The sequence below is a fragment of the Lates calcarifer genome, linkage group LG21 (assembly GCF_001640805.2).
Source record: "Lates calcarifer isolate ASB-BC8 linkage group LG21, TLL_Latcal_v3, whole genome shotgun sequence".
Classification (NCBI taxonomy): domain Eukaryota; kingdom Metazoa; phylum Chordata; class Actinopteri; family Centropomidae; genus Lates; species Lates calcarifer.
In genome coordinates, this window is record NC_066853.1 from 25,822,566 (window position 1) to 26,084,858 (window position 262,293).

Sequence of the window (262,293 nt, forward strand, 5' to 3'; positions counted from 1 at the left end):
ACCGGTCTATAACGGGGCTGATATGTAGGGACAAACAGCCATTCACACTCTTACTCACACCTACAGGCAATTCAAAGTCACCAGTTAATCCGCATGTCTTTGGAGAACCCACGCAGGAACAGGGAGAACAGGGAGAAGGAACCAGAAGGCCACACCCAGCACGCACACACACACAAACCAGGACAAACTGGGGACAAACTGGGAACAAGGCAGGAGAGCCAAACAGCAGGAACACAAGGGACTGAGGGAAGAAAAAAAAATCACAGTGACTTCAGACACAACCAAACACACCATCTTTCCCTGACCTCGATCAAAGAGTTTTTGTTGCCAAAAAAAGATGGGACTGTTGATGTGAATCCCTGTCTCTGACATGACAGTTGAGCAACTTGCAAACCAATAGCATTGGCCAGAGTGCAACAGCACCCCCACCACCACCCGACACCCAGTGAACATAAACATTTATAGCATGTATCTTTTACAGTGTGTCAGCTGAGTGCAGAGTGTTGTCTCTCTGGACATGGAGCTCTGCCCTCCTGCGGCATGGCAGAGACACCAGCAGCAATACTTGAATTAAAGCAAATGCTAAAGTAAAAGTAAAATCACAGATGAATCCTCAAAAAAAGAGTACAAGTGCACAAAAAACAACATTGTTAAAGTATTCATGTATTCATTCATTATCGATACCACTGGAGCCTATCCCAGCTTACACACAGTGCAGTTACATATGAACAGAAAATGTGGTGCAGTGGTGACCTTACATTGTATGGTTGATACATGTTATAAAATGAAGTAACATTGTGGACAGCCCCTATAAATTTGTTTGTTGCTTTCCAAACTTTCCAAACTTGCTTTCCAAACTACCCAGCTGTTGTGTTACTCCTGCTAATTTCATTAATCCAGTTCACTTCTCCACTACCATCTACCATGTTACACCATATCATAATCAAAGTGATAATATTAATAGTAACAGATTTTATTTTAAGCACGTTTAACATAACCCAATAACACACACCAAAAGTAAATAAATAATTTTTCTTCTTGAGGAAGAGTGAGTGTTCCAGACCCATGGAACAGCAGCATTGAAGGCTGTCACCCCCAGAACCCTGCCTGGTGTGAGAAGTGACAAAGTGCATTGTCTGAGGAGCACAGAGGATAACAGATGTATTTAGGAACCAAGTCATGATGACACCTGTATGTGACAGGGAGAATCTTAAATCTCACACAGAATTTAATAGGTATCCAGGGGAGATGCCAGAGTTTTGTATGTTCAAGATTAGGATTCCCTCAGTAATCTAAGTGAAATGTAACAAATGCATAGATGACGTTCTTGAAAGCTATTGTAGATTTGAAAGGGGCCAAGACCAACAAAACAAGACCTGAATCGGCTGCAGTGAGGAATCATGTGTCACCTTGATTGTAACAGTTTCTGTCCTGCTTTGGGCCCTAACATCAGACTGTAAGAGACTGTAAGCTTCCTGTTGGATGTATGGGAACATAACAGCGACAGGCATGAGAAAGGCATTAACAACACTAACAAGGAGCAGACACAGAGCATGTAGATGTCTTCACCAAGGCTGTGGGGACCGGATCCAGAGAGTAGGTGGGGGTCTTGTCACCTCCATGATGTCTGCAGCAGTGACATGGGAGAGGGAGGAGAGGGAGCCCTGTGGCTGAGAGGTAGATGCAGTTGGGGAGGGGTGAAAGCATGGAGAGGCAGGGCATTATAGATTACATTTAAAAAAAAGTTGAGAACCCAAAATGTTCTTTTTCATCATAAATCAACTGCTAATTGATTTTAAACCCCTTATATCAGTTAGGGATTTGGAGACCATAGTTCATGCACTTATTTTTCTTGCCTTGTGATTGTAATTTAGTGCTGACCAGAAAAGAACAGTAGAATACAGACTGTGTGTGTGTGTCAGGTACTGTCTTGTGACTCAGTAAGAGCCACCACTGTGAGTGTGTTTCCCAGCCCTGCTCCAGCAGACCAGCCCACGTGCAGGGCTGTCTCTGCCAGCTGTTAGATGAAGCTCTGCTTTGATGTGCAGAGCTCTTTGATGGAAGTTCATTACAATGAGAACGAACAGCTTTTGTTTAAGGGCCTCCTTGATGTGCCTGCTTCATGAAGGAAAAACATGATACACTTTGATTTGAACTAAATGTCCCCATGTGTGTCTGTCATCACAGTAAAGTAGAGTCATCAGGCAGCCCACATGCACTGCAGTGAATTTCATTTACAGCTAGACATGCTTCCTTTAATAAAACAATTGTATGTATTAGTGATGTGTGATAGTGATGACTGACAGAGCTCAACTCCTTAACAGAGATGATGATGATGATGCTGATGATGATGCTGATGCTGATGATGCTGCTGCTGCTGCTGATGATGATGATGATGATATGGCTATAGAACACAGTGAGGGCCAGATTTACTGCAGCTTGTTTGCCTGTTTTTCAGGCTCAGATATGATTCATTCTGCCCCAAACACGTGCTGGATTTGTTTGCATCATTTGTGTGAGTGTTGTTTAGGTGTGTCTCTCTCCTCCTCCATATTGTATGAGTATTTTTAATTATGCATTTAGATTTGGAAGTTGTCAGTCACTACAGGCTCCAAATACATTGTCTGTTAAAACATGTAGGAGGCAAAATGATTATATGTGGGTCTGTCTTTGAAATCCTTATCTTCAGTTAAGTTCTGATTTATTCATCATTTGTATTAAATAGTGATTTGTGTTTCTGTGGACTATGAATGTGGAGACTAGTCAGACTTTTTTGCTCAGCCATCATAGCAGTTATCAGCACGACAAGAAAAAAACACTACAATGTTTGGCTGCATTTATCTCAGTATTAATCCATATAATCGACACCATCTCCACCTCTACTCATCTCTCTCTCTCCTCTGGTTGTAGTGCCTTCTGTACACTCTGTGTCTTGGATTTGCATTATTATATCACCTATCATGAACATCTTTATTTCCTCCTAATGTATTAGCACTGTTATTATCTGTGCTAAAGATAATAATATCCTCATTTTCTAAGCAATTTCAAGTTTTTCTGAGGTGGTGTTGGCCAAAGTAAATATTTTTTCAGTCAGAGTCATTATGATTTCTCCTCTGAGTTTATGATCTCATAGAAATAACTGTTCAGTTCAGTGGCTCCAACTTTCACTGGATTTCATCAGAACAGGAAGCAGAGCTATAGTAGAGTTAGTCTGTAACATAAATAGAAGTCATTGGTAACTGAAACACACTGACTGTGGCTGTTCTGAACCTGGGTAATGTGAACATACACAACTGATCAGCAGTCAGTTGAACTGTTACCAACACATTCACAGCTTCATCTTTAAAAAGCACAACTGCCTCCCTCTCTCCATGGTTATCTATCTGGTCTTTCTATAGACATTCCTTTTTCACCACTAAATAATAGACTGTGTCTGCACACTCCTGGTCACTGCTTTACTCTTCTGTTTCTGTTTATATACATACATCTTCACACAGGTCTCTGAGGTGACATGTAGCTCAGCACAACAGCTAATCTCTAATCTAACAGACACCAGTACAACCAGACACTTCATACACATTTCAGGATCAACTCTCCACCAGAACACTTACATTCATCTCCCAGCAGTAAGACCTAAAACGACAGTAACATCAGAGAGAATTACAGTCTGTATGTGTCTGTTAATTATTTATTTATTTGGAATAAACCAAGATTCCATTGTAAACTCAATCATTCATTTCATCAGTGAAAGTGACATTGTGTGACACTGTGACTCATCAGTCATGCAGTGAATGTGGTGCAGAGGCCCACGTAAGAACTCAAGAGGCAGACAGATGTAGTGGTGCTGCTTTTTTCCAGAAATATCAATTTTTACAATCAAATGTCTGTTGTTGTATTTTTTAACAGTTCGATTCAACGTAGCCCCACCTGGCTAAGACTGTGGATAAACATGAGCTGTAACTTTCCTCGGATATTTAACAAAAATTCACTGTTTTTTGCAAAACTGCAACAAAAGCAACAACCAGAAATTAGAATATAACCAGTATACATTATATACATTAGCCTATCAACTGTTCAACTGAAAGCATCATTATTATACTTTTACACCTAATTTGCACCAAAATTAGAATAAAACAACTATACTCTGCTTATAATATCTTAAAGGTAATAAAATCAAAATACTCATGGAGGAATAGTGTCCAAGGCAGTGACATCAGAAGATAAGGAGCAGCAGGAGAAGCAGTCACACTGCATTCTCTCCCATGCCTCATTAACTCTGAAAAAAATCCTTGTTCTCAGATGCTGCTGAATGACCAGGAGTGGGCACCACAGTCCACTGACTCAACTTTATTCAACAGGTGAAACACACCGGAACAGATGGCAGAACAATGACACTGTGAGACACAGCAATATCTACAGAGGCTTTAAATATAGTTGCAGACTCACTCAGTACTGTGTGTCAAAATGTGACTCAGTGCAGGTAGTGATGACTGATACATGCTTCCCTCTCAGCACCTACAGCAGCTGTTTGCACCCATTACTGAAACAACTCAGGACTACAAACCTGTATACGAGACGAGACTCGGCTGCTGCTGATACCTGCTGCCCTCCACCCTGCCTAACTGCAGCCCCCATGCTGCATAGATTGACAGTACCTATGTAAAAGAGCAAACCCAGTCTCGTGGCAGTTTGTAAAATACTAGCGCCCTCTACAGGAAGAGCCAGAGCGGTTCCTATTTTCTGAGGTGGCTGAGGTCCTTCAACATCTGCTGGACTATACTGAGGATATTTTATGAGTCTGTGGTGGCTGGTGCCACCCTCTATGTGTCTATACTGAAGGGGAAGGATGCCAACAGACTGAATAAGCCAGCCATGTTGTGGGAGAGGAGCTGGATTCTCTGACAGTAGTGTCAGAGAGGAGAATGTTGTCCAAGATAAGGACTATATTGGACAATCCACCTCATCTCCATGATGTGCTGGTCAGCAGAAGAAGTACATTCAGTCAAAGACTCATCCCCCCACAATGCACCACTGAGCGCCACAGGAAATCACTCCTGCCGGTGGGCCATTAACCTGTTCAGCTCTTCTCTCTGAGAATCCTCTGTCAATTGAATTGCAATTGCAATAACCGGTTAACTACACTGTACAAAATGTAAATATATGTATATATGTAAATATGTACATATTGTTTTATTACTGATGGGGTATATTTTTATATTTCTGTATCTTATAGTTTAAGTGTGGCCCAGGACACAGAAGCAGTGAAAAATGGTCCTGCTGACAATACTGATATTTCAAATCTGAGAATCACCTAAACTCTTCAGAAAAGAAGTCATTCTTTTCCTCATGCTGCTTTGTAGTGTGACTTCAGTCTCAGCAGTTGGCTTCTGCAGACCAAAGATATAAAGTGTGCAGGGGAACTGACCCCTCCAAGAACCCAGATGGTTAATTAAGTCACAGTTTGTCATCTCTTATTATCTTTGCATTTGATAACAGGCCCATCATCTGTGCTCATCCTTAGGGGAGAGAGGAATACTTGGGGGATCTTCTTATCTGTGTTTCTTAGTTTGATCTGAGAAAATGGTTTTGTATGAAACCGTCCTAACAACTCTTCCAATTTGTTCTTGATCCCCAGGGTTTCAAGACAACCACATGCTATTCAAGCTCATCTGTTAATGTTTAGCTGCTTGGATAGACATTACATTCTCATTTGCACTCATGAAATGAAATAGCAGCCAAACTGAAGCTAAGGAGAATAAATCTGTGAGTATCTTTCCACTGATGTCCATTACATACTGTATTCTTCCTTTACATAGCCTTTTGTGCAGGGAGGTATATTACAGCTTCCTGCTTTCTTTTCCTAATTCTTAATCAAATATTATTATACTATCATTATACATTGTACTGTCTGAAAGTTCATATATGTTTTTATCCTCTGGGAAAGTCCAAAGCTTCTCATAATTTCTATTTGTAGGGGTCATGTTTAAGTTAATGGTTGTGAGACATAAAGATGTAAGTGTTAGGGAGAGGGGCTTTTTCTCCCCTCCTCTTTGTTTTTTAGAATAAGAGGTCATTGAATGAGGTCAGGATGTTTCGCTAGATTATAAAACATGTAAACAACTACCCTATATATACTGATGTTTAGAGCTGTTAGTTAGAGAGATCCATATTGGCTCGGATCCTCTCACAGGCTACTGCAGTGCTTGTTTTGATGCTGAACTTCTTTGTAATAAACCTTTATATACAAGAAAGACAGTGTCAGCGGAGATCTACCACTGGGGGCTCCAGATTCTGCTCAGAGAAGAGAGAACTGTGACAGTTAACCTGACCTGTGTTATCAGGTCCTTTGGCTTGAGCAGAATAACATTTGCCGTACAGAGACAAAAAGGAGAGAGACTGGACAATAACAACTGAAAGCTAAAATTTACAGCAACATTTTTTGATGACTAGATTTTCAGCATGTAGAAGGTGCTACCTGATCAGGTGAGCGTGGTCACAGGTACAACAGGCTGATAGCTTTCAACTCATTGAGGTCAGTGCAGCCATGTTTTTTCCCTTTCTAAAATTCTTATTCTTAAAGAAGTGAAATCCTTTACATAAAGGCAGGTAGGAAAACACAACAAATGATGTCATGCTAGACTTTTCATTAGCGTGTCATGGGGCATCCCAGATGTCGCATTGCAGTTCTTTGATTACACTTTGACTACAAGACCTGTTCACCATTCCTGATGTTCAGATTCAGACCTGACACTGGAAATCTTCTATCACAGAGCCCAACAGAGGTCATATATCATCAACACTACAGTACTATATCATGTATGAAATAAGATGTGTTTGTACACAAAATAAAATAAGTTTAAAGGCAGGTTTTTTATCAGTCTATGGACAGTTTGACTTGTATAGTGTTGTATCCTCTGGGCTTTATTTATTTTATTGAATTTTAATTTGCCATCTTGGTGTGTATCCTTGTCAGATACCTTAAATGAAGATGGAAATATCAGTTTGTTTGTCTTAAGGGGAAAGTCTCATTTTATCTATATTTTCTTCCTAAATGTCTAATATGCAAGAAAAGGGGGAAAAAAAGTGTTATTTCTTTGCTTTTGAAAGTAAAGACATAATTTGCACAGCTAATGATGGTTGTTTGTAAAATAAATGAATAAATACATAAAAATAAAAAGGAAGAAAAGATTTTCTTAAAAAAGGTAAACAAAGGTCATTTTTGTGGTGAGGACAGTCTCCGTCAGCAGTTTCTGGTTTCTGTATGGATCCAAATACAACATATATTGTTCTCCTGTTGGGTCATATCACAAGCTACATTTGTGTTCATCAGTGAGAAATCTATGACGTAAATCTTGACCTGACCTGACAGGAAATCTTTTTGACTCTGTTGTAGTGATGTGCAAGCCACTGTGAAGGGTGACCTACAAACACAGACCAACACAAAGTGGTGATATATGACAGCATGAATTAACTCTCTCTCTCTCTCTCTCTCTCTCTCTCTCTCTCTCTCTCTCTGTCTCTCTCTCTCTCTCTCTCTCAGAGAGGTTTCAGGTAGGAAATAAACAGCAAACACTGTCACATGACAGGAAGCAGAGTGCAGCCAGCTTTAAATGAGCTCTCACCTTCAAACCCCCCTCCCCCCAAATACACAGTGTGTTCATTTTACATTACGCTGTTTATTACATTAAAGAGATGACTGGATTCATTGTGACGTGTATGTGTAATGTACATTTCTAAATTCTATCACTACAATAAGAGAATCATTTCATACTCACCACTCTGCTGTTCCTGTTTTCTCTTTTTAACACAAATACTGTTATATAGTTCACTAATAATTTCTGGTCACTAACAGTTCTGCAAATATCACTTCACTAATGTTTCACATTGAAAGACTTCCAGCACAGTCCCTGTTCACATTTGAAACATCTTCACTAACAGCAGCTTAACAGCTCATGAAAAAACACAAAATAGATGTGATTGGAATTCATTAGTGAACAAAAAAAAAAACAACAACAACATGGTGAGTATGGAATGATTTTGTTGTTGTACTGATGGAATTAGTGCTGTGAAAATGTCCAGTACACTGAGCACACAATGTGCTGGCTTCAATCATGTACCATGTTCAAGAGATGGTTATCTTCAAATTGCAATTCATGATACAACATGATTGAACAGAATTGGCAAATCCCTTTCAATTAATTCCAAAACCTACTATAGTGCATGCCTCATGAAAACTATGTGCTGGCATATATCTGTATATCTATATATCTGCATAGATATATAATGTGGCACAAAAAATCACTGTCCTCATATTGCATTAAAAACTCTCTCATAAAGTTGCAGCAGGTATGTGCAGATGCAGAAAGAGTTTAGGTTACAGGTTTAATGACACTGGTCTTCACATCTAAACACATTTTTGGTGAAAACACTACAGAGGACATCAGTCAAAAACCAGACTTGTAGCAAGTAAAACAGGATCTAAGCACCCTGAAGCAATCTCACCGATCCAAGGTGAATGGTAAGCTGAGAAGATTGCTGAACAGAGCTTTAACAGGTGGTTTAACATATTTGTATTCTTGCAATGGCTCAAGCACCATCTGTGACTCGTGCTGGATCTCCTCCACTGTGTCAAAACGGTGACCCTTCAGCTTGAATTTCATTTTGGGGAAGAAGTAGAAGCCAAGTAGCCAAGTCTGGAGAGTAGGGCAGGTAGAGAGTGATGGTTGTGTTGGTGCAGCCAAAAAACTTGTGCGGAAAACGTGCTGTGAGGGACACATGGTCAAGATAGAAGACCCAACTGCCATCGTGTCAGAGTTCAGGTTGTTTGTACCAAATGACGCCTCAGAGCGATGCAGTAGAGCTCGATGTTGACCGTCTGACCGTGGGGGACAAATTCACAGTGCACAACCCCACAAATGTCGAAGTGAAAAATGAGCATGACATTCCCTCTTCAGTCTTGGAGACTGCTGCTCTTCCACTGTCAAGACTGCTGTTTGGTTATAGCCCTAGCTGTAGACCAACTTTTGTCACAGATGATGATCCTCAGTGTGTAGGTTGGATCATTCCAGACCTGTTTGATGGAGACCCTTGCAATCCTTGACACAGTGCTGCTTCTGTTCCATGGCTGCAAATGTTCACAAAAACACATGTAACACAGGTCCTCATGTTGATTGCCCAACATAATACTGACTCACCAAATTTATTACTCACACCTGCTGCATGTGCGTTACCATGCACCGCTCCCTTCATTCACAGCTCAGTAAAAATCTGTGAGCTTTTTGACCTCACCTGACCACACCTGGTGTATAACACTGCCAAATGCTTTTAAAACCTGCAGGGCAGTTGTCTGCAGGAAACGTATGCATGTTTAAGAGACTGTCCTCCTATTAAAAAAAAAGATACCACGTTCTTTGTGCAAGTAACTTATTATGTTTTAGTGACCTCTGGTGGTCTTTTCTGCCAGTGTCAGGTGACATTGTTGTGAGGCAGCAAAGTCCTCATAGGGAGCTGGTCAGGGTGGATGGATACATTGACTTAAACACAGGAGATTGTTTCTTCTTTCAAACTTTAACCATGAATGTGATTGTTCTACAACCTCTTCCACGTGTTCATTGTAACCATAACGATTAAGGCCCTCTAATCTTAACAAAGTATCTTGGCTCCAATCCAAACCATGATCTTTCCCCAAGCCTAACCAAGTGGTTGTATGTCATATAACATGCTGCTGATGCACTTCAAGTTAGTAGTGTTCTCTAGCAGTCTCTGTCTCTCATGAGTTAATTCTTTTTTCCATTGATAGTAGAGACCAACACTGGAACAGCAATTACAGAATTATGAAAGAATGATCTTTATAAAAATATGTGAATGAGTAGAATGACTTTAGTGAAAGTCTGACAGCAAATCATTCTTCACTATAACTGTGCTGTATCATTCCTGAGACAAAATAATGCAAATTTCAAATATCTACCTAGGTTCCATAAACCAGACCACAGAACATTGTTACTGACCATATTAAATAAATCTTATACAAAGGCTCAAAACTGTATTTTAGCCTCACTGTTAATATTTGGAAATATGTATTACTATTTCTATTACTTTTTATTCTGTTCTAGGTGGGTGACTATATTCTCTATTTTCTACCTGGCAGCATCAATAACCCAATATTTCTACAGTATTAACAGCCATCTTATTTGATAAATACTCTACTCTTTACTTGTTGCATGTTGCATGTGATTGCCGTCTAATTAATAATTCTGCCTCTTTCATGTGAACAACCACACAGCTGGATAAGTAAACCCAGGGTTAACTGGTTGATACTGGCTGTCCAAGATTGGACATTGAGTCTTTTTAGCACTCATACTATGGATGTTTGAGTAGTCAGGTGATTTGATGACAAGGTTTTCCTGGCCTTGGCAGCTGCATCATATTGATTTCTTTAATAAATCAATTTCCAAACAGCAGACTGCACAACTTTTAAATATGTTTAAATACAGTGTGGGGTGGATACATTTTTCTTCCTCATGATCGCTGAGATTCCTTAATTCTGACACATGGTTATTCCTGAGAAAAATAAGTATTTTTTAATGCATTTCTTTCCTGTGTCTCTCACCTACATCAGGTGCCTCATCCACCGGTTCCTTTTTCACTTCACAAACCATGCAGTACTAACAACGTAGCTAGTTATAGCGCAACATACAGAGAATCAACACACATGTATGTGTGTTAAATACATATCTTTGATATACACCGACCAGCCGCAACATTAAAACCACTGAAAGGTGAAGTGAATAACATTGATCATCTCATCTTGGCACAGCCAAAGTGAGGAGAGTGTCTGGCTTGGGGACCTCTGAACTACATCTCTGCATATACACACACACACATACACACACACACACACACACACACACACACACACACACACACACATACATAACATACTTTAAAAACAGAACCAGTTCTTCTAAGGACACCTGCAGTTTCTCAGGTACTTGGCAGGTAGGTTGTAGAAGATCTGAAGATAGAATGCATTTGAGTCCAAACCAACACCAGGATCAGTATGATGTGTGATGATTAGTGATGATGATGTGTGATGGTCAAGAATCTAAACATCTCCTTTGCCTAAAACATTTGCACGGTACTGTGTGTGTATGTATATCTGTCATCGTCGCTGTCAAAATGGCTTCTTCTTATGCCTTCTTCATCTTGAGGAAGAGGTAGTGGTCTGAGGGTCATTGGATGACTGCGTGAAGGCCAATGCTGTCCAATGTTGCTGACTTACAATTTTCAATTTCCAGAAAGAGAAAAACCACAAAGGTTTTTAACCTTAAACTCTCTGCAGAATCACTCAAAGAGTTGAGCTGCATGTGCAGGTGAGGAGAGCTAACTCATCTCCTGTAGGACACAAACTCATCAATCACCACATGTATTCAAATATACTGTGTATATACACTGAATTATCAGTTCATTAGGAACACCTACTTGAAATGAATACAGTCTGATACAACAGTCCTGAAATAAATTCTGCTTCATGGAGATTCCAATGTTTAGTTTGTGTTGAGGTTGTTTTAGAGCAGTGCTGACTGCAGTGTTACATTATACAGACAGGTGTTCCTGTTATTAAGCCTTCCCTCACTGATATAAAAATTGTGGCTAAAATAGTGGTAACATGTTTTAGCAAAACACAATACAATTCAACAGCACCAGAAACTACATCCTCCAAAATGACAAGAGTTGAGTCAACACTTCTCTGAAGCAAACACAAACTGAACATTATAAACTCCATGGCAGAGTATTCATTGCAGGACTGTTTTAGGTTGGTGAATCTCAAAAACTGCCCAGTAAAGTTCAAGAGTTGAAGCACATCAAATTTGTTTACCTTGCTAGTATGTGCCTGTTTGCACTGTAACCAAGGATGCACTGACAACTACCACCATTATTCTTACTTTGATGCTGAAGGAGACCTGTGAATCTGATGATTACGATCCAGTATCTGAAGCTTTAATGAAGCAGTGTGGTCGGTTGCACAAATCACAGCTCCACCCACCAACCGTGATGTAACGGTGTCCTGACACACCCTGGAGTACACCTGTACATCACTGTTGTGAGGTGAGACCTCACCAACCACTGGATGTGAGCCACTAGCTCAGAAGTGAGCTCAGGGAGTTAGATATCCTGTGAAGGTCTTTATATCCATCATTCTTTCAACAGACATTGGATTGGAAACAGGAGTGGAAACAGACATTTTCCACAATGCAGCCTTTATTTAACATGCTTGTCTTGCAAAGGTGTCTGCTGTGAAAGACCTATTCATATCTACTGTGGTATGTTGCTTTGAGTTTTAGAATACCTTCTGTTCACTGAAACAAGTTTTGTGGAAGTCTTTCCAAATTCAATAAAATGGATAATGATTTAATTAAAATTTCAAAAGAATGTGTGATCAGTTTTATTGCACTGGTAATCAATATTTTCATTTCATCTGACCTGTGGTAAGTCACGGAAAAACACACCTGTAATACAACAGAAGTCTAATACAGAGTCTCTTTCGATGTCTTTAGTATAGGGATATTTGGGACATGCCCAAATAGATGATAAAAATGATGCCATTCTCACAAAAAAAAGTTTCATGAAGTTTCCCTCTAAGCAGTCTGCTGCAGTCTGTCATTGCTCCCTTGGACATACCTGCTGTGCGTGCAGGTAACTGACAGTCCCTCGGCTTATTCTAACCTTAGTGAAGCAGCTGTGTACATGATGTCATTGTGTTGATCACATGTTAAAGTTGCATCTCAGGCATGAGTGATCACCTCCCTTGATTATCGTGTTTTGGGAGGGAGGCAGCCCGTCCCCTGATGCTACATGTCCTTTAATTGAGAGTCTGACAGAATGCACAGTTCTATTAGCAGTTATTGTGGGCGGGATGTGGAAAATTGACGTCAGTGTGGTTGGTCGGTGACGGTGGAGGAGGGACCACAGACCGAACTGATCCCACGTGTGACGGAGCGCTGCATTCCCGGCTCACTGACACTGAAGCTCCGCTCCGTCTGCCGACCTACCGCCTGTGTGTATTCGTTAGTCACTGCCTGTAGCTGGGTCAGATATGGAAGGAGACGGGAGCCAAGCCACGTCTGGAAACCCGACTGATCCGCAGCACGACCCGGGGTAAGGTTACAGCCTGTCAGTACAAACAGTGCATTTGTCACACATGATTTGTGGTTTTAAAGTGCATATTTGTAGATTGACTTCACACTGTCAGTTCCACTGCCCACCGGATCCAGTCAACTACACCTTTGTTTGGTTATATTTTCAAACGGGCCTGCCCCCTTTTTGCAGTGTATACGCCTGGCTGGGTCCGATATATGCCGTTATTACGCGTACGGAAAGAACACACGCCAAACTTCGTTCAGAAATCTTGGAGTTAAACACAGCCGTACTTGCTGGCAAAAGCACACGGGTTTAAAAGAGTGATTCATACCTTTTATATTTTTAAAGCTTTTTCTGGTTAAATCGGCAGGTTATTTTCCCCGCTCAACCACACTTTACCTAAATAAAACACTAAATATTGGATTTGGTTCACACTGCTCCTCACCACCGACTAAGCTGTGTTTTGATGGAGGACGGCGAGGATTCGCTCACGACCGAAGCAACTTTAAAAGTTAAATTAAGCTGTTCTAAGTAAAGCAAGGTCTATCACATATGTGCCGAATTGAAGACTGTGTTCGTGCCTACAGTTGATACCTTGAAGTTTTGTTCTACCCAGTATGTACCTCTGACAAAAAGCCAGCAGGTTTAACTGTCAGATGTTCCGAATAGGAATTGGCATGACCCGTGGTCCACAGCGGAGAGAAGGGAGCGTTTCGGGGCTGCTGCTTGCTCGGCTTTGGAAACGGCTGTCGGGCAGCTTCTTCGTTGCATTGCCTCTATTTTTGTCCCCAGCCTTTTACTTCTCTCCAGCCAGTCAAGTAGTTAGCTAAACATCAAAATGGCCGATGTGAAATCTGGATTGACTTCTGTTTTTTTGCTTGGCAGGAAAATGTTTATTGGTGGCCTCAGCTGGCAAACTTCACCAGGTAAGATCAGCGTCCAGAGCTGTGTGTGTGTGTGTGTGTGTGTGTGTGGGTGTGTGAGCGCACGCGCGCAAGCACGCGGTGCAAGGTTATTTTGATTTCAAGTCCTCCATTCGACCCCTGTGTAACACAGTGACATTCAGTGCTGACAACACAGATTCATCTTTTTATTTAACGAGAAAATAAACAAGTGTGACCCTCTCTCTCTCTCTCTCTCTCTCTCTCTCTCTCTGTTTTTTCGCAGACAGCCTTAGAGATTATTTTAGTAAATTCGGGGAAATCAGAGAATGTATGGTGATGAGAGACCCAACGACAAAACGTTCCAGGTAATTAAACACAAAAATTCCCATTCTTAGAAAATAATGGGGGAAATGAGTATGTTTTACTTTTAGGACTGATGTTAATACCCTGCAGCCATTTAACTGGACATGTTATTGAATGACAGGGTAATGCAGTTTGACATTGACCATGGAGCTATAGATAATATTCCCTCTTCAGCCATATCCCTCATTTATTATGGTGTAATATATTTAAAAGTAATTTAAAGGTCATTTTAAATCAGTGCATTGATAGAGATACAATTCATTTACACATTGCTTCATAAAATAACATGAGTAATAAGAATTCAAGAAATTGTTAAATAATATGTGGAGATCGAAAAGGAAAAATGAATGTATCAGAAATATAACTGAGGAAGGTATAAATCACAGTGTGGATTACAACAGTAATCACACGTGCAGTGAAGTAGCTCATTGTGATGTGAAAAATGAAAACTCTGACTTGATTGAAAATATTCTGTTAGAAATGTTACATACTTTGTGTTGTTTCTCAACAGGGGCTTTGGCTTCATCACTTTTGCAGATGCTGCCAGCGTAGATAAAGTCTTGGCACAGCCGCACCACGAGTTAGACTCTAAAATGGTATGTTCACCTTTTTACTCTGATGGCATGAGAGACCCTAATGTGTTTTATTCTGTCAGCCTTGTGTATCATATTCATAAACATCTGATGACAGCAGGGGGACAGTCACTGGGAGTCCTGACCGTGCACACAGGGAAACACAGCCTCTCACTTTATCCAGCTGTTTGATTTGCTGGTTAGACATCTAACTGGGTTTTGATTTTGTTTGCGTTTTTGCGATTAAGGTCATTTTCCTTTTTTTTTTCATTTAAAAGAAATCAAACTGAAGTGTGGTAGTGCCTTGAGACATGTTTTGTCTTGATTTTCCTTGTTATAGTCTCTTTTTTTGTGCCTTTTTTGCTCAGTGTGTCTGGCTGCTCTCATAGCAGACTGCTGTGTTTTCAGTCACCATGCAGGCACTGATATCTTTTAATATCATATCACTGTTGTGTATTCTCATTTAATTCAGGTACTGGTTATTTTCCATAGTGTTTCCATAGTTAAAATATGTATCAGACTTAAATAGCTTGTAACATTGTACAGGAGTATTTTGCCTCTCATATAATTCCAATAAAACACAACAAAAACCTGTCACTGTCTGATTTAAATCAGTTGATATCTGCTCAGCAAACACAGGATTTGAATAGATCAAAAATTAGTGATACTCTCAGCAGGGATGTAGGGGTGGAGATGGGGGTTGATGGGATGGGAGAAACCTCAGAGACAGCAACAAAGGAGGGACCTCTCTGTCAGAGACTGAAGGATGGACACATACCATTTGTGTTGTATGAACAAATGAAGCCGGCTCTGGACGTCATGTTACAGACAAATAGTATAAGTTAATGAAGTAAATGAAGCTAATGTCTCTCATTTGATTATGTGTGTCAAACATTCTAATTCATTTTTAATCCAGTGAGAGCTGTTGTTATGATGAAGGGTTTTAATATGAGGTCAAAGTGTAAACACTCGCTGCATCTTCTCTCAGTCTGAACAGACCAAAAGGTGACGTCATTGGTTTAGTCACTTCATTGATCTTCATTGTGCAGAGTGTATCCTCTGCTGGTTTTGCATGTCTGAGCTTGATTTCTGGGTAAAAGTCTGCATGAGATTTAGCTCTACGTTCATTTGATTCCCTCTGATTTGATTTTGTCCTGTTTGCTCTTCAGAAATATGAAGCCAGAGAAATGTTCAATGTCCAGTTACTGTGCAAGTCAAGGTTTCATCTCGGTCACATGTTGTGACATAGAAAGACAGAGCTGTGAGGTGTGATAGCTCCTCTCTCCCACATGGTTCATTTCTGGTGTAACACAGAAGACTGGGGTAATTTGTGTGTGAGCAGGGCTGGTTGAACAAAGTAGGTCAGCCTGGGTGACTGTTGAGAAAGCCTTTGACAGCTGATTTACTGAAGTACACAGGCACAGGTATTGAAATCAGCACTGTGATACGGGGGTGAAGCTGTAGCTGGTCTGTAATGGGTTTGTGTCGTGTGTAAAGTGGACGGCAGTGTGTGAGCAGGGCTGTCGATCGCAGGGAAACTCTGTTCTCACTGGGCCGAAAACAGAACTGGCAGATTTAACAGAGAATCACAGTCTGATTTGCAGTGACCTTCAGTGTGAGGTGTTACTTTTAAAGTGGCAGTTTATCCTGACATTCATTTAGTGCTCATTCTGGGGAGGTTAGAGGTCAACTGTAATTAAAACTCTCACGAGTATCTTATTATTACTTTTCCTGTGGAGTCATATGTCCAGTAGATGTCCTTAAATTTGTTTATTAAAGGATAGTGACTGTGATGTGTGGTGAGCGGGACGTTTTACAGTGTAAAAATCAACGCAAAAATCAGTGCACTCTGGTGGACTAATCATGTAATGGAGCCACTAATTTTTAATGATGTCAAACAAATCTTTGATATTTCTGCACAGACAGTTCTTGTTATTCACATAGACATTTGTGCTGTACAGCTGTGTCAGTGATAAGTCAGTACAGTCTAATAACACTGGCCAGCCCCTTTCTCTGTGGATTTCGTGTTTAATATGTGTATTTGGTGTGTAAAATGTATAATCTGGAGGTGTAATGTTGCAGACTGAATTTGACAAACTTTATTCCTTCTCTATAGCGGCCAAAATGTAAACAGGTGCAGCAGAGCTCAGATCCATACCTCAGGTAAAAAAAAAAAAAAAAAAAAAAAACAAAAACACAGTAGCTAGGAAAAGATATGAACTCTGACATAGCTGTTTGAATGTAACAGACATTTTCATTTATATGTAAAGGTCTTGCACTCCAGCTTTAATGAAATAAACATTTTGCCACTCTGTAAAACAGTGTCACATTTTCTGCTTCATCCATCACTTAGCTGAGCCACGGCTCTTTTCTGAGAGCAAATCTGATTCATGTGAGAGAGACTGGTGAGCAGCACAGCTGGCCTGCTCGCAGCTCCCAACATCACAAACACTGCTGTGGTCACTGAGCTGCTTGTACATGATGCTCAGTAATGTAGCAGACAAGGCTGTGCAGACATGGCAGGGCCGGCAGCTGACTGAACAGTGTAAGATTTGAATGTCTGACTCTGGCGACTCCAAGTGGTTGCATCAAAAAGACACTGTGGCAGACAGGAGGGAATGTTATAATTTTTTAAAATGATTTCTGTTCATCTGATGTATTTTTTCTGTCACATTTTCACAGAGAGTGAGAGAAACAGAGAGTGAGAGGAAAGGGGGATGAAATGTGACACAGTCTGAAAATGAAAAGGACAAATCTCATGATCTTTCACTGAATCACCAGGACACTTGAAATGAATTGATGACTCATTATTCTTTGTTCTGTCAACAGTGGATAAAACCTGAAGTAGCATTCAGAACAGATTTTTCAGTTTATATCAGAAAGTAGTTTGTGTATTATGAGTAAGACTTGCTGATGTGCTGATGTGAATGATGCGAATATATTTGCAGTCTTGTTGAGGGAGAGAAGATGTTTGAGAGAATCAAAGTTTTTCAGTGTTTGAATGTGATGTTTATCACTGTGGACTGGCCAGGTTAACCAGTGTGGGAAACATCTGTGCTTCACTCTGCGTATGTTTGCCTGAGGAAGATCTGCTCTGAATGTCACAGTTAGTAAAGACTACAGGGAGATTCCAGTGTACACGTTCCTCCTCTGTTCGCTCTGACATCTGCCTTTATAAGAGCAGCTGCTCACAGCTTTAGGTGTTCACACTGTAAACCTCTTCCCCACATAAGAGAAAGGCTCTGAGCAGCATTTAGACCATCATATGTTAATCTGCTGAGACTGATGACGTTCTTCTTTTTGGTTAAAACTATATTTCTGCTATAAAGAAAACTTGACTGACTCTGCCTGTAACATTTTGTAATTAGATGTAAAATTGCTAAATCCAGCCTTTCACATCATCGCTGCAGACTGTTTTCTCCTCAGGCTTCAGATGTTTAAGGATCTTGATCTGTCATTCTTATGAAGCTGAATGTTTTGGATGATTTTACCTGGGTTATAGACAGCTCCTAGGTTTGGTACCTGTAACATTTAGGTTGCAGAATAAATCTGATTATATAAATAATTCTGATTTTAAAATCACATTCCTGTTTAATTCTTTTTTGTGGCAATGTTTCTCTTTTCTGTTACTTGTTTGTCACTTGATATACACTGATCAGCCATAACATTATGACCACTGACAGATGAAGAGAATAACATTGATACAATATTCTATAATATTGTTACAATACAATGTTCTGCTGAGAAACCTTGGGTTCTAGCATTTATCTTGATGGTACTTTGACACGTACCACCGACTAAATATTGTTACAGACCAAGCCCCCACCCCATGTCTCGAGGAACATGAAAAATAGCCTGAGGTGTTGACCTGGGAGTTCGGTCTACAGCAATGTTTAGGTGGGTGGTACATGTCAAATTACCATCTAGATGAAAACCAGACCTCAGCAGAACATTCTGTTGTAATGAGATGATCAGTATTATTCACTTCACCTGTCAATGGTTTTTATGTTATGGCTGATCAGTGTAATTTCTGCCCATCTTGGCCCAGACAGAGACATTTAATATCAGTGAGGCTTTTCTTGGTTAAATAAAAAATAAACAGAAATTGTATACAGGAAGAAATGTTTATAGCATGAACTTTAAGGTCAGCATAATAATACTGCAACTTGTTTGTGTAATAAAAAAAAGTAAATGAAGGTTCAGTACATCAGAACTTACAATTTATCATTTTGAAACTTCTATTACTACTGACGTTCTCTGTCTAAATTTTATTTTGGCTGAATGTGTCATAATAGCATTGAATGGTAACTGGTAACACAGCCTGACTGAGTACTGATGTAGAGCCTCAGGACTGTTAAAAGTATTCTGCTATATGATTTTAACAGAAACCATTCAGCCAATGAGCAGTGAGTGTTTCCCATGGCCATGGTTTAATCTTTTCTCTCTAACTCTTGAGTATGATGGGATCAGTGAAGTGCTCTCAGCTGGTGTGTTTTCAGTCTCTTCATGAATGTAATGAACAGACTGCTGCTGCTCTGTTGTCAGCAGCCAACTGCTCATATGATGCCATACAGTGTGATAAACACACGCGTCATTCTTTCAGGTTAACAGTTCGATAGTGTGGAGTCCTGACAGAGTGAAGGTGAAGCTGTTAGCAGCAGCTAATCCCCTCCCTGCACACAGAGGAAAGAAAAGCAGTGAATGAAGGGGATGCAGTCTGTCTCAGTAACAATGCTACTGTCTAACATGACCAGATCTTGGCTCATTGCATTTGCAATTGCTTGTGTTCAGACCATATGTTTCCACAGTTTTGTTGAGTGATTGTGTGGTGAATTATTTTCAGGCTCTCTGATTTTTGTAATATTGGGCTGGTGTTGTACATCCCAGAGTACCACTCGCCTGTGGAGGAAATCAGCTTCATTTAGTTGATTTCTTTCTCTTCAGTTTTACAGTTGGCTTCAGTCAGTGATGTGGTTTCTGCTTCTGACTGGTGTTAGAAACTTTTTAGAATTTTAACTGAGCGTATATAAAGATGGGTGTTTTTACTCTGACAGTAGAGATGGTGGTTGATAGCAGGTGATAGCAGTTCTGCTTCTTCTAGAGTTAGTTAACATCAAAAGCACTGTTAGCACATGGTTAGCTTAGCTTACACAGACTGAAAGCAAGTTGAAATGGCTTTTCTGTCCAGAGTTCAGTACAATACTCCTTAAGATCACTGTGAACACATTGTCTTACATTTTTTAATCTATACACAAACAGAAATGTAAAGATAACAGTGTGTTGTTTCAGGAGTATTTGTTGGTGGCTTCTGGTACAGTTGAGCCTTCCCAGACATGTAAACAAAAACCTGCGCTCACTGACTGTTTGAACCTGTGCTGCAGCTGGAGACGCTGCACACTGTCTGTCAAGAAATAGTTCAGAGAGAAATAAACCCATGGCTGCACAATTAATCAAATATGAATCATGATCGGGATTTTGGCTTCGCACAATAAAATGAACATGATTGAAAATGAAATTTCAACATTGAAATCAAAAACTCTGCTGCATATAAGATCTTCCTAACAGCCAGCCACTGTCACTGCACATGCACACCCTGCAGCGACAGGTCAGAGCAGAAGAGTAGCAGAGAACAGACGGACAAAACCAGAACCAAATGTCTGGAGCAGAAGGTGAAGAGCTAGTCCCTCGAAACTGATCATCATCTGTGTTTCAGATTTAGGGCGAGTGATGTTGTGATGTCATTTGGCCAGAGGTTTGTAACAGCATCTCTCTTGTTTTAATTTTGATGTAGAAAAGTTTTTCTTTTTAAGGTTGTTATGCTAAGCTAGGCTAACCACAACCGGACTGCAGCTTTGTACTAAACCCACAGGCATGAGGTTGATAGCATTTTTCTCATCTCACTCACAGAAAGAAAGTGATGCAGCACATTTCCCAGAACATCAGTCAAGAATATATAACTGACAAGACTCAGTTGGTGCAGCTGTATTTGTGCAGTCCCAAGACATGAGTTCTCTCAGTCTGTGTACAGTGTGTGTAACTGTGCTGTGTCATGTGAGCTGCTGTGCTCAGCGCCCACAGTGCAGGGCATTGCTGATTTTGCAGTGATCAAATGACAGAGGGTGTTTCCTGCAGTGAGCACCTTTCACCTTCAGCCCCTCAGATCATCACAACTTTACTGGAGTTTATTCTTCTTTTAGATTTGCTCCACACACTATTATCACCTACAATTATTAGAGATAAGAGTTTCCAGTGGACATACAGCTGGGACCTGATCAGGACCAGGATCTGCTCACAGTGAGAACAAATAGACCTCAGTTTGTCAGACACTGTCCAAAATTTCTAGTTGAAGGATTAATGCAGGTGGAGTGTGAGGAGGACCATTTGACGTCATGTGTTAAAATAAATCTGAAATTTACTTAAGTTATTAATTAATATTTATTGAAATAAAGCTTTCATTAAATAAGTAAATTGTGAATTTTGTATTTTATATACTTTTTACCTTAATTTTTATCTTAAAATTCAAATCATTTTTATGTTTGTCAGACTTTAATGAAAGCTATCGTCTGACCAGCAGACCAAATGTTCCCATCACGTTGCTGTTGATTATAAATGTAACTGTGCAGGTTTGTGTGACAGAGTAGCCTTAGTGTAGCCAGGGTGCTGCTACTGAAAGCTATGACTAGGCCACTGCTGAATGATGTTACGGTTTTGTGCAGAGGTTTGTAAATGGTCTGAAAGACAGAGCTTTGAGTCCCGGCACCAAGAAGGAGGATGCTTCTCAGGGTTAGGTCTGGATTCAAAGCAGTGCAGCTTCGTCTGAACACAAAACACGAACAAAGCTTTTTTATACTGATTATGGATGTTAATGATCATCTGTTTTTCGATACATTTCGGTTACGACTTTTACCGATTAAAAATGCATTAATCAGTTAACCGACAAGGTACATTTCATTTCATTTCTGTATCATTTCTATGGAGCTCACATGCTGTCATTAACTTTTGTACCAGCAGAGGGAGCACTTCACACAAACTACTGACGTAACAGATGAAGAAGCGGTCAAAGGTCAGGGAGTGAGGCAAGATGAAGCGGGCAACACGTGGTGTGTGAGCATTATGCTGCTGAACAACAATGCGAAACGTTAATATTGCTACGCAGTTCTCAAATACAGCTGCAGTATATTGTCAACGTTGTACCACTTTAAAAGTCAGCAGCGAGGAGGGAGTTTAGCGTCGTCCTGTGAAGCTGTGCCGCCTGTGTTAGCTAGGAGAAGCTGCTGTGATGTACGTGCAGAGAAAATAACTCGGAGGATTTGCCTCATGGTGTATAAGGACATGTTGCCCATGAACTGGTGGAAGGTGAGGGAGTTCATGAGCTACTGAACTACACTGAATCAGGCTGTCACATCCCCGCAAGTGGTACAGTTAGCAGCCGCGTTCAGAAGCGGGACAGGGGAAAGGAAGACGGACTCAAGCTGCAGCTACTTTCAGCCGACAAGGTTCAAGGTCTGGACACAGATTCTTTTTTTAATTTTCCTTTTACGCACTAATGCAAACTTGCACTTGATGTTTACGTTGAAAGAAAAAAAAAGTATTATTTGCACTTTTGTGTGTTTATTGTGGAGATTCAGAGTGGTTTAGTTTGATCTGCCTTGTCTAGAAATGGCGGTTATTGCTGCTCCATTAGCTGAATAAGGACAGGCGGACAAGATGTGTGTTCTGAATCTTATAAACCCAAATACAGATGCTTCAACTGAAATAAATGCGGCACTGAAAGTGAATTAGAGCTGATAATATCTGTAAGCGGCAGCACAAGTACAACACAAGAAGAAATAAGAAAAATAAGAGGCAAATATTTGAAATATCTCTTATTGGTCTGCAATTGAAAAATAATATTTTTGCAATAATGGTCTTGGACATTGTGAATAACAGAAACAAAATTCTGATGTCCAGTTGCTACACTTCCATTTAACAAATCCTTTTCACTAATGTAACTAAATAAGTGTTAGTCAGCACACAACAGGTCAGCAGAACATGCACAAATATGAAAGTTTACAAGTCTACAGGCCAGGATACAGGTCATTGGGACTGAACGATTTTGGGGAAATGTCTAATTGCGATTTTTTCTGACAGATATTGTGATTGCGATTTGGTTTGCGATATAATTTCTGAGAGTCAAGCTTCAGTCCAGGATTCATTATATACATGTGAGATGTGATGGAGCATTACCATTATGATCATTGAAATATTAGCTGCTCTGTGTACTAATCCAAGAATGAGAATGAAAATATACGAATCCAAAAAGTATATTCTAACAGTAAATGGTGTAGAACGTACACATAATGAACCATAGAACAATTCTCACAACAAACAGTAGCACTATGTTCTGTTGCCTTCTCTGCAGTAACTTTACATCAGTCATTCTGCTGCCTGTGGTGATTTTTCAAATGCTGATTCACTGAGGGGGAATGACAGGAGACTGACAGGCACACAGAGAGCAGGTAGAAACAGACACAGACCATTAAAACTCTACAGGATTTGTGTAACGACATGTCCACTGACATTCTGTTGTTAAAATAATCGCAGTCTTTGTGGTTTGCAATTTGCATTAGTTCAAATCGTGGTTTTGGTTAAATTTCGATAAATCGTTCAGCCCTACAGGTCAAGATAGTTGTGTTTATGGAGAATACAATTCTGAACTGTTCCCATACAGAAAATAATGGACTCAGCAGAGGAATTGTCACTCCTCTTCACACCGTGGTGATGTCTGACCCTCCACATTACCTTCTTGTACTGTGCCATTGTGGTGACTGAGTTTGGTACACCAGATGGCCTTGGTCAAGACTGGAGGACTGAAAACAGAGACTGGACATTGTTGAGCAGCAGGAGCTTTCTTTCCTCTGTCGTCATTTTCTTTTTCTTGTGCTGTGAAAGACTTGTGTTTCCATGAGTTCAACAAGCAGGCTAAACACCACACTAATTAGCTCTTTGTCTGAATTTGTGGGGGGGGGAATCCCCCACCCATCACACTCACACACACACACACACACACACACACACACACACACACACACGGCCTAAGAAGAGATTAGATTTGATGTGGAATCGTTCTGTGATTGGGCAGAGGTAAATTAGTCAGAGATGTTATTACAGTGATTAACAAAATAGAGTGGGGAAATCACACACACACACACACACACACACACACACAGGGGCACGGTGATAACAGAAAATCGGTGCTAAACTGGAATAAAGAGCCGAAGCACAAATGTACCTCTTAGATAAAATACATAGAAAAAACAAGGTGTGCTGGTTCATACCAACGCTGCAGTATAATTATTATCTAATCCATTTATTTAACCAGTGTAAGGTGATGAGCCCACAGTTTGTTTGGCAGCCCTGTAGATGTTCCTCTTCTGTTGTATTTCTGGCAGAGAAGCTGCTCAAAGTGTTTTTTCTGCCCCCTGTGGTTGAAATGTGTGGATTCAAACAGGACCTCAGTAGTAAAAGATACCTGCTGTATGTCAGTGACTATCTGTAGTGTGTCAGTAGGAGGGAAATCTTACTGATTATTCATTGAAGTTATAATCTGAGAGATTTTTGTTCAGAAATACAACAAGTGCAACAGCTGGTGTCAAACACTGAGCTAGGAGGATTCAGGGCCTCACCATATACAGTACATGTAAGCATCATTTCCTAGAAATCCCCTCTGTTAACTTCTGCATTTTAAATTAGTGTGGGAATGGTGGACTGAAGAGGATTGTTAGAGAATACAGAAAGCAAATATCAGAGCTCCTCAGGACTATTGCTTTCCTCCTGCAGGTTCATCGTGGTTCATTCTTTGTGTCTTTGTTTTCCCTCCTGCAGATTGACCCTAAAGTTGCCTTTCCTAGACGTGCTCAGCCCAAGGTAAGAAGACTTTTCTCCTTCACCTATACACAAACGCAACACTATCTATCTATCTATCTATCTATCTATCTATCTATCTATCTATCTATCTTTCTCTCATATATAAAATAGACACACACAGAAGTTGCTGATTTTTTCCCTGAGCTGAAACGGGGGGACTGTAAAGATAAGACACAGTTTGATTACTGTAGATGTGTGTGTACTGCATGTGTGCATTCAGTAATTTGCTTGTTTTGTTTCCTCCCAGAGGATGCTGTGTGATTGATTGTTGAATGCTTTTTATCACACACAGAGAAAGCTGTCACTCTGGTGGTTGATGTGTTAGAGTGAACAGGTAGAACCGGGCTGTGCTCAGTTTAAGGTGCGATACCATGTTACTGTGGAACTGATGACTATGTTTCCTGTTTTCCTGTCTGTTATTTTTTCAGCTTGTTTAAGTCAAAGCTGGCAGTTTTGCTGGCAGCATTGTTAGTAACTGCTGTGACAGTGGAAGCTTGGAAACATTTTTATATTCAGTACAACATGCATATATGGCTCTACACCATTTGTCAGATCTCAACAAAGCTTTGATATTTCTCTCCTGTGTGAGCCATGTTCTGTGGTGAGAGAGGGAAGCATTTGCATTCATTATTTGAATAAACATGAAATTGACTCAAGGACAACCACAACAATAAAGGAGAGCTACAGACAGCTGGGTTGTGCAGTCAGCAGCTATGAAGGAGCTGAGAGCTGCAGAGCAGTTTACAGTGGAGGATGGCTGAAGGTTAAACAGGACCTGCAGTTGTCTCCTGGACCTGATACTTAAGGGCAAACTCATTAGTGCAGAAAACAAGTCAGTCTTGCTCCAGCAGCAGGACTGAAGGCAGTGAGAGGATATGTACTGTTTCTGATCAGCCTGTGTGAGGGCTGCCTCAGGTGGACTCTGACTGCTGTGTTCTGTGCTTCATGTTCACTTTACTGCTCCTGTTGAATTTCCAAGTCAAGACATTTAGAGTACCTCACACACACCTTGGAGCTGTGTGTGTGCAGTTTTCTGGTTGTGTGTACCTGTCTGTATGAAGCTTTCTTTCAGGGATACAGGATCATGCTGTATTAACATCACTGTTATTTATCATGGCATCATATCCATTGTTGGGAACTGAGTGGTTTGTCAGCATTTGAAACTGACAGAACTATCACCACTCAACAGTACTGAACCACTTCACACAGACAGAGGAGTTTCTTCAGTGCTTGGCTCAGGTCCACCCCAACTGCAGTTCTAAAGATTGTTTTGCTTTACCATTGGATCACAGTACATCCACCTGTGTTTCCACAGGACAGTGGTTATCCTTCACATGAGCACAAGATGTTTTTACTTTTGATTCTTTGTTACATGAAAAGTGTAAGTTAGCAGGTTGGAGTTGGGTGGGTCTGGGATGGGGGAGTTGAATTGTGGTTCTGTCCTTCTGAATCACAATACAAGATTGTGGTCTTTTGTATCATGGTCTTGGTTTCAGTTTCACAATCATTGCACCCTTACTCCCTAGACAACACATTGTCGAGAGCCTCTGAAGTTATGTTGCATCAGCTTAGTAGGCTGTACTGATACAGCTGGTGTAGGCTACAGCTGCTAATGTGCACAGAAAAATATTGGATATTTCATAAATGTTTTATATTTTTTCTTTTGGTCAAATGCTGTGGTAGACTGGTGACCTGTCTAGGGTGTCCCCTGCCTCTCGCCCAGTGTCAGCATGGGTTTTCAGACATTTGAAGCTGCCAGTTTGTCCAATAGGGCTGTGTGATATAATGATGACGAAATAAAAACGTCTGTCGTTTCATGTTATGCTGTATTGTTAATATTGTGGTGTTGCAAAATCAGAGTTTCTGTGTTGATGTGGATGTGTGCACTGTTTATTTACACTGCAGCAGCAGGTCGCGGTGTCCCATCTTCTTTATCAATACTGCACTCATTCCAAAGATTTTTGTCCCTATCAATTGTTTACACCCCAAAACATGATCCAGGTTCTAAAATAACAGAGTTCTTTCTTTTTACATTCATATGTTATGCAAAAGTTTGTTTTTACCTCAGCTGTTTCATTCGTAGAGTGTTTGGTCTTGTGACTCTGCTCGGCTCTTAATATTTATCATGACTCCAACATGTCTAAGCAGACATCCCTTCAGGAGTTCAGTCATGCTAAATACTTTAAATAAATTACATTTATTGGATCATAACATTTTTGTTTTATTGTTGTTAAATGGCTGTTGTTGCTATTTAAAACACATGTATGTCCTGCAGTTGTTCTATATGGCTGGAGGTCTTGATATTAACGGACAAATTGTCAGAAAATGTCTATGAATACCAGCATGGAGAGTGAAGGTGAGACAGAACCGGACAGCTCCAAACAGAAGGACCAGCCCAGACAAATAGAGGAGCTTGTTCCTAAACAACAGACTACCTCTGTGTAACATGGACAATATGTATATTGTTATTGGGATATGAGATGGCTTAACATCGCAATATGACATTTTTTTGCTATCACACAGCCCTGTTGTCCAATATGCAGATTTGTCTCTTTTTCCTGTAGCACGTTGAATATCTTTGGGTGCTTAAAAACATAGAAACATGATATCTGTATAAAAATATGTTGATCAACTGCAGTGACCAAAATGCAAAAATGCAGTGACAAAAATTCAAAAACACTTCCTGGGTCCAGCTTCTCAAATGTGAGGTTTTAATACTTTTTTGTCATATATGACAGTAATGGAATATTTTTGGTGTTTTGACAGCTGGTCGAATAAAACAAGCAGTTTGAAGAGATTACCTTGATGTGTGTACATTTATAATGGCTATTTCATAGGCAGGATGATGAAATGGTTAGTTATGCGTTTGTGTGTGTTGTGACATAATAACAGAGGATTCCCAGCCCCTGTCTCATGTTGAATCAGGACTGTGTTGTGGACCCAGGCCAGGACTGTGGCCTGCTGTATGTGGCCTCAGGCCCCAGATGAATGAGGACATGGAGTCAGACTGTTCTCTACAGCAGTAGCCTCAAGTTGTTTTGCTTTCTGTTAAGCCAATTGCCCAATCATAGTGTTATATGCAAATGGTGGGCTATCTTCAGCTCCAGTCCTGCAGTATTATGTCGCTGGCTGTGGTGCAGGAGCTGAATTGTAAAACAGGCAACTTTCCATCAGCTATTTCCTGATTTCTCTGCACATCTGTACATCATATATGCCATGTATACATGCTAATAGGCAGTGCCTGCTGAGGAGAGTGAACAGTGAACAGGATAAATGATAGTGACTGATTTCTATGTTGTTCATTCTTTTTTAAACTCAATATTTTCATGTCAGGAATGTGATTTATTTTACATTTGCGTCCAGGAGATATTATTGAGTTTATATAGTGACTTTGCCGTTGCTGTTCTAGAAACAGTATTTTCTTACATGATCCAAGTGATATCCATCCCTAGTCAAGGATGATGATGGCTGCGCATGAAGGACTTTGAATATAATGTAGGAAGTTAACAGTCTTTATCAGGCTGTTTATGGATGGGTTGTTCAGTAGCTGTCATGCTGTCAGATTAACACTAACTGCCACACTGTAACTCAGTACTTTCACACTAACTTCACCACTTACTCAGCAGCTTACTCAGCAGCTTGATTATTGGCCATCTTGCCATCTTGCAACTGATCCATATTAAATACCATATCTTAACCAGTGTCATTATGAAATTAATTAATACTAGCTACATTTGGGTTTTAATGGCACCGTGTTCCCTGGCCTGGTGTTAATCATAGAAATGATTCTACACAGTGAGGTGTACAGATTTGAGATTTGGGAAAAAGAGAGCACTGGTATCAGACCAGTGTCAGTACCTTCACAACACTCAGCAGTAAAGACTGAAAATTTCTCTACAAACAGATGTAATGTGAAACATTTAAGTTTTTTTCTTAACCTTTCTAAACTCTTTAATTTTCCTGACCATTCTATCATGACAGTGGTTAATAACAAAGGGCTTACACCTACTAAGAGGAGGTAGAAATATTAACTTTATGCAGACTGTTTAGCAGTTTCAAGAAGCAGGAGAATTTGTGACTTTTCCATCCCACATGTGATTGATCACTCTGCTCAGACATCCCTTATCAAAATGTAGAAATACAAATACAAATATACTGAAGATACGTCCATCCTGTCAGAGTGGGACAGTCTGACTTAACAATATCTATCTCTAATAAAAGACTGATATCACATCCACCAACCCTAAACACTGTGTTGTAAGCTCAGAATGCTGTGGACCTGTAAGACCAGGATCCACTCAAAACTCCTGATTGCTCATCACTGAGATTCATTGCTACTGTTTCACAGAAAAACTTCACAGAAAAACTGACATGTGCATTGTTTTTGGGAGCTGTCTTACCCAGAACAACGTCTTTATTTAAGAGGATCATCAGTAAGTGTGTAAGTGGTTCTTAGTGTCATCCGACAAATTAGACGATGATTGTAGAGGTATTTCTCTCGTGGTAAAAGTCGACTCTAAGGATGCAACTAATGTCACTGTGAAAACAGACATCCACAATGACTGGAACTACTTTGAACAACCTGCTGCAACCATAAAAAAACATTTAGAAAATCCCACACCCATCTCAGTTGCACACCCACACTGTAAAAGCATTTAAAGACTGTGTGTCACACTTATAGTTGTCTTATCCTCTATCCGTGTTTGACTTTAAGTAGTTATCTTGCAACTATACCAGACTCAAATCTTACTGAAATTGAATACGCCAGATGAACAGATGTGTTTAAATTTACAGTGAGCCCTTGAAAATCAGACATGGAGCAGTGATGATCTGCCATTATATAATTGTTCTACTGGTGATTGAGACAGAAGAGTGTAGGTTTCTGTTCAAAAAAATAAATAAATACAAATATGATGTTTCAAGTGCCATCTGGCTACAGGGAACAGATGAAAATTAGCCTTCCAGTTTTTGTTAAACTCGCTCATTTACATTTCTCTGTTGATCAGTTTGTATTGTAACAACCTAAGAAATGAGATAAAATGAAAGGCCAAAAATGAATCCCAATACAGAGAGAGCAGAGTTTGCTGTTTTGCTTGTTTCTGTTGTTTTAAACTGCAAGTGCAGATTAATGTAGTTTTGATAACTCTCATCTGTACTGTTAATTGTTAAGGTTTTTAAGGGACTTTGGTCATTGATACAGCAGCAGTAATGTAAAAATAGGAAATAAAATAAGATCAAAATAAAAATCACTACTAAATCAACTAACAGTGTAAAATATTTCCATACACATGACTGTATATCCCTTTGACTTTACTACTGACTAGACTGGTTCCTGTTTTGCTCCTTGGACCACGTGAAGACTGTTTCAAGGAGGCCTAGTGCAAGTGGTCGTCCTCAGTGTGCTGTTAAGCGTTCCATAGACATGTCCTGCTTCACTGCTTCACTGATCCCAGTACTGCTGCAGGGTCACAGTGCTTTCCAGTGTTCATGCAGCACCTAGCAGGGCAGCACAAGAGCCAGTGGAAGGGGGCGCTTCAGTCAGCCCACAAGTACCCTCTCACTGAGTGACATTAATGAGTAACAGTTGAACAAATGTGCTCTAACAAAGGCAGAGCCCCCTTCTTCTCATGTGGAAGCCTCTGCTTCTGGTGCCTTTTTCTTTCTGCATGGGAGAAGATGTAGTCTGTGCCCCGGTGCTAGTTTCGCCCACACACATCCTCATCTGCTGCTTCAAACAGAGTGAGCAGACAGGCCAGTATAAACCCCTCTTTGATGAGTGGGATATAGGGGCCAGGAGGCTGCAAGTATGGATCATTTGACAGGAAGCTGGTGGTTTCTTATTAGCACTGGGAAGGGAATCTATAGATGAAGTGTATAATTCACAGGCTTTTGATAGTATGGAGGACTGGTATAAAATCCATGTTTAACAGTGATTTTGATCATTGTAACCAGGGCTTGACATTAAAATCCACCCACCTGCTAAATGCAGGTGGAATTCAGCAGTGGTGGGTAGCACAGTCACTCAGCCACTTTGGTGGGTAGCATATTCCTCATAGGTCTATATATACTGTAAATGACAACAAAACGCGATGGACTCTGCTGAGCTGAAATGAAATGAGTGCACATAAATTAGATAAATAACATAAATAAAATATTTAGTTTTCTTATTTTTATATACATTTTTTTTCTTTGGTTTCTGGCTGCCCTTCCAAGACAGTGGTAGGGGAAACACTGGTTACTAAATAACATACTGCTTTTGTCTTTGTCTTAATTGGTTGCATGATTTCATACTAAAGTAGATTTACTTTATCAGAGCTCAGTATTTAATTATCAATACTATAGTCATATACATTTACGGAGTCTTGATTTGGGTCTTTACAGTGGTCATTGACGTTTAAAAGGGTTATACATTTATTTCTTCAAATAAATTAAACACCATAGTTCACAGTGACCTCAGACACCAGTATCCATCTTTACCTGAACCTGAACCAAAGAGCTTTACTCTGATCTAACAGATGGAGCTCTGGATGGGAACCACCCTGACCACCTCCTGCTGACTCTGCTGCTCTTAATTCATGAAGTGCCTCATTCATTAAAACACAACAGTACCTCTGAATGTGATTCAGCCAGTCAAAGCAGTTTAGTTGTAGATGAATATCATTCTTAGGCAACAGTGTTGGGAAGATAGGATGATATGTCGGTTCTCAGAGACAGGCTACAATTTGCCAAAATAAAAGCCTTTATTTTTCTGTCTCATCAGCATTAAAAGATCAATGCAAAAAAAAAAAAACCTCTAAAAGTCTATCTCTGCATTGTCCATTAAATAACTCACCTACAGCTCATCTCAGGAGACGTCTCATGGACTCCTGGTCTCTGTTAAGACTTTGTAATCTAGAGGTGTACTGCAGTTTTGGAAGATATGACATGTAGGAGCTCACAAGGCATCATGTGACTTGCTGAGCCAGTTTCAGAATGGAGTCACTCCAATGGAGTCATAAGGCATCTCATAGGACAGGACAGAAAAACATGGAAAATACAGGATGCAGATACAGATGACTGAGTTGTGATCATCTGATGCAATGAAAAAGGATTTTGTTTTATGGGATAATAATAAAGACAAGAAGCAGCGCAAACAAGTACTCTAGCTAACTGGCATGGAGAGGTGTTTGTGTAGGAATGACGACACCATAGAGCTGTCAATTTTTCAAAAAATCCAGATGTCTGGATTTCCCCTTTGCTAGAAAAAAGGCTACCAGAAATAATGGTGGAAAACAAGTACCTGAGAAACTGTGTGTGTTTGATCCTAAAACTCTTTACTACAGTTACTGAATCTCTCCATAACCACTCCACCTTTCATCACACACTTCTTTTTCTGTACTGTCTCTTTCTCTGACTCTTTGTCTGCAGAAACCCTTACTGCTGCACTCTGGCTCTTGCATTCTTGGCTGCCACTCAGAGCTGTGATGTCTGATTGGTCCTGAACAGCACATGTGATAGACAGCCTCTGTCTGTCAACTATCCCCGCCATCCCCTCTCTCTCTCTCTCTCTCTCTCTCTCTTTCTCTTTCCCTGTCTGTCTCTATGTCTCTCTCTCTCATATATGCAGACTCACTTTCTCTCTGGCTGGCTGTCTAGTTTGCTGCAGCTTTTCCTGCTGCATGATAAATCTGATGCTAAATTTAGAGGCAGTTTTTCTCGAGCAGTGAGGGATTACTGGCAGAGCAAGAGGGAGAATGACAAGGGGGGAGAGAGAGAGAGAGAAGCAGCGGTAGGCTCGCTCACTCTGCCAGGCCCACTAAGAGCTCTCAGGCCATTTTTGCACTGTGTCTGTGTCTCATTTAGATCAGCAATCTGCTGGCCAACAAACAGCAGCCCGTACACCGGCTGAAGGACATGTCAGTGTGAACAAATAGAGGAGCTGCTGTAGGTCCTTATATCTCAGGTTTGAAAGGCAGAGCTACTGACTGAGCTTTCTGTATATGGATTAGTGCTGCCACTAAAGATTGTGTGTGTTATTGATTAATCTGTCTCATAAAACTGATGATAGTGATATCTAATGTTCTGTCATTGGTTATTTGACAGGTCCAGATCCCCCTGGCATGAGCAAAGACCAAACATCCAAAAAATATTCACTTAAAACAGACAAAAGCAGAAAATCCACACACTGAAAAATGATTAAAAGCTCAACAAGAATATGTTCAGCTTTACCTTTCAGCCTACATACAGACCTATGATTGAGATAAGAGATAAGAGACTTAATTGTCATTGTGGTTAAACAATGAAATTAGTTTGGTAACTCACAGAGACCAGCAGCAATAAAAAGAAAGCACATCAATATAAGTATAAAAGAATACATAATAGTGTGATGTAACAGGTATGTCTCAGTCAAAAAACAGTGCAACATGTATATTGTGCAAATTAGGCACTAGTATTGCACAAACTGAGTTGACTGAATTGCTGGTGTAGCTCCAGAGGACGATCTGCAGACACTTCTCAGGGCTGAAGAAACCCACTAATCTTTTCCTCTGAAACTTTATCAAGAAAAACTCAACATCTCGAATCTGTCTCAGATCTGTACTCTTACAAAAACCTCAAGTCTTGTAAAGTCACAAACAAGCTTTTTTCTGGAACTTTCAACCAATTGCCACTACACAGTCTCTATCTGTGGGAGAAGTTTGCTGAATTGTAATGGGGATGAATCTGTTAGCCTGAAGGTTATAGAATCCAAAATACCTCTAGGATATCAGGCTAAAATAATCCTGTTTATTCTCACTATTTGAAAGCAGGTTGAGGATTGGTTTGTTAATCTTGTGTGAGCAGAGAGTTGAAACCATGATCAGCATTCATTTGACTGTAGACTCATGGACATAGGTCTCATTTCATGTGTGTTCCTACTTTCTTCCCACTGTTATTTTGTTCCACAAATTCCCATTTTGATATCCTATAACTACCTATAAACATAGATAATTAAATTGCGATAATTACATTTACAGATCATAACAATTTCTCAGTAACCCGTATATTTGAAGATAAAATCAATCAATCAATTATATCAGCATTCTTTAATCTCTAAGACAATGAGCCATTTCTGTATATTTAGTAACTTTAGCTTTGAACCAAAAAAGTCCAAACTCCTATCAAAGCATCAACTGTCTGATCAGGATAACTCAGTTGTCCATGTATAAAGAACAGGGCAGCCACCGATTTAAGAAGTGCTGCAGTACAGTACCATTATACACAGCTGTCCACTTTGTTTACCTTGAGTAAATAAAGTGCAAATGACACCAGGCTTCTACCAAGTAACCACACACCTCTACATGCATGAGACTGGTCGGTTACAACACAGTATTCTGCCTGTTTATGTGGTAGATGTCAGATAACCAGGACTCATTTCCAGCTTTCTTTTTAGCAAAAGAACATTGAGCAGCAGTTTTTGTTCCATGCTTTATTCTTGAAATGCATTACAGTGTCGTCAGTTCAATGGTATGATGTACCTGTACCATCCAGAACAGAGCTGGAGGCCAGTATTGGCTGTTATTAGTTTTAGCTCAGTGTATATGAAAGCCATAACAAGAACCTGATGCACTGAAAATCCTGACTAGGTCTGTGGTTATTTTTTTTTTGTAGTGATTTAGAAGTGTGTCTCCATTATATAGTTTTTATTATTATTATTTTTCATGTAAACTATACTATCTGCCATTCAGATTTCATCATAATGTGTTATTTGCTGAGTTGTAGAATATACAGTAAATGCATAAAAAGTATTTTTTCATTTCACTTCATTGTGTCCCCACCACTTTTGAAATTGAGCCCGCAGCCTTTTGTTGCTCTTCCTTTTGAACAGATTAGGATCCAGACAGGCATAAAGGCAGATCTGAAAAATCCTCTGATTACATTCTCCAGTCTTAATCATTCTGCCTGGTTTAACTCCAGGGTGCCTCCTAGAGGAGCTGTGATCTAGGTCTAAAGATTCACATTTACTTCTAATGTTTCGGGTCAGACTTCCTTGAACAGACTGCTGATCCAGAGAACTGAACAATACTGTGAGTGATCTAAGCCCAGCTGTACAGTGGGAGCACTGGGAGGACAGTGAGCCCTGCAGAGATACTGTTGTCTCAGCTGCCCACCAGTCTGCTCTGAATGCACCCACCAGGCTGTTTGTTTTGCTTTCAGTGCTGTACAGCATGTATTCACATTCATACACTTTATACACTACAACCACTTGTTTTTCATTTGAGCTTACCTAATCCTCAAGCTCGCTTCTAATTCTTCTGCAGTACTTTTACCAACTGTTATTAATCCAGAAATGTTGTTCCATCGAGGTCTTAAATCCTTAGGATTTCTGTTGGTATCAGAATCAACAGCAAGAACCAGTCAGTTCTTTCTTCCTGGTCCTCTGTGACATTGTATATGGTATGGTATAGCTTTATAATCGAATCAAGCTTCGTATACTTAATTTTTAGATTTCAAATGGATCTCACGGTCCTTATTAGGTAAAGGAGTTGTCTCAGTTGTCATTTGTGATTGAGGATTTTAAACTGAAATTTCATTAAAATTAATTAACGAATAATGTAAAAAACAATATTTACCCATAAAATGACATCATTCTACCATATCAAAACGTATCAAAATTACTGACAAATTTAATCATTATTTTACAGATATTATAATAAACCCTAAAATATTAAATAATTTAAAACATGGTTAATTTAAATGTATTATGAACTGCATAATTACATTTAAGCATTGCTCAAAAATGATACAGTTACACCAATAATGTTATATATTTATTATATGAATTAACAGTTCAGAGCAGTGTTCGGACAACCACTTCACTGACCAAACACACGTGACGAGATGAGAGTTGATATGATGTTGTGACAGGGCTATCCCCAAAAGATGAAACGCTGTCGCTTCAGTGTCATACTATAATTCAGCACCATCATAATCATTTAAGAGAACTACATATATGAACTCAGTTGATCCCAGAAGATGATGTGATATCAGGATGTATCACACTCAGCTCAGCTGACACTGATTGATTGATTAGGCTCACAGGTCATACTCTCTCTTCACTGTAATCAATCAGAGCCACGCATTACAGCAAAGAGGGGAAAAAAACACCTGAGGTTGTTGTCAGGAAATATCAGAGACAATCAGTCCCAATCAGCTGCAGCTGTGTGAGGAATGATTAATGATACATGCTGGAACACTTCAGCAGTAGCAGTGCTGCTGAAGTCAGACTGCAGTCAGATAGTCTCCCAGTGGACACACGTTTCATGTAAAGGTTCAGAAGTTTGTCCTGCTTTTACTCTGTGTTATAGGATACATTTCCTCCTGGTTTATTTTACCACGGCACAGGCCTGCTGCTCTGAAACATCCTGTGGCTGAATTGTCAATGGCTCACTCAGCAAGAACACAGTAGCTGACCAACACTGAACAGTTTATGAGTTTGAAATAAAATAATTACTCAATATGAACTTTGCAAGTCATTTTAATGTTCAATTTCTGACATTTCTGAGCAGTTTTTGTAGTGTGGTGGGAGCACTGTCCTGCTGGGGGAGTGCTGTTGCCATAGGGGTGTGTGTGTTTGGTCTACAACAATGTTTAGGTGGGTGGTACATGTTAAAGTAATGTCCATGAATGAAAGACCCAAGGTTTCCCAGCAGAACACTGGATTGTAAAGAGATGAGACGAGACAAGGTGTTATTCACTTCACCTGTCAGTGGTTTCATTTTGGGGCTGATCACTGTATGCTTACATAATCTGAATTGTGAATAAATTATGTAAACACTCTTTTTAAAAAATGTTCCATTCCAAGTGCATGTTGGCTCATCCAGGAAAATGAATCGCCTCACAGTTACAGTTATCATTAAGTCCTCTAATGTAATCCTAATTACAGACTTATTAGGGTACAGATTTTAATTTAGTAAAACACATTTTAATAGTCTATTGTTTTTATTGGCCACATTCAGTGCTGCCCTGAACAAAGTCAGAGATCAGCATTATCAGCAGTATCACCATGTGTCTGGTGCATCACTTGTTCTCATTTGACAGTTGAGATGCTGTGTGTCATGAGTAGCTGAAATGATGCTGGAGGCAGTGAGGTTGTCCTGTTTGGTGGAAGAGAAGTGAGGTGACATATTAGCTGTGTGTTTGCTGTCTGCTCAGGTTTGTGTCAGAATCATGTTGAAGAGTTGTAATTAAGATTTTGTTTAGAAGGTGCAGGTAACATTTCTCTTAACCCCGCTTGTTTTCAGTCATGGATATTTATATTTAAGTTGATGGGAAGTGTGTGCAGTGTCTTCCCTACCATTGCTCTGGGACCCCTCACACCTCCAAGAAACCAGAGACCAAAGATATTTATGTTTTTTACTTAATTTATCGGCTCTCGTTTCTCAAATTTTGTTGTATTTACTGTCCTGTTTCTCTCTCTCTTTCTTACATCAATCTCTCTCCTTTGCTTTCTGTTTCAGGCTTTATGTCCAATATGTCAATAGGTCTGACACCTCAGGCTCACACTGTCTCATCTTGACAAAACAATTTTTGACAAAACAAATTTTAATCTTAAATCAAGTTTTTTCTGGAGGTTGAAGGTCATGGTCTTCATTCAGCAAATGGAGCTGAGTCAAGTGACATCACATGACCTGAGTATAGGACTTTGGTCACATGATAACAGGTGTTCATATATGAGGGGAGATCTGTCTTCTGTTATTATGTGACTGAGTTTCCTTCATTTTGGAAACAGCTAGTAAGTGTACTTGGAGTTAGGAGTATTTGTGAAACTACTTTTTCCAGTGTCAGGAATGGAAAGCTTCTACTGCAGCAGTGATTTGACAGAACAGGACACAAGCAGATAATACAGCCAGTTCCATTCTAATGATCATGTCCTGTGTGTTTACTGTTCCATCAGCTGTGAAGCTCCTAACGTGACTGTGTTCGATGCCGCCCTGTCTTTCCTTGCTTCACACTGTTGGCATTAGTCTTACACAGAGCTGGAGTGCACACAGTTGTAATAATTTGTTGTATATCACTGGGATTCTATGCTCTATAATCTTACTCCACACACACCAGGTTGTAATTGTGTGCTCCCCCTCCCCACTGTAACCCATTCGATTGCCATGCTTTTCCTGCCAATAACAAACACTGCTGAGTGTAATTACTTTGTGGTGAAGATGAATTGTGCAATTACCACCTGCATGCAACAAGCACTTAAGATGGCTTTAAGTAAAAGCAGCTGAGGGGCTCTTTGGACAGTCTCTGATGGGGATTTACACAATCTGATTGGTCTGCTTGGGATTTTTTGCTGTGCCTGAGGACTGCAGTGTTATTGTTTGCTGCTGTCTCTTAGTGGACAGACCTGCATAAACGCTGATCTGTAAATGGACTTTGATCTCACATCAACATAATACTTTTCCCTGCTTCCCTAATCTTTACATCCTGCTGATTGTTGGTTTGAGTGCAAGAGCCGCAGCTCATAATAACAGCCAGATATTAAAGTAGTTAGAGATTATTACCTTCTTGTATGTGTTTCTTAAACTATGGGTCTGGAACCATCACAGGCTGCAATATAATATCCTGAATGACATCCTACAATATTTCTTTACTTGTTTTTCCTTTTCTCTTGGTTCCTATTGTGTCTCTCCTCAAACATCTGCTTACGCTTCTCACATTTTTGTTACTGAGACATTTTTTCAGTTTTTCGCCTTTGCATGCATTACATGCCCCTCAATTTTGTATTTATTAATTTTATTCATTTATTTGATATGGATATCACAATGACATTGTACAAACCAAATGCACTGCTTGAGTGTTTTAGCACAAGTGCTAATTCTCAACACTTGTTCATAGGAGGCTTTTAAGAAAGTAAGAAAGTACGTGTTAGTAAAAAAATCATCCTGTAGAAATAATCTGTTTAAAAATGAACTTAACATAGACAATTTCATTCTCACAAGTTAATATTCTCGTGTGAACACCTCTGTCCAGACTCCCACTTTTTGAGGCTCCTGTTAAAGATGTTCATATCAGTCTCCAGTTTCAGTTCATTGGGAAGAGAGTTCCACAGTCTCGCTCCTTTAAAAGAGAAGCTGGACTGTCCAGCAGAAGTCTTATACATTGGAACTATACAGTCCCCACTGGTAGAGCCTCAAGTGATCGGTCTGTTAGAGTTTTGACATCTGGTAACCAGAGCAGAGAACAGTGATGACATAGTTATTTAAGCATAATTTCCCTTTTACCTGATGACATTTCTCTACGACCTGACTGTGAAGTGAGTGATATTGGTGCGTTGTAAGTGTGACTCACTGTCTGGCAACCCACAGACAAATATTATTCATTCATTCATTAATCTATTCCACTTATCCATAAGGGTCAAAGGGGGTCTGGAGCCTATCCCAGCTGCCATTGGACGAGAGGTGGGGTACACCCTGTACAGATGGCAAGTCCACTGCCCGCCCAACATATATAGACAAACAACCAATCACATTCGCAATTTAGAGTCGCCAATTAATCTGCACGTCTTTGGACTGTGGGAGGAAGCTGGAGAACCTGGAGAGAAGCCACACAGACACAGAGAGAACATACAAACTCTGCACAGAAAGGGGTGAGGCGACAGTGTTAACATTATGTCATGTCAAAACAGACATATAAAGACAAATATCTTTCATAAGATTGTGCCAGCACGCCTAAAAACAACAAGGAGTGGCTGCACTGTGTTTTGGGAAGAGAGTTGAATAATGGGAATTTTAGAGCAGGTCTTCTCCAAGTCTGCACCAATGATTTGGGCCAAACTGCAAATCGATATGAACCCAACCATGTGTCACTTATTATGGTCTGTACTGATACGTTTTCCGGTGTTCCAGTGTTTGCTCACATATTGCACATGTATTCCAGACAGCAAGATTACACAGAGCCATTTGTGTGTGTGTGTGTGTTTACAAGAAACATAATGTAAGATGTTAAGTTTACAAAGAAAAGGAAATTAGAAATGGAACAGAAATTTCACTTAGGAAGTGGAGACAGAAATATGCATCAATTCATTACTAATTGTATTACATTAATAATTAATTATTAATGCAATACTTGTCTGGCAGCTCCTTTCTAGCAAAGCCATTGTACTGTCTTGTTGAATATGTGCAGTTTTAGTTAGATAATATGGTGGTTTGCTGCATGTAGGTTTGAGTTTTCCATTAGTAACAAGTCAGGATTACAGGTTTCTCCTGTGCATATCATTTAATATTTTTCTGTTGTAGTTAAAGCAAACCTGATCACCATCAAGTAGCATGAACAGTTGATGTTAGTTTAAATATATAAAGATTGTATTGTTTGAGATGATTTACTGGTATTTTATTTAATGTTTTTTCCCTTAATGATAATGTGGATATTATGATGGATTATTACACAGTTCATAGCTTGTCTTCCTGTGACACTCTTGATAAGAATGATGTAGACTAAGTAGCTGCCCAGAGGTCAGGGTTCACTGCACTGAGCTTTAACTGTTGTAGTATGGCCAACAATATCTACTTTAATTGTCTCTGATTGTTCTTCAGTGGTTTACACTTGAATGGCTTTGGTTGTCCTCCCAGTTTTATGTCCTCTGAAAGCCTGGCAAGGGCAAGCATGGTCTTTTTTTTAAAAATCCATCTCGAGGGCTCTATAATCAGCCTGAGTTAGAGGAGGCTGGACGACAGCGTGAGGATCTGCAGCGTTTTACCTCTGCTACCACTGCTCGCTCGCTCTCTCTCTCTCTCTGTCTCCATGAAAGACAACAAAAGCAATTAAAGTCATAAGCCTCAAGAGGAGGGGATGGAAAATGACTGTTGACAACAATAGGTTTTACCCACAGCACTGGAGCTTGTAGGAGTAAATGTCAAGTCCCCACGGTGGGTTGAGGTTATGGCTCTGGGTTGCTATGGCACTGCCTCTCAGCCTCTGGCTCTGTCCTCAGTGTTTCACTGTCCATCTCTGTCTGTCTTTGTGTTACTCAGGAAACATTTACCTGCAGATAATGAGAAATTTTACTCTTCTTGACTCACATGGGTGTAATTGAAAACATGTCCAGGAACTGTCCTAACCACTCCACTATTAGTACAGAGCAAGCAGCTGCTTTGCATATTTTTTCAATTACAATGTCAGCATCAAATATCAGATTTTTAAGTGTGCTTTACCTGTCTCCCTGGTGGGGGAACATGTGCCCACTTATCACAATTTACTAGCCAAAAATTAGGATTCTGATTGGTGTCTAATAAGTTTCTCTCATACAGCTGTTGATTTATGTGGGTGACTCTGCCTTTAGGTCCTGGAGAGTTTGCATAGGCAGCTTCTGTATTACAGCAGTGTAATCTGGTTTGGCCTTTCTAAGGGATCTGATAGAAAGGTAGAGCTGCCCCTCTGTGCTACCCTGTCTGCGTGACTGAATTATATTTTCTGTTAACTCAGTGAGGGAATTTTGTTAATTTATGCATTTGACAAGTTGTAAATACATTGGTACTGAACAATATCAGTAAAATGTTCAGAGAAAACATTTGTTTTTGTCACCGCTCTGTGTTCAGGTTAGTGAAAAATCCTGGTCTGGTTTGATACAGAAAAAGTTCATCGTGACCTTAGACACAACCTGTTCATTAATATTTAACCAAAACCACCATCTCTCCCTGACCTCAACCAAAGAGCTTTGGTTACCAAAATCACAGATGAGTTTCTGATGTAACAGTGTGCAGTGAGTGCCCACACTCCACCTCCTGGCAACTGTGCTGCTGTTAATAAATGTCGTGTTTCATTCATTCTGACTCTGAACATAATCCAGTCAGTGACGTTTCCACTAAAAGTTAAAAGTATCAGTTTCAAACACAGACACATAGACCAGTCACCATCTCTCCACACAAGCCCCACACAGCTGTCTGAATCCACTGGAACATAAACACAATCACTCACACATGCACACCCCGGTGTGTTTGGAACAGTGTCTTCCTGTCCTGTAGTTGTCTCTCAGAGAGCTGGTTAGAGAGGGATGCTGCTGTGCTCTACAGCATGTGTGTTTGTTTTACTGCGCAGCACAGCACTGTGCCTATTGTTTCTACAGCTGATACGGGTGGGTGGGTACCTTGGTGGGGAGGCAGAGCTATCGACATGCCCTCCTCCTCACTCTGAGGGCACATCTGGGGGCCTTTTGGGGGCCTTGATTCTGGATGCTGTACTTCAACTTAAAGGAGCTATGATCAGTACTTTTTGAATGACAGTATAACACGTGAGAAGGTGAAAACAACATGACTGTGTGAAAGGGGTAACTCACATTAATGAATCCGCAGCTACTCTCTACTTTATGCAGCGTTGTAGTGAGTTTCAGCTCACAGTTTGTCTGTCCAGCTGGCAACTTTACTGGCTCAGTCGCACTGCTGACCTAGAGTTGTTTTTAGCCACAACAGGCAGCTGCTTTCAGTGAAAAAGCAGTGGAAAGCCACTGTCCACTACCTGCTCAGGAGCAAACAGCAGACTGACAGTAAGAGATCAGCTGATGAACATAGTGGAGCATTTAGCAGCTAAAGAGCCAGAGATTTTCCTCAGGTGGAGGTGGAGACCAAAACAGAGCAAAAAGAGAGGAAGTACTACTCCACATGAATCATGTTGCTCTGTAGTGTCTGGATGTAGAAATAAGAAACTGTTTGATAACAAGCTCACACAAGTATAACGTCTGAACAGATTAGTTTTGATATGAATGTGTCCTGGAGCTCCCTGTAAAATACTGTCTTTACAAAGGTTTGAATGAACCTGCATAGATGAATAATTAGTGTGCTTAGTAGTAGCAATTACTACTGCGTCGGCTCTAGAGCTGCTCAGCAGAGGACTGTGTTGTAATTTTAATCAAGTTAAACATCACAGTAGAATGTAATTATCTCTTTTTTGCAATAAGAAGTTATTTTATTGAATGTCTGACAAAAACCCAGCTGACAGTGTTCTCTCTCATGAAAAAATAGTATAACATGAATTTTCTTGAGTGTTTGTGAGACAACAGGCTTGTCATTTTCTGAATTTAGTTCAGTAATGGCTGTGGTATAAATGATAATCATGCGATTTCTCCCAGCTTCAGTACACTCCAGAAAAGTCTCCTGTGTTCAGCTTGTAATCATGAAAGTAAAAACCTCTTTATATCACACACAGAGTGGATTACAGTTTAATCAGTACCTCACTCATGAGCACATGTACACAGTTACCTGTGACAGAGGATCTCAATACCATGTGACAGATCATAAACAGTCCTCTCACTCTGTAAGCCTGAAATGATGGAAAAGAATGGAAGTGAGTAGGAGGAGAGAACTGTGACAGTGAAGGAGGAAGGAGAACATTTTATGGGCATTAAAGGGAGGAATGATGATGCTCCACATTTCCATCCCTTCCTCTTGTCCATAATGCACAGCAGTGAGCAAGGAGCCTGTGTTTAAGCTCGGCTCACTGATTTCCTCAGGACTCTGCAGCTCTGAAGTTTGCCAAAATCTGGGACACAAACTCCAAACACACTGACCCTGTCAGTAACAGAGGGTTTTCTACTGCACTTATTCTGTCATGAAAACCAGGCATTTTATGAGGACCATTATCATTTAAGTCTGCTTTACTGGTAGCACTGTTTCAGCATCAACCCTGTGTCAAATGTCACGACAAACTGTGCTGCTGACTCTGTACATAGTGACTGAAAGAAGGTTTTCCCACTTGTGTGCCTTATGAATGAATTTAAGACTTTATAATAGAAATTTTCATTATTAATGACCATTTTGCAACTATGGATAAACAGCCCATACAGGGAAAATAACAGCTTGTCAACAAAACAAAACTGAAATGCTGAAAAGCTGAAAATAAGTAGCAGTTTAGCTAGCAGTCAGATCATGTGGAACACACAGCTAATTGTTTAATCTTTTCCTGTTCTCCATCTTCTTTGCGGTTTGTTTGTTCTTGGGAAACACCTTTTGCCCTTGACTTTTCTTCCTTACAATACAGCTGGGTCTTCAGTTCTGGTTCAGTCTTATCAACTCCTTTCTCTGCTCACAGTCCTGTGGTTTTGGAAGTACAATAAAATACGCTTAATGCTTTTCTTTCTTTCTGTGTGTGTGTGTGTGTGTGTGTGTGTGTTTATGGCAGTATTTGAGCAGGCATGCCCACAGTGTGCTCTGTGATCAGACTGACTTTATCTCCCATCATGTGCAGCTTAGACAAACAGCTCAGCCTCCCACAGCTCTTAAACCAACACACTGCAGCCTTGTAGGAGCAATCAGGAAAAGCCCCTGGTTCCCCGGCTCCATCTAGCTGCCAATAACACTGAGCTGCTGCTCAACACATCCACAAATCACTTGGCTTCAGTGTCTGGCATGCCTCATGTCGGTTTGAGCTCTCGCCCTGAAAACGAGTTCAGGCTGCTGTCATGAGTAGTACTGTCTTCTGGTGGGGAAGGCAGTTTTTGCATATGTACAGCGTGCTGTGCTGTTCCATGAGCAACCAGAATACACCTGTGAGGTGGATATTCTGTTCCCAAGCCATGTCCTCCAACTCCCTGTGGGGTTTGTATAGTTCTGTTGGTACATTGAGAGTCTGCCCCAGGGTCTTGCAGTGTCTATTTTATTTGAAATGTATTAACCTTCATTTATTCAGAAGAATCCTGTTGAAATAGAAATCTTATTTTCAAGGGAGACTATGCAGGCATGTAGCCTTTAAACCTCCCCAGGAAGATGTGCACAAGGAGCAGAAGTTCTACTCTTCGCTCTTCACTCTCTCTGTGATGGACCTCACCATCCTGTGAAGGAAACTCATTTTGGCTACTTATTGTTTCAAACAGAACCCAAAGTTCATGACCATAAATTATGGCTGGAGTCTCATGTCCAGTAGGACATTGATGGGGGTATTGGGGCAGCATTACTGCTGATGTACCTATTGAGCTTGTATTCAGTCTTACCCTCACAGAAGCCTGTAATACTTAAACTCAAGTTCAGGAATCCAAACATGTCCCTTGTAGTCTACAGGTGTCTTTATGTTTATCCTGTGGGGAGATGGGTGTTGGGACCATCCTGTCCATGTGTTGGGTCTCTATTCTCAGTAGGAACACACTCTCTGTCGCTTTTGGGCTCCACCAGGATTGTGCCATGTCACTGATTGTGTTGATGATGGGTACAATCGGGGGTTGGACTATCTGGTATTGTGGCATCATAATTGTATTTCTGCTTTGTGCATGATGTATGAGTCTGTGACCTCCAGAGTGTACTGGAGCTGATGGCAGCGGGATGTGAAGTGAAGGCCATGACACTCTGCTGGACAACAGTTACTCTGGAGCTAGGAGTATCTTGTTTTTCATGTGTGACACTTGAAAGTGATTCATCAAAAAGTTGTGTAAATGTTCTTGGTTGCTGTCTTGTAGTAGGGGCATTCTGGTAAAAGTGCTCTTTATCTACAAAGCAATAGCAATAACAACAACAAAAAGCTGAAAAATCACAAAATTAGATGTTGCAGGGTCTAAAAATATAATTCACCATCAGCCACGATCTGCCTGAAATCGAAAAATCTCCTGCTTCCAAACGGTTGAATTCCATCACTGTTACTGTGAGCTGTTATTTGCTGTGTGGATCTCACTTTTGTCTGTGTCATTCAGAAACATATATATTGTGTGCTGTCTGTGTTTTGCTGAGAGGTAACAACCTCCTCCTCTTACCTTCCTGATGCTCCCTGTCTCTTCCTCCTCTGATAACAGCTCTGTCAGAGCGTTGCTGAGACAAGCTTTCCCACCTCCTCTCTCCCCCCATCAGTCACCTGACTGAGGTGGAGCTGAGAACAACCTTCTGTGTTCCCCTGCGACTAATGGAGATCTGTTTCACCTCAGTGTGATACACTGTAAAAAATGTGGATAAACATTTTAAACTCAGTTTTGTTATAATTAAATTTGGTTTTACAGATACAAAATATCATAGTACATCAACATAGTAAATCCTAATAAACTAAATGGTTTAAAAAAATAGTGAATTCTAACATATTAACTGCATAATTACATTTAAACACTGATTTAATATGATGTGATTATGACATATCACAGTCAGCCCAATGCCTTACACTGTTTCTACAGTGTGTTAGTCTACATTTACTGTTTTGTTTTGTTTTTTTTTATATATTTTATTTTTGGGGCTTTTAGTCTTTATTTGATAGTGACAGTAGAGAGAGACAAGAAATGGGGAGAGAGAGTAGGGGAGTGACACACAGCAAAGGTCTACCTGGCTCAGGAGTCAAGCCGGGGACCGGCCGCTTGGAGCACAGAGGCCCATGTGGTACGCGCCCTAACCATTTGGCTATGGGACGCCCCCAGTTTACATTTACTGTTGTGAAGAATGTATATTTGGCACCATGAGTGAAATTAGGTCCATCCCTAGAGGTTACTATTTTGTATGTATCAAGTTATCATGGTTTTTAGTTTACAAAAAATCCCATATAATAAATTTACAGTACTTCTTTAGGCGATGAGCCAGTATTTCCCCTACCTTGGCAGGGTGCCTTGCCTTGCCAACAGGACCCCCTGCCCTCCCAAGAACAGCAAAGAAATTAAAAAAAACTTTTATGTTTGCATTTCTCTCCCTGCTTTTTGTTTCACGAGTGTATCTGCATATGCGTCCGCACACAGGAGCGGGAGAGCTGCAAACGAGACGGGTTGACAACTCGCCGTTAAGAGTAAGAAAAGCTACGACAAGTGTTGTAAGTCTCTGTAAATCATAGATGGACAGACGCTGACCCCAAACATCCAAAAGTCAGACCAAATTATCAGCCTTTTATTACGCACGCTATCTGCCAACGCTAGCAGAAAGGCTAGCCTTAGTCCTTTCCTCTGGTATCCCTATATAACTAGGTAACTATTACCTCTGGCATCCTTTTTTTTGATTTTGCCTGTAGGCTTGTTGTCGTGTCAATAGGAAGGGTGGAGTATGGTTGCATGCTCTGGAAATAAAAAACCAATGTGGATAAAGGACAGTCTCTTGTCCAAAGCATTCATGATGATGCAGTTGGTTCAACACATCAAAAATGACTAAAATAGTTGTGAAAAGAAAGAGAAATGGGGGGATGTTGTTTAGACCCTCCCTGTTTTTACACCTGGCCAAACATTGCAGAGTGCATGTGATACTTTGTCTGTTTTGGAAAGTTTCAAAAGTTGCTACACACTGCCCCCCCCCCCCAACCCCCCCCCCCCCACACACACACACACACACACACACTTTCCACTGCTGGTAATGAGATTTCAGATGCTGTTAGATGATCTGACAAGCACTTCATTTGAAACACACTGAGGCCTTAAGTCACCTTTTAGACCAGCCAGAGGAGAAATGGCCTCTGCTGATCCCTCTCTTCTGTTTGTATTCCTCAGTGTGAGTCATTAGTCCTGAAAACTTGAGAAATGGTGCGCTGTCATCTGTTGCAGCACTATTATCATTAAACACAAATGCATTCAGATTGCCTCTGTCTGCTCCTATTGCTTTGGCTCATAATAAATAGATGGGCATCCCTGTTTTTTCTCCACCCTCCGTTAGTCATGATACCTATCATCCCAGCAGTGTATTAAGACTTTCCCTCTGTGTTTACCAGGGATTTTCTGCTTTCGCTCTGCCCGTTTCACTGTCAGGATTTAGGGGTAAAACAGGGTGCAGGCGGTCTGCTGACAGGAGGCAAGGAGCAGTGTGGGTGACAGGCTCATGACTTATTCAGTAAGTCTTCCTTCTGTATTTAAATATTTTGTCAGAGCGTTACCTTTGCTTTGGAAGGATGCTGAGAGTTAAAACATGTGCACTGGAGTGAATCTATCAACAGCAGGCATTTAACTCACACCAATCAATGTTAGTGTTATTCTCTGTCCAATTACAGCACTCATGACTTTGTTCTTCCTTCAGTTTGATTCTCCTCTCCACTCTCTGTGTCTGCGTCAAACACATTTCATTGACAGATTTCGTCAGCAGCCTCCATCTGCTCTGTAGATTGAATCCATTTGTACTGAGCGACAGAGGAAGCCAACAGTCAGCTATTATTCAGGAAATAATTGAGCTTGGACCTTTTTCTATTGCTCTGTATGTCTGAAAATGAATGAATGTTTCTGTTCCCCAGTCCCTCGGCGGATCCACCACTTTTATCTCTGCCAAGAGAAAGGCTTCATGCTGAATTAGTTTGATTCAAAGTCTCAAAGTTGTTATTCAAGGAATGAGGAAACACTGTAGTACTTCAGTTAGTACACTCCCAGTCTGATCATGAGACTGAATTGCTGCTTCATTTGTTCAGCCTGAGGTCATGTTCATGTGAGCTTATTTGTTTAGGATTGGGTGTTATTTCCCTCAAACCAGTCATTACTGTTAGAGTCGTTAGAGTTTGTCACTGGCCCCTTCACACATGTACAGTGTGCAGCCATTCCTCTTAACATCAGCATGTTCTCTGCCAAGTCTGATCCAAGGTGGGAATGTTCACAGAGGGAACCCTGCAGAAATGGAGGTTCTTCAGTACAGTCTGTCTCATTCTCAGCAAATAAAGGTGAATCATCAACGGTGCCCAGGAACTCCAAGATGAATGTCAGACAGGATATCTGTGCAGACCTGCCCCCCAGCTCAGACCAGTGTAGGTGCATTCACACTCAAAGAAAAAGGGAAGCTTATGCCCATATGCAGCTCAGACCATCTCCTAATGTGGCCTGAGTGATCGGATCCCAGATACATCCTCAGTGCATCCTGGGTGTATTCACATCTGTACTCAGAGCTGTGCACTATTGATCAGATCACAGAAGGTGTGTGTTCAGGCCAGCTCTGAACAGGGCTTCTGTTTGTGTAAATCATTTCAGTGATTTGTGCAGAAATCTTGATTTTCTCTGTTGTTATGCTGGCATGTATTTGTATTCTACCTCTTACCAGTAATCTCTACCAGGTGTTATGAGTCTGCAGTGAGAACCTGAGCTAATGACCTGGATTTGTTTCCCAGATGAAGTTCATCAGTAATGTCCAGTGAGGTGCAGGGAGTGTGTAGCTGCAGTGGAGCTCCACTCAGCTCTCTGCCAGCTCATGGAAAATGAATGCTGGGGGGTTATTCACATTCAGTCTTTAAATACATTGTAACCAGTCAATAAATCCTCTGGATGCCTGTACTCTGCACCCAGCAAACAAGCTGCTCTGATTGAATGTTTTGACACATCTTAGGCTGAATGCTTTTCGCTCTCCTCCTCCTCTGTCTGCACCTGCTCTCTTGTTTCCAACATATTCTCCTGTCACTGAAACTCACTCACTGGGTTTGATTTTAGGATTGTGCCATCTCTCAGGATCACATCAGGTCCTGTAGATTGACTGGACTGTTATGATGCTGTCATTATAACTGGGAACATGATTCTACCTCTTCTCCATAAAACTGTCACTGGTACTTTATATGAGGTGCATATCTATAAGCATTAAATCACTCATGCTGGAGATGTCTTTTGTCAAAGAAATGTGTGATTTCTGTGATTTTAGACCTGTTGATGCGTGATCCTAAAAATCCATGAATCAGTGTTTTTAAAAAAAGACAAAAGAAATTTGAATTTGAACCTGGGTGAATAAAAACAAGCAGGACACTTTGGTGGTGCAAGCTCCCCAAAAAGCAGAAGTTTTATCACATTTGCTACACATGTAGGTACATCTGAGATATTACCTTATCAGTGTCAGCACATATATCATCTGATAAGTAACAAATAACGTCAGTACAGACATGCCAAAGATATATTTGTGGTTGTTAAGCTGTTGGTTTGTCCAGACTAAAATATCTCCACAATTACTGGATGGATTGGCATTCAGTTTTGTACAGGCATCCATGTTTCTCAGGGGGTAAATCCTACTGATCCTACTTAGTGAATCCACAACTTTATCTTTTGGACCACCATGGGGCTGACATTTGTGGTTATTGGATGGAATGCCAGTTTACCTCAGGATGAACTAAACTTTGATGACACCTCCACTTTCCCTCTAGCTCCGTCATCAGAGATTTTAATTCCTTTGGTGCCTTGGTTTATGACCAAATACCTGCAAAACGAGTGACATTCCCCTCTGCTTCAGCTCGATTTTGTGTTTGGTGCTATCTAACAGATGTTAGCATTATAATCTGTCAAAAATGGTAAACATTGTACCTGTTAATTATCACCATGTTTAGCTGTCAAAAAGTGGCAGCTTAAGAAAGCAGGAAGAGGAATGATGAATAAAAAATAATCATGGCAGGGCTCCAGACTGCAATCAATTAGTTGCATTTTGCAACCATTTTTTGAGACAGTGTGACTTCTACGAGTAGGAGCACCAGTACGACTTCCAAAAATGACTCCAGCCCTGTAGGTTCAGGTCCAGTGTTTCCTAAACTTCCTATTTTATTTGTGGCGGCCCAAATCATTAATGTTCGTGCTGCTTCTCTGAACGCTCTGCCCAGGAGTGAGGCTGCATCCTCAGTGTGTGCGCCGCACATACACACACACACACACACACACACACATTCACACATGGAGCAGAAGTGAACTGGGTAAATTTTGGCAACTCGAGTTAATGACGACTTCACCTGTTACTCTAAGTGCATTAAAAATAACAGATACTGGCTTTACCTTTTCTTTATCAAACCACCTGTTCAACAAGCCTTTAGAAAAGCCAACAGTTGTTTTCAACAGTCTCCCGACATGTTTAACACAACCACAGCATGCTGATAAGCTAAGGGCGAATTGTTGCTAAGAAACCAAAATGAAAGCTGTCTGTAGGTAATCTGACTGGTTAGTTTGCCACTAATCTTAACATTTGGCAAATTCCTGTAAACTTTACTTGATAAGACAAACCAGCCTTTTGACATAGATTTCTGTTCAGTGAGATATTGAGTTTACAGTGATTTTACTGTTGCTGCTCTAGAAACATTATTTAGTTGTATTTAAAATATGACCCGACTCCTGTTCTGAATTTATTCATTTGAAAAAATTAAAAATTAAAAAACCCAGTTATTTAATAATGAAAAAGAACCAGTAACAGTCTGAGCCGGACTGATAGGGGTCTGTATGGATAAAGATAAAATCCTAATGAGGCTTCGTTGATGAGCAAATCACTGTTGATGAGCAAATCACTGTTCAAATCACTTCACTTCAAGTCTGGTTTTTCCTTTAAAATTAAACAATATATTGTTCTTGTTTATTTATTACCAAAGAATTTATTAGTAATATAGCTAACATGAATTTGGTCTATTGAATTTCAGTTTCAGCAGTGCTCAGAACCTTTTGGCTGGTGCTCCTTACTGAAAATGTTAGAGCTAGAGGAAGAAGTTAGCCTGGAGTGCAGCATGGGATTATTATTGACAGCATCCTCACTTTACCATCAGTGCCTAAAACTGCCTTAGACTTTTGCACAGTCCTGTATGTCTGAATGCACATGTTCTAAACAGCAGTCTGATCTTGTGTGACCCTCTAAATGTGATCGTCTCATTCATATTCCATTCTCCAGTCAATCAGTATGACAGTTGCACCGTCATGATTTTAAGTCCAATAGAACTGTGGTCCTCGCTGCAGCTTTTTACTGCATGTCCACCCACTGTGAGTGTGTGTGTCCTGTGAAGTGACTTTGCCACTGCATGGAAAAAGTTCTATATTTAGCACTGGGATGGGGGGGGGGGGGGGGTGTCGGTCTGTGCCAGGCCCTGTGGAGTAATTTTGTCCTGTTGACCCTCATTCACCATAATGACCAAAGACCAGCAGACCTGCTCACACACAGATTTCTGCAGGGTTTGGATTAATTTTAATAGCAAATTCACATTACCTGTGAATTATTATTGCATGCATATTGGCTTAGCTTAACAAAGGTTAAAATAATTTATGTTTTAGAATTAATAGAAATGAATCTATGAAGATGTGTGAAATGGTGAAGTCAGTGTGGTGGGGAGGGGACACAGCCTCCCTGTCACTCTGGGTAACATGATCAGCTGGTTAGTGTAGCCACACTCAGCTGTCTGAGTAGCTTCATATCCAGCAGAAGCCCTACCTGCAGGGAGAGGTGAAACTTAAATCCATTCTCTGTACAGATCAGAGGGATCTATATAGATACTTTAGGGACGGACGCTGCTAGAAGGTTACATTTTCATTTGATTTTTGATTGACTATATCCCTCCCCAGAACAACAGTCCAGTCATAGCTTGGCAGTTACAACTACTGTTGACATTGCAGGCCTGTCAGTCTGTGGATCTCTCAACATGCTGACAAGGTGTACATGAGCCTCTATTACTGTAAGACTGACACTTGATATCTAAAGACTTCCTAAAGAGATCCTGCAGTGCTAGAACCTTATCTGTACAGATTACAGTGTAATCTGTACAGATAAGGTGGTGTCTTTTTACTTCTAAAACCAAAAATACAAATGTGTGAAGTGTAAGGAATGGAGGTTTGTCTGTGAAGAGAGCAGAGAAGTGTGCTCTCTAGTACTTTGTAGTTTGGACAACACAATTAATTTTCCCAGTGACCTTTGTGCCTCAGTTGAAGCTGATAAGTGAGCAGCAGGGTGTTTTCTGCATTCCAAAAAAACTATTCTTGAGCACAGTCATTACCATTCATTTGTGTAGTGTTTGATACTCTCCACTGAACAGGGAGTGTGTGCACATCTCAGTGGAGAAGTGAGTTTATCTTTGTGCGTCTCAGTGAACTAAAGAAGCACAGAGATGAGGGTGCACAGAGAGTCAGAGCTTGTCTGGCAGCAGTGGAGCAGGACTGTAATTTGGCTCAGAGAGTAGAGAGTACCTCAAATGAGGAGATGGATAGATACTGTAGGAGAAGCCTATCTGGGGGATACTTGGTTGGGAAGAGACTCTTGGTTGGGAAGAAGATGTAATACCCCTCCCCTCAACCCTACTTTATTGTCTTCTCCAATCAGAACTGGAACATCCACACAGGTTTGGTTTAAGTCCTGGAAATTTCACCAATGTTCATATGGTAAATCTGATCAGCTGTGTGGTGAAGTATTGATATACTGGTGTGTTTCAGCACTACTTGGAGTACCTTTCTCCATTATTCTATACATCAACATGCACAAAAGAGGGGGTCTGGTGGTCCAATGGTTAAAGTGCATATCAAATAACTCACATTAAAAGTCAGTCCTCAATTCCTGACCAGGGACCTGTCATGGCATGTCACATCCCTGTCTCTCTAGACTGTTTACTATCAGGTAAATGCAAATGCAATGCAAAACATTTTTTCCAAGTGATTTTAGAGTTGTCCAAAATTACACACCTATAAACCTCAATGCACGCACCCATAGAATAACAGTATGCATCCAGACAGTACACACTGCGACATGGACAGACTTGTACATCCTGCTGTAGGTCAGAGAGAACACCTTCTGGTTCAGTTTTGCCACAGTGCATTCTCCTTCGACAACAAGCAGTGTGCAAGTGGTTGAAATAAGTGGTGAGACAGGAAAATCAATGTGTAGGCTACAGGGCAGTGGAGCTTGAAAAGAGTGAACTCCCTGACATGCTCATTGCCCGGAGGAGTCTGTCAGACATACTGTGGACTGGAGGATCCACCTCAGGAATCAGTACGCTGCACACAGCTGAACAGACCCATCCTGGCTCTGACGCTGCACCTCATAGGCTCCAGAATATACCTGACTTTTTCCTCCTCTCTTCAAATTAGCTCTTGGCTTAACAGTATTTGCATCACATTTGAATGCATTCTGCAGTGGCTGATTTCTGGCATGGCTTAATGTCTGTTTGTTGCGGGGATCTACAACCTTGATCCCTGTTCAGGACCTGTCAGCTCTCAGTCTTGATTTGGAATGAAGATGTCACACATAAATGCATTTTAAAAACTTGGAAGGACTTTTTCAGAAACATTACACTGTTTCCTTCTCTTAAAATGTTAGTGCAAAGCAGAAGGTGATGAAAAGACCGACTGGTTGATCAAGGATCAGGGAAGAAAGTTTGCCCTTTGGGAACAGGAATAAAAGGAGTGTAAATCTTTCCTTAATTCCATAGTTTAGGAAACAGATGATGTGTTTCAGCTGAGGCTGAAGGGAAGCACAGGCAGTTTGACACACACACACACACACACCTCAACCCTGAACTGATCTATTACCTGCAGCAGCTGTACAGTATGTGAGAACACAGATGTCCAGTTCAGTTGGATTGGACATTAAACAGACCTGACTCTTCCCGCTCCCCGGAACAAAGTCAGTGTTGTGTCTGAGTTGATGTGTGAATAGAACAGGATTCACAGTGAGTGAGTTGATGACATTTCTATCCTGCCTCCTGCACGATCTAAGGCACCACCCATCTCTAAACCAGTAGGTGAGAACATGTCCGACACCTGACGTGATTCTCTGGACAGTTCATAAGAGAAAATGACTGGTACAGTTTTGACTGTTAATAATTTGTGTAGCAAAGTGAGCTACAGTTAAGCTACAGTTACATTTAATTCATCCTTTTTTTGCTACCTGTGAGCAGCACAGGGAGCTGCAGTAAGGCTGGGTTAACTGGAACAACGGTACTAGATGAGATTAGAGAGAGCAGAGTTTGGAAATGCTAACTAGACTGACTGAGGCGAGTCACTCTGTTTATTACTGTGACACTGACACCTCGTGATAGACACCTGTAACCATGGTTACTGCACACAAAGATGGCAACAGCTGTAGCCTCAAAATACTTAAAAGACAAAACATGACAAAAATGTTAGTGACAAAAGCTAGACCAAAATGTATTATTTGTTGACTAAAACTTACTAAAATCTAATAACTAAAATTTGACTTGAACTAGTAAAAATATTAAAACTAAATGAAAATCAGATGCAAAAATCAATTCTATACTGAATATTAATAACATCCCAGTTGAAAAACTTAGAAAAACGTAGACTCAACTGCTCTAAACATAAAAACACTTCTCTGTGTTAGCCCCTTAATAATGCTGGTTCTGAGTGTAAAGTAAATTTTATGGAATTATGGTGTTAGGTAGCTGTGTCTGTCACTGTATGAGAACTACTGGTAGATAGGTGATCTCTCCCGCTCTGGTTTGATCTGATTTGCACACCATAGGCCATTGGGTAATTGGTATTTATATATAATCATTTCAAAATGTGAACACAAGGTCAAATCACAGCCAAAATATTATTGTGCTGTGCTTTTAGATTTATCTGGGACTGACTGATGTTCAGTAAATGCCTAGGTGTTTAAAGGCAAGAAAATAAACACAGCAGTCAGTTTGTCCAGCTTGAACAAGAAGACTCTTCACAAGTTGTTTCAAGATTAGAAATGTATTCAAGAAAAATGAGATGTTTGTGTATTTCAAAGCACAAAAAAGAACATGAAGAAAATACACATAAAGAGTCAAGCTAATTGTAGGTGAATGTAGACAGTATACATGTCTCAGAACTTCTCCATCATTTGATGCAACCCACCAAGCCCCTTAACTCTTGACATATCTATAGAAGGACAAGGCCAGGTCTCTGAAAGCACCAGAAAATTCAGTGGAGGTAGTTCCCAAATATTTTGCACGTTTGCATGTTTTTAGTTCAGACACTATTAGCTGAAAATGACTGGATTAGTAAATTATAAAGGGTTAGTTGTGATCTGGAAAATAAGCCCCCACACTTACTGTGTGCTTTTTGTCCACCACTCACCAGAAGTGCTTACTCATTTAAATAATATGTTTGGATTTAATCAGCAGAAAAAAACACAAAAAACAAACAAACCAAAAAAAAAAAAAAAAAAAAACCCTAAAACCCTGAAGACTTTCAGTATTTCTCCAACATTGTGACTTACTGCTCTGATTAATTACCATGAAGCAAAAATGTGACGTGTAAACCTGAGGAGTCAGTTACTGTCCTCTGCTGAGCTGAGTGTGACAGATCCTCATCACATCTCCTCCTTTGTGATCAGTTGTGTAATAAGCTGATGGTCTAAGATAGTCGACTTTCATCCACTACACCAGTGCACACAATCCTACAGCAATGTTAAACCTCTTTTACACATACACATTACATACTGTGTAGGGGCAGTGGAATATATTACCTCTCAATCTTAAGGCTCTTGGGAGACAAGAAAGAGGCTTCCACTTTGACTCTGAGGTCACCCCTGCCTCTTTAAAACAACACATACAGTAGGGTTTGGCGATATGTTAAAATCTTCCAACCCACAACTGGAGATTGTCGATATATTTGCATAGGTGTTATTAAGCACGTATAGCTTTTCGTCTAGTTCTCAAATATAGTTTGTGAATTGAAGTTGCTTTTCAGCACCAATCGATTGCACAGCAACCACTAAAGATGGCCCAACTCCAACTGCCAGTTTCTTTTTAAGCGTGCTTTGAATTGTACTTTACAAGTTAAATAGGACTCTGTAGTAGCCAGATCATTAAATTAGCAAAATAAAATGACAAAATGCTATAATGCTATAAAATCCCAATTAACACAATTCACTAGGTCTCCAAACACTGCAGCCACAGCTGAGCCACACACATTATCTAAGTAAAATCCATTTTACTCACTGAAACTGCTGATTATTTGTAGACAGATTAAAAAACCAGCTTCTGTCAAGTAGACATTCTCAGCCCCAAAGCAAATTAAAACTAATGTGAGAAATGCGACTGGGCAGACTTAACTTTCAGCGTTAACCTCCATGGTGACAGAAAAGGACTTTTTGTTGGAACTGAGACACACAGATAACCTCTACAGCAGTCATAGACCTCTTGCTCCACCTTCAGCCATTGTGGGTTGAAAAAACAGCTATTTAATCAATACTAGTATGTTTTAGCTTGTGTTAGTAGCTATAGATGTGGTTTGCTAGCTCTGACCAGTACGCTCTCTGAACATCCAATCAAATGACACGAATGACACGATGGTGATGTTATCGTAGGCCTGCCAGATGGCCCTGGTCTTGCCAACTCGAAATCTGATTGGTTAAAGGATCCGTGAGACAACAGTTTTATCACCATTTTTTAAAAATTACAGGGCACAGGGCTGAAATCTGATTGGATAAAAGCTCTAACATAAACAGACTGTATTTGAAGCAGTGTAACCAAGAGGAAAGTGATGAGATGAGGAGAATAAACTATTTGGAACAATTTAATACATTTAGTATTAATGGAAAAAACATATAATTCAGTGATTGTGACAGTGTTTAGGGCGGCAGAGATGGCCTCGCTGACCCTTCCAGCCCACCACTGTCTCAATCTGCGACCACTGTCATCTCAGTCTATGTAAATGCAGAAATGTATTTGACTGAATATCTATTAGCCACTCAGTGTTCCTGCAATAGAACCACACTACTCTTCCACTTTTCCAGCAAGCATGGTCATGTGAGGCAGGGACAGAGCTTAAAGCACATTTTAAGCTATCCCTCATTAGGGCTGGGTACTGAACTTCGTTTTTTTTATGGCACAGACTGAAATGCTTCAATACTGCCCGGTATCGAAAGATGCTTTGTTTTCTCTGTGCCAGGTTTCGATACCAAGGAGTTAATCATGTGATCAAGGTCTGATAATGCTGCGGGTGATTGGCTGTAATGTTACATGTGGTAGAGGCACGCAGGAAGAATACTTACATGGTTACGCCCACAGACGGGGTTCACGTGTATCTGTGTTGTGAACTACAGAGTGTGTGTGTGTGTGTGTGTGTGTGTGTGTGTCGAAAAAAAAAATAAATTAAAAAAATGTGACCGAGGTCAAAAGTGTGTCTCCATTTTAGCAAGACTGATGCCAATAGTGGGTGATGGAATATTTGCAAAAAGGACATTGTTGCTAAGGCCAGCAACACGACCAAATTGATGAAGCCTTTGAACGTCCATAGAATCAATTTAAGAGCAGAAAATTGCTCCATGTTCAACTGCAAAAGGTTTAAAGGTCCTTAGTATGCAGCAGTGAGCATTAGACACTGACTGTCACTTGTTCTTTTGCACTCAAAATTATTTGTTGTATATTTTTTTATGTTAGAAAACCGCTTTGAGTGGAAAAATGCCAAAGCTGAAAAATAAAACTCAAGATTTGTACCATAATATGTAGTGTAATTGATTTAATAAAATTGGTATTGAAAAAAGTATTGCTTAGGAACTGGTATCAAAGTCAAGGTATTGGTATTGGTATCAAAAATTTTTGAATGATACCCAGCCCTATTCCTCATGATGTTAAAGTACACAATGTATGTTTAAACTGTGATCAAAGTAAAGATGAGATGTTAGATTACTTACACATGGCAAAATATCATATAAAAGATTTATAGCTTTTACTTAGAATTAAAAAAAAAAAAAAAGTTGCTGACTTAAGGTACAAGACACAACATGTTGACTTTCAATTTATAACCCAACTCACCAGGGATGTCCGGAGACGCCGCCCAAAAAAAATAAAATGGGGCATGCACTGTATTGCCCCCATTTCTCCCCCTGATGTTGATAGACTATATAAAATCATATGACCAAACACATAAATACACAGTGTGTGTGTGTGTGTGTGAGGATGAAAAACTGGTTGATGATACACCTATTATACACATGTTCAGTTTAATTGCAGTGTGAATGTACTGCTCGTCCATAAATTCATAACTACGTCCATCTCTAATGAAAGAAAGAGTAACATGGAAACATACCTTAATGGATGATGTACATAAAAAATACTATTAAAAACTAAATAGATACATACATACATAGATAAATATCTTCCTGAAGTTGTGTGTGTGTGTGTGTGTGTGTGTATGTCAGCTGGACAGTTAGGTAGATTGTTTTTAGCTGGCTTTACCTACCATAGATTTCTTGTGTGGTGTTTTGTCTCCCTCTTTTGCCACTCTGGCTCAACAAGCATTCAATGTAGATGACCATGGGGAGGGTTTAGGTTTCCCTGGGGCACTGGAAATATTGTGTGGTGTATGAATGTACTGTGAAAGTCAGTACTTAAAGAAACCAGGGAGTATATATAGTCTCAGCTTTTCTCCACTTATCTGTCCCTCTCTGTCCATGTTGTACAAGGATGGTGCTGAGCGCCTCTGCCACCACACACACACACACACACACACACACACACACACACACAGTTCACCACAGAGGGAATGAACCCAGGTGAGGTGAAGTGAGTGTTACTTTAAGTGCAATGAGACTTTGAAAAAAAAAGGAGGAAATGATGAAAATACCTGTTCAACAAGCTATAATTCCATGTTGCATATGATCAGGCAGTGTCATGCTTCATATCATACTTATTTACTGAACTGGAGTTACATCCAGAAAACACAAAATGTTATTTTTCTGCATCTCTCATTGAACAAGAGATTACCACCGTGTTACATTTGTTCATCCATACATAGCATTCATCACAGTGAACCGAGTAACAGTTTAATCACTTAGATATCTAAAACTTAAAAGGAGAGGACTACTGATAGTCTCCTTCTCTTAAACTTAATCATATTGTCCTCACTCTCAGCAAACTCCACTGGCATCTGAAACATGTAGATGTGGCATCTCCATTGATACTGCAGCCCCAATGTGTAGTTAAATTGCCTCAGAGGCACACGTCAGCTACACTGGAGCCACTGCTGTAACATTAGAGCTTGTGCAGGTAGCCACCATAGGAACAGCATAGCCCATTAGTCCAAAAGTAATGAATAATGAATGAATGAATAATAACTCAAATAAAAGTATTAATAAAGTACTGCACCAGCAAGGAGTATCAATAAGAGTCATTGTGTGGATAAAATGGATAAAATTAACCTGCTCCTTTTTCTGTGCAGAGTTTGTATGTTCTCCCTGTGCCTGTGTGGGTTCTCTCCAGGTTCTCCAGCTTCCTCACATAGTCCAGAGACATGTAGGTTAATTGGTGTCTCTAAATTGCTCGTAGGTGTGAATGTGAGTGTTAATGGTTGTTTCTGCGACCCTTAACGGATAATTGGTATAGATAATGAATGAAATTAACCTGCATGTTTTTGGACTGTGGGAGGAAGCTGGAGTACCCGGAGAGAACCTGGGGCAACCGGGGCTCGAACCCTGAACCTTCAACCTGCAACGGCACAGGCTTATTCACAACTGGACTTATAAAATTCATACTGTCCTACACACACCGTAAGGCCTACAGACAGAAGGGGGTGTGATGTAAAAACCTCCATGATCTCTGAATGCATGACACACTGTGCTGTCACATCATTCTCCATCTTTTTTCTTACAACTGATTGTGAAAAATCATTTCCACTTTTGCTTTTCTTCTCTTGTGCAGTGTGGTGAGCTGTTTGCTTGGCGTCAGTAGCTTGTAGCATTGTGACATCACATCAACAGTGATGTCAATGTATATACTGAATACTTGGAATTGTAAATGTTGCATAAATAGCTGATAGTTGTTAGTGAAAATCTTTCAAAAAGCATGGAAGTATGGAAGCTGGTGTGATGAAGGTCAGTGGAGGTCTATGAGGCTCCTGACTGTTGTAGGTTAGACTGACAGTGTGTCACTGAGGAATGCTGTTCAAGTAGCACTTGGTGAAGCCTTATCAGATGCAGACAGAGCCACTGCTCATCTGTTTACTCTGTATAGCTTCTGGGCTGTATAAAGCTCTGCTGGTGCATATATCTTCAAAAAGACTTAGTAGTATGCTACAGTGAGTGTGGGTCTAAACTCTGGTTTTTTCAGTTTAATATTTGGGAACTCATTTAACAGTCACTGTCCTCTTCACAGATATAGCATTATAAATATTAACGCTTGTTTTCCAGAAGCCTTTTTCCAGTCCTGGTAGAAACACCAGCTGTTTGATCATGTGTGTGTTGGAGCCATGCAAGCAGGATTAAACTAAAGCTTACAGGATGTATAGATGCTGCCCATAAGAGTCCAGGGAGACCTCCTCTCAGAGACCAACTAGTACTTCTGTGCTTTGATAATACCAGGCTCCAGTTATTGTTAGTGAGTTTAGTTGTGCTAGTTTGATTAAATATAATATAAACTTGGAAACAGTGGTGATAAAAATAATGTTAACTCAGAGTCCTCTTTTGACAACTTCTAACATTCTTTATCAACTGAACTGGCTCAGTTGTCAATACATAAGCATGGAAGTCTGTTCACAGAAGCAAAACTGGAAACAGAAGCTAAACAACTAAACAGTAAAAATACTTAACACAAGGGCGCTATAGAAAGAGAGAAATATGACAGACTGAAAGTTCAAATCAATTAAGTTCAGATGAATAAAATGTTCAACAGTCAAAAGCAGTTCTAATAGAGCAGACGTACAGCCAGAGATTTTGAATGAAGTCCTGAGAATTCCAATTAAGCTCGACAAATCTGTGTGTGTGTGTGTGTGTGTGTGTGTGTGTGTGTGTGTGTGTGTGTGTGTGTGTGTGTGTGTGTGTGTGTACGTTCTTTGCCCTTTTCTGCCATCCCAGCCTGTTGACCTGTAGGTGCCAAAGGGAGTGTGGCAGCTGGTTGGCCTCCGGGCTCTACAGCTGTGTGAGTGCTCCCTCTTTCTCTTTTTTCTCCTGTCTTTTACTTGCTTGGTTTTCTCTCCTTCAAAAACTTTTCTTTATCATGTGTCAAGTGTCTCTGTCCTTCCACACTCCTTTCTGTGCCACTCATTACTTTGTTAATTTATCTGTCAGTTTATACTGAGCCACATAAGTGAACAGAATATATTCATCCTAGTTATTAATGGTCCATCTGAATTAGTTTATATTTGTTAAACACACCTTTTTTCTCTTTGGGGCAACTTGATGACCCAGCCATTAGAGCCCATACCACAGCCAGACAGACTTGTCATTCCCCAACACTTTCCCCCAGTTTTTTCTGTTTACCACTTCACTACTGAGCTAATTTGTTCCTGGTGTGCAGGACCCAGTTTAAATTAGCCTTTTCAACACTGAAATGAACTGAAATGAAAGTCTGAAAATAACAAGGAAAACCTGAGAATATGAAACAAAATAGTCAAACCTGAAGATGACACTGGTTTGGCTCAAGACCTCCCAATCACTGTAAATGGACTGCATTGATGTAGAGCTTCTCTAGTCATATCGACCACTCGAAGTGCTTTACATTACAGGACGCATTCACCCATTCACACACACATTAATACAGTGCTTGCTCTACACACGAAGCACTTTAATGCATTCACACCCATTCACACACTGATAATACATCGGGGGCAACGTGGGTTTCAGTATCTTGCCCAAGGATACTTCGGCACAGACTGGAGAAGCCGGGCATCAAACCACTGACCTTCCGATTAGTGGGCGACCCGCTCGACCTCCTGAGCCACGCCCCCCCCCCCAGTTGGCTGGGTGAGGGAAGAAATTCTGACTACTGACTGACTACTAGTCTCAGCTAATGCTGTGTATGAGGGGTTTTGGTCTGGTGTTCACAGTTGATGCTGTCTGCTGTTGATGTAAAATGGACACTTAAAACAGACGACATTACCAATCAATTTTAGGTTTGATGGTCAGCCACAGCCAATGAGGTGAAACCAGAGTAAAGTTGACCATCAAATTGAACACATCTGTTCAAAACAGGTACACAAATATTCTCAAAAGAAACCACACTAATAATTTGCTGTCCTGAAAAACCACTAATAAAAGCAAATGCAAAATGGCCAGTCCTCAGTCACACATATAGTAACCAGGGGTCTCATTTGTAATTGTTGCATACGCACAAAATTGGGCCTGAAAGAGGCATATGCACCTTTCCATGCAAAAGTTGTGAACTATTAAAACAAACTTGATGGGAGAATGTGTGCACCTGTATGGAAACTCTGACTGCATTAACCACAGCAGCAGCAACATGTTGTCACTCACTGTTTTTACTTTTGCTTGTGACCCCACTGCTGTGAAAACTAAGTACACTACTCACAATAAGTTAGGGATATTGTTATTTACATGAGTGCTTTTCCTATTTGTTCTGAATTTTAATGAAATAAGTAAAAGTTCCCTTTGATATTACTAATAATGAATGAGAAGAAACACCATTTTCATTTGTTTAATATGTATTACCCCAAAAATTTAGACAATAACAAGGATAGCCCCAAATAACAAAAATTGACAATGTCAGTAGTGGGTGTTTCCACCATTTGCCGCAATGACAGCTTGACAGTGACGTCTCATGCTCCTCACTAGCCTCATGATGTTGTTCTGAGGCAATGCATTCCACTCTTCAACAAGTGCTACACGCAGTTCTGCCAGGTCACGTGGGGGTGGGGTACAATCATCCAGTCTCTGCTTCAGCTGGTCCCAGACGTGCTCTATGGGGTTCAGGTCAGGGGACATTGCTGGCCATAACATATGAGGCACTCCGACTTCCTGAAGTCGAGCTGTGACAATTCTGGCACGATGTGGTGGAGCATCATCATCCACGAACAGAAAGTTGGGGGTGTGCTGGCGGAATTGGGGGATGATGATGGGTTCTATGATGTCTCTGAGGTAAGAACGTGCAGTGACTGAGCCATCTACAATAACCAAATCTTTTTTGGGCTGATTGGTGATGCCTGCCCAGACTGTTGCACCTCCTCCACCAAAGTGAACCCTGGGGACCATGTTGACCTCGGCGTATCGCTCACCTCGCCTTCTCCAGCAACGCTGACGACCATCATTTCTGTGCAAGGTGACCCGACACTCATCAGTGAACAGGTCGGTAGACCACTGCTGCATTGTCCAGGTCACATGGTCTTGTGCCCACTGCAAACGTTCACGGCGGTGTCTTGGTGTCAGTGGAGTCACCTGCAACAGTCGTCTGGCATTCAAGCCAAAGCGGTGGAGTCGGTTGCGAATGGTTTGTCTGGAAACCCTAGTACCCCTCACATCTCGTAAACAGGCCTGCAGGTGTGTGGCAGTTGCTTAACGATGTCTGAGTGCATAGGTCCTTAGGTACAGGTCATTGTTGCAGTCTGTCACTCGTGGGGCTCCACTCCTGTACACACTGTACACAGTGAGACCATTACGTGGAAAACACAAAATGAGGTGTGTCTATCACCCCAATACAATTGCCTCCCTATCCCAGAAATCCCTGAAGTGAAACAAACACCGTATGTATGACATCCACTGAGTCTCTCACAATATCCCTAACTTATTGTGAGTAGTGTAATATATCCTTTCTGACTTCCACCTCACCCACAAGTACTTCGACTTGAGTCAGAAAAATTCTTCTTTTACTTCCTCTCAGTAGCTGCTGTGACTCACCATGAAAAATCATTGATCAGTGGTTCATTTATGTGTATCGATATTCATGAGGTGCTTTGCATTGACCATTTATGGTTAAATGTGGACGTGAACAGGGCGGGGCATGAGGCTGATTAAAGTATGCACATTTCCAGGTGAGCTGTGATTTATAAAGAGAACACTGCCTGCAGGATTGTGTATACGTGGTTTTATAAATCAGATTTTTTTTGTGCTGTGCACCATTTTCAGCTTTTGAACATATATATTTTTAGTATGGATCATACACACTGTTTTATAAATGGGACCCCAGGATAGTGGACCAGGCTGTTTGACTGCCCTGACAAATACTGTTTTGTTTCTGTGAGCTCTCTGTCACTCATCTATCGCCCTCTTGACTCTGCTGTTACTGTGACATTTTTGTTTGTATATTCACTTTAGAGCAGTGTCAAAGACTTGCTTCTTCTTGGTTGTTGACTGGATTGTCTGGCAGATTACAGATGATGGAAGTCTGTAAATGAAGTGAGGAGTTGCTGGTGAAAAAGCAAATTGAAGTGTTTGGAATGTCACAAAACCTAAAAAATAACAACACACAATATCTAACCTAGTGAAATACTGTATACAGGTGTGTGTGTGTGTGTATGTATATGTGTGCAAAAACAAAGGCAAGATGGCTGATTCAAAATGGCTAGAGCTATAGGAACTATATACGAAATGGTGGAATGAAAAGATGGTCATTGGGACTGACTGTGTGGCATGTGGGGGACATAACCTTCAGTTCTGTATGTGTGAACAGGCTAACATCATAAAAACCATACCAACAGATATAACAACAAAGCTCAGGGAATACACAGAGTCAAATCAATACAATACACTGGTAATACACTGGCAAAGTAAGCTAGGTCCAGTTTCCAAGTCTGATGTTTTGTTTAAAGTCCATTAAGCTGCAGTTGTCCAGGCCATGTGGCATCAGTGCGTCTGAAAAGTTCAGTGGTTGCTGCTTTGTTCTCCTTGTAGAGTTACTCTGTAGGTAAAAATTCAGCTGGCAGACTTTGTGTGGTACCTGCTGGTGCTTGGTCTTAAATTCTTAGACAAGCTCTTGCGTCACTTCTGTGCTGGTGAGAGGCTTTGTTCCTACGCTTTTGGAAGGGTGATGAGCAGGAGAACAACTCCTGCTCTCTCTTGAAGAGCAGAAGAGAAGAGCAAAACTCCTGTTGTCTTGATGAGCAGGGCAGAGAGGACAGAGAAGAGATGAGAACATCTGGATTTGTTGGCCTTCTGTGGTTGTGTGGGTTGCAGCTGTTCTCTGTCAAGAGCAAAGGTAAAACAAAGGGTTAAACGTGTTGACTTCAATACCGGCAACTGTTGCTCATCTAATAATGGTTTGGGCATTTTGGAACTGATGAATGTTCTCCTGCTGACTGTGGAATCAGGTCAGCCATTTTGGAAGGTAATGATGAATGAGCTGTAATGTCATTTATGTTGGAGGACTGTGATAGACATTCCATACATACCTGAGAAAGACTGTGAGATATAGTTGAAATCTAGAACAAGCTAGTTGATGGACCTTTCAGTCTAGATTATTTTGTGACAGTGTTCCACAAGGTCAACAATGAAACTTTCAGGCTCAAAATGTTGTATTTGTAGTTAAATAAATGAGAATATTGCCTGCCCCTCACTCTAATGGAAATGTTACTAAAAATTACTTTATCTTTCTTCTGCAGTAATTAAGCATCCTGGACAAATTTCATTTAAAATTTGCTCTTAATGACTCTGAGTGTGGGGAAGAGTACATTTTCTTAACATCCACAGATAAAAATAAAATAAAAGTTTATTGAGCAGCTTCTGAACTGCTGAGGAGAATTATCAAACCCAACCTGATGAGGAACATTGATTAATCCCTCACTGCTCGCAGAATTCAATATCTTATGAAAGAGCAGTGCAAGCTCAGATCTTGCTTTCTCATATCCCTAAATGGCAACTTGGGGAAAGAGACTGTGTGTAATGCATCAGGAAACACAGCAGGAATGGGAAAATAGACCGTTTAAAAATGTATATGGCTTCAAGCATAGTAGTGTAGTAATTTGTTAAGTGCTTATAACTTCCTTGCAAAAGTTTCCAAGATTTCCCTTGAAGCAAAAGCTTAATTAGCATATTAATTTTTTAGAATGGCTTTGAGGATCATCTTCTCAATTTTTCCTTTTTTTCCTCAAACTCCTTCTATTAATGTTAAAATATTTTTTGTTGGTCGGCTTATTATTAGAAGCAGGACCTGAGCTTAGTTTCCCTGAGGTGGGAGCTGCAGATGAGGTGTATCCTCCTCTCCTCTGTAATTGTAAGGCTGCTATAATTTGTGCCTTTTATCGATCCTCATCACTGTACAATCAGCTGTTGAGTAGAGGTGGTGGAGCATAAAGCTCAGCCAGTCAGTATTAACTGAGTTTATCACACCTCTGAGTGTTAAGATCAAGGAGAAGCCATGTTGTAGTTGTACAACAAGGACACAGCAGTGCAAGACCCTGCAGCAGTCATTTGATTTGTCACTGAGGTTTAATGTATCAAGAGGACAGTGAGGCTCTTATGTTCAGTACAGTCAGTGTCTACAGACACTACACTACCTGTCAGAAGTCCGCAGTTCAAGTCCAGGTAATGACGAAGGTCAGTGGTTAACTGCAAAGAAAAAAAGTAAAGTGGCTGAATTGATTAATATGTATTGAGTTAACATACTGGTCAGGCATTTTTTGCACACAAGACAGTAACATCAGTTGACTGGGCATCCAGTAAAACTGAACTCATGTAAATGTGATAGAAAACAGGCCTGTTTCAGGGACGAAGACACTGGTCAACTTCCAGCTTCCTGCAGCAGTGGGAGTGAATGAAGCTTTGGAAGTTAATGCAAACAATTCCTACAGGTGAGCCAAGCAAACAAACTGATTCATTATTAGGACAGTGCTGTACTGCAGGAAGTAGCTCTGTATACTGCTGTCAGAATGGTGAGAAAAAGGAAACAAAGGAAGGCAGACTGGTTGGTCAGGAGTTCATCCAACAGAGAGACAATGAAGCAAAACATTAGAAGAACAGAACCAGACGGAGGAGCAGCACAGTCTCCAGACTTAAAGCCCATGGAGCTGGTTTGGGATGAACTGGACAGACAGAACATATCTGTGGGATCTTCTGCAACAGTGTTGGGACAAACATTCTGAACAATGTTTCATTTCCATTGTAGAAAGAACATCTGCTGATCAACTGCTGGATGAGTCAGAAATTTAGACAAAATTTAAGATTTAAGATTCAATGAATGGAAAAAAATCTTTTATTTGCTCATTTATTTGTTCAATGTACATTGTGACATTACGCCATGTAAATTTCAGTAAAATGGAAAAAATGGAGGTTAATAAATCCTTTGACCAGTAGAGTATATACTGTCAGTATGCCATAGAACAGATGGTGTATTGGTATGCTTTAAATGAATGAAACGACTACATCTCAAAGCAAAAGTGTGGAAAGTAAAAAAAACTTGCACCTGAGAGAAAATTTCAAACCCTGCCAACTCTCTCAGCTCCACACATCCGTTTCAGAAAGTTAGAAAAATTCTCAAACAGATTCCAGTGTTAGAAATGGGAGCATAAAGCATACTTAAAGTTCATTGTAACTGTAATGAAAATGCATCTTGCAACATGCTAATGATGTGCCCCCTCAATCTTTTAACTGCTGAAATTCTGGAGTGAAATGCTAATGTGCTGCACTGAATCACATTAGTACATTATATTAATCATAATAAGCATACATGGTTGTGTTGTATATGATCACATTTCTTTTACAAATCTCTTCAGGTTACAGTATGGATGGCTGTATATACTGGATACAGTCTTGCCCAGTTGTGTGTGTGTTAGGGATGTTACTATTCAGTCAATTCCCGATTCAGTTTGATACTCAATACAGGGCTCACAGTTCGATACATAAGAAAGAATGAAAACTAAGATCTAAGAATTCTTATTTATTTTATCTTAGTGTGAACTGCAAACATAAAATCTCTTATCTCAAATCTCTTGTTGCCACAAAACCCAGTGTCTTACAGTATTTTCCTTATTGTAAATGAAATTCCAGTTGAAAAATAATAAATAATAATTCTGTTATTCTGCAGATTACAGTGCAAAGGAAAGGATACTGTATCAGCCATAATATAAGACAATATTTTCCCCTGGTATGTTACGTTTCCATTTATTACAATTGATATCCTTTTGAATGGAGCGAATATTAGTGTAACTACTGTATTTTAGAGTGTTGCATTGTGGATAGTTTAGCCTAATTATGTTGCTAAGCTAGCAAGTGCTGTCAGTCCGTGTATAGTGAGTTTTTCAGAGTAAATCAGCCCTGAAAGTCTTTGGTTAGTTCAGTTGAAGCTGCAGGAGTTTGTGAAGCTGCTGTAACATGTTCTGCTGCTACAGAGGAAATAAATTAATGACAAGTGAAAATGAGTTGACAGCAGCTCCTGATGTCTTTACTGTAGAAATGAAAGGTGGGATAAATTTGCCGAGATTTAGAGCTGTTACAGATGATGAGTGTGAAAAATATTAACAGTCAGAGAAAACTAATCATGCAGGAAGAATGAGAATGATAGAGGGTTCGACTACAGTCACTCAGTCAGCTGATTAGTGGTCACTAGGAAAGTGAGTGGTCTACAGACGTCCGACTGAACAGAACCTGAAGCAGCCAGATGCCGATACATTATCACAGGCTGAGGGAAGACGAGAAAGTTGGAGTTCAAATCTTTTCACTTCTTTTACCAGTGTTATTTTGTATGGCGCACAGTGCAAGCACTCACAGAAGTGTAAAGGATTACTTCAGGACACGCCACTCACTTCATCAATCACATCACAATACAGTTTTACAGTGTTACGATGCGTATCGTCATGTTTTCTGAATCATGATGCATCGTGCCACGGTGCATTGTTACACCCACAGTGTGTTTTGTTTAGATGGGTTTGTGTATCTTGGCAAATGGGTCTTTCAGTCAAAGAGTCTGCTGCTGTCAGTCACAGTTAGCACCCAGCATCCCAGCACCAGCTTGTTTCTGCCTGCTTCTGATGCACAAATTAGAGTTGGGTGCTTCTGCAGGACTTTTGAATCAGCAGGTTTGTCTGTTTTTGTCGGTTTGTTCAGAAGTCATGCTGTATATGGTTTTTCTTTAAACGCTGGATATCATAATGAAGTGTAGGAGTCATAAACCAGAAGCAACACTAATAGAGATCAGGCGGTGGTCTGGAAACCCCTGAAGAATGAGAGTGTTTCTGTTTCCTTTCAGACTATGCAGTGTGTACTGTATCAGGCTACAGTATTACTGCAGGAAGACGTGGTGGAATCATAGATATGGAAGCTACAGCACAGTAGCTAGTAAGACATTACATTAGTCACAAATCAGTTCTCAATTCATGTTTAGTGTCCAGTTGTCTATGAAAATATCATATTTTATTTCTAATGTTACATTTTTCTGTTTTTTCTGTGACATAGTCAACAGAGTGAATACAATGAATACATACATTTGTACAGGCATGATTTCAGTGTCTCTGTTTTGGTGTGCTTTGAGGCCTTATAGTCCTGGTTGTTTTGAGACTCACATTTCCAGTTTCCAATGAAAGTGTTGAACCTTGCTTAACCTCTGCTTGCTCGTTTTAACATGAACAGTATTACTGAAACTTTTCCTGTTGGTCTAGAGGTTTGGGATGCTTGACATGTTGTGATGTGTCAGTTTGGTTCTGGCAGGTAACCACTGATGGGTGTTATCACCCCCCCTTCATTTCCTTTCTCCTCTTCATTGTATCCTATTTAATATGGGCAAAAAGCCCCCCAAAATAGACAACCACAAACATACACATGTAAACATACACATTTGTCCTTTTAGGCATTAGTCGTTTCTCATCATAATTCATATTCCCATCTGTACGTAAGCAACATGTCAACACAAGTGCGGCCCCTTGCAGTGCTATTGATGTGTTAGTGCTAATTGTAATCAGAGTGAGGAGTGGTTACGCATTTGGGAGTCAACTGCCTCATTCACCTGCTCACTGCCCCACTTCTTCTGTGGTGGGTTGTTGCTCTCATTCACAACACTGATCTACAGTCAGGGCTGATCAGTCAGTCTGTGGGGCTGTTAACAAATCTGCAGGAAAGAAATCAACACAATTGTTCTTCATCAGAGATCCCTGTTCATTCTCAGTCAGTACATCCCTCCTCTGCTCCTGTTAACCTGTGCAGGAGAATTGGCTGAATGCTCCTTTTAACTTTATGACAGCCAGAGATGATTTTGCTCAGACACTGGGAGAATTATTGAGAAGCAGCTGTAATTTAAATGCAATTCTACAACATGCTGGACAGATACCTGAGAACTGGACTTTAACAACAGCAGTCTGAATGAACTGATGTAGACTGTAGTTGGTAGACTGTTCATGATAAAATCATTACTAGGGCTGTACACAATGAGAATTTTGTCAGTCAAATCAGATTTTTCTGGTCAGTATGAATATTCCTCTATTTGTTCCTTTTCTTTTTTTTTAGCCATATAGACTATCTGGCAGTCAGAAAATCCACTGCCATGAGCCTCAGTTATTTCAGTGTTTTCACCACTGAAAACATCACATTTCCACACAGTCAGACAGAGGAAAAGTTGGCGTTGTGGTCACAGATCAGTTATGTACCACAAAGTGTCTCTCCTGCTGGGCTGCTGACAGCGCCGTCAGTCAGACATCGAAGCTGAGGGTATCAGAGCAGCCAACAGAAACGAGTCGTCCTGCTCCACCTCGTGCTGTTCAGTGTCGCTCAGCCCTCTGTTTCCATCACAGTTAGTTGTGTGGGTTTGCTGTGTGTGTGTACTGTGAGGCAGCTAAAAAATGTGTAATGACATTTTGTGAGTCAACTCAGGGTCTTCTCAAGAGCTGCATCAGCATTGATAAAAACAGACTAGTTTGCCTTCCAAATCATGCATTTTTTCCTGCCTTGCCTGCTGCCTGACACTAAACATTATTGGGTAACTTTAGAGCAGGTAGCTCAACACAACATGAACAGTTGTGGGAAGGCATTGACTACTGTTCATAGCAAAGCATGCATCTGTGTTTTGCAGTGCTGAACAGAGCTTTGGCTCACCTAGGTCCTGACCTGTGCAGGATTTTTACTTCTCTGCTGGGTGTATGAGTGGTCAGGTGCTGAAGTTTTCCTGGCCTTTCCATAACATTTCAGGTGTTTAGATTAGATTAGATTAGATACTTTATTAATCTGCACTCGAAATTCACATTTGTATGTGTTTGTACCAATTTGCAGTGGTAGGTTTTGCTTGCAGAGTAAGAGGTGTGCTTCAAATTGGTTTCCACACAACAGACTGTGATTGTATCATGAAAACATTCTTCAAAGTTAAATCCAGTGCTGGGGGTGGATAAGTATATTTATCTTTGTATTTGTCTTTGTCACATGGAGTAATGCACACTTGTGATTTGTTGATGCAGTTCATCGAGAAATAAGGTGTTTGTTTGGATGCAATGGATAACCTGCAGAATAGTCACATAAAAATGAGAGGATATAGAGAGCTGAATCGAGATCAGGATCGTGTTTTGATTCATTGTGCAGCTCTTCTACTAAGATTAATGGAGCAGAGTTGTTGATGACTTTATATTTTGTCTTCTTTTTATGTCTTATGCGAAGCATTTATATTGCCTTGCAGGTGAAAAAAGCTGCAGTTGATGTTTGTGGACATTTTAAAGCATTTGAAGTATTTGTAATTCCAGGACATCCCCCGGCTGACAGGAGAATCTAGAATAATAACTGATGATCACAATATGGAAGTTTTAAGTGCTAGAGTTGAAGGCAACTGGACTTCTTTAAGTTCTCTTGAGGATGTTTCACCTCTTATCCAAAAGGCTTCCTCAGGTGGTTGCCAAAGCCCAGGTATCCAACCCTTGGTGGGGTTGTCACCTTGGAGGTGGTCCTCAGAGTCGTTGACCCACCCTGTCGTCATGTGAGTCAAGAAATCTAAAAGAAGTCCAGCTGTCTACCGTGACCTGGAAAAGAAAATGTGAAATTTCTAAACATAAGAGCTTAGAAGCACTCTATTAGATGGGGAAGATTCAGCTCTGCCCTTTGGGAGAGTTTAGGTTGTTTTGCTGTTGAATGAAGCACACACTGATAAGGATCCGTGTGTTGCAGAGGCTCATCTGATGAACAATCTTAATTAGATCTCTCTCACTGCCTGCATGAAGAAGGATATGAAAAAGAGTTGTCACTCATTTTACTCATTACAAACCCTGTCCTTCCCCAAGCTGCCACTCGCACCAGCCACATCCCGTTTGTGACTACTGACAATAAAACTTCCAAATTATCTAGAAAGGAACACAAAGTTGAGTGAACTATTAGTAGTCTAGTGAAATAACAAATGTAATTTTTAATTATTCAATCACGTGAATTAATTATATTTTTACTTGTTTGGGAATAGTCAGTGGATTTACATTGTGTTTATTATTATATATTACTATTATTATTATTGGACTATCATATTGGAAGATGGTAAAGCCAAAATAAAAAGGGAAGATTCCAGGGGTTTGATGACAGAATTGTGATAGAATTCAAGAAAGTCAAACTTCAGTCGAGTATTCACTATATAAATGGAGGATTGCATTAACTTACTGTAACTTTACATTCATCATACCGCAGTGTTTACCCTAGGATGAATATTATGGGGAGGTAGGTCGCTTTGACTTGGGCCACCTATCATTGGTGAGCATGACTGTCTGTCACACAGGGACAATGATGCGATGAGATTAACCACTGTGTCAGAGTCAGGAGTTTAAAGATAATCGCTGCCTTTGTGGTTTGCTAATTGCATTAGCAGTTTTGGTTCTAATTTAACAAATCATTCAGCCCTAACTTCAACCACTCCAGGCCCTTGAATTGGGTCTTGGTCACAGTTTAGTTCATTTTGTGGAACATAATGAATCACTACATTTTCTGCTTCATTAGTTTGTCTGTCGTGCATGGATTTTGTATCCTGAGCCTCCAGACAAACAATGATCTGCAGGGAAAAAAGCGTCTCCTGAGGGTGTCACAACTAGCCGTCAGCATTTTTAGTCCAGAAGCTGCTGCAGCTTTTCCCTGCCGTCTGTAAGACGTGGTAAAAAATAAAACCAGAGTCCCCTCTCTCCAGAGCTTTTCCCTTCTTGTGTTAATGGAAATGTCAGTTAACATTTCATCTCCTGTGGTTGCATTCTCTTCATTCATTAGTATTCCATCTTCAGACCGTCCTCCTCTGCTCTCCACGCTGAGAGGCTGCCTTTATGTGCTTTGGCTCAGCTGTATGCCGTACATGTGCCACATCTCTGGAGACCTGCACATTATCATTGAGGGACAGATAACCATAACGTGGTCTGGAGGTGGCTGGGCTCAGCCTGCCTCTCTGCTCAATGACAGACCACCTTTTCTTCTGCCGCCTGATGCTCTGTGGAAATGGCCCACCTGTTCGCCTCCTATTGTAGTCGTCCTTTTATCAGCACCTCGCAGCCTGAGCAGCCAGCATTTGAGGTGTATGTGTTTGTGGGTGGATGTGTGGGTGGGGGAGCATCTTTCATGGACAGCCATGACAGCTGACATTCTCAGAGAAGCAAGGGAAGGCGTCAGCACAGGAGACACTGGGATGGAGTCACAGAGGGAAGGATGATGGAGTCTGGCCATAATGGAAGTTGACGGAGGCCAAAACGGCAGCATCAGCAGGAGGAAGACTAACTCCTCCCCCACCTCCTCTCCTCTCTCTACCTAATCTCCTACCTTCTCTCGAGAGCTCCTGGTCTCAGCAGAAATAAAAACACCTTCTCTTCATCACTGCCTGATGTGTGTGCTATTCCCATTTCTCCACCTGCCTCCTGGGAACACCGTTTATATTCATGAACCCACTGTGGGAGTTTAACTTCTCAAGATTGCAAAAAGATGAACCAATGTCTCTGCTTGTGACAACAGTAATTTGTGTTCTCTGAGCAATAAGCTCTGACAAGTAGTGGAATGGGCAAGTTAATGCTTGTTTAAGCCTTCTGTAGGTCTGAACAGTTGTTTTGATCTGGTTTTGTTTTGGTGCACCTACTGGTGTCTGAACACACATATGTACACATATTCTCTCTTCAGTACAGCTTCACAGATGCATCTCTCAAATCTGCACAAATAATTTATCTCATGTACTCTGCTGTCTAGACCTTATTCCCATTTAACTGAATGGTAAAGCTGTAAAGACGCTGCTGTCGTAGCTTAAATATTTCTGTTCATAAACACTGTGTGGTCAGATTCATAATCTGATCAGGGTCTTTGTTGAGTGTTGTCTAGCAGCACAACATAATCATTCAGTGCCTTTCAAAAGCATTACAAAAGACATTTACAGAGATCACATGCATGTAGGTTTTCTGACCTGCTCCTGCTGCGGTTAAGGTTTGGCTAGGTTTAGGTGCAACAACTACTTGGTGAGGCTTAGGAAATGATCGAGCCTGTGGTTAAAAAATCCAGTGTTGACTGTTGGTAAAAGAGGGAAGAGGAACAGCAGTCTCTCATATCAGTTTTATATTAACTGTCCTGAATTTATAGTATCCTACTTATTGTTTAAAAAAGGCCATGAAAAGAACTGCTACATCTTTGTTCCAGAAATACCAGAGTCATAAATAACACGGTTACCACAGGTCAGTGTCAGGTAAATGTAAATGTGTCTTTGAGGGTATTTGTTATGGCTGCCACATATTCATTATATTCACCAGTGAAACAACTCACAATGCAACAGTTCAGAAGACTGAGATCTACCGAAAACAACTCCATGAAGCTTAATCCACACATGGCAGGGCACACTGTGAGCTGTGGGAGCTCAGCAACCTTCCCCCTCTGTTGCACTGCCAGACAGCCCCTCCTGGCATCTGGCAGAAAATCAGCGTTTTCCTGCTTGAACCTTTATAGCAGCATCAGCAATGTCATTCCAGTCTGTTGGCTGAGTCCTTGTTTTCCAACCTGCTCTGAGAGGAAATAGCAGATGTTGCAGCTTTGGTAATGCTTCCTCTCAGTTGCTGCAACAGAGTGGTATGTGTACGAGATGTTGCATATTTACCCTGCTTATCCAAATTCAGTCCTGCGGTCTGCTGTGATATACATTCATATCCTCAGTGACAGAGAATATAACAGCAGCAGCAGAGAGGCCGGACTGGAATGTTACCGCTATAACTGTCAACATTTATTGCAATGTCAAGAAAATGATAATTTAATACAAACAGAGCTTCAGCATGGGCGCACCACCACTGACACTGTGGCTGATCTTCCACAACGAACTGCACTAAGAGTAGCTAACGGATACGTACAGTAAAGGAGCACTGAAGAAAGGAGTAAAATGCATCAAAGGAAATGCTTCTTGGATCATCCAGCAGCATCTGAAACTGTAACTGTCTTAATCTAACAATTGCACGCACTTCATACAGCGATCAGTGAAGTGCACGGAGGTGTGGCAGTAACTCTCCTTTCATTCTTTACACAATTACTTCTGTCACTTTTTGTATGAACATCTGAGTGCAACACCATGAATTCCTTAGAGGTGCTGTTAACCTTATTTAGAGATGATGATGGATGGAGGGCTGAAGCTGGGAAGCAACATCAGTGTCTTCAGGTGCCATGTGCCTCGTTCTGCACAGCTGCAAAGACAAACAGGGTCTCTGTCATTCTGTCTTCTTTGTTAGGACCCGTAGTGGAGATAGATATATAAAATTTAGTATACAGGGGAGTGAAATTTTGTTTCTTCAGTGCATTGATATTTGTCTGTTACTTTTCTCAAATATAGCTCCTTGATGATGATATTTCCAGATTTTGTGGAGTCATAGGACTGCAGGTCCTGGCCAGGAAAAGCCTGGACTCTGTGATCAACCCTATGTTAAACTCAAACCTCTCAACTGCTTCTTAATGTCAAGAGAAATCATTCAAGAGAATACTGGTGATAACCAAAGTCTTTTGAACAATGGGTTTTATTTAGATATCACAAGCTGTAATATCAATAAACACAAAGGAGCAGATAAAGATGGAAAACAATAGACAAAGACAGAGAGAGACAGACAGAAACAGAGTAGAATGTCTGTGTGCTCTCAGGCTTCCAGTTTTTAGCAGCACTTCTTTTTAAAAACACAAAAACACACAAAGGACCACTTCATACTTTCATGAGGCTCATCAGCAACTCTGCCCTGAACTTTGTAGTGTCAAAGCTCACCACTACCAACTCTCATACTTTCACCATTTAGGTCAGTCACAACCTTCAGAGCCTCACCATTATGTACATACATATGTATATGTATATACACCAACCCAGCTTCATGTCTGAGAAACCTCCCCTGCCTCATCAGTTTCCTTTTTTTAAATATAATATTAAATAAAGATTTTGGGTGGAATGGTATTTACTATATATGATGGGAACTCACATGCAGTGGTCATTTGATTATATATATATACTTCAGACCCCTTCACTTTTTACATATTGTGTTGTAGATTACATTTTCTGAAGACACTTCAGCATTGTCTTGGCTGTATGCTTCAGGTCATTGTTGTGCTGAAAGGTGAACCATCACTCCAGTCTCAGGTCAAGTTCACTCAGCAGCTGGTTTTCATCCTTCCCTAAATTCTGACCAGTCCCACTGTCTCTGCTGCTGAGAAGCCCCCTCCATAGTATGATCCTGACACCACCCTGCTTCACTGATGGGGTAGTATTAGCCAGGTGATGAGCAGTGACCAGATTCTCTGGTCTGATGAGTTCAAAGACAGTTTGATCCACTGGTTCTAATGGTCCTTGAGCAAGTTTAAATATCTGTAGATGATTTGATGGATATGATGCAGTTCAAGTGTATGCAGTTTGTTATGCTGTATATCTAACTCAGCAGAACTACTGTACACTGGAGGTCTCTGAAGAGTGGATCTGTCTGATCTGATTCTCATTTTGATTCTGATGAGATACTCTGAGAATACATGAGTGTGTATTATTAGAAACACTCTTATACTTCAGTGAAGTGTGTGTTTTGGAGTGAAGTCACTGTGCTGGCTAGGTTTTAGTCCAGAAATGATATTATTGTCTTTAAATCCAGCCATCATGTCACCCTGCCCCTCAGTAAAGCCGGTGCAGTGACAGTCATTGTGCTGGTAATTAGGTCAGTGTTGTAGAAAACCTATATATTTGTCCCATGGTGAATGTGAGGTCCTGTGTGGTCTGCTGCAAAATAGAGGACGTTAATTCATTCTCTCACCTCACTTACACACTGCTAACTCTCCAGTTGGCTATTTATTGTAGCTGCAGTCATAATAGTGGCAGTGGCTATCCTCATCATTAAGATGAATGGTGTCTGGCTCCAGCACTAGTATTAGCCACCAAATGAGCTAATGGTGTTTCTCTGGAGTGAAAAATGACACCAGTAATTCTCTGCAGGAACCACGGAAGACGGTGAAATTGAAGAGGTGTGATATTCACTCCCATACTGTCCTTACCAAATGGCTCTTAGCAATGCCTGGATTTAGTTATTCATTGCTTTTAACTTTGCTGTTGCTTGTTCTCTTGCATAGTCTCACACATGCAGGGTAGAGAATTTCATTAACGGCCTGTTTCTCACCTGCTTCCTCTGAATGCTTTCACAGGATCTCTGGTTTCTCAGATCCTACTTGGGACCCAAGTCAGTTCAGGTCCAATTTATATTCAGTTAATTGGGGTCAGATATGGTGCCCTGATATTGTGCACATTGGGTTTAGGTTTGTTTTAGGGATGTGCACGAATAATTGATTAGTCGATTAATTGACACGGTAAACATAGTTGTTTTTAAGAATCAACTAATTTTTATTGGAAGTTTTAATCGGGTAAAGGTGGGAGGAAAGACGCGGAACTAATGTTCATGGTTCTGTTTCTGCCAAGTGTTTCTTCTCTGCTCGCTCTGTATGGTGCAGGTAAAAGACTGCAACAGATGTCAGCAATAAAATTAAGCGAATTACAGTACTACGGTTGTGGGGTGGGGGGGGGGCTTACAGAAAACACTGGATTTATAGTGCCAAAATGCTCATGTGGCAGCTAATGACAGGAACAAAGAACAAATAGCTTTGGTGACTTAAATGACTTCTGACGAAATGCAGCTACAGCTCCGAAAAAGAATCTGATGGAAGCCAAGAAAGTAGCAATAACAACTGATGCATGGACAGCTCACACATTGGATTCTTTCACTGTTACCATTACATGGACGGTGACTGGAACATTTCAGGTTCTGTGCTTTAGACTCTCAGCACAGATGAGACACTGCTGAGAACTAGTCTGAGGTGTGTTGTTAATGAGTGGAGCTTGGGAGGTAAAGGTAGTACATCTGTACACTACAGTGCAAGAAACATGACATAACAACATATTATTATTTTGGTTTGAGTGGAGGGCACATGTTAATTATGATGTCACGATTAATCAACTTAAATTGGCTCGATTAATCAACCAGAAAGTAATCAAAATGCCCATCCTGATTTTGTTTTCAGTTGGTCAGTTTCTTATCACATTTAAAATTTTGGACCCACGAAGACCTCCAGTATTAGAGTTGACAGGTGTCACTGATCTTGTCCAAGGTGACTTACAGCAGAACAGACTGACATGCTGATGGACACCAGTTGAATGAAAAGTGGTAAAATACAGTGAAACGATTTTGCATCATTCCCTTCATTTTCAGCTTCACCTTCAGTAGATATTACCATGACATTCGTTACGTTCACGCTGACAAGAAAACAACAAATACATTGCTAGGGTTGGCTATCATTCTGATTTTTCACCAAGGATGCCAGTATGATACTGAAGCAGTCCCTCAGCACGTTTTTCTACATCTTTTTTTCATTCATCTCAGATCTCAGAGAATAGAGCCACTCTAGAACTGTCCTACAGCTAAGCTCCTGCGTGTATGAGTAGCACGTTATGTTTCAACAGGAAAGCCCTAAACTCCCAGTGATTAAGCGCACTTGATCGAATAAGATAGATAGTTTTCACCACAGTACCCATCACATCACCCAGCTGGGTGGCTCTGCTGCAGAGTTCTTTCTGATAAATAATACACTGCAATTTTATGGCCTCTACTCCAGACTGCCTAACTTTACTGCATACCAGGCATGCCATGCCACTGCACTCACCTGTCACACCAAAGCTCCATCAGTTGTAACACCACACAATTTCTCTCTCTGGAATTGCCTGCATTCACTGTCCACTTTTTGCTGTCTTGGCACTGGCAAAGCCTCTTTGGTATTGATTGGCCCTTAGCATCCCAACTTTATATGCTCCCTGTCTGTCTGTCTGTCTGTCTGTCTCTCTCTCTCTCTCTCTCTCTTTCTTTCTCTTTCATGCACGCACGCACGCACACACACACACACCATCATCCATGATGAAGCAGTAGATATGATGCTTTATTCTTACTTTGTTGTGTGAAATGTTGCTAACCCTCCTCATTCTCTTTCTCCCTGTGTCTTTCCCTTCCTCCAGATGGTCACGAGAACAAAGAAAATATTTGTAGGAGGATTATCAGCCAACACAGTAATTGAAGATGTGAAGCAGTATTTTGAACAGTTTGGCAAGGTAAGACCATTTGAGTGTTTCCTCCTCTGGCCTTCTCTGTGTCTGTGTGTTAAAGGGCCTGTGAGGCTGTATCTTCTGAAGGTTTAAAGCAGTAATGAGGAGTGTAGTGCTGAGAGGCAGCTTGCTGCTGATTCTCTAGTGAGTTTGATCCTGGGAATGTTGTGGGAACATTGTGTAAACTCAGCCAACAGAATAGACCTGGTCAAATGAGATGTGTGTAGTCTGTCCATAGAAGAGTTCTGTCATTTAGCTGTCCAGAGTCAGTTTAATCCCTGAAGTGTGTATGTTGTATGTGTCGACCTCTCAGTTTATCTGTATATGTCTATTTTCTGGTTTTCTCTCAGACCTGCTCAGGTCACACACGTCACAACACACTTACATACACACACTTACCCTCAGAACTGTGGAGAGGGAGATGAGGAGGAGAGGACGTAAGGAAATCTCAGCACTCTGGAGGTAGATATTAGAGGACATGGTACATGGGGAGGAGGGGGTGATAATTTTTTGTATTATTTTATGTGCTGATTATAACATGGTGAGGAACTACTTTGCTTATGTCCTACCTTGTCTTTGGTGCTGAAAGGATCCAGATGTTATAGATTTGAAGAGGTCCAATCTAGTGATCCCAGATAATGAGTGGTTGGTGTCTTTGAATGTACAGAGGACACAAAAAGGATACAAATGAATCTGCTGTCACAGTGTCAGTGACAAGTCAGTTCTTTCTTTAAGCACTGAGCTTTTTAGTATTGGTTTGAATCCATGCAGCTGCAGATGTGAAAATGACCTCTGAGTGAAGCAGTTGTAATGATTTAAAAACTATTTGTGATACAAAAATATTGTCACTATGAAACTCCTCAAAGGTTTCTGGTGGCTCTTTGGCGTTAAAGGTTGTAACAAGGCTCTGTGTGTAAAGAAGGAAATTCATGGAGGAAGATAAAATGGAAAAATGCCATGTCAAGTAATGGCATTACTTTTTTTTTAAAGGATAATTATTGTCTCATTGGTACAGCATGGGTATTTATATAGTTTTTTACCCATACATTTCAATCCATGATATTATTGTCTTTACCATCAGCGGAGATAATCGAAACCACTTTCTCTGGAGGTCAGACTGAAAGTGAAGCACATGATAAGTTGCTAATAATCCATCATCTTTTCTAAATAAGTCTGTCTGTTTGTTGGTTTGTTTTCAACCTGTCTGACTGCTCGAGTTTCTTGACCCATTGGACTTTTTAATAATGATGTCTGTAAACAACTAGAGCTATTAACTTGGTGAGTAAAATATTATTCGTGTTTGGAATATTATATGGGTTATGATAGAAGTTGTAATAAATCGTGATTCTGATAATCTGCAGCTGTATGCGTGTGTGTGTGTGTGTGTGTGTGTGTGTGTGTGAGTGAGTGAGTGTGTGTGTGAGTGATGGTGGGTAACTCACCTTGGAGATCAGACCCTTTCCTTCCCCTTGGCCAAATGCTGTGTCATCTTAATTGCGATGGCAGCAGCTATGGCATTTTATTTATTTATTTATTTATTTTGCTAATTGATTCCTAGGTGCTGAGGTAATCAGTTCTATGTTAAAATAGAGCGTGTGGCTGAACATTCCAAGTAACTAGAGAGACTTCTGTTCTGTGTTGCTGCTTTCCTACTGAATGATTCAGCATAACAGTGATTTCAACCTTCAGAGAAGTATAGACAACATTTAAATTCCGTTACAGGTGGATTATTTCAAAATGTGTTACTTTATCTTTGCAGATGGTTTTCATTTTATTTTTATTCTTTGATTCAAGATCCACAATCATTATTTAAAAGGTTTTTCCTCCATGCATTTATCACAGCCCCAAATACATGTTTAGTTTGTCCATCAGTGATTAAAGTCCCTTTACCAGACATTGCTAATGCTGGCATTTATCAGCTCTGTAAACTTTTGTCATTGCAAGCTGAACATTTGTGTTGGTATTGATGGGTGGGAAGCCTGATCAGCACACAGTTCTGATAAACAGAAAATTTGATGACCTGAGAGAATGATCTTGTAACGTGAGCTGAGGGTAAGAATCCTATCCAGGCTGTATTCTACCTTTAGGTATCTGATTTGATGTGTAGGCCAGTGGGCTGGGGAGTTTGTCATCCATCAGGACAACCTGCTGTAACTTTCAAATGAAGATGATTTTTGTCAAAACATAATGAGTAACAAGTAGTGTCACTCTCACCTCTCTCCTGAAAAACAACTGATAATAAATGTTGAGAAGAATTTAACGTGACTTACTGATTTTGACATGAACCAGTGAAAGGTTTCCTGACGCATGACCTCTGTAGCTGCTCAAGCTGCTATTCACTAGTATCTGTAGCAGCAAAGCTGTTTCTGTACACCTGCACCACTTTGGCTGAACTATCCATCTCTGCACAGCATGGTGAAGGTGAAGGAGAGAGAACTTCAGCATATAGTATGTCTGCTTTTCTTTCTTTTTTTATCTTTGAAATACCTTTTGGATGCTACAGCTTTAATTCCAAAGCACAGCAGTGAGCAAGAATGTGAAATAGTTTAAATGTGGTTGAAATATCCCAGTGCCTCAGCTTTCAGTTTTCTCTACCCAGCTCTCTGTGGAGATGAGAAGAAAATGAGAAGAATTTAGTGAGGGATGAAAGAGAAGAGACAACTGCTCTCCAGTCCACAGCATTACAGCTGTCAAGAGACCTGCCTTTAACATTTCTATGTGTGCCTTCAGTGTTCATGCATGTGTACCGATGCACGCAGCAGTGTGCCTGCACCGTCACTGCACCGTCACTGCATCATTTTTCTTAATTCCAGTGTCAGTCAGTGGCACTGGTAGTAGCAATAGTGGTTAGGTTTGTAACCGCTGTTTATGAGAATTAGTGTGAGGATAAGTGTGTTATGCAGAATAAACCTTAAGTGAAATAAAAGCTCAGTCAGATGAAACACAAATTAATTGGGCTTATTGCCTTGATCAACTCTCAAGGCTGTGATAACTCATGTGAGAAATGTGTGTGATGAGTTAGGTATGTAAGCACTTGCTCATACAATCAAATGAAGAGTTGTGATCATTGGTAAACAAGCTGCATTCATAGAACCAGGGATCAATCTGAGAATTGAGCACATCTGGTTTACTGTTTTCACAGGATTAAAACAAATATCAGACGTTGTACATTTTATAAGCTGCTCATGACTGTGAGTATCCACCCACAGTTTATAGTTTTGTGGTCACTTGTGTTAAACATGTCTATGTACACGTGTAATATCAGTTTAATATCAACATATTACACCAGTGTAATATGGACAGTGCTGTGTTCATATCTGCAGCAAGTCTTTCAAACTAAATAACGAAAGGGTTCACTCCTGACCACCTTAAAAATGGACTCATATCAGTGTTTTCGAAGGTGACGCCTGTATCAGCAGGAGAGCAGTGTCCAAAATCATTCAGTCAGACAAATGCAAACATTATTATTCATATAAGTGTTTTCCAATTGGCCAGTACTTTCAGGACTTTGTTAGGGTGAGGGATAAATTATGTTTTGCATCTAAATAGCTGCTTTGTTGTTGTCTTAAAAGTTGAGCTTAAAAGTTGAGCAACGCTGGGGGCGCCCCTGTAGCCGAATGGTTGGGGCGCGTACCACATGGGCTCATGTGTCCTAAGCAGCTGGTCCCCCGATCGACTGCGTGTCATTCCCCTGCTCTTGCTCCCTGTTTCCTGTCTCATCTCCGCTCTCCTGTCCAAATAAAGGTGAAAAAAAAAAGTTGAGCAACGCATTAACTTGAAATTTTTGGTGAAACTGAACAAAACAGCAGCTGATTTTTTCCATATATTGTATGGGGAACACTGCATGTCACGTGCACGTGTATCTGAATGGCACAAAGGATTTAGTGAAGGCAGAGAGGATGTCCATGACGATGAACGTTCTGGGCGCCCATGCACATCAAAAACTTCTGAAAACATTCAACAAATTGAACAAATCATTTGAAATAATCGACGACTCAGTATAAGAGTGATAGCAGAACTGGACTCCATTGATAAAGAGACAGTTCAGCAAATGTTGCATGAAAATTTAAACATGACAAAGGTGTCCCAAAACATCTAACTGCTGATCAAAAGGAAAAGCAGTTTCTGGCCCAAAAACAAATCCCAGTGCTTGATCACCCTCCCTGTTCACCTTCACCAGTCTGTGTCAGAAGTTAAGAAAAGAACTACAGAGGTTCTAAGACAACTGTCTGAAGACCTACTGTTCTGCTTTGATCAGTGGAAGACCTGAATGCAGTGGGTATTACAGCATTAGTCTTGTTATTTAATAGCCATACCTCGTACGTAGATCTGTGGGACAAACTACCTGGACTGGGTTTTATAATGTGGAAGCTCACCGCTTCAGTATCTGCCTTCTCTCCCAGTATCGTGGCAAATTCCCCACAGGATCCTCCAGGCCAAACCATAACAGCCTGCTCTCAGTTACTCCTCGTGCATAGCCAAAATCCCTCATACCAGTGATCTGAATACCTTTGTGGACCTCTAATGTGTGGTAATGCGAGGTTAAAATGTCTTATTTGTCTGGATCAGAGTACTGGGAGAAGTGTCTTCCTCTTGGCTGCTGGCTAAATGATGTATTGAGCTGGTTTGTGCTGTAGCCTACAGACAGCCCCCCAGCTACTGGAGCTGCTTATCAGCTCTGATCCTAATCACATCACTGCTGCTGAATATAACTCTTAAAACACAAGCACATGGAAGCAAACAGAAACATTTCCCAGTGAGAGTAAAGACAGAACAAGGCAGTTTTATATTCACTCCTCTGTTTGCTGTTTGGTGGTAGACTCTGAGGGAAGGGGCAATGTAACATTTCACCTTAAGAAAAATGGTCCGCTGGTTCTTGGCTTAGTCATTATTGTGAGTGAAGTTATTCTCCCCAGCCTTCTTATCTGACACCACTTGACTGTATTGAAAGGCCTTCTGGGGGTTGTGATAGGCTTCGCTCCATCCAGTCTGGTATTCACCTGACCTTCCTCACACTGTATTTCTTCAGGGCATGCTCCACTTTAACTCTCTGCACATTAGCATGACTCATGGCTGGAACAAAAATGTTTTGCCCTCTACCTGCTCTGTGATTTTTTTTCCAGGTCATTTCAATCAGGTCATTTGCTTCTCTCTCCACATTTTGGAAAGTTAATCTATCTTACTAATGGTACTTCTTTCTAATTGCCTTTAAAGTCCTGGGGTGAGCAGCGAGGTGACTGAGGCAGAGTCTGCTGGTGCTGTAAACCAGTTGAGGATTCTGGATGTTTTTCTCAGATCTTGATCTCACTTAGATCCTCCAGGTTTAAAAATAAAAATGAAAGTTAATAGATTATCGAACTATTTGTATGTTCTGGTTGGACTTTGTAAGGCAAGTTTAAGACCTGGTTCCGTACCTGCATTTCTAAGATCAAATTAGCAGCCTGGTGGTCCTGTTAAATTTAGGTGCTTTTCCACTAGCACCTACTCGGCTCTACTCAACTTGTCTCTACTCGTTTTTTGGGGTTTTCCATTACGTGTTAGTACCTGGTACCAGGTACTTTTTGTACCTACTCGGCCGGGGTTCCAAGTGAGCTGAGTCGAGCCGAAATGTGACATCAACAGACTGCAGGCCACTGATTGGCCAGGGAATGGTGTCACTGGATGAGTCATGAGAGCGACTCCTTCACACGAATCAAACCGGCCATTTTTAACACCTGGCGACGACAGTGCATACAAATGATGTCACAGATGTTTCGGGCCACCTTGTAATGGAAAACGACCACAACCGAGTAGCATCGAGGTGAGGCAAAAACTTTGTAATGGAAAAGCAGCATTTGAGACCCAAACCCATGACCAATTATTTACTTGATTTAATCAGTTTCTGATCGATACTTGACATGTTAATGCACCACATGTCTGCATGTTGTCTCCCTGGCACAGCATATCTACTCACAACAATTGACACATACAGACATATGTAGAGAGTGAAAGACATTACTTAAATAGATTCGAAAGTAAACAAAATGGAACTTATCCCACGCCTGAGGAGAACTTTCAGGTACTCTAAATTTGTCTTTCATAAATAAAGGCTGAATGGCGGCTCTCTAGATTTAGGAGCACTCATATCCAGCATCCAGACAGTAGTTTTTACTATGATTAAAGGATGGAGGTACACAGCAGAGCTAAGTATCATCAGCTGCACCAAAGTACCATAATCAAAGCAAACAATGTCTTCTCAGGTGTTGTGCTTGTAGTAATTACTAATGAATTCTATCATTCTGCTGCCATGCAGTAAATAAAACAGCTGCAGACAGAAATGTGAGCTGTGCATCATTCTCTGGTGTTCAAATAATATATCAAGATAATCTGTGAAGTTACAAACCTTTTCATCTTTGAGTAGTGAGCCTTCTCACTGAGATACCGCTGTATAGTGTATGGCACATTACCACTGACTGTGTTGTCGCTTGCACAGAGAAAGACTGTGGTATTTGCCTCATTCCAGAGGCATCAGAGTCAGAATGAGGCTAAAACTCAGTTAGAGTAAAACTGTAATATGGCCAAAATAATATGTAAGGACCCCGAAGGCTTTTCCCTTAATGTACCTGAAAGACCCATCATGATCTCATGTCTGTTTGTCTGTTTGTCTGTCATCAGTTTAGTCAATCACTTAATACTGTTGTTTTGTGAATTTGTGTTAGTATTGTGTTGTTAAAGACTGGACCGAAAGTAACCATAGCAAACATACTGATGCTTTTTGCCTCATTAACAGTTAAAACTGCCATGTTTAGGGTTCTGTTAATAAACTTATGTAACCAGTGAGTGTCACTGAGGCCTAACAGATGTGTTGAATACATTTCTTTCCTCATATGATATTTATAAGGGCTAGTTTTGGATTAATTTGACAGCTGTATGCAGCAGCACTATTAGTGGTCAGAAACTCTGAAGGATACCTTTACATTTAAACCAATGATTCTCGGTACATTAGTCTTTAATGTAGTTGGTACAGTAAGTGACATAGTAAAGTGTAAAGCTTGGCACATACAGCCATACATTCATCCATTTTTTGCTGTCTATCAAGGGCCAGGTCGAACCAGTAGCAGGCTAAGCGGGGTAGTCCACATGTCCCTCTCACTCCTCCTAGGGGATCCTGAGGCACTCCCATGCCAGATTAGACATTTAGTCCTTCCAGTGTATTCCAGGGTCTCCTATCAGTTAGTCATGCCCAGGAAACCTCCAAAAGGAGATGCCTTGGAGGCATCCATGCCTAAAATACCTCAAAGTGGTCTCTTTTGACCTGAGGCAGCAGCAGCACTGCTCCAGGCTTCCTCCAGATGTCCTATGGAGGAAGCTCAGTTTTGCTGCCTTCTCCCAGGATGTCTTTCTTTTGTTCACTGACCAAAGCTCATGTCCATAGGTGAATGCTGGAACATCTTTGTGCTCAGGTTCAGCTCCGTCTTACCACAACGGATTGACACATACATTTTATCAGTCTTGTATGGTACAACGTCTATTCTCACACTGTAGAGATAGATCTAGCAGTCACGTTGTGGCTGCAAATATTGCCACCTAAACATGGAACTGATGTTTATTTTCTATTGACAATGATTATTGACAATTAAATGTAAAAGATTTCTACAAAATGACCACATCCTCAAAATTGTTGACTAAAAAGAGAAAGGCAGTGTTACTTTTTCCAAGCAAGAAAGGAAATATGGACACACAGATGGCTAGAAGCTGTGGACAGTATGGTCTGTCAGTTTTATTTCTATCACAGCACAGTCTCTGTCAAAGCTTAAGAAACTGCTTAAAGTATTAAAGTACACCAGCCAGAGTATACAGTACTGTGCAAATGTTATCTTAGGCACTAAAGGTAAAATGATGATGCTGTCAAAGTATCATCAATTAACCTCATGCAAAGTGCAGTAAACAGTATTCAGTATTTCTTATGAAATCAGGGTTCTGTGGGGGTCTGACCATCTACTGCAGGACTCCTTGTTGTTGTTGTCTCTGAGGACAGTTCTCTATGATGCTGACTGTGTGTTTGGACTCATTGTCCTGCTGCAGAGTTAATCAGACACCTCCCTGATGCTACTGATGAAGAGTCAAAGCATCTGAAGTGCCTAAAACTTTTGCACAGTACTGTACAGTGGTAGTAGTAGCCAGTCACCTCAATTAGGGAGGAGCATCCAGAGTGTTAGCTGCACCTTTGGTTTACTGTAGAGCAGTTGTATATTATGTTGATGAGCACAGAGAGTCATAAACTGCATCCAATAATGATGTATAACCAGTATTTGGATGGTCAGTGTGATGAGGGAATAACATAACAGAAGGAAAATGCAGCTCTTCCTCTTCCTCCTTGTTCTCTCTCAAAACTAATCTGTCAAATATTTAAAAAATGTATATCAGATTTATATCACACAATACACACAATAATAGATAGTAATAGGATACATGTGCATTACTTTTATAAAATTAGTGCAGTAGCATGTGCAATATGAAAAACCTTTAATTGAAATCTGCTAGATATCCTCACAGACTTAAAAGAGACATCTGATTGGACAGAAACAACAGCAAGGATTTTGCTGTGGTCATACCTGCATGCTGAGTCATTGCCACTGGAACAGGAGACTCCCATCAGAACTGTCAGTGAACAGCTACGTTGCCTCGCTCTGTGTCTCTGCTGCCTCACAGGTGTTGGTTTGGTGCTTGTCTGCAGTCTGGTGCAAGAGCTAATGGGGCCTCCGAGGTACTGAGCGTCATAAGCAGTTACTGTGCTTAGAGAGCGGAGATTGACTGTGTAACAGCAGCAGTTTGGGCTTTCCTTGTCTCTGGAGCACACAGTGCTGGAGTGAGCCGTAGCAGCAGACTCATATGCACATAACCATGACTGGAAACTGCAGGCTATTCTACAGATTACTTGCTCCATTACAGGTATTTTAGCATCATTATGTACATCTATTTTGGGTCTAAAACTAAAACTGCCCACTGGCTATACCCTACTCCCTTTGTTATAAGAGCAAGGCTTTACCAGGTTTCTCCTGCTTGCATTACAGTCAGACCCTTTCAAGGTGCCCATGTCTGTCTGAAGCCTCAAAAAACAAAGGCACACAAACTGCAAAGCCGGCAGACTTTTTCATCTTGTGGCTTGTCTAAAAACACTGTGTATTAGCAAATACATATAGTGGGTTGTATCAGTCAACCTACAAGTGTGTTAAAACTGTGTTAATATTGAAGTATTGAAGATATACTAAAGATGTTAGTAAGGGGGGCAGGGGGTTTAAAAGTCAAGAGAACACCAATGCTGAAGTGGAAGTTTATTCTTTTTCAGGCCACTGCTGTATGTAAATTACACTGGTGAGAGTGTTCTGCACTCCTGCTGGAGTCAAGTGCATGAGGCAAAGAGGTGAAGGACTCTCTGGCTAGTGTGCTAATTAAAATTTACTCACACTACCTGGATTTTAATGAAGTTTTAAGAAATTCCATACAGTCCCCCTGTGGGGAGGAGTTTGCATGGTGGGTAGATGGTGGGGCTGCTGACAAAAAGCAGGTCATCAAAGTGGGAGTTCAGGTCCAGCATGCAGGAGGAGGAGGAAGCGACCTGTGAATAGTTGAATAAAGTTCAGGAGTTAAGAGGAGGCTCCTGCCATTAAACACCTTAGCTCCTATTTACTCACATACTCTACATACACCGATCAGCCATAACATTATGACCACAATGTTCTGCTGAGGAACCTTTGGTCCTGACATTCATTTGGACGTTACTTTGTCACGTACCACCCACATAAATATTGTCACAAACCAAGCACACACCCCTCCAATGGCAACAACACTCCCCAGTGTCAGGGGCCTCCTCCAGCAGGATAATGCTCCCACCACACCACAAAACCTGCTCAGAAATGTCTCCAGGAACACGACAAAGAGCCAAAGCTGTTGGCCCATGGTTCCTCAGCAGAACTTTCATGTATCTGTGAAAGTAATAAGTTTGGATACAATAAGTCTGTCTTACCTAGAGGCCGGTTTACCTCAGGAGAGGATCAGTATTGAAAGCCAGGGCCCCAAAACCACAGAGCTTGGGAAATGTGTTACCTCACAGAATCTGTCTGTCAGTGCCATCATACAGCTCATTAACAGTTTACAATCTGCTTTACCGGTTCCCCATTCCCTGACTAGCTCTCTCATATATAGGTCAGCCGATTTCCAGCTGCATTTTGTCAGATTTTCTTTCGTGCCACACCAGCAGTAGCTTTCCTGCCTGTTTTATATTGTTTTTAGCCATTTTTACCTGCTGTTTATTACCTCCTGCATGTTATTCCTTGTCCTTCTGCCCTTTCACCAGGTGTTCCTGCCTGTCTGTTACTGATCTCTGCTTTCACCCTGCATTACCTTTTAATATAGGTGAACTCTTTATTGGTGTCTCTGACTCGTGCATTTCAGTCCTGTGTCTTATGAGTTGTGACAGTGCAATCTAGCCATTATTATAGTTGAAGCCAGGACCAAGTAGGCTGTTCCTCACTCAGCGCTCACTGATCTTTAAGCTTCAGCCTTCTTTTGTATCTCACTGAATGAGACAGAGTCGCCTACATCTCTATGCTCACTAGCCATGTGAGACTCTGGGGAACTGCTGAGTGGGAAAAGCAATCTCCTATCTGCTCCTCCATCGACTCGTTCACTTCTGAGTTAAAGAAGGTGTTTGATCACATGGTTCCCTAGAGGGAGGCTGCACAGGGCCTGCTGAATCTGTGTCAGGAAGGCGGACGGCAGAGAGGAAGTGGAGCAAACAGTCTCTGTATGATGCATACTACCCTGGACTTGCTGATTATATTATGGGAAATACCTGCAGAACCTGATAATTCAGTCTCTGTCACTGTTCACGTTGACCGGCACCTCCACCTTGCCTCCACCCCACACCTCCTGGACATCTCTGAACCAATGCAGGAGTCCCACATTGACCCACATTGACCCACATGTCAGTATTCACCAAAAGTTATAGCGCCAACTACTGGACACAGCAAATGACATGTTTTAGACTTTGACGTCCTGTTACTAGCAGGTTGATGTGATCCACTTCAGACTTGGTTAGGAAAGCTTTAAGGCCTTCATTATGCCTTATTGTGAAAATTTTGATGTTCCGTTGAAGGGCATGTCTGTGGCACCGTTGTGAATTTCGATGTTTCACCATTAACCAGAAGGTTGATGTAAAACCCAATATACAGATGAAATCATAGCGCCATCTATTGGCAACAGGAAATTATGTGTTTTATCTAAGTAGCTTGATCTGATTGACCTCAAATGTGGTCAGACAAGCATTAAAATCATAATCGTGTTTAATTGTGAAGACTGAGTCTTGATGGGACACCCTTGATGAGGTGAGGTTCGATGCTTCAAACAGGAAGTTGTTGTAACTCCTGCATGCACTGTCCAATCTGCCCCAAACTTCACACATTTGCTAACAGTCATGGCCTGAACACATCTACATGCCAATATTCATGTATAGTCATAGCACCACTTGATGGGGGCAATGAGGGACTTCTGACTCATTCATTCTGCGTCTGGCAGTCATGCGGATGCAGAACTGCAGGGGACTCCGCAGCCACCGGTCCCCCGACAGGCGCGGGGTGCGAGGGCCTGTTCAACGCTGCTTACAGCTTTAATTAGGGCCCGAGCACTAGCGTGCGATCATGGAGTTAAAAGATTTAAGTACAAAATTAGAGCATACTGTAAAGGTTCGAGAAGGAGCTGTTGTCAGTTTACAGAAGCAGTCAGAACTTAAATATTAGCAGCATGAACAGGCTGTAAAACAAGTTGTTGCTGTGGTATTGCAGGCTTGTTACTGGCCTGGCTGTGCTCCCAAATCCACACAGTGCGCCCTCATTTAGATCTGATCGGAGAACAGAATCACCCACATTAATCCACACGTTGTTTCTACAAGCTTGCTTTTTCTCAGGCTTTCTCTGATTCACGTGTTTTGCTTCCACTCATCTGTAATAGATTTATAGAGATACTGTCTTATTTTCTACAGTCACTATAGTGAGCCAGCTTTTTGCTACTGCAGTCAACAATTCTGAGTGAATTTGTGACGTTCTGCCAGCTTGAGAGTCACCCAGATATTCTGCCTTTGGATTTGTTGCCATTTCTCTTGCTTCTTCTTTAAAACCACAGAGCGGATTTCAAGTTTCCTTCACAGATTTCAACAGAATCTCTGCTGAATCAAAGATAATCCATAAAATAAAGTATGGGAAAAGAGCAGAACAAAATGATGAAACATACTTTTGTAATTTTCCAGAGCAGCAGGTGGTTTTCATCCATCTGAAAGTTGGATAACAGGTGTACAAGCTGCACTTTTATATGTAATAAAAGAGATTGTGTGGTTGACTGTGTTTGGCAGTGTGTCAGTACAATGTGTGTTTTTTGGGTGGTGACTGTGATTGCATAAAAACTCAGTGCAGATATGAGTGGATGTGGACAGACAAATTTGCCCCAGGCGGTGTAAACTGAGCTGAAGATGCAGCTTAAAACATTTCAGCTTCAGTAAAAATGTCAAAAATGCTTTTTGAACATAAAGATTTGAGATAGTGGAAAAATCACACACCAAAATATTGCATTATCACTTTGGTGCATCTTCAGAGTATATGTAGACAAATGGTAACTGACCTGTTAGCATTTTTTTTAAAACTGCTATAACCTGAAAACCTTTGGTTCTTATATTATTATCTCAATAATCTATATGTAATCTAAATGATGCTAATCTTTGACATAATAGGGTCGTTTGCATTGTTACACTAAAAGTGTAACGCCCAACACACATGTATTTTGGGGGATAGATCAAGGCGAGTACAGTGTGGTGTTCATTGAGCTCTCTCTCTCTCTCGTGGCCAGTCATTTGATCCATTGAATACAGCCTTGATTTATAACCAGGGGGAAGATTTCTGGTAGTAGAGTCTCGGTCAATTATCTTTTAGTGTGTGCATAGTAAATCTCATTTTCAGTAATGATAGCACGAACTCTGGCAGTGCGCAGGAAAGAAGCCCACTTTGAGGATGGAGAAAAGTTCAGCTCAGTGTCTGCAGTTACTGTCTGTGGCATCAGTACAGGCTGCTACTCCAAGGCTGCTGCTCAGCAAATTGTTGCTTCATAATTGCCATGCACTTGAAACTGCTCATTCTCTTACTACTCTGTAATAGCTTACTTCAAGAGGGGCCAATTATGTTCAAGCCTCTTCACTGCTTATGTGACCAAGGCTTCAGGCTCTGTTTAAGCAACCTCCTGTTGCCAGGCTTTAGACATTTTCTTTGATCAGGTTAATTAGCAGAAAGAAGATAGGCCCACTATTTGAAGGAGAATCCTCCGTTTATTTATATATTATTATATATTTATGTTAGTTAGTTATGTAGCTAGTGACACATAATGAATATAATGAAAAGTTTTGATTGGTTGGTCATATAGTAGATTTGAGAGTAAAAGTAGTTTTGGTTGGTGTTTACTTCAGAGAAAGTGGCTTGGAAACAGTTTGAATTACATTATGAGAAATATAGGATCTAGAGAACACAGCAATTTATTACAACTTGGGTTTTATTTTTGTGGCTCTGGGCATCATTTCCATCAGTTATGATAACAGGTATGACAGGTCAAAGTTGAAGGAGGAAGAACAGTGTTACTCACATCTATCAGTCTTTTTAAGGTTTTACCTTGATGTTCCTTGCCTTGTAATTTCCACACCATGAATTGTGTGTTCATCTAGTGTTATGCTAATATTGGACTCTAGTGCTTTGACAGCAGAAATAAATGTATTTTTCATCTCTTGTGCACTGTGCTCTATCATTTGGGCACATGAATGATCGGATCGGTGAGGAGGACCGACTGTCAAATTTCATACAACATGGGCTTCCCTGAACGAACTAGCTGTCTTCTTAAATATAGTAGATCTGAGTTCTGCAGTTTTCTTTGAAAGCACTTCTTTTTGTTTGAGCTCCTGCTATTTCGGCAGTTTGTCTGTGAGGAATACTGTTGTGGTAAACATCTTTTCTTTCTTTTTTTTTTTTTTGCTGTTTTTGAACAGGGCTACTCAAAGTCCCATTGATCCAGGCATCCACCAAATGCATGCCAAACTTCTTCTCAGAGAGGAAGAGAGTCTTGGCTTCCTTACAGACAATGCATCTAAGAACATCCTCTTGCAAACAACCAGGTCCTACCAGGATCTCCACTGATTGTAGCCCAATTTCTGTGGTGATAGTTCTATTGTAGCAGCCCCAACCTCCTGCTCCTTTTCTGAACTTTCAACCATCCTACACTCAGCGGCATCAGTTGTGGTAGCAGATCTAGCACCCTCCACAGCAGCAAAGCTAATGCTATGCTTGAAGACTGCGTTGGCAGCAGCTGCCTTTTTTCAGCTGGTAGTTAGTCTGTACATCTACTTTATAAGATGTTATATAGATAATAAAAGCTTATACGTGTAGTGTTTCATCAAAACGGATTTGCTTTTGCACATTTCTGCATACTCAACATGCATAGTTAGCACAATATTCTATTCTTTTAGTCTAAAGTGTAAATAATACTCATTAGATCAAAGGACCACTGAGTAGCATTTATAGGGATGTATTGGAAAAAACTGAATATATCATACATAAATATTTATTTTATAGTGTATAGTCACCTAAAACTAATAATCATTGTGTTTTCGTTTGCTGAGAATGAGCCATTTATATCTACATAAGCAGCAGGTCCTCTCCCACAGAGTTTTCCATGTTGTGCTGCTATATTTCTACAGTAGCCCAGAATGGACTTAACCAAACTGTGTCTCCACACAGGACCTTTTGCATTTTCATGTTGATGCTGCAGCTTGTATACAGAGGATGAGAAGACTAAAAGGAAGAAAGGGATGTATTCTTTCTCTTCATCATCTTATCTTCCATCAGTTATTACCTATAGTTTTACAGACTAATAACTAAATATAATATCTAATTATAGCTATAGAAATGATCCCCTTCACTTGACAGACTGCAGTAGTTGACAGGCTTGGAGAGGGAGGAGTGAGGGGACAGGTTTACATTTGGCTGTAATCTATGAAAATAAAGCCCAAGTTCTAATTATCTGTAATTCTCCTTTAAAGTATTTAGAAATAACATAACCATGCTACCAGTATATGGATTAAAGACAATGTTATGGACGAAAACAGAAGTAAACAATTTGTGCTTCATAATGTCAACACTGCCAAGCCACAAGTTTAGCTCTGCAGTCAGCTGTGGATTGTAGAAGGTTATCTGGACCTAGATTCTTGGCTGTCACCTGGTATGTTGGGTTATGTTGACCAGTGTGAGCTGTGTTCAGTGAGGCTTGCACTGGGGCAGGGTTTAGCACTCATCTGCCTGAGACTGCTGCCCACCCAGCACACTGGATAGTTTCCCAGTGCCATGCTAACGGACCTCTGGGGTGTCACACTCCATTTACACTGGCATCACCCACTGTGGCAAGGTTTTGCTGTATTTGAGCTTTTTAAAGTGACATGCACACACAAAAAATCTCACACCTTCATATAAATGTATACTCCCTTGTTTCACTTTAATTAATTCAATTAAACTTTGTTGAGAATTTTCTACTTTTATGGCATGTTTTGTATCAGACATCTTCAGCTGACTGTAGCTGAAGTGTAGTGTCTTTAAAATCATCTCATACTGATTTATTATATTGTCTCAATTAAAATATATTGGTTGCCGTAGTATTTTTAATATGATCTTATATGATATACACTGGAAATGGTTGAAACTGTGATTTGCACTCGCTGTCTACTGCTGTGAACTTTTGTTGATAACCTGGGTTGAACTGACTTGCTTTGTTTGTATGATAGGGCACTTAGCATCCTTTGCTGTGCAGCTGCGCTGAGGTTCATTGTATCTTTTTCATACAGCTACGCCTTGAAAAAAATGTTAGATGGAATGGCTAGGAAATGTTGTACCCAGATGATTCAGCATCATATATGTACGAGATGATGGCTCAGAAATATTGTTCTAAGATAATGGTATGTACAAGCAGGCCTAGATCTGATTCACTTAAAGATGTCCAGTGGCAGATTCTTCTCTCTATAAAAACCTGGTATCCGAGCAAACTCAAGTGAGTCAGCGCTTGACTCACCCTAGGGTTGCTTGGTTTATTGAATGTTACAACTTGTAATATTTCATTAAACTATTTTTGCAGCGGACTTTGCTTCTCTTAGGTGGCCTCTTTGAGAGTATTTTTCTTTGACTTTACAAAACAGAGAAACAAGGGGTTGTGGCTTAGATCTTAAATCCTGGCCCAGACCTGAGGTTTTGAGATTCCACATAAGCTATAGTCCTTTTGTGTAACAGGTAACTTCTATGAAAAGATCTGGATTCATCCTTTAGCAAGCTAATGTTGTATCATCACCAGAAGATGATCTTAAAAAAAGATACGTCCAGTTATAGCATAGAAAGCATGATTGTGCACACTGGAGCACATCAGGGCCTGAGTGTGACCTTTTAAAATATAAATGCCAATACATGCCACTTTGTATAGATGGCATTTTCTACGTTTTCAGAGCCTATATTATATTTGAATTTATTAACAGTTTATAGGCATAGGAGCGATTGGAAGATGGAATCTGCACACAGCATTTGAATCAGTGAAACACAGTGAAAGAGATTTTTTGGAGTGTGTGCTTTCCAGGGAGAGTCTGTGTGTATTTCTGCCTTCTTCTCCACAGCTGTCCAGGTGCACCAAGGAGGCTTTGGCAGACATGCATCTATGTATCAGAGCACACTCTGCCTCCCCCATCACACCTTATTCTCTCTGACAAAAGGCCCTAATGGTTCAATATTTTAATGTCTGCTCAGAGCGAGTGAAGACAAAATCCTGCCTGCCATCTGCTGCAGCTGCAGATGCTCCTCTCTCAGCGAGCTGAACAGATTCACTGGTGAGTGTTTTAATTTCACGTCGGCATTGTGAGACCTCCTCCGGAACAAATTATTCCAAATTATGACAGAAAGCCTCACAAGACCCTTCTCTGTTCCCTGTGGGGAATACAGAGCCTGGATTAACCTGTGAGTGGGTATGTGTTTGTTTATATGTGGTGTGTGTGTACGTATTTATATGTACTTTATATATGTATTTTCCTTATATTAATAATTTCCTTGTGAACAGTGGACCACAGACAGTACTTGTTGGTACCATAGATTCATTGTTGGTTTTGGCCTTTTTCTGGGAACAAGAGCAATACAGAATATCTCCAGCCTTAACAAATGAGAGTTCTTGCAATAGTCATTTTACTTTAAAATATACATTTTATGTGTGTTGTTCACACATATGAGCTCTGTCCAGATGCCACACAGCTCCTGCATCTGGAACCAGCAGCTTCTCCTCATCTTTTGTTCCACTGCAGTGCTTCCTTTTTCCTTGACGAGGCCAGGGAGTGCAACTGTGATTTCCCAGGACTTCTAACTATTCGCGCTATCATAAAGCTTCATTACACACCTTGACCTTATTGGCATTTCACCAGCAGCAAGATATTACACTTGTGCTGCCAAAGTGCCTTTGAGAAACATGCAGGGAGACCAGGGAAAGGAGGCAAAAGAGAAACTGAGAAAGAGAAAGTGTGAATGAAAGATGCAATGCAACATCATAGCTCTGCTATGTAGGTCAGGTGCTAATATTGATGACGAAGTGTCAGCAGTCACTGTTTCCAGTGCATAGAAACATTTATTTTGATAAACACAAATTGGTTACAACCACATTTCTGTAATTATGCACAGGTATAAGTCATGTAAGCCTACAGATGAGCTGTTTGCATTGAAATTAAACTGTGACATATTATGGAGTATTGTGTTGTTATTGTGTCATGTGGAGATTTTGACCAAACGAAGGCAAAGATCATTAGCAGTTATCCCCTGTGAATAAAACTATATCTGTACCACTTCTCATGCTGATCTGACCTGCAGCCAGTGAAACATCTCTGGACAGAGACAGGCTGGGACTCTGCTGGGTCCATCCCACTTTGTTGTGATTGGTGAGCCCAGTCCCAGAACATGCTCACAGCATGCTCTCATGTGCACCCTGAATGACAGGTACATAGAGAGGGCCGGTAAACAGGCTGATTGAAGCATTGGACTGATAAACAGACTGGATGGACAAACTGAAAATATGCACGACAGCATACGATCCACACCGATATGTCAGTGCTGTTCTACATGCTGATAACAACATGGTCATTGTCTGTCTGACTGTCTGGATGCAGTGTCAGCAAAGTCAGGCACAGTTCCTCCTGTGGGGCACCAATACACTGACAGTCACCTACAAATCGACTGACAGTTGACTTCAGAACTATCAGGCTTTATTCAGAGCTAAGTGTATTTTCCAAATCCTGCTTGCTCACAGTTTCTTCTAAATTAAAATGTGTAAAGCACATTTACTCTCCTCTTTCACAGGTACAAAGCTAATTTAGACACTGAGCTGAAGAAGTGCTATTTTGTTTACTGTGGTGAATAAGTGTTCCATTAATCCACTTCATTGCACTGAATCCTAATTGATACTTGTAAGTAGCATGTCATGATGGTCCCGACTGCGCCTCATGATTCACTAACTTTCCTCTTTCATATCAGCAGAGCTGTGGTGTCATGTTTAAGAGGGTAATCACAACTAAATACCCCCCTCACATCTGGCCCTGATTACTGAGCATACTCGCATGCTGCAGCCACTTTTAATGAAGCTGTGCACTGTGGTTGCTTAATTGTGTTGAAAATGTTCAATGCAGACACAACACAAATTGATCCATTGCTCTGTTCCTCTAATTTACAACTTGTAAGTCTCCCTGTTTTAAAGTTTGCAGCAGGGCTTTTTATTGCAGTGTAGCTGTTACTTCCTCCTTTTTTTTCTTATCTACAAATGATGGACATGGTTATTTTAGCAGATGTACATTTGTCATTGCAATAACATCAACATCAGGTTGTTCTCTTACAATATAACTTTGTATGTTTCTGCAGAGGAAAATCGCCAAAAAACAACATTTTAAAACATGCTGATTGTGGTATTTTTCTTGTATTCTAATTCTATGTTAATGTATTGTTTAGGTTTTAATTTAATGAACTACAGTACTTATCAAACTTAGGGTCTGATTAAACAATAACAACAACAACAAAAGAACAATGTTGACTGTTGGTAAGAAATAAGATGTAGTGGATGCTTTGCACGTCCAGTAATCCACCCTGACCTCACTGTGCTGTAACAGTGTCATTCTTTGTGTGACTACAAGAGGTCAAAACATAATCATATCACCACTGCTGCCATTAATACTGGAAACGCTTGTTCTGTTAATCTCAACCACACCTAGTTAATGAATTATTTAATTATTTATGAAACTGGAAGGAGTACGTTCTGGATGGAAACTCTCTCCACCAGGAGCAGTCATGGTGAGACTGTGAGCTCTTGTTCTTCCTGTTTCTGCCATTTTGTTGTTAGCCACAGATTTTCAGAAGACTGCTGATGGCCTCTGACTCTGTGTGTGTTGGGCTGAGGTGTTTCTATGAGAATTCCTCCTTAATACAGAGAAAAACCTTACATCGCTCTGTAGGTTTGACTTCTCTCTTCTAAACTCCCTGTTACTGTCTGCTGCCTCTGCACTGATTTTATAGCTTATATATAGTTTTGTGTTTTTGTTGCTTCAGTGTTGGAGTCTGAAATGTATTGCCCCTTTTCTTTGGTATGTCTTGGCAATAATTACTACCAGTCCCTGGATGGTCTTAGGGCATCTATGCAATAAGATTAGTTAGGATACTGACACCTCACTGCTGCTGAAGGGCAGCTTCAACCCAGAGTTCACAGAAACAGGAAGTGCTTACTTAATGAGTTCCTGCTGCTGGGTTTGTCCTTTGACCTTTGCTTGCATCCTTAGTGCTACTGCTCTAGTGCGTCAGTGTGTTGCAGCTGACAGTGGTCCAGCCCTCTCTCTATAAATAAACCCATCCATCCAAACCGCCACCACATGCAGCAATTAGTGCACTGGAGGTGGCCTTGATGTGGCAGGGAAAATGCTGAAGCCCAAGGGCACAACAAATTACTGATGCTCTGCTTTTCCCTCCACACAGCACAGAGAGAGAGAGAGAAAAAAAAAAGAGACTTCTCACTGCTGATGGACAGAGGTCTGTGGAAAATTACACAAATCACTTTGTTAGATTTTTATATAGGACTTCTATTTGTTGGCTTCTTAACAACATCTACACAAACTGACTCAGAGGCCATTGTTTTGTATGTAAGTTTCAAAGTCCCAAGAAGACTAACAAGTCTCAAGTTAAGTCCAAGTCTCACAATTTTGAGTCCTAAACATGTCATCATGTGCTGTTCATCAAATGCAATGCAATTTGATTTTTTAAAACTGTAAACAGTGCATAAAACAAATATGCATATTAAATGTTTCATTTATAACTTTGAATACATTTCCAACAACAGCTTATACGCATATTCCATAAATAAACAGCTGTAAAAACTCAAAACAGAATGTACATATATACATACTTTAACCCTTTTTAACCCTTGTTTTTTTATTTTTGTTTTTCTTATTTATTAATGTCTGAACACTGGAGGTCTGAGAGAAATAGCATTACAAACCTCTCTATGTCCTGAACATGTAGCAGGTTTGACTTTGACTTAAATGCTAAATCATTATTCTTAGGACTAGAGTTGGGGATTGTTAGAATTTCATCAAATCTGAATATAGTTTTACATTTCTTTTACATTTCTTATTGAATTTACAGGATTCATCTTCAGCTTTCAACACTTGTGAAATGTGGTAAAAATAAACCAAACCCATTTGTTCCATAATTTTGTCGACTGAGGAGGCAGGAACACTTCTTTTGAGCAGTAGCATTATTTTTGAGCATAAAGAGATGTGCAGCAGAAAATATGAACTGTTGATTTTATATATATATATATATATATATATATATATATATATATATATATATTACCTTTATTGACAGGATAGTAAGAGAGACAGACAGGAAACAGGGAGAGAGTGGGGGAACAATATGCAGTAAAGGTCTGGCTGGATCGGGAGTTGAACTGGGGTCTGTCTGCTCAGACCACTAGGGCCCACATGGTATGTGCCCTAACCATTTGGCTATGAGGGTGCCCCCAGAACTGTTGATTATATTTTTAATATCATTTATTTATCCATAATGACAGCTAACATTAATCAACAGTTCTGCTTGGCAACAAGCAAAGGACATGGAAAAAGTTAGCGGCAGCATTAAATATCTACCTGAAATTGAAGTAACAGCTGTGGCCGACCTAATATTTGTCATATAAATGTTTAACTGGGAGATTCTGACAGCTGAAACTGCCAGTTCTTCTGTGTATGAGAGAACTAACATCAGTGAGTTTTTTTATTGCCCAGCAACCATGCTTCTCAGTTCTCATCAGCTTTGTACCTTTTTCTCTCTTCTCTTTGACACATATTGTTTCACATGTGTAACCTAATAGCCTGCATGTCCTTTAGACATCTACAAGAAAGTGACACTGTTATTTTATCGGCAATGGTCAATGGCTGTGTCCCAGCTTGCTGTCATGTAACATCTGGTAAAAAAACACTTAATCTACATCAGTTATTTTCCAACAATTACTGACCTGTCTCAGAGCTCTCTTTTTTTTCAAGATTCTTGAAAAAGTTGTTTTCTCTCAATTCATCTCAGTCTCAGCTTGTGGGACAAACTTCAGTCAGATTTTATTCCACTCTCTTAATGTTGATTTGTTCTTGACTTTAGACTCAGGAAATGACACTGTTTAAATTCCTTTGCTGCCTTTGACATGATCCATAACTCTGTCCTCTTGGACCACCTGAGGCATTATGTCAGTGTTAGTACTGATAATGGCTCAGTGTTTTTTGTAATATATTGCTTACAGTGTTTATTATTAAAAGGAGGAAATAATCAGAAATGCTCCTTCAGCCAGCTGAAGACGCGTGTCTGTGTGATTGATTGACAGCAGCTGGCAGGTTGTCAGATTGCTGGTGTTAGACCATAGGGAACAAGAGACAAAGTAACCACATGTCATTGACAGACAGTGTGTTGTTAGTGATATTTAAGTGTAAGGACCTCAGGTTAATGTTTGTTTGGTGACTCATTCAGCAAGATGTGTGTTCATGTTTGTATGTTAGATAAGAAGGAGACTTTAGCAGGAAAACTAATGTGGGTTGTTTAGAGTCTGTGGCTCTTGAGTAGCAGGCTGCTGTCTGGCTCAGTGTGACCATCTGCACACTGATGATGGTGTTTTATGCAACATTTGATTGGCTGTACAGAAATAAAGGTATGCCTCTGTATAGATGAAACCCTAACAGCACCATCATGAAACCAAAAAATATTTCTTTCTTATAGGGGAGCACAGGATAAGAGATTTACAGGACAGATCTCTACACTGTAGCAGACAAAAAAAAAAAAAGACAAAAGAAACTTTAATGTCAAATGAAGTTGAAAGTCATAAAAGCCATTCTTTAGCTCTACTCATCATTTTTCAGATTCACTTAATGATATCAAACAAGCTCATTTCTTTGAACAGAGAGAAAATGCAACTGTAATAATTACAGTAACACCTAATAATTTATTTCTAAATACAATGTGTAAACTATAATAATCCCCTAAAAACAATGATTTGAAAATTGGGTTGATGCAGCTGCATTAAATGGCTGACATTTCAAATCTGCTCAGCAATAAACATTTTTATTTTTTTGCCATTATTTTAGCTGATGACTCCAATATTATCAAAAATAATATCCAATTTAAAATGTACATTTTCATTTTTACAGTTTTAGTTTAAAACTATCATGTAATAACTGTACAATAATCAATAAAATAATGTCTGTTCTTTATCCTTTTTGTTATTTAGTATGGATTTTGAAAGAACTTTGAAGTTGTCCACACTGTGATCTTTCTAATATCACTATTCACTGATCTAACACAGTAGACTGTTACACAGAGATAGCTGTTTTTGTGAGGGGTTTGTTTCAAAACCCAAGCACTGCTGTCTGAATGAATTTGAGTGTATTTGCTTTGCATTTTGGGTAAATGTGAAGCAAATGCAAATAGCAGGCAAACTGCCCGAGGCGAGTCCCTAATATTGTCCATGACAGTATCTCCCTTGAGGACGATGGCAGTGGAGATGGGCTGGAGGTGTATAGAGATTGGACCCTGCCAAGGACTGTCTTCACTGAGAACCATCAGCACACCAGCTGTAACAGATGCTAAGGCTTTATCTCGCCCTATTCTGCAAAGAAATACACATTCTTAGAATAATAAGTTCCAGTGAGGACCAGAAGTATTTGTCTGAAATTTGAGAGCTCTGAGCAAGAGCCATCCAAAATGACCGTACCAGCACTATACTTACTGCCATCTATGCAGACAGAGGAAGCCACAAGGACTGTGTTCTGCTAGACATTCCTTTGATAGAGACAGAGACAGTGCACATTTGCAGGAAATGAAAGCAGGATTAAAAAAAAGAGGTGGTAGCTTGATGGAAGGCTACCATTCCCTGTTGTCTGAGAGCTAGAGTGAGGGCTATGTTGTTGAGACTGTGAGCATGATGCACAACATCTCTTCAAAACCCATTGTTCACAAATCAGATGATGAACTAAAAATTCCACTAATCTATAGTAAATTTCTGTGTCCTGCAATCAAACAGTTCTCAGAGGGTTAGCCACCTCAAAGTCATGTGTACAAGTAAAGAGCAATCTTGAACTCTTCCTCTGTGAAATCCCTGTGAGATTTGAACTGAAATATACACAGGATAGGAATCAATACATTTATTTTCTTTGACAGATTTGCCTTTGTTGTATTCCAGTTTCGTAGCGATGCAAGTATACAGGTTTTACTCCAGCTCATGAAATAAATACAAATGCTGAGAGATTAACTGAAATTAGTTGAAAATACCTTTACTGCTGGGATTATGGAGTGTATGGACCGGTCACCATTTGTTTGAACCTGAATGAGGGACAGTTAAGAACAGATATAGTTTATATACATTCACAGCAATCTCAAACACAATGACCAAACCTGCAGAACTTACATGTTGTGTGCAAATGAAAAATATGACATAGGCCTGTAACCTGCAAAGACGGTTTTCAGGATTGAAATTTGGCTATCCTGGACCCTACATACTATATATTACATTTAGAAAATAGATGTAGTTTCTGGTGGAATTAGGGTCAAATTAGAACTATCTCCAGATAAAAATGACAGCATTATGCCAAGATGTGGGCTAACTGTAACCATTCATCATTATATTAATTGTGAACAGATAGATAGTTGTCCAGTATTGGATGATTTACTATGGATGTTTGCTCCTGTCCTGCCACAATAAAAGTCTCTCTTCTGTGCTGCTACAAGCACTGGCAATATACTGTCGTTAGCAGAATGAGTCTGCTGTCATTACAAAATGACAAGACTCTAACACAAACTCCACAGAGTGAGTTGGACCAAAGTCAAGAGAAAATTACAAGTAAGTTATATATAATGAGTGTTAATAAAAGGTTGATAAAAACTGAGTAAGGTCCACTGTGTATTTTATTTACAGTGTGGTGTAAATCTGTATTTTCCTTTTACATATACAGTATCCACATCATTTCTCAGTAAACATGTTTGTCAAATTCTCAAAACCCTGCAACCTGTATACTTAAACATGCACATGTGCATTTATGGACCAAATATTTTGGAGGTGGGAGCATGCATCTGTGCTTTTGAGTTAATGATAATGTAATATTAACTGCAATAAGGAAATACTTGTCTTTCTCCAAGTTGCTCTCATGTCGAAAAAGTCACAAAAAGACCACAAATAGAATACAAAGTATTGGTGCTTTTCCTAAATTGTGTGCCTGTCTCAATGGAATTAGCAGCCAGGACACCTCCTGTCAGCTTGACTGGTTCACACTCGAAACATTACTCACATGTCCATGTGTATATTCAAAGAGTTGTTGTTGCTGCAATTGTTCAGAGAGCAATCTCCTCTTTAGTTTTTCATATTGATAAACGAAGACGACAATTTGAGATTTATTACCATTCATACTTTGACCAAGCTTCAACCTACTGGCAGGGGAGTATGTAACTGAAATAGTTTATGTACGTTTTAGGTAATGTAGCATTATTACAGCACATTTGTTGTAAGTACTTTGTTTGCTGAGTGGCACCATAAACAGACGTGGTTCTACTCTCATGAACCCTCTACCTTTTCCTCCCACCTGTGCACTCTGCACGCTGTGCTGGGCACCAAAATACCAAGTGTCAGACTGCTGCGTGTTTTGGTCATTGCACCACCACAAAAATAAGGCCCTCAGACTTCAAGGTAACTACAGTAGAAAACAAGTGTTGTCTCCTCACAGCCTCCTGGACTGAGGTCAGTTATTTAACCTGGCTGCCTGCCAAAACCCCAAATAGCCCAAAATAGTGGTACAGTAATCACAATTACAGAGGCAGACTGGAGGGCTGAGGTGTCAGATAGAAGGATAATCAAAAAGACAGTGTGCTCTGCTCTCCTCTGTCCTCCCTCTGTTTCACCTCTCTGCTGCTTTTCATCACCTGCAGTGAATCATAAAGCATTGTTCATTAGGACATACATTTACTGGAATACTGAGAGAGAAGTCTGACAATAGGACCTGTGAAAAGATTTTGCATTGGACTAGGAAGAAACAAGCATTTAATCAATATAGTTGGATTGTCACCAAATACATCAAGGTCAAAACAGTTCTAACACTTGGGAGGATCTTGTTTGTCTTGTTGTGCAACCAGTCTAATCCTAGTTTACCATTATCATTTTACCTCAACTAAAACAGTCACACTTCTGTCTCTCATACTATTGTCATGGCAAATCAATGATCAGTGGAAGCAGCACTCTAACAGTATATATTGTGTTGTCCACTTCAGAGTGCTCAGTGCACACTTGGGAGTAGAGGAGCAAACGGGTAAATGGTTCATTCGAATGAAGTCATGCAAAGTGAGTTGGCATTTTGGTGGAAATTGGGTCTTACATGTTGCACAGAAAATATATGTCTCAGAACCTCGTCTGATAAAACGTCTGATAAAACTAAGAAATGTGTCTTTGAGCTGTTGTTATGAACCACCTCATACACCTCTCCACACATCAGACTGCTCCACTACAACTCAGTGTTCTGTGTTCAGTCTGTCACAATACTCCATGTAACAGATGATGTGACTGATGCAATCCTATAAAGGTGTTTTTAATATTTGTTTTTTGGTCTAATTAGCTGTTAAAAGCCCATACCATCTGCCTTTAGCTGCAGATGTGTGGTTTACACATTGTGCAGCTCTGCATCTTCGAGACAACAATATGATTCCCTGAAGAAACTGTTTCTTTCTGTGTTAAACTCTTGTCGTCTTGTCACTGTGACCGGCACAGCTGTTAGAAACCAGTGACAGGCTGACAACAGATTTATTAATCGCCATACCCTCTGATTTATATTCCACCAAGCCATTTTGTACTAGTGACCCAAAATATCAGCTTGTAGCCTATGAAATGAGTCTTTATTGAATATTATATTGGACTGCATTATATTCTAAGTTAGATAGATATAGATATCAGTATAGATATAAAGAGATAGATCAATAGGACTTTGACAAAATTCCCTATACTTCATTGGCAAACCCGGGGACTCTATTTCTACTGTTTCTAACATGTTTCAGTAAATTGTTTCATCACAAGTTGAAGAGGAACCGGGGGGAACCAGGCAACAGAGACATCAGAAACACAGACTGTAGCTAAATGATGCAGTTAAATTTCTGCTGCCATTCAGTTAAATCACACTAATAAAGACATATGAAGAAATATTAAGAGGGTGCCATTGCTGGGCATTAATGGAGTTTTAGGCTTGTAAGAATCACTTACTGTGTGTGTGTGTGTGTGTGTGTGTGTGTGTGTGTGTGTGTGTGTGTGTGTGTGTGTGTTTTAATTCAAATGAGGCAGTATTCCTCATGGGGACCATGAGGAATACTGCCTCATTTTTGAGATTCTGGTTAGGGTTTGGATCAGGCAGAGTGCGGGTTAGGGTTAGGCAAATGGTAGTTATCCACAGTGTATAGTCCTTTCATTATAGAGAAATGGATATCTTGTTCAGTGTTCACACAAAATGAATGTGAACATGATGTAACACACTTTGGGCCCAGTCACATCAGCATATGACAGCAAAGTTCTAGACCTAAATAAATTCAGTTCAGTAACCAAAAAAGACCACACCCCTGTTTCTTGCTGCTGTAACATGTGAATTTCCCACAAGTGGGATAAATAAAGTCTATTTTATCTTACATGCATTAACATCAATCTTGCTGAACCTTTGTGGTAATCAAGCTTACAAGCTCTACAAGCCACATGGAGGAAATCTTTCTTTCTTAAAGTCATTAATGTTAAAGTTAGTTTCCAGGAAAAGAATGTAAGTCAATATAATGTCCCTTGAAATCATGAAAATCAGATTGTGTATTTGTGTGTGTCTGTATGTGTGTGCATACGCATGTTAGTGTATTTATGTGAGATGGCACACAAACAGTATATACCAGAGCACCCTTTCCCAAAAGCAGGCCTAAGGCTAAGATGATCTTAGCCCACAGACTTACTAAGACTACCTTAGCCTTAAGATAATAGATATATGCTACTTAAGAAGCAACAGTGCTGCTATGCACTTTGTTTGGTTAGTGAGTCAGATCACAATGGAGGAAATTGTGCTAATATTTATTTATTTTTCTGTTGATTATATTGATGTGGCTCTTGCAGATGAAACAGAGCAGATGAAGAGACAGGTAGAGAACAGACTGCGACACACAGTTCTATCATTTTTCCTATTCCTATTTTTCCTCTAGAGAAAATAAAATAATCCCTTGTAGCACTTGGTAATGCTATGCCAAATTTACAACACATCTGCTGGACTAATTGATTGACAGCTCTGCCAGCAACCCCTGAGAGTGTAGTATTACATGCACTTGCATGTAATATCATCTTCTGAGCAGTGCCTAAATACAGTAACAGGTGGACACAGAGAATATACATCTAGCGCCGCAGGACTCTTTCTCTACAGTGCCACTCCAAGCACAAACAAAGTTAAATCAGTATGTTCTTCGTTGTGTGGGGACAATTAACAGAGCTTGAGGTTTTAGTCTTGTTTCCAAATGTTTTGTACTAGTGACCTCCAATCATGTTCCCTCTCAAATGAGCAATTAAGATTCAGGTTAGCAGAGAAAGTGCCTGCATTTAACAACCCCAGTAAGCAGCAGGAATTCACACTGATTGACTGCTTGATGTACTTAAGTCACAACGTGTTTGAAGAGAGTGAATTCGAGCAGCAAAAGACATCCAGCCCTTGAAGCACCTTTTCTTTATCTGACTTTCCAAAACCACCAGATAACCAGTTTTTCTCAAGGAAGTCCATTTTGACTAGTAATGAGTCATGGTTGCTCTCTGGGAAAGAAAAAAAATCAATCTCTCTATTTACTCATAAAATATCACTTACCTGGAAATTTCCACAGTCTGTGTTTGCAGAGAGCTGCTCCCACGGGTGCCATTTATAAAGCAGAGTGGACTTCAGTTTTAAGGATGATGTGTGTGTTTGCTGCAGGCACATCTTTTTATGAGCCCTGTAATGACATCAGTACTCTACTCTGAATGAATCATTTTATGGAGTCATTTACCCGCAGGCCAGCACAATGCTCATTCACAATCAGGAGCTTCTGAGCCAGTTTTTATGTGCATGTGTGTGTTCACATGGACTTGTATCCTTGTGTGGACCCGGCTCAGTTTTAGACCACTGGAGTGAGGGCACTTAAGCCAGTTGAAGATTCACTCGGTGGTTCAATGAAAGGTCCTCAGGGCTATGCTTAGACTGTAGTGCACTGTACGAGATAAAATGTTGGCCATTATCGTGCTTCTCTGGCATCAGAGCTTTGTTTGTGTTTGTGCAAAGGGTTACATGCAAATGTTTCCATTTTCTTTATATTTAAATGTAACTGCTGCTTCCTAAATCAAGCTGGACTAGATGTTCATGGGTGTGTGTTTATGCATTTTTTTTTTTTGCTGTTTGTATATTTAGGCCAGCGTGATTTATTGTGTGTGCCCAGCAACTGCTAGACCATGGGCTTCCTTCCTCTCTCAGTGGCAGTCCTGCCATGTTGAATATTGGTGAACTCTTGGAATTTTGAACAGTTTAAATGAAGTCTTTAACCTGCTGACAGACATCCTTTGTGTTCTTTAAATCTTGATCTTAGCAGAGCTCTTGTTCCTCTGTGGATGACAGTACAGTTTGTGTGTGTGCCAGGGTAGGTTGTGCCTTTCACTTTCTCTCTTCAACAAGTTCATTTTGAAAGGCATTAAATCTACCTCTACTATTCATTTTGAAAATCTGGTGTTTCATTGAAGCAGGGTAAACACACATACAAAGACACACTGCTTGAAGTTGTGATGTTTTGTTCATATGGACTTACATGTGATGAATTAATAATATACACTTTCCTCATCATGGTCATGGACTTGAAACTAAATGTCATAGGTGTGCAAGGTCATCTGTCCTTCATCACATACGCCATCTGCTTGCTGTGTTCCTATAGTTGATGCAACCAGCCTGCCAAGATTAGTGAATTGAAGAAAGTTTGCAAGAGAATTAACAGTTTCTTTGGAGGAGGAAAGGGAGACCAAACATGTATGATATAGGGATGAGCATTTTGATTTGTTTTTGAAGTTGATTAATCAAGCCAATTTTAGTCGATTAATTTTCGTTGTGACGTCATCATTAAGATCATCATCATCATCCACCCAAACCAAAGTAATAATATATTGTTGTGTTGAGTGAAGTTTTTTGCACTGTAGTGTACAGATTACATTACTTCCCAAGCTCCACTCATCAACAACGCACCTCAGACTAGCAGCAATATTCTCAGCAGTGTGTCTCATCTGTGCTGCGAGTCTGGAGCACAGAACTGTGAATGTTCCCGTCACCGTCACCGACACCGTCATGTAATGGCAGGTAACAGTGATATAAAACTCTGATGTAAGAGCTGTCCATGCAGCGGTTGTTATTGCTACTTTGTTGGCTTCCGTCAAGTTCTTTTTTAGAGCTGTAACTACCTCATTGTACTATTTCTGGCCAGTAATGGTCTAACTATATGTAGCTGTTACCACACCAGCTCGGGTTCCTTCTCTGTCAGAGAGGTAACACGCCACGATCCCAGAACCAGTCTGTGATGCCAGGTATCAGTTTGTTGGGGTTCCTGCACTTGGCATGTAGGGATCTCTCTGGTTGCTTTAGCAAATTAGGTGTGAATCCTGCAATTGTTGAGTGGTCACAGATCACCTGAGACCTGATTCAGAACAATCAGTCTGCTTCTGCAGTCAGAAATTCAAAAACTGGAGCCACTCTTTCATAACCTCAATGGATAATTTCAATCAAATTACAAAAAGACATGCTTTCTCACTTAGCTCTAGTGGTGTCTCACCATGGAGACAGTTTTATGTGTCCTGCTCTGCCCCTCCCCACAGCACTTGAAATTGCAGCTCATTGTTAAGAATTCCATGTGATCAAACTTGTATATTTGTACACTTAGACACTAGGCTTTAAGAGACATCTGTGATCTATTTGTTTTGTCGCTCACAACTGGAACCCTGCTCATATTCTCAAGACCCAATCACACTCAAACACCGTCAAACACACACACACACACACACACACACACACACACACACACACACAGATACAGATCAATCTCCCATGAAAGGTTAGTGAAGCACTTAGAGACCAGTGGTGACAGCACAGAAAAAATAGCTGTTGTCCCTCTGAAATACAGTATGCTTTGAGCATGGTTGTGTATCCAGTGAAGTGACATTAACAATCCTGTGAGTCCATGAGAAGCGCTGCTTTCTACAAATATCAACACTGCTTGTAATTGCTGCCTAAGAGAAGTAGCTTGCCACATCTTTGTTCTCTCTGGGGCAAAGCTGTCAGCTGTAGGTCTCCCAACGCTAGCCTGTGAACATTTACACCACATATGAAAAAACAAGCTATCAGACTTTAAGAAAGAAAGATTTCCTCCATGTGGCTTGTAGAGCTTGTAAGCTTGATTACCACAAAGGTTCAGCAAGATTGATGTTAATGCATGTAAGATAAAATAGACTTTATTTATCCCACTTGTGGGAAATTCACATGTTACAGCAGCAAGAAACAGGGGTGTGGTCTTTTTGGTTACTGAACTGAATTTATTTAGGTCTAGAACTTTGCTGTCATATGCTGATGTGACTGGGCCCAAAGTGTGTTACATCATGTTCACATTCATTTTGTGTGAACACTGAACAAGATATCCATTTCTCTATAATGAAAGGACTATACACTGTGGATAACCTTGAGCTGTGTAAACAATTCTACTTTTTAAGTAGCAATAAGGACTCAAAGGTGGCAGTGATGGCAGAAGTGTGTCATTTAATCCATTGTCACTCCCCCTGTCAGATTTGTCAGTTAGATTTTGTCCTCTCTGTACATATTCTCCTCACTTGTATTCACTGCTCATTGCAGACTTTATATTCACTCTCTGCTGCTTCATCTGACTCTGCACACCTTTAGGAGAAGTGGCAAACTCAACATATCACATGGCTGTGTTGATTATATTACTGTCGCAGTTGTTTTAGAAAGCAAATGATTTCAAAAAGAGTGAAGTCAGTCATTCCTGTTAGCACACACAACAGAGGCAGTAGTGTAGTGTTGATAGTAGGGGAAACAGCGTTCCTTTCACAGAAGTTGGTGATTATAACAGCTGCAAATCTAAACATGATGTTTCTTAGAGAAAATACCAAAAGAAACAATTATTATACAATTATTATTAGAAGACTAGAATTGCTCAGTTTTAGCCTGGGTAATGATAGCAATCATTGTATAACAAACACAGAACAGAACCACCAGCAGAGGCTCTCATGATTGGCTGTAGATGTATGATGAATATTAAGTGCGTGTTTGTTTGTCGCAATAGTTGCGTTGTCTCTTCAACACCCACGCATGTGATCTTGATCTATTGTGTTAATGATGAGAGACAATAGGAAGATAAGAATCATCCCTCGTGAGAGTATGACAGCTTCTTTAATTGCAGATTAAAAAATACATTTTCTATGTTCTAGAATTGAAAAAACAAAGTTCTTCATATAAGAGTTTATCAGTTTTTTCAATGGTCTATAGAAGCTGTCTTTTATCCATTTTTTTTATCCATGTGAATATGTTTTGAGTGCAGTCATTTTTGTGATGCTTTGGCACTGCTGGTCCAGGAGCAGCTTGATGTCATAACAATTTATCCACAACATCAAGGATCATGCATCTATTACCGCATCCTTTATGTGTCTTTACTGTGCTACTTACAGTGTGCTCTCCTGTTGGAACAATAATGCCTCCTGCTGGGGCATTTCTAAATTAAATAATTTTATTTCTATAACCAAAAGTAGTGTAAAGCACTTGTACTGAAACATGTTTCCTGGAACTATTTTCTACACATGGATACACTGAAGGAAAGACACACATATCCTATGCTATTACAAAGCTTCTCATGAAGTGACATGCTCTCTTTGATACACAAACACATCAAAGTTCAGAGAGATTCAGATGACTGAAAAACACCTATTTATCACTCTTATTGGTCCCTGTTTTATAAATGAACTCAGCCAGAAGATGAACAATGGTTAATTCAAATTAAAGGCCATTTTGAGCATGTAGGTCAAGTGATTTAACAAAATAAAGCAAGAAAGTAAATAACATATTCTATGTAATGTAGAAACAGTTCAGGTGAACATCATGAGGAGCCATTCTCTCTGGACTATGTGTATGCATAAAAGATCTCATGGGCCTAGTGGTATTTGAGCAGAACCATGCTAGCATAAAAGTACAAGACATAGTTAGTATGCAAAAGTAGTAAGTAAAACATACAGGATGTAAAGTGGATGTTTACTGTGTTCACTGTCTTGGAGCTCAGAGTCTGTTCAGGCTGTTACACAGTCTGCTAATTTTAGATGTGATTTTGTTTTATTTATATATACTAATCCACACTGCTGCTCCCTGTGGCTGACTGATGGATTTCACACAGCTCGTACACATATGTGTCAAAAAATAAATAAATAAATAAACCACAGCAGTGAAAAATGACTTTAATGTAATTTCCTTAATACGACATGATTAGTGGGGGGGAAAAAAAAAAAAAAAAGGTTTTGCTTTTAATTGCATACGCCAATCATCAGTGAGCTGCAATTAAAGCGCTGAAAACAAACAATTACATTTTTCAGTTAAGCATAGAGAGATGTAATTGGCAATTTATGCAAATTCAGGATAAGTTAAACCAGAACATACCTTATTTATTATTTTTTTTATGATTTAAAATGTCTGGTGAAACACATCAGTCCAAAGGAACTCCTACAGGCTGCAGTTTTCTTTAAAATCCCACAATTAAAAATTATTAGACTGAAAATATTCAGTCCCCTTCACTTTCTGTACGTGTTATTGTGTTATAGATTTGATTTTAAATTGGAATGGGAAGTATCTACAGACTTTACACACCTGAATTTTGGACAGGTTATTCCATTCTCACTGGCAGATCCTCTCAAGCTCCATCAGATTGAGTGGGAAGTGTCCCACAAATTTTCCTGCAGGGTTTAAGTCTGGGCTTTGACTGAGCCACTCAGGGACAGTCAGAGACTTGTCCTGAAGACACTCCAGCATTGTCTTGGCTGTATGCCTCAGGTCACTGTTGTGTTGAAAAGTGAATAATCACCCCTCAGGTCTTCACTCTGGAGCTGGTTTTCTTCAAGTCTTTTCTGTATTTGGCTGCATTCATCCTTCCCTAAATCCCGATACCGCCCTGCTTCACTGATGGGATAGTATTAGCCAGGTCATGAGCACTGTCTGGTGTCCAGCAGACATAGTGTTTGGAGTTCTACCCAAAGACTTCAATTTTTGTATCATCAGCTGAGAGAATCGGGTCACCTACATGACCAAGACCCCTCTTGTCTGATGACACAAAGCCTGGAGGGCCAACTGGTGGTTCCAAACTTCTGCCATTTCACCATTATTGAGGCCGTCATGCTCCTGGGAAAACTAAAAGCTTTAGAAAGGGTTTTATACTTTCGTCCTGATCTTTGTCTCATCACATTTTTTTTTTTTTTTTATCATGGAGGTCTACAGAAAATTCCATGGACCAGTGCTTGGTTTTTGTCCTGACATTGTGCACTGTGAATTGGGGGTTAGAATACATTCTGAAGCCACTGTTGCACTAGTAGTGGCCCTTCAGGAAAGACCATAAAATTAAAAAGGTTAGAGGTTAGTGGATGGGCCCAGCACATGTCGTGGCATTTTGCCAGTTAGATTCTGATTTATTTATTTTTTAGTGGAAAAACTAATATGGTCACGAAGTGGTGTTTTCTTCAAATGTGAAAGGTTCCTGTTGGGAGGATTAATATACACAATACATTTCATGGTACTACCAGTGGAAATTTTACTCCATGGTCATATTGAAATATTGTCACATTCATTTTTTTAAATATAAATTATGGGCAATCTTCCAAATCAAGTATGGTGAGGCTGGATTTGAACAGAACCTGGGCACCTCAAAATTCGCATCATGCCTGTAAAGTTTATGAGTCTGCAAGTTTGAGGAATGAATGTCCACAATGCTGGAGGAGAGAAGGCTCACCAAAATCCTCCTCTTTGGACCATGAATATCCAAACTAAATTTTATGGCAGTCTGGCTTATAGTTGTGAAGTCTGTGAACACAGATGTAGCCATTTGAAATAATAATAGCTGAGGTTTCACCATTCGATTGTGCTGAACTGTCTACCTTCCCTTACCACCAAAACAAAGCATAAAGGTAAGAGCAGTCATGTTGCTTTATGTTATGGGCTGCTGATGGGTTTTGTTTATTCTGATTTGGAAGACATGTGCTCTGTACTAAGTTATTCTGTGCTAAGTCAGCACCTACTACCAGGGTACCAGTCTGTTTCCAGAGGCTGTGAGGAACATCAGCACACACAACATAGACACACTCACATGGTTCCTGGTGAGGTAAATGATCCACTGTACATGGCAGTGGGGTGTCACACTCACAGGAGGGTCATTTATGTGAGCTGGGTGAGCTGTGACTGTGCTTTGTGTTGAGGAGACTGAGTGGAGGCTGACAGCGGAGCAGCACAGTTCAACTACACTTATTACACTCTAATTTCTGCCCACACCTCTCTCTACCTCTCTCCTTTCTTTCCCTAAACGTATTGCAGCAGCTCCTGAAAGTCAGAGAAATAGGTATGGTGAAGTAAAATGTTTAGAGAGGCAGTGATCAATAAAACATGAGAAACTATTTCAGATATTAACGTGTGAAGCGATACATACCCAAAAATACAGTATGTGTTACCATCCAAATACTAAAGACTTCACTGTATATGCTCACCATACCCTTACTTTTACAAACTGCTCCCTTTGACATATAAAACAGTTGGGCAGTTATTATTTAATCTTTTTCTTCTTTATCAGTGCTCCTGCAATTTGGGCTTGAAAGCTTTGGTGTGTATGGAGCTCCATTAGTCATCACTGGTTGCTTTGAGAACTTAAATATCAAAGAGCACAGATGTCCTCTGTGGCTGACAAATGCTGCTAATCAGAATTAACCATGATATGATCCAACTTGTTACATATCCGTGATAATGCAAACACTCTCATGTGATTATGGGTTGAATTACTAAGGACTGAATAGCTTACATGACAGCTTTTTTAGATATTTGTCCATGTGTGTTTGAAGCCTTGTACTTGGCTGTTTGAATGGGATACACATTTATCCCATGTGTTTCTTTGTACAATACCAAAATATGAGAGTAATGAAGGTGTAGGTCAGGGAGGTGTAACATTTGTGGCACTGTTATATATAAGAGGTCAGGAGCCATTATCATTTTGATTGAGTACATTTGAAAAAGAAAAACTAACATGTCCTGTGCATAATACAAATAAATAAGTTCAAGCAAATAGTGAAACACTACTAAACAGCATCCCCTTAACAACTGTAAATAAGCCTGCCTGTCAACTCTAACTTACATTATGATTGCTTATTTTGTATCAGCATCTTCAAACTGTATTTAGACGAGTAGAAAATAGAGATCTGATCAAGGGTCATGCTCAGGCTTAATGTGTTTACTGTGTGTGTGTGTGTGTGCGTGCGTCCTGGCTGATCAATGTGGTTTTCTGTAGTGTCACCACACATCATTTCCACATCTATCACTGCTGTGGCACAGTACAACCAACACCCCTCTTCATTAATACATCAGTTCATCAAAGCACAAGTGTTGAGCCCAAATGGAAATGGTCATGCTTTTGATACTGTATTAACACAACCCCTCGTCATGCTCCCCCTATCTCTCTATTGTTACTGTTCCTCTGATTTCAACCCCTGCCTGCCAGCACCAGTTAAATCACTTTAATCTCCAACTGTGCGATTACAGGTGTTGACAGGTTTTAGATCAAATGAGTTTGTGAGCATGACTATGTGCCACCACAACAACCTGTTAGGATTCATGGTCTATACAGCCTGAGTCTTAGTTTTTAATTTTGTTCATGGTTTCTGTCAGTTATAACAATATACTGATCAATCCAGGCATCACTAATTAATCTTAATGATTGATAAGATGATCATGAACAAACCAGCAGTTTATCCAGATTATCTAAACCACTTTATCTGGAGGTCTGACTCAAAGTTAGGGGTGTAAATGACAAGCTTCTTCATGACATGAAATTTTCATTGATTCAATGGACAGTGATTCAGTGTTTGCCAGTGTCACAAAGTCTGCTACGATACCATTTCAATTCAACTCCTGAAAAACAAATATATCCTATTCATTATAAAGAGCCACGTTCTGATATACTGAACTTAAATTTTTTCACATTCTATAAAAGAAAACTGAATGAACATTAAATTCATATTTGTAGCATTAAAGCTGAGTATTTTGTGTGGAAGTGGAATGGCGTACACACAGCATGCCACTTGTCAGTTGACACGTCCTTTCTCCAAAATTCTAAATGTTTCCAGCCGCTGACTTATTCACCAGAGGAGAGACAATATCTTTACTGACTTTTTTCTAGCTGCTTGCCATGGTGCCGCTCGCTTTTCGTTTGGACGTGTGTACGCTCAGGTGGAGAAAGACGTGCTGGGGGATTTTCAACTGTGATAGTATACATTCAGGTTGGATTAGTGAAGAAACACTGTTCAGACTGTTAAACTGAAGTACTTTTATTCCTGGGTTAATGAACATGTTTCCAGCTTAGAAACAGTGAAGTCTGTCTGTCATGTCAGCTGCCTGTAATTGGCTGGGATATGGAGACGAGCTTTGGATCTTTGCACAGAAAAAAGGGGCTGAAAGTGAGTCACTGTATGTAGTTCAGGGTTTTTGTTATTTTTGTCGGCGTTGGATACACAGCAGCCTGTGTTGTGGCATTTAATAAAAGTTGTGACCAGCTGACGTCTCTGCACTCTGTCTAGCGAGGACGTTACAATATGTATGATGAGGGATCAATGTTTTCATTTTGGATCAATGCTATTGGATCATTGATCATTGAATTGATGTGTTGTTGTAGATCGATGGATTGTTACACCCCTGGTTAACACACCTGAAATGTTGCTAATAATCCCTCTCTGCACTGGAAAACTGTGTGCACATAACTACAGGAACTGCAGTAATTATCATGTTACTGTGGTCCTGAGGTCGTCTATTACCAGCTCTCAGCTGTTAACAGTACTGATAGTGATAGAAGTGACAAACTACAAAATGAAGACTGAAATTGTACAAGGCAGACTTTGTGTAAGGGCTTAAAGCTATTGAAGGTAACGGTGTTATAATCAACATTCTGATGCAACATGTTTACATTTTTTTCACATATCCTTTCTGTGTATAACTATTACATGGCGGTGCAACAAGTCAACACAAGCAGTTTGGTGTCTTTCTGACCATGAAATTCACATTGCCTGGCTATGTGGTATTTTGTCATGGGAGGAGAGGCACTGGAGAGGTTTGTTCAAGTAAGGCAGTGAAAAGACCAACCAGTGGATAAATTCATTTACTGGTTGTGACCGAAAGAATGAGATCGTGGATACAGGCGGCTGAAATGAGTTTCCTCCAGAGGGTGTCTGGGCTCAGCCTTAGAGATAGGGTGAGAAGCCTGGACATCTGGAGGGAGCTCGGAGTAGAGCCCCTGCTCTTTCGTGTCGAAAGGAGCCAATTGAGGTGGTTCGGGAATCTGGTTAGGATGCCCCCTAGGAGACTCCCTTTGGAGATCTTCTGGGCACGCCCAACTTGGAGGAGACCCTGGGGTAGACCCAGGACGTGTTGGATAGATTATGTGTCTCTTCTGGCCTGGGAACGCCTTGGAATCCCCCAGGAGGAGCTGGTTGCCGGGGAGAGGGACGTCCGGAATGCCCTGCTTAGCCTGTTGCCACCGTGACCCGATTCCGGAATAAGCGGGAGAAACTGAACTGAACTGAATATAAAGTAAAAATTAACAATATAACACACAGTAGCATTATGAATGAAACAGTGTCAAACTGATATGACCAAATGACTTGTTTCACCAAACTTTTGTAAAAATTTGTTTCTATCATAAATGTACAACTTAACTCTCAAAAAACCAACAGAAACAAAAACACCATCTGCTGCTGGCTACAGGTTTGTGGCAGTGTGTGTTCACACTGTGCAGCTCTGCACCTTCCAGACAACAATAGGATTTCCAGGAGAAAACTCATTCATTTCCTCATTGGTTGAGTTGTTGTCATCATGTGTCACTGTGCTTGGATGTTTCAGAGCATGAGAGCAATGATGTGATTGGCTGAGTGCATGTTTCTTAATCACCCTGCTTTCCATATTCCACTTCACCCAGCCATTTTGCAGCTGCACAAAATCGGGCCCTCTCATTTGTATGGCCTGTGGAATCTGTCAGTTAATGATTTTACTCTTGATCACAGTAAGGATTGTAAGTAAATTTGTGTGAGTGAGGCTTGTGGACTATCCAAAGCAGAGACACATATTTCAAAACCTGGGAAAATCAGCCCAACATTATTTACTTGGACTGATGTAAGAAGATATGTTTATTAGTTTTTTTTTGCTTGTTATTTTTTTTTTAATTGAAAATTGAATAAAAGGGCTGAAGCTTCTAACTGGATGGCTAAAAAGCCCCTCACAGTAACTGGGCCTGTGGTGTTGACCTGTGAAACCTTGGTTCTTAGATGTTCATCAGGCTTGAAGAGAAAGTACATCCCCTTTCACCTGGAAACAGTCAGAATAAGCCATGTATCAGAGAGCATTGATTGAAGGAGGCTAATGTTAATTACATGACTTATATATGTTGGGATTCATTGTGGAATGCATTCAGTCCCATTAAATCATTTAAAGGGTAAACATTTAACCTCCCTAAATTCATTGCAGTCATGGTCAGACTGATCCATATTGGTCCAATGATGGTGAAGCGGAGAATGACAGTGTTTTCTGATTGTAGATAACTCAGCTAGTCCAGATCAGTCATCCACTGCTGAGGGGAAGGCACCGTCAGTGAGGTACAGCCTGACCATGTCAACAACAGCCATGACAACATGGCTGTTGTTTTCTTTGTCATGAAGCACTGATCATTCTCAGACAGGTTGAGTGAATTAGAAGTTGACAAATTGAATTAATTCAGATTAATAAAATTTGCTTTGTTATTGCATAGCCCTGTACTATACCTGAAGAATCAAGCTGATAGGGAACAGTGATTATTTGATGAGTTTAAACATTATATTTTGGTAACTTTGGTAACACTTTGTCCTGTGCTTTGGGTTGGTGTTTTTAGTGCTTAACACTCTGTTTACACAGCAACCTGATGCTGTTAGCCAATTAGCCTTGAACCCCAGCAGCAGGACTGATATGTGACATGTGTCAGCTAATTTACTTGCTTTTCAGTGTTTCATCATCAACACACCACACCTTATCATTAGACTAACAATTAGCTGTGATGGGAGGAAAATTATAGCAAGACACATGACCCAAAGGGTTTTGTTTATTGCTTGACACTGATGCCCTTGTCAGTTTAGAGACTGAGTTAGATTCCCAGTGTGTGTGTCCATTAAACAAAATAGAGACTCATTTAGAGTAGAAATACATATTTAATCAGGGTTTTTAGAATTAAAATACAGCTGAGGTGCATTTCTGTTTCCATGTAGCCCATGAGCTCCTCTTTAGACAGAAAGATTACAGATCAACCTTTACCATAACTTTTTTTCAGTTGGTAATACATGTAACACATACTGAAAACACAAGGTACAAGCAAGTTCTTATTGTTTTAGCACCAACTGTGCTATTTGAATTGCAGTGACGTTTTATACTTGTGTGATGTTTTAGACTTTATAGAAAATATTTGAAAAGACCTCATGAGGTTGAGGGTACCAGCCAAATGTTTGTGTTTGTTTCTGCATTGAAAAGAGAAAAGGATACAGAGTGAGGAAAAACATTTGCAGAGTCCAGTAAAGAATGCCCCTGGCACTTGTTTCTGTTCATCGATCCAGCTGAGTATCAGCGCTCTGTAACCTCCACAGAGAAGTTTCAATGACAGAGCCTGAGAAAATGAGCAATCTGTCACTCTAATGCATTAGTTATGGCAAATTGACTATTATGTGTCAGACTTGGACCTCAGGCTGCTTCTTAATTGATTGATGGACACATTACATCCATGAGGATTTTTATGATGGGCAATATGTGTTTTATACTTGCATGTATTACAGGCAATTGTTGGAGACTGTCTTTGTCTGTAATGACATGTTCTCAGAAGTATAATACTTAATCAGGGACTCGATCAACTGTGACATATTTATTAGCCTCCATTACCTGCTGCGTGACTCACCGTGTTTAGTGGTTCATTTTCCTGAATAATGAGCACAGGCATCCTCAAACATGTCATCAGTTTGTGTATGTACAGTGTTTCTACTGGTTGCTGGGTTCCTGATTCTGTTATCTCACCAAAATAATTCTTTAAAAACCCATTCTGCATTTTTTCAGTATTTTTCTTTATTTTTGATATAAAACTTTGTCATTTCTGTTATGCTAACGCAGTTTTGGAATGCTAATTTTTATCCCACAACAGTTATTTTCTGTTTCAGCATTTATGAAATGAAAACATAGAGCCTAGAACTCAGGCAGCATAAGTAGTAGCAGACTGGTGGTAGCAGTTCTCTGCTACCACCAGTCTTTGAGCTGTACATTTTGTGGACCTTTCTCTGTTTTGGCTGCACAGGCAGCACAGTATATTATAAGTGTTCTTTTAAAGCACTGTTCTACTGTAAATGTTGACTTAGGTGTGGCAGCTAATTTTAGATTCTTACAGTGGGTCTTATAGTAAAAAATGTGGTATCCACCACGTGGAGGTATATGTGTTAAGTGTTGTGGTGATAATGGGACATATATATGTGTATACATGTATATACTCTCTCTTCCATCTTTTGTGTCCCTGTTTGTGATAAACTGTGAAGTGGAAGCACAGTACAGTGTGATCGCACCTCATCAACACATTCTATGACCATTCTATGTCCATCCTTTTGTCACACTAATAAAACATTTTTAAAAACCCCTACTCTAGTTCTCAATCTCTATCAATATAAGTCGTATGCAGACTCAGTGGTGATATAACAGTACAGTCAGAAATTAAATGAAATGATGAAACCCAGTGTTTATTGTCATCCTTCCACCTTTCTTCTATCAACACCCATACTTTGTTATTTGGGGAAGAAACTGAAGCTTAACATAGTTTATTGACTCTCATAGTGCTTCAGCTTTGGTCCACTGTAATTACTGTAGGTGTATAATGTAAAGTAGTTAAGATTATCTGGATAAAATGTTGGCTTTTTTCCAAATCTAGCTCATCATCTGAATGCTCATGTTTCCAGCTCAGCTATTATGTTAGTAAATAAACTGTTTTTCAAGCTCTCATTGTAGGGGACCACTTTCATCTTTGGAAAGATTCCGATTAACGTTAATGTTAACGTTAATATAAATCCAATCAGTCTCATATTCAGTCTGAATATAGATTACTTTATCAACTACTGTCTGGAATAAATGGAAAATGATAAAATAAAAATGAAGATGTCGAGATGATCAAACTCACAGGTTTGGTAAGGTGACTATGATATAATGGAAGCGAATAGGTGTAGGCTATGGCCTGTATGATCATATTACTACCAAGTCCTAGGATATCTAGGAATGAAAGTTACAGATTAAATTTCCTTTTTTGGCATCAACCCAGTCATGAGCAGGTAATGAAATGCTGATCTGCATCAGCTGTGTCTGGAGCCAGGAGCCTTGGGTGGATGCTTTTGTTGCCTTGGATGATTCTACCAGTCTGTCTCCTGCAAATAAATGACATATTCACTTTCCACCATGATCAGTTAAGACAGTACACAAGGTGAGATATGGAGCTTGATGACACTATTACTAACAAGAAGGAAACAGTGAATGAATTCAAACATGGATCATGTGTCAGCACATCCCTCTCAAATCTTAAACATAATAAAAGTTATTAATTGATCAGGCATAAGACTAAATAGTTTCTGTAACTATTAATACATTAGTAATGAAATAGGACAGTTCTGATTGACAAATGAAGAATAATCAATAAACTCAAGCAAGATTGTTCATCACGTGGGTGATGTTTAGATGTGGTTTCTAGATGGCAGATATTGAATTAACTCTGAAATTGCAAATCTCAGTTTTGGCATGGATCTTAGATTTTCACCACATTACCTGAAAACATTTGCTCGATAAAACAGTTAGGGGAACACGTGTTTGGGTCTGTGGATCTGTAAGAGTCCAATCTCTGTTGTTTAGCAATGTTTTGTCCATGTTACTATTCTTGATAAATAAACAGTCAAATATCCCATGTGGAGATAGTCTTGTTGCATAGAATGAAATCATTTTCATTCTGGAGATTTTGGTTGTTTATTCCTATGTTGGCCTTGTTTCTTTTAAAGTTGATCTTCCAGAACTGGCCATTTGACCTTTGACCTGATTGTAGATTTCCCTGACGTGCTAATAGCTGGTCTGGAGTTAGAGAGGACTCCTACTGCCTGTTTCCCATCTGGTTTATGGGCCCAGTTCTAAGTTCAGTCTTTACTTTGATCTATGTCTATCACATATCTCCCACTATGCTATTCACTCATCTGTGAATGAGGTCAGGTCTGGTGTGAGAACAACTGAAACTGTCAGTTTAGACAAGCCTAGATTGTTTTGTGTCCACTAATATTCTCAGTGTTATTGGAGGAAGGAAACTGTGTGTACTATTAAGACATAAAACAGTATGGTGACATGTGAAAAAATGTAAAATTACCCTTGAATTTTTATCATTAGGAGCCTCGTCCAGTTGTGTGAATAATTACTGTTCCTTCTCTATAGTGAATGCAGAAGTGCTATTGTTGTAAGGTCACAAAACCCACTAACTTGTATATGCTGTATTGTTAACGGTGTCTCTCAGCTGCTGTAAACGCTGAGATGAATCAGTCTTAAAATATTTTGTTGAACTCTTGTGTGAATACTTGTTTAAACCTTATGTCTGGGTGAACAGGTCTGTGCTGCTGCCTGATAAGTTGATTGTGATTCTGTCTCAGCTGAGAAGTGGCTCACAGATCCAGTGCTTTTTGCTGTACAGTCCAGTGATCAGGAAGAGTGGCCTGCTAACATGGCATAGTCAGGTCTCTTTGTGGGACTGGTTACTGAACATGGCTGACAGGTCATCTCATGTTTGTTTCTAGATGGCTGGGAGGCTCGAGCTTTGCTACACTGGACCTGCTGAATCCAGTGTTTGCCAGAGAAAGACATGTTTATGTCATTTTAAATGGTCTTTTATGTTTTGACATATTTGGTGCAAAGCAGACTTTGAGTGGAAACTGAACAATACAGCATTGTTTTCTCTTTGTCTCTTCATCGTGGTTGCTATCACCTCTTATGATAACTACTTTCCACTTTATGAGAAATGTATTTAATCAAGTATAAAGCACACCATTTTCTGTGTGTCATATGGCTCTTTCCAAAGAGGCTTCTTTCAGTCACGGAGGTGAACATTTTCATGAACTTAATTTATGCTGGGAAGTAAAATATACAGTACATGCTAGGTGTTCAAACTCACCACCTCATAAAAAATTGCTTAATGTTATCATCACTGCTTGAGCTTGCTCAATTACCGACCAGATACATAAAAAGGAAATGAAACAGTACATGTATGAGTGTACAGTTTTGATGGTATACTTTGTTCCTGTGAAAACTTTATGCGCACCAGTTTTTCACACTTTCACATTGTATACCTGGGCTGTGGTCGAATAGTCCAAAAAATCTCCTTTCTTTGACCTTGATGGAAAACACCATGAGGTCAAGGAAAGATGCGAAGGAGAACTGATAAGGAATTAGAAAAAGAGAACTGTGGCATTCAGAGAATCCAACTGCACTTCTGGTGTGCAGGCCTGGTGTTAATCTGCACATATACTTCCTGTAGTAGTTAATGGTTCACTGCAAGTCACACTATAGCCACCCTTAGGAGGAGAGGAGTGTTACACCTTACAGTCAGCACAGATATAGACATTCACAGAGGGAAAAAAGGCACATTTGTGGAGCATCCATTTGTAAATTGTATAAAGGGGGTTAATCCAACTTTTACCAGTTCCCAATATGCAATGTTACAGAGCCCAACAGGTGTCCTGTAAAAGATACATACAAAGAAATGAATTATGTGCATGAGGTGTATGTTATAAGATGGCTCAGTTGGGTCAGTTTGTCAATATAACATCTTCCACTGTTTATTTTCAGAGTCCAGTAACACCCAGTCAAAGGTTACTATAGCAGCAGAAACTTCTACCAGGCTCTATACAGTGTTAATGTCAACATCTAAGGTATATATTTACCCTGAATTCTGTGAGTGTGTGTGCTGTGTGGTTCTGTGTGACTGACAGAGTGCCTGCAGTGTATCAGCCCCCTGCAGATCAGCCTTTGTTGCTTCCTGCTGCGCAACTAAAGTTCTCAACCCGAGTTATCCACTCACCCTCCATTTACCACCAAGGTAGAACCATGCTCGAATACAGTCTGGTTTTTGGCAAAAGATGTTCTATTTCTTGATGCAATTCAAATGTTCTTCATAGTCTTGTACTGCTGTATGCTTATTGTGTGTATCATCAGCATCACAAATCCCATTTAAACGTCCTCAAGTGTATCAAAGCTGTGTGACTGGAGAAATACGCAGAGCCGTTTTAATTGTTTTTCTGCCTCATGACGCTCCCTCCTCAAAGGCTTGCAGATGCAGGATTGATATGTTTCTCTGCTGTAGAACAGTTTTAAATTGTAAAATGAACATCTTGTGTTTGCTGAGGCTTTATATTATTCTACAAGGCAAGCAGAGGAATAACAGCTTCCTCTCTTCCAACACAATCACTCCTCTTGACAGTGCTACCCAGCCATAATCATCATCACCATCTTCATCATCATTTCCTCTTCATTCTTGACTCAATTATGCCAGCGACACTTTTATGAATCTGTCAGCTGAAATATGCCACATTTCCGCATGAATGTGTTTTATTGTGCAGCTTGAATTGAATTTGCTGTTCCCAGGCTTTTTCTCTGCATTGTAAATAAAAAAGAGGCAGCAGAAAGGGAAAAATGAAGTGGAAGTGGTATCACTTTTAACAGGCCAACCTGCTATTTTTCACCATTGTTCTCAGCAGAGAAAGGCAGCCAGGGTAATTTGCATTTATAAAGGCCTTCCTTACACACCCTGGGTTTGGTTAAACCATTCTTTCTCCCCTCCCAATAATAGAAGCACAAATTGAGGGCTGTGAGTGCGGGCACGGAGGGATGATGGGAAATATATTAATTTGTCTCTTGTCATTCGGTGGGGATAATTTGAATGTTGTCATGGTAATTTGGTGCTCGAAGGCTGTGGGTCACTTTCAGACAGAGACCCGGCATGAGCTCGGCCCAATCCTTGTGAAGCGCTGATAAGAGCTGCCCGGTGTGTGTGTGTGTGTGTGTGTGTGTGTGTTTGTAAATGTATGTGAGTGTGTGGGTGTGTGTACATGTGTGTACCCTTCACTGCAATGATGAATTACCTGCTTATCTGGCTCAGTCCAGAGAGAGGAGCGCATGACGGCATGGGACTGTCAGGGAGAGAAAGAGGCGGTGAGATAGGCTGCTGGAGAAAGAGATGAAATGATGTCGGGGGCTGGGGGGAGGAGAGGGGGTGTCACAGAGGTGGAATGGCTAGATGGGGCAATGGAAGAGGAGAGATATGGAAGCAATAGTGCTGCTGGATGGAAGGGGACGGGGATGCTGAGCTGCAATGATGCATTGCGGTCATTGTGCTACAAATGGGTGGTGAAAAAAGATACACATTTAGCCGACATGGAGACTGGAATGAGTTGAAGGGATAAGCAAAGATCCTCCAGCTTTTTCAGAGTTCCCATATGATATACTTAACAGCATGTATATGTGTCTGGAGGAGCTTTGTCTGAGAAAATAAGCGCATGATTTCAACAACAGATCAACATTTACGTTTTTGTATAATCTCAAAGGAGAGATGTATAGAGATGTATACTCATAAGCAGTTCACATGTGTATGCAAAGGCAAGCATACACGTGGGTTCATACGCTTTATATTGTAGTGCTGAAGTGTCACAGAGTCCAGAACTAAATTTGACAGAGCAGATTTACAAATTCAAACTCTAGTGTCAGCTGCCAAGTGATAGTTTTACCTCAATACTATTCAGCTCCTCTGTCAACTTAACCCACTGTTCACTCAGGACAGGACGTTACAATCAGAGCAATGGTGCTTGTGCAGTGTTTGGCTTTAGAAAAAGAGCCTTTAAGCCTTTGTGTTTGGGAGGAACTGTGGTAAACCAGAAAATACTGACAGAAAGGATGCAGGCTGCATCAGTGATGGATTTTAAAACCCAAACATGAACATTTATTTTTATGGCTTTACTAATAACCACTGTCAGTATTAGTCTAAACAACCCTGTGAATGTATTTATAACTTTCTTCATTTATTAGATATGATGCCTGGTGTTCTGCTGCCCATTTTACACAGTCCAGTTTGACAGTTTGATTGATGTTTAATGTGCTTTTCTGATTTCACACTGACCCCAAAAACATACTTCATTTGTAAGTAGTCAATAGTTTTATGTGTGACAAAACTAAAAGAAAAAAGGGATTTTGACAGAACATTGTAAAATTGAGATGGTCTGAATGTTTGCTGAAGTCTCAGACTTGGTCTAACCTGGTGGAAACTCCCAGAACTAAAACCTCATCCATTCCCTAAGGCCTCTGGTTCATAATCTGTACAGAATGAACCACAGCATGTAGTATGCCTGATATTATGTATGAGTGTAATACAGAAAGGATGGAGACAGTAATCAGAATTTTCAGCATTGGCAGATTTTTCCTGGAGTTTACCTTATTACCTGCCACTGTCAATCTGCCACATGCTCCACAATTATTTTTCTCATGCATATCAGAGCAGAGAGTTTACAGAAGCTGAGAAAGTAATCGCTGTTAATACATCTTATGCATCTTCTCATGGCTTTGACTTATTATTATTTATACAGCCACACACACTCTCTCTCACACACACACAGAGGATCATTTTGAAATCATCTGTCCTTGGCTGTTGTGTCATCTCTGCGCTGTGTAATGGATGATTCTAAGTAACACCTGAGCTCCTTTTCCCTTGCACACTCCCTGTCTCTACTTTTGTCCCTGTGTCTCTCTCTGTCCCCTCAGCCTAAATCTGATGATTATTACTGGTCTCACAGTGAAGTATTACTCAGGTTTATTATGTATACATCCGACCTCCTTCCAACCCTGTTATCCACATACTCTGTTTTAAGCTATTGACAGCATTGATTTTGTTCAGTCGTCATGGAACTGTAGATGTTCAGACTTATTCTATGGTATTATGAATAATGATACCATTGAAAAGTCAAGCCTGACTTTTCAAGCCATCATGAATGAGAACTCAGAGCAATGCAAAGGTTGAACATTTACATTTCTAACTGCTGATGAAGCTGACACAGTCAAAAGCACCAGAACAAACAAGTAAGAGGACTGTGTGGATGTTGTTTAGTCCACTGATGTTTCTGAGGTCAAAAATCATCTGACAAGCTCAATTTAACCAAGTTTAAACTTAACTTCACCATGGAGATGGTAAATGAGTCACATGGGTCATTGTGGAAGGCACTAACAAATGGCCTGGGTCCTGTTTGTGCCAGCCTTTACTCTTCTCATATCCTTCCAGCTATAAGAATTATTTAGTAATGACAGTGAGTCTGCTTACATAGTATTTCCAACTTATATATTTGTATGTGTATGTTTCTGTTTGACTCATGAGAGCAGGATATCAGCTGTTGATACAAAGTGCAGCACACTCAAACACCAAAGCTCCAACCACTCCTGTGCCTGTTGGGAGATGGATGTCCTGCCAATAGTTTACTGTGATGAAAGAAATACCAACCACACATTCTGTACCTACTGCAGACAAAATACACATTATTTATTTGGTGGAATAATCATGGATTTTTGCATTTTGTTCTATAGTTACTTATACTTATTACATTACTTACACTGTATATTTCAGCATTCCAATGAAGGTGATTGAGTTTTAAAATGAGTGTTAGTGATGATGTGGAGCTGAGACTGCTTCTCCTGTGCACCTGCTGTTGTGCTCTTCATCACAGCCATAATGGTGACTGACAGCTGGGATAAGCCAGGCTTCCCTGGAGAATAGCTTGTTTTCTGCAGCAAGTCTCATTGAGTTGGCAGCTGCACAGGGGGGCACTCAGGTCCAACTGGTCCACCATCAAGACTCCAGAGTCAAAGCTTCCAAGGAACACACCAGGTTTGTTAGATTTGAAATAATAGATATTTTCCTTCTTCTTTACAGTAACAGTCTGAATCACCTGCTGTGTGTTGGTGAATAGAATTTTCTCTGATCCATTTGGTTCTTCAGTAAAATGTTAAAACATAACACATAAATGACCACAACAGTGGTGGTTTGAATAGTCCAAGTAATAAAATACACAATATAAAAAAACAAGATTAAACTATACATTTTTGTATAACTGTCTTTTTTCTTTATTGTTATTCACTGAAAATATAACACTGAAGTGGTGTGCATAGTCACCACTATTGGCAAATAGTTAAATTAACTTTGAAATATACAAAGATTCCCTGGGATGAGGAACCGAATTCAGACACTCAGGCAGGACAGAGCGTCAAGTCTTCAAACTCAAACAACTACATGGGTTGTCGGGGTCCTCCAAAACAACCCAAATGACCATTACAAAAACTATTTGCATGTTTTCAGAACTGCCGGCTCTATATTGAAGGCTTGATTAAGTTTCAGAACTGCAGCTACTTGGTTAAGAATTAAGTCACAGTCCTAATTACCTGACATCACCTGACCTCAAATGGACTCACATGTGGTTTATTGATAAGACAGAATTTTCTAAATATGGAGGCAGAAGAAATCCACTTCCAGTTCCTATGATGTCACTGTGTAGCATCTTTTCAGTCATTTAGTAGGCTCAGATGATAATATAATGAGGCAGGTACTTTTATTTTGAAATCTCAGCAGTGTCACATTCAGCAAAGGTATGAGTTAAACATCCAACCTCCACCCTTGTTTATTAAATTTTCCTTATAACAAAGAAATTGTTGTACATTATGGTGTTACCTGTCAGTTTGCCATGTCAACATGCATCTTCCTCTTTTCTGTTCTGTGGTTATTTGCATGAGGAAGAGCTGAAGTTGGTCAAAATGGTCTAATGCAGTACAGGTAGCTGTGACTCCAGTGTGCAGCTGTTCCTTGTACTGAAATGTCATTATTTACACCTCAGTCTACTTCAAGAGATAATAGCATGCTTTTCCTTTGGAGCATGTACGTTTTCTCTCACCTTGTGGTTTAAGGCTGTAGCTATAGCAGGCTGCTATTGGTTAATCTTCAGTGTCATATCTTAAATGGTTTATAACATGAGTTCAGTTCTTCCAGGGGGAGTTTTTGAAGTGTGAGGAGGACTCTGTGGTCTAAACCTCATCTAATAAATAGAAGTGTTATATTCAGTCATTATCTCATTTTTTTCAAGACCAGCTTTGTGTGATGAGCACATCACTACTGTGTACGTGTGAAAAGATTTGAGCAAATATAGATTTCAGAGAATGCATGAAATTGTGGTTTTCAAACCCAGCACCTGAGGTGTTTTCAGATGGCCTCTGAAAAGCTTGGGACTTTTTTGTCAGCAGGTGATATCCAGGACCTTTTTTTAAAGAGAACTCTTATCACCAGAGCTCGTTTTAGTTGAAATAAAGCTGAGATTAAAAAAAAAAAAAGCTTTCTGTGCTGCTCTTCAGAGGAGAATTGGGATAAAGCAGTAAGCAGAGGCATGGGAAGTATAGATAGGCTGTTTGTCAAAGGCGCAGTCAGTTTCTAGTCAGTTTATCTGCTGTGGTCTTATCTCTTCATTTCATATTTACAGATATTGGCTAATAACCCCTGCTAGTGGCAGCTGATGCAAGTTTGCCCAGAAAATGCTGCAGTTTTTCAGAAAGGTGAATCCATGTAATTCCCTCTAGTGCGCATGAACTCTCTGCCTCCATTGCTTTATTCATTTTCTCTACTTTTCCCCCCAGAGAGATTGGCAACATGATGAGTGCAAAAATGCTTGATGAGCTGACATCGCCGCCTCTCCCTCTTGAGACAGGCCACCCATGAAATTTGAGCCTTTTGATTATCAAATGTGATAAAACGTCTTTCAATAACAAAAGGCAGACAGAGGAGGGAGAGAGGCAAAGTCAGTGTTATGGATCTCTCTCCTGTCAACAAGTCATCCCATCACCCTGCATCGTTCCGTGTCTTTGTTTTAATTTACTCTCCTCTGTCTGAGAGCTGGAACAGCACTTCTTCTGTGGCCTCACGTCTCTCTCATCACACTCCTACCTTTTGAATTCACGCTTCAAGTAATAAAGCTCTTTTGTTCTGCCTTTGTGCACACAGAGAAAGATTTGGCATCAGTCACTGGGAATATGAGCTGTTACTGTTGCTCAGCAAACATTTCCCAGGCCACAGCCAGCACAGAACAGTGCTGTCATGCTAACCTGAGCCTTCAGCACCGCAGTACATCTGCGTGTCACTGTCCTCCACGTTCTGTCTATCACAGTGTTTTTTAACATCATTCCAGTGGTGGGGAAGTGGGCAGCTTTTGTTTTCTGTGTTGGAGACTTAGAGCTCACTTCAATCTGTCATTCATCTTAAATAACAGGTCGTATTAGAGATTTTTTGTAAAAGAATTTGTAATTCAGTGGAATGAGCAGACAGTTAATTTCTCCAGTCTCTATTACACATCTGAACCCCCAGCTGTGGCTGTATGTCAGAGCTGCCAGGTTTGACTGAGATGACAAAGGTTTCATTCAGTGAAAATGAGGCGTGTTCATGCCAGGCTATTTTCCAGGCCGTTTTCATTCCAGGTGTTTTCTGATATTCATCATATTCTGCAAGTAATCACTGCATTTTCCATGGCAGATTTGGTAGGAGGTGAGCCACAGGATGGTGACGGATGAGAAAGAATCTGTTACTTTGTCATTAGGTGGTGACTGTGGTTGGGGTGATTGGTACTGCGGTGGTAAGGTGTTGACTTTGCCAGAGATAGAAAGAACAGATAAGGAGAAAGAAAAGGGAATGTTCACTTTTGACCCTGAGAACAGGATTTTAACTCAGAGGTTTGTTTTCTAACTACTTCTCAGTTTTAGTGAGAACTCTGGTTACATGATAACAGGTGTAAATATTTGGGTATAGGGATGTCTCGAGGATGGTCTCTTTCGGCAGACTAGAATGTTCTCCTTGATCTTTAACTGGCTGCTAAGATGGTAGATGGGAATGGAGTAATGTTTTTATGAATGAGTCATTGTCAGAATTAACTCTTGAGTTATTATAACATTAATGTTATAGTTCTTCAGGCCCACGCTGCAGCCCAAACAAATATGTTGTCTATGAATTGATTTGTTCAGAATCAACATATTTGCAACTTGCCAAATATGTAAATTAACAACACATTCTCATTATGTTGACAAAAGACATAATTAGGATTCATACAAAATGTATTTGCTGTTGCACTTTAGTAGTATTTAAACATCATTTTTTTGGAGACCGCTCTCCCATCAGACCACTCTGTACAGGGGTTCTCACCACACGTCTATGTGTGATGACATATCCATAGTCTTTACCAAGGTGGTTGAGATATCTTCCTCTTTACTGCTACAAATGATAAGTTTACATTTCATCAATTTGGTTTAATGCTATAATTTAATAAGTGTTTCACTCATACACACATACACAGGATAAAACATTTATCACAGTCGATGCTCGTTTCTATTTCCAGCGACCCACATCATGTCATCAAACCTTGCCATTAGACTGTGCCATTAGAAATTTGCACAGTCTATGCCAAGGTGTACCAAGCAACTGTGGAGGCTCATTGTGGAATAACACCTTACTGAGTTGGGTTGCACTTCTGTTTTATTTCATCTTCTTTTTCTTGGGGAATCGGCGACCAACTTATGGCATGTGTTCGTCATACTTCTGTGTGCTGTATCTATTTCTGTTTGATTCTGTTTGATTCTAACATGTCTTCCTGCCTTCTTACAGGTAGAGGACGCCATGCTAATGTTTGACAAAACCACAAACCGACACAGAGGTAAGTTCACACTCTGTTGCCACTGTGTATCCATTTGTGTATGTGGTGTGTGTGTGTGTGTGTGTGTGTGTGTGTGTGTGTGTGTGTGTGTGCGTGCACATGTTTTGCGTTTGGACTTGAGACACTCCATACCTTTTCATATCAGTAGCCACCACTGAGCCTGCTTCTCTTGCATTCACTTCCAGTTCAAGACGAACTCTCTCTCACTCTCTCTCTTTCATTCACTCACTCACTCTCTCTCACACACACACACACACACCTGGTCTCAGCATCAGCAGGGACAACTATACCAGTAAGTGAATTTCCTCAAAGAGTTCTACTTCCCTCAAGGTCAGTTCCATTGTTGTTCGTTTCAGATAGCTTTCACTCTGCCCAGCAATCCACACAATAAATCTGTTGCCTTATCATAGTGATTCTCCACACTGCGGACTGATACAAACACACAAACACACACATACACACATACAGGCGAGGGCATACAACACACATGGCACACCACACCACACCACACCACATAGACCAACATTTATTTTGCCTATCAATTTAATTAGCCTCATTTCCCCTTTGGCCATTTCGTCCCTCCGATAAGTCGATATGGATCTACACTGGCATTGTGGTGATTGGATGATGGAGGAGAGAGACACAGGCGGTGAGAAAGAATGAGAGGGTCAAGTGAAAGAGTGGGAGGAAAGGCAAAAAAGAAAAGGTGCCCCACAGTTGAACAGAAGGACAGAGATTGAAGGAGGGAGGCCTGTGTGGTCCGATAAGGGTTCAGATAGCTGATGCTGCAGAGCGACGTAGGTGGCAGGATGGTTATCTCCACCCTCTCCTTATCTGAAGGCCTTATCTGTGGCTTCAGCACTGCAGTCCTGCCTCAAGACAGAGGACTTTACAAAGACACAGCAGCAGAGAGGAGGAGACAGACATCCAGATTTAAACAGATGCTGTCTTTACATTCAAAATCAGTAAAGAGAGAACAGAGAGTGAGCATACTTTTTTTCCAGTACACATCTCAGTGGATGTGAAAACCTGGTCATATGTTGGATGTCCTTCTTTTTGATAATAATGAGGTTGTACTGACAGACATTGGGATATTGACTTGGTGACTACTTGCTCAGTTCACAAACCTGCTTCCTACGTGTACAGTATTTGAATGCACTCACTGTTTCACTGACATTTCAGTGTTTAATATTATAACCACCAAAGCTCACCTTTTTCAAAGACAGTCCACTGTTTCTTCTTGAGATAGATAGATAGATAGATAGATAGATAGATTCAGATATATAGTCATTTATTTACAGTATTTATACATGTAACGACCTTAGAGAGAGGGTAAATGCGATGCCTAGCTGAATAAAAGATGACTATGAAATGTTTGAAAGTTGATTACCATAGAATCTTGTACTACTACTACTAATAATAATAATAATAATGATAATAATAATAATGATGATAATAATGATAATTGGACAGCAGGGGAATTACTTAATTACTTGGTTATCTATCTATCTATCTATCTATCTATCTATCTATCTAATTTAATCTAATATATCTGATCTGGTCATTGTGCTTGTGTGACTGAAATACAGGTTAGGCTTGTGACAAAGTTTAGATTCCCTTTCAAATACAAACATGGTTCTGTCTTTTTATGTAATCTTATGTATATTTTCTGGAAATTTAATATTTATCATCTTTGAAAGGTGTGAGATCCTCTGTTTTATAAACCCTGTGATTAAAGACACAGTGACTGCCTGTGGGATATCTTTGTTTTTTTTAATTAAACGTATAGAAGGGTGTTGAATAATTCCTGCAGTGGAGGACTGCATGTATGTTGGTGTGTGTGGACAGTATGCACTGACTGCAGGACCAAACATTATCTATCTTCTTTACAGCAGGGGGATGATTAGAGTACACTGTGGGCAGGGTCCCACTGTTTGCAAAGTGTGGCACACCCACATGCAGACATACAACTGTACAGAGGCACATTCCCAAAATGAAGAGATCACAGCGTAGCCTATTATTCTGACACATTTGATTTGTTCACACTGTGTGAACAACTTCAGTGTGACAGGTTTAAAGGACCAACTGCAGGAGATAGTCAGCAGTCGCAACTGGAAGGACAACTAATAAGCAATATCTGCTTTTCTTAAGTCACAGTATTCAAGAAGTATATTAATTTAAAAGACTTACAAAAGGTCACCAAATGGGAATGGTGGATTAATAACAAAATGGATAGTGTTGAAAAATGCAGACCATAGGTACCATCAAAAATGGGGGTTTGGTTTTATAAAAATCTAAAGGATAACGCTGGGTTCTTGGTCACCACCCTGACCAAAGCCTTTCTTCTCCAGTTATTCAGTTTGGCCAGACAGCAAGGAAGAGTCCTGGGTTTGAGTCCTCTAGAAATGGTTTCACACCCTTTCTGTGGTCTATGCCTCGCTACAATTCTACCACATACACAGGTGTGTGTCTTCCTAAACTATGTCAGTTCAGTTTGCCACAGATGGCAAGACTCATGTCAAGTTGTGCAAAAAATGAAGGGTTCTGAATACTTTCTGTATATGCACATTCCTGTTTCGGGGGCCACAGTGTATATATCAGGTCAGTTATTGCTCCAGTACTCTGGCCGTCTGGGGGCACACTCAGCACAGAAATGCTCCTGCTTCCTTTATGTATGTGAGAGATGACTGAGCTAATGTCAGTGTGATTGATTAGGGCTTTTTGCTGTACACAGTTTGGAGGAGCAGGTTTTGTGCAGACGGCTCTGTGCCTCTGAGGAACACTGAGAATATTGTGATGTATTCAAAAAGGAAGGGAGGTTATAGTGGGAATTGACCTTTTCCTCTGTACAAATCTCACACCAAACCACCAAAATAATGTGACTCAGATTTCAACCCAACCACACACCATCTTGGAGCAACGTGTTAGACCGCACTCTCCACTGCCATCATCAAAACACCAAATGAGGAAATAGCTGGTTGGAAGAATTCTGTTCATTCCAACTTGTCCTCCAGCCTAAACAACCATGTAGGTCATTCATCCCTACCCCCGATACGTACCAGACTTCTGTCATCAGACTAACAATAATAAACACGTGGTTAGAGGTGAGAGAGGTTTAGGCACACAACCCCTTGGTTAGGTTCTTGAAAAGATGGACGTTTGGGTTAAAGTAAGTACTTTGTTAAGGTTAGGGGACCTTGGTTGTCATAGCGACAAAAATAAACACATGGTTAATGGTTAAACTTATTTTAATGTTGCTCCCCTTTATAATAAGTATGTGTTTTGCATGTGTATGATACTGTACAGCTGTGTGATATATGAACAATTAAGAATTAAGGTTGTTGAGCAGGATCAATGAAACAACAGTGATTATCAGTTGCAACGTCTCTTGTGTGAACGTCTGGTGTTTTGTTGACCCATCCACCACCTGACTTCCTACTTTTCTGCTTCCAATTACAACACCCACTAGAGGTCATTAACCATAAAACTATGGGTCTTAATAAGTTGCCTGTCTTTTCGATGAGGTCACCTACTGACGTGAGTTGAACAGCAGCTGAAGTTAGTCTTCTATGTCTTTAATTTCTTACAGCATCACTACATTATCATTTATTCTCTGAGTTCTTGATCTCAGAACAGCATCTTCTGAGCTCTCCCTCACAATCACATTACTGCATTACATTATCAGTTGCTGCCTCACTTGCAGATTGTGAGTCTGTATCTTGTGTACCAGACAGTTCCAAGAAAAAAACATCACAGTGACTTCAGAATACTGCATATCCCTCAGAGGGTACTAACTGCTGATTGTCAGTGCAGTGGGGGGAGATGGGTACATCAGACATAAAATGAACTTTGGCTGATTCTAACCTCATTTCTCCAGGTATGGATATAGGTATAACTACAATATATCCAAATAATAATTACCTTCAAGAATTTTGAAGTCTTTTATACTGTGCAATAACAGGCTGTCCTAGAGGAAACTTGACAGATGTGGAGGAATCAACAGGTCCTAGATGTCATTGTTAGACATGTCCACTGAAGGCTGAGGTAGAGCTTCTGAGACTAGTTAAAACAAATGATCAGGATAATGGTACAAACTAACCAATAAGACACTGTAAACTCCACATGTGTACATACCAGTTAAGTGAGAAAATTCACTGCCATCTCTTCAGTGAGATTTTGCTTGTTGCTGTATTTGAACACTTTATTTATAGAGTCAGCGTCTCAGGATGCATCATCTCATTTTGAAGAAGGTCCTGACAAGTCATTACATTTGAAACTTCCATAAAAACACTACCATTCACCAGGAATTCATTGTACAATCTGACATACCCCAAAACTGATATTGTTCAGTCTGACACAGACAAAGATTTGACACAACCAAGATTTTCTTAGAGCTATTTTACACAGTGTGACAGTAACCTGGAAGATTGCGTTATCATGGCACAGTGTGTGTGGGCCTTAAAGCTCATCCTTGCTTCTCCAAGGATGAATTTATCCTACCCAAACAATAACTTTAAAGGCAAATATCTTTTACATGCAGTTTAAAGAAACTTCAACTGCACAATATTTTTGTGCTTTTTATCCTTTGGGTGTCTGTTTCCAACATTTTTTTCATATCAACATTTGGAAAATGATGTCATTGTACTGTAATCATGTGACAATGACAGTGATGTGCTCCATCACTTCACATGACTGCACTTTCACATTAAACTGAACACCTGCAAGATACATTTGGTGTCAGATGTGATCAGTCCTCCATCACTTTCTACATCAAATGCGAAAACTTTGTTCTTCCTATTCCTTGTAGTGGCATCCTACACATCACACCTGCTGGGAGTAGGCTTTAGGATTTTGACTGTTCTGTGTTATCTACTGTAGCCACATTGACCTCACATGCTGTGAGGCTGTGGATAATGCTGGGTAAATGAATCATGAAAGCATCAATGATCAAGTCAAAAAACAGTGATTGAAAATAAAAAATCCTTTAAATTGTAATTGTTTCTCACCATTTTTAACATTGTGTGTTCAGCTGTTTGCCGGGGTAATGTTGTTCTAAGGATTTTCATTTCCCACTTTGACCCAGTGTTACTCTGAGCAGATGACAAATGAACCCTTTGACCTGTTGTTCCAGCCGATCATCTCCCTGTTCTCTGAAGGCAGGGTTTTGAAATGTGACCGTGGTACAGCTGAGACAGTGTCATAAATAAATAGTGCAGTAATTATCATCAGATAGCTATAGACTGGCACAGGATCAGTATATTCTGTCAAATTAAGCTTGTTTTTCTGTTGTTTTGGCAATCTCAACAAATAGTGTAAAAATGCTGACAGATGCAGCCAGCCTGAGTGAGAGTTATTGTAGAAAACATCACATCCATGAGCAGCAGTACCTTCTTCTATTCGTTGCTTTAATTTCTTTCACTCGTCTCAACTCTCTGAAGCCTGCGTGATTGACACATCCCACCATTACCACAGGGGTTATCTGAGGAGCGGATGGCATTCTCTCCTGACCTGCTCTCTGGTTGGTTCCCAGCGTGACAGGCAGGCATCCTGCATGACGGTGCTGATTGGCCCTTTACCTCCCCTCCGGCTGTGTGGGAGGTCTGAGGGAGCAGCTGCGGCTCAGAGAAGGCCACTTGATGCGAAAATCATCTCTTATAAATAATACAGCTGTGGTAATAACCAGCTGCTTTTGACCTTGCCTACTACCATGTCTGTGGCCAGTAATGATTTCACCACTCTCTGTGATTGGCACATGCATTATTAAGCCACTTCCTTCTTCAGAGCTTAGCCCTGTCGGGTGCCAATTTCAAGTCAAATAGCATCTTCTCTTTCATTTGCATTTTATTCTACCACTCTTCCATGTATCATCCCTTACATCGTACAGGATTACAAAGATTTCTGTACCCCAGCTTGTGATGGGTCATTCACTGTGGGGATCATCTGTCTGTTTTCCAATTAGACAGAGCTGACCCACCCTGTCCCTGCTTTTTACTGTGTGGAGCAGGGCCTTGTAGTCAACCAACCTCTGGAGACAAACTGAATTTATTAACTGAGGACACTGAACATTTATTCCCAGATGAACTACTGTGTTCTGGGCCAGCTGTGTAAGGGCATGATTCAACGTTTACATTTTTCCTTGTGGCCCCATCAGGCCTACTGGTCATTAAACCACTTGTCTTAAAACAAACTCATTTCATCAATTCATTTTCCTCAGCTGTAATGACATGAAAGGAAAACAGACAATGTAGATACATTTTTATTACACACACATATCAATCAATTTTACATGAAAAAAAATTAATCACAAAAAAATGACTGTATAAAATGGTTGAGTGGGGAACAACCTTCACTGCTGATTCTTGCCTTGAAGGCTCTCTGACAGTAAAAGGGCAACGCCAATTTTACACATCAGAATCAGTTTTCTAGTCATGGTCAGAACTGCACAGCCTGTGAAAACACTTATATAATGTCCTCTGTGGCTCTGGAGGAGGGTTGCGAAGTCTGAGAAAATAACCCCAGTGATGTCATGGTGGCTGCCCATTTGTGTTGTCATAGATGATTAAACAGATGGCCAGAAAAAATCAAATTCAAATTGTAATAATGTAGTTTTCTTTAAATGTTGTCTATCAGGTAAATATTTTGTTTGACATTTATTAAGATCGATAAACAATGCATTAATTATTATTTCATTACTAATCAGATTTCATTTTAATTTCAAATCATTTATAAGCAATTTATAAACATTTGATTGATACCAGTGTCAATCGATGCAAACCTGGAATTCATTCATAAAAATGCAAACTGCAGTCTGACTAGTCTGTGTTGAAACTGATCCATTCTTCTTTTACTGAGTCAGTTCAAACATTTACTGTTTATCTCAGTGTGGAAGTTGTGAATGTGCCTGTACATTTCAGTGATCTTTGCCACTTATTCAGAGCCACACATAAAGCTGAAGTCATGGACTCTCAGCACCCTCTCACTATGAGCAGAAGTAGCTCTCGTCAGGGCGGAGGTTTTCCCTCCCTACACTAATAGTACTAACAGATATATGAGCTCTGTTATTCCATCAGTAGTGGGCTGTTCAAACAAAATGTAATTTGGTCTGTTAACAGATGTTTCCCCTGGTTTCTTCTTCTTGCTGCTTTTTCTATAGGACGTGGTGACAGGTGACAATAACAGCAGTGATGCTGCTGTTAAGTGGAGAATGTTTTCTATTGATGAGCTGATATTGATTTCTCTCTCTAGCTCTCTATATTTTGTCACATTTCATGTGAATAACTGAGAGGAACACTAAGAATTAAATGAATGTGACTGAATGATTATCACACAAGACCATGTCGTACTAAACCCCTCTGTTAATTGGCCACATTGTTACTAACTGCTGTTGTGGTCATGTTATTGAGCAGTCGTCACAGTACAGTATTATGAACCATTGTGCAGTGTTTTGGTGAGTGATAAATCTTTAAATGCATTAATCTCTTACTCTAACTCACTGGTACTTTAAACCACACCCACCCACCAATGAAGCCCCCTGCACTGTTCTAACACAGAGCTCTTTTTCACTGAGACCCCTGATAACCCCCCACTGTCTCTCCCCAGCCACCCTCAGGAAGACATCTGTCAAATCCAGACCCTTAGGCACTTCATACTAAGCAGCCAGCCTGCTACTGTAGAAATGTGAGCTCCCCTGTGATTAACTGGTGCAGTTCAGAGCCATGATGAGGAGTCAGTGCTTGTTGTATTCTGTCTGCCTCCACAATCAGGCTCATTCACGCTGTGTTTCTTCTTTTGTTACTGCTGCAACATCCTACTCTCTTAACCCTGTCATTTGAAACTTGAGCATACATAATACTAAAATACATATTCAACAGAAAACTAGCATATTTACCCCAATACCCCTGGATATTAGCCAGAAGCTGAGCTGTAAAAGTTTCAGTGTTGATTTAAATCCATATTAACTTGATGCTGATATTAAGGACTCTAGTGGTTTAGTTAAGTAAATAATTATTGTAGCTTTTAAAACTGGACACATATCTTAGTGTCATTATCAGTTTTAATACACATCAATAAACTGTCAACTGTTGAATTATGTTCAATGTCTCATACATTTATTTTAAAGAGTATGGTCTGAGTATGCCTTGAGATGACTTTTGTTGTGATATGACGCTCTATAGATAAAACTGAATTGAACTGAATTTGTTTATTTGGCTCACCTCAGTGTGTGTTCAGCACTGTGAGGGTGAAGCTTTCAAGACCAGGTCTTCATGGAATTTCTTTACTCTCCATGTTTTCAGGACGTGGTTATGAGCTGCTGCTGTTTTGTTTCTCTTTCAAAAATTGCATTTGGTAGCACTATGCAAATAAATATGATTCAACTGGACAATATATGACCTCTTAGGGTTGTGTATCATTTACATTTGAGTTATTGATTCTTAGCTCTTATCAAATCCTTCTCTTGTCCAATTATCACCATTTTACACACAAAGGAAATAAAACATATATTTTGTAATCCTTTTTGTTAAATATATGAACAAGTAAATAGCAGTGGTAGGACTTGAGTGTGTCATAATTTTACACTGTGGCCTGAAAAACTTTTAAAATTCAATTAAGAAATGAGTTCATATACAAAAGATCAGTCCTTATATATCCAACAAAAAATAGTCCTTCAATAGCTCTTTTATCATTAAACAAAGGTATGTGATCTTGTGCCAATGAGTTGGTCTGAGCAGGTGAAACACAGATGAACGTAATCTGTTTCAAACACTGAGGGTGCTTCTCTCAAAAGATACTGGAAGAAGACAACCTTCAACCATGCACCAATCAGAGAAATGCATCAGCACAGTCAAAAACACACACACACACACACACACACACACACTGTCAGTCTGTCAGTAAAAAATAAACAATGTTTACTTTGTGGATATATCCTGGTCATTTGAACTTATTGTGGTCAGCCATGTGTCTCTCCTCTTTATTGTAGCAGGACAGTGTATTTTACAGAGGTTGTTGATGCAAAATCATGTTAAACCCTGATCACAGGGCTTTGTCTGTGCTTCACTGTCTTTATACAGTATGGGCAACTTGATGGTGTACGTTTCTCTTTTTTTCTGTTTGTACGGTAAGTGACTGGTCGAGGAGAGTGAGCACTGAAGCCTACAGGTCATGTGTATATACAGAATTAACAGTGAACTGTCTGGCATCAGCTGGAAGAATCTTTCAGATTTGGAACCAGTGCATACCCAGAACTACACCTTGCAGGTTCATATAACACAACCATCCTCTATCGTGCTGCCCATAGGATGAACCATCTGTGTTTTCTTCTTGAACAATGTCAGCTCCATGTTGTAGACAGTTTAAAGACATCACTACTGTTGCTTGGTTGTCTTTTCATTACAGCTGCTCTAAGAGAGCATGGAGAGCAAACTGCTTGATGACTATAACTTCCACACTCCTGTGCCCCCACCACACCACACACTTTTTCAGACACAGGTGCTGCTCAGCACTCATGTTGTCTCACTGGAGCTAGTTTGTCTTGTCTAATGACTTTGCCTTTCAGTAAGTCTCTTGTGTTCTCCATCATTGGACTATAGCTCCACTCCAGCAGATTATTCCGGTCCCTCCAGCAGTAGAAACCTTGTCATTGGAAAATGACCTTGAAGTAGTCTTCTCAAACAAGGAGCTGTTGACGCTGGCTCCACTGTACTCTCTCCAGTGGAAGCCAAGTATTGATAACCTCCTCTCCAGTGTGCCTAATTACAGCTCCTAAAAGCAGTAGCTCACTTTATGGATCTCCCCAAGGGCAAGGTGATGAACAATCCCTGCATCCTCTTCGTATATCAATGCCCATCTCTACTCATCTGCACTTGCATATGTCTGACTGCTGGATAGAGGCTTGAGGGGGGTAATTAAAAGACTTGAGTTGTTCCCCATGTGTCAGTACATGTCGGTCTGACCGATGCTGTTTGGCAGGCTGCTGCAGCCCCAGGGGTGACCTGTTTGTCATCTTATTAACTTGTCCAGAAAGAGAAAGTGGCAGATGGAGAGATGGAGGTCAAGAACACAGTGCCTCAAGAAGTACAACTTTAACAGGATTGGGATCAGGTGAGGGGAAAGTGAGAGGCAGTGTGTATGTGGCTGCAGAGACAGAAGTACAGGTAATAGTGCGAAGTGAGTGAGAGACGTGTGTGTCTGTGGACAGCATGTGTGTGTTTATCATGCTTTAGTTAATCAAACAGGCTTAGTTAATACAAAATACAGTCTAGTAAAAACCACAGTCGTCTTCTTTGTCAGCTGTTTTGCTGTGGAGTTTCTATTGTTAAGATCATGGCATTGTAGCTGTGTAATGTTCTGGATAAGAGGAAGGTCTGAAGCCAGGATTTTAATGGATTAAAGAATGAATGAAAGAAAGATAGGCCAAAGCACAGTTGTTAATTAACATAACAAGTAAATCTTTTTATTTACTATACTGCATCTTATCAAAGTAACAAAATGTTCATACTACACATATCTGCAACACCTCTACTGTTAAGTTCAGTGATATTTTAATGGTGTTACTACAGTATAATACCTGATTGTGGCAACTAAAGCATGATTTTTATGGTTTTATGGTTTTATGGTTTTAGGCAACTCACACTAAGTGCTTTGCAATGGTGGAATTAACCAATCAAGTCCAGTTAACACAGTGATTGACCAGGTGTGTGGAGGTATGAAAGTAGTGAAGTAGTTTGAACCTCTGAATGCACCACCATAAATACTACTGACTATTAATGAACAAAAGGAAGCGATGATCCACACAGCTCCCATTAAGAAGAGAAGACACAGGTATGGACAGGATTGGAGATTGGAGCATTCTAACGTCATTGAAAATGTATTTGGCATGCAGAGTATAGATTGTGTTATGTTTTTATCTTTTGTATTTTAAGTGTTTAGCAGTGTTGGAGGTTAATGAGAGCTGGTCTCCTGGCAGATAGCTGGGAGGGGAAGAATACAGAGTGGAGGGGAAGCAGGGAGATTGTTTGACAAACCAGCCCACCAATTCACAGGCTCACCATTTTCTCCTAGATGTACTAGATGGTGTTGTACAGATTCTAAACTTAGTGTCATCTTTACCTTCTCCCCACTCATCTCAGCTCACAGACCTGGTTTATTATTACTTGATTGTGATCCATTCCATCTCCATGGGGCCATGGACAGCACAACACTGAGGCAGAGAGAGCATGGGACCAACCTGCCAGAGCCTGGCTGGACTCTTTCTTGTGGACTCTTTTTCCTTTTCCTTGTGACAGATAGGCTCAAGGGGGCACACACAGGGATAAATGGGTTCTTTCAACTTCAATATTTCATTTCAGTCTGTTTTCTCTCTAGAGGATGATGCAGATTCAGGAGGCCTGTCGCTTCTCAAAGTTTAGAATTTCTCTCATATTGGCAGCAGAAAAATAAATAGATTTTAAAAAATGGCATTATGTGTACATATAATCCAAATTAGATTAGATGATGATGTATATTGTGGTGGGGTCCATTTGTAAACTTTCATGTCATACCATGAATTAAGCCTTCACACTAATCAACCATTGAATCATTGTACTCTGTCATCTCACCAGTTTCTGATGTTATTTTGCCTCTGCACCAGTGGCAGCCGTGGTGGAGGCTTTATGTTTTCTATGATTTTCTATTATTTACTTACATTTCTTTCTTTATTTCTTTTACTTACCAGTGAGCTGTTCACCTGTCTCTTCTGTGGCGACACACATGAAATAGGAAGTGGGGAGAGAACCGTCAATGACCTTTTCATTTTTGCATTTTTTCCTTTGCTTTTCTTGGGGGGGTGCGGGTCCTTTTGGCAGGCTGCCCTACCAAGACAATGGTAGGGGAAACACTGCTCAGTAACACCTTGAGGGAATTGCTTAAAATTTGTCGCTTGGACTCAAGGACGAACTGAGTAGATTTTGGTGGTGAAAGGACAAAGGTCAACGTTGCTGGGATTGGCTCTGTGCCAAAGTATCCTTGGATTAGAAGCTGAACTCCAAATTTCCACCAATCTATTATTGGTGTGTGAATGTGTGTGTTAGACCTGTAGTGTGAAGTGCTTTGAGTGGTTGATGACTAGAAAACAGGGCTGCACGATTAATCATATTAAAATCTTGATTCAGAACTCTATGTGACCTCATTTCAATATGACAACAATTCTCTTGCGTTTTCGTCAGCATTACCTGCTTCAACAAAACAAACGCTCTCTCAGCAAATGACAATGCACCATTACACCACATGATTCAGAGCAGTAGAAATAAACCCAGTGAGAGTGAGTGAGTGACACCGGCTAATGACAGTGTGATGCCAGATACATTTACCATTATATTTAAATATATACAGTATATATAAAATACTGCAGCACACAGTTCACTTCAGGAATGTATTCATGAGGTGTAAATGTTAATGTACACTAAATCTTCTTCAGAGACAGTAAAGTCATAGATTTAAAAAAGTTAAATAACCTCCTCCATGTGGGAAAAAGACTGCCATTGGTTAGTAGCGGTGGAAGGAAATTAATCAGTAAGCCAATCTCTTAACAGCACTCATTCAAGAGGGGAGGTGCACATTGGAGCAGTCAGCACAATGTTACTTATAACAAGAAATGATAGGTAGCAATCAGAAACTTAGAGAAACAACACAAATTCCAAATGATTGAACAGATCACAAATAACATGACATGCTTAGTTCTTAGTTCAAGACCATGTAGTTCAGTGGTGTTTTGTGGGCATATCCAACAAGCTTGTCTTATCAGCAGGTTATTTACAATATCTCCTTCTTTCTTTCTCTTTTTTTCAATGACCTTAAATCTGAGAGCTGATGACCATGATTTGCTTGAGCACTTGTCCCACTCTTGCATAGTCCATATTCTGATTGTGAGTAGCAGCCTTATGTTCAGCTATACATGACTTGAAGAGATGTTTGGTCTGGCCTTCACAGACCACCCCATTTAGACAACACATCCATCTAATGTGTGCCACATTCTCAGACTCAGATTCAGTGGGCAATGACACGTTAATCGTTTACACCTCATCAATACATTTCTGAATTGTGAATTGTGTGCTCTAGTATTTTATATGGGTTCAGGTGTAGAGAAGTGGCCCACTGAACTCTTTTCAGTATAATGTTCTATTCTGAGAGAATTCACCTCTGTTTGTGGAGGGGCCAAAACACAACAGATTCCCTCTGTGTATGCAGTGGTCTATAGTTTCTACAAGTTCTCATCCTAAAAATTCTCATTGCTCATTGCTGATATCAGCGCTTTCAAAAATACAATGAAATTACGTCGGAATATTTCTTGTCACTTAATCAGACTTTTGGCTACCCCCTCCTCTGTGCAGTGTTTGAATAAAGACTGTGTGTATGACACTCCCTGCCTTCGGCCCCAGTGCCACTTCCAATGAAGCAAAACATGAACCACGTACACCCACTCAGACCTCAGCCTTCTATAATATCTACCATATCTACCAGAGATGCTGTAAAATCCCGTCGCTGATGTTCCATTGTGGAGGAAGATTAATGGAGAGCCTGCTCATGTAAAAGACAGCCAAATGAAATGTTTGGTGAGAGCAGGATGGCATCTAAGTTTATATTGTCATTGTGAAGCTCGCAATAATAGTGTGCAGTGCGGAGAAATACACGGACGAGATGAGGAATTGTATTTATCATCATTACTGTGTGTCATCTTAATAAAAGTTGCTGATGTTTGTGTCAGAGGAAGACAGACGAGTATTCAGGCTCATACAGAAAGTAAACAAATGAATTGTGAGCACAGACTGTGATGGCTCTGTTTGGCTGATTATGTTTGTTATTCTGGTTCTTAGTTTTTTCTTTGGTTTTGTTTGTGTCGCAAGTGCATTCTATTTGATTGTACTTTTTATATTTTCTTACATTTGATAAAAGTGAAAAAAATGTGGCTAAAAAAAAATGAAGCTACATGTTCTTGTGTTGCAGGTCTTGTTAACCCCAGCAATACAGTACAGTGTAGAGTCAGGCTGTCATGTCATGATTTTGTTCTAATGTAACCCTGTGTGGATGCTTTGTTGTTTGTATGTTTTACCAGAGTAAAAGCTCATCATATAGGATATAGACCTACCAATGTGGCAGTGTAACTATCTCAGCCAACACGTTTGCTCTGCATTGCATTAAAGTTCCCTGGTTGCAATAAAGTGCAAGACAGAGCTGCTTACATTAGCCTAAACTGTGATAACATCCAGGTCGCCTTCTGCGTAGCAAAGTTCCAGTTGTGAATGTGGCTTTTTCTAACATAACCTGTTACTCTACAAAATAATGTAGTTAGCTAATGATGCACTCATTGGAAGGCCAACTCACAAACATCAACATTTTTGCTGTTGTGCTTTTGTATGTGGAAAAAAAAAATACATGACCCTCCAAACTGCATATACTGAGTATAATTCTCAGTACAGCTCCATGAATACTGCAACATGTTGAGAAATCTAAAACTTGACAGGTCTACCATGAGGGTTTCAAAGAAAAATAAATGGTTTTAAATGAAATGTGTGCCATTAATGTCAGTCAAGATTAGAAAGACAGCTATTAGGAAGGTGATGCACTCATTCCCTTTATATATATACACACACACACACACTATATATATATATATATATATATATATCAGATTATACCAGCTACAAATGACAACAGGAAACATGCATCATTTAAGAAACAATGAATATGCATCAGAAATGGAAACAAGACAGAAACAAAACAAAGCTGAGCTGCTACATGTGCTTAAAATCTGTGACTGTGTGAAATACTTGGTTTTCATTTGAATATGTTCAATAACAAGACAGACAAAAAATCCTGTTCTGACTTCCCATCTATATGGATCATCACTCTGACCTCTATATGTTTTTGCCACAAAGTTATACTTAGAATTACTATTTAACAATGACATGACAAAGCTCTTAGAATTTTCAGACACAGTCTCATTCTGATAGGATGAAAAGTATATTTTTCTCTGTTCACCCATGTCGTGTCACCTCAGCTGGAGTATTTTTAGATGAGCTCTGGCATCAGTTGTAACTTTCCTCCTTGGGCCTCAGACCTTGATTCCACTCAAACCAGTCACTCAATCAGTGCTGCTCTGTCCCTGTTGCTCACTGATTGCAGGAGTTGACATTTTCCAGATACCTATATAACCTGCACAGGAGTGTGATTGGCTGCATCAGACTGGATAGAGAGGACAGGGAAGAGAGAGGAAATATTGGATAAAGTCCTGCTGTAGTACTGTTGTGTGGGTGTAGGTGTGGATTTGTAAAGCCACTTTTATGAGCTTGTTTGATTTTGCAATAAAGAGATCTCTAATGCTCTGCTTTTAAAACGAGTCTGTTGTTGTGCCTGAAGGGCATTCAGAAAGTGATGCTCTTACCACATTTCCAATTCAGAGAGAAAACCAGTGAAAATAGTGCAGTACACACTCATACAGATAGACTCATCCATCTAACATTTAGAGGGTATGAAGCATGTGGTTTCTCTAGCTTTCTGTTTAACTGTTATGTGTGAAATATTTAGGGCAGAGGGATCAGTGTTTGATGGGTCCGGTCATCAAAATCCCATTTCTTTCATTTCTGTATACCTGCAAAGGGCTATCAAAGGAAATTGTAGTTAGAGTATGTATAATGACATGTTAACTTCAGGCTCTAGTGAACAGGTTTTTGAAATCCTAAAACTGACAGTCAGTGACATTTCTCCATCAAGAGGCCACTTCAAGTGATGAGTGAACGAAGGCAGCAGCACAGTGTGACACTCTATATATAAAGTATGCATTTGCTATTTATATGAACTATGTGCATTTTGATATTATTTAACTGGCAACACCCTCTCTTTATCGCTCCAGTCACAGGGACAGTGATATAGTAGCAGGCCTGAGTTTCATAATGAATCCTCACCAGTGGTCATAAAGAAAATCATCACTCATGCCACAGTCTTTGAGAGGGACGTTAATGGCCTATTAGGACTTAGATGAGAATAACTTACATACCTCGTGTGATTTAGGGGGAATTTTCTCCTCTGACATTTTGGTGTACATGTACATTATGATTGTTTAGTTTACAGATACAGAAAGTGATTATTTACTGTTAGTTTACTGACCATAATCCTGAAGATTATCCCCAGTGATGCCAGAAAATGAACAGTTATTTTCCACTGATTCTCTATGTTTGTTACATATTGACTCTTAACTAGTGTTCTCCATCCAAGAGTTATCATTGCCTTGCAGTGGGTCCAACACTGACACAAACTCACATCTTCTCCTTCCTGCTCAGCATTAAAGCTATTGAGTACAATGGTTTTAAATGTTTCAGGTCAAAACAGACACAAAAGTCCTGGTGCTAAGTATGTGCAACAGAAAGTTTCCCTCCAACACAGCTTATCAAAGAAATACTGGCCATGGAAAAACAAAGAGGGCATTTTGTACTGAGAATGCTGAAGGTTCATACTTTGGAAAAAAGGGAAGGGATATACACACTATACTGATATGTACAACAACTTCTGTGTTTGGCCTGATAAAGTCATCCCAATTGACGTGATAAATTATTTCAACAAAGCTTCACATTAGATGAGTCACTATTGTTCTGTCTTCAGTTTTCTCTTACATTTAGACATCATCATGAAGCCATTCTACACCTGTTTGGGCAAACTGACCTCCTGTGGACTGTCCCTGGTCTTTGCCCCAGTTATTTAAAAAAAAAGGAAAATTCTGACAGCTGTTGTTACATTTCTCATAACAATCCACCAAAATTATTATGTGAGTAAACTTGAGGCAAGAGATAGACATGTTATATTTTGTACTGCATCTTAGCACCTAGTTTTAACAGTTAACAAGATGTGACTGTGTAGAGAGGCAGCAAGGCACATCATCATCCAGATATTTCTCATTGTTCTGGTATCTGTCTGGCTACAATGAAATGATTTGAGTCGTTTTTCCAAACTTAACCTCAGACTAAATAAAATAAAACAGAATAAAAAAAACAAGGGGTCATCTGTTATGGCCCACAGCTATGTTATTAAGCAACATCTAGCAGTAATAATTATAACTGGAACAAAGTCCAAGAACTCTACAGTAGGAGAAGGTTGGGGTGGATCAATAAGTCACCAAAACACAGGACAGGGGTTCATGTTTGAACCCTGTAGGTCCCCCATGGTAAGATCGAGATGGACTCATGAGATATGACCTACATGTTCTTGGCTGTTTGTCTGTGAAATCTAGAAAGACATAAGGCTCTTCACCACACCACTGTAAACATGGAGGTGAACCTGTAACCTTTGGACTATCATCCTCTGGGTCAGTAGCTTTCAACAAAATTAATCTCACCTCTGGGTGTGACATCCTGTTCACCAACACACTGACCAAATGGGAAGGAAACAGACAGAGCGCACCTTTACTGCCCAGTGGTCATGAATGGTTCCAGCTTTAATTTATTAATCCCTGATTACATACAGAAACATTGGATTGCGTGTCATGTATACTCATGAATACTATGCTCAAACGCTAAAACGAGTGTGTGTGTGTGTGTGTGTGTGTGTGTGTGTGCTCTCTGAGCTTTATTGCATCCCACTGAATATGCACATCAGAGGATATAAGATAATGATAAGGCATGTTATCAGCCAAGGTATTTACAACCTCTCTCCAGCATCCCAGCCATATCTCTGAGGTATTCCTCTTGGGACTTTATGAATTCACTCATTATGTTAACTAGACAATTCTATTACCAGGGCCATGGTGCACTATCGGGGCTAGGTGATTAGGTCATAACTTTCAGCTACATTAAACCTAGTTAAGAACACCTTGGCTTGGCAGCATTACAAGGACACGATAGCAGCGAAGTGGGGAGAAATTGGATGGGAATGATGAGAGGGGCGGTCACCCAGGTGTCTACTGTGTTGTTCCCAGTCTGGTATAGAAAGGAGACATGAGTACCTCCTACCTGATATCCTTACCTCTTCTTTATGGCTCTTGTGTTTCTGTCCCACTTTCTGTTTTTTTGTTTGTTGTGTTCTTATTTTTTGTATCATCTCTTTTAGATAGCAATGGCTAATACAAGGTACCAATAAGATCCTGGACATGGGACCTCTGAGGGTGTCCTGTGGTGTCTGGACATTGGCAGTGGATCTTTTGGGTCCTGTTGGTTGTAGGGTGGGGTCTTCATGGATCTGACCTGTTCCAGTGCATCCCAGTGATCCTGGATCAGATTGGGATCTGGGGAGTCTGGAGGCCAGGTCAACACCTTGGGCTCTTGTTGTGTTCCTCAAGACATTTCTGAGCAGTTTTTGTGGTGTGGTGGGAGCACTGCCCTGCTGGGGGAGGCCCCTGCCATTCGGGAGTGCTGTTGCCATGGGCGGTGTGCATGGTCTACTACAATGTTTAGGTGGGTGGTACATATCAAAGTAACATCCAGGTGAATGAAGGACCCAGGGTTTCTAAGCAGAACACTGTATTGTAACCAGATCATTAATGTTATTCACTTCACCTGTCACCTTTAATGTTATGGCTGATCAGTATATGGCCACATCAGTGCATAGTGACACTGTGCTTTGGTGTGTCACTTTTCGAATCAGAGGCTGCAGATTTATCAACACTTGTCCTCCTGCCTTCAGATGGCTCCAGGGATTCAGTTAAATAAAGGGAAAGCTTTTCACATAGTATAAAGCAACTGTGGACTATTTATAGATCAATGCAGACTCATTTACTGATGTTACTGCTTTATCCATATTAAACATTTTGATTTACAATTCAAGCGTTGTTTCAGCATTGCTGTGCATTTACTCCACATATTTTGTTTGTACTTGTTGATGAAATTTCCGAACTGGCCTCGAAGTGCACCAGGAACAGGCATACTAACTACATATTGAACGGCCTCAGTTGAATGAACCTCCCACCTGTTTGAGCCTCTCCTACTACCTGTGCAACATGTGCTCTGTCCTGGGCACCAAAATACCACTGTGACCAACTGTGACCAACATCAGACGTGCACACTGTCGCACACTGTAATTTTATGCACTACATAGTTTTGCTGTGCGCAGAGAAAGCGGGAGCAGTGTGTGGTTGTGCAGGCGCGCAGCTTAGAGGGAACACTGGTCATAATACCAATCAGAAACAACACACAGTGAAGTGTGCTTACCAGCTCCCACATAAAAACTAAGAACTCTGCTCTGCTCAGGACTACTAACTCTAAATTACTCTTTTGCTGCCATGCCTGCCGCCACACTGCAATCTAAAAGTTATGCTGTCACTCCCAGCTGTTGCTGTTCAAACAGTATTTCAAAAGCTCTTGCACACACCTCTGGGCTCAGAGCCTACAGTGGAGATGTTTTGTGGGGAGTGATTGTAACAGGATCTGAACTTCTCCTCCTTGGTGGTGACAGCTGTTGCTGGAGACATTATGTTTGCGGACTGGCCATCGGTCTCTTTGTCCGTCCCATCATGAACATGATATCTCAGAAACACCTCCATGAAACTTCTTCAACAAATGTTTATATTGTTCCCATAGACTGTAAAAACATAATAAATGTTCCTGGCCAATTACACACCATCATCCTGAACTCCACAAATAGCATTTTGTTGGGAAAGGGATGAAAATTAGATACCTGTAACTAATGCAGAGTCATTTGGCCTGTGAATGAATGCCAATTGCACCCTTTACCACTGAAGACAAAAGCCAGATGTCAGTCAGTTCTTTATCCAGTGCTAAAGGGGCTGTGGACTGATTAGATTTTGGTGGTTTAAGGTCACTGGTCACTCAAAACATGTTTTTGGCCATAATGCAGGAGGGAAAGAATGCAAGAGTTTGCATGCTGAAATTTCACACAACTGCCTATTATTATTATTATTATTATTGTTGTTGTTATTATTAAATGATAACATTTCAAAAAAGATCCAAAAAGATCAACTTCACTGTTAGATCAATATTCTGCAAAAACTGCAAAAACCTTTTTAATACCATAGCTCAGACACAGAGGGGGAGATTGTGACCATATTTCCTGCATGTTGACTGGCTGGTGGAAGCACTCAACTGCGATGCGGTAATTCTAGTTCTACGTTAAATACTGCAAATAATTCCAAAAGTCTGTCGACTAAACCTAGCTCAATGTATTTTTACATCATCTGGCAATGCACTGCAGTATCCAGTCAAATAATGGCACATGGCACTGGCAGCACCATGCCCCCCATCAACACAACTTTTGGATTTTAACACAATGCTGTTTTCAGTTTGAGTGCCCGGGAAGACTAGTGGTGCATGCAAAGGCTGGCTCTGTGCCTCACACAGGTTATTTACTTGGTGCCTTGCTGTTTGTCCCAGGATACTGTCTGGGCTCTGACCTCTGATAAGCACCTCTTTCCACACTTGATAACAGCTGGCTCTGCCTGTTTCCTGATCCCATGTCTCTCGTAAATTTTGTCTCTCTCCTCTCTTTTTTCTCACTTCTTACATCACTTGTAAAGCAGGCCCAAATTTAACAAAGGCATGGGTGGGGGTAGGGGGTCTGTCTCATTGCCTCCATAATAATCCTTGCAGTGTGATGGCTGCTGAAGAAATTGTTTTGAGTAGAAGGAGCTGGGGTCTGTCTGTCCCCGATGCATCTATCTGCATCTCTCTTAGATGAATTAAGCAGCATACATTTGCTGCCCTGCCATGGGAGTTAATAACAACCTTTACAACTGTGTTGAATTCTTGTCACTATTTTTATATTTTTCCCTCTGTCAATATTTTTTATACTTCTGACAAAGGAAGATTTTAATTTCTCCAGTGCTAGTAGTGTTGGCTTGTAATTGAAGAAAGAATCTACTCATTATTTATATTTTGTGATCCTTTTAAGTCATTTTCAGTTCAGACCTCTCCCTCTGTGTCAGCAGCACAGCCGTTCCCCCCAAAAAACAAGAAAACATAATCATTAATTGAAAATAACAGCAAAGTTAGTCTGACCTTTTAGTTGAGATTGTCACATTGTCACAGCAAAGGTAAGACATTATATTGTGGTCAGCAATATTTAGAAATAAAGACAAAATGGAGGCAAAAGTTCAGTTAAGGGCATCACTGAACAAGTCAATTTTCAGTTTAGATCTATACATGGTGAGGTCGTATTGTGGCTAGAAATATTGAGGAGGTAAATGTATTATAGCAAAAAGCAGCTTCCCTGTGTTTCATGCTCATTCTAAAACTTGGTAAACCCAAATCTCTGTAATAGTTTTTGTTGTAGCTGTCGTAGCTTTTTTGGGTAGACTTGAAACAAGAAAAATGTAAAAACCTAGTGCATAGCATGACTGTATACGTGCACCACGTGAACCACGGAGTATCTCTCCTCCTGGGTTTCTGCCAGCCTTGTCAGCAGGTGTTAACTCAGCTGGCACAACACTAGTAGTTTCTGCTTTAGCTGTACACATTCACACTCAGTGATGATGAAATGGAAACATTTTGGCAAAGTGATGGCCAATGGGAAAAGTACAACAGCCAGCCAACTAATGGTATAACTTCATCACAGCTGGCCGGACAACTCTATCACTCATTCTCTCAGTGACAAACATTCAGGGCAACATGCATAAGGCTTCAGATTCTCTTGGTCTCTTACTATAGCTTTTTTTTAATGTAAAAGGATGTTTTTGTAATATGCTTATTAAAATTTAGATCTGGGTCTGAATTCAAGTCGTAATCATTTTTTTTGCCTTTCGTTATTCACACCAATGCAGTTCATGGCACCTTTTGTCTTTAAGATCAACCTGGCATGTCCAGCCATTCATTTGTTTATTGTACTGATATATGGGGCATTAGTCACCTAATGAAACTTTCTGAAAGTAATATTGTTTTGAAAACTTTGGGCTTAAAAGAAGCATGCATAGATTGAATTTAAATATGACCAATGTGTCCTATGAAAATGAATCCCTGAATCATATATGCAAAGAGAAATTGCCGCAACCCTTAAAGGGAGAAGTATAATTGTATCTTGATGTAGCCAAAAAACAACAACTACTACAATGGCAACTGTGAGCCAGAAAGGGTACTGATGACTGAAAATGAATATAACTGTGACACAATTGGATTGGTTATATATTCAAGGACAGATACAGTTTAACAAGATCAGGAAGCTGAAATACTATACCCCACAGTTTCTGTGGAATCACATTTTTGCATGGGAACACAACCATCTATGTGGTCTTTGAAATAAATGTCCACACATCAGAGGCAGTGGTCTGAGGAATTAGTGTTTTGGCTCACAAACCTGTTCACCCATTTGTCTAGAGGAACATGACATTTAATCTGTACAAGCCTGTGTTACAGCTGCATTTTATTGTGTGCCATGCAGATCCATGAGCAATGTTTTCTGCTTGTTTTTTTTCCTTTCCTTTTCCAAAATATTTGTTTTCATATTTGATCTTTCTTCCTCTGCCTTTCCATTTTCCCAGTAGCTCCCATACCTCATCTTTTTGGTGGAGGATTAACTACAGCAGTTTAAAGCTCACTCTTCTGTCACAGATGTTGGCTTTGAGATTGAAATGAGCTCTCTGTTGTAAAAGGGGTGAATTAAAAGGGAGAGGAAATGTAAGCCTGAAGAGGCCTGAAGAATCAAGTCTCTTTACTGCTGGAAATAGAAACATGAAGAGAAGTGTGACCAAGCTCTTATTAAAGAGAGTTTTCTGGTGAATCTACAAGGTACAAGGATCCTTAGGCATTGAGCACCTGTTAGGTCAAAGGAGTGTCACCAAATTGCAACATGAGTCTATCCAAACACTACAGGCAGCTAGGAATACGATCCATAGGTTAACTGCAGCTGCGACAGTGGGTATGTACAAGCTGGTATCACCAGCATGCAAGGGACTACTGAACAATCTCAGCACTGAAGAGTCAAGGCTGGGGCAAGTCAGATGGCACAGAAGTGCTCCAATTGTTCCCACAGTATTGTCTACTCAGTTACATGATTGAACCAACCTGCTCTGGATCGTCTTTTTGTGTCAAAAACTGCATCATGGCTGGTAGTAGGAGCACAGGCAGGGAGGAACCAAAGCACACATGCAGGCTATAATACTCTAGTACTCCAGTCCACAGCATGAAGAAAGACACACTGAGACATGAGCAAACAAACTGGCAACTGACTGGGGAAAACAATTGGTATAGATACAGGGGAGCAAATGAGGAACAGGTGTATAATTAGGTGGGGATGTTCCAGTGATAAGAAATGGGAAACAGTTGAGCTAGTGGTTCTAGGAACTGGGAGTCTAGGGACATCTGGTGGGCTGGTGGAGTATGGCAGGAATAGTAACATGGTAACAAACCATGCACTGTGTTCAGTTGGTGTTTCATTAGAGTTAAGAAATAGGCACAGTGCTAAACTGGTTTCAATGCTATTTTAAGAAGAGGGACTTTGATGTGTCAGTTTTGCACTTCTGAGTTTGGAAAAATGGCATTCCCCCAGGCTCCATCCTCGGGCCTCTTCTGTTCAACATCTACATGCTTCCACTAGCTCAGAATATAGAAAATGACAAAATTGCTTACCATAATTATGCACACAACACAAAGATTTATATAATGATATCACCAGGTAATTATAGCCCCAAACAATCAACAAGGAGGAGCATTGAACAGATCAATGATTGGATTTGCCAGAATTCAAGTTAACTGTTTAGTATTCAGCTTCAGTGGCTAACATTGAGGAGCACAAAACTAGCCAGAAATCTTGATGTAGTCATGGACTGTCAATCAGACATCTGCAGCTGATTCAGAATACCACTGCTAGTGATGAGCAGTGAGTCGTCACTAAGACCTGGAAAGTGGATCTCACTCACAGCTTAAGACTTTTCTGTTGAACTTCGACTGAAGCAAATGCTTTTGGTTGATTGAAAACCAAAGGCATTTCTCATGTATGACCTAGTAGTAGCTCACACAGACATAAGACTCTGTGATAATTAAATCCACTAGACCTAAAACACATAATTTTACCACTGTGCGCCATGAAATTTCTATCTCGATCACTGGCAGTCAGTTTGGTAATACAAACTCCAAGTAGCTGCAAGACAGTGAAAGCTTTTGTGAATGTGGCAGGGCTGTAATATTTCCTGGAATCAGCATAAACTAGTGCACAGTCTGTATCTACTGAAGTTTTGCTCATTTATTTTTCACCAGCTCTTGTGTGGCAGCTCTGTGGCTTTGTGGAGGCATTTTCCTGACAAGGTTTGATTCCACTGTGATGAAATGTTACTATCCTCTTGGGACTAGGTCTGCAAGGATTACAGTGTCTTCATCCACAGATGAGGAAGGCTCACTGAATGTTTGATGATAAAAAAGTGTGAGTAAGCTCCACAGTCACCAGATGTCAATCCAAATATAACCATGTTATATTATGGAGTACCATGTTAGACATCTCTCTCTGCCAGCATCATCAAATCACCAAGTAAAGGAATGCTATTGGAAGAATTATGCTAATCTTTCAGTACAGTCTGAGAGTCTTGGAGGTTGGTCAGGAGCGCTGAAGTTGTATTGGAGCCTCTGTAGGCTTGAATTTTAAACATTTGTTGATTTTTTTTTCCGGGAACAAATATGACGCTATTACTATAGTACATGCACCATCCCTCTCTAATGTGATTCTGATATAAATCCACAGTTCGTATTCTGGAACCATCACTCCACTTTTAATCAGTGACAATCAGAAATGTCTGATTGGATGTCATCTGCCATCCTTGTGGTGGAATATCACCCCGCTTCCCCATATGATGCTGCCCTCCCCCACACTCCTGTAGTCTAGCACATGGTCATGGTGAATTCAAACTATAACGTCACTCCAGTTTATGCTTGTAGTCAGAAATATTGTATCTGGCTGTAGAAGTAATGTTCACCTTACAGGAAATAAACATTCTCTTTACAAAATTCACATTTCAACAGGCCTTTAAGCCTGAAGGACATCCTTTACTCCCACCACTCAAGCCCAATTTATTCATTGCCATCTCTGTAGCATTACTGTCAAGGCTGCTGCTGGCTGCTTTTTCAGTATTTTCCAGAAAATTAGGTTGGTGAAATGCAGCATTTTGCATAGAAACACCTGAGATGGATGTGCTGGTTAAAACAGTGCTCCTAAATACTGACTGAGATGAATGTAGACTTGTTGCTATCCACCACACACATGCATGCACATGCACACACACACACACACACACACACACACACACACACACATAGTCTTGTCTCCATGAATTCAGGGGACATTACATAGACTTATTTTCATTTCCTGGACACATCATAACCCTAACTACAACCACTACCTCCCTAACCCTAGACCTAATCTTAAAACATGTCTACACCTTAAAATGTAATGATTCACGCTATGGCGATAACTTGGTGTCTGTGTCCATAAGGAGGAAAAGTCCCCATTATTTAACCATGTAGACAGATTTAGGCCCCACAAAATAAGGAATACCTAGGCCGCAGACACATACACATACACACACTCAAGTCCTCACCCACACTGTCTCTCACTTACATAAAGGCATATACACACACACAACACACAACCCCCCATCATATTTATATAGAAATCATTATTAGCAAATGATTGAACAAAAGACAGCAGAAGAGAAGGGATTTGAGATGTGGCATGTCGATGTGTGCCAAGCCATCATTTAGCATTTTTTGGTAGCTGCTCGGCACAAATTCAAACTCATTAAATGACTTGTGATGTGCAGCATTGGCTTCATAATAATGTACATTCTCAAATTCAGTATGTTCACATGGACTAATTATGGTGCTCTTAATTTTAAATGAGCCCAGTGAAAAGTACTGTCTGTGTTACATATGCAAATCATTTGAGTTCTATAACTAATCTTCACAGATACACACCCTGCTGCACTCCACCAACACAAATCCAGGCTCACCCTGTCAAGATTCTGTGATGCTTCTCCCAAACAATCAAAAAGAGACAGGATATCATCTGGTTATAGACCTCACTGGACTGTCACTAAATTAAGAGCATGAGCATCACTTGAGAATGCATAATATCCTTACACTTTCTATGGTCATGTTAACAAATATATAAACAATAGTCTTTATTTTATAGGTGTTATTTTATAAAGTAAGCATCCAGTTTGTTATACCCATTAGTCATTGCAGCTTGGAGTTTTGTTCTATAGTTGGTCTGTTTTTGTACATCTGCATGAAGGAAAGAGGGCAAGATAGCGGCACACACAGTTGCAGCAGCTCAGTGCTTTCCCAGTCAGTGCTTTGTATGGCTTGTTGTGCATGTGTTGTTTTTTGCTTGGTGCACATTCTGTGGAGCGAACAACATCTACAGCCGGTACAATCTCCTTAAGACAGGAGTTTGTTACAAGTGGAGTGTTACAGCCGAGTTTCTCCACTCACACAAGATCCCGGTGGACATAGCAATGATCTCTGTGGATGACCATCCCTGTGGAGAGGAGGCAAAGGCGGCGCAGAGAGAGGAAGCAGAAGTGAGGCCGCAGGGCCAGCGCACTAGCTAGGCTACGGAGACAGCCACACAAACCACCGCTTCCCAACCTTTTTCTCACAAACGCCAGATCCCCCACCAAAAAGATGGATGAACTGAGACTAACGATTGCAACCAACAACACCATGAGGGACAATTGCATTCTGTTGAGTCCTGGCTTCATTCATTCATCCCGGACTCTGCCATTGAGTTAGCAGGCTTCACCGCACAGTGTCATGACAGGACAAGGGAATCTGGTAAGAGCAGAGGAGGGAGGCATATCACATCACTCCTCCCCCAAAGTTTTGACCCCCACCAGTTTGCTAATAGAGCGAATAGATCTACAGAAGACGCCGTAGCCACAGCCCTTCATGCTGCACTGTCCCACCTGGAGCAGCAGGGGAGCTACGTGCAGCTGCTCTTTGTAGACTACAGCTCTGTTCAACACCAACAACTCCTCAACACCCCAAAGACCAAGGAGCTTGTAATAGACTTCAGGAAGAAGAAAACAGACATTCCACCACTGATCATCAGCAGGGACTGTGTAGAGAGGGTGGCGGACTTCCGCTTTCTGGGAGTCCACATTGAGGAGGACCTGACCTGGAGCGTGAACACCTCTGAGCTGCTGAAAAAGGCCCAGCAAAGACTGCACTTCCTAAGGGTGCTCAGGAGAAATAACATCACCCAGAGACTGCTGGTGTCCTTGTCAGTGCTCCATAGAGAGCATCCTAACATACTGTATGTGTGTGGTACATCAGCTGTACTGTGGCTCAGAGGAAAGCCGTCCAGAGGGTCATTAACACGGCCCAGAAGATCGCCGGCCACCCTCTCCCCACATTTGAAGATCTACACAATTCCCACTGCCTGTGTGTGTGTGTGTGTGTGTGTGTGTGTGTGTTTGTGCTTGTTTTTATTTGTTTTATTTATTGTTTCTATTTGGGATGGCACTTTTAATTTCTTTGTACACGTGACAATGACTAAATAAAGATGTTAATTCTGATTCTGAAATCTGGGATTTTGGAGTAATCAGACTATTGTAACATATGTAAACTGACCTGATTCCTCAGTTAATATAGAGATAAAGCCATATACCTGTAAGCTAGGGTTTCTTCAGGTCATTATTGTAGATATGGAAACCATAAGAAGCAGATGACATATGCTTCAAATGAGGTTAAAGTTGAATGGTACTAATAATACTCTGGATGACCCGGTCCCTGCTTATTGCCCTAATTTAGCTTCCCCCTCCTCATGGTTGTTTATTGCTGTTGTATGAGAGAGATGGAAGAAGGGAATCATGGTGCAACGACCCACCCATCCAGTGCACAAAATGTCTTGCTAAGTAGGACAGTGAAATCGATGGTTCATTGTGTGTAGGTGACCTACATAAATGACTGTGGACAGAGATTCCTTGCACACCTGTACGGCACAGTGCAGTACTTGTGAGACTCAGCATTAATGACACACAGTGTGCTCACATACAGTACATACTGCAAGAAATGCTGATTACATGTCCCACATGGATGACCATCTAGGCAAGTATTACTGTACCCATGTCCTTTTAAGGGATACACCTTTGAATTCACACAAAAAGCCTAAGGAGAGCTGTGTTTAACTCTGGAGGTTACACCCCTTTTTTGTGTGTTTGTTTGTTTGTTTGTTTTTTTCCCACTAATGTTTATTATAGCAATTTTGTCTGTTTTATCACAGAAACACACAACACTACTTTGTAAAAAGTCAGTAACATATAACACATCTTTAAACCAGTCAATTAACCCAATTAAGTGCATTGTCACTTGTTTAAATGAATATGAAAAGTTGTTAAGAGCCTTCCATTTTCTGACCTGCCTCTGGTGTAGTGTTGGATAGGTTTAGGCACAAAAACCACTTGGTTAAGGTTGGAGGAAAAGTTGAAATCATGGTTAACCAACAGTGTGTCTGTGTTGAACCAATCCACTCCAGCCTCCTCCCCAATAACAACACTATGCTGTGACAAAAGTCATTGATTGCTTGTCAGATAAAAATTCACATAGTTTGTTTCAGGTATTTGAACAAATGGCCAATGCTGTAGTTTCTGGTGCTTTTGAAACTCACCCTAATAAGTCAAGAATGCCTACTCCTGAATGAATATTATTCTTGTAGGCTGATAAATAGATAAATATACACAGCCCTTACATGTAGATTGTTAAATGACTGTAGCATCTTTCTAATCATTCTGATGGCATACGATTGTGTTTGCAATAAAATCAGACAAGTGTGATGAGTTGCCTCCAGCTCAGTCATCAGCAGCTTTGGACTGGCTTTGAGTCCTCTCACCAAGTCACCAGTGTAATAAAATGTCAAATGCTATATGTAAGAACTTCAGTTGTTCAAAAAAATTGCTGGAAACTGAGACTTCATCTTTTCAGTCAGACAACAGAGTTAAAGAATGAACAACTTTGCCTCCTGCACAATAAGACATTAAGGAAAATGTAAGACCATATGCATTCATATTTGGTTTAATCTTCTGTTACTGCTGTGGTAGAACTAGTCTTCATTCATATTATTGATTGTTTCCTGATCCTTTGCAGTGCTTGGTATGCACCAGAGAGAGATGTATTTAAAGTGTGAAAACGATTAGGAGCCTCCGCTCGATCATCCCGGGTAAGAGCAGTGTAATCAAATATACATTTGTTTAACTTTCCTGTGAGAGCTCCACTTACATCCAAATACAGCGCCAGCAATCAGCAGCTGCACAGTTGATATTCAGCAGTGAGAATGTGGCGGGGGAGAGCTCCACAGAAGCTCAGAGATAACACCATCCACAGACTCCAGTGTCTCATCTGTCACACGTAGATTGCTATTAAAGCTGTCTGAGAGCATTGGCATCATCTAATTAGAAAGGCTCTCTCTCTCCCTGTCTGTCTTGTTCGTTCAATCTTTCAGCCACCTCTATCTCTCTTTGTTTCCTCTCTGTTTACCTCTCTGTCTCTCTGCATGTCTGTCTCAACCCCCCACCCCATACCTCATTGGTCATGCCAGTTGATTTCTTTGAGAAAAGCCTCTCATGGTTTTCGTCTTGATGTGTCTTGTGTAATTAAAGCCCAAATTGTTTTGATGCCAGTGTAATCACATTAGTGTGTTATTGCAGGAGAGGAAAAAGAGAGAGATAGGAAGAGAGAGGGGTGAAATTGGACTTTTTTTTTTTTTTGGTTTCACATCCATAACCTCCTGCCACAGAGTGTGAGTGTGTGTGTGCATGTGTGGTTTATTATGAGCATAGAGCTGTCACTATACATGCTGCTCAAAATCCAGGTCCATATGGCGTTCCATTAGCCTTTCTGTCAGATGGTGAGGGAGGGCAGTTCTGATGGACACAGCTAGTTAGAGAGAGGACACAGAGAAACAGCTGGAAGAAAAGTTTTGCTTTGTTTTAATATGTGTAAGTATGATTAGACTATTCCTCACTTTGGCCCTGCGATGGACTGGTGATCTGTTCAGGGTGTACCCCGTCTCTCGCCCAATGTCAGCTGGGATAGGCTCCAGACCCCCTTTGACCCTTAATGGATAAGTAGTATAGATAATGGATGAATGAATATTCTTCACTTTGACCATTCTGATTCATTCAGAATAACAGAATGATAACTACATTACTGCTGATGATGATAATGATGGCTTAAGATAAAATAAGATAAGGTATACTTCCTATAGGTAATTTGTTCTCAACTCCAAGTCCCACAAAAAGATAACATCATCAGGTTACAATTCTTTGCTGCACAATTTTTCACAAGGATAAGGTGAATCAAAGGTTTACTAAAATATATTAAAGTATTCCTTTTTAAATATTCCTATAAAATACTTCTCATTAGGACACATGTCACGCAGGATAGTGTTTCTTTGTCATGAAAACAATGACAATAAAGATCTATTTTATTCCTATTGTAGGATGAACCAGATGTGTGAGACTAAATGAAGACTGTGCTGTACTTTTTACAATGTTAACTATTTTTTCAGTGTAATGTCTGATATAGAGTTGTTTTGGTGGCAAATTGGTTTCCTATTTTCACAGCAGACAGCTCTCTATGAGATGCACCACATGAAGAGTAATGTACAGGTACAAGACTAAAACAAAACAAAAAATTGAATAGCAAAATAAAAAAGTAAAACCAGCCTATAATTGTACATTTGGCTTGCAGCTTGCAGTGCAGTATATTCAGGTCAGCTCCTGGCTGCATTAGTCAGCCAGTAAGCCACATCTGCTTACTGAGCTGACTGGGCTCCTCATTTGTTGGACGTAATGAACCAAGCCAAGTATCACTCTCATAAGTCATTTATTTATGTAATGATTTGTTTGTAATGTTACTGCTTGGTATTTCCAGTGTTCACTGTATCCTCTGCAGGGATTTTTTTTTTTTTTGGCTCTTTGCTAAAATAACCCTCATTCTTCTTTGGAGGACTCCCTGGAGTCCCCCACATACAGATGTCATCAGTTTTATTTGACAGGAAGTCAGGATGAGGACATGGATGGATAGATAGTGTGACACCAAAGAAACTGGTTTTAATAGCTTGTCTTCAGCCAGGTTTCAGTCTTTCATCCACTACACACCCCATTCTATTTTAATTAATACAGCTGTGATGTCTACACATGCTGTGTAATGGCTTGCAAAACATATTTTCAAGCTGCTGCTGCTCTGCTGATCTACTGCTTTCACTCCACAGCCTGTGTAGACATCATGTGTGGCTCTTTACATCCCACAAATCAGTATCTAACATTCATGCAGTCGTTTTACAACTCAGCTAAAAAAGACATAAAGAACTAGTCTTGAATAAGGTTTAAGAGGTGTTTCCTGTGTCACATGTACTTATGTTCTTCCTGCAGACGGTATCAATCATAAACTCAAAAAATTAACCTAAGGTTTTAACATGTGTAAGGTTATGATTCAGTGACTTGTGCAGTGGCAGATATTAATCTGGATACAACAGTAGTTCATATGTTCACCCTGGTTACAAACATGTTTTCCCTTGTATTTTCTTTTATGGAAACAGTGGTTTTAAAGGGCAGAGGGTGCAGACATGAGACGTACCAAACCTAGTTTGTTGACATACAGTATGTGCGAGCAGCAACACTGTGCCTTTAGTCCTCTCTAATAATGCAGACATGCAGCAGACATCGACTTTGTTAAATCCCTTCACTGCTCCTTTTCTTTCCAACAAGTCTGAGCCACTTCATCAGAACAGGCTTTTTCCTGTCCTCCTCTTCCTCCTCCTCCTCATTCACCTTGTGCGTTTCTCTCCCGGCCCATCAGTCTGCTTAACGTATTTCACTCTGCTCATTACAATGTAGTGAGATGGCTTGCTGCCTCAATCGATTCCTCTGTCCACTCTCATTTACTTTACAAGGGATCCTGCTTCTAAAGAGCTTAACTGTCTTTTCTCCTCTCCCCTTCTCCTTCTTGTTTTTGATTAAGAGGATGTGTAAATAAGGGCACAAACTCCCAGTAATGCATGCCACTCTATTTATTGACTCGGCTGTGTTGCATCTGGCCAGTACTCCCATAACACCGCCCAAGGTGGTGGGAGACCAACAAGGTTTTGTTTTAATTGTATAGTAGTGTTTTTGCGTGTGTATTCTTCACACTTCACACAGTACTCCTTCTCCCTCTTCCTGATTCAGAGTTCAACTCAAATTCAGTATGATATTACAGAGAAAGCAAGTAGCTGAGGGCATGGTGCTCAGCACAGTCAGAGCTCTGAGGCGCAGAGCAGAGGAATGTTCAACACTCTGGCATCTTTAGCCAGATGTGGCAGGTGGCTGGTGGATGCCGCTTTAAATGCAGGTGTACAGCAAACATCACATCACTGAGTTGGCGCTGGTGATGCCACACAGGTCAGGCGGTGGTTGTTTAGGTTGGTTGCCAGAGTAGTAGCAACATATGGAGACACACACATTCACACAGAGGAGGAGAGAGAGACTCTGAGTCTCTGCTGAAGATGCTTCTGACCCAAGGTCAGCTGTGACTCTGTTATCATGTGGGCCCTCCCCCTCAACACTGTTCAGAGTAGAATAATGGCTTAAGCTATGGCAGCAAATTCAGATAGGACACAACATCACCTTTTCTCTCCTTCACCTTCACCGGCTCTCAGTAACTCAGGCTAACAGAGATCTCTGATTGTGAGTTGTAAGTATGTCTGTTTACACTGTGTTAACAGTAATAACTTTAAAACTGTAAATATACAGTATATCAGGCATAGAAACTACTGCTGCAGCTTCCTGGTGTAATGTAAATGTCCAAACCATACTGGTGACAGTGTGCATCTGTGTGACACTGTTTAACATCGAACCAGGCTTTGCTACCGTTACAGAGAGACTCTGAGTGACTTTGGGTTTATGTAGACATGATCTGACATGACTCAGGTAAAGATGTAGAAGTGACCACACCTGCATTTAGTAGATGGAATTTAGTCTCAAACACCACATCATTATCTCATATAAATGAGTCAACTGATTAGACTTTTTCTTTTAAAATGTCGGCTTTTCTGTTCATTTTTGTATTTGTGTCAAATATGTGAACAGTTCTGCTCTTGTTGTATCTCTGTAATATAGATGCTGTTAAACATTATGTGGATTTGAAGATGTACCTCATATGATTGTTGTTGGATGCTACATAACTGTCTTATGATTGCTGTGCTTTATTCAGCTGGATCTCACTAGTTTGTCTGTGTATTATGTAAGCCTGTTCTCAGTAATATTCTACACTGTGCTCTCACTGTCTTCATTTCATTGGAGACTTGCCTGTGGTGGGTGTTATGTGATGGAAACTGGGACTTTGGACATCTTTACTGGAGTTATGAATATGAATATATGAATGTGTGTGAGTGGATGAATGTGACTTGTGGTTTAAATTGTGAGTGAGTGGTTGATATGACTAGAAAAGAGCTCTATATGTGCAGTCCATTTGCCATTTATTAAGAGATCTGGTTTGCTTTGATTTATCTTCATTTATCATTATTATTCTATTTTATCGGTCATGTCCACATGAAAGAACATGAAAGAAAAGGAATTGAGGAAAAGTTTCTTCCAGTCATTAGAAAATAGATGTAGATGTAAATGTGGATCATTTTGCGCTCTGACTCTGCTTATTTTTTCTGATGAGTACTTTCACTTCTGCGTGATTACTTATTTTTACAAAGTAACTCCTTGTAGTAGAGTATGTTTTCTGGTTATTTTACATTTGCTGGTTCACATGGCCAGATGAATGTACACATTATAAACAATACTTCAAACCTGGTTTCACATCTCCGGGAGCACCACCCATCACTGTGTGCCAAAATCTGACGTAATGCTGTCTTGAAATGAACGTATGCAACAGCTACGAGTTGCTAAGAGCTGCTTAGAGTTAGCATGTGTAGCATCGGTGATTAAAATACTGCAGGCTTGGTACTGCAGCAGGTAACAATGAACTAGCTAACATCAGCTAGTTTCCCCACTAATGACACATCGCAAAGAGCAGAGATTGTTGAATTGTAGGTGCAAGTGTTATTTCAGTTATTTATGTTCTGAGCTTGTTGAGCTGCAGGTTTAGTCTCACTTAAGGGACCTCTTTAAAAAGTTAACATACACATTTACTAATGTTCCAAATATTCTGTGTTGTTAAGAAATAAAATAGGTTGTGTTCAGAGGAGGATAGTTGTTTTTCTTACCAGGCATTTCAATATAACTCGTTTTAGAACTGAAATGACAATACTGCAAAACTGTGATATTTTTGCTTAAGGTTATCATACCATCAGAACCATCATACTGGCTCATGCCTAACCTATTCTGATTACTAAAGCAATGATGAATGCACTTCAGTTAGTCAACGTGACAAGGAAACAAAACAAAAAAAAAGGTCACTCATTCATTCAAGTCAGACAAACACATACACACACACACACACACACATACAATGCCAGCAATACTCCACAGTGATGGAGTATAGAAATTGGATGCCATTTGTGACAATGTGGTCATAGTCTGTGCCTGTATGTAGATGACTTCTCACTCTTGGGAGTAAATTGAACAGGGTGCAGAGAGAGATGGAGATGGAACAGTGAAAACACAGAGAGAGAGATTTAAAAAATAAAAAAGCAGGAGCACCCTAATGGAGAGAAACAAACAAATGTGCAGCTAGCATCTCTCATAAACTTTGAGTGACTGAATTTTCTCATTTGTCCCTGGCTTTTATTAACTGCACAGTCGGCAGTAACAGATCCCCACAATATTTACCAACGCGGTGCAGAGCAGCAGCTGTTGTAGTCATACTCACATGTTGCACTCTTCTTTGTTTTGTTGTTTTGAGATTTTTTTTCAGAGAAGAAATGCAAGCGCTGTTTTCAGTGTTTCTCTTTTTACTGCCAGACAAATCAATACGCCAAAGACATTGTTAATATAGTTAGAATATCTTGCTTCCTGCTGTTGTGGGTGCCTCTATTTTTTATCTTAGCAGCTTTGAAAAAAGAAAAAGAAGAAGAAAACCTACAAATGAATTTTGATGGCTCTGTTAGCTGCTCCTGTGTGTGTGTGGCCTGATACATGCCACTCTACTGTCTCTCTCCAGTTTTTGGTTCTTTGATGAGCATTAAATTAATCTAAGACTCATCAGATCACATCAGATGTTATCATCAGTGCTGTCTGGAACATGTCGGAAACTGCAGGTAGACAACTGCAGAAGCAGAGAGGAACTGTACTGTAAACTCACAGCTCACTGACACAGACAAACTGTTGGTTTACCAATGAAAATACACTCAATGGGCTTCATTCATGAAAGGTTTGTACACACTGATTTAATCAGTGATTTCTTATATCCAAAATGTCTGAAGGTAAGAGCACGATTTACAGGTTATTGGGGACACTTGAATGATGTGTTTTCAGGCACGGACATCAGTTGATTGCTTGAACAGTTTCACACAGGCAAAATGAAACCATTAAAAACAGAAACTAATTCATCATTGTCAATTTACCCTCTGACAGAGGCAATTTCTCCTGGGATTTTAAAGGGGGCACATCATGCTTTTTGAGAATTTCACTCATTTATAGAGTGTCATGTTGTTGAACATACACTTTAAAGTTGCAAAACTTGAGGTGAACGTCAGGAGAAATGAGACCAATAAATCAAAACTCAGCTCCCACATCTTCTTTTTCACTCTTTACTAACACACAGTGACATCAGCTGGTTACAGATGTTCATAAAGAGGCCTCTGTTCTGAGCCAAAAAACAAAAAAAACAAAACACAGTATCATTTTTATTTTTGGATGTCATGCAGCAGTACAGAATCAGTGGTCATCTTTGCATCTATCCAAGGACTGCATTCCTGACGGACTCAGCGACTGGTGGCTGACCAGTACTGTTGGTTAGATTGCTACTGAAGGAACGGCACTTCCAACTTTATTGGACCAGTGTGTTGATTCAGGATCCCAACCTGTAAGTATATCACTAAGATGCTTATCATTTGTGGATGACTGTTTTTTGTTACTTAGCTAGTTATTTTTCAGTGCTGAGCTGAGGTGGTGGGTATGTGTTTCCACTGAACTGTGCCTGCAGAGATGGTGCTTGCTAACGTTAACTCACTAGTTAACAACCTCAAACGTGTGTCATCGACATCATCTGTCTTTTCACAGTGCAAAAAAAAGACACGTTTCCTTCTTCTCACAGCAGCCCCAGCTTCTCTATTAACATTTAGCTGCTGACAACAACAACTGGATATGGCCCACTTTTACCTACATAAAGTGTAATCCAGTGGTTCTATATAAAGAACATAGTAGGTATAATTACTGAGAATAGCCACAGACACAGAGAAACAATACGACTAATAAGATAATGGAAAAATGTTTTCAGAGCTCAAAATAAGACATGTGAAAACAGAACAACAGTACCACTAACACTGAATCTGCTGTGGTTTACAGATTATCTGTGTGACCTGATGAAGCTTGTGTTTGATGAGGAACTCTTGGACCCACCACGCACTCCTGATCATAGGAGAGACCAACAGAAGAGGAAGTTCTGGTGAGGCCGGTGCAGTCAAGTGATGGCTTGAAGACAACTCAGCAGCTAAGGTCTCAGGAACGTCCACAGGAAGACACATCAGGATGACTGCTCTGACTTTCTGCCCTGTGAGCTCCAACACCAGCTCACGTACCTTCAGTGTGCAAGAGACTCTTCACCCCAATGGAGGACATTTTTTAATATTGTTTACATTGAGACTACATTGAGAATAAAGTGCTTTATTTTTAGGGAGGGTAGTAGTAAAGGTTCTGTGGCAGCAGAGAAATATTTAATCTCACAATGGTTTTAATGGAGAATATGAAAAAACTTTTGTGATGTCATGCATGTAGGAGGGTTTGACACCTGGTTCATTAAATGTGATGAAGATTTTTGCCAGTAATCCTTTATTACACTCAGCAAATTAGTGTAAGCAAGACATTTCTCTGTTTGACAGTCAGAGTTTAACCCACAGGTTGTTACCATGTATCATTGTAAAAAGCTTTGACAAACATTTTAAGCATAAATGGAAATAACCTTCTGACAAGTAAAAACATATCATGTGTAAAGATCAGAGTTACTGAGCAACTTTCAAGTACATAAAAAAGTTACTTTAAAAGATCAGTAGTTCCACCATCAATTATGTTGACATGGTAGAAAATATATTCAGTTCTATGTCAGTTGAAACCCATATGTTTTGTTTTGGTGTCAGTGGTCTGATGTAATTAATGTGACACATAAAACACACAGGATCTTAAACAGTGGCTACATTTATAATGATACAGGTCGATTTTTTTAAATTAATGCTGTGCACCTTCTGTTGTTAATGATTGAACACTGGTTTCCACCCTCAGCATTCTGACACTTACTTTACATACTGTTGTGAGCCATATTTTTTTGCCCAGACTGAGGATCAGATTCCCACTAACGTGTTTTTGTTTAGACGCAGTTGTTATGGTGATATTCTTGTGAGAAGTGCAGCATTGTTCCCTGTCATATCATTATTTGGAACTTAAATTGCTATACACACTGAAATGCTGTGTAGTTAGAGGAGGTTTTGGTGCATTTTTGAAAGCTGACAAACAAAGGAATGCAATCAGATTGGACTTTACTGTTGATAAAATGTCTGGACCTGCCCTTATTCTGATCCTGTTTATCAGCTCAAGATGTCCTTAACTATGAGGAACTGCCAGTATCAGTAATATCAAATCTTGTTAAATGATTTGTGAAATGAAGAGATTTGCTCACATAATTCCTTCTGAAATACATTAGAGGACTGGCTGTGTGTGTATGTGTGTTTTGGAGGGTTTGTTCTTAAGTAAAGGTTAGCCAAGACTCCATTGATTCAGCATTTTAATTTTATTTGTGTGGTGTCTCCTGTGGGGTCTAGCATAAGACCCTTGCTTTGATTCTACCTCCTTTGTTTTGTGAGAGGCCGCAAACAGCCAGCAGCTATGTGTTTGTGTGTGTGTGTGTGTGTGTGTGTGTGGGTGTGGGTACACAATAATACATGTGTGCCTTACAAATCTTAATAAGTGTGAGATTCCATCCTAACGCCTTGATAATTGCTACTAGCACTTATTACGCACCTCTGACTGGAAATTGCAGGCTGTCATTGAGGGACAGGTGGAAAGTGACAGCTGACATCAAAATAAAATTTAAAAAAAGAAAGATATATTTTTGTCTAGCATGAGGAGACTGGAGCTTGTAGTGGTGGATTGTGCGCTGTATAAAACAAAGATGTTTGGCTGGAGATGATGAGCCTGTTCAGACTGGTCAGCTGATTGAATGGAGCTTCTCTTTATTCTCTCCTCTCATCCTCTATCTGTCCCCAACATCTGAAATGTTTTGGGAACATATCTAATCAGTATTTTCTGAGCAGTATTCCCATTGTGATTCAAATTGCAATTATTTTTGACAAATGGTAGCCCTACATTGGAGGTCTCCACAGTCTACAGTATCAACATTTACTGAAGATGAAATGATCCTGCAAAGCCGACACCACTTCTCTCAGAGTTCTCTTTGTGAGAGCTGTCACTCAGAGAAACATCACCTTGAGTTTATAGAAAGAATCACATTTAGGTCATCTTTAACTCACAGACACCACAGTAATGGCAAAAGATTCAGCACTTTACTGTTCCAAAAATAATTTTGAGACATTAAAAGTAACATTGTCTTTATTTATAACTGGGTCAGACTTGACAAACAGCTAGAGATTTTACCTATTTGAGCTTTCAAGATGAGAAGTTTCCTGGAAGTTTAACTGGAGAATTCTGATTATTCTTCACTACTCGGTTGGTTTGTGTGTTTATATGTTCTCCTCGTGTCTCTGTGCGTGTGTGTGCTTCTGCTGGCTGTTGCAGTGTCTTCCAATTTGATAACATTCAGTTTAGGTTAATTGTGTTTTAGCCCTCTGACAGACTGATGACCCTCTTACCCAATGTGAGCTGGAATAGACACAGGACTAGTTGCTAGAGATGATGGTTAGACGGATAGATGAATGGATAACACTGCATGCAGAGAGCATACTGGGCAGACAACAGCTGATTTTTATTTTGTCATGTGCTGAGTGTGCCAGCAGAGAAACTGGAGAAATGTGTTTGTTTGTTTAATCAATTCATGAATTGATATATTGAAAAACTTGAAATTTGAATCTAAGAGGGAAATTATACCATGAAATCATTTAATATCACTGTTTCTATTTGCCAGTTGTGTAGGTGGTCATAGAGGGTGGGACAGAACAGAGGTCTAATGGCCTGATGCTCATTAGAGTACAGTGCTGTCTCTGTAGCTTTCTCCATACTTTTTTTGGTGGAGCAGAGGACAGCCTTTTAATTATTTCTCAAGCTTAATTTATATTTTATTTCAGCTTTTCTTTATGAGAGTTAATGTATGTATATGTAAAAAAAAAAGTATTGATGATTTGTGTGTGTGCGCATTCGTGTGCATGTGTGTCTGTTTTGAGAACATTTAGGACATCTTTGACATCTTTGAACCAATCTGAGATTTGATTTGAGTACAGTATTTTATAGCGTAGGCTATTTGGTTCAGTGCCACTGTGCAGCTGTCTGTTGCCTATTAAAGCTTGGATTCTAATTCTGTGTACTATAGGATCAACACAGAGTGTATGGCATTGTGAACATATATACTGTATATACTTGTGTGTTGGTGTGTCTCTGTCGCTCTGCATTTAAACCACCAATATGCTAGCTGGTGGTGGGTTTTCTGTGCCACCATGTTTCTTCATGTACTTAATGTTGGAGTTGGAGCTAGTAAGTGTTGAATAACTTAAAAAACTGCGACACAGAGAAGACGTCAGAGGAAATGGCGTGTACGACCACTGAATTGGTTGAAGGAAGGTTAGGTTTCTCTCTCCAGCTGCTGAGTACAAGCTAACCAAGCAGACCAGTCATAGTTGTTGTAGTCTATGTCACTGTGACTTGTAGTTACATTTCTAGGGAGGTTCATGTCAAGCTACAGTGTGGGGTACGCTGCTATACAGTATGTATACTGTACCTACAGCTTTGATTCAACGCGTATACTGTGGTACAGCACAAGTGCACTACAACTGCAACAAAGTTGTGCTTTTCTCACATGTACCATACAGAAATAATGGATGATGGATGTCCAAAGTTCAGAACCAGGGTTCATATCCTAAGTCCCACATGTGGTTGGGTTAAGGTAACAAAAGCACTTTGGTCAAGGTCAGGAAAGATGGTTTCAACTAAATGTTAATAAGCATGATGTGTGCCGACTCTTTTCTGTATTAAAGCGAGGGCGCACTACACAATCTTCCACTAATCTGTGAATGTCTAAGCATAACCATAAAAAAATGCAATACTGCTAGTTTCTATAGAGTGGATATCAAAGTTAGCACAAAAAGTAAGGAAATTACGCTCGCCCCCACAGAGCAGGGTTTATCAGAGACTACCTCCAGAATTTGGGAGTGGAGAGGATGGAATGGCCTACCAGCAGTCCTGACCTCAACCCCACTGCACATGTGTGGGATCAGCTTGGGCGTGTTAACTCTGTTTGTGCCAGAGTGACCAACACAACCATGTTGGCTGACTTGCGACTGCTGGTTGAAGAATGGGATGCCATCCCACAGCAATGTGTGACCAGGCTGGTGACCAGCATGAGGAGGAGGTGCCAGGCTCTTGTGGCTGTGTATGGTTCCTCCACACGCTACTGAGGCTCCTGTTTGTTAAATGAATAAATTATTAAATTGCCAATATGTGTTGGTTCTTCAAACTTCAATCATCCAATCCACCAAACAAGAATCAACAGCAATATAAGCTGTTTGGCACAGATGATTTGGCAAATTTTTCATGGGTGCAACCCACATACTCAGCTCTGCTGCTCATCCCACAAATGCATGTTCCTTACAAATGTGGCACCATTTAAAATGTTAATAAACAGGCTTTCTAACGGTATAAGATCTATTGCCAAGAAGCATTGTTACAACAAAGAAATAATCTACCAAACACAAATTTCCTTACTTTTTGTGCTTAGTTTATATCGCAACATATGATAAATGAATAAATAGTCAATGTGCTGCAGCAGCTCAGGCTATGAACCAAGACAGAGCTGATTACTCTTTGGAGTGAATAGTGTGCCCCTGGTTTTCTTTGGGTTTCTGTGGATCCATGTGAAATTATAGGATTTATAGATACAGAATGAAGTCTGACTCTAGCAGGATTATATATATTTTTGTTTTAGCATTATTTTGAAGCCCTTGATGTAGCACAGAGAAGACTGTTGCGCCGTTGTTTTAATTATTCCTTTAACTTTCTCTACAAAGACATGTATGACTTTGAGAATAGAACAGGGTGTTTGTTGGCTTGTGTCATTGTCACTTGATCTTTCTAATCCTTGTCTGACAGTCCTGAACTGTCCAGTGTTTCCTAATCTTTGTCATGTGTGTTGACGTACTGTACTTCCTGCTGAAGCTCCTTAGTGGGTGATTACTAGAAGACTGTGAGGTGTAATTTGTCCTCAATGATTGTTTGTCAATCTCGAGAGGGCTGACAGTACATGATATTTACCAGGATACAGGGAGAGAGCGTAGATGTATAGAAGCTTAAGCATGTGTGCTATAGACAAAAGCACAGAGCAACGTTATGTTGAGACCATGTTGGGCATTATTATAAAATTATGACCTTCATCTGTTCTTAAAGTATTGTTGTTAGTTTCTGTCTGCATCTACGTGCTCTCCTAAATGAACTGAAATCAACATCGAACTCCATGCATGTCTCTTCACACAAGAAGATGACTGCAGTGGACCTTACCGAGCTGGCCCAACCACACAGTTGAGTGAGTGACACTGCAGGGAAACAAGTGGAGCAGAGAGTTAGTCGAGTTCACTGCAGTGCGGGTAAGGTCTGCATCCTTTTCTTGTTGACTGATAACCAGGCCTGCTAGTAGCTAGCCATACCAGTCCACCAACACTACCTGCGCTGTGACACCATCATAAGAGACACTTTCCATCACAAACCTGTGTGAGAGAGAGTCTAATGGTGGAACTCCCCTTAAAAGGCACATTCCAAAATTTTCATTTCAGAATCACAATCAGGCTTATTTCCTGGTAGGTTTACACATACAAGGAATCTGCCTTGGTGTTTTGGTGTATAATAAACATAGTAAGAAGCATGTATAGAAAACTGGCAATAAAACAGCTGTGCAGTTGTGTGCAGTAATGTGCAGAGTATTCCCCAGGCAATGTGCAAAAATTGCAGTATGTTTGTAAGAATATATGAAATGTGCAAGATAGTAAACCAAAAAAGATGTAATGCATTGAGTCAGCTGGCATAGACCTAATGTTAATGTAACATATAGTGAGGGAGTTATGGGCTTTGTTGATGAGACCAACTGCAGTTGGGAAAAAAACTATTCTTGTGCTGTGAAGTTTTGGTCCTGATTTGTGGTCCCGAAGATCACAGAGTGCAGCAAATAACTTCCATGTCAGAGTGAATGATATGCTGCAGTCTGCCCTTGTCTTGGAGCCTCTTCCTGAAGTCCACAACCATTTCCTTTGTATGTAGAGTGTTGAGCTCAGAGTTGTTCTGCCTGCACCAGATCACCATATCCCATAATATCCCATTCTCTTCGCAAATTTCAGGTGTTTGATGGACTGATGACTGGAGATGTAGCTATTAGTGTACAGGGAGAAAAGATACAGCCTTGAGGGGATCCGGTGCTGATGGTCCAGGAGTCAGCCCATGCTGCATCCTTTTAGACAAGAAGTCAGTGATCCACCTGCAGGTGGAGTTGCAGACGCTCAGCTGGGAGTTTGTCTTGCAGAAGAACTGGGATGATGGTATTGAAGGCAGAGCCTAAGTCTATGTGTTAAAGATGCCTGTAAACCCCAGAGACAGCTGATCAGTACAGTGCTTCAGGGTGGATAGAGAGACAGAGTCAGGTCTGACTTAATGTCCCTCTGTAAGATGGGGACAGCTGTGGTAAAGGAGGAGGGGACATCTGAGGTGTACAGATGTGGAGAAGCCTAGCTGCTGCTGAGGTGGGGGAGGTGAAGCTGGTGGGCTGGGCCCGGAGTATGGAGTCACACAGGATGGTGTTAGGACTGGCCCATTATACTTTGACTTTCTAAACTTTTCTCTGTCCCCACTCCTGAGTGGTTCTTCCTTTTGCTGGTCAGCAAGTATGCTCTGTGCCTCCTACCGTGATGGAATGCAAAATGAACTCAAAGGGATAGTAGAAAGGTTTAGTTTTTGAAACCTTTCTATTACAGTTCTTATTTTCAAATTAATTTTTGACCAAAAATATGATTTTTAGATTAAATGTTTGAATGAAAGTGAATCTAGCTAAGTTTGGCTGCATTAGCTAGCTATGTGTCAGCCAATAACTTAATAAGAATGACTCTGTGGTATGTGGGGGAATGTATGGCTAATTTGGAGGAAGATGGCAGTCAGGGAGTTGCAGCAGCAGGGGAGGAATCTCATCAAGAGGATGTGGAGACTGAAGGTAATTTGTAAGCTGAAAATGAGAGTGTAGGAGAAAGTTCAAGTTAGCTGGCATATGCTGGCTTTTAGCCCGTATCATGTGTTGCTGTCAATTAAATATAAAACACAAACAGCCAAAATGTTTGGTGGAAAATACATCAAATAAATAGTCTAATGTTGTATGACCTATAAAATATGTTGTCAAGACAAATGAAAGGATAACTCCAGTATTTCTGAGGCTATTTTCCCATTTTGGGTGTAAATAACAAAAATCTTTGCAGTCATTGCAATATCAAGCAAGTGCAGTGTACTTGGCCACTAGAAACAGCTGTAAAGTAAACAAATTCTGCAATTGTCCATGTCTAAGTGCTTGTTTTGTTTTTCTCAGATTGTTACTCTAAGTGTCTGATAACATTATGAATAGGAGTCCTGCAGAGATAGACCTTTTTATGCAAGAGTAAGATCCTTTTTTATTTGGAAACTTGTGCTCTGACATACAGCTCATCTGGGTAATGTCTAGATAAGTTCAGGGTTGCACTGCATGTGTGAAAGCACCTAAAGAGTCAAAGAAAGAGCCAACAACAAAGGTGCATCACTTGGAACTGAGATGCATTGCTCACAGGTTGGAAAAAAAACAGACATGCCATCTGTAACATTTTGTTGTGAACATTAAAACAGGATCCAGACATTGTTTGGATGATAATAACTATCACAGTCACTATTACTGTTCAGTGATTGAGATATTGATTAATGAATTAAATAGACAGTTTTAATCCGAATCATATCACATTCTGACAGAAGCAACTGCCATGAATTATAATGCAGTGCTGGCAAGTATTATTAGATATGGCCTGGCATCATGATGTGGCTAAAAGCAAAAATCACAAACATGATCAAAACTGCAATGACGGTGATTGGGAAAAAAGAATACCCAACCCTTCTAAACTCTTATGAATCACTGGTAGTCAAAGAGGCACGCAGGATTCTGAAGGACCCAACACACATTTTACACCATGAGTGTGAACTTCTGCCATCAGGTAGACATTACAGAACCAGCAGGTGTAAAAGCGATATAAGCTTTCCTTTGTCCCCACATCCATAGCACTACTCAACAACCGCCAACTCAGTCCTTTGAGGTTATGTGCAATCTAACATCATAGGAGATGGGGGGGTCGTGACATCTTATGGTTCTCAAGGTGTAAGTCAGTTTTAATCTTAAATGCTCATCTATGTACTGTTGTTGTTTTTATGTCCATGCATTTGTGTTTATGTATGTTATCTGTATGCAGCTATATTCAGCACTTTCTTTTAGGACAATAAAGTTGTATTTGTATTTGTGATCTCATTGTTTCAGTCACTATCCAAAGCTCATGACCATAGGTGGAGGTTGGGATGTAGACTTAGTAAATTGAGAGCTTGGCCTTCCGCCTCAGCTCCCCCTTCACCACAATGGTTTGGTACATTACTACTCCTGGCACCGCACCAATTTGCCTGTTGATTTCCTGCTCCACCCTACCCTCACTCTTGAACAAGATGCTACAGTATTTGAAATCCTTCACTTGAGGCATCAAGTCTCCCCCAACCAGGCCTCAGACTTAAAGGTGCTGACTGTAACTGTTTGATGCTCTGATAACTGGAGAACACCCTTTCCTCCACAGAGGACATGCTGGTCTGGTTCAGGAGCTCTCTCCACACTTGACAATATATCCAGTCTGGGTCAGAAGTTCTCCCTGGCTCAACACAGCCTGCTTTCCCTTCCTGGGTCACTGAATAGTTTATCATAACTTGAAATCAACTGAAAGTTCTTCTCCATTGCCTTCCTGAGCTCCTCCCACACCTGAGTGGGAGTTGAAGACTCAACAGATCTGATCATACAACCACAAAATCTGTCATCAGTGTTTGGCCTAAGATGTTCTTGGTATCAGGTACAGTTAAGAAACACCATATGTATCTAGTTGGTACCATTCCACCTATCGCACTGGCTTGAGTTCCTTCACCAGAGGTGGAGTCTGCAACACCAGCATCAGTGCACCTGGGCTTTTCTTATGTGCTTCCATATCTGGTCTGATCAAATGGACCTCAGGAAAAAAATAACAAGCCCTCATTTTATAGCTATAGTTATTTGTTTGTCAGAACTAAATGTTTAGCATCTGCTATTACAGATTCCCCCAGTTATCTGCTACTGGTCACAGTGAGTGACATGTTATTTGTTTGTGCTCTCTCTTCTGTTGCTGGAGCTTTGTGCTCTGTGCTGATCCACATGCGTGATTGGCTGCCTGCAGGGTGGCCTGTGATTGGCTGCTCAATTCCATACTTCAATCAACATCATGCTGGCAAGTTCAACGTATTTCTTGGTTTGCTTTTTCATTTATTAGTGTCTTCATTTACTGGCTGCTTTGTTTGCCTTTCTTTTGTTATAGTGTGATGAAATGTGTCAGTCTCCATTTTATGATGAATAGTAACATCAGCTAACTCTTCTATTAAATTGTGAAATAGTCAATATTTCACCATTCATTCACCATCATGAATCAGCTCTTTTAAAATTTAAGAAATGACAACGATGCACTAGTATACTGTATTCCATATGCCTAAAAAGATAACACATATGCTCACTGCAGATCAGGGCTAAAGAAAAAAAATATCAAGGTCTCCATATGGTCTGCTCAACTAGTCTACATTTGGTCTGATGCACAGGACCAAAGATGTTCAATGTGTACATGTCAGGTTTTTTGTCAGTGGGGTTATCCAGAGACCCATCCCCTGCTTCTCTGCATTTTCACAGAAATATGTTTCATTTTGGTATAATTCATTCATCATTTTAAAGTACACTAAAGTTCACACTTCCCAGCAGCGATGGCCAAGCCTTTTAACCAACAGAACTGGTAGTATTGATGGGTGGAAGTCACTGGGGGATCATGTCTGAAATTGCTTCTGAAATGGTACATAATATAACAGCCATCTCAGAATGTGCTAACTTATTATGTACTGTACATGCTAAAAAAATCTGTGCAGGTTATTGAGTTTTTCATACATTATGCACATTTTATACATATTTTGTGCAATTGCCTCTCTCTCTTTCTCTCTCTCTCAGATTACCTCTGTCTGTCATCTCTTGCACTCTCATTCTCCATCAATCCCCTCTTTCTTGATGCCACCCATTGTGGAGTTTGTGTGTTGGCTGCTGGGTTCACTGAGAAATTGCTTCTGACAGCTGATTTGTTGGATGTCAGAAGTGGTGGCTGGGGTGCTGATAAGGTGGAGGAGAGGAGGGGGGAGGATGGGATTTGGCAGAGAAAGGAGGGATTAGGTTTTTTTTCTTGTTTGCTACAGAAATCTGCATCAGGTCTTTACTTGTACCTGTCCCTCTAATCATCCATCAAAAACTAGTGGAAACTAGTGCCACATGATGTATTTGTACACAGAATTTAAACACTTTTAACATGTTTAAACATTTAGTTTACTGCTGTTACTAATCTTTATAACATCCTAGGATGAGTAAATGCCCATTGTTTCATAGCAATATTTAGTTTTTTTCTTTTTCATCAAATAACAAAATCAGCTCGCCTATCTAATCCATTGGTCTACAACAATGTTTAGGTGGTGCGTGTCAAAGCAACATCCAGATGAATGAAGGACTCAGGGTTTCCCAGCAGAACATTGGACTGTAACAAAATGATCAGTGTTATTCACTTCACCTGTCAGTAGCTTAATGTTGGGGCTGAGCGGTGTAGGTACATGTTCTAACTGGTGACTTCATATCAGAATTGCTGTATCCAACAAACACTTTGCATGTAATGATTAGCAACCATAAATCCTCTCCAGCAGTCATGACTCCCTACATAAGATGAAGAATCAACAGCCTACAATGAGCACTGTTTATTTCCATACAGTGATCTGTGTTATTGCATGAGTTGAGATTTCCAATAAAACCTGAAAGTGTATCAGAGCACTCCATATGGACATTATTGGTTTTCTAACAGAACTGAAGATAGTAAATACATTTGCTCTGTAGATGCACAATATGCAGTAGATATTACAGGATGTCTGGATGGCCTGCTAAAAATTCTATTAAGGACAGCCCTGTTAAAGCACAGGAAGTCTGGTTGATCGTGTCATTGGCTAACCACCATCAGCACCAGCTCTGTAATGCATGTTTCCATGTAAATAAAGCTCCTGCTGATGCACTGACCTCCATTCAGTGCTTACCGTATTCTGACCTGAGGGCAGACAGACATCATGTAATAGGCACAGGTCTTTATGTGAGATTACTGTGTAAAGATACAAACCTTATAACCTGTGTTAAGCACAACTCATGCTACAGATACTCTACCTCTCTATCAGTGGGCTCACATGCACTTAACCAGGTTACACTCCTTTTTCCAGTAAGAAGATTTTTCAAATGTCATGGAAATGAGAAATCTGGTTTCCATTATCAGGCTAGGCTCTTATAAAAATCTGATTCACCCAGGTTGATTTCTTCTGGAGAATGCCAATTTCTGTGCAATGTATGTGTGTAATTGGATTTCTATTCAGATTTTTGCAAGAACTCACATGTATGGCAAAAGACGTCAGACAGTTAAAACCAGCTTCTAGAGGTTATGTTATGTTATTAGGTTATGCTCTGTTTCCACCTCTGAATATTTGTACAATTCAGACACAACTGAGGCTGGTTGTCTGTTGCTCTGCCCTCCTCTCAGTCTGCTCCTACGCAGATGCACACAGCAAAGAAACCTGGCTTACTGCATGTATCATCAGCTCCTCCAACCTAAACGACCATATACATTGTGTGTCCATACCCCCAGGTACTACTCATAGGATCGTGCCAGTGGCAAACATACTGGACCTTTGACATTATAGTAACAATGATAAAGACACAGTTAAGGTTGTGGAACAGTCAGGTTGGGTTTAGGCACAAAACCCCTTTGTTCCAGTACCATAGCATGATGGATATTCCAAATATAGATGTGAAGTAATAATAATAATAATAATAATATCAAGACTAGAAGTAGGACTAATAATTTGAAAAGTAACAGCAGGCTTTGAGCCTGATCGTAGGAGCAGCAGGAGGCTTGTCATCACAGATCAGACTCTACAGCTCCAGAGGCAGAAATACCTGCAGAAAGAGACAGAAGAGGAGACAGAGAAAAGCACAAAACAGGAGACAATAATAGAGGCTTTAATGGAGTCAGCCAGTCTAATGTTAGCAGGGAGGTTGTTCAAGAGGAAGGGGGCCCGATAGCAAAGGGCCCTGACCCTGCTGACTTCTTTTAACTCTGGGGACAGACAGGAACATTGCACTGCCCTGAGAGTGCAATGAATATGACTGGTGAAAACTGTCACAGCCTCTAACATGCCCACCATGAACGTATGATAATGTGTTTTTTCTGATTCTACTCTGTATCAAGTGCACTACAAGTGTGTTTGGCACACCCCTGACACCCCTGACACACTGTGCAAGGCTTGCTTGACTGTGATCTGTGAACAGTAGATTCCTCTGTCTGCCGGTGAGGTTGTCTCATCAGTCCTCATGGTTTTTTGAACCACTTGCCTTCAATGATTTGTCATATGTAACCTGATATGTTTCAAACTGACACAACATATATACATATATACACATGTAATTTCCAGTAAACCCGGCAAATACCTAATCTTGGTGTCACTGTCAGCACTTCATTAGGAGGTTTTACAATCAAATGCATTTATGTTATGTGTTGAATCAGTATATGACCATAATGAAAATGCAGTCATACATCAAGTAACTGCTGGAGGTGCACACCTGGTGTGGATGTTCAACAGATTCTGATGTTGTGAAAACAGAAAACAGAAAATTTTCTGAATTTAAGTTGAAAGTGTTGTATGTCAGGATGTTCCTCTGTAATCTTGTCCATTCTGGAGGAAGGATTTTCTGTCTACTAAACACAACGACACAGTCCTACCATCCCAACGAAACTCTATAGAATCCCCCTTCCCCTTTGCTCTGTATGAAAAAGGACAATGCAGGACCCTGGTTAAATGACAGGATATACTTTTTTCGTTACAGTTTTGTACACATAAACAATATCTGCCACACATCTTAAATAGCTTAAACATAACATTGCAACTGCCTCCTCTGACTCACTGACAGAGAGTTTCTCAATCTGCTGGTTCATCTCTTTTTCTCAAACACTTTAGTGCCCTGCCTATCAGGATCCTCTTCCTGTCTTAAAGCACATATTCCAAGGGATTTAGCACTGAAGTGTGTCAAGAACTGAGTGAGCATTCTTATGGTTTGACCTATCAGTAGGACTTGCAGTGGGTATTAGGGTGTGCTGTCATAAATCAACTGAGCCCTTTGACTGAAACCTAGAATCAGCCGATCAGCATTATAAATAGACTGTACATGTAACTGGATGCAAAAAAGTAGAATTATTGTTTAGTTATTGTTTAAAGCCAACATGGTTCTCAGAGGGACAGAAGTAAAAACACATACAGTACAAACATGTACACACTCAGGTCTTATGGTCAGGGGAAAAATAATGAAATTCATTGTGTGTGTTTGCACCATGTTCAACCATCAGTGTGTCTGCTGTGTGTGTATTTCTCTTGATTCTCAAACAATTGTGTGTGATATGCAAATGATCAGCTAATTCTAGTGAATCATTATGTTACCCTGCATTACTGCACTTCTCATTTACCTTCAAGTGTTGATTTGGAGGCTTATCCCAAAACTGAAAATGGTTTCATGGGTTCATTAGGCCAAGCTTAACCTCTATCAATAAAACAAGCACAATATACACACCAGTGTAAGACCTTTTATTGTTTTGTATGACTGTTTTATTCAGCTTCTCCCTCACTTTATACCAAAACATTGTAGTCCAGTTGTGAGATGTGTATGGTTTTGATTGCCGCAGGGCTTTTTTTGTACTCTAGGACTCTAAAGCCTAGTACACCTGAGGAAGCAGAGCTCTGTGTGAGGTGAAAGGCTCCATTTCCACCTCTTAATCGATAGAAATGAGTGTTCTTAGCTGTAAGCGGATCATGCTTTTGTGAAATTATGACCAAGTGTCCCCCCTCCCCCTCCCTTTTCTATGTGTTGCCTCCTGTCTCTCTCTTATCTCGCCATTATTTTTTCTACCCTTCTGTCTCCCCTGCAGGTTTTGGCTTTGTAACATTTGAAATTGAGGATGTGGTGGAGAAAGTCTGCGAGATCCATTTTCATGAAATCAATAATAAAATGGTGAGTGGCTCCCATCACATTTCAGAATGTCTGAGACAGATCTGGATTAATATTTGATTTTCCTTGGTTTGGCATTGAAAATGATGGTGGAAACTGATACATGACTGGGCAGGATGGAGACTGTCTTTTACACACACACACACAGACACACACACACACACACACACATAAAATTTGACCCACAGAACCACCAGTGAGATATTGAGACATGAGGGACATGGAGGTCAGCTGTCCTTTCAGTGCAGCCAATCACTAACCATGAAATTGTGAGTGTGATCCCAAAGCACACAAAAGGGCAGAGTGAGGTGGCCCTTCCTCTGCCCCTATGTCCAATTTCGACACCAGGATGCTCTGCAAATTAGACCGGGTTTGTCGTCGTACAGGTGCAAAAGGTCACTGTGGACACAGGGCCCCAACAGAGGGAACCAGGTATGGTTAGTGTATCTGCCCCCAGCATTAAGTTGATGGCTGAATGTGCACAGTCTTGTGGCAAAAATCTTGGCTTGCTAACCCTTTTGCTTGTAAAAGAAAAAATAGCATCTTTCATTCAAAAATGACAAAAACAAAATTGACCCTCACTGATGAGACAAGTTCACCATATCCCTGACAGGAATAACATAACCCACACCTCTCAATGAGACACTGGGAGACAGTGTTTCTCCTATACAAATAAACTTGCCTTCCTTTGTTGGTGGTTTTGCTTTGCCACTTGCAGAGCAAACACTAATGACAATACACCACTTGTGTTAAAAGAGTCTTTGGTTTGTGTCTCAATGAAACTCAAAACACAGCCTTGATTTTGAGCATGGAAGTTCACTCTTAGTTTCTTAGTTCTTTGTTAAACATTAGTTTTGATTTTGTATATGCACAAGGCACAAAGATGAAAACTTACATTTTGGCCAACTCTGGCATATCAGACATTTAATTCATAGGCATTATGCTGTCATGAGCATGCCCTGTCAAATAAATGAATAAACCAAATTCCAGTTACTAGCTTTTGCTGGAGCTTTCAGCCACCTGTGGGGCCTTCATCAGTATGAGAAGGCTGAAGGGAGCATAAAAACCACAGTATACAGGAAACCCACTTCCTCTCAGTTTGAACACCAGCCACCACTTAACACCACATTAAAGATCATCTTGTTACTAAGAAAGAGGACAGAGAGAGCAGAGTGCAGTGGATCTGGGGGGCACTCAGAGCCTAATGGGTACAAGGACTAGATGATAAGAATTCCACTCCAAAACAAAAGGATTCTCTGGCAATTTAGTATTACACTTCTATAAAGTTGTTGGACTGACCAGAGACAGATTTGTTTTAAATGGCCAGAATCAAAGCTGCAGAAGTCGAGATATCCAGACTTTTTGACATGACTAAAATAGGTTGAGTGCCCCTTTAACACCAGAATAGACACATCTAAATCAACAAGCACCAGCAGAGGCATGTCTCTCTTACATGGCTGGGTAGTCAGAACATTCAACCAAAGTCTTCAAGTTAACACTTCTAACACAAACCATTCAAAACCTTAAGATCTCCTCTGTATATGTGGTGTATGACATTACATGTGACAGCTGTGGGGAACCCTACGTGACAATGAGACTGACTAAACTATAGCACTGACAACAGCACTGATGGCACGGCAAGAAGGTTCAAGATTCAAGCCCTGGTTTACCCGGGTTTTTTTCTGTGTGGAGTTTGCGAGTTCTCCCTGTGTGGGTTCTCTCCACTCCAGCTTCCTCCCACAGTCGAGAGACATGCAGGTTAACTGGTCACTCTAAATTGCCCGTAGGTGTGAATGTGAGTGTGAATGGATGTTTGTCTATATATGTCTGTGATGGACTGGCAGTCTTTTCAGGGTATACCCCGCCTCTCGCCCAATGTCAGCTGGGCTCCAGCCCCCCTGCGACCCTTAACAGATAAGCAGTATAGATAATGAATGAATGAATGAATGAATAATTCTTTCTAATACAACCACGACACTGCTACATCTGTTAAACTTGTCCACAGACAGCATGACAGGCAGCATTATAATGCAGTTTAGGGGTGATGACTATGCTAATGATCAAACGTCATGACCACCCACCTTCTCATGAGGTTGAGCCAAGTGATTTATGAGAAGTGTGTGCAGTTAACAGAGTTTAACGACTTGTAGCACTCATATCAACACGTCAAAAACAGAAGTTAAGGATTAAGGATTAGAGTTTTTTTGTATGAAGCCCAGTGTTTTAAACTGACCAAGGAGAATTGTGGGTAGGTGGGTGGTTTTTTAACTTAACATATCTCAGTCTTTAGTTCACTATTTTTATAATTGGTGTTGATCTAGGGGATACGATTCCCCTCTTTGCACACATATAGCAGCACACACACACACACACACACACACACACATCAGAATTCCACACATGGTCTTACCTCTCCTTAATTATAAAATGATCCCATGCAGCTGTCAATGTGAGCTCTTTTTCCCCGGTCTTATTATTGTCCCTGAGTCAGCATGCAACTGCCATCATCCAAACAACCCAGAGTTTCAGACAGGGGGAAGAAGTCCTGCACCCGCTAGCTATTGATTTTCACATGATAGCACATCACATGCTTTTATTGTTTGGGGAGCTCAACAGTGCTGACCATGATTTCTTTATTTTAGTCAATATCTCCCCATAGAGAGCCTGTAGCCCCGATCCTCCTTCCACACCACTCATCGACTGGCCTGGTTTAAATTGGGCTACAGGGGAATTGCATGCATTGTTAACAACAGCAGGGGAGGGCAGGCAAAAAAAGAGTAATAGAGAAACATAGAGAGAGAAGAAGAAGAAGAAGAAATACAGGCTGGAATCCCAGCCCTTGCAGGCATTAATACTAGATTCTAACTTGCTCTGTAAAGCAGTAGCAGTGTTTTTTAATTTGCTTATGTTGTTTGTTGTCAGTATGGACTAATATAAACCCCCATTTCCCAAATGCATTGTGAAAATCCAAGAGTACTGGCCTACTGCAGAACTCAACAACAGGGGAACAAAAACTGTGGCTGGTTTTATAATACGTCTTTCTCATAATGTGCAATAAGTAAAAGGAGTAGAGAACCTTTCATATACAGCGCAATGCAAATAATGCAAAAAGTAATGCATGCGTAATACTCACCCACAAAGATACAGCAGCTGAAGCTTTACTATGGCTGGTTGCAGACATATTTTAGGATGTAGGTGGGTTAGTTTGAGGTCCTGTTGGGGATTTGAGTTCCACATCTGAGGAAGCAGACAACCAACCACCAGGATCCTTTTTTTTTATCTTTTTTATTACTTGTTTATAACATCTGTCAGCTGTGATCACTCAAAACCAAATTTCTGTGGGAATTATCTGTGGAACATGACCACAGATATGTCCCATTTGCACATGTACAAAGTCCATGTATGTACAAACCATACACACGCTATTTGTGACATGTGATTTTGATGCAAAATTGCTTCTCATTCATTCTTAATGGAGGCCTGAGACTGGAAGATTACAAGTTTAGTCCCTGGATGGACAGGATAGATCTAGGTTGGGAAAGTGAAACAGCAACACTTCACTGCCATCACCAAGGTGCTCTTGAGCAAGACTTTTATTCATCAATGGCTCCAGTGAGCTGCTCAGTGGTCATCATATCATATCATCATACTGTGGTTGTACATGACAGCTTCCAGCTGTGAATGTGAGCAGGTTGTTTCACTTAGACCAAACCTTGGTTGGATAAAAGAGCAGAGGTATACAGTAGGGCTGAACGATTTATTGAAATCAAACCACAGTCGCAATTTGAGCAAAGACTGCCAGATTATTTTTACAACAGAGAGTCAGTGGACGCGTCATTACACGTTTTTAGTTGCCTCACAGTTCACACACATAGCATCAGCAACAGAGCAACAGAGTGACAGGCTGTAAACTTTACAACAAGATCTTGTCTTAAAATGACCAAACCACAAACTAACTGTGAGTTAGATACTTGATGAAAACGGAGGGAAGAGCGACAGAGCGACAGTGCGACGCAGGCAGTGTGAGTCACTCAGATTCTCTCCACTCTGGTGTCATGTTCTACTTGCATTCCCATCCTGAGGACGGACACAGCTAAAGCTGGAACTACCGGTGTTATGACGAGTTAAAACCGATTGACAGTGTCATCAGGCCAACAAGAGCAAGAGCTGTGACCAAGACGCCAACTTTGCCTGCAGTGTTTCAGCTATACATATTTTGTAGCAGCGGCCTGCCACACAGAAAATTATTGCTGATATTAAAAAGTTGTAGAATACCCGGTTAAGCCGAGAAGGAGAGAGAGAAAAAGAGACAAAAAGGTAGAATGAACTACCTAACATTAAGTTAGGATTGTATCGCATTTTGTATTTTCTACTGGGACAAATCCTGTAGAGTTTTAATGGTCTGTGTCTGTTTCTACCTGCTCTCTGTGTGCCTGTCAGTCTCCTGTCATTCCCCCTCAGTGAATCAGCATTTGAAAAATCAGCACAGGCAGCAGAATGACTGATGTAAAGTTACTGCAGAGAAGGCAACAGAACATAGTGCTACTGTTTGTTGTGAGAATTGTTCTATTATTCAGTTTTTTTTTAGAATAAATGCATTTTGGATTCGTATATTTTCATTGGATTAGTACACAGAGCAGCTAATATTTCAATGATCTCTTAAATGGTAATGCTCCATCACATGTTTTACATGCATATAGTGAATCCTGGACTGAAGCTTGACTTTCAGAATTACACTGCAAGTCAACTCGCAATTGTAATATCTGTCAGAAAAATCGCAATCAGATTTTTTCCCAAAAACTTTCAGCTCTAGTACACAGGCACCGCTACAAACCAGCTAAAACCTGAACATAGTAAACTTTTCAGAGTGCTGGTCAGTAGTTGCCTGCTCATCAGTTTAAGTTGATGATGATGATGTCTCAGGTGAGGGCTTAGACAGTGACAGTTTTGTCACTCTCCCAGGCAGGATGATAATGTTGTGGTTCAACACAGTTCACAATGCAGTGGAAGTGCATATGATTATTGCATGGTGACTAGACAGCTAAAGTGGGCTTTACCAAACCTGAAGAGAAGGAACATAGCTAAATGTTGGTAGTTCTGATAGCAGCCTTCCATGGCCACTTCTGTGACCTTGTCATTAGTCTCTCTCTAAAACCTCAAGTTTCTGGATTTTCTTGGTTTTACTGTGACAGCAATCTTTAGGTGTTCTGTAACAGAGGTCACAACTTACTGCAATAAGCTGATTGCAGATTCAGCTCCACATCAGTGGAAGCGATGTGCTCTGCAAGAGCCATAGAGCCTGGCAAAGTCTTCTTTGTAATTAAATATTCAGTCTTCATTCTTTAAAAACAGAGAATACAGAGCCAGATTGAGTGGGAGAGGAGCAGAAGAAACAGAGGGAATTGGAAATAATGATTCAGGGGAAATGATGATTAAGAAAAACAGGAGTTTCTGAGGCTGATGGCAAAAACAAAGTTAAGTTAAATATAACAGACAGATACTGAAACAGCCAAATAGAAGGCTCTTGGACATCCACATATTATGCAGTCGTCTCTGTGACAGTGCCAGCATCATAGGTGGAACAGTACAAAGACCAGAAAAAGAAAAAGGGGAGAGACAGAAGCAGAGACATAATGGAAAGCAACACATTGAAGTTGTAGCATATATTACTTTCTTTCCCCTTAATGGATCCCAAAGATGGCAGTGTAGATTAATCTGTCTGTCTAGAAATCTGACTTGACATCATCCAGTCAGATTAACAGAACTTTAGTGTGAATATGTATAAGAACACAATTTGTAATGATGATGGTCACTGACCTTATATCAGGTATCAGCCATTAGTTCAATATTTCAATTTCACACTTTTTCCCTATATTGCTAGAACCGGTGCGCCTCTAGAAGATCTCTTTTTACGATCTAAAAACCTTTCTTATAGCACCACATCCAGAGCACACTTTTTAACCCAAATGACTGTAAGTTTAACTGTTCAATTAGCAGCGGTCAACCAAAGCATGGTGCAGATTAACACAGACCCCTTACAGTCAAAGACCCCCATGTTTTCTGTTTGTAATTTGGTTGGCGATTGGTCTAACTGCAAAAATGTTTGGGAATTTGCACCTCTGAAGTGCAATATCAACTTAGATGGATCCTGTAGGGGTGGTGGTGGGGTCATTTGGGCCATAGACAGGAAAGATATTTCCTGAGGCCGCCTAACAGTTTAATCCAACAATGCTTACAAGCACAAGATTATGGCTTTGGATACTGAGATTACACATTCTCCCTATGTCTGCATGGGTGTGCCCTAGACTGTAACATGATAAGCAGTGTAGAGAGGGGATGGCTGGGTGTTTCATTATGGAATATCAATAGCTGCAAACTGTTATTCTTTGTTTCAACATTTTTACTCTTCACTTATCAGAAACTGAGGGAAGATAAAAATCCAAAATAGGATGACAAGATTTCTTCTAATATTTGACATGAAAAAACAGCCACATTTTTTTCAAACAACAGTCTCACTATGACTGTGAAGAGAAGAACTAGAGATTTTTGTGGAGAAGTGTATTTACATGGTGCAATCAAAAAGTTCAGAGACTGCAGCGAGAGTGCAGCACAGTAATGCACATGCAGCAGGAGCAAGCAATAACTTTTATGAGTCAGTAAGCTGTGCTACATCAAGTAATCATTTGGACTGTGTTATAAGCATTTTTTTGACCACTTGCAGGGTTGCATTTGCAATTTCATTTGTGATTTCACGCTACAAAAGCTGTGTCAAAATCTATAAGAATCTCTACATCAACAGACATAGGATGAACCCACCTTCATGTTGAGGATCATCCCTGGTGATGAGAAGTGGGTCTACAGCTACAACCCAGAGAGAAAGCAGCAGTCTTTACATTAGCCCACAGTCTCCAAGACTGGAAAAGTGCATCAGGTCAGGGGTGAAACCAAGACCATACTTGTCATTTTCTTTGACATTCATGGGGTTGTGCATCGTGTCTGCGTCCCCCAGGGTCAGACTGTCAATGCTCAATTGTCCCACATCATTCTGAGGCATCTGAGGGAGGACATTTAGCAGAAGCAACATCATCTCTGACGGAATGGTAATTGGATCAAACACAAAATGCAGATGGTGCTTGACGTGCTCACACAACGTAACTTCAAGGGAACATATTTATTGCTGATTTCAGGTCAATACTAAGTAAATTTAATCTACTTCATAGTGTTCTTTGATGATTATATGCAGTACTTGGAGAAAGTACTGTCCTCTCAGCAGGGGAAATTCCATGAATCTGTCCACTTGACAAGACTGGCAGCAAATTACACTTGGGATATACTTGAACACTAACAGAAATGCACAAAGCCAGGACAGGCTAAACATAAAGATTTCCACCAATTTGAACAGATGATTTTACTGATGATTTTAGTCTTTTACTGTCAAGAAGAAACATGTACCTTCTGACTGAGTAAATACACTTAACTCACCAAACAACTGATCAATGGCAGTAAACAACCCCGCAAATCTTACACAAGTGCTTATCCTCAATTGTTTATGTGCCAAAACAAACATGGATTGCAGCTAAAAGCTTGCACTGTTTACAGGTAATGCAGTTTGCTCTGAAAAGGCCAAAAAAGATGATAAAAGTTCAAGATTAGGCTGAGATAGAGAGGTGTGGGCAACATGGTCTGCACAGTGCAGGGGGAACTGGAGGTAGGAGAACTTTGTTTAACAAAGCTAACTTCAGGCTAGGTAAAGATAGCAGACTTCAGTGAATCCTGATGTAGATAAGGTAGTGTGATGTTACTGGTCCATTCAGTCATTTACATAATGTTTTACAATAAATATATGTAACTGATCAAATCAGATCTATTGTATAGATTACACCTACAAATCCAATGTAACTCAGAATAGCAATTTTTAATTGTGGTCAAAAAGTGTCATGCCCATATCTGCATCATTTTATTTTTCTATGTATTTCTCTATATAGAGGTGTGACTGAGAGGGCTTCAGGGGGATGTTCAGGTTGACGTGTAAGGACCAGCATTCCCTGAGAAAAGCTTGAGTCTCTCCTTTCACAGCTGGACACCTGAATGAGTCTAGCTTGCTATCAGATCTTACAGACCATTTATTTTTCATTTCTGATGGATGTTTGTACATAATGGTGTTTCCTAATAATTGTGATGGAGAGCCTATAAATCATTATGTTGAATTTTAGAATGGGGCAGCTTCCATTATAGCTGCAGAGATTTGTGAAGCCCTGCATTAAGCTATAACAGATAATTGAAAGGTATACTTGTGTATATTATAAGATTCCTATATTTTCACATACATTTCAGTTTGATTTTCATCCTCAGGTTAATGTATTCCTTTCTTACTCTGTTCCCTTTGTTTCATTCTACAGTTCAAGGACTGTATTCAGTAACACCACTTTAAAAGATAAAATCCATTTCAAATTTTGCACTTAAAAAAATTGTGTCTAAAAAAATTACTGATTAGTTTTAGTATTAAATGTTCAGTTCATCAAAGCCATAGAAAAGAAAAAGACTTCTCCCTCCATTCAGGTAGTTTTGGTTTATTTGTCCATGTCATCCAATCTATGTATCTCTGAGATTTTTTGAGACTGTTTTCATGGCAATACAATGCATTTAGTTTGTGCTGGTCATAGCAAATTACATTCAAAAATTCAACAATAATCTCTTTTCCAAAATACATCCCTGTCACTATGGAGAATTCACAGAACACACTGGAGAAAGGTGTGATTCAGCAAAGTCTGATTATTCCGTGTAATGGGGGACACTGATTTTTATTTTAAATGTGTTTTTTAATTAAACCCTACAATGCTGTTATATTGAGGTGGAGAAATCTCAAGACAAATATTCTGTTTAGATTTCTCTCTAAATATCAAGTTAGTCAATACAAGGTTCAAACAACTTGTTTTAGAGACTCACTGCACTTAGTTACATTCACATTTTCAAACTCTTAACAGCATAAACTAACTTCACTAACACTCAAAGTATGTGACTTGCCAAAAGCCCAGGAGGTTCCTGTGATGGACAACTACTAAGGCAACGTGCTTCAAACTAGACCAAGTCAAAATTTAATGAACACGATTTATGACGCTGAGGAGTCAGAGCTTTACACCACCACATTTCTATCATACCCACAGCATAGCAACTTTCATTAAGCCCGTCTTCATCACAGGCTATTGTCAGGACATTTTATTTCATGGCATCAGACTGCAGAGGTGTTTTTATGTTTAAGATATTTCAGTGTTTGTACCCATAGGTAAGATATACTTACATTCAGTCTCAGTCTAGTGTAAAGTAACATGAGCTTTTAGAAACTCCATGGACCTCAGGCAGTTTGTTTAGCTGTTGAGGTTGGTGCTCCTCTCCCACTGGGCCTCTGTCTCAGTAGCTGGACGTATTAAGACCTCAATAAGGAGGGCCTCAATTTCACCTCTGCAACTATGACACTTCACTTGGTACTTAACAGCCTCTCTACCTGTGACCAACAAGCCTCATTCAAGCTTCTACTTCTGTCAGCACTTACACCTGTTTTTGACCAAAGCAATATACACTTTAAGACAGATTCAAGAATTTCCCTCATGGGATCAATAAAGTACATCCATCCATCCATCTATCCATCCATCCATCTATCCATCCATCCATCTATCCATCTATCCATCTATCCATCTATCCATCTATCTATTTATTTATTTATTTATTTAAGGGCAGCTGAATACTTTCTATGCTCAACTTTCCATTCTGACCCTATACAAAACTGTATAAATTGTCATGAATGTCTGCATTCTCTTCCCTCAAAATGATAATCTTCTTATCCAAAATCTCCTCCTCTTTTCTTCTCTCTAACTGGATTTTTTTCTGTATCCTTGCAGAGATTCTGAACTCTTCTATTAGTTTGAACCACTGCCTCTTGTAGATTCATGTTCTATTGTCTGACCTCCTCATTTTCTTGCTGTGCATTCTCTAACATACACTTCTCATGCGTCAAACTTTTTGTGATTTTTTTTTTCACTGTACTGCGTGAATTTGCGCTACAAGTCTGAAAACTTCCACATGATACAGTCGTCTGACTTCTTCCCCTCTTGACGTACAAGATCAAACTCTGTCTGCAGCCTTATTTCAATGTCTTTCTCCTCAAGTCCTCAACAATTTGATCAACATCCATAACACTTGAACTTGCACTGTCCTCTTTTGTAGTTCAAACACATCTGCTGCTCATTTTCTTTCTTTCTCCTGGGCCCCAAGCAAGAAATAACTTTCAAAAATATCAGGTGAACAGTGAGTGGGGAGACTGTCCTCCTGTAAGAAAACAAATCCATAGTTTGTGTGTACAAGCAGTTTATTACAACAAAGTTCATACTGGGAGGTTGGGGTAGATAGATGGAAACAGGACTTTCACACAGGAGACCACTGTTTCTTTCATCCATGACTGTTCCACCAACTTAACCACACGTTCTTTTTATTGGAACTCAGATGACAAAGGTCCTTTAACCTTGGTCATTGTGTCATTATTATTAAGTCATTAACCCCAATCAAGATTTTTTCCTAAACCAATTAGTTTTTGTGCTTCAATCTAACTTTATTTTTACCATGACGACAAAGTGTGTACAAATGTGTATAAATGACCTATATACAGCTGTTTAGGTTTTCAAAGTGGTTGACTGGACACAACAGCCATAACCCTGACAAAAGTGACATGTAGATTATGAGGTATGAATATTGATTCATTTATTGAAAACTAAATTATGTTAAAAACTTAAAATAACAGTGTAAATATGGACACCAGTCTGCTCCAGCATGAGTTTTGAGGCCTGATGACATTTTCCCTGCTAATGCACTGTCATTACAATTGAGCTGGATTAACTCATCTGTTCATCATAGCAAAAAGTTTTTTTTTTTTTTTTTTTTTAAGTCATAGAGGCCCATGCAATTTGACTTTTCCTTTATACACAGTCCAGTGTAGAGTTTCTCTTTAAAACATAAGCAACACACGAACAGACAGACAGACAGACAGAAAGAGGTTAGACTGAGATAACGGTTTTTTACACATACTGTAATTGTGTAAGTCAGAATGGGAACAACAGCAGGTGTTGTCTTGTGTTACTGGTAACTGGTCTTCATGGCTCCCCGCCTGGATGTAATTGTACACATAAAGAATAGGGAATAGCTTCACCCCACACTCTGTGGTTAGGACACACACATATTAATAACAGCTATTATAAGTACATACACACACCTTTTTTGATCCCCTCTGAGGGAAGCAAATCCAGATCAGATCAGAACGCTCTGGACTCTGATCTGTTTCAACATCTCATTTTCTGACATCCAGACCCACAGAGAATTTCTCCTAAGTACACAGTACAGATGAGATTATAATTTCCTCTAAATGCATAATTCCCTTATTCTGTAAATGCCAAAAGGAAAAGATACTATTCTTGTCATGCGTTTGACTGCCTTTTTTCTGGATCTGTGGTGAACATGTTGGAAAACCTCATGGCATTCTGGTGTTGAACAAATGTCAGTGTGGTATTGTAATTTTGACTTTAATACAGAAATAAAGAGTTGAAGGTTAATCCACACAGGATGTGTGTTTTTCGGTTATCTGTCCAATGTGTGTCTGACATATGATATGCTTTTATTTTGATTAATAGAGCACACACAGGCTGTGTGACAGCTCACATTGTACTTTCACAGTTCAAGTCCATTTTCTTCTTTTTGTATGCATAGTGATTGTGTATTGTGTGTAAGTGATGTACACGCAGTTCTGAGCCTGAATATATCCTGTGTAGACATACAGGGGGACTGAAGCTGCAGCTGTTACCCTGTTAACATGCTGTTTTTACGATGCAGCCAGTGTGGCCAGTTTGTCGGAGTAAAAAAAATAGTAGTGAACTGAAACTAAAAACTATAAACTAAAGTCATAAGGATGAGTGAGCCCTCACACGTTAACATCAACAATGTGGACATAAAAAAGTGCAGTGTCTTTTCTGCTCTTGTAGCAAACTTGGCATGTTGATTAAATTTCAGTAAAACAGTTTTTAAGGATCCAGTTTTACTCTTGCCCTGACAGTCTCATATTAGCTATTACCTGTCCTCTTGAGACCAATCAAATGACAACTTGACTTTGGCACTAGGCACATATTTACACACAGAGCCTTACCTGCTCTGTCCTCTATCACAGGCAGCACTTTGATCCATTTGAGACAACAGCTGGAGAAAACAATCTGGTTTCTTACCCCTTGCATCCTAGAGTCCATAACATAACTGAACATAAATGCCTTCCCCATATAGTTAATCTAATATTCATTACTGGCCAAACCCCAACTATGGAGATCAGCTCAGGCATGTCCACTGTATTTGGAATTTCCACTGACAACTGGAGGAAAATGAACAACTATTTCAGATACTCACCCTTTGCACAGTTCTGGTTGATATGCACTTGTCTAGATTCTAACTGTAGTCTCCAGCAAAAGCATTTAGGACTTAGGCTACATCTTCCCTTTAGACACAGGTTTTGTAGTTTGTCCACTATTGTTTAAAATCCATATAAACAATATTATTACACAGACACAGACTTTTTATGCAGATGATACAATCCTGTATATACATGGCTCTTTTCCATATCAAAAAAACAGGAGCAGTATAGCACTTAACCCTCTTAAATTTTTAATTCATGCACTGCACAGATGTTTCAGGCAGACAGCCTTCTTCAGTGTGCAAACTGACGACAGTGTTACTACACACAGGTGAGCTGTATAACTTTTTAATGGAGCACAACAATTAAGGACTTGTGTTTTAAACAACACTCACAGCAATGATCTCACAGCAAGTAAATGTGTTGTTGTTTTTAGCTAGCTGGAGGCAGCAATGCACTTCCCATACCTAGGCTGTTGGTAATTAAAAGAAGACCAAATCACAATAGAGACTGGGTCTATTCCATAATGTGTTCTGAGCAAACCCAATCACCCAAGATGTAGCTGGCCCTTCAGTGTGGCCCAGGACACATTCATGTACACACTGCTTAAAAATGTGGCCAGACCACCTCTGAATGTGGTCTGAGTGATTGGATCTCAATACATCATGGGTGCATTCACACCTGTACTCAGAGCTATCCACTTGTGATTGGATCATCCAAGATGCATGTTAATGCCAGGTATGAACAGGGCGACAGAAGACACGTTGCCTTTCATGTCGCATTTTTTACGATCAACCACCCCTCATGAGTATCCTCATGCCCATTAGCAAGTGACCTGTGACCAGCTGTGACCCCCCTGAGAGGGCCTTCCTGCAGCACTATCCACTTTAATTGTAATAATTACAACCTCCCTCCCATTCACTGCTAACACACTCTACTATTTTCATTTTCACAAGAACTTTGAAGGGTAAAGTGGTCTTTGGCACATCATGGTTTTCTGTCTCTGGTGTATTGATTGAGGCATAATGATGATATCGGCAAAGCCATTGAAACAAAAGCTCTCTGACCTTAAGCAAATGGCCTTAGTGCAATTCAGGACAAATTAGCATATCCGATATCCCCCCTGATAAAGGCAGTAACAGTGATGTAGGGCAAACAATGCAGAAGTACAAGGGGGAGAGTGTGTGTGTGTGTGTGAGAGAGAGAGAGAGAGAGAAAGAGAGAGAGAGAGAGAAAGCAGTCCTACTTTAATATGAGGAGTGAGGTAATGAGAGAGAGATGAGACAAGAGAAATTAAAACATTAGTTGCACTTGCAAATGGCATGCAACAGCTGTGAGACGGATCCACCAAAGCCAGCCTTGAATAATAAAGGACCTGTAAATGTATTGTAAGTGTCTCATATCTAAAACATAAAATTTTTAATATTTCAGAAGCTGCTCTGTGTTGATGTCTTTGTAATAATTTGTCATCCATTTGTAGTTAGTTGTTGCTAGTCCTGCATAACCATAACCATCTCACCAATGCTGTGCCCACATGGTACACTAAACAAAACATTCTGAAAAAAGTTCATTGTAAATAAGGGCATGAGTGAAAGTGACAGACTGATGTAAGCAAATTGTTAAGTATCGTTTGTATCAATATCTGTTGTCAGCAGTGTTATCTTTGTGGGCCATACTCCACAGGTAGAATGCAAAAAGGCCCAGCCAAAGGAAGTGATGTTTCCTCCAGGGACGCGAGGTCGGGCCAGGGGCCTACCATACACAATGGATGCCTTCATGCTGGGCATGGGCATGCTGAGTAAGTACCCAGTTTGTGGGTGTGCATGCATTTTTATTTGACATAATTTAATGTCTTTCTTCAACTACAGAATCACATTGGGTTTAGTAGCATAAGCAGCACTATCACATTTCTTTGACTTTGAAATGCCTGTTTGGTATTTTCTTTCCAAGCACAACACACACAGCACTGAGGATGCAAGAGTACATACAAAACATTCAAATGAGGCAGTAAAGAGGATGTTTATGGCAATGCCTTAGTCGTGTCCCTGAGAACACACCATTTCACAATGATCACAATAATAGTCATTAAGCAGATAATGTGGTGACTCCATCAACAACAAAAACTGAAAGCATGCAGGAAATACAGTGTGTGAGTATGGAATAATGTTGAATGTTGACTGTGAATAAACACAGATTTTACCACTGACAAGTAGACATGCTTACATTATTACCGTATTAGAGAGAACATGCAAACGCCACACAGTATAGCCCTGGGCAAACCGGGGTTTGAACTGGGAACCTTCTTGCTGTGAGGTGACAGTGCATCAGTTCTAATACCCTTTAAATAAATTGGAAGTCTTTAACAAATACAAGCTAATCACACATTTGATTGAATGAATGATGATTTTATTACATGAAAGAATAACCATACCACACTTTCAAATTAAGAATTTTGAGTGAAAGACATTTTATATAAAAAGAAACAAATAGACATCAAGGAGGTGTCACTAGTATCACTATGCTTCAAAGTCATCAGATTGCCATAAACATGTTTGCCTTTACACAGGGCTGGACAACACTAAAAGGCAGGCTATGCCCTTTAGGTTCCTCTCCCTAATTCAGCCTCATACGTCACATTTCAGGCCACACTCCCTCATTTACATTGAGATCAAAAGCCAAATGGTTGCATTCTAGCTGTGTATTACTCATACTGACCACATAGTCACTGACATAGTTTTACACTTTGTATGTGGACAGAAAAATGTGTGTTTTTATTATACAAGCTGAAATCAAGTCAGTCTAAGTTTAGATGAATTTCTCTTAACAGTCATCTCTTGTCTTCTCTCCAGGTTATCCTAACATTGTAGCTACATATGGCAGAGGCTACACTGGCTTTGCACCAAGCTATAGCTACCAGTTCCCTGGTAAGTTCTCATTTAAACTATTCAATTCCTCCTCTTATACACACAAACAAACTTACACACACACAAATATGTGTGTCAGATCTCAGCAGGGTTCTTCAGGATGACAGTGTAATGCTGTCACATCAACCCTGCCTTACCAGCTCTGCTTAAAGGACAAATTCTCTTCCTGGCAATCCACACACAGCAGTCTAATCTCAGTGAAATGCAATCCCCCTGTCTCTCCAAATTTGATTTGATAATGTGAAACTAAACTATTATTTCCCCATTCACTACCTCTGAAGATGTTTAAATGGGAAATGCCAGAGCTACATCTAGAAAGCTAGTCATTAGAAATCCACACTTAACACCTGGTTTCGTGGTTTATTTGGCAGAGTGGGAGGTGGGCTGGTGTGCCATTTCCTGGTCTTGCACTACTGCCAACTTCTGACACTGTCCTCTGATATGATCCAGAGAGAATCACCACTACTTTGAAAATAGTTTTGCAAATGTTACATTAATTCTGAAGAAGTCTCAAGATGGGGGCTCACTCTTAACACATCACCATTGTTACATAACTGTCTGCACTCTCTGAGGAAGTGCTTTGGAAACACCAGGTGACCTTTTCCTTTATTACCATGAACATGATGAGCAAGGTTAATCAGAAACAACTCAGTGTTGGCCAGGCTTCATTATGCATACTCATATTTACACCACTCTCAAGCTCAAGAGGAATAAACCACTGTACCCTTATGGTCATAATAAAGAAAAAGATCTCCAGTCAGTCAGCAGTGTGGCTCTTTAATGGGTTTTATTTTACATTTTAAGAGATAAGCTTCATTAGATTTACACAGACAGTACTTGTTAGCTGAATACATTTATTGTTAGTTTTGTGTTTTCATTGTTGGATTCCTTAGCGAAGGGCTTGGGGCTAAAAGGAACAGCTGGGCCCCCTATTATGTCGGTTTATATTGTGGTGGTTAAGTTAAACTATTAACTTCTATCCATTTTTAAAAAAGTATGTTCCTTTAATCTTTTTCAACTCACTCTCATTTCGTTTTTTTCTTCATTTGCAGAGTCAGCAGATACAGTAAACAACAGAATTACAGCATTCATATTAGAAAGTCATCTACTAGGAAAATGCAACATCAAATGTATGCAACATTTCAGCTTCATCAAATCAACCCTGCAGTTTTGTGTTTTTGTCAGTGACTTGACTTCCAGTGGCATGATTGGAATCAATCAGGAGTTGAGTTTCTCATCATGTTGTGTGTTTTGAACACAGTCTAATACGTAACATGTCTTTGTTTTTGAGCACCAAAACACAGACAAAGAGGAAACTCCACAGAGACAGGCTGGTTGGATTCAAACCTGTGACCCTCTCACTGTGAGGAGAAAGTGATGAGGAAAAACTGAGCTTGATTCCTGCAGTTTGTCAAGGTCACTGTTGCACAAACTAGCCGAAGAGCTCGCTGCAGCCAGAATTCATGTCTCAAATTATATTTGTAAAATCTTCACACTGCAGTGACCACATCTGACCGCACTGATTAAAAAGCAAAAGGCTGGAAATGAGCTGAGAAACTGAGCAGTGCTGGAGGAGTCCCATGGTGTGACAAAGCCAGGGGAAACAATATTAAAATGCATCAGCCTCAGGACTGTGCCGCCTTCAAGGCCACAGACCACAGTGCACCAGGGAACACAGCAGGCTGCTGTCATTCTTCACACACACACACACACACACAGCTGACGGCCCACTAGGGTTAGCCAACACAGCTTGTCATATCCCAATCTCCTCCAACTGTGATATCGCCTCCAAATGCTCTTGCTCATCAGCAGTGGTTGCTCCACATGGCTGAAGGACGGATCGAGGCCTGTACCTTGAGTATGTAGCTGTAATCACAAGCACAATGCTTAGTGTATTGGCCTCTCTGTAATAACATGGACGGTGCTCTTTTTCCATGACATTACCAGATAAAAGCCAAAAGTGTATGTCTCTGCCTTCAGCAGCTGAACAGTAGGTCTGCCTTGGCAGCACATCACACTTGTCTATCTTTCTTTTCATTCCTGCCTCATCCAATCTGGAACCCTTTATAAAGACCCTGTTAGGGGGCAGCGGATTGCTTTAGGTTAAACTTTTTTGGCTTTGCTCTTAATCCCATTGCTCGTCCTGTGAAATGATTTTTCTTTTCCCCCTGTTCTTCCTACTCAGTCACTTTCCCTGTGATTTCCTGATAGCACCACAACGACCTTGGTGCTTGGACATGAAAGGTGAAAAGCCTTTTTTCTCCCCCTTTTCCCCCTCACAGTGTTGAGGGATTTAGAATAGTTGGCTCACCGTAGAGGTTAAAAATCGACTGTTGAGAAAGCGAGGAGCTCATCTTTTTCTGAAGCACTGCCTATAATCCTCACCGGGGACTCAATTCAGAGGAGGTCAAACAGAGTGGCTCGTGTCAGTGTATGTGTTTGTGGGAAGGCTGTGAGTGTTATTCTGCCTCTCCACTTCTACTGCAGCTGTTTTTGGCTCTATTTAACACTATTTTATTACAGGCTGATTCAAAGTCAGCTTCTTCATTACCTTATCTTATTTTCACAGCCAACTTAGTGCTTCCTTGAATGTAGTATGCGATGTGTGAAGACGACGCAGCGCTGATGGCTACAGTTGTGATTACAGTCTATGCTTCCATGTTGATATTGCTTTGGTATATCTGGATGTGTCATCACTGATTTCTGTTTTGTTGGTCTCTATGCACTGTGTGTAGTGAATATGAGAGATTTACTCCATATGTACCAGCAGACACAAATTGTGACACACTCAACAATAAGTATCTTCAAGACTTTGTCATGACTGTAGAATATAGTCAAAACTGTGTGCTCTGCTGCAGTAATGTCAGTTACATTTGGACTACCTTTCTGTTCCTACGGTGAGATATCAGCGGGAGGAATGGCATCATCCTCAGCATTCCCTGTCCACTCACTCTCTCCCTTTGCCCATGTTACACAAACCAATAGTCTCCTTGTATTTGTCACGGCCCATTTTTGATAGAAGACATGTTGACCTCTGATGAGGGCTGAAGGTTGTAACACAGCAGTGCATACCTGTTTATACATGTGTATGGCAGTGAAGCAGCAAGGTCACAGCCTTTAAGAGGCAACCTCCTCTGCAGGCACAGCTAATAAAAGCTCTCCCTCTCTACTTTCTCTATTCCCTCTTTCTCCAAAACTGCCTCCGCTTTCCTGTTTGGTGAGGGCCATGCCTGGAATTGATGTTTCAGTTTTGATTAGTGCATACTCAGTAATGCAAATACACATTACTGGACACACACACACACACACACATACAAATATTCATCCAGTGTTGCAAAGTAGTGTTAAAACTTTTTAAAAACAGATACATGAGCCCTCTATAGCTGTATTGTAAAAATTGAGTCTGTCCAGCAAAAAAAAGAAGCCCATAGATTGTCTGTGCAGCAGCTTATTACAGCACATAAGCTGTGTAGTAATTACAACTATGAGATAAAGCTGATGATGAGTATGAAAGGCAACAGCGATGACACTTATTTTTCACTGTTTTTCTTTATGTTAGAGCTTTTATCCAATCAGATTTCAGCCCTGTGTTTCCAAGTTAACAGAAATCTGCCTTGAGGCCTTCAGAATCAACAGTGCAGGCCCCGGTCATTTAAAATGAATGGCAATGAAACTGTTGCCTCGCAGATCCTTTAACCAATCAGATTTCGAGTTGGTGAGACATCTAGCAGGTCTACCATGACGTTGACATTCCCATGTCAGAGAGCGTATTGGTCAGAGCTAGCAAACCACATCTATAGCTACTAGCGCAAGCTAAAACATGCTAGTATAGACTTAATAATTGTTTTTTCAACCCACAATGGCCGTGGAGGCTAACGCTGAAATTTGCTTTAGGGCTGAGAATGTCAGCTCGACAGAAGCAGTTCTTTTTATTTGTCTACAAATAATCAGCAGTTTCAGTAAGTAAAATACTTCATACCTATATTTTTATTGTCTTTGTCATTTCATTAGTTAATATTGATGCTTCTGCTGGAGATGATGTCTGTGACTCAGCTGTGGCTGCAGTGTTTGGAGACCTATTGAACTGTGGTAATCTGGCTTTTATAGCATTGCTTCAGTGATGGCATTTATTCTGGCGACATGACATGTCTGTCTGTGATGCAAAGTTCTGTTATACTGCGTTTCTGTATGTTGTTGATGGTTTCTATAGCCGTGACATCATACTGACGGTATTAAGAGGTGGGTAAATTCAGATAGGACACCAGTGAAGGCCTAGGTGTGAAATGCACAGCCCACCACTGGTTGCATTCATGCTAAATAAAAAAAAAAACAGAGCACTGGTATCACCTATTGGACACAAACCGCTCGTCAGGTGAAACGTGATTGCAGATTAGTTATTTTATACTGGGTGGATGTGTTGACGTGCTGTAAAACATCTTTATCATGGATGATTTGACACGGGACAAGTACGTGGATTCAGTGAGGTAACATTAGCGATGTTTCTCCTGTTGGCCTTTATGCATCATCCTATGGCAATTTGGAGTATTTTTCCATGTGGTTGAATGAATTAGTTGTGTTGCTTTGCTGCACAGACACAAGTCTGACTTGTTCTTGTTGAACATCACTCACCCTAAATCTGAAACACTTCCAATAACAATTCCAGATGATGATCAGTTTCGATGGACTAGCTCCTCATTCTCTGCTCTAAACATGTGGTTCTTTGTCTGCCTGTTGTCTGTTGTTACTCCTCTATTCTAACCTGTCGCTGCAGCAGTGGCTGGCTGTTAGTTTGATTTGATACGCAGCAGAGATTTCTATGAGCAGAGCATTTAAAATATCAATATCACAGACAATCAGGTTTGTGTAATTGCGGGAGGCTAAAATCGTGATCATGATTAATATATGATTATTTGTGCAGCTCTAAAACAAAGCCTGTGTCAGGAGGACGTTGGGTTGGATGGATGGAACAGTTCATTTCCCGTTTGAACCCAGTAGTCAATGTTTTTTCCTTAATCCATGACTGTTCCACAACCAGTTGTAACTTAAACCACCATCTTTTCCTAAACATAACCAAACTGAGACTGTTCAGCAACATTAACCATATGTTTATTATTGTTACCATGACAATAAAGCTCTGGTGCAACTGCCACTGGCAGGCTCCTGTGGGTCGTATCTGAGGGTAGGAACAAGCAGCCATTTAGGTTGGAGGACTTGTTATACAAATTAAAAATAAGGTGAAACAATTTAGCAGAGTCATCCTTATGAAATTTAATTCTAAGACAATTATTTTTATATACTAAAGGTTGAGAAATTTAGGATGTTTTTATGGATATTCAGACAAGGGGACAATGAGTGAATAGATGTAAGCTGACAGATGAGGTAAACACCTTGTCCTGGTGTCAGAAAGCTTGATGTGATGTTCACTGTTGGTGCTGAAACAGCTAATGTTGACATGCCAACAGAGCAGACTTTAATAAGAGACTATCCACCATTCTGAACTGACAGACCTGACTGACTGACCTCACTGACCTCGCAGAGAGTGAATGTGACAGAACGATACAGAGAGCATGGGACTGAATGAGAGTGCTCCACAGTGTGGGCTGATGTGTGTTTGCTAATTCATCACAGAAATACAGCCTGGTCTCCTACAGGTGGGAAGGATGTCATACCACATACATGCATACCCTCTATAGTCTGCTGTAGTGCTGCATAAAGTTTCATTTGGACAAATATATTTTAAAAGCTCATTGTCTTTGAATTTTCCAGAAACCTTAACCTGAGGATGTGACAGTTATGTATAGTGTGTTTGCCATCTTTCCAAAATCATATATAACCTTAAACACTGATCCCATAACACATTTTTCATATTCACAAACCAATCAACCTTATTAATTGTCTTGTATATAAGATACAGCATGCACATCATTCAGATCACTTTGGAACATCTGCATTATGCACTGGATGTATACACTGCCATCTAGTGGGTGGACAACACAGGCTAATCATGTGGGTTGGCTGAAATTACTAAAAACTTCATTTTTATTTTTTAAGCCAGTTTTTTAGCAACTGTAACATGACCACAATTTACTTTCACAGATCACCCGTTAAACAAATTTAGACAAAACAAAAATCTCAATGTGGGCTAGTAGGTAAGTTCATACTGCCATTTAGAGCATTCACAATCTACAGCAGTGTTTTACATGAGTCTTAGCAAGATTAAAACAGGCCCTCAACTTATCTGGATGCATGATATGAAGACATGGATAAGAGAAACAAAGACGACTACTGGTTTCAAACAGGAAACCAACAGTGGTCTCCTGAGTCCAACCGTCCCCAAAATGTGGACTGTGTTGCTCTTCACACTACATCACTTGACCTCCTCCTTTGCTCCCACACTGACAATCCTACATATTTGTATGCAGTGTTACATCACCTTTTTTCTGTCGTACACACACACACACTTAAAACCAGCCTACTATCTACTGGCTAATTTGGAGCTCATTCATCTGGGGTGGATTATGCAGATGATGTGTGTTTATGGAGCAGTCTGGCCCTCAGGCTCAGCACACATTCACACTGTTGCCAGTCAGTGCGACTGCATGGAGACGTCTGAATAGTTGTGATTGGGTTTTACTCAGTGATTCCAAAACAGCCATAAGCTACCTTCAACATACGCTGTATCTTCAAAATCAAAAAAAGTAAAAAAAAATAATAAAAATCTCACCACATAAGAGTGTTTGCTACTTATTTTAGCTTGAGTTATACTTCAGTCCATCAGTCCATAATAAGACAGAGAGCTTGCTTTGGAAATAGAGGCTCAGTATTCTTTTGTTCTCCAATCATATGTTAGTTGTACCAGCTAAGGCTTTGCTGTGAGTCTCAGGTCTTGGCCTGCTGACTAATAATTGGCCTTGTTGTCAAGCGGAGCAGTAGAGCACCTCCGATAGCACTAGGGAATAGCAGCCAGCCAGAGCCCAGTGTGACCCAGGTGTCCTATCCAATCCCTTCCTCCCTATGACCGACCTCTACCCCCCTAAATGGATGTCACACCGCACTTGCTCCCTCTGCAACATGTTTGCATCACTTGGGGCTCACAGGAGCTTGTACAGATCAATACACCATCAATGAGCTGAGGCATCAGATGAATAACCACCGCAGAGCATGGCTGAATGTTTCATCTTCATTTCATTATAAGCCATCACATCCTATCTGGAAATTCTTGAAAGACTGGAAGATTTTTGGTTTCACTTTCAGATAAATTTTCCCCCTTTTAATCTGTACAAAAGACAAACTTATTTCAAAATATTATTTTTAAAAGATTTTCGTTATTCCAACAGGGAAATATGATGTCTGTGTTACATGGCAGGTGATGGTAGGGAATCATATGACTTTCATGTAATACAGTGAAGTTACTATGTCTTTGTACACAGCTCCTCCAACAGATGGAAACTACCAATATCAATGAAGAATACAGATAGATACTCACACAGTCCTGAGATTATTTAACTGCAAACTTGGTTTTTAAACAATATGATCATTACATGCTCTACTTTTTCTAGGTTATAATTAAATATTATATCTTACACCAAGTGTTGAGGATAGCCCAATTCAGTTTATAGTGTGACCTCTTCAGGCTAATACCCCTGTAGTTTAATGGAACTGTGTCAACAGATTGAGGGGTGGCAGTCCCAGTTTGAGAGCAGGTTTGGCACAATCTAAGATATCCAGCTTGTTAGGAGTTTCAGGGACTTTGTCAGCACAGTCCCACAGCTTTATTTAATTTAGCTCCATATACCCTCTGCACCTCCTCTGTGTGATTTCACTATTCAGCATATAGTTTGGCAAAGATCATTTTCAAACTCACATTTTAAGATTTCATTTCGAATTGATCATTAAATAGAGAACAACTATTTCATGCATCTGATATGATATGAAGAATCATTGTTTTCCAGCGGGATCTCAACTGGGAGCCGCTTGGTCTTTTTTGGACAGATTCTATTTATTTCCCTGAAAATAAATGTGTGTTAAAGATTTGAAAATGTAGTGTAGTGTAGAGTTTGTTCTATAAATATTAAACTGACTACCTTTAAATTCATTTTTTAAATTCCTTAACAAAACACTTGAGAAATATTTTCTCTGTTGAGCGCAAATCAAGCCATACCTTATTTAATCCATTCTTCCATCATTGATGCTTTGACTCTGTAATGCCTCTTCACAACCTCCTTCTTTACTACACAGGACGACTCTACAAGACCAGATGCAACATTCTGGTGCTAATGCTTCTGACAAACTAGTTCACTCCATGAAGGATGTTGCTTGAAGTTTGATGTCTGTTACTATGCATTATTTCATGTGCTACAGATTGCTTGGAGAGCTCAGTTTAGCTTGTGGGTCATTCAGAGAGGAGCCTTTCCTCTAAGCCCCTTACACCTTGTTTTTTACTGCAGACTGGGAGTTGACAGCCTCTCCACAGCTGCATTTTAACCCTTATCCTCACTACCTTTTCCAAGCCTCTGTGATGTTGCACTCACCTGGAGTGAGGCAGCCAGAGGTTGCAGGCTTTTATACCCTCAATGGCAGGATCGGGTAGAGGAAAGAAGCCTTGTTTTTCACAGAGAATGTGTCAACAATGGGTTGTCTATTTTGAGGAGAGGGATGGATGGCTGTACCACTTGGATTCTCGCTGTGCCTTAATGCCTTCAAAAATAGGTAATGGCGCATTTCACACAGCTCAGACTGGATGCATCCAAAATAGCCTGTGTGTGTGTGTGTGTGTGTGTGTGTGTGTGTGTGAAGGTAGTGTTGTGCAGTGTTTTGTAGTGCCTGTTTATCCTCACTTTCTGTCTCCATATATTACATATGAAGTTGGGTGCATTTTTGGAGATGAAAATGCTAACACCCAGAGGTCTGCCACAAACACACACACACATATACTTCCTATGAAACTGCTTTTTATCCATAGTGGCTATTTGCTATTGAATAAGAGCCTCTTTGTTCATAATAGTTATGGAGAAGTAATCCATTTGTGCAGGTCTTAGTCACCTTTCACTATAACTAATGAGAAAAATCAGCAAAGTCATAGTCTTCTGAAGTGACTGTCTCTACCGGCTTTACTTACATGTAAAGGTGGAGTTACCTTTCAACTTGTTTTCCCAAGGAATGAGACAAAACGATACAAATGTCATTTACACCAGGCTGAGATCTGATCACAATGTTAGCCACTCCTCCAGATGTAGTCTGGAGGTCCTATCATTTACCTTGCAATCACATTGAAATTACAAAGTGTCCCATGTGCATACAGTTCCATGTACATACACCTGCATTTCTGTGAGTTTTTCCTGAAAGGAATATATCATTGTTTTGCCAAAGGTCTTTCTCACAAGGAAAGGCTTTTTTTGTGAAGTCATGTCAGGAAGTGTTGTTAGGGGACATTATTAAATCCCTTCTGCAGCTGGGCAGGAGTTTGTGGGTCAGCTGATTATGTTGGGCAGCTCTCTAACCCATTTCTCAGCAAATCCCTGCCTCTCCTCTCATCAGTGAAAACTTCCATTTCCTCTGACATCCCCCTCCACTCACTCCACTCACAGGCAGACACAAAGTCACCAGGCTAATGATCATCTCCTTCATCTGTTGAGGAAATACTGTATTAATGTGTGTGTGTGTGTGTGTGAAATAGGTGAATGTGACTCATAGTGTAAAGTGCTTTGAGTTGTTGTTAAGACCAGAAAAACGATGTATATGCAGTCCATTTAACATTTAGACTACACAAGGAGTCACACGTCTCACAAGTTGAGGAAAAAAAGCAAAGATACATTAACATCACTGATCGAGAATAACCAGGACAGCAGAAACGAAGGAAAGGTAGAAGAACAAGGGAAATGTTGTACAAATGTGGAGAAACTGAAAAACTGCTCAATCACCTACTGCAATCTGAACATTAGCTTTATCTCTCCAGCAATCAAGAGTCCATGAAACCAATTCACTGCAAAGGCTTTTCCTGGTTGGCAAGCTTCTCAGAGAGTGCCAGGAAGGCACTGACCCCATCCATTCATCACCCTCTATTAATCCTACTTTGTTTAAGTCACTTAGCAGCATCACTTGGCGGGCCCAGCTTCACACTGCTGAGGCCTCCGGGTGATAGATGGAGACAGTTTTGATTTAAAGATTTTTCCATGTGTGATTATCCTACATACTCTACTGTAGTTCATCAAAACAAAATGGAACAATCAAGAATGGGCATACAGCCAAGGGCCAGAAAAAACACATATGGTACCATGTTACTTTTTAATATTTACATAATTATATAATGTAGAAATGCCATAATTTTCATATTAGCCTACAGTAGTTTTAGCATTTCCAACATGAACTATTTTATTAAACAAAAGTTCATTTAAAAAAACTGCAAGTTGAAAAAACTGAAAACAACAAAGATTAACTTTTTATCCACCTGAGTGGAAATTTGTCTTTGGCTTCTTATCCAACACAATGAAAATTTTACAGAATTACATATGCCATATGCACACACACACTTAAGGAACATCCAGCATATACAATATACAAACAATAGTACAACAAGCAGATAGCAGCCATATCAGAAAGCAGGTCTTATTAAATAACACTCAGTCTTTCTATGTTCAGGGCCTGTATGGCATAAGGAATAAAATACTTCTTGTATTTGTTCCGGCTCTGGCTCCTGGGGCCCTGAGTCGATGGCCCGATGAGAGCAGCTCTAACTGTGAGTGTAGTGAGTGTGAAGTATCTGCAATTATGTGTCTAGCCTTCCCGCATACATCACTGTCAAATATATTGCAAAGTTGTTTTTGTTACTTGCCAATCATCTTCTCTGCAACTTTAACAATTTTGGAGAGCTTGTTTTTGTTCTTTGTACTCAAGTTGCTGTACCAAGCTGTTATGTTAAATGATAAGATACTTTCAGCCAAGCTCCTGTATGCCTTGTCAAGTCTGTCAATTAAAATACCACAGAGTCCTGATTAAAATGTGCATTAAGAAGAATGCAAAGTGCAAACACTACAATTCTCCATGATAACAAATGGATATTACAATGTAAAACTACTGAGAAAATACCAGACGACCGCTCAAACTCAGTATCACCTATCACTGCACATCGCATAGTCAGACAGCAACTCCCCTATGTGATGTAATTTCTTTAAACATTCAACCTGCAAGTTCCTCTTTAAAAACAGAAGCAAGAACTGACTGAGGTGATTTACTCCTTGCGTGTGGACCTGCCTCTTTTCTGTCAGTTACCCCCTCTGCTCCTGCAGGATGCTTTCTCATCTGCTTGCCACTAATACAGGATTTGTTTTCAGTGACTCTGTTCAGGCCATAGGCTGGCGTCTTGTTCTCCCACCCGCATTCTTCCATGCAGCTGATCAGCTCTCCCCTCAGAGCATTCACAGTGGCTGTGCACCACTGCTTCCACTGTTTTTTTTTCTCAGAGTCAATGTTGTCACCAGTGATGGTGTATAACGAAGTACATTTACTCAAGTACTGTACTGAAGTACAAATTTGAGGTACTTCTACTTTTCATAGGAAATAATGCACTTTTTACTCCACTGTGTTTACGTTACAGCTACAGCTTAGTTACTAGTTATTTTTCAGATGAAAATTAAAAATTTGAACAGGAAGGAAAATGTTCACATAAAACAGACACACAGATGTTGGGACAGACTCTCTCTCAGCCTGAGGATGTAAATTATCTCCCTGGCTGATGAGACCAGACACAATATCATGAGTGATATAGAAACTGACCATGGGGCCTTGGTGTGTTGTAGCCACATAGATCAAAGAAGCATATGAGGAAACAATACTGTAAATGAGTAACTCAATATGGAATGCCCTTCCTGTGTTGTTTTCTCAGGCTTCCCAGCTACAGCATACGGACCAGTGACAGCAGCGGCGGTAGCAGCAGCTCGTGGCTCAGGTAGGGGGACCCGTGGAAGAGGCGGCGGCTACACGGCATACGGGCAGAACGCAGGGGCAGGTAAACGCTCTGTCGGTATTCTGTGTGGCCTGACGCTCTCTCCATGCAGTTTCTCACTTCTCTGGTCTGCCTTGTTTTTCTCAACCCAGCACCCAACACACAAACATACACACACCTTAACACACCAACAGATGCTGCTTGTAAAGTGGAAGGAGAGGGTGAATTTCAGAGTTCGTTCTCTCCTCTCACTTGATGGTGACAGTAAAGATACAGTTATGGTAGCTTCCATGGGTTGTCTAAAGAGCTACTGTACCTGCCAGCTCTGTGGATGAATTGTGGATGGATGTATTATTATTGTAACGTTACACTTCCTTTTGAGTAACTGCTTTATATCAGATGTATTTTAAAACATATTTTCAAGTCCAACTGAAATACATTTTTTGTCTGCTCCACCACACACATGTATCTGCTGTCAGTTAAAATACCACATCTGAAGACCAATATCTGAAACCAAAATTGCTAATTAAAAAAAATACTTTCTATATTTTTATTTTTATTTTTTGGCATCACGATGGTGTGCCCCATCTTTGCATTAATACAACGTAATACCTACATGGGCAGAGAACTTGTTTTAAAAAAAATCTAATTGTTCTCCAATTAGATTTTTTTTGCATAAATCAGTAACATCAGTGTTGTATCACAGGCAGAGCAGACCAGTACACTGAGTACCAGCCATACAGGCTATTCATCCTAAAATAGACTTTCTCATATTCAGCCAGAGCATTGTTTCTTCACAGTCTTGTATATTAGTGTTCAGGATGGGGTTATGTGCCCTCAGTTTCTCTTTAGTAATTCAGGTAGGTATAAATGTCTGGTAATCCTGTCAGATTGTCCATCCATTGAGTTAGCATGTATGGGGTGGTCAGTCTGGTCCCACTGGTGAAACTGGTTCATATTAACTTTGTTAAGTAACACCCATGAAGAGTGAGTGATTCACATTTTCTTCAGCCATTGCTAAAAAACAAGTTGACAAAGCTTGCTCACTAGTGTTAGCTAACTGTTTAGGGAGAGTTTTTGCCTCTAACAAAGGTCTGCCCACAAAAAAGATCCATTGTGGACCTTGGAGTACAAAGGCTCCTCAGGGCTGAGAGATACAACAAACGCGTCTATAATCCGGCTTTGTAATGGACATTTAAATGGCTTTGTTACATAAAATTACGCAGCACACTCAACTCCTGCCAGGTTGCATTTGTGTGCAGCAGCAACCATCTTTTTATTGTAAGGTTAATTTTAAGGAGAATACATAAAATATAAAAATATTTGTATAATATTAATAAATAAGTGAAAAACTAAATTTTGGCTGGGATGGACATGTCAGGCCTTATTCAGAGTCAGAGTCGAGGGCAGAGTCAGTTTGTCACTGAATGATCATATGCCATGTAATGTAGTTGTATATATATATATATGTATGTATATATATATATATATATATATATATATATATATATATATATATATATATATATATATATATATATATATATGTATATAGTGACGTAACATAGGAGAGACTGGCCATGTTGGAGCAAGCTTAGAATGAATAAATATGGATCCAAACCTGAGTTTTGAAACTGAAGAGGTTGAAAATATATATTTAGATGTGTACAACAGACAGATAATTATGAGCCTTATAGGCTCATAATCACAAGACCCAGGAACAGACCAGAGTCAGGAAAAATAACTACCACAATACAATAGAGACTGAGCTGTGGTGCGAGGAGAACCAGTAGAGGACTGGGCAGGAGTCTTGGTGAGTGAACTGCGTTAGCTTAACGATGGTTAACACAGTCTTCACATCACAACATTACAAAGTTTACTGTCACATATCAGGATATAACAAAATGAGTACAGATTATCTGCTACTGTCAGGAGTGTTGATAATTGCCCATTACAGGCACTTATTAGCAAGTGTTGTATCAGTCATATCTCGTACTACATAAACACCACTACTCCACTGTTACGGTGTTGTACTGCCATGGAGAAAGAGAGCGAGGGAGGCAGACTGATACTTCACACTTGCTTCTTGTTGTTCAAATCACAATGAATCACATAACTTGCAAATTGCTCTTTAATGCCTAACTTCAAACAGTTGCAATGATATTGTCTAGTATACATTAAGCTTAATTATACAATGCAACTGCTGTAATGGATGTTTTAAATGTGTTCACCCTCATTTTCAGTTCTACAGAACTGGTGTAGATAATAGGGTCCATTTGGGAAAATGTATGTAATTGTCCAACCAGTTTCTTCTGTATTCATGAATATTCTTTTGAATTCTGGTTGGCCTCCACCACCTCCTGAGAAAAGCAATCTTTAGCATGATAAATGCCAAACTTTCTCCACCAGGTTCTTGTTTAAAATCTGTGCAGAGCTGCAGATTTAATTCTCTGGGGGTCTGGCACAACTAGCAAGTCATTTGATTAAACACTAATATCTTAAGTTTTGCTTAATGAAGCTTTAAGTCTGCTTCAGTAAAAACAAAGCTGTTCACTCCATAGGAAACAACTCTTTTCTTACAGAGAAACACACACTCAGCATAATTGTGGAAAAGTGTAAATGTTCAGTGGGGAATCAAAAGTCATAATTCAAAAGAATGTTACCTTTGACTGATTTTGGGGATGGGGATCTAGCAACTGTTTGAACAAACCTTAGCCTCCCTCTACAGGAGAGAGTGGCCACTATTGCCCCCTCCTGGGTGTGAGGTCAGGCTTTCCCTCCACAGGCATGCATATCATTCAGTTGACCACGTGACAGCTGATACAAATGTGAATAAGCTTCTAACTTTCTATCTGAGTGATCACATTACAAGTAAATATAAGTTAAAGGCTGTGGCTGTGCAGTGATCTCAGCTACGCATGTGGTGATTGTTATGATTGTTAAGACGATGTTGTGGTTATAAAATCAGGATTTTAGCTGAGCAGAGCAACAGTAGGAAAAGGTCAGTGGATAAGGGAGTGAATGCCTGATTAAAAACTTACTTTTATCTGTGAATTATATTATTTCTGAATTATTTATTGTTTATCTTGTTTTATTATACACAGAATTAAAAAGTTTCTATTTTGTAAAATCTGTTTTCAAAGAACATAATCGTACCCTGACAGAATCTCTTAAATTCCCCTACAATCAAGACATTCACCATCAGTGTTTTGAATGAAATATTCATTGATATGTTTAAGTAGCAGGTTTGATGAATGTTTAGTTAACTGGAGGTTCGATAATTAAAGCCACTTGGTGTATGCCTCCCATATCATTTAAATTCGACCAAATTTAAAGGATTTATTTAATTTTAAATTTAAAAAGGCAAAAGCAAATTTCAAATCCCATGTAGGTCACAAAGATGTGTGCAGCAGTCTACAAAACTCACATGCATATCACAGATGTGTACAGACCATTTTATATGCACACTTTGATTTGAGGGTGGCAGCCTCTTATTGGCAGTGTGGAGTTGCAGCTTGTGATGTGTGGCATGAAATGACTGTGATTAGGATGATGTGACTGAGCCCTCTCTGCCAGTGTAACTGAAACTTCCCTCATTCATCTCACTGTAGATAACACAGTATGAAAAAGTTATTTTCCAAGCAGAATATCCATTTACTCCCACGGAGAGAGATATGAGACTTGTTTAAAGATGAATGTCAAGATGATAGAAGTTTGAAATTACCTGAATGAAACTGGGTTCTGATACATTTAGCATTTTATACTGCACGACATGGCACACAACTAAACTTCCTGGAAGGTTAAAGAGTCTAAAATTATAGTATGGTCAAAATTTCTTCTTGCCACGCTGGTCCACACCAAAGTATCTGAACACTTTAACACGTACTGTATATATCATGGAATATTATATCATTCAGAAAGGTGTGCTTGAAAACAGAGTCATCTTAGTTGTGTAACTTTGTACATTTAGGTTTGTACCTCCTTCACAAGGTCTGAGAAAGATGAGCTTTAACTATGTGGTCAAGTTTTGCAGCAGGATTTGGGGTTAGTGAGGTAACTTCAGGTTTAAGCTTAGGTTTTGTAGGTTATGCTGCACATTTACCCTGTTCCAGAGTTAGGTTTGAACAGATCAGTACATATAAAAGCACTGTCTACTGACCAGTCAGCATACATAGAAGATTTCAGGAAGCTTGATAGTGAGAGGGTCTCTAAGAAGACTGGCAAACTCCTTTGGCTTTTGCCAGTGAATTTTATGTGAGAGATCCAGATCATCATTGGTGTGAGTGACATGTGTGTCAGCTTCTTGAGCCATGTGTACAGAGAGTCACACGCTTACAGTCCCACAGACCATATGCATTGCCTTGCATTACTTTCCTACGGATACTTAAATATAGGCTATGCTTTGGGTGATGCGGAGAGGCAACCCTCAGTATTGCAGAGGGCCAGCTCCTCAGTAGGGGCGTACTCCTGTGTAGGAGGGCCCCATAGAGTCCTGTCTGTAGGTAGGGTTAGGCAACAAAGGAGCTTTGGGTAAGGTTATGTTTAAGTACTGAAAGCTCTTGGTTAAGTTTAGAGAAAGAGTCTGGTCTAATGCCCAGAAAGTTCACTGTGCTTTCAAAACCATAGTGTGCTCTCTCCCCATGTACATCAGCAGATAACGGGCTGCAATCTTCAGTCGTCCAGATTGAGACTTTTTTTAATGCTGATTGCTGCACTTAAAACTTTTTTTTACTTCTGTGCCTTTCTTATATTTTATTATTTTTATTTTTCTATTTTTGTCACGTTTCTTGCTGCTGTAACATGTAAATTTCCCACATGTGGGATAAATATCTTATCTCTATCTTATCTTATCTTATCTTATCTTATCTTATCTTATCTTATATGATGACTTGGGGGTGAGACAGGGTTTGCTCTGCTGCCAGTGGACATGACCATGTTTGCAATTGATCATATGCTGCAGATGCCGTCCCTTTTATGTGAACATGGTCATGGCCAGTTTGGGAAAACCTGGGTTGACTTACCGAGTCAGTAATGTGACCACAGATGTTAGACTTGGTGAGGCCAGGTAATGAAAAGACATTCTGGGAGTGTTGAACTTGCTTCATATTACAGGCCTCAGAGATCTCAGTGGTGTCACACATAAAAACCACATAAAAATGTTTTTCAACTGTATATATATTGGCTTGGATAATAATTAGGTTAATCTTCAGATTTGGCTCCAATAACTAATTTCTTTTCTTTTCTCCTTTTCCGGAGTTTGTGAGAGGCGCTGAGTGGGTATAGGAATACTCACAAGCCCCTGGCTGAGCGCCGCTGTGTTGGAGTTTTGCCCAGGGAACAAGAGGGTTGCCTCTATGCGACTGCAAGGGGAGGTCTTTGGCTGTTGTGTATGGGAGTTGAAGTTATCTGCTGTAGAGGTTAGGTTAATGTCCACTCAGCAGAAGCAGTTTTGTTATTTGTCTACAAATAATTAGCAGTGTTAGTGAGTAAAATGCATTTTACCTATATGTTATTGTTTAATTTTATCATCATTTTATTAGTTAATATTGCTGCTTCTGCTGGAAATGATGTGTGTGGCTCAGCTGTGGCTGCAGTGTTTGACTATTCAATTCTGTTCTGTTATACTGCGTGTCTGTGTATTGTCGATTTCTATAGCCGTGACATCATACCTATGTCCTATGTGTGAAATGCACAGCCTGTCACTGGCCAAAACATAGTTAAAATCATAACAATATGTAACAGGGATTTTAATGAAAAGATCTATCAGACATTCTAGTGGACATTTCACCTGTGTGGCTCCAAAACATCTAGAAACAGCCCAGCAAACAAGAACACACTCCTATCTTTAGGAATTAGATGTTGTTAGTTGTCCGTGGGGTGTGTATATGTTGTGTGTGTGTGGACATATAAATTTGAAAATATAAAGACATGTAAAGACACCATGAGAATACCATGAGGATATACACTCTTATCATATCCTCATGATGGCTTATCCGGGCACTAAATGAGCTGTCATTCATTCTAGATCATTTATGAGCTTCTATGTTAGGCTGAAAAGAAGTGCTCTTTATGTTAATTAGTCTGTGATTCAGCTTGAAGAAGGCCCTTTTTTCTAAAGGAGAGGAAAAGCCACCACAGGCAGAAAAAGAAAAGGCTCCATCACAGGAAATGAAGGTAATTGCACATTGTTAAATCACAGTGGTAATTCTGGCAGGGATGATATATCTTTCTCAAGAGGAAGGGAGGAGTGGAAATGGAAATGCTGAATTTACAATGAGCCTGAATTGTACAGCCACAGACACTGGGTAATGTGTGCATCAGGACCAGCTGTTATTTCTGAAACTGCAATGTCAGTGTGCATCACGACTCCTGACACTTCTGCCTCAGGCAGGTTATTGTGCAAACTGTTATTTCAGAGGTCCGTACCCACCCGAAACACGCACACACACACACACATACACACATGCAGTATTACTAGTGTAAGGTCTTGCCAATCTCCTCTTGCTTATATCAACAACATATAGTGTGGGGGGGTGTGGGAGACTACCTTTTTTAAGCAGAGGAATTAATTCCTTTGGCCACAGAGAAAGAGAGTCTCTGTCTCTGAATGTTGTATGCCAATCATGCGGAGCAACAAACATTCAAATAAAGCCCTGCATTAAAATGATGTTTCATTCATTTAAGGACTGCTTAAATGATATTTAAGAAATAATATTGTACTGTACTGTAATACTGTAAACTTAAGACATTTATAAAAACTTTCAAGTCTTTTGTGTGTGTGTGTGTGTGTGTGTGTGTGCTTTAGCATACACAGTTTTTAATACTCTTGTTACTCTTGGTCAGTTTAATTAGCTTTAGCCATGGCATGGTGTAGTGTGGTATTATGTTATGCATTTACTGGCCCTAGCTGGATGCAGCTAATAGATGCACACTAATAGAGACAGTTCTGGTCTGTGTGTTTTTTTTCACAGTGGAATTACTTTGTAGTGAGTGTAGCGTTATGTGCTTTTGCTCAGCTGTGTTGACACTGCATAGCATCTCCAAGGTCGCATTGATTACACCATGGATCAGCTGACTATCAATAGTGTTCCCCTCCTGTTGGAACATGTTTCTAGTAGTTTTCCCTTGTGGTGGTTAGGGTCAGGGTTAGGGTAAGATTAGGTTCAGGTTAAAGCAACACAATGTAACTTCTGCTGAGCAGCAGTACCCTCTGTAGCCACCAGTGGAAATGTATTATTTTGGGCTCCGACTCTGTGGTTAAGTGGTTTTCATGTGCAGAAAACAAAACCTACCTATCTGTTGAGCCTTGTATTCCCACTCACTGTACTGAAACACAGCCCAAGGCTGCATATTATGCAGCATTACTCTAGAACTTGCTGGACCTGATTCCAGCAGTTTAAGCTAATGATGGGGGATCGGGCTTTCTGCTCAGCCGCTCCCCACCTATGAAATGCCTTCCCAGACCACCTGAGGGCTCCGCAGACCATGGACACTTTTAAACATGCCTTGAAAACTTGCCTTTTTAAAAAGGTCTACTGTTGTTGATTTTAATTGGTGCGGTTACTCTGTAGCACTTTGAGATTGGTTTTTAATGGAAAGTGCGTTTAGAAATAAAATGTTATTATTATTATGATGACCGTGACTGAGTTACACTTGTCTCACAGCTCGTATCCACTCACTTAAGTTACATAGTGAAAGACAATGTGATCTCAATCTCTCTAATTGCATACAAATACCATACCACATTCTTGACTTTTCACATGTCGTTTTACGCCCTTTAATCCCAAATGTCATTCTGTGCCCTGAGAGGATGAGGGTTTAAAAAATGTTGTGTGAAATGGCACATTAAATTTTTAAAAAGTCATAGAAATGACTTGTTATTCATACGCTATTTCATGAGACCAGGCTGTGCAAGAACAGGCATTTGGGGCACAGAGTGGGAATGACTGAGACACCATTCTCTCTATTACAAGTCAGTGTAGCATCAAAATTTTGAAGCTGCTTTTTAAGGTTGCATAAAGTTGCTTTATCTAAGGGAAACACTACACTTTGACAAGGCAACTAGAACAATGGATATCCCAGCAGAAACCATGAGGAGGAACAAAGAGACAAAGGAAGAGAGCCAGGTCCAGACAACAGAGACTGATTGAGAAGAGGAGATATTTAATCCAAATCTACCTTCTATCATCACAGGCAATGTGAGATCACTGGACAATAAGATGGACAAACTGGCGTCCCTGGTTTTACCATTGGCTTTGCGCTTAACCACCACTGCCCTGTCTACTGCTCGATAGCACCTAGAGGAACTCACAGTGAAACTAGAGGCCATTGTGTTTTCCCACCGAAGTATTTGTTTCTCAAGTTTAAATGCATATTGGATCTTGAACACAGCCAAAAGCACAAATGCAATATTTGACATTTTGAATAACTGTAATAATTCATTGTTGCGGATTTATCTAAAAAACTACAATTGTTAATCTACCTGGGAGAAAATACATTTCTCATTGGAAGAGGCCCAGACTCTTCCTCAAGGTGGCAGATTTCAGTTTGTATGTGATCTGAAAACAGCATTTACATTGTCATAAGGCAGTGGCCTCATTGCTGATAATCTGTTGTCGTGAGTTATGTTTGCCATTGCTTTGTTGGAGAAGACCTTCACAGCTATTGTTGACACTACTGTTTTTAATCAGAGTGTATCTGTTGGTAGTGGTTGTGTTTCCCTCTCTTCATCCACAATTATTTACCTAAGAGAGCAGACAGAGGCCCTGGACCTCAGTACCGGTCTTCATTTGTTTGTTGATCAGATCTAATTAGAGAGCTGAAAGACAACAGAATGGGATGTCTTTGTCTAATTGGTGGGGAGAGCCAGAATGTACGTGAATGTCAAGGACACCCAGCCATTAGGCTGCACATCAGAACAGATTAAACCTTTGAGTGAGAGCGTGTATGTGTGTTATTTCCATCCTGAAAAAATACACAGTCACTGAACACTTAAAAAGTTTTCATTTATGATTACTTATTCATGTCTTTGGGCATTCAACAGGGAATATGAAAACAACTCAATCACAATCTCATGGCTCATCTCAAAGCCTCAGTCATGATATAGATATAATCTGCTGTACTTTGAATTCCACTGCTCTTTCTCTATACTTTTAGGGGGGAAAGTTGATCAAATTAAAGAAATAATGTTATCCTCCTCCACTGTATGGGAAGACCACATCTATCAAGTGTAAACACTAGCAATGTAATGATATCAAAGTCTCACGATACGATAATACATCTATAACAAGTTCACGATATGATGTTTATTGAACAATGAACGAGGCATTAATTTTGATTTTAGTCGGTTGGATAATAAAGTACAGAAAACAGTCAGTAGTATTCCCCGTCAGCAACACACTGTTCCCAGCCCCGTCTCTGTTGGTGACACCTTGGTGCATTGCAGTTGTACTCGGAAGTTGGAATGTCTGAGTTCCTAGTTGGAAATTTCAACTGGAACAGTGAAGTCAGAATTCCAACTTGGAAAGTTGGAGAAACCCCACCAACCCCAACATAAGAATCCAAGATGAATGCTACTTGCATCAATAGTAGTGAACACTCTGCTAAGTTTACTGTTTATAGCAGCTGTCTTATTTGTTTCACATTAAGTCAATCATATACATAATACTGTTCATTGCTACACTGTTTGTATGAGCAAAATACCAGGAAGAGTGTCGTTATCAAATGGTATGGCGAACAAATTAGCAATGACAATGGCTAGTCACATTCATGGGTTAACTTTTTTGTTTGTTTGTTTGTTTTTTGGAATGGTGTTTTAAGAACATTCTGTACTGTTAAAATCCAATGTTAATAACTGAGGTGTTCTTCAGGTAGAGGGCAGATTTGATTTGAAGTTGTTTATACCCCAAAAGAGCAACTATGACGGCTTCAAGCTTCCAAGTTTTTCACACTTATCGTCATCATCTTCATTAGATTGCCCTCAACTCATAAGTAATGTCACTCCCAGTTCCAAGTTCCAACCTCCAATGTAAATGGACCACACCTTCTGCTCCTGCCTGCCCCACTCTACTGATAGGAAACCGGTCCTGCCTACAGTGGCACCACAAACTCACCCACTGCTCAAGTCCTAGCTCCATGAAGCCCCATCCTATGTCCTGGTAATACTTGGCAATGCAGCCTCTCCTCCAGGGGTCTTTGCAGCCTTATCACTGAGACAGACAACAGGTACTGCCCTCAGGAAAACCACTGACCTTCCCCCTGAGGTATGTCCAGCCCACAGTACCAGCTACATCGCTGTGATGAAAACTAGGTTCCATCCACAGTGGCACCATGGGTAGCCCTGCCCCCTTGACTGCAGAATTTTTGGCCCCTAGTGGCACTTCATTTTTAGCCATTTCGTCCTGCGCTACGCATCAGTACATCATTAATCCTCAATAATCTTCTAGTGTAGATTGTCTTGTGCATTTGCTCCTCACCTCACCTATTATCCCAGTTCACTGTTTTTCCTTACTGCTATTGGAGGGCATTAGTAATTTGGGAGGGGTTTACTAAGTGAAAGTTTGCATAGTTGGCAGAGAAAAGGGAAAAATGTCTGAGTAGAAAGCCTTTGATTATGAGCCCTGTTCAACAAACTACCTGTATTTTGTTTCAGTTAAAGGTCTTTTAACAATAATTTCTGCTGTATAGCTGTTGCAGCATATCACAGTATTACACTGGGAAAAAAGGTCATTTGAGCTGACTTGTTAATAATGGGGATGATACTATGATGCCTGCGTAATACAGTATATTACACAAGCTCAATGGCAGGGTGACATAAGGATGAATCTATGTCTAGTCCTCAGTCCTCAGTGGTGCTAGATGGAATTGATTTTTTTCTTCAATAAATTTTGACTGATGTTTTTGACCAACTTGTGGATGACAACTTAGTTTCCAGTTTTGATAGCAGAGGGAAATAACAGGACGACATCACCACAAAAACTTTAAGATACAATTTGGGAAACAAACAATCAAGGTCATTGTAAAAGTCAATGATGGAGTGCCCTCCCCCCTCCTCCCACTCCTTCCCCACCCTTCCCTGTCTCCCAGGGTTCCCTGATTATGGGTTGTATTCCGCGGCCGGGGCCAGCGGTGACGTGCGGGGAGGAGCACCCTACTCCCTGGCTGACTATGGCTCAATGGGGGCCCAGGCGGCTGCTCAAATCCTGCCAAGTGAGCATGCCAGCTCGGCCTGCAACTCTCCCACCTCCCTCCAGCACCACCTGCACAGCCCGGACCCTTTTAAGAGCCCAGGTGTGTATTTCCATGTCTCTGCTATTCCCATACATGCATGTAGACCCACTGACAACACAACTCATCAACAACGTGAGAAAGAGATGGAAGGAGTGTGGAGGGTAATAATAAAGTGTGACACTGTGTGTGGCAGTAGTGGCAGTTTACCTAGACAGCAGTGCATGCTTTTCGTATCATTACCTTTGGAGAATTGTTCATTTTACTTCTGTTGTTTTGTCATTATCACCAGTTCTCACAGGTTGAGTGTCTGGAGTATTTTCATAATAGTACATTTCTTCTGTCTGAGCTGTACCTGGACTGGTTATCAAAGAGATAAATACTTCCACTTTCAGTTAAAAGTTGTATGCATCCTTTGTGTTTTTTGAGTCACTGCATGCATTAATATTCCAAGATTGGAGCACAAAACAGAAAAAGAGGAATAATATAATCTGTGGCAGACATTTACCAGTGGAGCCTTTTTAATGTCTTTGCTTTTTGAAACCTCGGACTGAGATTGTAACTGTCTGAAGGAGGTCACTGCTACTTCAAAGAGACATTTGAGGCAAGATTTAATGAAATGTAATGAAGAGTGAGTGTATCACTTTTGCATGTACTGACAGAAACTCTCACTGTGAGTCAGCTGCTCAATGTGAGAAAATACACTGGTGTTTTGTATGTATCCTATGTTTGTGTTAAAGACACAATGTAGTGGAATGGCAATAGCTGACAGGTGAACCACACCTAGTGGCCACTAGTGGCTAGATTAAGAAGTAAAAATAGGAGCCAGCTGAATGTTAGTTATTGAGGCTTTAGTTTGTGGTCACATTCTTGTTTGTATTTTGGTAGATACACATTTACGAATGCGTTCCATTAAATATCACTGCATACATTTCTGGTGGTTTGAAGTTTTTGAAATTGACATTTTGGTGAGATATTACAATCAATATCAACATTGGACAATGACAATGACAATGACGGAGGAATAATTAATCGCCTTTCCCTGGCCTCATCAATTATTCTTTGGTTGTTGCAGTTTTCAGTATTTCACCCTTTCGTTTGCTTAATTTAAAAAGCTCTCAGTTCTACTGAGAGCACTGAGTCTCACCAGTAATAGACCTCCCACTCAGTGAGCAGCATGTCAGCTAAAAGGCTGTAGCTTCAACCTTATTTAATACTCCTTTTATTAATGGGTGTGTCACCAAATTGCTCTCAGAGGGAGAAAAATGAGCAGATCTCAGTGTTAGAGGTGTTTTTTAAATATATATATATATTATTAATTATTAATATTAATTAGAGATGCCAGTATATTTTAATGAATCTGTATCAGCTAAAATAAAACAAGATCAAAATCTGATCCTCTTTAAACATGGCTATACTCGACTCCACCAGCACAGCTGGGCTCCACAGCACGAGCACTGACACTGAGGTTCCTGAAATGCATGGATTCACTAAGGTACATTACAGTACAGTACATTGTGATGTGAGTGTTAAACAGGTTTCTGTGCTTAAAACAGTAATTCAGAAGTGTCCATGTTGTGCAAAATTGTATCTATTCGTTTATTTATTTTCAGATTTTTATAGCACATGCTTTCATATAAAAAACATACTCATTTACAGCGCTCAATGAAAACTGGTCAAGTGCTTTGAACAAAGGTCATACCATAGGTGGTAAGGGTGAGCAGCCCCAAAATCAGCTGGTGTCTAATAATCTGGACATGATCCTTTGCTGGCTTTCTACACGTCATCATTATTGTTAGCTGGAATACTCATTCAAGCAAAGTATGAAGCTGTGTAAAGCTGTCTGTGTGTGTGTGTGTGTGTGTGTGTGTGTAAGACTGTGTGTGCTTTAGCATACACAGTTTTTAATAACTGTGCTGGCCCTCGGTACCTTATGGTTCTCCACTCTTACCCTATCTAGTTTTCATTCACTGTTGATGATCACTGATGATCACTGTTTCTCATAATAAAGCACAGGTATCTCAACCAATATGGAAATTTCACATTTGTTCTCAGTGATCATTTCCACTCAATAAGACATGTTCATGTTCTCTTTTCAAAAAAGGTGTTTCTTTGGCTGTGGTTTATTGTGAAACCAGTCTCTACATTCTTACTCTGGGAGGGATTTACTATGTTCTTAACAGAATCATTGTTTGTTGTGTAAGCTGTTGCCACAAAAGAGCATAACATATTTTCTCTCTCCCTAACATATTGTATATATCCTCTGTTGCACCGTATGTAGTGTAACACATCTTTACTCCTCTAACACATGACATAGAAACACATGAGTGGTCTGCAGCTGCTCTCCTCTTCAGCATTATTCCCCCTGTGGTGAGGTGAGTCCATGGAATGGTTCACCCTTGCAATATTTTAGCACACATTACCCAGGACACCCTGTGTAATTTCCTGCTTGTCAGGCAGCAGGCTAGGTCCAATACCCCAAGCACTTTGGAGAAGATAATCACCATCATATATTTAAAAGAGGCTGGAGAAGGAACAGGGGGAGTTATTGAGAGGAAGGGGATGTGGGTGTGGCGAAGTGTGGAGGCTCTCCCAGTGACAGGTGTTGATTAGATGAGGGGTGTTGTGCCTAATTCCCCTGGGCACTTTCTGCCAAGCATTCATAAACTGTCTGGCAGTCATATCTGAGGGTCTGAGAGGTGAAGCTGGTTTTTGTTTCTTTACATTTGTGGGAAGGAGAAAAAACTGAAGCTGTATTTATATTACATCTCACATATAGAGATTAATTGTCCGTTAATACACATACACACAAAATGGCCAGCTTTAACAGTTCATACATTTCTTCAATAAAGACCAGGAAGTGCCACAATTTTCACCTCTGTTTCAGCTTATCTGTATTGTTTAAAAATACTGCTATATCATGTCAACAAACCACAAAAGACAGTCTCAACAATGTGTTAGTCTAACTTCCCTGCTCTGTCTGTGGCACTTAGCCCAAGGCTCACTGGTTCCATCTTAAGATGTACTGCTTTAAAACAAAAAAAAATGTATCCTGTAATTGCTTTTTGAAAAAGCTCAGTAATTATTGATTTATTGTTGGTTTGGGCCTTTTTGTCTGATTTGCTGACCATAAAAAAAAGATAGAGAATATCACAGTCTAATCCTTTAATCAGCCACCCACACACACATATACACACACTCTGCTCTTCAGTCACTGCTGCTAGGTCAGACAGCTGTGGTCAACAAGATGGCAATGTTTACATCACTGAGTCTGCAACTGCAGTTTAATGTCAGTAAGTGCAGACAGCTTATTAATACTAGGTACTTAGTAAGACAGTTGTCTTAGTGTGACCCATCAAAAACTACACTTAGGTAACCTGAATAATGTTACTTATATTGGACCAAAGGATGATGCTACTGATGTTGAGGTCTTCTGCTCATCTTAATCCACTCTTGACATTTAATTAAATGTGTTTTAGGCTTTGAAACTGAATAGAAACACCTTTGTTGTTAATTTTCCTGCAGGCACATCTTTGGTCCACCTTCAAAGTGTGCTTTTGGCATGTTGAGTAAATGTAGACACATTTTAAGCATTCAAGCAGAGAGATGAGGTTGTTCCACGTTCATGCTTTGCTGTGATTGTGTTGAGGTAAAGAACTAATGCTCAGGAATTAAAGCCTCTGGTGTATTTGCCCATTAGTACAGGAGGGGGACACAGTTGCTAACATGAACATGCTCACTTTTCCATTTTCTTTGCACTGCAATAATTTGACCTTGTTCAATGTTTTTAACATTCACTGTTTTCAACAAGGTTACTGACAAAGAATATGGCTTACTGGTGAAAAAGATCCTCCCCTTCCCCTTTCACATACAATGATCTGAAGACAGTATCAAGTTGCATTTTGGACTCAGATAAACTCTCTGTGTTCTCTATAAATCATTACTGAAGTATGAAGTTTGTGTGAAATAAAGTTCCCCTCTCTTTGTGTGCCAGGTCACAGTCTGACTTCATCTCTAAGTGCCAGCTGTGTCATAGTTTCTCTTGCTAATCTGTCTCCTGGCCCTTCCTCAACAGGAACCAACCCAGCTCGGCCTGGAGCCTTTCCTGGTGCCAACAGTCCTGGTCCTGTAGCTGACCTCTATGGAACTGCCAGTCAGGACTCTGGTGTGGGCAACTACATCAGTGCCACCAGCCCTCAACCAGGCTCTGGCTTCAGCCACAGCATTGCTGTGAGTGTATCTATTTTTTCCATTATCGTCCTCCACTGCATCACACCTTCCCACTAACTCTGGCTAAACTCATTCCTCTCACTCTTGTTCTCCTTATTTCACCTCTGATTACAAGAATGTGAGATAGGAAATACAGTAGTAAGGTGAAACAGAGATCATTTGGATTGTCCACCTCTTGAATCAATAACTTTGTGCAATCATTTTCACTGCTGCTTTAAAACACATGCTTATCCTCCAGTATTACACTAACACCTCACCATGAAATGTCTTCAGTTGTTTCCTTTTCTTCTGTCTTTGCATTTTTAATGACAACTGTGACTTTGCATGACATATCATCACCTGTCTGATCACCTGGTCACCTCTGTTCATTTGTCCAGCAGGTCATGGTCAAACATTGCCCATACAAATGGCCTTTCTAGCTTTCTTATAACTCATGTTTCTTAAACTGTGTGTATCACTGTGGAGTGTCAGTATTGGAATTTATATTCTATTCAGCCAGGAGTCCTAGAAGGTCCCTGCAGGGCGCACTATTAGTGAAAAAGATTGTAATAAGCCCTTTAAAACTACTCTTATGAGAAGGTTTCTTCATGCCCTTTGATGCTGGACCAGCTGATTCCATCAGCCAAAGCTGTTCGTGAACCTCTACATAGAACTGTGTAGGCAGATGAAAACTAGGAAACCAAAGCTTAGCTTATCCAACAAGCAAAGCAAAGGAATAGTACTACCTGTTATCATCATCTGTCCATAACACCACACTGACTAGAAACGTGAACGTGGCCTTTTGTGTATTTGACCCCCTGATTTTTGGTGCACACCCCAGGAATAATACCTATTATGCAAGTTTGAATTCCCCAACACATCCTCAGGTTGTTAGAATGGTCTACAGGTCTTGACAGTAGCATAGTTATTGCTTAAGAGTCATTTTATTCATTAAGTTATGTAGTTACTGCAACATATTCTAACACCTTCACACACTTTTCAATTGTTTGCATGACAATGATCACTCCGGCTCAGTTGAAATCAACTACCAAGCACAATTCTTCATAAACATCATAAACTATCACTAATGTAGTCAGTAACACTTGAATTACTGAATTGAACTATTCACACCCATTTTCTCTGCCATTTATCTACTTCTAATTCATCTGCACAATGTGTACAGGCACTGAAACTGAGTCTGTCCCAGAGCTAACATCCAAAGATAGAAAACCACTCACACTCATAGTCACACCTACAGCTAATTTAGAGTTTCTAGTTAACCTGTTTTTCATCTGTGGCAGCTCTGGGATGGATGAGGAACTTGTTTAGGGTGTTCACTGTAAAAGGCACTGACCCTGAAGATGGATGGCTGGATGGCTGGATGGATGGATGGATGGATGGATGGATGGATGGATGGATCATTAAAAGATGAGGCTGGTGTCTTACTGTCAACAACTTCTGTGTAAAAACCAAAACCAGCAATGAGTGAATCGGCCTCTCAATACTTCCTGGCTTCCCTACCCTATCTGTTGCTCTCAGTCCAAAGCCTATTGGTTCCTATTGGCTATTTGATGGGGACTTTTTTCAGTGGTGGATTAATCCAGATTTGGTTCTCTAGTGTATTTCTTATATCAGGACAGTCTTTGTGGGACTGAGTCCAAATAGACTACAGAGTATAAATTCCTGGTAATGAAGGAAGATGTGATCCAGTGTAATTGTGTGGCTCATCTGTGTGTTTTTGATTGTTTCTGGACAACAGTGAAGCTCTACGACACAGAGCAGTAAGATATACAGTATATACAGTATTTGCCTTTGATACTCATACTCATGTTAGACAGATACATTCACAGTTGAATTTGATTTTATATGGGTTTTGTTGACAGTAAGAAAAGCATCAAATCACCAGCCTTATCCTTTCAGAGACAAACAATGTCATAATTAGGACCTGCGGTGTCATAATTCTGATACTGTATATTATGGTATACATGGAAGTAATAATTCTGAAAACATATCTTTTCATCCCTTTGGTGAAAGCAGCCCACTTCTGTAGATCTGTGCATAATAACTGTTTTGCATGTGCTGTGATTTTTGATTCGTGATTTGATAAATGTGTGTTAGCATGAATGTGATAAGCCTCACAAGCAGATCCTAAACTCAGAAATCACCCTAAAGTAAATTATAGAGCCTATTGATCTCTAATCTGTATTGTTTGTAGACATGTTGATCTGTGACAGTCAGTTAATGTCATAGATGATGACCTCAAAAAACAATTTCCTACCATCAAGGTTTGATGTCTTGATGGATGTTTTTATGGTTTCTATTGGACTTCTGTAACTGTAAGACATATGAGTTTTTTGTGGTTTGTTTATTTTGCAGTTTTTTTAGCATTCAGTAATCTGTCTGGTTAATTATAGGTCATGCTGACAGAAATAACAGTTTTTATTCATTAAGGCTTTAAATTAGCACCATACAGTGTCAGTCTGAGGATTATTCACATAGACATTATTAGATAATAAATATATAATTTAATAATCAGTTAATATAAATTTAATGTATTCTTTACATATCTTTCTATTTTGATTTTTATTTTAAGAAACACAGATTACATGTTCATTACATGCATATGGTACAGATTGTCTTTACAGTTCAGTTCAAACTTTCATAGATTCTAGACCAACCAACCTGGAACCAAACTATGACGTTTAAAATGTCCTTCCCACCTAAGTAAGAGTAAGTTTCCATTCATGCTGACATCACATCCTGTGAATAAACTGCTCTCACCAGTAGTTTGCTACTTTTTGCCTTTTTCCAAGAAATGCAAACTGACACAGTTACTAATTGTACATTTTAGGGTCCATTGATTGCGACAGCTTTTACAAATGGATACCATTGAAAGCTAACAGGTGACTGGTTGCCATCTCATTTGAGGTATTATATGATATTTCTATATAACCACTTTACCTTCCCATACAAACATATTGTTCTTGTATCCCTTTTACACATCTTTACTTTCCTTTTCATTTCTGTTCCTATCATACAATGTGTATTGTGAACACCATCCCTCAATAAGCTTACACAGCTATTCACAGGGTTGTGCCAGCACAGCTACATAATGTATTCACAAAAATGGCAAGCCCTTTGAAAAGTTGTCAGTAAGTTGATTTCCATTGTAAACTATTCTTGGATTTTCTCTGAAACATCCCTCTTTCATTGTAACTGCAGTTTTAACCACAGTTTGACTCATGTATGCATGTACTGTATACTTTCCTCAAACTCAGCTTTGCTTTACTGCTGTTGCTTTCTCTGACATGTCCTTAGTTAGTCTAGAATTCCAAGATCACACACTAGTTCCACCTCTCATCTTACACATTCAGTACTGAAATGACTCTGTCTGTTTGTGTATTTCAGACAACTATAAAATAAGGCTTTACATTATTACTTTAGGCTCATACATAAAACAATCACTTTTATGTGCAAGGCACTAAGTCCATGCTGGGACACAAGCCATAAGATTTTAAAATAACATTTCTGATATCATTAAGAGAGATTGTAGAGATTTGGAAACAGACCTTTTCCTATTAAAACAGGAAAGAGCCAAACACAAAGTAATGTCATAAAACCAACACAAAGTTGGAAGCACACTCTGTCGTTGTTGTCATTGTTTATTTTTCTGTTTACCAACTGATAAGTATCGTTGCCCTGAACTTCCCAAAGTTGTACAGTAAGTATAATCGTCTTTGACATATTTCATAAGGGGTCAAAAAATTAAGAACAAATCTATCATTCCAATTCATCTGATTTTAAACTTTAACTCCAGCCTTCATATCATTCTACCAAAGCATTTCATTCTGGTAATCTAGTCTAAACTCAAACAGCTGTTTGAGGAGCCACAGCATGGTATGGAAATACATGAAGCCATGGGAGAAGGCAACACATCAAAGCAAAGTTAGTCTGCAGTGTGTGTTGCTCACTGAGCTCATATCAACACTGGAACACACTCTGGCAGTCGCAGCGTGAGCGTCTTTGCATGCTGGATACCAATGCATTGTACCAGAGCTTGCTGCCTTTGCTTCCAGGCATGTATCAGCTGCTCATGGAATCATATATTTGCAACTCCTGTGAAGCTTTGAGCTAAGAGGACTGTTGTCTTCTTTGCTTTGAGGCATGAAAACAAGTTCTTATTTCAATTCATTTGTGCACAGTCAAAAGAGCGTAGATGCCAACCTCAGATCCAGATTCCAGTATTGCAAATAAAACTGTAGTAACAACACATTGGATTATGGTTATGTTGGACACTGAAGCCAATAGAATGGTTTGTGAGAGTTTTGGCAGAAGTCTGTCAACTGAGGCACAAGCTGTTTGAATCCCTGTGTCTTAATATCTGAAGTCTGTTCATTCGTTTCAAATTCCACACTCCTAAAAGGACATGACAGGGTATCTGTGGGTCTGTAAAAGATTAGAGAAATTTCTCCATGTACTGGGTATACATGTTATATAATTGAATATAAAAATCACAGATATTTTCAGATATTTTCGTAGTATTTTTGGCAGATTTGAAAAATTTGAGAAAGTTCTGTGCATATTATATTTTACTAAGTGGAATCATACAGCTCTGAGAGCATGCATTGTTAGTCTCAAGATAAATCTGTGTGTTCAGATTTTCTCTTTAGTTCATGTTACAAGTAAATTCTTATCTGTTGGTGTTGCCTTATGTCTTTCCATTCACTTTTCCTTGAAAATGACTTTGCATTCAGTCTGATCACACCACTGTAGTATTTTTTATCATGTTACATGACATTTCTGAGAGTTTTTCCTCAAAGACCACTTTGGCATCAAACAGGATTTTTTTATACTGTTTTTTCAGCAGTAGTTTTTCAGTTTATTTACATTGTTTGCAGGAAAATCCTGTGAGCTGTAGGAAGGACAATTACCAGGAGTTCAGGTGTCTCAGGCAGAAGTATTTATTACAAGCTGTACAGCAGATAAAAATACTGACCAATACAGTGACAAGTGAGCCAGGGTAGCGCTACACCAATGTTCTGACCCTGTTGGTCTTTCAAATCTTACCATTGTCACTTATTCTTACCTGATATCAAGTGTATCCTGTCCTTTCTTCGACTTAGCTCATCATTGACTGGAACTGGATTTGGACAGTATTATGTTGTTGTCTGCATCCTTATCTATAAGGCCTCGGTTACCCCAGCAACAGAGAGCACAGGTGTCTCCAGATGTCCACTATCAGTCATAACCTGGACTAAAAAGTAACCCATTGTGAACCTGTGGAGGTTGTTATGACCTGAACTACTGGAATGAGTATGCATACTGGAACAACAGGGGTTGATAAATCAGTGGTCATTTTAACTTTGATTGAAGCGCTACAACGGAAACAGACAAGAGAGAGTAGGGTTTTCATCCAGAGTCCTCTCTGTGGTTAGGTTTAGACAACAAAAGTACTTTGATTAATGTTAGCAAAAGATTAATTTAGATGAACACATTGTGACTAAGGTCACTGTGAACTTTTCCTGTGTTTAACCAGATCATGACCCTTCGCTAACCTGAACCAAGAGCTGTGTGTACCTAAACAGAACTGTAAATAAGTGTGATATAGTGTATAGTATGTAGTCATGAAGAAAATCAACATTTCCTGTCAGTGTTGGTTAAATGAATCAATACATTAAATGTTGTGACTATTTGAGGAGTTGAAGGTTGTGCTAACTGTCATGAAAAAATCATGAATTTGTTTTCATGTCCACAAAGTGAGTAGATTACATTTCATGACTCTTTCACAAATTGTTGTGAGACCGGGTTGTACAAAGACACCCAGTGAATGTTCTGTCAAGGGAAAAAAAAAAAAAAAGCGTTGATGCTGACTGCCTTTTGGCTGTGTCTGTGCCGCCAGCAGAATATTTCAGTAGACCAGGTGAAGTCAGGCCAGAGTTTCTAAAGTGCTTCTGTGTACAGGTGATGCCATCCAGCGCTAACCACTACAGCATCCACGCAGTGAGCCAGGGTGGGGGTGGTACCAGATGAAGAACAGCTCGAAAAACAAAAGTCAAAATCATCACTGAAAAAAGATGACAGCCTGCTCTGCTATAAAGCCTGACCTGCTATTGAGATCCTTCTGACCGTACTGTAGTCCCTCTGACTGTACTGTAGTCCAGTATCATTGTGTAGAGATTTGCTGGTTCAGATTTTACTTTTGATGATTTGTTTCCTTGATTTAAATTGCTTTTCTTGAATTATGATCTTTTTTGGTTTTGATTTGAAATCAGTAATGAAAAATTCTTTTGAGTGTTTAGTTCTGATTCTTGTATGTGTACATTTGTTTCTTTTGATCCTCACGTGAAAAAGCAATGTACGTGTCACTACACCTTTTTGTACGTGTCCCTGCTGAGACACTGTGGATACTCGTCTTTTTTTTTGTCTTTGAGTGATTGAAAGGTTGTCAGTTTGCACATACAGAGACATCTGATGTGAATCAATGTGGCTCAGTGGAGACAGTATTGGTTCATCAAAACAACACAAGACACACCAATAACACTTAGTAGCTTTGGTTCTAGCAATGTGCTCACTAAATGTACCTATTTTTGGCAATAAGAGGACTACAATATTTTCACAGTCCTGTTTTGTAAATGTTTTGTTGTGTCGAGAAGAAAAAATAGAAGAAGCTGTCTTTTTAATACTATGTCAAAGTTAAAAAGAAGTGTATAACTGTAAATTGTGTTCCAGTCATTGCATATAGTGGTTTAGAGAGGTACAGGCATATTTTAGTGATGTGACTGATTAGGTTACAAAGGCCACATCACGCTGGATGGGAGAACATCAGCTGTTCCATCCATCGCACAAGGCCTGAGGAAAAAGTAATCCCATGACAGACCTTTATATGCTCTTTGCCTTTCAGCTGTGGCTAATTTAATACCAGCATATTTGTCTACATGATGAGCTACAGTGTACACAGTTAGAAAAATACAACTCAAGGTTGTAATTGTTGTCACACAAACATTTGTGGATCTGCGCTCTGTGACACACAGCTGACAGGTGCATCTCTCATTCTCTGTGTCACAGCGACTCTGGAGCTCAGTAGCATTAAAAGAAATCAATCCAAAGCACACTTGATAGTTCTGAGGGATACTAGACGAATCGGTTGTGTCCTCATATTTCATGAAGACAATGTTTGTTTGATACACTCTAATTGTCTTTACGTCTGGTGTCACACAAAAGGCAATATTTCAAGTCTGATACATTTTTGGCAACTTGTGGAAGAAGTGCAGCAGATGGGTGTTGCTTATTACCTCAGTCCTGTGTGTTTTGTAACGATGACCAGAGAACTTATTTGAAGATGACACGCTTAGGAAAAAAAAAGTGAAGTTGTTGCACTGTGATTGGAGGTGAGGCTGAGAGCAGATTTAATTTGCACATTAGTTGGCTCTTTGAAATGGACTCAGTGAAGTGAAGGATTTTTATTTATAGCTCAGTTTTTGCCAGTCTAACTTGAATATGTCAGGACATTTGTTTTACTGTTTTTAAATTTTGACAGTTGCCAAATAGCCTGCATACCACTGGTTGATCCATCATCACAGCATACACACACACACAAGTTTTCATATGAGCATTACAAAGAACATAAAGGAAAATAGGAATGTTATCTATAATTTCATGTAAATAGGAATTTGCTATAACTAAAGAATCAATCTTTCTTTTAACGTTTGGAATGGTTTATGAATTGATATATGTATATGCTGTCTTCTTCCCCTCTGTGTCTGACACAGACATTTTACAAGTTACTTTTACAAACCATGGGAAGCTGAATGCTGGACTGTTTCTAAAATGGGGACTTCAAGTAATAATCAAATAATCAAAAAAAAATGTGTATGTTGTTAATTAAGAAGAGAAACATGTATGTTCCCTTGTATGATCTACATTTCTAAGAAGGATTTGTATCAATATTTTTGTGGTTGTTAATGATTATATGAATAATATCTATAAAGCTGACAATAATAATATTATGTACTGTACATCCATCCAGTTCTCTCTCCATTCCCTGTCATCCTCTACAATAATCTTCAGTTGATCATTAATGTATTTCAGTAATGTATACAAAAGAAAATCAAATGACCTTATGTAGGAGTGCTGTCTTTGATACCAGTGTAGTGGTCTATACACAGATTTGTTAACCTTTAAAACTGTCACTCCCTTCGTCTCCTCTCACTCTTTCTCCCAGTAACTAGTGATAGATGTTCTGTAGTTACAATAGACACTATTAGCTTGTATTCATTAGATGATGTAGGACCAGTGAGGATAGAACTTTCTGATTTTTCCATCTGGAAAAAAGCTGACATTGATTTCACCTGTATTTTTATTTTTCTGTTGACTCTCTGTTCTGTGCTGCTCTCACATGGTTTCACCAAACCAAAGCTCTCTTTGAAAATATTTGAAGGAAGACATGTTGTAAGTTGTTTGTGTAAACAAGGCATTAATTGGATTACCACCCTTGAATGTTATAAAAAGGGGGTGTGCCATACTACCTTAAATGCTAATGCTAGATATGCAAAACACTTTGATTTGTTATAATTTGACAAGAGTTAAAGAGCAGGAGGGATTTTATTACACTGATGAAACAGATAACATATTTTTATATAGTTATAACAGATTAATGATAATAACGATAATAACAATAATGACTATTATAAATATCATTAATCTGAGCTCTATGTTTTAATATTTGTACTCTTGAAATATCCCAGTGGCTCATGGTACTATTTTTGAATACTGTTTTTTTTTTTTTTTTTTTTTTTTTTTTACTTGTTAACTTCAGTACTTGTACATTTCAGTTTGAACTCATCAACACCTTAAATGATTTTTTATTTACTCTTGACTCATGGAAACAGCTCATACTTTAATCAGTGTTAGACTGCCAATCACAAAACCATGTTATCCATTTGCCTGCTGATCAAGACACTACTCTAATTTTGACTGAAATACTTACAGAGCCTTAGAAACCTGCAATAACTGTCTTTCCTGGACTTGCAGCAGTGCAAAGATAACTGGTGATTTGTACAGAACGGGTAGACATTAGGATGAGATAATATATCAAGCAATGGCTTTGTGCTTTTACCAGAAGGTATAGGAGCAATGCTGGAGGTAGACAACACTCATCGTCTCACTGTGCAGCCTAAAAAATATGTTGATATGCTACTATTTTTCCACTACTTTGCATTAGCAGGTAATGTTTTTTGGGGGGACAAACCTGTATAAATCCAGACTATGGTGGTCATGGTTAAAAAACACCAGTGTTGGCTTCTGGTAGTTACAACAACAAAACAAAACATAAACAGCAATTTGTTAAATTAGAATTAGTTTTGTTTACTGATATATCCATCCAGATCTCACCTCACCTTGTTGCTCTGTAACAACACGCTATATGTTAGAGTACTCTGATTACTTTTTTGTTGAAATGAGTGACATAACGTGCTATTTTTGCAATTCAAGTAATCATGTTACATTCTCAAATAAGCAATCCATTACTGTTGCAACAAAACCAAAGCACATTTGCAGTCTTTCTCTCCTACCACTAGCTTAACTAGTGGAAGGGAGAGAACAGCCTTTACATCATGGAAATATTCACATTATCTAGAATTTGTGAAAAGGAGTGAGACACAGCTGCGAAGAATTCTACTTCAGATCTGAAAAAGCTTCTGCGAGCTAAGCACAGCTACACAACAGTGGTAGCAAGGCCTTGTTGAGGAGGAGGAGGAGAACGATGCTGGTTCTGAAACAGCAACGGCTATCTTTTTAGTTTAGTCCAGTGCTAACGCAAAAGTACAAGTTACTTTTCTCAGTAGGTAACTAACATAAGAAGTTACTTTTTAATATCAGTAATTTTGTAATGTACCAAGTTTCTTTAAAGAGTAACATTACCCAACACTGTCTGCAAAATCCCCCAACTTCCTATTGCTCCCTATTTACTGTAGCTGTCAGAGGGCTGTTACACTTGAATGTAAATGTGTCATTTTGGGTCTTTTTATGTCCCTTTTCTTGGGAGGATAATCTCTCCAGACTCGGCTACCAGGACAGTTGTGAGGGACCGAACAGAAGCACAAATAAAAGGCTTGTCCTGTTTTTTCCTACTACAGCATAGCATGGTGCATTACCTGAAACTGCAGGTCTCTCTTGTGTCACATACAAATGTTCATGTGACACATTGTTAGACACAACAAGCTGTAAAATCAAAAAGCTGAAAGTGTAGCTAGAAGCACTTGTGTATTCATGTGGAGTGTTACTTTTCACTGCTGCATGAATATAACAATGCTTCCTGTTTTTGCACTAAACACTGCCACAGAATGGGAATCTGCTGATGCAACATAGTATCATATGAACATAATTTATAGGACAGGTATGTACAGAAGCACCTTACAGTGCCACGAATGGCATTTGATCGAAATCATACCACTAACACACACAATTTGGTGCCATGTACCTTTTTACCAACACACTGTTTTCTTGTCTGTGGCTCAGCTGAGTTCATGAGTGATGAGCCTGTCCTCTGCCTCTGCAGCAAAGCTCAGCTTAGACCTGAGGTTTGGAAGATTCAAGAATTTCACTGTAGCACAGCACTGTGCCTTTATTGACACTGGTGAGGGAGCTTAAACAAATCTTCCACTGATGATATATTGTATATCCATACAGCCACATGAAAATACAGCACACAGGAATATAGCTGGAGGTGGTCACAGAGAGTTCATCACAGCTGGTCGTACAAGCCACTTTGGAAATAAAGTGTTATTAAAGTACGAGCTGTTTACCCTTTCAAGTAGCAGGTCCTGTTCCACATGTTCTTATGCAGTACACCATCATCGCTTCAGATTGTTTAAATTTGATCTCATAGCTTGCACTTTAAGGTAGCATGGCTCTGTTGTTGCTGTACTTTACTTTAATATTGATAGTTTACAGCTAATGAATGTTACACATCTTGCTAGATGAGTTCACCATTGGATAACTGTTGGCTAGAAAAAAAAGAGAAAACACAACATATGACCTGGAGGGTGTCGGAATATGTATTGTGAGCGTACTACTGTATCCACTTAAACTTGAATCTTGAGGCAAGTGCTAGGTAATGGCCAACCGCACATCTTGTCACTGAAATACAGCTCACGCCAAGATGCTTATGTACACACAGATCAAATGGTTAAAGTGTGTGTACACATTGCTTGATGGGGTAAAGTTATGTGTGTATATAAACACACACACACACACACATACTTTTTACCATTAAGCAAATGAAATGAAACTGATAATACTACAATAATCTGCAGCTTTACCGACAACACACACTGACTTGATGGTTTCCTGTTTTTATAAGCGTTGCAGTCATTAGTGTCTCAACATGTAGCAGTAGAAACTTCACCTGGAGGTTGCTGATTGCCTTGCCCATTCCTGCCACTTGCCCATTTTTTAATGTTAACAGACTTTTTAACATGAGAGCTGACTGAACGGACTGACTGAAAGCATCTTTCAGGTCTTCTTGTATGGCTTGCTCAAGCCCTGTTGTAAAAAAAAAAACAAAACAGAAACAAACAAACAAACAAAAGGAAAAAAAACAACAACAAAAAAAACAAAAAACAAACCAAAAAAAAAGAACAAGAACAAAAAATGGATGGGGGTCACTCACATCCCAGATGTGGAAAGTATAATTTTATATTTGTATTTTCAAATACTGATAATAAAAGATGTTTGTCAAAGGTTTCCATCCTCTACTCTGGTCCAGAAATCAATGTGTTTGTCTAAAAAATGAAATAAAACTGTTTTCAACCAGTTCACCTAATGTTTTTACTGCTGAACCACTTGAAATCAACAGAAACATGGAACCTGTTTTTATTTATATTCATGAAGCTCAACTTACCAGCTTTTCCCACAGATTTCATGCTTGCCACGGAGCTAGTTCAGTTGTTTTCATGTGACGTGAGAGTTGAACTTCTGTCGTGTGATCAGTGTGATGAAGATGATAACTGCAGTTAGTTTACATTGTGACAAGTGAAACAAAGCTCCAGAAAAGGCCAGTAGGTGGATGTTTTTTTGAGATTATTTTGACATCTGAAATCACCACTGTGTAGTTTGATCATGTATTTTATATTCTCAGATTTAGACAAATTTACATATATTTTTATATGCAAGAATCATGTTTTTTACTACTAATTACATGGTCCAATACTTTTACACACACACACACACACACACACACAGACACACAGCAGCCCACCGTTTTGTATCATGTCACATACAGACATATAATAACCTATAACCAAGCCGTTACGCAGACAAAAAAGACCTGTGGTCTGTTTTCAGCATGCTGTGGTCACATCTTGGAGGCATGATGGTGAAGTCTTTATCCAAGACTGGACAAATGGTAGGAGGTCATATTTATCAATAAGAGGCATAGTTAAGTCCACAAACAACAATACCACCAGGCTCCTGGCTCACAGCCAGTTCCTAGTTTTACAGCCAGTGTCATTACTTGCAGAAAAGGCCCTCTCACACACTGAGGTCAAAAGAACAGCGTTACTCGCCACTACGAGTCTTTTCAAGGTTTTACCCTGATGTTCCTTGCTCACACTGACAGCTTCAGCTTCTTTATTTTAGGTTGTGTTTCAGTGAGATCAATCCCTTTGACTGCTGGTTATGTCGATTTTGACTTTCAGTTCTGTTTTCCCTCCTTGGTCCTTCATGGCAGAGAGGATCTTGATCATTTAGCATCATTTGGCGCTATATGAATAAAACTGAATTGAATTGTTCACATAACACACTCTTTATATTGTTGCTAAATCAGTGAGGAATCCAATGGATGCTTATGTAAACTATATGGGGAAGACATAAGACAGACATTTGAGTCTTAGAGGATATCTACCTACAGTTGATTTACAGTATATCTTCGTAGATCTCTGCTTTCCCCCTGGACAGAATGGATGACACATGATGCTAACAAGCTATTCATCACTGCCTAGAGAATGCCAAGTGCTTGGTTTATATTTTAAACAAAGCATGTTGTGTCTGTATTGAGCTACTGGAACTACTAGGTATATTTCATCTGAATCAACAGTGAACAATAGTCCAGAAGAATTCCACTAAAAGGCAAACTATGTCCTCTGTACCATTGTGTCAGAATGAGGTTGATGGTTAGATTGGGACCTGGCTCAAAGCCAATGCAGCTTTCACACAGGGTATCAGCTGACTGTGGAGAACCAATTAAAAAAGGTTGAAAAATGACAGCAGGTGCCGGGGGATCTCTAGAGATCTAATTTGGCGAGGCCTTGTACTCTCCAGCGTGCATTTAAAACACTGCTTCAGTCCTGTATTTGTGAATGTGTATGAAGGTTAAAATATAACTAGGTCTCTGAGTGTCCCCATCCTTCTTCAGCCAGCCTTTGGCCTTTCTCTAAGCTCTGTGTGATGAACAGTTTCTTCCTGCTTTTCTCCAAGTTGATGTCATCAGTCAACAATAATGTGATGGCTAAAAGGGAGGAATGTGAAGGTAATGTGTGGGCAGTGACAGAGTTCATTAGCAGAAGATCAGAGAGTATGAAGCTACACCCCCTCAGCCATTGGTGATAATTCATAGTTTGTTGCTTTCAAGCAAACTAGTTGTATTATTGTACATATCTGTATAACAATACAAACACCTAACTTAAGAGTATGGTTAAAGAGTCATCATACATAACAATGAACTTTTTCATATTATAAATTTGACATCTCCCTAAGTCTTTTAAATGAAGTTTTAAAACTTTTTTTATGTGAAAAAGTTGGAAATAACAAAATACCTGCTAAAAACCTGCTAAGGTGTCAAGACTTAATTTGTGGAATTTCTTTCTTGCCTTGATTTTGACTTTGTGCCAAAGAGGCAGACACAGCTCTCACTTTGGTTGTATAAGGACTGGATGGCTTACCTCAGCGGCACCGGCACTATATACTCCTGCAGTACCCCCCCACCAGGTCCCTCAGGGGACACACTCATAGGCCTTCTCCAAGTCCACAAAACACATGACCCGCTTAGCACTCCTGAGAGGGTAAACAGCAGGTCAACTCACCACCAGATGGTGATCAGTAGACAGCTCTGCCCCTCTCTTCACCCAAGTATCCAAGACATACAGCCACAGATCTGATGATACAGTCACAAAACTGATCATGGATCTTTGGCCTAAGGTGTTCTGGTACCAAGTGTCTTATCAACAACTCCATGACTAGCACAGAGGTCCAGTAATGATGCACCAATCAGGTTCTGATCAGGTAGGTCATTCCTCCCAATCATGCCCTTCCAGGTTTCTCCATCATTGTCTGTCTGTAAGTGATTTCTCCTCACCGTTCCTTCTTTCCTTTTATGTAAAGAAGTGGATAATATCCCAGATCTTCATAAGCTCTCAGAAATCTGTGAACGTAGTCCTGAAATATTTTAATCAACCCCTTCTCAAGCACCGTGCTGCAGCAGCCTTCATCAGTTGATTGCAGGCCCTGGCTGTCTGCGGCAGCCCTTACCCTGTGGGGTAAGGGCTGCCGCATCATCTCTCATGCTGCAATTACCTCCAGACCCTCAACACCCCCACTCCTCCCCATCAACTCTTCCCTCTCTCCCTGTATTGTGGAGTATTTACTAAAGAATATTTAACGTTAGCCTATGAGGCATCCCAATCATCTTGTTACACACACACTCCAATCAGCCTCATGTTAACACCTGACACTACCTGCTATTAACAAAGCACACTAATTATGGGTCCCAATCAGACAGCACAGGAGTGGGCTTTTCAAAACCTGCTGAAGATTTGTTAAACTGTGAGTGGTTACAAAACATTCTTACTCATTGAAAAGGTGTGGCCTGTGCTTCTTAGTTCTGTGTCAGACAAGAATCCAAGACAAGTACAAGAACAGATACACATTACAAATGAAAGACACTGTTGGCTCAGCATGTTTCACATCAGTGGATGGTGGTAAAAAGCCCTGGAGAGGGTCAGTGAGCAATGTTGAACACAGTATTCCCCTGTACAGATTATCAATCCAGACTAAATACAAATATGTAGCGTGGATTTAGAACAGGACATGTTTGTCTAAGCAGAATTTTAACACAAAGTACGAAAATAAAGTATACTAAAAGCAGAAACCATGTGTACTAAATACTGTCAGTTTCAGAGTGCACTGTTGATACAGACTATTCTCCCACAGTGCAGTGCACAAAGGAAATGGAAGAGCAGGAAAAAATTGAAATGAATTGTGGGTGATGAAACTGCTGCTTCTTATTAGTTACCAAATTGGACAGTCAGTATGTTCCTGTGCTGACTATACAATTTTCGTATGTGATCATCAGTCAGATTTCCCTTTGATTCTCTTTGATCCTCAATACTTAAAAAATCAGAGATGATACAAATTAGCAAGTAAAGACTGTGAAGCACACTGTTAGACAATGGCCATAGATATGTGGGCATTCACATGAATGTACATCGCTAGGATCAGGTCTAGGTAAGACCAGGTTTAAGTTTGGTGCAACTGATGTAAAGTCAGTTCTAAAGACAGGTCATAACAAAGACTGACTTAGCAAAATGATCCTCAAACTTAAACAATATTACATCTCCCCCCTCTCTATGACAGCCAGTTTTTCACTCCACCTTACATTGTAGCTGTTTGGTTCAGGTATCAACACTTCTAATTTCTGTCTTTTCTAGTATAACCCTGCTGTGCTGCTGCAAATCATCATTTTATTATCCTGATGTTATCTGACAAATTCAGCATAAATACAGGTTAATGACAGCAGGTGGTCTCCACTGTATGATACAGAATTGAGTGATCACTAGGGACATCACAAGCCAAACCCTAAGAATCTGTATTGGTTAAAGCTGATCAAAATCTGACCTTTTCTTTACTGTTTTTTGTCCACATGTTGTCACAGCACAGCTCTCCTGTACAAAAGCCAGCTTCTTCCTTTATGAATTCCCAAGCTGCTGTACCACAGTGGCCAAATCAAATCATTATTTTATTAATGTCACATGATCACAGAGACAGACACAACAGAGGGTCCACGGCCACACAGTCCCTGCTCAGGCAGACAGCCGGTCTCTCTTGGTTACTCTGCCCTGTGTGATCAGCCATACTGGTCCCTCTCAGACCAAAACCAAAGAATCTCGTTTGTGTTTGGTTCTACTGTAAAATAAATAAATAAATAAAAAGTTTTAACCACAATAACTTCATGCCTTTTTCAAATGCCTTTTTAAATATTACTATTCTCCTCTTCTCAGTCAAGGAAATAGATTTTGTCCAACAATTTGGTATTTTTGAAATCTAATGTTGGTAAAAGACAGCATTAAGCACTGATTAATCTGGAGGGTGAGAGGACATCCTGTTACAGTACAGCAGTGGGTCTGAGAGCTGTCATCAGCCACATTATCATATATGAAGCCGAATATGATGAGCAGACTATTACATAGGGTGCCTTGTATATATGTGAGTTAAGAAGGTGAAACTAGAATGTACCTGTTTAAATTATGTTGGTATCATTTTTCTGCAAATAAAAATTAATACCATCAGAAACATGCTAAAATCACAATTACAAAAAAGAAGTTTATTAAGTGTGCTATTAGTAAACTTTAAACTAAAAGTAGGTATGCTTCTAGTTAAACTTGAGTATACTCTGCTTATACTGACAAGTATACAGAAAAGTATATTTGGCCTATAACAAGGTTCTGGTTTGCTTTATAAAGAAACTCATGGAATCCTTCAATCCAATAATCAAGAGTGTTAAATAAAACATGAAATTTTAATCAGAAAGCATTGGCACAGAAGGGCTACCATAAGCATACGCAACATGTCTTTACAGAGGACTGTCCATCATCCATCAGAGACATCAGCATTTATCAATCCACCCATGACTCCCTGTTGACACACAAGACAACTGCCATTCATCATTGTCATGGCAACGGCCTTTGTAATGAGACAGCCCAGCCATCAGTGGCCTATCAGACCAATCAGGTCTATCAGTGTGTCCTGACCTCTTTTGTTCCTCTCCTAAACCACAGACAGATAAGATTTTCCCTGACCTTAAATCAGCCACCAACCACAGACCGAAGCCAGATGGAGGAGGTGGTGTAGCAGAGGGAGGTGTGTCATAACTCTCTGAGGATCTGGATTTTTATTCCTGTTTCTGTGATGGACATTTTTATCTCCTTCAGCCCTTCAGGAATTAAAGGGCCTTTGGAAAGCCCTACATGTCAAGGCTGAGCCACAGCTCTGTGGAGACAACTGCATGACAAACACAGACAAAAGCTCTGACTTTTTCTTCCAATGCATCTCAGGATTTAAAGCTATGCTGTGGTGCACTGCTAACAGAGCACTGTGGGTCTGCTGAGAGCAGAGGGAGAGAAAATTAGAAAAAACTAGAGTCACCCTGCCGAAATCATGATTATCTATAGTTTGAAAAATACACATTTCTGTCACCACGTCTTAGAGGAATGAGACTCTGTTATTATTTCTATTCCACTGCTGCTTTTGCGAGGTCAGAGGAGGAAACAATATCCTAAAAAGAGAATAACTGAATTTATCCTTCAAAACCAAGTGTATCTGTATCATCTTAACATCTGATGTTTTTGAAGAATGGATCAGAAGTGAAAAAGGGGTTGGCATAGGAAATTAAAGAAAGGACAGCAAGAGAGAAGACGAATAGATCCACATGAGGTAACATTATTTATTTAAAGCTATAATTAATAAGGGTCGTTTTATCACCGCACCCTGCCTCTGATGGCTTCAATATTTAATGTTACTTGTGGGACAAAAAAGGGAAAATATTAATGTGTTTCCTTTTATGGGTGACAGAGTCAATGACACAACATATGAAATAAGATCCTCTGAAAACTTTACAGTGGTAACCCTGAAGATAGTTTGTTTTGTTGATGTCAGAGCTACCTGTGATAACTGTGTCTGTGCCTCTGTAGTTTCAGCTGGAGGGAACAGCAACACTCCTTGTTGTGTCTTTATGGCTTGAGGTGTGTGTGGAAAGAGACTGGAGGGTCAACCTGATGTCATTCATGGGGGACAGGTCTGATTTGTTATTAGTCAGTGTCACACAGGATGGATTCAGCCTGCCAAAACCTCCCTGACAGTCAGCTGCCACCGTATACACAGACACTGTAGATACCCCTGTGAGACAGAACAGGGTCTATCTGTACTCAGCTTGTAAAAGATTTTAACTGCTCTAATTTGTCAGCACTTTAAATTCCAGATAATGGATATTACTGAGAATTATTATGCACCTCATTGGAAATAATGAATACTTGAATAGCCTGTGTTCATGACAAGTCTAAGTCACTGAATGCCATATGCTATAATATAAAGGCAACATACATCAGTAAAATACAGTGCAATTAAATTCAAAGTGTAGTAGACACATACTGCCTGTGTAAGGCTTGCTTTTATTGAGACTGTATCAGAGAGGTGTTGATGTAATTTTCTGCTTTGGTTTGCATTACTGATATTTTGTTCACCTGAGGCCTGTACACCTGAGGCAAGTTCAGCACACCCAGAATATCTTTCTGTGATCAGGATTCACGAAACCTAACAACCACAGTCTGGCTAAGCGCTCGTACGACACAGGTTAATAACTTGTTAAGTCAACCCAGGATTTCCTGTGTGAGTTCATGTGAAAGAGGTGGAGTTGTTAGTTACAAGCAACATTTTCAAAACCATGAATCAAGTACCTAATATTATATGAGAAGAAACTCTGATACCTTCAGGTAAATACGGGTTCTAGCGATGTCCAAAAAATGACATTTAACAAAGTGAAATATAAACAATATGACAGCAACTCAAATAGAAATGGTGGAAATAATTTCTAATTATTAAGGTCAAGCTGAGGATTTATTGTAAATAAATGGAAAAATGATTGTGTCTTACTAAGTGAGTGTTTTTTCTCTTTAGTCTGATTATTCTGACTTATTGTGAATATGTGATGCAGATAAAGTAAAGTAATGTCAGACTGTTTCTGCTGCTAAAGCAGAGAGTTAATGTCTGACTGAAATGTTCATTCATAAATATTCAACAGTGTGTGGATAAAAGCATCTTTGTTCAATCAAAATGAAGATATATTAAGACAGAAGTTAGATTTAGTAAGAATGTGATGGTTTCATGTGATAAACTCTGTTTGTTAGAAGCTCTGTTGTGAACATCTGGACAGACATTCCACAGAGCTATAAAAATATCTATTGATCTTTATTATCTGTATTTATTATAAACTCTTCTGTCCCTGTCGGAATCTTGTAGAAATGATGACGCTAGTTTTCCAGTGATCTGATTGGTCAGTAGTTGAGCTGTTGATTGGTTTTGATCAGATTCTCTAAAGTCAACCCGCCCCATAGCAGGTTAGTCGTTCAGGATCAGTTACCATGGTGATTCACCATGCTAAGAAGTGAATCAGCATTGTAGGACTGAAAACTCAGAGTTAAACCTGAAGTTACCATGCTAACTGCAAATCCTGCTTCATAGTACAGACCTCAGCAAGACAAACATAGCATTACACTGACAGGTAGTGGTGTTTTGCACCATTATGAATTTATCATTTTCTTTGGGTAATAATCCCATTAAACTGTAAAGAAATAAGCCACAATGCCTTTAGATGATTTACAAACCTTGTGAGGATCACCTGTGCCCATATACATGTAAAGATGAGAGTATTGGGGTGATTCCAGGATTTTTGAAATTAGGTGGTACAGGGGGGACCAGGGGAGCCACCCTTTGGAAGCCACTATATCAGTGAGGTCACTAGCATGGCATTGAAGCCTAGCAATGCTCTGAATTACTGGACCTTCACTTAGTCATTTTGTTTGTTTTACACACCAGCTTTGATTTAATATAAAACATTGTGCCCAGCCCATATGGGTTTACAAGACACTGAACAACAACCTTGATGGCTATATGACAAATCAAAACTGAGCACAAACATCTTTATGTTCTTTGTAAAATTAATTTGATATATTGTTCTATATAGTAATCATCTTTAATTTGAATATAGTGAAGCTTCGGCTTCCCTTTAAATTTTCTGTTTCCAATCATCTTTATAAACCTTTAATATTTTTTGTTACACTTTTCCTAATGATGAAATTAAGATCAACAATGAAAAATACTGTTGCGACCTAAAGGATAACTGTGTATGCGATCTTCTGTCAGCTGCACAAAATAATGCAAGTAGTAATTATATATATTTAAATGAAAGACTACACAATACTCTCCAGATTTTTTTTAGTGCACCAAGCAGACTAGTGGTGGAAGGTAGAGAGCCATCAGGTGTACCTGCCAGCCTCTTAACTCCTTCAGTATACCTGCAGTGAGCACAGGCCAGAGGCAGCAGGTGCACTCTTTCTTGTTCTCGTGGCATCAAAATAAATGATGGATAATTACTTTTGTGACAGTGTGGCAATTGAATCATCGCTAGCAAAACAACATAACAGATTTGTTATGCTCCAGCGAGCAATAACACACCAATCATAATCAGTCGCTGGGAGGGCACACAGGAATCTGCATAGGATGCAAACACAATTCAATTCCCCAGCATAACTTTTTGTTCACTAACCACATTAAAGTTAGACAACAACATTAAACAGTGAGACATGGATGTTGTTTGTGTTAGCTGAATGAGGATGATTGCTTGCCTGAGAATTACAACCACAGCAGGAACTGTAGCTCTTTACAGAAGGTTTGTGTAGCATATTCATTACAGGCTCAGACACATCTTATTTTTTAACTGAAACTGATACTGCTGCAGAGAGGTTTGACTTACCATTCAAAATAAAAAAAATGACTCAGTTACCTAAATACAAAAGCAGTTTGCTAAATAGATTATGTCACCAATATCTTTCAGTCCATCTAAGCACCCCTTCTGGAATTATTTGGGGATTTTTTTTTTTTCTGTTATGTTTTGTTATGATGTTGTTATGTATTTCAAAAGTACAACCTCACTTGGTGCTGTGTTTTGATTGGTTGTTCACAGTTCATGCCTTAAAGAGAGAGTGAGAGAAATTTAAGTGATTGTTGTTAAGTTTGTAGGAAACAATGCCTGAATGAATGCTCTGTTAACCAGCAGGGGTGGGAGGACACTGTGACATCAGTCCACATTTCTGTCACCTGATCAAGTAACAATTAGCTGTCAGCAGAGGGAACTTACTAACAGTTGTTGTCGGTTATGAATGCATTTTAAGTGACAATTAATGTGTACTGTATTTGCCAGCTCAGTGTCCCAGTATGCTTTCATTTTGGCTGTTGTTAATAAGTCAATGATCTGTGTAGTAGTGACAGTTGTGTACTGCCTTCTCCAGTAGCTCTCATGTAGTTCCTGTGTGGGAGCACCAATTGACCAATTGAGTATTTACTGTTCCAGACAGACACTTTAAACCGTGCAGTTTGGAGCAGAGCCATCTTTTTCATTTTAAGCAAATCTCCAAAAATTATTTCCAACACCAGTTTGTGTCTCCTGCATGCAGATATTATTGATTGAGATTATTGAGATTACGACAGTTATTGAATTTTGATTAGCTTTCCAAGTTTGCCCATCTCAACACCTTTACGTACAGCACAACACAAATAAATGATGCACAAGTGCCAAATACTCACCTGCGAATACACAGAGCTATGATGACTGGACATACAGTACTGAGCAAAAGTTTTAGGCACTTCAGATGCTTTGACTCTTCATCAGTAGCATCAGGGAGGTGTCTGATTAACTCTGCAGCAGGACAAAGAGTCCAAACACACAGTCAGCATCATAGAGAACTGTCCTCAGAGACAACAACAACAAGGAGTCCTGCAGTAGATGGTCAGACCCCCACAGAACCCTGATCTCAACATAACAGAGTCAGTCTGAGATCACATGAGGAGACAGAGACACTGAGACAGCCTGAATCCACAGAGGAACTGAGACAACTTCTCCAACATGCTGGAACAAACTACCTGAGTACAGGTGTACTGAGGAGAACTGAAGCTGGTTCAAAGGCAAAGGGGGAGGGGGAGGAGTATAATAGGAAATACTGATCTGGTTTTGACTTTTTCTGCTTGCTGTACTGTGCATGAGGTTAATTGATGAATAAATTACTCATTGGATTATTTTCGACAGCATCCTCACTTTAACTTTAGTGCCTAAAACTTTTGCACAGTACTGTATTCTAGGATGTTGGTGGGACAGTTTGACGTCCTGCTAGTGATCAAGCTGAAGAGGCAGAGGATCAATTACTGGGATCCTTTGACCCAGAGCAGCCTCTGACAGTCTGTGTGTTTGTGATGCCTTTATTTGTGGTGAGAAAGCTCAGAAAAATCAACTTACTTCCTCCTGCCATTTTTTTGCAATGTAATAATATTCACATTCTGAGTGGAAGTACCTGTGACAAAACCAACAGTTCAAAAAATATAATGTCCTGTGAATTAATCTCACGAAAAAATGGCCCCACTGTCCAAAGACCTGCAGACTATCTTCAGCTTGTGTTCAGTTACTGTCCATCAGTTTTTTAAAGAAAACAGACCTGTTGAAACTACAGTTCTCAAGCTGTTAATGCTGTTTACTCTTAATGCAGAGTCCTCCTTCAGTAATTTCAGCATGGAAAATAACACTTTGTTCTGCTAGACCTTTACTCTGAAACTGCACAGTCTGCACAGTGTGGCTATGCATGGGTGACCAACATGAAGTGTGTTAAAAGGTGCTGTTTCAGCCTCAAGGGAAGTTTCAGCGTTCCTTGTCATGGGAGGGATGAACACCATTCTTCCAAAAGATATTCCCTCATTTGATGTTTTGATGATGGAGTGCTGTCTAACATGTCAGTCTCTGATGACTGTAAAGGCCATAGCATATGATTCACATCCTTTTCTGATTCATCAACCCTTTGTGTCCTGCGTGGAAGCATGTGCATTCATTATGTTTCCCCCTCTTATTTTTTTTTTTAAGTTTCTCCTTTAATGTGTCACCCACCTTATTTTTTTTTAAGTTTCTCCTTTAATGTGTCACCCACCTGTAGGTTTGGCAATGCAGGACAATTAGTCACTTTATGTTAGAGTTGTATCACCTGAAAAATCTGTCTGAAGTCATTAAGTCTAATATTTTAAACAGCTAAACTATCTACCAGGAGGCAGAGAGGGTCTGACCAATAGAAATGCAGTTTGAAGAGATTTGTGTTTACAATGTTCTGATCAACAATCTGCCTTTTCTGTCATTTCAAGACAAAAACATTAGTTTCTACAAGAGAGAAGAGAAAAACTGTGAAAACAAGAGAAAACTGCAATGGAAATCACCTTACTCCAATGGCAGATTTTTAAAGTACATTTTATATAAAGATATATCTGAATAAGGCTAAATATGAGATCAAATTACTTGTAAAGATGGATGTTTGAATAGATGTGAGCACACTTGGATGAGTGGAACAGCTGCCAGGGCTCAGCCCTGAATTCTCAGACCTCTGACTGTGTCATCCCTCCTCTCTCTCTGGACTGGTGTGCTGTGACTACAGCATCTGCATAATGCATCCTGTGGTATTTGCCATGACTGGCTGTGGTTGTGGATGAAGGAAGCGGATGTCTGCCAGTCATCCAGTGCACAGTGTGACATTTGTTCCTCTTCAGTTGTCATGGGGACTCACTGATGTATTCAGTCTGCTGTTATTGAGGGTTTGTTTGGAGGGGCGTGACACTGCAAATCCAACCCTTGAAACCTCTCTCCATGAGTGACCGTTCCGCTCCTGTGAATTTACCACTTTCACGCCTCTTATTGTCTCATTTATCCTGCACCTGGACCACTGTGAGGACAGAGCTGCTGGATGGAACTTCAGGAGAAGAGGCTCACATTTTATCCAGCAACAGTACACACCCACACACACACACACACACACACACACACACACACACACAGGTTATCAAAGCTGCTTGTTAAACAGAGCAACACTGTTTGACAGCGTTAGTTTTAAAAGCCTAAGCAGGGTCAGGGACTGTAAATCTTTATCTTACAGTAAGCAGAACTCCCCATGCACAGACAGTATTAGTGATCAGGTGCTGGTTGGTTGCAGGAACATTTTAAGATCAGATCAGATCTAGCTTTATCTTACACTACAACAGCATTACTGTATCATTATGTAACAATGTTTATCTGCATTGTATATGACAGGGTCACGTAATGCAGATTATATGTTACTGATAAAAAATAAGAGTAGTAATTTATGTATCTAATATAAAACAATACAATTCTTCACACACAAAAACAATATAGATCAGCACTGGTTAAAATGTTTTTTTTAATAAAAACACATAAAAGACATAAAATAATGAAGAAACAATACAGAATTACAATTATAAAAAGGAATTGGACTTATCATTAACTGCATGGACGCCTTTACATAGAGAGACATACAGTAGATTTAAATGAGGACGTTGCCAGCCTGAGATCCTCATGCAGTAAACTATATAAATCATAGTCTATGTACTTTGTTAGGCTGCTCTCTGATGTGCTGACCCTCAGCCTCCTCAAGTAATTATTCCTTATTTCACATTTATTGTGGTAATAGTTTTTGTTGTCAAATCAAGATTTTTCAGTGTAATGTGAGAATTGAACACCAGTCCAGGGTTATAAGCATAGTCTCACTGGATTACAACAACATAAATGCATTTAAGCAAAGAGATAAAAGGAGCCCTGAAGAAATGCTTAGTCCATCAAAGACAATCTACTGCTGTTTCTCTGAGCATTATTTTATGAATAAATACTTAAATTAAAATTTACACTGCACCTTGTAATGTAATACTAAGAGAACTGTGGTATGTAGTGTGTGCGCTTCTGTATCCACCTACGTAGTGCCCCACACCAATGAGGGCCCAGGGTGTGGCTCTGCTGCCCCGTAGTGGACTGACTGAAGACATCTTCTCTGCAGTGACATCACCCTGCAGCTATAACAATGACTTTTCCAGCCAATCAATAGCTCATCATTTATAGTTAACACAGGATGACTTTGGGTCCTGGAAAAAGTGTGTGAGTCTCAAGACATTTGAACACATTTCCTATTCATGTCCCCAATTTTCTGTGTGTGCAGCAGTGCTGTGCTCAGAGAGTGACCAGTCTACAGATGAATGTGATGAGCTGCATTAAACCTAAACAGGCTGACTTAAGGTTTCAGTGCTTCAAAGTGATAATCCATCAGATATAAATATCTTTATCACACATGCTATAAAACAATACTTAATAATACTTAATACAATTTCTGATACTATAATCTGACATATATCATAGATGCCTGAGTCTTGACTCTGACTGGCAGCCCACTCAGCAAATGATATAATTGTGTTTGACTCCTATGTTGTTTATCCACACAATAAGGGAACATTTTCATAGAGTTGTAGAGGCTTAAGTAAAACTGAAAAGGTAAAACAGGTTATCAGTAGGATAAAATATCTGAAAGCTAAAGTCATATTTCTTCCAGAGACATTTAAGCTAGCTGAAGAAGCTGCTGTTAAAAGAAGCTGTTAGAAGATGGCCAAGTCAAATGTTCTCAGCATCCCTCTGTGTTAATGATATTAATATACAGTCACAATGAAAATTTGGATACTATTGATTTTCTTCAATTCAGAAACAAGTGCAAAATCCTAAACGAGAGTGATACTGAAGGCATAATGAATCCATTTAAAATTGTATTATCATTACAAATCCATCAAATGAAAATGTATGTGGAAATAGCTTAATGTTTGATCATTTAATGAGCACATGGGTATTCTTATTCATTGTTTGTGTGGTGTGTTAAAATACAGGCATTTTGAAATTTTCAAATGAAAAAAAAAAAAAAAAAAAATAGCTCTGACCCGTCAGGGCATGGACACAGGACCTCTGAGGGTGTCCTGTGGTGTCTGGCACCCTGTGGATTGCAGGTTGGGGTGTCTATAGATCTGGCTTGTTCTAGAGCATCCACAGATGCTGGATCAGATTGGAGAGATTGGAGTTTGGAGTCCAGGTCAACACCTTGGGCTCTTTGTCATGTTCCTCGACACATTTCTGAGCAGTTTTTGTGGTGTGGTGGGAGCACTGTCCCCCTGGGGGAGGCCCCTGCCATTAGGTAGTGTTTTTGCCATGTGGGTGTTCGGGGGTCAGCACCAGTGCTGAGGGCCAGAAAGAGTTTGACCAAGTCTGACTGTCTGTGGGCAATTAGATAGACAGTGTTTGGGAACTGCTGGGGACAGTGGTGTTAAATGTACTGTAGTCAATGAAAAGACTTCTTACATATGTCCCTTTCTGGTCAAGGTGTGTCAGTGCTATGTGGAGGGCTGTGATGATGGCATCTTCTGTGGACCTGTTTGTTCTTTAAGTGTACTGGTACTGGTCAAGATTAGGTGGAAAGGTGGCCTTGATGTGCCTCAAGATGAGTCTCTCAAACACTTAGTAAGGATAGGGGTGAGTAGCTGATCAACAACTAGAGCATGAAGAATACTTTACAGGCTCCTAAAACCTAGTTTCTTTATCAGCTTCTTAAAAAGGATGATGTCCCACACCGCTCACTGCTCTGTCATTGGTCGACCTAGCACAAACAGTGGTGGTGAGCAGGGCACATTCATAGATCCAGAATTTCTCTGAGTTGGTAAGTATAGATGTCCTCACATTTCAGAGATTTTTTGACGTATTATGTGGGAAAACCATGTTAGACAAAATATTTATCACAGCATAGTATTATTACATACTTTACAATGTGTGTGGAGGGAAACTTCAATAATTGAAAACATTTTTTTTTTTAACAATGTCAGTTGTTATTTTTAGGAAAATTGAAAGAAATGATGATTTCCTTCAATGTTGCATCAAAAGATGCAAGAATCAAGTCTGTTTTAATCCAGGCTGATGAGAACAGTTCCAGAGCTGTTTTTAATGTCAACCATCCTTTAAACCCTCACAGTTTTAGTTGTTGTCACACTCACAGTAATAAGAGTGGATCTTATACTAAAAGTGTGAAAAGATCAAAGATTGTCATGGTCACGTCATACATCAGTGTCTCCTGTCCTAATCATCTCTACCTGTCTCAGTTTACACCAATTTCCCCAAAGGAACTTAAAGACTTTCTGTGGCCCTGTGGACATTCCTCCTCCAAAATCTCTCTGCACTGTGTCTGATGTTATTGCCCACCAGTTGCTTATTACGGTTAATTTATCTTTAACCCAGTCCACTTGTCCACAGTGAGCATAATCCATGAAGCAATTATGCCACGTTCATAATAAATTCAGCAAATGTAATATGTACTATAAATGCCAGGCTTTTTAAAGCCAGAGAAAAAGCATAACAGATTATTTTTAACTTGCATGTGCAAAGTGTGAAATACACAGTGAATGAAACTGCTGATAACAACTGCAGTTGGCCTATCAAATGTGAACAAAGACACATGATCTTTCACATTCTGCACCACCTGCCTATAGTAGTACAGCTGTCCATCAAAGTGAATGGCATGCTGTGTCTTATCATAAGTGATGGAAAAGGAAAAACAATTACTCTGCTTTGACGCACAGTCTACGTGATGATGAGATATCATTGTGACAGCACTGTCTTTGTGCCAGAGGACAAAGACACTGAGGAACTCAAAGGAATCAAGCTCTATTTTTATTTTCATTTCTTTTTTCAAATGCATAACTACAAAAAATATATTTTATTATATCCAGACAGTTAAATGGGAACATACTGGAGAAAAGGCAAGTAATTTCATCTGTAAGTAATTAAAATGGATCTCTATTTGCTAAACATGTTAAAGATAAGGCATGAATCACTGCTGAACTAAACACCTCAATGTAACATGTACTTTTACTGAGAATCCTTAAACATTAAGCCACAGAAACACAATAGGAAGGACCAGCAGGCTTTTAAAATGCAAAACTCCATTATGAGGAGTATTTTACCCCCGTTCATTGACGTAGTTAGCATAGATCAGCTGACTGTGATCAGGCAGGGGACAAACAACAGATTGCTTGGCCACTGCACCATAAAACCTGCCCCTGAGCAAGGCTGGTTACCAACAAGGTGAAGCATACAACTGCCCAGGGGCCCCAGACTCGCTGTCAGATTCTGGTAATTTAATCATTTGCTAATTTGTTATGGATTTTCACCACTAAACTGGGTCTTGTCTGACTCAAAATCTGCATTCATGTCTGTTCTGTTTTAGGTTATACAGTGCTATAGTTTTGATTCCTAAATACAGTTGTGCTAAATGAATTTACCACAGAAGGACTGGATCACTTCATATGCATGTCAGCACTGGCTACTGCTCAGTGTTTGGGTCTCTGTGCATACACCCATCAGCCACAACATTAAAACCAGTAACCAGTTTTTATGTTGTAGCTGATTGGTGTATAGTGAAGGGAGGAGATTTTGGAGATACATAATGGCACAAAAGAGCATTTTTGCTACAGGCGTCTCCAACAGATTAATCTGGTCCTGTCTGTCTGTATCAGAAAACATGATCTGGCCTGTTCTACTGCCAGTAAAATAATATATACCAGATTATTAAAAAAACCTTTCCTCTAAGTATGATATGATATGATATAAAAAATGACTTCCAGGAAAAACTGGACTAAAACCTGCCTGTAACCAAAACCATCCATTCCAAAACAAAGAGGAATTTTGCTAGAGAGACAGGCAGAGTTTGTGTTTCCCATTAAAGCCTTCAGGACCACTGGAAGCAGACAGCAGTGTGCTCCTCTTTTCTGATTGCTTTGCTCAGTCTCTTCTCCTGTGTGTTCATTAGGGAGGGGGCTGTGGCCCAGACTGGCTATCAACTGCAGGATTGCTTTCTCTCTCACTGTGACACAATCAGCCATTCCATTAAGCTGACAGTATCATCTCCCCAGCTTTGTGCAGGTGCGGGAAAGAGATGGACAGTTTTCCTTGTGAAAGGCGAGATGTCAACACCAGTCATCTCATCAGGGAGGATGAAAACCTATACCACATCTGTTGTGTTGCTCGTAGGACTGGTTAAAGCTGGAGGAAACATTCTCTAGTTCAAGATTGTGAAAAATGTATTATGACCATTTTCCACTCAATACATTTTGTCAAGGTTAACGAGTGTGTTGTTTAGAAAAGCTGCAATTTTTTCGTAAAGGTAAAATGCTCATAAACATAATATAGCAGCATGTGTATACACACACACACACACACACACACACACACACACACACACACACACACACACACACACACACACACAAACATTCTTCAGCCAAGTAGAGTCACTGTGAGATTAAAGACACTGAGTAAATTTAATTTCACATTTCATTTCCATACAGTTACATACTTTCACATATGTGTGTGTGTGTGTGTGTGTGTGTGTGTATATTAACAGTGATCCTGTGGGTTTACATCAAAGTGCCATCGGTCTAGGAGACATGAAGCCAGCATTCAAACCAGAGAGCAGTTCTTGGTGTTGGCTGAGGTCCCTGACAGCCATGTCATGACTCGGTGGTTGCAATAAACACATTTTCTAGAGATGTCCATCACTTCCACAGGAGGAACAAAAGAAGAACCACAGCAGTCACACATCACATCATGTGTGGAGAACCTGCAGCTCATCCAGTCGTTCTTGAGCAGCTTATGGTGTGTGTGCGTGTGTGGTGTGGTCCGTTGCGTCATTGTCGTCCTTACCAGCAGCCCGCTGCTCTGACAACATGTCTGTCAGCTTTAGATTGAGCAATGGATCCCTAGGCTTTGCTGACCCCTGCAGGATAAAAGTAGCACTGTGATCATGTGTTTAAAACTGCAGTGATGGCCATCTGCTACCAACAAGAGGAGATTTAACTAGCTAACACTGAGTTAAACAGATTTTTATTAAATAATGATGTTCACTCATATTCACATTTTTCCCCCACCGCTGATGATCCTGTCATTGATGTTATTGTATGACAGTCCTATTTGGTACTTAGACTTTTAGCAAGACTCACAGGAGCTCCTCTCCTTCTCAGCACAATGCCCTCTGCGAGTAAAGCCTTCGCAGTCTCCTCAAACAGAGCAGAGTCATTCAGCTTGCTGTGCCTCTTTAACTCTGTGTACTTGTCAACAAACCTATGAGAGAAAAAGAGTGTAATAGTAATAGTAAATAGTAATAGTAGTATCACACAGTAATTATAAAACACAAACTTTTTTCCCCAAACCATACACTTGGTGTGTTATTGCTACAGATTCTGCCACTACAAAAACCACACATTCAGCCCCATTATTTAAATTGTCTTTGACATTTGAATCTTCTCTTTCTACCTGGCAGTTTCCTTCATGATCGTATGCTATTTTTTTTTTTCTTTTCAGAAAATGCTGCCAAACATACCTCTGACATGTAGAAACAAAGTTGGATTTGGAGAGATCAATGGGCCAAGTACCGGCCACATACTGCTCATAGAACTTCCTGAAAGGCAGACATGTTTTGCGTGAGTGGAGCATCCAAAAATATCTCACAATATGTGTAACATTCAAACATTTCTTGGAGATCCAGATAAGTTTGAGTAAAATGGCAAATTTCATATATACTTCATAAACAAAAATCTTATTACACTTTTCAAGCAATGAGTCAGCTATTAGTCTTTATGTGTTACTATGATTTTTCAGCTGTAGGAATGCTCTGATATTAAACTGACTGAAATAGTATCATTTGTTGTTTTGATGATGGTGGTAGAGACCTCTGTCTAACACGTCAGTCCAAAATCTCCCATAGGTGTTCAACTGAGCTGAGATCTGGTGACTGTAAAAGCCACAGCATATGATTCACATCATTTTCATACTCATCAAACCATTCAGTGACCCCTCAGCCACTATGGATGGGAGCATTGCCATCCTGTCCATCCATTCATTTTTCATTTGTTTTCCTTTCATTCATCTGTATAACATTAATGCAGATGGGTAACACCAGCAGGTGAGATATCACACAGAAAAGGACATTATTTTATAGTCAATCTTCAATCTATAGTTTGTTGTGAAGATTACTTGGGTTCTTTTCACTGATAACTATAACTATACATCAGAGAGGTCTGACAAATTACCACACACCAGATTCATATATTATTTTTGCAATATCTACAAAGTAAGCATGTAGGTGGTAAAAGAGCACAATGTTCATGTTACAGTGGTGAGTAGTTTACTTACGCTCTGACTTCATCCTCTCTGTAAAAGATTTCAGGCACATTGTCCTGCTTCTTGGTCCCGAGTCTGGTATGTGGCTTCACATAAAGCGGCTCCCTCTTTGGTGGAAAAGCCTGGTAAACATCATACCAGATGGGTTTCTCTGTTGGCTTTATGACTCCAGAGCGCATCAGATCTCGGACCCTGCCAATCAGGACATAACACAACTGATGAGCTCAGTGGCATTTGACAGTGCTATGTACACAGAGGTAAATAATTCATTTAAAAACTCCAAGCACGGTTGATTTTTGTAGAGCTATTCAGGGGTAATGTTTTGGTCTCAGATGCATAAAACCTCTAAGTGGCAGTTTTGGCAGTTTCATACAGTTTTGCTCCTTGAATTACAAGGAACTATATTTCATAGTCAATATATACTAACTACAGCACTTTGATTTCTGTTAGTTCTGACTTTAAACTTCATTACTCTAAGCTCAGTCTGCCTTTAGGATCATTTCCAACACCACCTCGGACACTTTTTCTTACTGCAAAGCACGTAAACACAACTTGCCTGTGATGTTACTATACTGTGCATCTGCCCTGCTGTTCTCTTGAAAGAAACATCTGTTACCATCTGTTCGTTCAGGCTGTGTTTTATATGGTATCTGACTTTATTGCCAGTCAGTGTTACCTGAGAAGTAACCAGACTTGACATTACTGTTCTGACGTAGCGGAACGACAGCTAATAATGCTACTGATAGCATCGCAGCTACAGCACCTATGTGATTAAATTCACTGGTTTCTGACTCGTGAAACCGCCCTGTTTACTCAGAGTAAGCAACACGTGTGCTGTGCATACCAGCACCGTTGGTTTTGCTCATAGTCAGATATGTAACAAGCAATAATACAATGTCCTTCAGGCCACTGGGGCTTTACCTGATACGAAAATGTTAATATGCACTGTTAGCTGCCAAGCTACCGCACGCTTATGAATACAAACAGCGTCTAATGCTGCTGTCTTACCGGATGAATACAGTCCCGAACCGCTCTAGTCTGCTGCCCGCCATGTTTCCATCGACAGAGGTCAGACTGTTTGTCCCCACGCAAATACAAGACATCCGGTTTTTTCAGAATAAAAGTGAAAAGTGTGAGTCTGGTGTGTCAGTCCAAATGCAATTTACTTAGCGGCTGTTTACATCAACAGGTAGATCAAACCAGTAATGTATGAATGAAAGTTTTTCTCAGACAAAAAATAACAGGCGGTAATTTACATTTATTTATCACAAATATGCAAATGATTTCTGGTGTGGGTGGTTACACTGCGAAACTTTCCTACACTTTCTCACACATTCTCATTTATTTGAGTATTGTATTCTGAACTGTCAAAAAATTTAAATAGGCCTACAGATGCAATGACATTTTTATATATTGTCATTGTCTTGGTTTTTCTGAGGTTTCTTAAACATTGTGGCAATATGTCTGTAATTCTTAGAGTTTTAAACTTTAATTGTGAAGGCCACATGCCTGAACCGGAAACTATAACTTCAGATTATTCTTGCCAGTGATTTTAATTTGAGGTTTGAATAACTTCCGGTAAGCTCTTCCTCTCCTTCATTTTATTAAACGTTTCGACCTATCTGTTGATCTAAAAGGAAACCAATATGTTATCTTCACTTTCATTGTCAGACTAATGTTAAACTTTTTTAATGGACAAATACAATTTTACCAGACAGAGACATTTCCATTTGTTTTACAAACACAGAGACAGACATTCATATATCCATAAATCCAGGTTTTATTTTGAAATCAGAATTGTTTTTAATATGGCACCACAATTAAGAATGTAAATTGAAAAAAATGTAGATAAGAAGTAATTCATTAGCAATTCTTAGAAGTTCAATTTAAATTTTTCTTAAGGTGTTTTTTCTTTAATATTGAGTAGTATTAATAAATTAATACATTTTATATTTAGTATCATTACTTTGAGTAACATATTGTATACATATTGTTTTGTTGTTTTTGTTGTGTGCGTGAATGTTTTAACATTTTAATGAACTTCTGGTTAGGCCAAAGACAGTGTTCCACCTTTGCACACAGTAAGGCTTTACTCTACTCTACTCCACTCAAAGCAGTGACAAATAATATTTACTTATATATATATATTGATTGTAGTTATTATTGATATACAGAGGTCTCACTCTCAATGAGCAGGAATCAGAAGGAGCTCTTGGGGCATTTTCTTCCCTTTTCAGTTCATCCATGCATTATTATGGGATATACCCTTTTATTTATTATTTGATTATTAGGATCCATGTTTGCAATGTTTTTTATTTGTGTCCAGTAATAGAGGCAGATTGCTACTTTACAAGTGGCCAACAAGTCCTGAAACAAATATAGTAGTATAATTTAATGTAGTGAAATCCAAAAGCTGACACTTTGTCTGTGTAATAATAATCAGTGTAGTTTTGTCTTTACAAAGTCAAATAGAATTTTAAAAATGTTGTTTTATATGTGATGACAGAGACAGTGCAGCACAGATGTTCCCTCAGCCTGTGAAATTAAAATCCTGTCTGTATCCTCTGAGATTATTAGGACATATTTGGCGTTCATCTTAACTATAACAAATAAATAGGTCAGTAAAGATTCTTCACAGGAACACTGGAAATGTAATCTTTACAATCTTTAATAACTAACAATATATTTATTTTTTCCCCCAGATTTAAGCAAAGACCAAAGACTTTACTGAATAATTCAATATTTCTCTCAGAGGAACTGAGATCTGTCCTGTGTCCTCTGCCACTCAACTAATAACAATAGTCTTACCAACAATGAAGATGTCCTGCAAATAATTTGTCTCAATATCTTCACATAAAACTTGGAAGAAAGAGATTTTCTCATCACACTGGACAGTTTATCTAAATTTAAGCTTAACTGAATAATTACTGTACAGTGTTTCTTTACATTGCAAATGTTTTTTAAAATGTAAATAATCAAGTGACTCTAAAACTAAAGTAGTCCCATAAGACAAATTTCTACTGAGTATAAACCAATTATAAACCAATTATTTTGGTTCTTATAGCAAATATGAAGGGCAAAATTTTATACTCATTATTCAGTGGGCAAATTTGGTACCAATTGATCAAGCCCTGAGCCACATTCATAAGTATGGCATTTAACACATTTAACACTTATGATGTAGATGGCGCCATCTACTGGGAAAATAATTTATAGAATTCAGATGAGAAACTATCTGTTCAAGGGGTCCTACACAGTCAGTGTATTATTGTAATGAACTGAAAGGAAATCAGTATATAATCTCTTCAAATGTAGAACAAAAATTGACTTGGGGTAACTGGTCGTAGTTTCATTCTCTTTTATCTGATTAATGGTGTTCATTTTTACATGATGACTTTAGGAAATACAAAAAATTCTGCTCTGCTTCCTCTGGCCACTGTTTCCAGGACCTGATGAAAGCTCACTCTCCCCACCTTTACAGATCTAATCTAAGCTCTCTTGTATATTAATCATCTCTATTTTGTCTGGCGATACTTGAGAAAATGATTACCTCCAAACTTCTAAAGTACTTTGCTTATTTGTATTTGAATGGCTCCCAGTTTGAACAAGAGACTTTTATCTCTCCATATGTATTCCCAACATTAATCTTTATGTGCAGTGAGAGAACCATAAATTACTATACCACTGAGAGCTTCAAAAGCTCATATTACTTGAACCTGAATACAAATTTAAAAACCCACCAGTCAAATGTATTCTGTGAATTTGAATATGACAAATAACCTATAAGATGGTTATAGCAGCAAACATAAAATGGCCACTGACAAGCTGAACTTGGTTACAGGCCACTTCTTTTTACATATACTGTTCCTCTTGTCATTTAAAATCCACTGATGAAGGCCTGTGCAGCCATTTTGTCATTTCATGCTGTCTTTAGGTCAGGCAACATTTTCAATTTGGCCTCTCTGACAGACTGAGATAAATCTTTGGCAAAGCAGAGCTTTTAGTCGAGCATCAAGGGACAGTTTTTTGCAGATCTTCTAAAAGCATTTCTGTAGGTTGACACTGTTCTATGAGTTTCTTAGCGCAGAGTACAGAAACACAGCTGACACCAGAGAGTCAATGCTTTTTGACTGGGCAGTCATTGTCTAATTATATTCAGGTGTAAAGACAAGATCAAAATACATTAAATGTGTGACTATTTAAAGTGAAGTATTGATCTGTTTTTCTGTGACGTTAATTTGCTATGGCCAGTTTTATCGAGCAGTTCCTCTATACTTTTAGCACATAATTAGTCCTCTGTGGATCAGACTTGTTTTTCCAGCATATCCCACAGATGCTCAAGCAGATTGAGATCTGGGGAATCTGATGGCCAAGTCAACACTCTTCAACTCTTGGAACTTGTTGTGTTTCTAAAACTATTCCTGGACAGATTTTACCGAGTGGCAGGAGAATTGTCCTGCTGAAAGTAGCCACAATGGTATTCTCCTTCAGGGGACACTTGATCTGCAGCAATGTTTACATGGTACGTGTTAAAGTAACATCCACATGAATACCAGGACTAAGGTTTCCCAATAGAACAGAGCATCACACTGCCTCTGCTGACTTGCCTTCTTCCCATAGTGCAGCTTTGTGCTGTAGCTCTCCTGTGGGACCACACAGGCCAGCTTTTGCTCTGCATGTACAATAGTGAGCCTTGGGGTGCCCATGCCCATTTGCTGTCTTAAATATCCCAGGCCTTAACAGGTGGCATGGTAATGACAAGAGGAATGAGATCACAGTTTCAAGCAGGGTATAATCCATGGCTGGACCTGAGAAGAGCTCAGACATCAGGAGCTCAGAGCTGCTCCTTTGCGTTTAAAGGAGTCCAGTGAGGTGGTTTGGGCTTCTGATGAAGATGCGCCTTGGGTGGAGGAGAGGAGATCCTGCAGTATCCAGCAAGCACTGGAGAGCTGGCATGGGAATGCTTCAGGATTCCCCAGGAGGAACTGGAGGACACTGCTGAGGAGAGAGACATTTGAACGACGTTGCCAGTATGACCAGGCCTCAGATAAGTAAATGAAAATAGATAGATTGAATGGAATTAAAAAAATATAGTCATGCCAGTCTTTTCCTTTAAGAGGAAGTAAAAAGAGAAAACTAGTTCAAGGGGTTGTACAGTAACATAACCGAAAATAAACTACTGTATATTAACACAGTGCAGAGAAAAGCTAATTGATCATACAACAAAGGGCGAGATGAAAAAGTGTTGCATTCTGTGTATCACCCTCGCCATATTTGGACAGAAACAAATACAGTTTATGAGGAAGGAAATTCTCACAGTCTCTTAGGACATTGTGTTGTTGGCTACTTTGATTTCAGAGCTTCAGAACTCAGTATGGTTGAAAGGCAGCACAGGCTTATTCCTGTGTGGAAAAAAGGAGAAAGTGAACTTTAAACTCTCCTCGTCAGCTGACTAGAGATAAAACTACTG

The 262,293-nt window shown here is 40.0% G+C and overlaps 3 protein-coding genes across 12 annotated transcripts; 2 read left to right on the forward strand and 1 right to left on the reverse strand.

Annotated features, from left to right (window-relative positions):
• Window positions 1-12,439: 12,439 nt before the first annotated feature.
• msi2b (musashi RNA-binding protein 2b) lies at window positions 12,440-237,517 on the forward strand. 9 transcript variants are annotated; one of them, XM_018701510.2, is made up of 15 exons: window positions 12,440-13,158; window positions 14,026-14,066; window positions 14,308-14,389; window positions 14,899-14,983; window positions 24,824-24,865; window positions 79,478-79,570; window positions 132,280-132,328; window positions 182,888-182,970; window positions 197,090-197,204; window positions 198,256-198,330; window positions 210,212-210,334; window positions 221,357-221,560; window positions 225,573-225,727; window positions 228,558-228,634; window positions 231,668-237,517. In XM_018701510.2, exons 1-14 carry the CDS (start codon window positions 13,097-13,099, stop codon window positions 228,597-228,599), a joined length of 1,251 nt encoding a protein of 416 aa, XP_018557026.1. In that variant the 5' UTR covers window positions 12,440-13,096; the 3' UTR covers window positions 228,600-228,634; window positions 231,668-237,517. The 9 variants fall into 9 exon arrangements, with proteins under 9 accessions (XP_018557026.1, XP_018557050.1, XP_018557019.1 ...); XM_018701534.2 differs by having other exon boundaries at window positions 12,441-13,158; window positions 210,212-210,274; XM_018701503.2 differs by lacking the exon at window positions 228,558-228,634 and having other exon boundaries at window positions 12,441-13,158.
• On the forward strand, window positions 83,331-83,777 carry LOC127139028 (protein GVQW3-like; the record flags this gene model as incomplete). Its single annotated transcript, XM_051065385.1, is given in 1 exon segment — window positions 83,331-83,777. A coding segment is annotated over 1 exon segment (333 nt), but the record flags the coding sequence as incomplete, so codon positions are not given.
• Window positions 237,518-254,941: 17,424 nt separating the features above from the next.
• Window positions 254,942-257,916, reverse strand: mrps23 (mitochondrial ribosomal protein S23). Of its 2 annotated transcripts, none has more exons than XR_007808880.1 (5): window positions 257,832-257,890; window positions 256,836-257,015; window positions 256,024-256,101; window positions 255,559-255,764; window positions 254,942-255,420 (listed from the first exon to the last, which is right to left on the reverse strand). XR_007808880.1 is itself a non-coding variant. In XM_018701490.1 (5 exons), the coding sequence occupies exons 1-5, from the start codon at window positions 257,873-257,875 to the stop codon at window positions 255,295-255,297; spliced, it is 549 nt and encodes a 182-aa protein (XP_018557006.1). In that variant the 5' UTR covers window positions 257,876-257,916; the 3' UTR covers window positions 254,942-255,294. The 2 variants fall into 2 exon arrangements, 1 of the variants encoding a protein (XP_018557006.1); XM_018701490.1 differs by having other exon boundaries at window positions 255,644-255,764; window positions 257,832-257,916.
• Window positions 257,917-262,293: the final 4,377 nt, after the last annotated feature.

What these genes read in the sequence shown, in the direction of transcription:
- mrps23 (XM_018701490.1), bottom strand. Translation starts at nt 257,875, where the DNA reads ATGGCGGGCAGCAGACTAGAGCGGTTCGGGACTGTATTCATCCG. An exon ending in TTCGGGACTGTATTCATCCG is followed by an intron (nt 257,016 to 257,831) that starts GTAAGACAGCAG and finishes CCTGATTGGCAG; the next exon opens with GGTCCGAGATCTGATGCGCT. An exon ending in TTTGTTTCTACATGTCAGAG is followed by an intron (nt 255,765 to 256,023) that starts GTATGTTTGGCA and finishes TTTCTCTCATAG; the next exon opens with GTTTGTTGACAAGTACACAG.
- msi2b (XM_018701503.2), top strand. Translation starts at nt 13,097, where the DNA reads ATGGAAGGAGACGGGAGCCAAGCCACGTCTGGAAACCCGACTGATCCG. An exon ending in CTAGACGTGCTCAGCCCAAG is followed by an intron (nt 24,866 to 79,477) that starts GTAAGAAGACTT and finishes CCCTTCCTCCAG; the next exon opens with ATGGTCACGAGAACAAAGAA. An exon ending in GCTGGGCATGGGCATGCTGA is followed by an intron (nt 197,205 to 198,255) that starts GTAAGTACCCAG and finishes TCTTCTCTCCAG; the next exon opens with GTTATCCTAACATTGTAGCT.